Here is a 288,358-nt window from a genome sequence, read left to right as displayed (position 1 = left end):
GGGTGCAGATAAACCACTGAAAAATGCACTGCGTTGGCTTCTCTAATTTAGCTTCAAATGATTGCATAATTGAGCATAATATGTCATTAAAAAGTGATTTAGTAGTTCCTCTTAAATATTTAAATAACAATGTACATGTTAATTAACATGCATAAGTCTATTAATAAACTAATTGAAATGTATGCCTTTGGTCAAAAATAAGGGAAAATGCTTGGGAAAGTGAAGGTGTCCTGACTCAAGTCAGGATCTTTGAGGCCCTGAGGTGACTAAGGTGACTGGCAGACAGTACGCTCCTCCTGCCCCTTGCTGAGTGATCAGTCTTCATTAGGCTCACTAAACCAAGATTGACCTAAAACAATTGATCCTGTCTGGCTCTAAAGCTAATATCTCCATTTGTTTTGATTCAAGGCTTTCTTTGCCTGAATCCTTGAGTGAAAGGCTCTTTTGTTTAACATTTTAGTGGCAGTTTAGTAAATCTCTGATTCTGTTCTAAAAGCAGACAAAGTTGAGATTTCTCCAGTAGACAGAAGAATCCCAACATGAGGCACAGTTATAATCCTAAAAATTATGCATTTTGTCGTAAATTTCATGAAAATATCTGGCTAAAGAAAATGTGTGGCCATTTGAAAGTCACAACAAAATCTTAACTCTTATAAAAATCTAACTTAAAACACATTCTCAGGCAGAATTATGGCTTCAAAAATATTCCTTGGATGAGAATATTAAAGTTCTTATGAAAAAAAAACAGGACACGATACTGATCTCTTCTCCCAGGAGAAGAAAGCTGCTTTAGAGATGAGAAATCTCACAATTTCCTTTTCAGGAAATCTATGAGGGCTGTACATTGGTCTTGAGTCTGCCTCTCCTTCAGGCGATAGTAGAGTCAAATCAGCGTGAGAGATCTTAAATATGGCCCTTAGAAAAAAGAAGCTATTGTGAGCTTAGAAAACAGTAATGGTTCATCTGGTGCTTGGAATAATGGTTGAAAACTATTAGGGAAACTTGTGGGTGATATTCAACTGAGGAGTCCCACAGGATGGTGGGGAGAGAAATGCAACATTATTTGAACAACAAGCACAGCCTTCAGGTTGTCTAAGACAGGCACCGAGAGCTGGGTTACCTCATGAGGACAAGACACATAACTCCCAGCCAAGATCCTTACAATGTCCCTCCACAGAGTTCAGAATTCAGCAGCCTCACTTCAACTCTCCCACCCTCGAGCACTCTGACCAAAATGTCTCAGAAGGAAGGGGAGTCCAGATCTGTAGCACGTATCCAAGCACAGGTTCATTATGGCACATGCGACGCCTCAGGGACCCACCACTGCTAGAACAGAAAACAGTATCACCAGTATTACTGCCAGTCTCTGGATTCGGCCAATTCATAGAACAATATTTCCCAAATCTCTAGTCTCTACTGTTCGACAGGCATGAAGAATCTATTTATTCCTCTAACTTCTGATAAGTGTTTCTATAAAATGCGTAAGTATCTGCAGGCCTATTATGGGACACTTTCTACTGGTCAAGTTGACAGTTCTGCCCTTTGCTGGTCCCTCAATCACTTCTGGCCTCATGCTCACGGGTAGACCCTGAAGCACTCCCTGCTTCTCATCAAGCACTGGACATGTTTTCAGGAGATCCCAGGAGTGTTCATTTTGAATGGTCCAATGATTATGACTCTTTCAGAAGTCTGATTAGCTTTAGGAATAAAAGGCAAGGGCAGAAATTCATTCCCTGGTGTTTCTAATATTTACCGCTGTGCAACAAACTATCTCCAACTTATCAACTTAAAACAGGATCCACTGAACCCTACCTCGCAGATTCTGTGGGCTGCAGCGTGTTCAAGCCCCACTCCTCCTGGATAAGGCCGCAGTGGCTCTGTGGTACTCAGCTGGCAGCTGAGCTAGATGAGGAGGTCCCTGATGACCTTAATCAACATCTGGTACTTAGGGAGAGATGGCTAGAACTGTGAGCCCAGCTGGGACTGTCTCCTAGAGAACTTACACATGGTCTCCTCAGCACCACGGTCTCAGGTGGTGGGGTATCTTAATGGTGGCTGACACCCCCTCAGAGCAAGAATTCTAATAAAATAAGGAGGAAGTTACATGACTTTTTTTTTTTTAATCTATCCTCTAACATTCTGCAGCATTACCTCTTTAGCATTCTGTTGGTTACAAGCAAATCATAAAGCTCTCCCAGTATCAAGGGATGGGAAACTGGGCTCCACTTTCCAATGGGAGTCCACATTATAGAAGAGCTTTGCTAAGGTTATTTTTAGAAAACATAATCTTTTTTGTAAAAAAATATTTTTTTAGTTGTAGATGGACACAATACCTTTATTTTATTTGTTTATTTTTATGTAGTACCAGGGATGAACCCAGTGCCTCACGCATGCTAGGCAAGCGCTCTACCACTGAGCCACAACCCGGCCCTAGAAAACATGATCTTTTACTTTGACCTTTGACCCTGGGTCCCTTATTTGTCACTCCAGTGCCTCTGAGTCTAGGGGGTTAGTTATCGTGTCTACTCAAAATCTGAGCTTCTTCCCTCCCTTCCCTTCACCTCTCTTTTTGTTCCACCTCATCCTCCTCCAAAGAAGCTTCCCGCAGACCCCTAAGACAAGGCAAAGTTCAAAGGGCTTAGATGAAACCAGCAAGATGATATCGGTCAGAGAGGAAGCAGTAATCATGCTAAGAATAATCAAGGAAGCTTCACTGTGAAGGTGGTGGTTGTGCCAGACACTCATGGACAAGGAAAATTTTGACAGACTGAGAATACGGGAGAGAGGCGTGTAATTCCTACATGAGCCAAAGCACAGAAGTGTGGAACCGTGTGTTGTGTGAGGAAAAGCCCAGACTGCTAAAGAATTGGGGCTTTAGAGTCTATAGCCACCAAGAAGCCAGGTTTTTAAACTGTGTTTTAAGATCAGGGGCAGTGTGGAAGATGCAGCAGGGAACTGAGATTTTAGAAAACAAAGGAGGAACAGTGTGCGTAGGTTGCCTTTGTTTTGGTGTGCCCCTCAGAATTTGTGGGAAAATCCCCTAACATCATGTATTAATCGTATTTGAAGGGTTGGGGTTGGCGCTCGCTTAGCCCGTGTGAGGCACTGGGTTCAATCCTTAGCACTACATAAAAAAATAAAATAAATAAAGGTATTGTGTTTATCTACAATTTAAAAAATAGCAATTAAAAAAATTGTATTTGGAGGTGGAGCCTCCAGGAGGGAATTAGATCATGAGGATGAGTCCCCTGTGATAACATTAGTGGCTTTACCAAGAAGAGGAAGAGAGACCAAAGATGTCCTGCTTGCTCTGTCTTGCCATGTGATACCCTCCACAAGAGACCCTTCACATGCTAAGCAGATGCCAGCACTGTGCTTTTGGGCTTCTCAATCTGTAGATCCATGAACCAAATAAATGCCTATTCTTTATAAATTATCCAGTCTCCAGTGTTTTGTTACAGTAACAGAAAATGGACTAAGACAGTATGGAAATAATGTATTGTTAAATGGAGAGGAAAGGGCTTTCTTTTTCTTCTGATCCCTAAGAGAAATAGCAGGTATAACTCTCTCCCCAGAGATGATGTCTTAAACTAGTACCATTCATCACTAGGCTTAGACATGCCTTTAGCAAAGAAATGTCCAGATGTATTCATGTTGGATACTGGGTAGGACAAGTCACCCCTTGAGATTTCATGCCACCCTGCTGCCCAGCCCCCTATCTCAGTGAATCTAATACCTTAGCAGCCCCAGAAACTTTCAATTTCCCAAGTCTAATCAAAACCATCCCCCTAGCTAAGGTCTCGATTCTCAGTTGTTTTTCCAGCCTACCCTCAAACTGTCTTTGCTACCACCAAACAGAACTTCTCACCACTCCTGAGTAAGCCATTCCCCATAACAGTACTAGGATCATCTCTGTCTTCCTAGTCATCCCTTAACATTCAGCTGAACGGTGACCTCTGGGGAACACAATGCAGTTGGCTCCTGACTTCTGATCTCCTACCAGGTTCTGTCTCCTGTCATTAAAACCCATCCCATTGTAGTATCATGTGCGTTTAATGTTTATTTTGTGCACTAGACTGAGCATCTTGGGGGGACCACCTCTTATCATCTTTGTATCGTGAGCGTCTCTCCTAAGACCTGGTACATAGTAGGTGATCAGTAAATGCAATATGAAAGAAGGGAAGTAGGAGCTTCACTTTACTGATTTTGGCCTGTGTTTCTGATCTGGAAATCCTGACTCTGAATGCGCAGGATTGGAACCATACTGTGCAGAACAGTGGTGTTTAAGTCTGGTCAGAAGATGCTGAGTTTCTGTTGACATAAAGCTACTGAAGTAAGCTGGGAAATCAGCCAGGGAAAACCAGCAGATCGCAGTGTAGTGGGGCTTTATTCACAAACCTTGTTTATTTCTAACAAACTGTTTCCCAGAGGAACCATGAGCGGCCCCATTGCCATGTCTCTCACACCCCAGCAACTATTCAAACTGGCAGCTCTTTGCCTGGATTCTGAGCGCAGGGCAGACCCATGTGTCCCCTGGATTTGTTAGTAACATTCTCTTCCCTGAATGACTGACATTCATGGGTAGTTTAGGTCATTGTCAACTTCTGTGGTCTCCTTTTAAAACCTAAGGTCACACATTCATAAAATCCTTCCTGACATTGTGTGGATAATAGCAGGGAACTCAACTTATACATATACTAAGCCCTCAAGAATGCTCTGTGGGCAGAGCTCAGCTTCCTTGGGAGAATGTTGTTTGCATAGGGTTTCAGAGCCTGGGGAGACGGGATGTTTTCCTTTTTACCCAGAACCTTGCCATGAACTGCTTTATATAACCAGCCAGTGTTACCAAGTCGTGGCTTTCACTGTGGCCAGAGCAGACAGACGCTGCATGCGCCCTCAAAAGCCTCCAGTGTGCGTGTGCTCATGGAGAATCTCCAAATCCTTCCCTTTATTGCCTGATGGGGAAGTTTGTTTGCTGAGCTTATTAAACAGTCTGTAAAGGCGTCACATTTTACATCCTTCTGACTAAAACACCTTGATTGAATTTTACCTATTAGCACCCTCCTCGATGCCTCTCTCAATTTCACTTTCAGATGCTTTCACTTCTAAGGTGCCATACCTAGACATGAAAATAATAATTGTTAACAGTTTCAGACTATGAATCACTCATCACAACACCATAGAATTCCTGCCTCCAGCTGTCCTTCAAAGGGAGTGCTCTCTTACTCCATTTAAGGATCACTAGGACTTGGAGCGGAGCAGTTGGTAAGGTGGGGTGAAAGGAGAGTGACCTTGGAGGGGTTGGTCATTGCTGGTTTGTTTCCTAGTGCTGCCACTAATCCATGTGACAGGAACCTCTCCGGGTCTCCAACTTTCTTTGGATTATATACTCATTATAGATTTGGCGTAAATAAAGAAATATAGCCCTTAGAAGATGATCAGTAAAGGTTAATTTCTGTCCTTGCTTTCTTTTTATAAAAATATATTTATTTTTAAATTGTAGTTGGACATAATACCTGATTTTATTTATTTATTTTTATGTGGTGCTGAGGATGGAACCCAGGGCCTTGCACGTGCTAGGCAAGCCCCCTGAGCCACAACTCCAGCCCTGTCCTTGCTTTCTTGACAGGTCAGTAGGTCTAACAGGGACAAAAGGAGCAGAAATTTCAAGCTAAAGGATTGGGAAGTAGTGTCAATTGGACATATCTAAAATTAGACTATGTAAATATGACCCAATTGATTATAATTTGACTTGCAATTTCCTATAAACACATCTATTGTAGCAGGCCCGCCATGATTTCATGACTCTGTAGCTACATTTACAGTCACTATTATTTTTTTAATTGCTATTTTTATTCTTTTGTGGTGCTGGGGATTGAAACCAGGGCCTTATGCATGTGAGACAACCTCTCTACCAACTGAGCTATATCCCCAGCACCAGTATCATTATTTTAAAGAGCTCTATGAAGCCATAGGTTCTCTGGCATCATAGAATCTTCTACTGTAGAAATTGAAGATCTAGAAAAGCTAAAGGTCTCAGTGAATAGAGCCCCAGTCCAAGTGTCAGTGATGTAGTGATGTAAAATGTGTCCACGTCTAGCAGGGCATGGTGGCACACGCCTGTAATCCCAGTGGCTTAGGAGGATCACGAGTTCAAAGCCAGCCTCAGCAACAACAAGGTGCTAAGCAACTCAGTGAGACTCTATCTCTAAATAAAATACAAAATCAGGCTGGGGATGTGGCTCAATGGTAGAGCCAGTTTAATCTCCCCTCCCCCCAAATGTGTTCACTTCCATTTACAAACTATTACTTAATCACTCCTCCAAGGCAAGAAGAACAAATTAATTCTGCTAAAATTTAATCCACATGATTGTATAAAAAATAAGGGATTAACTTTTAAATAGATGAGTACTGAATATTTTCAGAAAATCCCCTCTATTAGTAAAACTTGATAAAAACTCTCTATTCTACTAATTCCTTTCCTCCTCTGATTCATGAAGTTTTGGGAAACAATTTTAAGAATTTAAAGCACAAAGAAAATGCCATAAATATTTGGCATACAGAAAACAAGAGAAAAGCTTTGGTGATGGAGCAGAGACCAAACAAGTATCTTCCATGTTCTACTTCATAATCTAAACAAAATACAAAAGGTCTAGATGAGTGGCAGAGTTCATGTCCAGCAGCATTAGCATCACCTGGGAATTTATTAGTGTAAATTCTCAGACCTCATTCCTGATCTTTGGAATGAGCAACTCTGGGAGTTGGGCTTAGTAATCTTCACTTTATTAAGCCTTCCATATGATTTGGATGATAATAAAGTATGAGAATCATTAGCCTGGAATGGGTTTTGAAGAATAGAGAGACATATCCTGTGGGGTGGTTTAGCTCTGTCATTGTTATAAAATTTTATTTCATGCTTGAAGACAGACAAAAAAATTAGCAGTCTGTATAATCTTTAGATAAATATAAGTTTTACTAAAGAACTTTACAAAAGCCAATACGCTCACAGAATGAGTTTTTGGAAGAATCTTAACAGGTCACTTTTCATAGCCTAGAGCATATAAGAAATGATTCAACAGCCCAAATTGAGTTATAAGCTAAACATGTTCTCCAAGAAATGTTTATATTTAAAAGGGGTTTAATGTCCAAATATTTTGAAGGTACCCTGGGCTACATAAAACAAAAAAAGTTTTCCTTGCTGGGAAATCTTACAAGTAGAGAACCTGTTTAACTTTTTGTGATCCAATGCTGACTTTTCAGAACTTTTGATATATATGTGTAATTATGAATCTTGTAAAGAGGATATTCTCTTTGGTGTGTGGTAGGTCTTTTAGTTTATGGTGTATCTCAAACTTGTTTAGCCATGGAGACTTTTTTCCTATGGAGCATCTCTTGGAACAAGAATTCTGCAGAATCCATTTTGGAAAATGTTAATCTAAAATATAGAATAATAGATCTTCTGGCTTGGAGCCATCCGTAGAGTTCAACCACTTGAATCCCTTAGTTCTGACCATCTGACCTACCTAAAGTCACAAAGCTTATTATTCTGGAGCTACTTCTGACCCACATTTTGTGCTACTACTAATTGTTGCAGATATGAGAATCTTCCCTCAAACCCTTGGTACTAGGGCTTGAACCCAGGGTGATCTCACACATGCTAAGCAGAGAATCTTTTTTTAAAAAACAAAATTTAAAAAACAAAATTCCCACCCTCTTTAATGTATACATGGACAAAAATAGGTAAATATTTTACACTGATCAGTTAGAAAGGAGCCCTACACTGGGCAAAGTAGGATAAGCTTTGGAGTCAGATTCCAGCTCCATTACTTTCTGTCAGCAAAACCAAAGGATGAGTCACTTAAATTCTCTAAATCTCAAATTTCTCGCCTGTAAAATGAAGACAGTGATTGCACCTATTTCTTGGGCGTAATAAGAGGCAAACAAAAAATTTTCTACAAATGCTTAATGATGTTAACTACTGCTTTTACTGACTGATTAAAATACATAATGAAAAAAGTTATAACAAAGTCCATGATTTTTTTTCAAAGAAATAATGTTTTATTAAATCAAAATAGGCATATATCTTCATATGCATCTGGGGGAAAATGTATAGAGATATGAGATGTCATTTATTATTTCACAATATTTGATGTGCAGATAAGTTTGTGGATTCTTGGGAATAACTGCAGCATTCGGAGTTTGCAGAAGACAGATTAGGAACCAATGTCTTGTGTCAACCTATTTTTGTCTAAAAATAGATTGTCTATTCTAAAAAAAATTACATGGGGAGATACTTGAGCCTTCTTTGTCCCACTAGTCCTGTATTTAAATTCTTTTGCTTTCAATTTTTTATGGGTTTCTTTGTATCTGTTTGAAACCTGTTTTCTCTGGTCTAATCTTCTGCAGACCTGGACAGTTAACTGGTCAGCATCTTCCTCACCATAATATTTTATTCCAAGCAAAAACTTCTTCCTAAAGAAACAGTTAACAAAATCATGCGCCCAGTGTTTGAGTAGATATGGAGAGACAAAAGACATGGTAAACCTCTTTTTTCACTTCAAATAACTTAATGGAGCTGGGGAAACACATTTACCATTAGGAAGTATCTAAGTTATATATATATCTATGTTATACCAATGGCACTAGTTGAAAATGCCACCAATGTTCAGAAAAGGGCAAAACCAATGTGGGAGAATATTTGTGAAGCTCTGAGGAGGAGGAAGCACATTCAGTGCCAAAATACTGAGTCTGGAATCAAGATGTAGGCTCAGATTTTGAAGCAAACTCACTGTGTGGTCTTGGTATCGTCACAATCTCTCTAGATCTGTTTTATCATCCATACAACATGAAATTGGATTGGGTTCTGCATGATGCAGCTCATGATGGGAGGGAGACCTTTATCGCCAGCGTCCCTTCCTGTACCGAGCGCTCACACAGCCATGTACACACGCACTGTTAGTTGACCCATTTTCAGGTGAGGACATGGAGGCACAGAGAGGGTGTTAGCCTGCTAACACAAGGCTAGTGACTGGCGGCTCACCAGGGTTTCTCCACTCTGGCCTCTTTGCTCTTGATCACAAGCCTAAATTTCTCTTCTGAGAGGATGGGGAAGGGTTTGTAGCCTTCTGAGATGGATGAGGGCAGAGATTGAGTTACACTGTGGGTCTAACTGAATCCCCAGAGTATGTGGTAATTTATAGTGCAGCTCCCTCCCTGAATCCCAGGAAGCCTATAATATGAAGTTATTTCTGTCCTCAAGTACCAGCATTATGATGGAGATCAGCTGAACATGAAGTCAGTTCCTTGCTTATTCACGGATCTTTCTTTCTTTTAAAAATACTTTAGTCATTTTTAATTGCTTTTTTTCCATAAGTTCTCCTTAACTTTTCAAATAAAGCTCTGCCTATTGTCACATATAGAGAAAGAACATTTCCCCCACCTCCAGTAAATCATAAGCCTGTAAATAACTACCACTATATTATGTTTAGACTTTTAACAAAAGGATGACCCTATTGTCTTTGATCTGCTTCTGCTTCACTTTTTTTCTCTGGTCATTGTCATTTGCTTTCTGTCCTTGCATTGTCTGCCTTGAATCTAACAGAATTGAGATAGAAGAGCCAATAATAATGTCTTGGTATGTTCTGTGCTGCTGTAACAGAATATCACACACAAGCAGTGTGTAATGAACAGAAATTCGTTGGCTCACAGTTCTGGAGGCTGACAAGTCCAGTCATAATCCACGTGAATCAAACTGTGTAATATGATGTATTAAGAACTATGTAATGTTATGAACGACCAATAAAAAAAAAAAGAAAAAAAGAAAAAAAAAAAAAAGCACTAGTATCGGGTGAAATCTTCTTTCATGACATTGGATGGCAGAAGGCCAGAGGGCAAGAGAGAGCTCAGAGCAGGCTGAACTCATCCTTTTTAAGGAAGCCACTCCCTCTGTATCCCACAATGATGGCAGAGCCCTCTGGCCAAGTATCCCCTGAGAGTTCCCACCACTTGATACTTACAATGGGGTTAAGTTTTCAACACATGCTTTGGGGGGGGTGGGGTCACAGGAAAACCACAGCAAATGGTCACCGTCTGAACTTTTACCTAATGTTGACTTTGTTTTAGGTATTATTCAAGGTGTGAGATGTTCATCTTTACAACCACTCCAGGAGTTAGGAACTATTCGTGTTCCCATTTAATAAGTAAGGAAAATGATTTGCCCAAAGCCACACAGTTAGTTCTTTAGCAGAGTCAGTCAAACTCAAAAGAGTTTGGCACAAAACCTAAGTAAGCCCTTAAACTCAAGACTGCACTTCTGCCTTCCCAAAAGGAAAGAGATGGGAAATATGTGGGGAAAATCCATTTTTTTCCTTCCCCTTTCTCCTTTCCTTCCTCCTCCCCACTCCCACTCTTCTCCTTCAAATGGAATGCATTTAAATGGAATTTATTTGAGCAATGTTAAGACAATTAATTATTTAGACTAGAAGAAAAACACAAGGAGCAAGGGAAGGAAACACAGAAAGGGAACACTCGGAACATTTACATTTCATATACGCTTCTTTCTCCAATGGAGAGTTGTTTCCTGACCCATGTTCCTAGTGAAAGAGGTCATTCACTGTGAGGAAAAGCAGGCCCCAGCCCTGCCAGGATCCGGCTGCTTCTGCCATGCAGTTAGTAGTGAGTTGGGCAAATTAATAGTTCACAGACATTTCTAACACATTTTAACAACTAAAAAAAAAAAAAATAAAAACTGATCCTTTTCTTTAACAAAGCATAAAATCTGCAAGAAATGACTCCTTGCATCTTACGACTACTGCTGTGTCTTGCTGTCATGACAAAATCACTGGCCTGATATTTTCTTTTCCTGTGCTAATAAGAAGAGGGCTCTAAATGGTTAAAGAACAATATTAGGGTTCTCTGCTTCTTTCCCCTCTGCCTTGAGAGTTGGGGGACTTTTTGAGTATGGCTCTGTCTGCCCCAGAAAGGGTCACCTTCTGTCAGGAGTTGAGTCCCAGCTCTGCTTTGCGCCTGTGAGAAAGGAGGGCAGAGTTGAGGTAGCTGGGTGAAGCAGAGGAATGTCTGATTGGCAGGGGAAAGAGGTTGTTGACTTTACTTAAAATATATCTTGAAAATATCTCCTATAATGTCGGGTTTGGTCGTTCCCCCTCGCTCTTCTCTGACCCCCTACTTTTTAAAATAAACGTGTAGAATTCTAGCGGTGTACAGAGAAAGTTAGAGAATGAACCCACTGTTGCCGTTCTCCCGCAGGCGCCTGTGCGGGTGTGACAGGGTGAACGGGCCTTTGGGGAATTTTAAGGGGGATCCTCTAGAGCCAAATTCCTCAACCAGGGCAAACTTCCATCAGCTGTGTAAATAGTGTGGCAATGTGTGGAGGCCACAGGCCGTTTCCTGATAGTCAGCTACTGTGCCCTGGTAGTTGGAAGGATTCAGTGTTCCACCCCAAGGCATGCAGGATGAGAGTTGGGTCTTGTAGCCCCTGCTGAATGGGTGGCTAGAAATGTTCTCTCCACTTTATTTACTCAGGGAAGACAGTCTAATTGAGATAGGTAGGGCTGGCTGGACAAAAACCACACCCAACAGGGCTCTGGGTGTCTGGGTGAAGAGAAAAACTGTGACTGCAAATTGGGGACACAATTGGTCACTCACCGTCAAGGTTTTTCATCCCAATATAAGAGAATTCTTGGGGATAGGAGTAGGAGGTTGCACTCTGGGAGTTATTTTGCTATTCTTTAAAATATGAAGTTAAGCCAGGCTCGGTGGTGCACACCTGTAATCCCAGCAGCTCGGGAGGCTGAGACAGGAGGATCACAGGTTCAAAGCCAGCCTCAGTAAAAGCGAGGTGCTGAGCAACTCAGTGAGACCCTGTCTTTAAATAAAATACAAAACAGGGCTGGGGATGTGGCTCAGTGGTCAGGTACCCCATGAGTTTAATCTCCGGTATCCACCACAAAAAATAAAAAAAAGAAATGCAATTCATGTATCTTGTTTCTTTATTCCCCACAACATCTGAAAGAAGGCAAAATCCTGGAAAGGCTGACACTGTCCCGCAGGGCTGCATGCATGTGTCTGTGCCTCTCTTGGGTGTTGGTTTGCAGCTGCATTAACCTCAGCTCTTCCCTGTGCAGACATTTGGATGCTGACCCCAGCTCCTGGGTCTGAAGTTGTTTTAGTTTTTTTTTGCTTGTTCGGCAGTCTTCATCACTCTGACATTCAATTTGTTTGTTTACCCTAAATGAATGAGAGTAGGGACAAACCACTAGGTACAGGCAGTCCTCTGTGTTTGTTGGTACATAACACATTCCTGAAAATGTGAAAAATCGGCAAGAATCAAATAATGGGCCTATGTGGTATAAATATAGTTCTAGTACCAAAGAACTAAAAATGCTATAAAATCCCTGAAAATATCTTGATTTTTAGTGACAGTCTAATTGCACATTTCTATATTTTATCTGTGCTTTTAAATTTGATAATTCTTCTCTACCACTGGTCATATGGAGTACTGGCTGAAGCCAGACCAGCATCCAGCTGGGGCAACAGTTTCTCTGCTTTTGGCTTGGCTTCTGCTTTTCATCTTCAGCCTAGTCCTGTTAGGTTTGTGAGACTTATCCTTCTGACATTAAGTGTCAGTTTTCATTTTTCCATTTTCAGACTCAGTTTTATAGATGAATATGGGCAAAGCCCATCAAAATATTCAAACAATTACTAAAGTAAGTGTTCCTGTATAAAGTTGGTGCCATACTGCCCAAATGGAGCCAATATCCAATTTCATTATAACCAATTTAAGGACTCACGCGTCTCTTTTCTTTAGTGTTCCTTCAACCAGCCTAACCCATTTCAAGAGTTATCAGACATGGAGACTGCATGCTGCTGTGGGTATATTTTCCTGAAGTGATTACTTTTTGGATTTGGCCCATGTCCAGAGCCACAGGAATTGATGGAAGATAGGTCCAGAGGCTGCTGCTGGTTTCTGTGTACTTTGTGAACAAGTTTGCTTCACATTAGTCTGGGAAAAGCTGGTTACCAGGTAGATCGCAGCACATCCTGCAGATGTGTATTTGTATTTGTTTTCTTCAAAATGATACAATATCTGAACCTTTTAAAAAAGTTTCTTTCTTGGAGGGTGGCAGGTTTGGAGGTGGAGCTCAGTGGTAAAGCATTTGCCTACCATGCATGAAGCCCTGGGTTTGATGTCCGGTATACTACTACCATACCACGAAGAAGGAGGAGGAGGAGGAGGAGGAGGAGGAAGGACTTTGAAGAAAACAGAGTTAAGATCTCAATTCTACTACTGTTCTGGCTGTGTGATCTTAGATGAGATACTTAACCTTGCTGAGCCTCAGTATCTTCGTAAATGAAATTGAAATAATTATGCCATCTCTCAAGATCATTGGAAAGATTAATTATAAACTTACAAAAAATTGTTATGAAACCACTCAGTGTTAGCTAACCAACATAGGTTTGTTTCAAAGATTTCTTTGGTGTGGTTTGAAAACTTACAGTTTTCTTTTCATCTTTAATAATTATTGACCAAATAACAATATTATTCATGGTGGAAGGGACAGAAAGATGGCTGGAGGGCATATGTACGAAAGTGTACTTTGGCGTTAGAGGATGGGTCTCAGCGTTGGTGCTATCACCCTCTCTCTCCCTGTTTGTGGATCATTGTTCATATGTCAACATGTTGGTTAAGAGTATGAATGGACACAGGGTTATTTCCTGTGAATATGAATGGAAAAACCATTCATCCATCCCTGGGACTCTTGAGTCTTCTTAGTATTTATCAGAATTTATGATGTTGGCAGATTTTTAGAAATTGAGATATGAAGTGACACAACTTGCATGTTTTCTTGTGACAGGGATTCCTGGCCAGATATCTAGAAATAGGGGAAGTTTGAGAAAGTAGAGAATTTCTTCCAGGAATATTCACTCTTGGTGTCTTTTCAAAGGTCATGTTATAACGGTTTGCCAGACTCTTCTGTGAATGGTCCCATTCTTATTTGAATTCCCGTATAATATCATGGACAACATTCAGGCCCTGGAATGAAGAGATCCAGACGAAAACCAACCTCTGCCATCCATTAGCTATAGGATCTTGGGTGAAGGATTCTAAAAACTTCGGAGTCTCAGTTTATTTATTTGCAAAATTTGCGTATTAATGTCTACATCAAGGGGTGGTGGTTTTTTTTGAGGACTAAGTGAGAAAATGTGGGTCTTATTCTATTTTGCCTGCCCTAACAAAAATACCATGAACTGGGTAGCTTTAACAATAAACTTATTTCTCAATTCTGGAGACTGTGAGAAGTCCAGGATCAAGGTGCTAGGAGGCTCAGCATGTGGAGAGGGCCTGCTTCCTGGTTCATAGATAGCCATCTTCTCACTGTGTCCTTATATGACTGAGGGGCCAAAAAAAAAAAAAAAAAAAACCCTGTAGCAGCTCTTTTAGAAGAGCTCCAATGTCCTTTTTGAGGGCTCACCTCCCAAAGACCCTACCTCCAAACCTATCACACTGGGAATTACATTTCAGCAAATGGATCCTGAGAGAACACAAACACTCAGTTTACAGCAATATGTTTAACATTTTTTTGCAAACTCGACCACCCAAATGAACGGTTTTAATGGTAGATCATCACAGGTTCTGCCATAACCTATAAACATAAACATGTGAACACAAGAGAACCCACACAGCATCATTTACCAATGTCTTTGACTACAATAATTCACACAAATGTCTGTGAAATACTTTTTTTTAAATTTAACTTTTTATTTTACTTGTATGTTTTTATGTGGTGCTGAAGAATGAACCCAGTGCCTCACCCATGTTAGGCAAGCGCTCTACCACTGAGCTACAACCCCAGTCCTCGTGAAATACTTTTTTTTTACAAAAAATTTTTTTAGTTGTAGATGGACATGATACCTTTATTTATTTTTTATGTGGTGCTGAGGATTGGACCCAGAACCTCACAGGTGTTAGGCAAATGCTCTACCACTAAGCTGTAACACTTTCCTATGAAGTGCTACTGTTAGAACAAAGCATCTTTAGGGTTCTGGTAACTTCGTCTCTAGGCAGTGACAAGAACAAAATAGCATTTCTACTTCAGCTCACAGGGCGGTTCTTCTCTTTGCTATTTAGAAGGATTTTATTTATTTATTTTTGGTACCAGGGATTGAATTCGGGAGCACTCAACCACTGAGTCACATCCCCAGCCTTTTTTGTATTTTATTTAGAGATGGGGATCTCACTGAGTTGCTAAGGCTGGCTTTGGACTTGCAGTCTTCCTGCCTCAGCCTCCTGAGAGGCTGGAATCACAAGTGTGCCAGGATTTGATATTTTTAAAAGGAAGGTGGGTTTAGCCTAAGTATTAAAGAGTCTCCTTCAAAAAAAGTTTGATTCTGGAGAAATAAAATGGCCATCACTTAGAAAAGATACTGCTGTCTAGATCTGTCAGTTGGGACTTACTGAGAGGAGAATGACTTTTTCTTGAAGGATGACAGACAAGTTCTTGGCTAAATAGTTGGTGATGTGTTTGGGGACCAGCAGTATTCATTTGGTGATAATGAATAATAAAGAGAAATCATTAAGTGTGTTCTGATTAGTCGTCTATTTTTTTTTATAGTGCTGAAGATTAAACTCAGGGCCTCACACATGCTAGGCAAGCACTCTACCACTAAACTGTACCCCAAACCCATAAGTATTTTTAAAGTCTATTAGGAAAGAAGTTGTTAGGCTCTGGCCTAGTTGCTAGGCTTCCTGAGTATAGACAGGAAGGATGTGCTGGAGGCGATTGTGCAAAGATGTGTGAATCAAAAGTCTAGATCTCAAAGAAATGTATCCTCTAGTAGAGCGTACCCAGCCAGCAGTAGTTTCATAGGGGAATGCAGAATGTATGGCAGAGTGGAGGAATAAGAGATTGTTTTAATTTGGATGATAAGGAAAAGGTTCATGAAAGAGGGAGTTTTGAGCTATGCTTTGATGCTGGGCTGTCTTTGAACATGTGGAGAAAAGAGGGACTCACAGTCCTGGTATAGGAACAGTCAAGGCCAGGACACAAGAGCAGGTAAATAAATGCAAGGAACATGATGAGGGAGAGAAGGAAAATAAGTCAAGGAAAAGCGAAGTCAATTGGAAAGATCACTGAATTACTTCAAAATAGGGATGATAATCTATTTCCATGATTCTAAAACTTACACTATTTTTCCTCATTTTCATGGTTTTTTTTTTTGAATCGAGAAAAGATTTACTGTTAATATGCACATTTAATATTTCTTTATCACTCAAAAAGAGGATATTGAATCAGTGGAATATTCATAGTAAATGGAAAATTTTTAATATTTCATAATAGTAAATTTATTCCATACCCAAGGATGTATTATAATATCTACTTTATAACCTTTTTGGATAAATAAATATAATCTTATATGTAAAGCACTGGTCACATAGTATGTTCAATAAACTTACTATTTTTATAAAAATAGAGATGAACTAGGTTTGACAGGCAATAGAGTATTGCTGAAGAATTTCAAAAAGGAAAGAGACAATCAATCTAACTAAGTCATTACTATGGTTTGAATAGTTTGTCTTCAAGGGTTTGTGCATTGGAAGCTTTGTCCCCATGTGGGGAACTTTAGGAACTGAGGCCTAATGGGAGGTCCTTAGATGGGGCCTTATTGAGAGTACCTTCAGCAGAATTAACACAGTTCTCCTGGAACCCCAGTGTCTCTGTGTCTGTCTGTTTCTTTGTTTTTGTTTTTGGTACTGGAGATTAAACTTGGGGTATTTAGCTGCATCCCCAGCTCTTATTTTTTTGTTTTGAGACATGGTGTCACTAAGTTGCTGAGGCTGGCTTTGCACTTGCAATCCTCCTGCCTCAGCCTCAAGGTCACTGGGATTAGAGGCATCCATACGCCACCAGGCCCAGCTTGCCCAGTCTCTTTTTTGCTTCCTGTCTTGCATTATGATCACTTCCTTTCACTCCACCAGTATGATGCCCTCACATTCAGGCCTCCACCAGAGCCAAGTGAATGTTAATTTCATTTCCTTGAGCTTCCAAGCCTAAATTAATAATAATAATAATAATAATAATTTTTTAACTCCAGCCTCAGTTTTTATTCTAATCAATAGAAAATAGGCCAATAAGGCCATCAAAATCACTCTGTCAATGATATGAAGATATAAGAAGCCACCTGGAACCAATTATAATAGACTGGACAAGTAAATGAAGGGAGAATTTGGGGAAGAATCCATAAAAGTGAGTGACATGTGCCTTGCCTTGGAGATGCCATTGACAGGACTGGACAACTGAGAGGGTGTGACAGAAAGAAGTAGACATGAATGACAGATTGTACTATCAACAGAAGGAGAAGATCTGGAAGAAGCAGCTAGTGTGGAAGCAAAACTGATAGGTTGAATTTTGGACACACTGAATCTAACTCTAAATGGAAGCATCCAGGAAGCATTTAAAATATCTATAACTTGATTCTGGGAAAGAAATGAGGCTAAGTGAACTTTTAAAGTGATTTTCTGCTGGGTTTCTGTTCTCACGATTAAAAGCCTCGGGGTCACTCCAGGTAAACTGGGCTGACTGGGCTGTGTAAAATAACCACACAAGAGACACAAGTACCTTTTTCTTTGGGGTCGCTGTGACGGCTCCTCTGACCTTAAGGGTCTGCAGGAAGAGAGAGAGAGAGAGAGAGAGAGAGAGAGAGAGAGAGAGAGAGAGAGAGAGAGAGAGAGAAAACACACGCACAGATGCACTGACCCCTTTTATTGAGGAGAAGCTATTCAAATGAGGCAAGGGTCAGGTTTCAGGGGGCTGAGTCTATCTTCATGATGTCCACTGTCAGCAGGTTGACTGACACCTGGGTAGGCCACACCCAAGGGCACAGTAAGAGAAGGGGACACACACACAAGGCACTTCCATGGAAGATTCTATCCTAAATAGGGCAAGGGGTTATATTACAAAGGAACAGGTGAGCATAGCTCCACCCATGGGGTGTAGCAAGACACACCCATGCACGAGACAGACCCTCGGACCCAAGAAGGGTGGGGGAAGCTCTGCCACATTTCTGTGACTGAGCACCTCAGCACCCGGCCGGGGATTGTGACTCAGTGATGTGCAAGGATGGTCTCCCACATTTTTCATTTAGATAATGATTGAAACCATGGATGCCAATAAGTTTTTTAGAGGAAGAGAATGGGCGGGGGGAGGGGAGGCAAAAAAAAAAAAAAGACGGGGATAAAACATAGAAATTTTGGAGTAAAACAACTTGTAGAAAATCATTCAAAACAAAAACACAAACAAAAACAATGGGACCAGAAAAAGATGACTTGAAAGTTTAGAGAACCAGAAAAAGTTCATGTCCCTGAGTCCAAAGGGAAAAGAAAAGCTGTTCAACAGTGCCAAGTATAACTGATCCCACAGTCTCACGTTTGTGGACATAAATGCAAACTGGTAGGATAGACACCTCTGTCTTTGCACATCTGAGCGGTGCTTGAAGATGTCTTGGCATTTAGTTGCCATCTTTTGCTGCTTTCACTTCTTTCCCTTCTCAGCAATTTCTGAGCCCTTTCATTTTGACCTGCATTTTTGTGGTTACTTGAGCAGTTTGGAGTGGGTTTTTTTTCCCCTCTTGCCTGTGTACTTGTGGGAAAACACAGAGCACAGACTGTCTGAGGCAGCCCCTTAGGGTAGTCCAACACTGATGCTTAAGAATGTCAGAGAAAGAAATGAAACCAAGCCCACCTGGGCAAATCGTTGAGACAGACCCCTGGGTGTTCTACTTTTAGGGTAATCCAACAGTAATAATAATGTTACCAGATGGTTTAGGATCTGAGTACAGACCTACCCTGTTTCACCTTAAAATTTCTTGGAAAAGATGCTGTTGCCTTTCACATAAAACCTTCCAACTCCTCCTCAGCCCTTCCCACTATGTTGCTGTTTCTGTTTTCATGTTATTTTGGACAGTGATTAGTTCTGTATTTACCTTGCCATTGTGGGACCTTTGCATGAGTTCGTCTCCTTGGAAATCAGCTTGAATTTTTGAGAAAATTACTGTGTAGCTTATGTTGAACACATTATCTGCTTGTAGACAGTGGTAGTCTCATATTTGCCATAATCGCATTTTCATGTGATAATGTATTAGACATCAATAGCCTATTGGCAGTGCACTTAGTTCTGCTGTGGGAAACTTGTAGGAATGGATTAAGCTTTGTTTTGATTTTCCTGCTAATGGGGATTAGGATGTCTCTGTTCAGGACAGCACTAAATACCTGACTCTGTGAATGTGTCACTTTTAAGTGCAAAAGCAGATTTGGCTTTACAATAGACAAAGAGAATATACTAATCTGCTTACTGGATTTTGTTTTGTTTTGTTTCTATTTTTCAATAGTGGCTTTGATAGACTTTTTAAAAAAATGTACTTGTTAACTAAATCAGATGAAGACTTTTGAATGAGAGATGCTACTGCCCAAAAGATTATATATCAAGTCTGAGTCAAGAACTTGAACATCTTATTATTATTTTTTTTTTTGAGAGAGAGAGAATTTTTTAATATTTATTTTTAAGTTTTTCAGTGAACACAACATCTTGATTTTTTATTTATTTTTTAATGTGGTACTGAGGATCAAACCCAGCACCCCACGCATGCCAGGCGAGAACGTTACCGCTTGAGCCACATCCCCAGCCCCATCTTATTTTTAAGAAGTTTCCCCAGTCTTCTAATGTACTCCCGAGTTTAATGATCACTGTTTTCTGAAATAAGTGATAAGTGTGAGCACAAGTAATAAACTATTTAGCTAAAATAGAAATTAACTAGATATACAAAATCTACAATTATTTGTAGCTTATATAGGCATATATTAAATAATTGAGTAAAGACTTCAAAAGATGGACAGGTCTCTTTGAAAATCTCTGTGGAAGAATGGAGAAGTTAGAAGACCAAAAAAGAACCAATATCATATCTAAATGTTTTTGAAGGAATAGAAGAGATCTAGACTTGAGGCTGTGTATTTAATTTACCTTGTTGGAAAAAAAAAAACAACGGAACTAGGAATATTCTCATAATGTTGGCTTGTAAGTGAGAGACTGTTCCTCAACCCTACTTAGGCAGAAAAAAAGGAAGTGGCTGAAACTAGAGTGAGGGGTCTACGTTAGAAGGTAAGAGTTTTATAACTGGGAGGAATATTGAAAAAACTTCTTAAGAAACATGTGTAACCTCTTTCTCTAGAGGTCTTCAAAATAGAGTAGATTTCCATGTCTAGTTTAAACCAGGAGCTGCTCAAAGGTGAAGGAAATCCATAGTGCTTTGTTTTATGCTTCATATTTATTTTGAAGATCTTTTGAAATCTATTTCCTCATTTCAAATGTTGGAAACCAAGGATTTGTGTTATATAATGACATCACTAATTTTGAAAATATTCTTTCACCTTGGGTGAATTTTGCTTTATGAAGATATATATGTGTGTGTGTGTGTGTGTGTGTGTGTGTGTGCACACGCACGCACACACACACACACACACACACACATATATCTTTGCCTTAATACTTCTATCACATGGAAAAAAAGAATTACTAAGTACATCCACTCACACCCACCTTCTTTTTTTTCCTTTTTCTTGGTACACTTTGTTTTTGGTCACATGAATACAAAACAAAGTTCAAATAAGTAGTAAGAAGAACACTCTTGGCAGGCTTTGGCAAATCAAATATATGCTATCTATATGTAATGTAAAATAATTATACATGGAAAAAAGAGGCAGAGGGCCCAGAATCTCTTGGCAGCTGTGCTGTCTGGTTAGAAAGGGAAGCAAGTTACAGTTTGGACATTCAGTTCTGAGACGTTACTCCTGAGTCAACAGGATTTTAATTATGTATGTGGCCTAGAAGAGACATTTACGCAAGAGGAACATATTGTTGTCAAATGTGTTTGTGATTTGCTCATGGTTCAGAATTGGAAAGAATCCGAAAGTAATTTCTGAAGGTACATAACTGAACTGAAGGAACATAGAATAATGATATCTTTCCTAGTGGCAGGGAAATAACGGATATCCCTGACTCCCCATTCCCACTCCCTCACCCAACACATTTCCTTTTCTTTTGTAGTTATTTTTATAGCTATATAGCTTTGTGTGTACATATATATATTATTTGTGCATGTGTTTTCACACTACATTCATATAGCTCAAACCACACTACTTGGGTAGAGATAAAAGATGTGTTAAGTACATCTTCATCTTTAAACATTGTTTTCTCTTTTCAGAATGTTGAGAACACTTAAAGTTGTTTATAAATTAATTGTGTTCTTTTGTATATTTCAGTCTAGTTTTTGAAAAAGTTAAAAGTTGGCCAGACGTGGTAGAGCATACTTGTAATTCCAGCTGCTCAGGAGGCTGAGGCAGGAGGATCTCAAGTTCAAAGCCAGCCTCAGCAAAAGTAAATTGCTAAGCAACTCACTGAGACCCTGTCTCTAAATAAGAAATAGGGCTGGGGATGTGGCTCAGTGGTTGAGTGCCCCTGTGTTCAATTCCTGGTAAAAAAGAAAAAAGAAAAGAAAAGAAAAGAAAAACTTACAAGTTTTCTGCACTGAACTGAGGTACTACATGAGGTATAGAAAGCCTATTCTGAATTATGGTAAATAACTTCTCACTTATGGATAGATTAGAGGGGAATGAAGGAGTCTGTGGAAGGCAAAGAATTTAGCTTTTTTAAGAGTAAGCTTTTCTTTTTTATGACCCATTGATTCATTTTGGATTGATTGATTCATTCAATATTCACTAAACACCTACAAAGTGCTATTATTTAGGCCTTAGCAATACACTTATAATTGTCTTTACTTTGTTTTAACTTATCTTTTTTTAAAATTTGCCTTCTCCACACCCACCCAGGTATGCTGTATTTTGTGACGACATTTTCAGTTTTTAATAGTTCACAATTATTGAGCACATATCAGTCAGCTTTCAATTGCTGCAATAAAATACCTGAGAAACTCAACTCATGTGAAGGAATAGGTTTATTTTGGCTCATGATCACTTGGCCTGGTTCCTGTGGGCCTATGGTAGCAATGGAGATGGGAGCACTTGGTAGAGGAAGATTGTTCACCTCATGGTAGCCAAGAAGCAAAGAGAGAGAGGAATGTGTGAGGGTCCCAATATCTTCTTCAAGGCCACACCCCCAATGACCTCACTTCCTTTCATTAGGCTCCACCTCCTAAAGACTCCATCATCTCTTAAGAGTGCCACAGGCTGGTCATGAAGCCTTTGGCATATGGGGCTTTGAGGGACATTTAAGATCCAAACCATAAGAAGCACTTAATAGACATTGTCTGAAGGGCTTTTAATATATTGTCTTTTTGTTTTGTTTTGTTTTGTTTTTTGTTTTTTTCTTTTTTTTCTTTTTTTTTTCTTTTTTTTTAATTTTTTATTTTTTATTTTTTTGTTGTCTTATTTAATTTTCATAGCAAACAACCTTATGAGGTAAGTCTTATTAGCAACCTCATTTAAATAGAAAGAAACCAAGTACAGGCAGGATAGGTATGTTGCCCAAGGTCACATACCTACTGAGTGAACCCAGACTGTGGGACTCAGTCTTTGCTCCTAATCTCATGCTGTACTGTCTCCCAGGATTATTAATTCTATGATTTTTTGATTTAAAGGTTTTGTTCAGGTGCAAATTTGCAAGACTGCCTCTATTCCTCATTAAATTGTCATATTTACCTTCTGTTTTCATCTTTTTTACCTCCTTGAAATTCCATCTATAATTGTTTTTAAAGAAAGCAATAAAGTACTTGAATCTCTGGTTACTTTAGATTTTGTAACACTTTCTTAACGCCATCTTGATTCTCTCTTAAGGCCTATAATATGACCAAATCAATGTGGCAGATTTTAAAGGAGAACATAAAATAAATTATTTTAGAATGTAAAGTGATTTTTTTTCCACTTAACATCCATATAGAGAAAAATAATCCCTGGTGCTTTGTGTATCTAAAAAATACAACAAACCCTATAAGGTTCTTTGGTAAAGGGAAGAAAAGTGCATAATGTACCTAAGTGTGTACAGTATTGGTTTTCTTGAGCTTAGTCAGAGACTACAAAACAGAGTTTTCAGCAAACCTAGAAATGACAACTATGATTTTATAAGGATGAGAATTCGAATCATATTTCTTTAATGCCAGTTATACCTTCCAAAAAAACATCCTTTTAAGATGAGCCAGATCTCACAAACCAACATATCATCTTGGAGCAATTAAAGGTTTTAGGGTTTCCCCCCTCTGGAATCTTATTTCCAGTTGACAGATTCTGAAGGTTCCCCAAGGATAACCATTTGTAGATGTTATGTACCTTTTAATGTAGGGTTTTCAAAAAGCAAATGATCACTTTGTTAGAACCTGGGGGCTCATGGTTGACTTTGCTCTGTGTACCCCAGAGTTAGCATCTAAAGTAGCTGGGAACAATTAAAACTGGGTTCTCCCCACCATCACACCGCCTTTTTTTTTTTTTTTTTTTTTGAGTCTATCACTTGCTCTATAGCTGTGTGGCTGGAGGAATTTACATAAACTCTTAATGCCTTGGTTTTGGCATCTGTAAGATGAGAATATCAACAGAACGCATCTCATAAATTTATTGTGAAATAAGATAATCTATGTAAAGCACAGGACAGCATTCTTGGCTCATAAGAAAGAGTTAGTAAATGTTAGGTCTCATCCATCCCCACAGTGGTGAAATTGAAGATGACTTATGTTGAACTCAGTTTTTCATAGAATTTGCTATTCACATGGTAAGGCATAGCTTCATGGTTCTAGAGACGTCTAGGGCTTTTAGTTATTTAAAGCACAAAAGATTATTTCTCTCTATATGGACATAATAAGAGAAAATATTTTATGTTCTATATTTTATATTAAACTTTATAAACATGTTTTATTGATTTGTTTCTTTGAGAGATGAGAGTAAAAGCAGGCAGATTGTGCCATCTAGGCTGTACAGTCAGGAGACAGGCAGAAAACAGACACTATAGGGTCTTGAAGAGTGGGGAGAGTAAAGGGTACGGACTGCAGGCTTGGAGAAGCTAAATGGGTCAAGGGGAGGAAGCTGGTCATGTGATTCCCAAACTCTGTTTGCAAAACTGCTAGCTGTAATTATAGGCGCGACCTACAAACAATGCTTCCCTAGTGAAATGAGGTTGGAAAATCCTGGACTGAACATGGTTAAATAGCTTTCTTGATATTGAACTACTCAGTCCAAATTCCAACCTACCTCTTTCTAGTTGTGTGATTATGGGCAGATTGTTCAATTTCACTTTGTTAATAATAATATTATTAGTAATAATAATATTATTAGTGATAATACCCATGTTGGTTTATTATGAATTAAATCAATTAAAATTCAGTGTCTAGCTTATAGTAAATATTATATGTCAACTTTTATGAATGCAGTGGTGGGAATAAAGAAGTTGATGTCATTTAATCCCAAATATGACATCTTTGAGGATTGTCTGTATAATGGCAGCAGAAACACCCATGTCTCAGGCTCATTGTGAGAAATGTAATAAACAATGGAGATATTAAAATTGTAAGGCATAGTACAATATAAAGAGCACAGGAAGATGTACAATAAATGGTAGGTATTATTATTCCCCATATATCCACTAATTTTATTCACTAACATATATCAGCACTGGGCTGATGGTACTATGAGACATGCACATAAATCTAAAATCTGTAGAGTGCAACCTGTGTGTTGACATATGGAGTATCCTGGGACTCTGCCCTCTTCCAATTACTAGGAAACAGTGAGGAAGAGTTAAAATGGACCTTGGTCAGGGGCGTCTGTGTTCAAGATGGATTGGCTGTGCTGTGGATTCAGGCCTTGGCAGTCATGGATGGAGAAAGACTAGTGGCACTTGGATCACAGGCATTAGTGTTAATAGTCATAACTTCAAATAACATTTCAACTGTCAACTGTGATGATGGATATACCTTCAAATAACATTTCACTAGTCAAATAAATTTGGACGATCCTGGTTAAATGATTTTCTTTATTGTAGAAACCCTCAGATACTTTGACATGCTAATGTGATACTTAAGTATGCATTTTGAAACTCAGGGAAAAGAATATTTTTTGCAGAATTTCCCAAATGAGTCTTTTTCCTTTGTTTTCATAAAACATTTTATAATACTAGAATGCCTCAGAATACACTTTGAGAAGAACTGACCAAGGTCAATAGTGCATCCTTCATGTCCATTTTGGTCCTTGGTTCTCCCAAAAGGCTGCTGATGACCTGATTTACCCTTCAGACTTTCTTATCATCAGCAGGATTCAGCCTTGACTTGTTTTTAGTGATGAGGTAGCACATTGAAATGTGGAATATGTTGAACTAAATGAAACTGCTGATATTTGACTATTTCTGACCTACTGAAAAAAAGGATTTCATATGGTTCTAATACTTAGGACAAATGTCGTTTGGGTCCTGCTGGTTAAAGTGCTCCTGCATAATAATACCTGAAGGAGAGCAATTAGTGTGTGAGGACTAGATTGTCTTGGTTTGTACCTTCATTAATCAAATATTTATAGGAAGCTTATATATGTCAGACAACATTGCAATTTATCTGAAAAATTATTATCTCCTTCCCCTCATTTTAGCAATCTTTTTTTTCAAAATATTTGAAGGAAGATAAGCCAAAAATGACATTTGATTTTTTTTTTCTTTCAGACCCTGCAGGCCACCAGATTGGCTGCTTCTGGATTTTCCAGATGCCTGAGTTTCTACTGGCTCTGAGTCTCCCGGGGCTCCTCCCAGGACGCCAGGGCTGAGCTTAGACCCTGGCTAGCGGCTTTCTGGGAGAAGATCTTTCCCTGATGGCTTTGGTGGAAGAGAGGGTTCCCTGGCACGTGTTCTGCTCTTGTTTCACATTGGGCATGTGTACAGAGAAGGCTGACTGGGGCTACCATCAAAACAAGGGATTATTTAATATCTGTTCACTCATTTATTCCTTCCTTCAACATGTTGCGGTGAAACCCAGCTCACTGTGCCAGGTTGGGGATGCATCAGTGAGCAGGGTCTATGCCATTTGTCCTGTGCTGCTTTGGAGTCTGACGAGGGAGGCAGAAGCTAGCAAACATTTATCATCAAGTGTGGTAGACAAATTGGGAAGTGATATGAAGAAAGCCACATGGGCATGGGGACAGAGGGCATATTGAGTGTTGTGTGTTTGGAATTCTCTGCCCTGAGTGGGATAGGAGTTTGTACAGGGATTTCACCCTACCTGTTATTAGGTAAGTAAGGAGATTCTTGAAAGGTCACTGTTATTGGATAAATCTGTCTGTTTTGTTGTCCAGGAGATTCAGATTGCCCTACTCAGGATTTTAAAATATAGTATCTCTCAACACAGTTTGTGAACTCTACAGGTAACACCAAGAGAAAGTACTGGTAGGACTCCATTTTAAAAAAATCAAAATCAAGCAAATGTGAAAGCAGCATATGTGGTCTATGTCAAAAACAATCTTCTTAACTGTCTTTGGCTTCTGGGTTCTGAGCAGCCCGTCCCTGTAGGGTAAAGCCCTTTGAACAGCATTCATATTACAGATGGTTCTTCCTTGTCACAGATGGGGCCACCAAAGTTCCTTCAAATAATCACCCCTCTTTGGTAATGAATATCTGATCTTATCTTCAAAAGTCATATTGACCCATCAATATGACCCATCAGTTTTAAGAAACCACCAGTGTCCAGGGCCTGATTCTACATTTGTCCTCATGTTACACATGACCATCTTATAAAATTTGGAAATGAGATTATTTTAAAATGCCGACTTTTACTCTTAATTCCATAGTCTATTCAATATCATGATCTTCTTCATTAAAAAAAATAAGGATTGGGCTGGGGATGTGGCTCAGTGGTAGAGAATTTACCTACCTTGCTGAAGGCCCTGGGTTCAATCCCCAGCACCACAAAAAGACAAAATGAAAACAAATAAACAAACAAACAAACCAGGGTGGTGTGGGGGAAGACTAAGGAAAGGAGATAGCTTAATTTTTAAGTTTGAAAAATTGTGACAAAAGTTATTTAAAAAGAAGAAAGGGGTGACATAGCAATCTTCTTCTTTAAAAAGTTAACATTGAAAAAAAATTTAAAAAAAAGTTAATATTGACTGGGGATATAGCTTAGTTGGTAGAATGCCTGCCTTGCATGTACAAGGCCCTGAGTTTGATCCCCAGCACCACACACACACACACAAAAGTTAATATTTCCCAGCATACGATGACATAACAAAAGTAAACATAACTTAAGGGGCTGGGATTGTGGCTCAGTGGTACAGTGCTCACCTAGCATGAGCAAGGCCCTGGGTTCCATCCTCAGCACCACATAAAAATAAAGAAATAAAATGAAGGTATTGTGTTCGACTACAACTAAAAAATAAATATAAGAAAAAATAAACATATGTCAAAGATAGAGTCCTTTTATTAGCATTTATTCATATCCTTGAATCATTTCAAGTAGACACCTGTATTACTGTACTTTAATGCTTTATGTTGTTTAAAACAACTGTGAGATTCTGTAGAGAGCCAGGCAGAACAGTGTTTCTCCAACTCCAGGTCATGACCTGTCAGTGGACAGGGAAATTAAAATTAAAATGAGTCATAGTCATGATTTATATTTTATACAAAGGAAGCACAAAATAGATTAGAAAATATAAAAGTTTACCACACTCTTGGTAAGGATAGGTTTTTTTTTTCATGAAATTTAGTTTCAGGTTTATATCCACACACATATGCACATGTACCTATTTATAAATGCTTATATGTGTATGTAAATAGCACACAAACATACATATGATTTACTTACTGTGGAATGCAGACCAAAAAATTGAGAAATCCTAAATGATGGCTATTCTAAATAAAAGTAAAAAATGACCATGTTACACAATAAATATGATTTTAATGCTACGCATCTTTATTACAACAAGTTTTCAGCTTGAACAGATTTATAGTTCTAATAAACAAAAGAGGAGGGGGCTGGGATTGTGGCTCAGTGGTAGAGTGCTCATCTAGCACATGCGAGGTCCTGGGTTCGATCCTCAGCACCACATAAAAATAAATAAACAAAATAAAGATATTGTGTCCAACTACTTCTAAAAAATAAATATTTAAAAAAAACAAAACAAAAGACTCATTCAGGCAACATATATTCCTATATGTATATATGGACATATATAGGCACACATCTAAAAATGGAAATTTTAAAACATTTAAAATATGATTAAAAATAAACTTCCAGATTCCAGAAATAGCATTTATGAATGCTTGTAAAATTATGGTGCAAGTATGCTGATATTTTAAGCGTTCACTCATTCATATGCTCTAAAGGCTAGCATGAGAAAAATTGCAGGTAGCTGTTTTTCTGAAAGGTTATTGCTTATTAACTCGTAGCCCTCGCCTCTGCCTGTAATGATAGCAGATGGTCCCTGTGATGCTGTTGGAATTCAGAAAGAAATTCTCCAACTGTTAACACTTGAGGAGAGACAATCCTATCCCTCATCTTAACAGCTTCTCCCTGGATCTCGTTCTCTGATCTGAACCAGTCTTGCTTAACATTGTAATACTGCTTTGCCCATTCTTCACCATGGACCATGTAGACTTCCCGGAAACTCTCAGGACTAAAGACATTCCAGACATTCCTTAACACAACGTTCCTCAAAAGGTTGGTTTCTTAAGCTCCTGCAAGAACACTGCCCACATGGTTCACAGAGCCTGCTGCACTAGCCTTCCTTCCATTAGCAGACAGCCGCCTTTCCCCTCCTCTGAAAGGCTTGCTGTGCTCAGCCAGGACTCCATCAAACTCCCCTTTAGAGGGGTAGCCGAGGACACTGGGATCCTCAGTAAAGAGGAATCCATCAGTGAGGCCAGAGTTTCCAGCAGCACAGCGAAGCTACACATAGGTTGTATATCTTGGTATGATGTGTGTTTTCTTTGGAAACAGGCATTTAAATGAAGTTTCCTTTAGCAAAACTTGCTCCCTAAATCCAAAGTCTCAAAATTACATTTAATGAATTCAAGAAATAGAAATTATTGGAACTCATTACATTAGTTGCCTTTCTTATACCAAAAAACAAAACAAAACAAAAAAACCCAAAAAAACCAGGACACCTATTTCCCTCATTTTCCCTATTGATATTTCCCATTCTGCCTCTTTCCTCCCTCTTTCCTTCTCTCCTCACTTCACTTCACATACGCTTTGTTTGAAACTCTCTCATTCTCTTTTTAGGCCAGCTAGAATGGATATCAAACATTCCAGAGCCAAAGGTTTTCAAAAAAAAAGAGAAGAGAAACATCCATGAATTTCACAAGTGACTAGATGTCTTCACACTCTCTCTGGCTAATAAGATATTCACTGCCAACTTCAGTCAGTAAATTTGCCTAGAATCCTTCTTATCCCTTTTTCCCAACTCATCTCTTCTACTTGGCTCCCACATTTCCTGATAAATACAAGTAAATCCAGCATCTCTATCAGCAATGCAAAACTAATGCAAGGTCTTACACATAATTCTCACTCTATGAAATATGAATTTTGGGTCAAGTGTTATCAACTGTAACGACACACCTTAATCTGGGAGCTCTAACCAACGGAATTAGTCATCAGGCCCTATTCTTTCTCAGTGACCCATGAGACACTGAGCAAATTACAGGTGCTCTATATTCAGCATGTGACTGACTGTGGGTGAAATATAACTCAGAGCCCAGGGATGCACCACAGAATGAGGGGGATGATTCAGAAACTTGGAGATCAGTTCACACTCCTGATGTATAGTATGAGAGCTAGAGGGAAGCTATTAGCTTCAAGAATAAGCATTTTTCCTTCCTGGCCTCTAACTCCATGAGTTGTAGTCTGGGACTCGATGAAGGTATTCCTGAAATGAGAGTAAAATAGGCACTGTTTTTTTTTTTTTTTTTTTTTTTTCCCGGCATGAGCAACACTTACATTTCCAGAGCCTTTGTTACGTATTTTTCTGGATCCATTTAACCAGATGGCCTCTGCTTTGGAATCTATGGCAGAATTTTCAATGCCTACTCTGAAACTGAGAGGATCACATGCCCTGTAAGATTTTGTCACCTAAAAATACCCCTCATGGATTACTGGGAGCAGGAAATGAAGCAGAGATAGAAAGTTCACACTGACTTTTAAAAGAGTCACTATAGAGTGTTTACAAGGATCCCACAGATGACTAAAATTAGTTTATTCTGCACAGCATTATCTACTGCTGACTCAAGATGGTGATACAAGCAGTGTTAAGCTGTGAGCTCACCAGGAAGCTCATTCCCTAAAATTATTTTCTGGCAGGGATAGACCCCTAGTTCACATCAGCGGATGGAAGATGGGGTATAAATAGCAACTTGTTATGCCATCACTCACAACTTGTGTCCTGCTTGTCTTCAGTTCTGCTTCTTGCAGATATAAGAGCTTCATGACTAGTCTGTTGAGCCAGTGCTCAAGAGTATGGTGTGTGTGTGTGTGTGTGTGTGTGTGTGTGTGTAAAAGAGAGAGAGAGACAGAAAGGGAGAGAAGGAGAGAACACCATTCTTTTGGTTATGTGATGCAATAATTAGAAAACAGAGGTTAAGTGACCGGGTTAGGATCATCCAACAACTCACTGACACTTAAAACTGAATTTTTAGACCTATAATCCTCAAAGATGATTAAACATATTAATTTTATTCTATATGGTCGAGACCCTGTCCTATCAGTTAACCTAAGGGCCTAGAATCAACTTATTAGAAATATGTATAGATAGGTATAGGCAAAGAAGAATTTGTAGATATCGATGCTATTGGAATGGTTTCTCTGTTAAGAAAACAAAGGCTTCCTTTATATTTAATGGTGGATTTATGAGAATGAAGTTGCATTTTCATAGTAATTAAAGTTGCTATTTTTGGTTGCTTCCTTCACATAGTCAATTCAATAATAATTTAAAAAGTCAGGCAAGTGAACTATTTAACTTCATTGGTTAATCAATGAAAGCAGTGAAAATTGGCTCCAGCTTTTCTGTATCCACCCATAGTCTATCATATTCTCTCTTGTGGCGGTTTTATATTCCTTTTCATATCCACTACAGATTTTTTTATAGCATTCCATTTCAGGACACAAACATCTTCTTTAGTGTGTGCCAGACTCCTTCTGGTTCTGAATAATCCTATTTCTCCATAGGTGTCCACTGATAACATTGCCCCCCATCTGTTTCATCCATTTTCTGGCTTATTAAGTACTGGGATGATTTCTTCAGTGACAGAAGAAATTATGTATCGTTGATTTTCTATTTTTGAAGCCCTGGAAATTTTCTTGTTGGGACATTGAGTACTTCATTTCTAATTAGGCTTTCCTTCTTACTCATATTTGGCTTTGCTTTATCAATAAATTACACAACCAATAATTGGGAACAGGATCCCAGCATGTGCCACAAGCATTCTTCCCTGTGACACATGGGGAAGGAAGGAGGATTCAGGGAGAACTGGAATTGGAATTATGATGAAGGCAAGATGAGTCTCAGGCCTGATGATGGAATGGAAAGTTTGAACTTTAAAGCAACAACTGGACTCTGACGCAGGTTGATAGTAGTGCTATTTTACAGCCAGATGAAAGTTCAGTAGGAACAATCCCATTTTATCAGATATTTCCTTTAAAATAGTCTTTGTGCCAAGTACCTTTAGAAGAAGCCACTGGACCTGCTGAACTATATAATCAGTGTTGAAAGTATTTTCCAAGATCTAATTGTAATTTTTCCACTTCCAGCAAGTTTTTCCTGATCCCCCCCAGGAAGGAGCTATGTTTCCATCCTTTCAACTCCCACAGCATTCTGAGATAATCCGCAGAAGGCACTTAGAACAGAGTCTGGTATACAGAAAGAATTACCTAAGTGACCATTATTATTGACCCTGCTTTGTGTCTCTGTTATTTCTGTACAGTTTATCTCCCTGTAAGCTACTGGAGAGTCTGATGCATCATTTTTATCTCTAGCAGTGACTTGCACTTCCAGGGTACTTGGAAAACATGTATGGAGTGAATAATCAACAAATTGTCAATCCTTCTCAGCCATAACAACCTCAGGCCTGACAGTCAGTAGGCAATAAGTGTGGGCATAATGGAGGGAAATAAACCAAAAAGTCCATTGTTAAGACGTGAAAGGCCACTGAAGTTCAGCCTTTGTGTTCATAGAGTTAACTTCCTAATATGTTAATGCCAAGACATCAAACAGCAGCAACTACATCACTCCTGATGTAAATGATGTGCTTGCTATTCACATAACTGCTTAACAACTTCACTGATACTTCCCAATGAGGAGTAAAATACTTGTGGCTAATTCTTTTTTTTTTTTTTTTCTTTTTGGACATTTGCTCAAGTCAGGAACCAGTCTTTGTTCTAAGCACTTCATATATGCTCACTTATTTAATTCTTTTTTTTTTTTTTTTGGTACCAAGAATTGAACTCGGGGGCACTCAACCATTGAGCCCCCACCCCCAGCCTCATTTTGTATTTTATTTAGAGACAGGGTCTCACTGAGTTGCTTAGCACCTCACCATTGCTGAGGCTAGCTTTGAATTCTGGATTCAGCCACCAGAGCCGCTGGGATTACAGGCGCGTGCCACTGCACTTGGCTTCATTTGTTTAATTCTTGCTGCAATCTCTTTTAAAGATGAGGTCCTGAGATACAATGAGGTTGAATCCCTTTCTCCAGGTCAAGCTCTTGACAAACAGCACATTGTAGGCAGAGCCAGGCTGGAGTTGAAGAGGAATTATGGTTTGATGTCATGTTTCTCCATTCAAAAGGCTGAAATGAAAGCAAAGGCCAGAATCAGTCCAACGAAGATGCTGCTGTGCAGAGGTTTCAATAACCCTCTCCAAGACACTTGAGCTCTCAGCTGTCTTTTCTATTGCAGGTACCTGATGTAGAGGGAGATAAAAGGCTAAAGAAGCTGCTACTTTGTTTGTGAGCCCAGAAAATGTTTGCCTACAGATTTAGACTCACTTACCTTTGTAAATGGCTGCTCTGCTCCATCAGGAAGCACAGCCCCGCCTCATCCTCTCCAACTTTCCATCTCATTCTCTGATCTCTACTGGCTATTCCCTGAGCTTTGCATTTTCTACTTTCCTAACCTCCTTCAACTGCCTGAACCAACAGGTCTTTTGAGATGCAAGTTAGATGGGCACTTCTTGCTAGAAGTCATCCCTGACTATCCCAGATGGTGACGGTGACGGTATCTGTACAGCTCCCTGCTCATCTCCCACCATGGGAGATGTTTCTATGTTGTAATTATTGGTTTAGTTATCGCTAGTAGACTCCAAGCTCATCAAGGGTGGGGACTCTGTTTTAGTCTCTGGCATCCTAAGAATCCAGCACAATTCTGAGCACAGAGAAGGTGTCTTATAACTATTTGTTGAATGAATAAAGGATGGAATAAATGAGTCTGTCCCTTCACATGTCCATTCCACTCTTAAAGTAGTGCATAAACCAACACAGCAACTGTATATCTTCACTTTTAGATATTCAAGATTTGGCAAGAATGATGCAGCCAAGAATAATAGGTTAGAGATGTTATTTCTCTATCCCTATGTAGCAGAGAGAAAATGTCCCACTGCTATCCAAACCAAGAACATATGAAGAAAAAAATCTTTGATGAGGGACAGAAAATGTAAGCCTGAAAAAAAAAAAGTTGTGGCTGAAAAAACTGTTTCAAACAGCATTTTATTTTTCTCCTCTGTGGGTTTGCTGTGTAAATTATGTGTAAGGCAAATATGTGATAGAAAGATGCAGTGGTAATTACTTGTTCTCAAATGTTTGGTTAGCCACGCCTTTTAATCCCACATACAGTAGTTTAGCACAGAATTAAATTCTGCCCTCTAGGCAGGATTAGCATTTGGAGTTTCTTGTTTCTATCATTTAAATGTTTTTATCCCAATATTTGTACTTTTCCATTTAGAATAAATGCAGAGTGTGTGTGGGAAATATAAATAGCATGGAATTTTTATGATTCAACTCATCATCCTTATTGGTTTGTGGTCGATTTTTATGGATACCAATTTTTTTTAATTACTCATCCATAACTAGTTACAGGAACACAGAAAAGAATTGCTAGTTCACTCCCTCCTCTAATGAATCTAGTATCTTTGCCCCAAATTGAAGTTTTTTAATTTTATAAGGGAAAAAGAATTTCCTTCAATCTTTACTCCTAAATTTCAAGTACTTAATGAGTCATTGTTATATGAAATAATCAGGGAGAAAGGTTTTTCCTCTATTGCCGTGTGTAGAGGGAATGGGAAAAAAAATAGTTGCTCTGATTAACTGGAGAATCTATGAGTGGCCTACATTAATAAAATTAATTAGAATTCTAAATGAATACATTACTAATTTATTAATTCCTGCATTAATGTTCACTGTGTGCCCAGGATGCACAGCAACAGCTTTATTAGAGATGTAAGAAGAACTAAGACTTGGTCTCTGCCCTCAAGGAGCTTACAATGGGGGTGGAGACAGTGGTATAAACAATTGCAAAGAAACAAACCCTTCTTCCATGGAAACCTAAGAGCAGCAAGGCTCTTGGAGAAGAATATGAGCAGGCCGGGTGGGGATGATCAGGAATAGGGATTTAGAGAGGACAGAACATCTGAGCAGAGCCGGCTGGAGAGGCAAGAATTTGCCAGGCAGCAGAGCCAGTGGTTGAGGTGTGCACAGAGGCTCTCTAGACACAGGAGTGAGACAGACGGAATCTTTGGGGCTTTATTACACGAAAAGAATGACCCACCTCGAAACTCACAGGGACACATCAGTGTGAGGCAATCCCATGGTAAGCCTTCCTGGCAGTGCCGGGAAGGCTGTAAGCACAGCGGGGACCTGTTCCTTGATTGGCCTGTAGAGTGAGAGAGCTCTCACGCTGGCAGCCAAATGGCAGGGAGACCACTGATGAGGAAGCTGCCTCAGTGTTCTGGCAGATCAAGATGAGTGCTGATCTGGGGCAGCAGTGAGGAGAATTCGGATGTGAACGGTGGTGAAGGGACAGAAGCAGAGACCTGGTGATCAGCCAGGTAGGTCACAGGGTGTCTTGGTGCTGGAAGCCGCAGATCTGGACTGACTTAGGTTTCTAGTTAATGGTGATGGCCTCCTGCATCGCCCCAAAGAGAACTCAGGTTGAGCTTTTTGCACTCAAATTAACTTGTCGGCAGAAAGGTGAATTTAGTCCAAAGTTAGAATATTTTGATGACATTAGGAGGGATAGTTTCAAAATAGATTGTCCATAGCGGGGAAGGATATCTATCTGTGTTAATTTTTTAAAGTATTGTTTGTAGCCCCAGGGAGGTAACTGTAGCCCTTTCAATAGGGAACAAACTGAGGCTTACTCAGCGTTCTCAATCAGCATTCCTCCCCCCCCCTTTTTTTCAAGAAGTTCATAAATATTTTCCTTGTGATTTATATTTTTATGGTGGAGCCTGCAAATGTATAGGGTAGAAGTTGATTATCATAGTCCATCTAAATTTGTAATGTCAGATCTATTTTACTGGTAGCCTACATCTTCTATTTAATTGCATATTGACGTTTTTCTGTGCTCATGTTCATATCTGTTTTCATAGCTCTTTAGAAATCCAGGAAGGAAACCTGCTCCAGTCTCATTGATCTACTGCTGTCCCTGCATTCTGGTGATGAGGTCCTTTCTTTGTGCCTTGGCGCAGATTGTTTTCCTACCTTTCCTATTTTCTATCTCAGAAATCTATGAACTTCTCTTTCAGATTCTGCCTCAAAATGAAATTTCTCTGAGAAATGTAGTCTCTATTCCAATTACTTCTTTTGACCTTGACATCATTTGTGAACTGTATTAAATTTACATAGGTGTTTCTACTTAAGTCTTATTAAACATTTTCATATAATTATTTAGGCATTTTCAAATAGTATCTAATGGTGTTATGTGTGTTCAGTAGAGGATAACTTTAAATATTGGACAGACAGTGGCAATACATTTCCATCCATCTGCCCTAATTTCTTATTTGCCTTTAAAATCTTAGTCTTTTTCACTGGAATTAAGATGTCATCCTTACTTCTGACTTCTGGAATAGTTCTTTGAAAAAAATATTTAAAATATTTTACATGCACAGAAAAGTACAGAATATAACAAACCAGAATTTTTAAAAAGTAAGTATCTTGCCATTTATGTTTCAGATACTTAATTTTTGTTAGAAAGAAATAAAATATGACAGATATAGTTGATCCCCTTTTGTGAACTTCTCCCATACTATTTCCTTCCTTTTCTTTCTAGATGCAACCACAAAATTGAGATTAGGGCATTTATCTTCTTCCTATTCTTTTTCTAAATATTTATCCTTTCATGATCAATATTATGCATTAATGTTTGTGTTTTAAGATTGTGCCCAGATGATACTTTTACACATTTGAATTTTATTTTCTCCAAACTGAACACCTTTATATCTTAATAAGCAGATGTAACACATTTATATTTAGTGTGATTATTGATATTAGGATTATTTCTAGCACTGTACTTGGAATTTTTTAATTTAATAAAAAATTTCAATGCTTTATTTTTCTTCTTCTTTTGTCATTTTATAAGTAACAATTCCTTTGTTTCCACACTGGTTTGGAAAATAAATATTATATTTATCTTACTTATGTGACTACCACTTTAAATTAAAAAAATAGTTCTGATTATTTTTAAAGATTTTCAATTTATATCTACTTTCTCAATTTTAATATGTCAAGATCTATCCATTTCCCCCCACACCAATACAAGTATCTTTTTCCCTTCTTTTATAAAAAAGTGGCTATATGGGTTGGGGTTGTAGCTCAGTGAAGAGTGCTTACCTAGCATCTGTGAGGCACAGGATCAATCCTCAGCACCACATAAAAATAAATAAAATAAAGGTCTTTAAAAAAGCGGCTATACTATAATATTCTTCTATAGCTTACCTTTTTCTTATATCATTTTAACATCTTTTTATGTCAGTAATATAGTTTTATTTCCTTTATTTTAGTGAACACATAGCAAAGATGGTGTTGGTGATATTTACTGAGTGCTTCACTATGCACCAAAGGTTGTGTCTCATCTGAAGTTTTCAACTAATATATGTGGAAAGAAATCCTGTTTTAGAGGTGAGGAAGCTGAGGCTTTGAGAGATATAGTAGGTAGAATACGACCCCCATAAATGTCTATGTCCAAATTCCTGGAAACCTGAACATGTTTAAAGTTGTGATTAAGTCTAATGACCTCGAGGTGAGACCATAATAATGGTCTACTATGGTCCATTGATATGGGCCCAATCTAATTACTTGAGTCCCTAAAAATAGAACGTTTCCCCCTGGTTTAGAGGATGATGTACTAGCAGAAGCAGAGTTAAAGAGATGGTAGCATGAGGAGGACTCAATACCCTGTTGCTGTTTTGAGAAATAGGGGCTTATGTGCAGGGACCAATGAGAGGACTTTAGAAGCTAAGGGTGGCCCTCAACTGATAGCCAGCAAGGAAAGAGAGACCTCAGTTCTACAACTACATGGAACTGAATTCTACCAACAACTGAACAAGCAAGGAAAGTGATTCTCTCTCAGACGTTACAAGAAGAAACACAGCCCTGCCAATGCACAGATTGGCATTCTGGACTTTTAAACTATGGCCTGGGATATAGCTCAGTTTGTAGAGTGCTTGCCTTGCACACGCAAGGCCCTGGGTTCAGTTTCCCAGCAACACAAAAAAATTTAAAAAATAAAAAATAAACCACTGAATTGCAAGATAATAATTTTTATGCTGTTGTTTTACACCTCTAAAGTTGTAGTAATTTGTGTGCAACAATAGAAAATGAATGCAAGTGAGCCGGCAGGCACGGTGGCGCATACCTATAATCCCAGCAGCTTGGGAGGCTGAGACAGGAGGATCACAGGTTCAAAGTCAGCCTCAGCAAAAGAGAGTTGCTAAGCAACTCAATGAGACCCTGTCTCTAAATAAAATACAAAGTAGGGCTAGAGATGCAAGTCAGTGGTCGAGTGCCTCTGAATTCAATTCCCAGCATCCACATGAAAAAAAGAAAAAGAAAATGAACACAAATGGCCACAATAAGTAAGTTTAAGTGAAATATGGCTAAATCATAATTCATATTGATGGACATTTATGTTGTTTTCAATTTACAGTATTTTAGACAAATGAGACAGATTTCCTCATATTTATATCTTTGTACGTTTTAATTAGAATTTCTGTAGGAAAATTCCAAAATGAAATTTTTGGGTTAAAAGATAAATACATTAAACATTTTTAAAAAATAAATACTGTCACATCACCTTACAAAATGTTCCATGTAACTCATGGACAAGAACCAAAATCAGTAGGAAAAGAAATACCAAAATCTACAGAAGGTGGCTCATTGATGATAATTTTAACAAAGCATAGGTCTAAAATGGCCATGTAACAAAAAAATGCCTTTCTTCAATTTAGCTGGAAAGCCTGCCAGTGTCTGTTCCAGAAGAGTCCCTCTGGCTCTTTATATGTGTATTGTGCATAAATTCATTTCTTTGTGCTTTTACTTCTGGTTCATGCTATTTGGCCTTTGCATTATTGAGGACTAACAAAAATAAATAGCTTTTTGAGTAAATATCCCTTATGTTACATATCCATTCAAAGGCCTATATTACTTCAACTGAGGCCAGAGTTTCACATGTGCACAATTAGACACTAAATACAATTAGCATTCCGTCAATTTTAAATGACAGATTTTCCAGTGAGGCCCTGGAATCCAAATGTTAGAGAAATCACTGATGAAGAAAATTACCAGGGGCTGAGGTTGTGGCTCAGTGGTGGAGCGCTCGAGTAGCACGTGTGGGGCCTTGGGTTGGATCCTCAGCACCACATATAAAGAAATAAATAAAGATATTGTGTCCATCTACAACTAAAAAAATAAATATTAAAGAAAGAAAGAAAGAAAATTCCCACAACAGCCAGTTCAAGTGCAAGGAACCAGTGACTAGCTGGTGTTTTATGTGAATCAGGGGAAGAGGATGGCCAATTCCTTCATCAGAACCAACCTCTTCATGTTAATTGACCCCAGGCTTTGAAAGACAGAAAGGAGTCTTTCTTGCTAAAAACGAATTTACTGATTGACTTTCCTTGGGTGATATTAACTTCATTCTTTTATTTGGACAGTGATCTTGCTGTTTTGTTGTGGCGGTGGTGGCTTTTGTTTTATGGTGAGAAAGTTGGTGTTTAGAACGAGTTGGTGGTTTCAGGGTAGATGATCTCAAGTTTTATTGTTAACATCCACAGCTTTGTAACAGGAACCAGTAAAACATAAGCCTCTCCGCAGGCTTATCAGGGTGCTGACCTTGGCTGTGTTGGTGTCACAGCTTCTTCAGTCTGAGGGAGTGCTTCGGCTTTGGACAACCAACACAAGCTGCTCACTGCCCTCTTTGTTCTTTGTGGCTGATTCAGTGGTCAGAGGGAACTGGATGGCACAGCGGCTCCAGAGGGTGCTCTTCAGAGAGTATCTGGTCTGCCTTGGGAGCCGTAGTGTCCAGGACTAGCAGAAGGTGGGTGAGATGTGACTTTTTTGTTTGTGGCTGGGGATGCCATTCAGCACAGACTTCTTGACCTTCAAAGCTTTTGCTTTGGTTTCAGCTTATGAGAACGACAGGTATAAATTTCTTTTCACTCCTGACTTGCATCGATGCTGGAACGTATAGATTTTACAGTGTCCTTTCTTTTCTTTCTTTTTTTCCCCATGTTCTTTCTTTGTCCCAGGACTTCCTTTTCTACTGGTGCTGGGATGTTGGTTTTCTCTCTTAGGCAGTAATTTTTAATCCCCAGGGTTGTGGAACATTTTGACTACATGTTATACTTGCCTTTTGCCCTTGTGCTCAACTGCTTGATCCTGGGACACTGTAATAAACACCCTCTTTGCTGTGAAATAGAAAGATGCCTAATTCACGATATTTAACTTAAGAAACCAGAATGGAAATTTTAAATTCTGATCATTTTTAGTGCAGTTTATAAGAACACCTGTTTATTGAACATTATTATTTTTTTTGAAAAATGCTTTCACTTACTGAGTTCTCAGAGCCATTCTGTAAGGTAGGTGCTATTATTAACCCCCCATTTTTACCATGGAAGAAACTGAGATTTTACAAAGTTGCATAACCTGCCTAAGGCTACACAATAGTGGAATGAAACAGCTGGATTCAAGCATGGGCTTTTTTGGACCAGGCTGTGTTCTTAACCACTGTACCGCAGTGTTCTTTGACATTTCAAATTATTGGTAAGCAATACTTCCAGGAATATCTTTAATCAGAAAAATTAAACACAGAGCTAGTGAGTTGTGGTGAAATGGGAAGAACGCTGGGATAGGAGACAAGAGTCCTGGCTGTATCCTCAACCAGCTGAACAAGTCTGTGAGGAAATAATCCCACCAGCCCAGCCAGGAGTTTTTTGTTTGTTTGTTTCATCTGTGAAAGTTCCAGTCCTCTAGCATTCTTAACAAAACTCAATTTCCTCTTCTTTAATTTTTTCTATACAAAGATAGATTAAACCTGCCACTCCCATATCATTGGTGACAGTTAAAGCTGGTATCAGATGACTCAGTTGGCATAGGGGTACTTGTCCTGAAGAAAAGGAAGAAAAGGCAATGATTAAATGCCACCCCCTGGCAGAAAGCAAGCTAAGCAGAATGACTCAAGTCCAAAGCCTAGAAAATCTTGGCGGAAGCAGGGTGGATCTATTCCTCTGTCTCCAGTTTTCTCTGTGTACATTCACCATTGACCGTAGAAATGTGGATGAACATGTGACTCATCATTCATCATCATCTCAATTTTGTTAACGCCATCATGGAGAAATAATGCTACTAAACTTTGTCCAGGTAGAAGTGAGACCTGACACAGAGAAGACTTACTAACCTTCCCAAGTGTGTATTCCATGTGTTACCAGCTAAATGATGTCAACCCCACCCCTGAATTCACATATTGAGGTTCTAACCCTTAGTACCTCAGAATGTGATCTTGTAAGACGTAAGGCCTTTAAAGAGGTAAATGTGGTAAAATGAAATGCTGTGGGCGGCCTCTAATCAAATAGGACCAGTGTCTTTATAAGAAGAGGAAATTAGGACACAGATGACACATAGACTAGAGACAATTGTGGAGGAGACAAAGAGAAGGTGGACATCTGCAAGCCAACGAGAGAAGGTTCAGAAGAAAACAAACCTGTCAACACATTGATCTTGGATTTCTATCTTTCAGACCATGAGAAAATTAATTTCAGTTATTTAACCCATTCCATCTGTGTATTTTGTTATTACCATGCAAGTCAACTAATACCTCATGTTATAAAATTGGGATGGTTTTAAAGTGTCTCCCCTACTTTCCAGAAATTCTTCCCATTCATTCTTTTAAAAAATTTCTTTCCTCTTTTGAGGGAGTGAGATTTCTACACCCTAATAAGTCATTACTTCTTATCTAGCTTCATCCACACACTGAAGTACAGAGATGTTGCAATTGTTAATGGTATTTGAAGAGAACCTATCATCTTTCTTGATGAGTACTTTGAACATATCTTACATTACTATACTTCTATAAGATCCTTGTCTTATCATTGCTCTTTTCTTATGTCAGTTCTCAATTAGGTGAAATTAGTTTGATTTTATAACTGATAAAATAAAACACTGAATGATAGATAATTGATTATCATTCCCCAGCCCTGCCACTCTGTGAATTGTACTCCCTGTCTTGGGTAAAATGGAAGCAACACCACCCACCCAGGCTCAGATCCTTAAGCTAGGAACTTAGGAGGTTATTTTCAATTCCTTCTTTTTCCTTGCCTCTGACATCTAACTCATTACCTACTTCTGTTCATTTTTCCTTTAAAACATCACATGGAAAAAGACTTATGATTTTTAAATTATAACATTAAATTTGAATTGGAAATATCAATATGGGCTCATGAATTAAAATATAAAAATGCCCGTGTGTAGAATATATACAGAGAGAGCTGGAGTATAGAGCTAGAGTGTGTGTGGACGTAGATATAGCTCTATCCACTGAAAGAACAGAATTAATGTAATCCCTCTAACAATGAGCACTCCTAGAACTCAGGTTTTGGTTTCTACTCATTCTTACCTACTAAAAACAACCAGAATCTTTGGAAAAATAGCTGATTTAGATGATGATGAACAGGAAAAGCACAAGGTAAGTTTAGGACCAGAAAGCAAGAGAGTGCTCAGTGACTTATGGGAGTCTTTTAGTCAGCTTTTTCGCTGCTGTGACTAAAGGATCTGATCAGCATAACTGTAGGGGAGGAAAAGTTGAAGGGCTCATGGTTTGAGAGGTCTTAGTCCAGAGAAGGCCAGCTCCATTCCTCAGGGCTCCAGATGAGGCAGAACATCATGGCGGAGAGTGTGGCAGAGGGATGCAGCTAGCGTCATGGTGATCAGGAAGCAGAGAGAGAGACATCTGCTCCAGATACAAAATATATACCCCATAGCCACACCCCCAATTAAACCACTCCCTCCAGCCACACCCCATCTGCCTCTAGCCACCACTCAGTTAATCCCATCAGAGATTGATTCACTGATTGAGTTAAGATTTTCATGATCTGATCATTTCCTCTCTAAACCTTCTTGCATTGTCTCACACATGAGCTTTTGGGGGACATCTCACATCCAAACCATAACAGGAAGCATGTTACAAGGACATCGGAGCTGGTCCGAAGAACTCCCAATAGTCAAATTTTGGACAATTTGAATATGTTTGTATTGATTGTAAAACACTGAATATACATAAATCTCAGTCCACAGTGAAACCCCCAAAAAGTGAAATAAAGGGGAAAAAGTCCTTCACATCATTATTGGATATGACTATTCAATAAATCCCTACTCCAGAATTGTAGTAAAAGGAAAAGAATTAGACATTTACCTTGCTTTTTTTTTTTTTTTTTTTTTTTTTTTTTTGTGGTGATGCTGGGGGTCAAACCCAGGCCCTTGTGCATGCCAGGAAGACACTCTACCAGTGAGGCACATTCCCAGCCCCTACCTTGCCTTTTATTTTGTTAATCAATGAGGGAAAAGTCATCTCTAGAGAATGTCCAAGGAGTGATAATATTTGAAAGTCACTGTTTTGCAACTCTCAATGAAATAATTGACTCAGGTAAAGATCAGCAGTGCGAAAAGATTACTGTAAAAAGGATATTTACCCTGTGAAAAACCATCGTCACACAGGTTACTTCCTAATCTAAGGGTGCAAAAGGGACATCAGGCAGTGACCACTTTGACCAAGTGATCGACCTTAGAATTAATAACATGAGATTAACTGACATTATGATCCTTCTGATGTAATGCAGATGAGAGTCACAAATCAGTTTATGAAGTATTTTTGCTGACAGTGTTTAACCTGAATACAATGAAGTCTTCAGATCTAAATTCAAACATATGTATTACAGGGAATCAAAGAGTCATCAAAGTACAAAACAAAACAAAAGACCTGCAGAATAATCCTGAATGAAAGATATTCTACAAGACAACTTTTTTGCATTCTTCCAAAAGTCATGATCACCAAAGAGGAGACTGTCTTGGATTAAAAAAAACTAAAGAGACATAACAACCAAATACAACATATAAACTGCAATGGATTCTTAGCTTAATCAAAATTGAAAAAAAAGAAAAGAAAAAGAAAGAAAGAAAGAAAGAAAAAGAAAAAAAAACCCACTTTGGAGTGGTTTAGTTAGCTTTTGCATGGCTTTGACCAAAAGACCTGACAAAAAAAATTTTAGAGGAGGACTCATGGTTTTAGAGGTCTCTGTCCATAGAAGACCAGCTACATTCCTTGGGGCTCTTAAGCCCCAAGAAATCAGAACATCATGGTGGAAGAATATGATGAAGGAATGTGACTCAGGGAGCAGAGAGAGCTCCCCTCATTAAGGATAAAATACATACCCCAAAGGTATGCCCCCAGGGACCCACTTGCTCCAGCCACACCATACCACCCTACAGTTACCACCCAGTTAATACATTCAAGTATATTAATGTACTGATCAAGGTAGGGCTCTCATAACCAATCATTTCTCCTCTAAACCTTCTTGCATTGTCTCACGCATGAGCTTTTGGGGGACACCTAATGGAGACAATTGGGAAAAAATCTGAATATGAGCTATATATTAAATGATGTGGATGTTACATGATGTTAAGGAACCAATACCAATTTTCTTAGATGTGATAATGGCATTGTGATAATAGTTATGTGTAAGAAATTTCTAATTTTTAGGAGATACATTTATAGATATGAAGTGTAATGATTTCAGCAACTTTATAACATGTATGTATGCACACATGTGAGTGCATGTGTTCATGCATGTGTATGGAAATATAAAGCAAATATATATTGGTTATCTCCCTTAACCCTGAGGGATACATTTCAAGACCCCCCAGTAGAAGCTTGAAACTGTGGATTGTACTGATCTCTCTCTCTCTCTCTCTCTCTCTCTCTCTCTCTCTCTCTCTCTCTCTCTTTCTCCCTATCTCTCCCCCTCCTTCCCTATCTATCTTCAGTTTATCTATGCTGTGTTTTGATCTGAGAGTAGGTCTTAGCAATCTCATTTTTTCCCTTCCTAACTGAGAATTTTCTCTTGATGGAAGTACTTTGTAGCTTCCCTTTGGCATACCTAAATTGCCCGTATCACTCATTTTGCACTCTGGGGTCCTTATTAAGTACAATAAGGATAAATTGAACACAAGCACTTCAGTTCTGCAACAGGCAAGCTGATAACCAAGGTGGCTGCTGAAGTGGTCTAAGGGTGGGTCACGTACACAGCCTGGATATGCTGAATAGAAGCGTGATTCATGTCCTGGATGGACAGAGTAGAATGGTGCAAGATTTCATCAAGCCACTCAGAATAGCGTGCAATTTAAAACATATGAATTGCTCATTTATGTAATTTTCCATTTAATATTTTCAGACCAAGGTTGGTGGTGGATAACTGAAACCACAGAAAGTGAAATCTTGAATACGGGAGACTCATATGTGGCAAATTGAAATGATTGTAGAATCTATGTGGAATCTAGGTAGAGATTGTGTAAGTATTTATTTTACTATTCTTTCAACTTTTCTAGATGTTTAGACATTTTCATATTAAACAATTTAGAAAAGTTTTATGCCTCTGTCCCTCATCTCTATCCCCATGGACACTCTCCTACCACAACTCTTCTTTGCCTCTTCTCTATTATGGTGGTCTCCTGAATAATTTCTGTCTTCAGTCTAAATGCCTCCAAGCCATCTTCCAGAGAGGGCATGAGTGAGAGAATAAAAATCGGTTCTCACTATTTCCCTACCTCACTGTGGCTATCCCTTCTCATCATCCCCATGGTAAAGCATGAGTAAGCTTAGCAAGCCAGGCTCTTACCTTTGACTCTCCCTGTAATCCTGCTCAAGATAGTCTTATGTTACCTCATGTACTCTGCCAGGGTAACAGACTCAAATAGTTGAGAGTGTGGGTCTGGGGTGGACTGGGGAGCAGGAGCCTTCTCTGAAGGGAGCAGCTGTTACTTGGAACCCATTGAGTGTAGCCACTAGAGAGTGCAGGCCCAGTGTTGCTAGGTCTTTTTTTTTTTACCATGAAATAAAAAATCCAGATTTGTTTATGAATCATCTCCCATCTTAAATGATAATGAATAATTTAATTTTTAAAAATATTATGAGAGGTGAAAGAAATTATGAACGAGACCGTGTGACATTTTCTGCAATAATCCATGGACTGAATGCTTCCTCTTGGGCACTGTTAAGATTTAGCCATGAGAGGTCCACCAAGAGCTCGTGTATAAGACCATGGCAGAAGGTTCAGAGGTGAAATGATTTGCTTAGAGCTTTAATCTAATTGTGGTTTCATCCACTGACAAGGATTAACTGGGTTGTGACTGGAGGAGGAAGGTCACTTGGGGCACTTATCTTTGGGATTTATATTTTGTCCCTGGTGAGTGGAGCTCTTTGTCTCTGTTTCCTGTTACCATGCCTGAGCCGCCTTCCTCTGCTATACCTTTCTACCTTGATATTATGCCTCCTCTTAGGCCCAGAGCTCTGGACTAACTATGGGCTGACTATGGACTAAGACCTCTGAAACTGTGAGCCAAATAAACTTTTCCTCTTCTATGTTGTTCTTGTCAGGTCTTTTGGTCACAGCCGTGAAACAACTGACTAACAGGCATTAATTGGTCATTCTTCCATCTGTACCTTAGCCTAGAATATTTTCTTCCTCTTTCTTCTGGTGAAATTCTGTGGATCCTTCAAAATCCAGCAGGGAAAACCCTTCACATGGCCCTGACTGCTCTAAGCAGGTGATCCCTCTTCAGTGGCCCCCAAGCCATTTGTACAACTTTGCTCCAGGATTGTCAGAGAATTACATATCTGTCCATCTGTCTTCTTCCACTGGATTCTGAATCCTCATGATTCAGAACCATATTTTGTTCATTTTTGTCTTTGTGCTGCTCACAATTTCTGGTAGCCACCATTTGATGAACATCTGTTGATTGAGTCGCAGGGTGTTAAAGGTAATGCTGTAGAAGAATTTAGGATATGGCTTCTAAACATCCAGTTGGAAATATACTTAAGAATGTCTATGAGTCAATTTTTAAAAAATCCTTCCTATTATTATATTCCAATTAGAGTTGTCTTTTGGGCTTATTTATCTATTATAGGAAGTCAGATAAGCAAGGTTAGTTTTCTTTCTAACACTTGAATCTAAGAGAACAATATTTCAGTATTGTTTTGAAGATTGTCTTTCCAGATCAGTTTCAGCCAAGATCAGACTAAGAACCTAGACTTAGCAAATGCTCTAAAATTGCTTGAACCTCACTGAGTGGCAACGAGTGTGCTGAACCAAATCACCTCCTCTCCTCGGGACATCAATTCTTATCAGGGTCCTACACACCTGACTCTCTCATCCTTGTCTCTTTTCTGTTTTTTCTTTTTCTAGAATGACTTCTTCCTTTCACTAGACATTCCTGTCAAAATCCAGCCCCAAACTTACTTCTTCCAAGAAGTGTCTGAGAAATACTATCTGCCTTGATTGTTCCTTTATGTTGTGTTTTCCATTGATTGGTGTTCTTTTTTGTTGGGTATGGCCTATATCATAGTAAGACTCATTATGATATTAAGAATAAGATAATATAATAAGAAGAACCACTTGAGGGACTTTGTAAAAGTAATAGATTCCCAAACTCCCCTGGAGATGCTGATATGGAGGATCTGGCATGAGATGGGGGAATGAGTACGGGTATTTGTGTTTTTAACAAATGTGACAGCTAATTCTTACCGTCAGGCAACCCTGAGAAATAATAGCACCATCCTTATAAGCTTAGACTTGGATTCAGACTGATCAGATTGTAAAGCTGGGCTGTTGTGCTAACTAGCTGTGTGTAACCACATGCAAGTCGACAAGTCCAAAGCCATGGTTTTCTCATCAAGAAAATGGGGTTGATAATCACTGTCATAAAGTTGTTCTGGAAACTAAACAATTCACATAGAGCATCATTACAGTGCCTGGGACATTCTCAGTAAATGTTTGAAAAGTCATGCTTACATTTTATTGTAATTTTTTTGGCTGCATTCCTATGATTCAAGGTCAGAATGATGGTTTCCCTGGGTTTTTCTGCAGCACCATGGCGATTCAGGACAGGGCAACTCACAAGATTTTACCTCTGCCAAAGACTATTTTTGAGAGCTTGCTAACCTCTGCCAACTTTTTATTGCCTCAATGAAGTATTACCATTTGTTCACTTTAATTTTACCTGTCATCTCCATTCAATTACGGAAAGGTCTCTGAGGGCAGTGACCCTGCCATATAGTTTTGTTTTACAGTAGAGCTAGTATCCTACATAGCGGGCTATCAGCAGGGGGCATTATCTAATAGAACACATACTTATTTTGTGTAATTATAGAAACATCATCCCTTACTTAGGTTACAATAGTTCCTAATGACTCTTGAGGCCTTATATTTTTTTCCCTTCTACAGGCTTTCTTGACACAGCAGCCAAAGTGATCTTTCAACAATGTAATCAAAGCATGTCACTCCCATTTCAAAGTCTTCCAAAGTTTCTCACTGTATTTGGAATAAAATCCAAATTCCCCACCCTGAACTTGTAAGTGCTTTCCAGTCTGGGCTGGTCTGCTTCTATCTCCTGAAAGTCACTTCCTAGGTCATTATATTCCAGCTACACCACTTGCTATGGTTTGGATATGGTTTGACATGTGTGTAGCCTCCAGGTTCATGGAAGCTCAGCCCCAATGTGACAATGTGGGAGGTGGGGACTAGTGAGAAGTCCTTAGATCACTGGAGGCAAACCGTCAGAAGGGATTAAGGTAGTGCTCGTGGGATCTCTGAGCTCTCATGACCGTGAGTTGTTATTAGAACAAGCCCCATACCTGAATTGCTCTATGGCTTTTCAGTTCAAGAGAGATCTTTTCCTCTTGCTGGGTGTAGTGATGCATGCCTATAATTTCAGCAACTTGGGAGGCTGAGGCAGGAGAATCACAAATGCAAAGCCAACTTTAGCAACTTAGTGAGGCTCTAAGCAATTTAGCATGACCCTGTCTCAGAATGTGAGGCTGACGCTGTAGCTCAGCGGTAGAGCGCTCACCTAGCATGTGTGAGGTGCTGGATTTGATCCTTAGTACCACATAAAAATAAATAAATAAAGTAAAGGTATAAAAAATCACATCAATCTTTAAAAAAAAAATAAAAGGGGAGTGGGGCTGGGAATGTGACTCAGTGCCTAAGTGGCTCAGTGTGTTCAATCCCTGGTATCAAAACACCTTTGACTCATCTCTTTTATGTGCTCCTGCTATTATATCCTCACCAGAGGAAAAACCAATGAGCTGCCTGGGGCTTTGAACATCCAGAACTGTGAGATAAATGAACCCCTTTTTTCTATAAAGTCATCCAGCTTCGGTTTTCATTATAGTAACAAAAACAACAAAACAGTCAATACATCTCTGTCACCCCTACCTGGACTGTCCTTTCTCTACACTTCACATGTCATTCAGCCCAGAAGTCACTTTCTCAGAGACCTTCCATCACCTCCCTAATGTTTTCCTTTTATTAGTTTCTGTCCCATTATCTTGCTTTATTTTCTTCTTATCACTTTCATCTGTTCAATACTGCACTTACTAGTAGCTGAAATTAACTTTTTTCTTTATTGGACACTCCATGAGAGCAGACATCTTATCTATCTCATATTCACAGATGGGGCCAGAACATGTGACTTTTGTGGACTTGGTATATACTTGTCAAATTGATGAATGAACTTTACAGATAAAGAATATCTACAGGGCCCAGTAGATTTCAGCCTTTTCAAAACAAGGACTCTTAATCAACAAAATGTTTGGTTTTCAATTATTAATCGATTTGATTGGTTCTTTTTTCTTCTTTCTTGACAACTAATAGAATCCTATAGACATAAAAAGCTTTTAGCAAATCCTCAGCAATAGAGTCCTTGTTGTATGAGAGCCACCACCAGGGGGAAATCAGAACTCTGATCAGTAGCTGTGGACAGGGAGAAAAACTTGGCTGAAGCAGACCTAACCTCCGGGGACAAGGGCAGGCAGGCAAGAGGCACTGGATGTTCTTGCAACATACTTCCTCCAGAGCTTACCCATGGCTCTTCAGAGAAAGCAGAGGAGGCAGGACAGTTGTTTGGAGCACTTTTTAATGCAGGGAGATGCTTCTGTACCTGAAGCAGCCCTGGACCAGTGACTGTAGCACTGTAGGAAGGATGACAGTGGCTGTGACAGGTGAAAGTGGCAACAGTGGTGGGTGGTAGGAATGGTGGTGCCACAGGAATATCCCAGGGAGGTGCTGATCTGTAAAGTAGTTTCCCACCAAGCTCAAGCCACAAGGGACCTGGGAAGTGGGCAACAATTTCAGGGACAAGCATGCAGCAGCTAGGAGGGCATTTGACCTCCCACACTCTCCCAGTGACAGAAAGGGTCTCAAGGAACTGGAATTCCAGCAGCTGAGCATGTCACGTGTGATCATCATCAGACGTATGGACTTTGTCATCCTTTGTGTTCTTTTGGTTTTCAGAATCATTCTCAAGGATGAAGCAAGATGACATGTGTAAAGCACATAGCATGCGATGTAGCCAGTAAATATTGTTTCCTCTCATTGCCAGGAAGCACCAGTAGGACCACATCAAAATTAGAGTCCAACAGGTAAATAGTATGTTAATCTCTCTGGAGGAAACAATGACGATTAAGACTTTGTCCTTGTCTCCAGAGAGCTCATAATATGCTAGAAACATGATCACCCAAAAAGGTAGAAAAGTGAAAAGCGCTACCCAAAGCACTGCCAAAAAGTCAGGAATGTTCACATCAGTGATACAAATCCCTAGGTAGGGACCAAGTGAATTTTACAGATGAGCCTTGCTTGGGTCTTGAACAATGGATATAATTTAGGCATGGAAGTATACTCCAAATAAAAGGAATAGTGTGAATTAGTCACAGAGGAGGAACAACACATAACTTCTATAGAAAATAGTTCTGTTTGACTGAAGCATAAGGAAAGAGAAGAAGCATCTTGAGGGGAAAATGCAGACAGAGGTTACAGATGAACTAGAACATCCGATTTAAGGTGTTACGCAAAGGAATAACGTTCAACATTCTATACAAGAGACTTAAACTCTCAAAATGGACTTAAAAAAAATCGAACTAAAGAACTTTTAATTCGACAATCTGTTTGAGTGCCTACTGTGTGCTAGGCAGTGTTCTGGGTTCTAGATACAATAATTAACAAAACAGACAAAAAGCTCTGAGCTGCAGGAGCTCATGAAACATTAACATGTAGGAAGTATTGTCTGGAATGAGATGGAGACTGGCAGGTTATCTAAGAGACTCATAATTTGTTCAGTCTAGAAATAGTAAAGATCCAAAGTAGGGTAGGCTCAGAGAATTAGAGGAAAGGAATCAAGGCGTGATACACTCTAAAGATAGAATTGACAGAGCTCAGCAACTAACTGTGGGTGGAACCAGAGATTAGGGAACCAAGTGACTATAAATTTGACCCCAGGGACTAATGCCATTACATGTGGGAAAGAAAAGGATCAAAGCTAGCAACAAAAGTGGATTTTGAAGGGAAAAAAAATGTGCTGACTTTCAATATACCAGGTGTGTTGGGTTAGTGACTACTTAGGGACACAGTTGCAGTAGACATCTGGAATTATGAACTGGGGTTTGGGAAATAGATCTGGCCTGGAGATATAGGTTTGTAAGCGAACGACCAGAAAGGAGACTATTGACCAAAGAGAAAAAATATTGGACTTTTATGAAGCAAATGTATCAATAGAAGCAAAAGGAGGAGGAGGTAAATAAAGAATAATGATAAATTTAGGGGGGAAACTAAGAGGTTTTGAAGTTAAATAAGGAAGAGTTTTAAATAGCAGTTATGATCTAAAGTATCCAAAATGAAGGACTTCTGCTTCTGGTTGTGGTGATGTTATGGGTATAGCCCTCTTGCCATAAATAGCCATAAAACTGGACAAAGCATATGAAGCAACTGTTTTCAGTCACTGGAAATCAGACAGTGCTGGACTTTGATCCCTGAGAAAAGAAAAACACATGAGATAAGCCCCTGGGTCACCCTGTCTTTCTTCCTGGAGACTTAGGAAAGTAGAGCCCAAGTTGGTAACAGTTGTCTTGCTGAGCTGAGGAGGTATAGATCAGAACTCAGGGCTGTTGAGTGGTTGGAATTTGTAGGCCAGGGTAATGAAGAGGAAAGAATTGCACAGAGAAAGAGGTTCAGAAGTCCATACAGGCCACTGTTAAAGTCTTTGGCTGATTATTAAACCTAGGGGAAAACAACTACAAGAGAGCGGCAAGCTGCATGGAGATTCCAGAGGTGCACAGAAATGATGTAGGCTTTCTGAGATCACAGTGATTCCTTGGGGTTTGCAGTAAAGACTCAAGAAAGGCCATCCATTAGAAGCAGAACCACTCTAACCCTAGGATAATATAATAGCTTATCCAAATAAAACTTTAAAACAGTCTTGTAAAGACCAAGTTGTCCCACCAGGAAATTAACAAAACTCAACACTCTTTGTTCTTTTTTTTTCTTTTTCTTTCATTTTTTTCTTCTTTCTCTCTCTCTCTCTCTCTCTCTCTCTCTCTCTCTCTCTCTCTCTCTCTCCTGTGGATTGAACCTACGGCATACTAGGGAAGTACTCTACTACAGAGGTACATTCCCAGTCCTTCAACACCCTTTAAATCCAAAACCAATAACATAGCATTTAATGTTCAGCATACAATTAAAAAATTGTTATATATGTGAAGACACATGACGACAACAGATCTTTAAAATTCAATCTACACATGGCCAAGCATGACAGAGATGTTGGAATGAACAAGCAAGGGCTTTAAAACAGTTCTTATAGGAATGGGAAGGGGGTCTCAGGATGGGAGAGGAGAGAGGAGTGAGGAGAGGGTACAAGAAGGATGATTGGTCACGATCAATGCATAACACCTGTGCATGAAAAATCACAGTGAATCCATCCGTTTGTTGTTATATCATCATATAACAATGTTTTAAAATATAATATGGACTCAAGAAAATAGAGAAATTTTTCACTAAAAAAATGGAAACCTGAATAAAACCATCTGGAAACTCTAGAACTAAAATAGTGTATACATGAAATAAAGAAAAAGAATCATTAGGTGAGCTTAACAACAAGTTGGATAATATAGAAGAAAAAATTATTGAACTTGAAGAAGGGCAATATAAACTACCTGAACTGAATTATAGAAAAAAGGCTGGTGAAAATGAACAAAGCCTTCTTGATTGGTGGGACAGTGTGAGGTGGTGTGACATCTGTGAAACTGGAGTTCCAATAAGAGGGAACAGAGTGAGGCAGAAAAATATTTGAATAAGAGATGAAAAAATTAAAAATTTGATGAAAAGAATGTTAACCATAAATCTAAGAACATCGGTGAACTCCAAATAGTATAAAAACAAAACAAAACAATAATAATAACAACAACAAAATCACTGCCAGGCTTATATCATAGTAAAACTTCTGAAAACCAAGGACCCAAAAGAAAAGTCTTTGCTGGGTGCTATGGTGCATGCCTGTAATCCCAGCAGCTCGGGAGGCTGAGGAAAGAGGACTGTGAGTTCAAAGCCCGCCTCAGCAACTTAGCAAGGCCCTAAGCAACTCAGGGAGACCCTGTCTCTAAATAAAATTTCTTTTTTTTTTTTTTAAAAGGTTGGGGATGTGGCTCAGTGACTTGGGTCCAGTTCCCAGTACAAAAAAATAAAATAAAATAAAGGGGGGGCGGAGAATGGGGGAAAAAAGGTCTTAAAAAAATCAGAGAAAAATAACTCACTCTGCACAAGATTCTAGGGAACAGTAATGATGACTTCTCAACAAGACAGAAGACAAGAGATGGCATCTTCCCAGGCTGAAAGAAATCAAACCTGTTAACCTGGAAACAGAAACTGAGTGAAACGCTTTGTTTGTTTGTTTGTTTTGTTTTGTTTTTTAATGAAGGGAAAAAATAAAGCAAGAAGGAAAGAACAGAGGGAGAGTGGAGGGAGGAAAAGAAAGTGATAAGAAGAGAGACACTTTGTCAAATAAAAGCTGAGAGAATTTGTCAGTGTATGTATGTATCATAAGACAAGTTGAAATAGGTTCTTCAGGCTGAAGGACGTGATGCCAGACAGAAACTCAGATCAACATGAAAAATGAATGGCTGGAAGTGGTAAATGTGGGTAAACAGAAACTACTTTTTCTATAGTCATTATTTAATGAGTAAGAATTAGATGCATAGCTGAGTACCTTGCAGTATTCTAAGAGTTAGGAAATCTAGGGTCTAGTCCACTCATGATTCTATCATGGGCCAGGTAGGATTCTAACACAGGATGTTCCTCTCTTGGTGGTAAACATTCAAGAAATAGTTTTTAAAAATCTTTACCAAATATCTTAAAGAGGCTATCTGCCCATTGCTTCTCAAATTTTAATATGCATATGAAATCACCTGGGAATCTCATTAAATGGAAGCTATAATAATAAAACTTGTGATTTTGGTTAAAAAATAGACAAATAGATCAACAGAATAGAATGAAAATGTATCACTTTGTAAAGCTCACTTCTAACTGGTTACTTTTAACCTTTGCACTTGTGCTTTATACTTAAAGCATTGTATGAACTGTCTAGAGTTGGTTCTTGTCTTTTTACTCAGTTTCATAATCTCTGTTTTTTAACTGAAATATTTAGTCCAATTACATTTAATATAATTTTGAAGTTTGATTCATATCTACCATTTTGCTATTTGTTTTCTCTATTTGTTTTGTCCCATTTTTTGTTTTGTTGTTTCTTTTTTCTTTTTTCCTTCCTTCTTTTGACTTGTTGAGAATTTATATATATGACATTTTATCTCCCCTATTGGCTTAAAGCTATACTTCCATCTTATTTTTTAATGGATGACATAGGAATTGAAAGATACATCCTTTACATAGTAGAATCTATGACCTCACAGAATATCACAATATGTGTAGTATAAAAAACTTCCAAAAGTATACTTCTAATTCCCAAACTTGTTCAGTACTGTCCAAAAGCATGTACTACTGTTATACTTCTACATATGTTAAAAAGTACCATGGTAAATTCTCTTATTTTTGCTTTAAAAAGACAACTGATTTTTTTTTTTAATTAAAGAAAGTTGATAGAGAAACAATTCTGGAAAACTTCCTATAGTAATCAGTAAACTGTCTGATTATTGTATTTCCCAAAAATAGTATGTAAAGTCCTTAATTTGGCTTACCAGCAGTGAGGAAATCCTTCAGTGAAGTCATTGCTACTGTCCTGATGGCTGTCCTTAGAGCATCTCTAAAAGTCACACTGGAGAAAGGGGAGAGGAGGAGGCTAAAGAGGAATAATACTAGCCAGAGGCTGAAAGAATGAGACCATGCTGTCTTTTTTTTTTTAATAATTATTTTATTAAACTTCTCTTTTTTGTGAAGTTTAATTTGAAGAGTTATATTTCTTTTTACAAAGCAAGTTGTAAGACATCTGTAAGTTAGTTCATCCAGGGAGATGCTGATAATTACATTTGAATTGTTAGTAATTCCCATTCTAGCTCCAGAAAGCAAAAATGCAAACACTAAAGAATGAATCTTTACTTAAAATCTCTGGAGGCAGAAAGAAATTTATTTCCTCTGGAGGTCAATGATGATTTAATAATATATTACATGAAGGATTACATTTTTATAATTACATCCCATTTTGAGATCATATTTTTCATGTAGAAAACAGAGTTTGTCTGAAATCTGCAAATTTCATATTTGAGTTGAAATTGCATTTTACTTACCATAAATATGTACTATCTAACAATCTGTTTGCAATGACCATGTATCTCAGTTAAAATACATGTCCACATTACAGTGTAAATCTGTATTTAGTTTAGATATTCTTGAATTTTTATAAGAATAGAAAGCCTATTTCAGAAATTTTTATAATGAGAATGGAAACCTTGTTAACATCATATAAATCATGCTCAATGTGAAAAAGAAAATTGGGGCCATCTTAATAGTACCCTTTCTTGGCACAGAGTGCTAAAGCACTGGTATGTAAGCACTGTTTTATTTTTGTTTTTCTTTTCTTTTTCTTTTGTCTTTTTAATCTTCAAATGTTACTAAATTTCATAGTACTTCTTTGGAAATACTGTGGCTTTTGGTTCCCTGGCTCTGTGTTATATCCCAATAGAGATAACAGTTCCTAGTCATTCTTTGTATTCTTGGGCTGTCCTTGACTGTGCTTCTTTACCTCCTGGGCTGTGTGACACCATTCCTTCAAATATGGCCTCATGTTTGTGACTGCTGTGTCAAGTTATTGGGTCTGGATGGCCCTCCAGCTATTTACGGGCCTGAACTTGTGAGAAGCCCACACAGTTGTCAAGAGTCGTGGTGCTCTACTCTTAGGTTAAATCATTCTGGTGGTATCCAAAACACTTCTGGTAGAAGAACTATTTTTTTTTTCTCTTTTGAATTAATGAAGCAGAAACTTAAGCTGTGAGCAATGTCTGTAAATAGACTTTGCTCTTTTATGTAGTATGGCCTCCATGTTAGCACCGGCAAGAAGATATGCATTAGTTTTATGGTATGGGTGCTTGTGCAGAATGATGGCTGGAAAACAAGGTGGGTTTTTAATTTCTTATTGGTTAGTCTTGGTTAATGATATTCATGTGAGGGTTTGTGGTCTTAGGTTAAACCACGTGAAATTGCTAATTGTGTAGATAATTAAGTATGGTTCAACGAAGCAGCTTCAGTTCTAGGAGACAAGACATTTTTAGTTAATTTCCTCTATATCATTGTGAATGCATTACAAATATTTTAAATTAATTCATATAATTTAAAACTCAGAACTCAAAAGGCAAGATTCGTTTTGATCTTATTGCTGTTTCTACTCAGGGTCACTGCTCCCATGCTCTCAAGGAAAATGGAGACTCTCTATATAGAACATCTCCTGACGTCGGCCATTCTATAGCCCCTTGAGAGGCAAGCAAGGAAAAACACAAATATTACTTATTTGATTGTGAGCTAAAGACATGTTTAAAACCTTCTAACAATACTCTGAATTGGCAGCTGTTCCTTTATGAATTTTTATGAATTCTCTTTTTCTGTAGAGGAGACAATCCATCACAGGAATATATTAGCAATACAGAAATGCCTTTCCCCTCCCCCTTCCTCCATATTTCTCTGTTTCAGTTTCCTCTGTACAGAAAGAGAATTCTGGTAGCTTTGGCTGAGACTTTTCAGTCGAAAATGCTTCCAAATAGAAACCAAGAGCTATTTTCAAGACAGACCTTCTAAAATTATCTTCAGGTAAGTTACCTTTCAGATGTCATCCCTTATAGCTAAAAGTAAACACGTTTGATTTAATCATGTTAATCAAAATGTACTTTCATTCAAGTGTTCTTATATATCAGTACTCCTGGATGGATTTGAATTATATTGACAGAAAACATTCATTTCCTCACATTCTCAAATACCAAGCAGGTTTCAGAACCTGGTCTTCAGCATGGTTGTTTTGGAAAAAAAAAAAAAAAATGTTAATTCCGCCAAGGCTTGATCTTGTTTTTTCTTTATTCTTTAAGCCAGAAGCAATTACTTTTCATTTCAGGATTAAGCGCTGTAACGTTGCCACTCGTCGCCGGGGCTCCTGGTTTCAGCATGTCTCCTTGGTTCCCAGCCAGCCTGGGTGTGCAGGTAGCAGCTGGGGCTGGGAGTGCCTCTCCAGCCTGCATTCCTTGGCCATGAATTTTGCAGCCCTGTTTATCTGATGAAGACCTCCCAGTAGTGAATTGCTCATGACATTGTCACACAGACCTTAATGAATGGTATGGAAAGATACTGAATAATTTCCCCTGGAATGCCAACCAATCTTGAATTTCCCAGCCTATTCATTCTGGCTGATTGCCACAAAGACCTGGTACTGAGATCTCATAAGACCCTTCCTACAGAAAAAAACCCAAAATCTAACAGGATGTTTTCAAGTTCTCTCTGCTCAGGGAATTTTCAAAAATTATATTTGCCCATACATTGAGTCTCACTTCTCTGCACTAATTATTCACTTCAAGTTTTATAGCCGTCCCTTGAAATTCTCTAGGGGTTAGTCCCAGCGACGCTTATCCCCTCCCACACCAAAATTCTAGAATCTTCATCTCTCTTATATAAAGTGGCATAAGATTTGCCTATAACCCAGACACATTCTCCCATACGCTTTAAATCATCTCCAGCTTATTTATAATACCTAATACAATGTAAATGCTATGTAAATAGCTGTCATACTGCATTGTTAGGGAATAATGACAAAAATGTCTGTGCATGTTCAGAATAAATACAATATATTTTTTTCCAAATAATTCTGATCTGCAGTTGGTTGAAACCAAGCATGCATATAACCTGAGGATTTGGAGGCGGACTGTACATAATCTACCAATGCCCTCAACAGCTTGAGCACACAAAGCCCTCTTTTCCTTTTCTTGAAACCCACAGCTTTACTTGAGATAGTTGGGGTGGCTTGATAGCATGGCTTTATCATTATTTCACATTTTAATTTGCTTTCCCAAACCAGACTGTAAACTCCTTGAGAGAAAAGACCCTGAGAATTAGAAACACAAGACATACTGGGGTAGGGGGATAAATAGAAAGATCTTTGTTGCTCTAAGTACTCCAGAAAATTTGCCTTAACACGCTCAGAAAACTCAAGCTCTTCTGCTAGGTGTGGCTCCTTTCCCCTGCCTGCCCTCTGCTGGAACTGCTAGTGAGCAGTAAGGTGGCCAAAGCAGGACATCAACATTGTAAGGGAATGGAAAACAGGGGTCTTCTCTCACTGAAAAACCAACTGAATACCAATTTGTGAGTCCACAGCCTGGATCTTTGGCACTTCTCATTATGTGCCTTTGGATAACTAGCAACCTCACAGTACTCCTTAATTGTTCAACTGTGCACAGGCATGTGATTCTATCGACCCACATGAAATGAACCAAATGTCCCTGCTTGTCCTTTTCCTCCTCCATGTTGTTTCTTCTCCAGAACCATCCAACAGGTGGCAGACAGCCCAGCCTGGCTATGCCCCCTCCCAAACACAAATGCCCTCCTGTTTACCAGGCTCTCCTACAAAGCCTTCCTTCACCTCCTTCATCTATAAAAGGCATTTACAAAGGTTTGGCAAAGTTGACCAATCTGGTAATGTAACACAGGAGATAGGTCTGAAACTCTAGACTGGTTTCCTGTTTCAAAGGGCAGCAGGATGTGTCAGCTGCTTTGCCCTTGGAGAGGAGAAGTGATCACTCCATGACCTCTCCCTCCGGCAGCCCCACAGGGAGTGTGGGCAGTCTCCCTCCTACCTGCTTGGGGCCAGGTGGCTAGATGTTGTGAAAAAGAGGAGGAAAAACATGAATCCCCCCCCCTTTTTTTAATTATTAAAAGAGAGGACTCTCTGGAGAAGCAGAATCCATTAGCTGAATCCATTTCAGTATCTATGGTTAATTAATTTAGGCAGCTTTAATGCAATTTTATTAGGTAGCCTTTAAGAGCTGTTCTGGTAAATGCCCATCCCATAAATACTGACTGTACTTTGTATGTATGGTATCCTTCTGGAAGGGTAAATCTGAATTATGAGCTAGAGATCAATCTATCCAGAACTCCAGACAATGAGAAGATGCTTCCTCATATTGTGGACATGGTTGAATATATTCAAAAATGGGAAAAACTGCTCAGATGTGACACTCTACATTTTAAGACTGTGGATGTCAAATCGGTTGCCTCCCAAACATAATTTTGATGACCAGTTTCACCAAACAATGCATTAAGTCATTGGCTTCTGAATTTCATTCTGTAAATTAAACATGTGTAGTGTTTGAATTACTAGAAGGAATAGCACAGTTAGCCAATAAACATTTCTTATAAAATGACAAAATTTTAATTGATTATATATACTAACACTGATTCATATCTAAGACTTCATCAATAAATTGTCCATTTTATAAATATGTTTCTGGAAACAACAATGAAGAAATGCCAAGTTTCAAAAGCAATGTCATGAAGGGGAACAGGTCTAGCATTCCAGGCACATGTTTAACTAAATTATAGTCAATAACTTTGTGGCTCCACCTTATGAACTTACTCTCTTAGAATGTCAGAATTTAAAAAAGAAAATATTTGGATTTCATTATTTAAAAGGTGTCCTATATTTGTTCAATATTATAGCAACCTCTGATGTTATTTTAAAATATTTAATTTGTCACTCTGACAGCCTTCTTTTACATTGCTGTTGAATTTTAATTTTGTTTACAGTACTACATTTCAATAGTTGGCTTCAGATTAAATGACTATGAGTATTTGTGATGATTTTATTAATTAGTTATTTTTTGAAAAATATATTAAGCTGAAAGTTACTCCAAAATAGAAGCTCTAAGAATCACAATTACTGGGTAAATGCTAACTTTAAGTCATTTATTAATTTTACTCACTCAATTAAAATATATTTAACACATGTCAGGACTGACTCATCCATAACTCAAGACAGGGCCATGGTTTGAATGTTCCCTCCAAAATGCATGTTGAAACTCAATTATCATTATAATAGTCTTAGGAACCAGGACTTGTAGAAGGTGATTAGGTCATAAAGTCTCTGCCCTTAAGAACAGATTAATTCTGTTATCTCCTAATCTTTATAAAGTATCTAGCTTGTGATATTCTGTTATAGCAGCTGAAAAAGGACTAAGATATTGAGAAAGGTAGACATAGCCTCAGGGGCCCACAGTACTTAATGGGACTCATGAAACTGTTTTAATTTCTTTCAAAATCATAAGAAAAAATAAAATTTGAGGTCAAAGAAAATGTTTAGAAACAGTCATCTCTTGTTATCCTTGGGGGATTTGTTCCAGGACTCCCCCTGAATCTCAAAATCCATAGATGCTCAAGTCTCTTATATGAAATGACAGAGGATTTGTGCATAACCTATGTACATCCTCCTGTGTACTTTAACTCACCTTTAGGTTATTTATAATGCCTAATACAACACTGTGTTAATATTTCTTATGCTGTGTCGTTTATGGAATAATAACAAGAAAAAAAATCTGTAGATATTCAGTGCAGATGTGTTTTTTTTTTTAAGTATTTTTGATCCATAGTTGGTGGAATCCATGGATGCAAAACCCATGGATACAAAAGAATGACTATATAACATTTATATATTTATCTTTATATTAATATGGTCATAAAATATATTTTTAAATATCTTTAATGAAGAGCAGGGCCCTTGAAGGCAAAAGTTTCCACAAAAGTCATTGTGCAACCCATGTACTCTATGGCAAATTTTATCTATACTAGAGTCTAGGGATAAGAAGATGATTAGGACAGAGTTAATGTACCCAAAGTACTCTAAGAGTCTAATGAGTAAAATAGACTTTATATCTGTCTATCTACCTATCTATCTATCTAGATACACACATATATAGATATAGACATATTTTATAAGATTGTTTTTAAAAAATTGAACCAGTAATTATAGGCTGAAGGATATAAATATTTTATTATAAAGTGTCACTTAACACATAAACTAGTCTTGTCCTTTCAGTTAAACTTGTGTAAAAGTAGGGTTAGCGTATATTATAATGCTACATAGACAGAGTAACTATATATGATTGTTCGTCTCAAACACCACTGATATTACCGTCCAGAACTGTAAGTCAAAATATTCATATTTTATAAATACCATTTAACAATAAGGTCACAAAGGAAATTTGGTGTCCTGCGTAGTAATGGTCCAATGAGGAAGATGGGAATGAGATATGGTTTTCCCTAGCTGAGCTAATCTTACTTACTTAAGTCATTTGAGTTTTATTGAGGCTTCAGAAATGGAACAGAATCTTGGCTGCACTTTCCTTCTTCATAAAATGTCTCATTTAGATGAGATCCAGCATTTATTTTTTTCAATTACTGTTTCTAATGCCATAATTAGAGTAGTCAGAATGTTCTCCTTAACTTAAATCTTGTTAATATTTGAGTCCATTTTCACATTTTTCGTTGTCAATTAGAGAATGATTTTGGAACATTTTCTGTATTTAGAGCAATTCTACCTATATTATCTTGTTACACACACACAAAAGCTTTTGAATAAGTAGGACATCATAGGACACTGGAAGCACTGAGCACAGGCTCAGGCAAACGTGGCTATGAATCTGAATTCTGCCAATCAAGCTATATGACCTTGGTCATTTCATTTAACCTCATTTGCATCTCAGTTTGTTCATCTATAAAACGGGGACCATTCAATGTGCCTCACAAAGTTGCTGTAAGAATTAAAATAATATCTGTTGAATATTAGACCAGTACTTGAAATATAGTAGATGTTAAATAAGTAGCTGCTATTGTTATTGGCCATGTTTTATAAAGTAGGAAACTGAAACACAGACGTATGGAATACTTAGGGCAGCTTCAGGGTGGGGAGTCATGGGCGGCACCTACAGGCAAATATTAGCCTTAGTTTTAACCACATTTTGACAGAAAGAGTGTGAGATGCAAGTGCAGAAGCAAATTTATAGAAGAAGCACTGACATCGAATCAACCAGGTGATCAATATACAGGCATATCATTGATCACATTGTTAAGTATAAGGCACTTTGTATACAGCTGGGCTAGTGGGGGTTGCAAATGACAGAATCTCAAGTTGCTTACACAAAAAGGAGAGTTTGCTGGCTGATATCATCCAAACACAGGAGGTGGGAGGGTGATGCTACAGATGTCTGGATTCAGTGGCAAGAACACTTCTAGGACTTATACTTTGAGATTGGTTCAATTAAATGTACATGTCACCCTTGTCATGAGGCTAGATAAAGCTACAATGAGCAAGCAAAAATAGTAGCATTTAATTTCTATAAGTTATAATAGAGAGTGGGGTGCGGTGGAACACACCTGTAATTCCAGTGGCTTGGTAGGCTGAGGCAGGAGGATCTTGAGTGCAAAGCCAGCTTCAGCAGCTTAGTGAGGCCCTAAGCAACTCAGCAAGACTCTGTTTCTAAATAAAATATAAAAGTGGGGGTGGGGCACTGGGGATGTTGCTCTATGGTTCAGCACCCCTGGGTTCAGTTCCCAGTGCCAAAAAAAAAAAAAAAAGAAGAAGAAGAAAGATGTAATGGAGAAATTAATATTTTAATTAATTAATTTAAAAAGTAGAATTGACTGAAAAAAGCAAGGCCCTAGAATCTCAGAATATCTAACTGAGATATCTTCATGAGGCCTAAATGGATATGTTTGTACACTGCTCGGCTAAGAATAGAAGCCTATCATACTTCTGTATCCCAATTGTGTTATCTTATAGACTGCAGACTTAAATTTCTTTCTTAACATGCCTACTTTTTAAAGAAGAAAGTTGTGGTGTTTGGTATTATCTTAGAGAAAGCAGAACTCTTTAAAGAAGCTGGACGGCAGAGCGACATCTCTGTGATTTAAATAGTTGCAGGATGTCTTGTCTTGTTGGGAAGAAGCATTATTCTAACAGATTGCTTAATGCTTTGTCTTCCTGAGTGTGCGGTGGGAGCAGGGACTCAGAGCAGACTCATAAATTGGATTGTACAGTGCATGAGCTTTTCTTAATGTCTTTTCTGGGGTTATTTAAGACATTGAACTGTTGGTCTTGTCTCCAGTGGGTTAACAGCCACTCACCATTACATTAAGGGGAGGATCATTACACTGGCTTAGAGATCTAGAAAGCTGGTGAGTGGGTGGCAAGTCAGTGTCTTGACTTTTTATGTCAACATCATCATTCCCTACTTGCTTCACATTTCTCCTGTGAGTTTGCCCCTTAACTTCAAGGTTACCTTGATTTGTTTCAGGTCTTTAGTCCTTAATCTTTTTAAATTGTTTTTACCTCAGAATGTTCCTTCCTTTCATGAACTCACTTTTTCTGTCTCAAAATTCGATGGGTTCCTCCTCTTTTCCTATGTTAAATTTTTTTTCTCTCTCACCTCCGTAGGAAATTTACTCCGCCCATTACTTCATCTTCTGTTTGCATCTTCAGTTATCACTCTCCACTTATCCACCTACAGAACCATCCCCTTGAGATATCGAATGAGATCTCGCATGGAAAGTGTTCTGTTATTCTAAAATGGAATATAAATATGGAATAGTATCATTATCCTGTCTTCTTCACTCCAAAATCACCTAAAAATTGTCAGTATGAAGTATTTCTTAATTTTACTTTATCACTGTTTGACTCAATACTTTGTGGCTTGAAATCTAAGCTCTGTCTCCTAAAATACTGTGTTGAAGTTCCTTCTCGTAATCCTTCTGCCAGCATTGGACGCAGTTAGCTACACCCTCCTTTCCTGGTTTCCATTCTCTCTCTTCTTTGGTTCACCTCCACTCCCTCTGACCACTCTTTTCTCCCCTTCAGTCGTCAGCCTTTTCCTTCTAGCCCTGAATGTGGGTGATTTCCATTATTTTGTCCTTGTTCTTTTTCATTCTTATAAATCCTTGAAGCCATCTACAGATCTCTTCTCCCCTCAACCTCTATTAAATATCAGCTTGTAGTTTTAACCTAGAAGTCTCACTATCACCCAGACACAATGAATGGATAGTAAAATAAACGCTTCTCCCACTCTAAATGTTATGGTCATGGTGTCCAGTTGGGATCCAGGTCCTTGGTGTCCAGAAGAAAGCATTGAGCAAGATAAACATAGGTAACAGGCAGTACACAGATTTATTGAAGGTGAATATAGCTCTCCGTTAGGTAGAGCAGAGAGTGTGTGTTTATGGGGGGGGGGGTGTTCAAGCCCTGATCTGTGAAATTATTGTCTTATATGTTGAGCTGTGAGATGTTCTTCCCTTTGTGGATCTGATTGAAGACCTTCCTCATTTGCTCCCATAGGTTACCTTATGATACCTGATTAGAATACTGTCCAATTTACCCCCACTGGTCATTGTAAAATACCAAACCTGTGGTGGGAGTTGTCATGGTAATGGAGTTTATTGTAAACAGGGATAGGACTCATCCCCTTGTCTTGTCCTCCACAAACTTCTAATACCCTGTCTCCGCCATCTTGGTGTCCCTGAACTCCTTACCTAACACAAATATCTTCCACCCTCTCTCAGTCAAGTGTTATCCAAGGATCCGATTCTTTTTTTGTGTGTGTGATGCTGGGGATTGAACCTAGAGCCTTGTGCATGCCAGGCAAACACTCTACCAACTGAGCTATATCCCCAGCCCCCAGGAATCCAATTCTAACCATATTTTAAGTGCATGCTGTTCTGTTCTTCCCTTCACTGTCTTCCCACTCTGCCTTCAGAGAGCAATAGTTCAGGCCTCTGCATTTTGCTCTTAGTTTGTCCAGGAGAATTTTGTGGCCATACTTTTTCTCTTTTTCAGTGTTGGTTCTTTCCCTTTTTAGAACTGAATAACCATCTGAACTTAATTTATAGAGTGCACTAAATATTTTTCTATCTAATACCTTTCTCAGAACCTAAAGATACACTAAAAATGTTTAGAAAGGTCTGCATAACAAGCCTGGCAAATAGCAGCCAGGTGTAAGTTGACTGTTGCTTATAAGCAATAACATGACAAAAATACATTTCATAGCTACATGTCTTTGTTAATATGATTTGCACCTTCAAATACAATCAGACCTTCTTGTCAGAACTTTTCAATCATATTTGATTCAGAAAGCTGAAATTTCGAGAATATAAAGATGTACTAATGAATATGCACTGAACATATTGCTTGAATATTGATATTTTTTCCATCAATCATCAGAATGTAATTTCAGCTTATGTCTAATCTTATCAGAAACATCAGTTTTCAATCTCTAGGATTCAAGTCTTCTCATTTTATTTCTGCAGATCCTAATAACAAAGGATACTTAAGGATAGTTTCAGTTTTCCCAGTTTTGACATTAAGGATGTTTGATGTTACAATATCTTACTGTGCAGCTATAAAAAAGAAAAAGTAGGTAAGTTTGTAATGTGTGTATACAGAAAGATCTCTGTTAGGGATTGAATGTTTATGTCTTCAAAATTCATATATTGAATGTCTTAAACCCAATGTGATAATATTTGGTGATGGGCTTTGGGAGCTAATTAGGGTTAGGTGAGGCTGTGTGGCAGAGCTCTCATGATGCAATTAGTGCCTTTATAAGAAAAGACACCAGAGAAGTTGCTGGTTCTCTCTCCATCATGCGAGGACAATAGCAAGAAGGCAACCATTTGCAAGCTATGAAGAGAAGCTTCATCAGAACCTGACCATGCAGGCTCTTTCAGCATCCAGAACTGTGAGAAAGTAAGATTCTGTTTTTAAGCCATACAATCTATGGTATTTTTTTAAATTTATTTTTTAGTTGTAGTTGGACACAATATCTTTATTTTATTTTTATGTGATGCTGAGGATTGAACCCAGGGCCTCACACGTGCTAGGCTAGCACTCTACCACTGAGCCACAATCCCAGCCCCAATCTGTGGCATTTTGTTGTAGCAGACTGAACTGTCTAGTATAATCTCCAAGATTTATTTTTAAGGGGGAAACAAGGATGCCAAAATAATATCATAATTGGGGTAAAAAAGAGAAGAGCTGGTTGCAGTGGTACATGCCTGTAATCCCAGGGATGGGGAAGTTGAGACAGAAGGATCACTAGTTTAAGGCAAGCTTCAGCAATTTAGGGAGGCCCTAAGCAACTTAGTGAGACCCTGTCTCAAAATTAAAAACAAAAGGGCTGGGGATGTGGCTCAACTGGTAAAGCGCCCCTGGGTTAAATCTCTAGTACCAAAAGAGAGAGAGAGAGAGAGAGAGAGAGAGAGAGAGAGAGAGAAAGAGAAAATAATCTAGGTTTGGACTGTCTTACAGACATATTTTTTTAAATCTTGGGAAGTGCAAATGAGAAACTGGTAATGTTGATAGCCTGTTGTGCAAGGATAGAAACTTGGCAGATAGATGACAGAGGGGGAAAGGAGCCATTGCTGTTTATCTTTTTAAAATTTTTAATTATTTTTATTTTTGAGGCTTAAACTATGCAAATGTGCTATCAGTTCAAGAAACTAAATAAATAAAATTTACTTGCAGTAATAACAAAAATATTTGTTCTGGAAAAACAAGATTATATTGAAAGAAGAAAAATACTGATTATATTGAAAGAAGGTTATTGAATACCAGGATAAATATAGCAGTTTACTTTTGATGCAGATACAATTTGAACAAGATGAATGATTAGGAGAAGTTGTATTAAATTGCTTCTTAGTTCTTTTATAATGTAGGCAGTTCTTATTGTCTATTTTCCTTTCTTGGATCTGCACTGGTTCGTGCAAGCAGAGCTTAGGGCCCCACATGGGATACATATGATTGGAAGGTGATGAACATAAGATCTCTACTACTCTCAGTAATTCCAGATGGTCTCTGACAGTAAAGCTTTCTCCTTCAACTTTCTTTGGGTGGTGGTCGTAGAGACAAGGACAAAATCAGTCAGGAAAAGAATCTAGTCTTTCCTTTGAAACAGGTTGATGTCTCTTCTAAGGAAACAGATGTAATTCTTCTCACAACTACTTTATCCAGTTAAATCTCAAGTTGTATCAGGTATATTATGTGATACCATCCAAAGTGTTTCTCTCATATGCAATCTGATCCCCCTCCCTTTTTTTTCCGTACTGGGGATTGAACCCAGAGGCGCTTAACCACTGAGTCACATTCCCAGCCCTTTTTAATATTTTACTGGAGACAGGGCTCGCTAAGTTGCTGAGGCTGGCTTTGAATTCACGATCCTCTTGCCTCCGTCTCTCAAGTGAATGGGATTATGGGTGTGCACCACATCAGGCCTCTGATCACTTCATTTTTGTTTAACATCTGTCTCCGTTAGTTTCAGAATAAAATCTAAACTCCAGAATATGATATTAAAAATTCCTGGTCATTTCTGCCTGTCTCTTTATCCCCAAATACTCATTTTGAGCTGTTTCTTCTGGACCCCAACGTGCCTTTTTTTCTCAAGCCTAGAGTGAGAAAGTGCCATTTCCATTCTCTGGACCACCTTTCGTTTGTTGCTTTTGATAATGCTTCTCCAAATTGAGGTATCACCTTATATTTATTGAATGCCATTGAGATTCTCTATGTGTTCTTTCCTGTCCATCAAACATAAGAAGTACAGGAGTCATTTTGCACCTCTGATACTGGCATCAAGTATGTTCATTTTGCACCTCTGATACTGGCATCAAGTAGGCACTTGATGGTTGAATGAATGAATAAATATACAGTCTGGCTGAAGTTTTAACAGTAGAAATTTTATAGTAACCTGTAACAAAATCCAAACCAAGACTTGGGGAAAATGCTCAGCAGCAGGATTCTGTCTGCACTTTCAGAGTATTATTCAACCTCAGATTGACTTGTAAGAGATGAAATATATCAGGAAAATTCACAATGAGCCTTTCAATTTTTTGGAAAACTTTCAGTTTTGTAGATTTGTGTGTGTGTGTGTGGTTTAAAAACTCTACTAGGCATCACTTTGATGAACTCATCTGTTTAAGAGCATTTTACTTCTAACGTTCTGAAGCCTTAATGACAGCTCTCAATCCAGTGGACTTTCATTCTTATCTCCAGAAAACCACATTTCTTATGGTTTCTTGTTGTTCATATCTATCAAAACCATCCCAAGGAAGCTAGTCTTCAGTTAGAACCTCAAATCCACATTTGCTTGCTAGAGAGCAAGAGTGACAGCCGGATGAACTCTACTACTGTGTATTTAGATGTGTTTCTCAAAGATATTCTTTTAAAAGTTTGTGTAAGTTTCAGAAAATAAACATATCTTCATAATAATTTATTGTCAGAATTTATTAATTTCAATTGTCCTATGGATGCCATTAAAATGTGTCAAATGATATGTCTAATGTGTTAGTACTCATTTTTTCTATAGTAATGAGAACTGTCACTATTGAACTGAGTTCAGTAGACATTTGAGCACAAGCCTGGCACTAATCTCAAATAAGTAGCACATTTGATCTTAGTGACATGTGGCTGAAGGCAAAACTCAAATCCAACAGAATTTGCTGGGCTTTATTTCTGATGCCATTTCTTGCAAAATTTGGAAATAAAAATGATAACAGTCTTGGAAAATTTCTACCAGTTTTATTATTTTACAGTCATTGAATCTGCAAACTCTCTAGATTTTCTGTCCTTAAGGAAACATTGTCTTAATTAAATAGTTAATTAAGCTCTTTTAAGAACCAGCGATTCTCCTGTGGTTTGCTCCTATAATTGCCTCTTCACTCATGAACTAAAGGACTACCTAAGCTGTCTTGTTTGTGCTCAATATGTTTTACCTATTTAATTCATGCAGTCATTTATCACATAGCTGTGTCTCTCTTCGTTATCAAAATTGGAGGGTATTGGAAGACAAGACCTGAGTATCTTTGTTTTCTGTGGAATCTACACAGCATTAAATGGTATTAAGCAGGGAACAATTATTTTCGTGTGATGATGATGGAGACAGGAATTTATAGTAGACTGATAAAATATGAGTTTAACATAGAAAAAAAAAGTTATTGAAGCTCTATCTGGTACTATTCATAGCACACAGTAACCTGTATCAGTTACAAAGAAGTTTAGTATGGGAAGGCAGTGATGAAAATGTTCAAAACAGCCAACTTCCAGTGAATCATAGGGTGCATGAGACCCTTCAATTGCTCACCTGCTTTTGCTCAAAGTGTATATGTCAGTTTTTATTTCTCCCATAAGGTACATTAGCTAATTTTCTGTGAGTTCGTTGTCTGGCAACAGGGTTGCTGAGAGAGGAAGTGGTAACCATCACTAAACTTTACTTTTAGGGGTCATTTTTCAATTAAGATCTTAGCAGTCGGCTTACATCAATAAACCAACATGCATCAAACCTGTGGAGATATTCTTTTGATGTCAAAAGCACTGTATGGTTAGTTTGACGGTAGAAGATCTCGTATCCACGTGAGGAAATTCAACGGTCCTTCTTCATGGACTAGCAGAGTGCGAGGAACAAGCCTTAAAGACAAAGAACAGATTTTTCTTTTAGAATTGAAGAATTTAACCTTTGTTCTAATGCTCTCTCCTGTCAACCTCATCAGCAGGAAAACTGTCAAGACTGATTTCAAATGAATCATCCTTTGCAGCACCCCCCACCCAGAACCACTTATCTGTCACTTCTTGGAAATTGCTACTTGCCCTCAGCAATGTGCAACAGTAGTTCAGACATTGCACAAAATTCATTACATTAAAAAAATTTTTGGGCTGGGGATGTGGCTCAGTCGGTAGCGCGCTCATCTGGCATGCGTGCAGCCTGGGTTCGATCCTCAGCACCACATACCAACAAAGATATTGTGTCCGCCGAGAACAAAAAAATAAATATTAAAAATTCTCTCTCTCTCTCTCTCTCTCTCTCTCCTCTCTCACTCTCTCTTTAAAAAAAAATTTAAAAAAATCCCAAATTATATGTTACATATAAGTAACATTATATATTAAAATAGATGAATAGTTAGATAAATCGATGGATAGATTGATAATAATCTCTCCTAAACTAATTATGTGTCAACAAGTTCAGCAGTTTTACAGTTAAATTCTGAAACCACAGCCTATTTATCACTTTTTGACAGTTGCCGCTACTGTTTTTCCAAAGAGATTAGGAAGTATTTGGCTTAGAGATGATCTTTAAAATATGCTAAGAAGTGCATTTTTTTTAGCTTTATTAACATTACTTCTACCTAGGTGACTCGCATGTCTCTTGATGTTTTTAAATGTTTGCAAACTGAATTTATGGTAGTATTTCTTTTTCCTTCAAACCAACTCTAGGTCCCTGAGGCACTTGTGTTTTTAAGACATAGAATTGGAGCATTTTCATTCCTAGAGTGTATGTCTGCGATCAAACATGATGCTAATGTGAATTTTAGTTTTAACTCCTAAAATCAGAGCTAATGTTGAGCTTAACGAGCTGGTTGAATTGAGAATGGATAACGAAGGATGCATCTGAGTCCTCACATTTTTCATAAAGGTTCACAATCCATTATCTGCAGTTCAAAAATCCAAAGGGGTACAAAAAAGGAGTACTTTTAAGTAACAAATTTGGTGGTCAAATTTGATTCAAAGCTTTATAATCCTTATTCACCTCTTTAATGAGAATATTATTATGTTTGATTAGGGGGTTCTGCATAAGATATGCTTACCACATTATTTTCCTAAAATTCAAAAAAGTCAATTTTGAAACATTCTGCCACAAAAGATTTTTGAATAATAATTATTAACTGTACCTTTCCTTAAAATACTAAAGACTTCTGAGAAATCACTAGGAATGGGAGCATATTAAATCTTCCATATTTGGTGGGGGTGGTTAGTTCTCATAATGCTATGTACATAACTATACTATAATGCTTAACATAATGTAGGAATAATTTGTTTTCAATCTTTCAATTTGGACTAGTCTTACAACTCTTCTAGAAAATTGTGTATTGAAGAAATTTTGTAAAATACTTAAAAGTTTGAAGAAAATAAAAATCATACATAATTGTACTTCTAAAAGATAACCAAAGTTGCTATTATATTTCATTAAGTCTTTTTTTCCTACGCATGTTCTCATAGTAAAATTGTGATAACACTCAACTGTTGCTTTCAAAAGCATATTTTTTGATGGCTACAGAGTAGCCCAGAGATAACGTATTCCACAGACATGTTTTTTTCTACCATGATTTATATAATTATTCCCTTATTGTAGAACTTTCTGATTGTCACCAATTTTTAAAATGATGAAGAGACAATCTGTTTATGAATCAGATTATAGTCTTAGTGCCCTATCACAGTCACTTAGTATAAAATTATTGAATTGACTATTTTCATCCAAGATTTTATCCTGAATAGGTTTATTAGGTTTAGACACTGAGGAGGAATCTGAAAGAATGAACCCTAGGTAGATATATTTGGTTCTGGAAGAGAGTAATTTAAGCCTGGGTTGAGAGAGGAGAATAACAGAGAATTGTTCAGGGTGTGTGGAGTGGGGAGAGGGGAGCATAAAAGAATTTCTAAGATGAATTTCGACTGTGTCACAGTTTAACATACTGACAGAAGTGTTGAACCATCTCTAATGGCTTAGTTCTCCTACTCTTCTGAAGGAGTAGCTCTTTTGTCACATGTTCTGTTTTCTCTTTTAATTGCTCACAGTTCCTATGAGAGCAGACATGTGCTCTGTGAATTTAATTGAATGTCTGCTTTAGAATAGTGTGACAAGGAAATATTATCTTCTTAGATTTTAGTATGTGTACGACGGGTACAGTCATTTCTACAAATTCCCAAATCAGAACTGTGTGAACTTTTCTAAGATGTGCTTCGTCTGACCCAGCACGACTCTCTAAAGCAGGGCCAACCAGATAGAGGCTGGAAGCATCATTTTTACCCTAAAGGGACTAGGAAAAGATCTAGCAAATCCACTAGCAATTTCTATTCTCCTGGTATTCTAATGTTCCTCACATGAGCCCCACCTGCAGAATGCAGGTTACCATAACATCTAACACTGCCTGTTCTGATTTGTGGCAAAGCTACTCTGCTTTCAGATTGGTGAACACCGTTGCAACACTCAATAAGCAATTAGTGGTGCAAACGCTGGTCATGGTGATATTAATGTTCACCTAATTTGTTTAATTTAATTAAGTAGTTAATTTCCGTCTGGTATCTTCATAAAAGAAAAACAAGAGGGAGGAAAAATAATCTCAGATTATTAACTACTTTAAGCTTTTCAGGTGCTAAATCTTGGGCTAAAGTGAATCATGAATCTTTAAAAAGCAAAATATAAAATAAATTTAAAATTATGTTTAGACTATCAAAAGTCAAAGAAGATATATTTTATATATATATATTATTTTTAAAAACATTAGTTTAACATATTTCTTAGAATAAATATTATATTAAATATAATATTAAATAAATATTGTATATTAATTATATGAAATACAAAATTATATGGTATATAAAGTCCCAAAGACTGTCCTCCAAAATGTTCAGAGCCCATGCTTTTTATACTGACGTTCATTATTCTTCTCTGACAATGTCCAACATTTTCTCTATCTCTAGTTTACCTTTCAATGACAGTTACCGATGAATCAGAACAATACTGCAACAACTGAATATTGTAAAGCTCAAGAAACACGAACAAAGTCACAATAGGAAGGATAATCCAGCTGAAAAAATAATCCCTAAAGTTATCGGAAAGGATTCTTGGCAAAATACAAATTAGTGTTGAAAACTGTCTTCTTCTTGAAGATGTATTATGTGATCTTTAGGTTTTCCATAAAAATGCAATTCTGATTTTTATAATATGCTTGCCCACCTTCCCTCTAAAATGTTGTATTTATCCTAGCACTCCCACAGGAAAAAAAAAAAATTTTTGCTTTCCAAGACTATTTCTTTTCTTTCTCTCTCTCTCTCTCTCTCTCTCTCTCTCTCTCTATATATATATATATATATATATATATATATATATATAAAAGTTGTTGATAAACCTTTATTTATTTATTATTTATTTATTTATATGTGGTGCTGAGAATCAAACCCAGTGCCTCACACATGGCAGCAAGCATGCTACTGCTGAGCCCCAGCCCCAGCCCTATTTCTTTATATTTTTGAAGTCTTTTTTTCTTTAAAAGCCTTTCCACTTTTTTTTTGACTTTTGAGTTGGCAGATGGCATCATTAACTTTTTTCAATTATAGCAAATACAATAAAATAACTGAACAGAGACTTGAGGCTCACATACTATGGGATAAAAGCATAAGCATCCTGATTTACCAAATTATAGATAATCTGTATAGTGTTTTTATTGATGCATATGCTGGTTTTATGGTTGGTATATTTAAATAAATTCCTTGAAAAAAATTAATAAGTAGTTGCATATATGAGCTGTGTGAACACAATTACTATTTTCCTCTAGGTTTTATATCAAAATTGAAGTGAGCGTGTGCACATACACACACACACACACACACACACACACATACACACACAGTGGATATAGTAGTATGAGTCATATATCATCTCTAAAGAGTTATATAATCTTGGTATGAATTGATTTTTATTTACATTCAAATTACACACTATAATACCACCAGGATATGTTGTATTTTCTGCAGACAATGTTTTTGTATGGTGGCTTTGGTGCTGGATATGGAAGAGTTTCATATAAGATGTCTTTAGGTTGTAGCAGACATTCCTGCAATTGTAAAAACTATATTTTAAAAAGTTCTTTATAACTAGAAGAAGCCAGGCCACATCTCAAGTGCCCTGTGACTGAGGAAGCACACTTAATGTGGAGCTCAAGCCCCTATTTGTGTCAGGGATCTCAGTTGGGAACTGATCCTTAAATTTTAAAGCAAGATTAACAGTATCATGACATTCCAGCACATGGATTTCTATTACTTCTTCAAATGCACCAAGTTCTCTCTCATCCTGTGTCTTTGCTTATATGTTCTCTTGGTTTGGTGTGTTCTGTCCACATTGAATCAACTCCTATCCATCTTTCAATGCTCAGCTCAAAAGTCACCTCTGCAGGGGAGTTTTTCTTCATACTCTCAGACATAGTCACTTAAGTCATTACATCAAAAAGCCTGTTTATGGTACCCAGGCCATATAAAGGGGGCACTTGGACTTTGTTCTGAGGATACTGGAAGCCACTGGAGGATTTAGGTAAGAAAACAGTCATGTTTGCCATTCAGAAAGACCACATTGGATAATTGACTGTTGCAATAATCCAGGAATCCAATAATTGCATTCAGAATGATGTGGTGACAGAATGAATGGAGAAACATGGGTGGATTTGAGTCATTTTTCAGAGTTAAATGTCAGAAAGCGGTGTTTGATTAAACATGGAGGCAAAAAGAAAAGCAAAGGATAACCCTTGCGTTACTCACTTGAGAAACTACATCTACGAATGGAATAGGGACTGGGAGAAGAGAAGGAGAAATCCTGGATAGAACATGAGTCCAGGGGGATCCAACATGGCGGCCGGCGAGGAAGCAGCGATTCCAACGTCTCCACTTTAACGGGATAAGAAAGACCCACCTGGACAGCTGCAGCCTACCTACGGAGGAACTTCTAGCATAATTCCCTTTAGAGGAGAGCAGCCGTGATCTGGTAGGTTTATTGGAAGTGACAGTTTGTCCCAGAGAAGTGGATCTTGGACGGCCACTCGGGCACAGAGGTCTAGTCCCACAGCCATTAGCCACTCTGGCAAGGGGCTCCCCCGGGAGGCCTAGCTCTCGCTTTGCGAGCAGCCATCTCACCTGTCCGGTTCCTAACCACGCGGCCACAGATACCCGGCTCCACAGGTGGCACCGCGGTGGGTGCAGAAGTCAAGTCCCGGAGCCAGCAATCGCGTTTGCAAGTGGCGGTCACCCTGAGCGGCTTGGGCCGCCCCACCCGAACCCGCAGTAGGCCTCCGCCATCCGGGCTCCCCCGGAAGGCATAGCGCTCCCTCTGGGAGCAGCTGCTTTTCCGTCCCGGTCCCTAACCACGCAGCCGCAGCTACCCGGCTCCACAGGTGGCTCCGCGGCGGGTGCAGAAGTCAAGTCCCGGAGCCAGCATTCGCTTTTGCAAGCGGCGGTCACCCTGAGCGGCTTGGGCCGCCCCGCCCGAACCCGCAGTCGGCCTCCGCCATCCGGGCTCCCCCGGAAGACATAGCGCTCGCTCTGGGAGCAGCCGCCTCTCCTGCCCGGTTCCTAACCACGCGGCCGCAGCTACCCAGCTACCCGGCTCCACAGGTGGCCCCACGGCGGGTGCAAAAGTCAAGTCCCGGAGCCAGCTGCCGCTTTTGCAAGCGGCGGACACCCTGAGCGTCTTGGGCCGCCCCGCCCGAACCCGCAGTAGGCCTCCGCCATCCGGGCTCCCCCGGGAGACATAGCACTCGCTCTGGGAGCAGCCGATTCTTCCGCCCGGTCCCTAACCACGCGGCCGCAGCTACCCGGCTCCATAGGTGGCACCGTGGCGGGTGCAGAAGTCAAGTCCCGGAGCCAGAAATCACTTTTGCAAATGGCGGTCACCCTGAGCAGCTTGGGCCGCCCCACCCGAACCCGCAGTCGGCCTCCGCCATCTGGGCGCCCTCGGGAGACATAGTGCTCGCTCTGGGAGCAGCTGCTTCTCCCGTCCGTTCCCTAACCACGCAGCCGCAGCTACCCGGCTCCACAGGTGGCTCCGCGGCGGGTGCAGAGGTCAAGTCCCGGAGCCAGCATTCGCTTTTGCAAGCAGCGGTCATCCTGAGCGGCTTGGGCCGCCCCGCCCGAACCCCCAGTAGGCCTCCGCCATCCGGGCTCCCCCAGGAGGCCTAGCGCTCGCTCTGGGAACAGCCGCCTTTCCCGCCCGGTTCCTAACCACGCGGCTACAGCTACCCGGCTCTACAGGTGGCCCTGCGGCGGGTGCAGAAGTCAAATCCTGAGGAGGGAAGATGGCAGTGAAGGGAGTGCATCACCCCAGTGCGCCGCGTCACTGAGCGGGAGAAAGATGATGTGAATCGCCTGAAGGCTATCTTGTAGGGAATTTCCAGCAAAATCGAGGTGCACCAGAATCTAGTGGACAGATTTCCATCATGCAAAGTTCGACTGCGGGAGCTCCTTTTCTCCGCACGGAGGGTCGCATAGCCTGATAGGCAATCGCCCTGCGGCTGGAGTCTGTGGCGCGCACTGGGGAGCGGCAAGGTGCCGGAGCGGGGGAGCAACGATACCTGCGGCCCACTGGAAAGACAGGCCAGGGGGTAAATTTCAAAAACACAACAGTTGCACCAAGCAGAAAGAAACGCGAGCAGTATGAAAAGACAAGGAAAGAAAGGACCACAAGCAATGCAGGTCAACTCAACATTAGAAGAGGTAATAGCTGCAACAGATGGAATGTCAGATAAAGAGTTCAGGATATACATGCTTCAGATTATCTGGAGTCTCAAGGAAGACATGAGACAGCAAAATCAGACAATGAAAGATCACATTGACAAACAAATTCAGGAAGTAAAAGATCAATTTCACAGGGAGATAGAGGTAATAAAAAACAAACAAATAGAAATCCTAGAAATGCAGGAAACAATAAACCAACTTAAAAACTCAATTGAGAATACTACCAGCAGAGTTGATCACTTAGAAGAGAGAACATCAGACAATGAAGACAAAGTATTTCAACTGGAAAAGAACATAGATAGCTCAGCAAGACTGCTAAGAAACCATGAGCAGAATATCCAAGAAATATGGGACAATATCAAAAGACCAAATTTAAGAGTCATTGGGATACAAGAAGGCACAGAGCTCCATACCAAAGGAATAAACAGTCTATTCAGTGAAATAATACGAGAAAACTTCCCAGACTTGAAGAATGAGACAGAATCCCAAATCCTAGAAGCCTACAGGACGCCGAATGTGCAAAATCATAAGAGATCCACACCTAGACACATTATAATGAAGATGTCCAACATACAGAATAAGGAGAGAATTTTAAAAGCTGCAAGAGAAATAAAGCAGATTACATTTAGGGGTAAACCAATCAGGATAACAGCTGATCTCTCGACACAGACTCTGAAAGCTAGAAGATCCTGGAATAACATATTTCAAACACTGAAAGAAAATGGGTTCCAACCAAGAATCGTGTATCCGGCGAAATTAAGCTTCAGGATAGAAGATGAAATTAAAACCTTCCGCGATAAACAAAAGTTAAAAGAATTCGCAGCTAGAAAACCATCTCTTCAAAAAATCCTTGGCAAAACATTACAGGAAGAGGAAATGGAAAATAACATTGAAAACCAACAATGGGAGGTAGGACAGTAAAGGGGGGAAAGTAGTCAAAGAGGATAACAAATCAGGTTTAGTAACATCAATAAATAAATATGGCTAGAAGAACAAACCATATCTCAATAATAACCCTAAATGTTAATGGCTTAAACTCACCAATAAAGAGACACAGGCTAGCAGAATGGATCACAAAACAAGACCCAACAATATGCTGCCTACAGGAGACGCATCTGATAGGAAAAGATATTCATAGACTGAAGGTGAAAGGTTGGGAAAAATCATACCACTCATATGGACTGCAGAAACAAGCAGGAGTGGCCATACTCATATCTAATAAAATAGATTTCAAGCCAAAGTTAATCAAAAGGGATAAAGAAGGACATGTCATACTGCTCAAGGGAACCATACACCAACAAGACATAACAATCATAAATATATATGCCCCAAATAATGGTGCAGCTGTGTTCATCAAGCAAACTCTTCTCAAGTTTAAGAGTCTAATAGACCACCATACAATAATCATGGGAGACTTCAACACACCTCTCTCACCACTGGACAGATCTTCCAAACAAAAGTTAAATAAGGAAACTATAGAACTCAATAACACAATTAATAACCTAGACTTAATTGACATATATAGACTATACCACCCAACATCAAGTAGTTACACTTTTTTCTCAGCAGCACATGGAACCTTCTCAAAAATAGACCATATATTATGTCACAGGGCAACTCTTAGACAATATAAAGGGGTACAGATAACACCATGCATCTTATCTGATCACAATGGAATGAAACTGAAATTCAATGATAAAAGTAGGAAGGAAAAATCAAGCATCTCTTGGAGAATGAACAATAGGTTGCTGAATGATCAATGGGTTTTAGAAGACATCAAGGAGGAAATTAAAAAGTTCCGGGGCTGGGGATGTGGCTCAAGTGGTAGCGCGCTCGCCTGGCATGCGTGCGGCCCGGGTTCGATCCTCAGCACCACATACCAACAAAGATGTTGTGTCGGCCGAGAACTAAAAAATAAATATTAAAAAAAAAAAAAAGTTCCTAGAGTTAAATGAAAACACAGACACAACATATCGGAATCTATGGGACACATTGAAAGCAGTTCTAAGAGGAAAATTCATTGCTTGGAGTTCATTCCTCAAAAAAAGAAAAAACCAACAAATAAATGATCTCATACTTCATCTCAAAATCCTAGAAAAAGAAGAGCAAAACAACAGCAGAAGAAGTAGAAGGCAAGAAATAATTAAAATCAGAGCTGAAATTAATGAAATTGAAACAAAAGAAACAATTGAAAAAATTGACAAAACTAAAAGTTGGTTCTTTGAAAAAATAAATAAAATTGACAGACCCTTAGCCATGCTAACGAAGAGAAGAAGAGAGAGAACCCAAATTACTAGCATACGGGATGAAAAAGGCAATATCACAACAGATTCTTCAGAAATACAGAAGATAATCAGAAATTATTTTGAATCCTTATACTCCAATAAAATAGAAGATAGTGAAGGCATAGATAAATTCCTTAAGTCTTATGATCTGCCCAGATTGAGTCAGGAGGATATAGACAACCTAAACAGACCAATAACAATAGAGGAAATAGAAGAAACCATCAAAAGATTACCAACTAAGAAAAGCCCAGGACTGGACGGGTATACAGCAGAGTTTTACAAAACCTTTAAAGAGGAACTAACACCAATACTTTTCAAGCTATTTCAGGAAATAGAAAAAGAGGGAGAACTTCCAAATTCATTCTACGAGGCCAACATCACCCTGATTCCGAAACCAGACAAAGACACTTCAAAGAAAGAAAACTACAGACCAATATCTCTAATGAACCTTGATGCAAAAATCCTCAATAAAATTCTGGCGAATCGGATTCAAATACATATCAAAAAAATTATACACCATGATCAAGTAGGATTCATCCCTGGTATGCAAGGTTGGTTCAATATACGGAAATCAATAAATGTTATCCACCACATCAATAGACTTAAAAATAAGAACCATATGATCATCTCGATAGATGCAGAAAAAGCATTCGACAAAGTACAGCATCCCTTTATGTTCAAAACTCTAGAAAAATTAGGGATAACTGGATCATACCTGAACATTGTAAAAGCAATCTATGATAAGCCACAGGCCAGCATCATTCTGAATGGAGAAAAATTGAAGGCATTCCCTCTAAGATCTGGTACAAGACAGGGATGCCCTCTCTCACCACTTCTGTTCAACATAGTCCTCGAAACACTGGCCAGAGCAATTAGGCAGATGAAAGAAATTAAAGGCATAAAAATAGGAAAAGAAGAACTTAAATTATCACTTTTTGCAGATTATATGATTCTATACCTAGCAGACCCAAAAGGGTCTACAAAGAAGCTATTAGAGCTAATAAATGAATTCAGCAAAGTGGCAGGATATAAGATCAACACGCATAAATCAAAGGCATTCCTGTATATCAGTGACAAATCCTCTGAAACAGAAATGAGGACAACTACTCCATTCATAATATCCCCCCCAAAAATAAAATACTTGGGAATCAACCTAACAAAAGAGGTGAAAGATTTATACAATGAAAATTACAGAACCCTAAAGAAAGACATAGAAGAAGACCTGAGAAGATGGAAAAATATACCCTGCTCATGGATAGGCAGATCCAACATCATCAAAATGGCGATATTACCAAAAGTTCTCTATAAGTTCAATGCAATGCCAATCAAAATCCCAACAGCATATCTTATAGAAATAGATAAAAGAATCATGAAATTCATATGGAATAATAAAAGACCCAGAATAGCAAAAACAATACTAAGCAGGAAGTGTGAATCAGGCGGTATAGCGATACCAGACTTCAAACTATACTACAGAGCAATAGTAACAAAAACAGCATGGTACTGGTACCAAAACAGGCGGGTGGACCAATGGTACAGAATAGAGGACACAGTAACCAATCCACAAAACTACAACTATCTTATATTTGATAAAGGGGCTAAAAGCATGCAATGGAGGAAGGATAGCATCTTCAACAAATGGTGCTGGGAAAACTGGAAATCCATTTGCACCAAAATGAATCTGAATCCCTATCTCTCGCCGTGCACAAAAGTTAACTCAAAATGGATCAAGGAGCTTGATATTAAATCAGAGACATGGCATCTGATAGAAGAAAAAGTTGGTTATGATCTACACGCTGTGGGATCGGGCTCCAAATTCCTCAATAGGACACCCATAGCGCTAGAGTTAACAAATAGAATCAACAAATGGGACTTACTCAAACTAAAAAGTTTTTTCTCAGCAAAAGAAACAATAAGAGAGATAAACAGGGAGCCTACATCCTGGAAACAAATCTTTACTCCACACACTTCAGATAGAGCCCTAATAACCAGAATATACAAAGAACTCAAAAAATTAGACAATAAGATAACAAATAACCCAATCAATAAATGGGCCAAGGACCTGAACAGACACTTCTCAGAGGAGGACATACAATCAATCAATAAGTACATGAAAAAATGCTCACCATCGCTAGCAGTCAGAGAAATGCAAATCAAAACTACCCTAAGATACCATCTCACTCCAGTAAGACTGGCAGCCATTAGGAAGTCAAACAACAATAAGTGCTGGAGAGGATGCGGGGAAAAGGGCACTCTTGTTCATTGCTGGTGGGACTGCAAATTGGTGCAGCCAATTTGGAAAGCAGTATGGAGATTTCTTGGAAAGCTGGGAATGGAACCACCATTTGACCCAGCTATTCCCCTTCTCGGTCTATTCCCTAAAGCCCTAACAAGAGCATGCTACAGGGACACTGCTACATCGATGTTCATAGCAGCTCAATTCATGATAGCAAGACTGTGGAACCAGCCTAGATGCCCTTCAATAGATGAATGGATAAAAAAAATGTGGCATTTATATACTATGGAGTATTATTCTGCATTAAAAAATGACAAAATCATAGAATTTGGAGGGAAATGGATGGCATTAGAGCAGATTATGCTAAGTGAAGCTAGTCAATCTTTAAAAAACAAATACCAAATGACTCCTTTGATATAAGGGGAGTAAACAAGGACAGGGTAGGGACGAAGAGCTTGAGAAGAAGATTTACATTAAACAGGGATGAGAGGTGGGAGGGAAAGGGAGTGAGAAGGGAAACTGCATGGAAATGGAAGGCGATCCTCAGGGTTATACAAAATGTCATATAAGAGGAAAGGAGGGGTAAGACAAGATAATACAAATGGAAGAAATGATTTACAGTAGAAGGGGTAGAGAGAGAAAAGGGGAGGGGAGGGGAGGGGAGGGGAGGGGAGGGGGGATAGTAGAGAATAGGACAGACAGCAGAATACATCAGACACTAGAAAGGCAATATGTCAATCAATGGAAGGGTAACTGATGTGATACAGCAAGTTGTATACGGGGTAAAAGCGGGAGTTCATAACTCACTTGAATCAAACCGTGTAATATGATGTATTAAGAACTATGTAATGTTATGAACGACCAATAAAAAAAAAAACAAAAAAACAAAAAACAAAAAACATGAGTCCAGCTCTGAGCATGTTGACTTCAGAGTGTCTGTGGGACATCTAACCCACACTATTTCCTAAACTTTTCTGAAGCTCAGCACAAGACCAAAAAGGAAGGTTTGAACATTCGTAGATGTAGTTTCTCCAGTGAGTAATGCAAGTTTCATTGGTCTTTGTAAGGAAATGAAGCAAGTTCATGTCATAAGAAAATGAAGGAGGCTTATCAAAGCACTGTAGTGTGTGTGTACACATGTACCAACGTATAGATGCATATATGACAATTCTAACTATCGTGAAATAGTTATCTTTTTCTGTATTTGAATTACCTTCAGTATGAATGGTCTTTTCTCTCAACCTATTTCTTCCCCACAAGCATACATTTGAGTATGAAATAGTTATTAAAAGCCACTTCTGGAAAGATAATGTCACCAAAAGCTGTGACTGAAAAAAAAAAAAAAGAGCTATGAAAGTTCAGGGCCATGGTCTCCTCTGCATAGCCTTATAATAAATCATGAACTTGTTAAAATTCAACACATTTATATGGTACTTTGTACTTTCAAGGATACTTTATCTCATTAGCCTCTAATGTGGTTGTAATGAGGTAGGTACTTGAGCATCCATGGATTGTTGCCCTGTGCGAAGAGAAAGGGATAGCGGTATGTCTCAGTTCCTCCAAAAGAACTGACAAGAACAGCTTAGAGGAGTAAAAGTTTATTTTGGCTCATAGTTTTAGGAGTTCAGTCCACCATATGCAGGCTCCATGGCTCTTGCCCAGAGGTGACGCAGAACATGAGTGGAGGGGAATGGCAGAGGAAACCGACTCAGTTCATGACAGTCCAGGAAGCAGAGAGAGAGCGAGCTCCACTCACCAGGGACAAAATATGAACCCCAGAGTCATGCTCCCAGTGACCTGCTTCATCCAGTCACACATTACCTGCCTATAGTTACCACCCAGTTAATTCTATCAGTGGATCAATTGAATTCTCATAAACTAATCATTTTACATCTGAACATTCTTGCTTTGTGTTGCCCATGAGCTTTTGGAGAATACCTCATACCTAAACCATAAGGCAGCAGATGAAGGGGAAACAGAATTGTGGAAATTCAGAGAAGGAACATGTTGTTTTCATGGGAGGAAGTGGGGAAGAGAGAAGGCTGAGCTTTGACGGTCCAACAGCACTTACTGAGTACTTTTAGTGTTCCTGTAATTGTGGTGGGCACTTTATAAGTTTTCTCATTTGAAGAACTTTGGTATATTGAATGTAGAAATGGACATTTTACAGAGGCAGGTGGATATTTTGGTATTCACCATCGCACTTGGCACAAGAGCACAATGGCTATTAATGTTAGTGGTGATAATTACTGAATATTTCCTGTGTACCAGAAGTAATGCTAGGGCACTTTGTACATTTCAACCTCATAACAGCCCTGAGAACAAAGTATTATAACTTCCACTTTACACATACATTCAAGTGACTCATCCAAGGGGGAGGCCCCTTGTAAAAAAAATCAAATGACATACTGAACTAAGAATTTTAAATATAATGTTTTTTTAAAAGAAATGTTTTTAGAGGTATTGCTGGTTAAAGAGAATTAACAAGGAACCCTGAGGTACTCAGGGACTATCAAAAATTGAAAACCATGCCTAGATAGGGATAATGGGGAAAAAATGGCATTATCAGAACCCAGCTGAGAGCCAAAATCACAAAACAGGATATTAGCAGAAGAAAAGCAAAAAGGGAGTCAGAGCAGTCCATGAAAGTCAGTTCTCCAGGGCTTTCAGCAAGACAGAAAGTGGTTAACCTTGGACTTGAGCACACGGAAGTTACACAGTTAAGGCAGCAGGGCCAGGTTTCTTTGCATCTAAAACCCAGGCCTCCTACACTGCTTTTACATGTTTCTCCATCATATACACAATGTGCCACAGTCTGGCTGGGCACAAATCATGAGCCATTCAAGCAGGAACAAACTTTATTTCTGAACTCCACCAGCACACTCCACACACGCTCCCCGGGAACTCTCCCGAACGCCACGTGGCTCCTCCAGGAACCACCAACCGGAAATCCCTCCTCCGGCACTTCCCCAACCAATGCGAACTCTCCAGGAATCCCTTTGAGAACTCCAAAGTAGCGGGCGCCCGATGCAACAAGAACCATCCTATTACCGGACAGTAAAGGTCTAATATACAATTGAATCAATCCAGCATCATCTTAATGGCTCGCCCCTCAACCATTACTTCTGGCAAAATGCCAGGGGCCATTCCAACTCTGCTGTGGCTCTCAACAACAATGTAGCTGTTTAGTAAATACTTGTATAATGAATGAAATCCCACATGAAAGTTGGAGAAACTAAGTTTGGGGGCTATGTGTCTTGACCTTAGGAACCCAAGCTGTGGTTACTCTGAAACTATCTCCCCATCTATAACTCTCTGCCTGCTCATTTGACGAAACACCACTCACTCCTTGGGATGTAAAAGGAACTATTCAGCAATGACCTTCTTTCACAGTAAAACTTTCTGCAATAATTCTTATGTTGAAACACCCAGGATTTAGTGTAAGACCTATGGTGCTTACTCTCTCAATATTTCTAGCACTTGTGATGGATAGGAATATCATTGAATTTTCCATCTCTTTTAGGATTCCCATCCCTATCCCCAAATACCAGCTTCAATGAAAGTAAATCTTGTATCTGCTACAGGGCAGGAATGTCTGAGATACATGCTATGTAAACTGAACTTCAAAATTCGGGTGCTAGCAATGTTATCAATGGAAAAGAAAAATTGCTTCTATATTCATCAAATCCAGTTCAGAGAATAAAAACAGCTCTAGATGTTTCAAATACAGGAACTTTATACAGGAAATTGGTTATAAAGGTGTTGAAATGTCTGGAAGACCAAAAGAAGCAATTTGATAATAAGCCCTTCATTACCATTCACAATTACATCCCCAGTGCCTAGCACAGTACCTGGCATGTAGCAATGGCTCAGTAAATATGTATTGGATCTATGATCACATTTGTGGGTGAGATTTAGACTGTCAGCCTAAGAAGGCCGCTAGTTCTTTTGGAAAGAATTAGGACACCTGCATGACTCTTGATAATTCCACTGAAGTGGATATGTGTTTTGGCGTTTGAAAAAAAATCATTCAAAGTCTTCTGTTCAAAATGTTTTAATGGATGACATTCATTGATCATTGAGCCCCTACTGGGAAGCAGGTACTATTCTAAACACTTTTCTAAGCACTTTGAAATATTATCTTCAACATAACCCTAGGATAATGGGTTCGTTATTCCTCGTTTTACAGATGAAGATGAAAGTGAGGCAAAGTGCTTTTAAGTAACATCTGAGATCATACAACAAGGAAATGGCAGAGTCAAGCTTTCACGCACAGAGTGCGGTTCCCAAACCTACAATCCTAAGTTCTGTACCATATGTGTCTCCATGGCTTGTGATGAAAGCTTAGCCCCCCTTTCTACCTTCGTTTCCCATTTTATCCACTGCACCCCTATGCTCTACTAGCTAGAGTAGAAATTAGATAGCTGTTTCCCGATCTCATTTGTTCTTCTTCTGGGCCCACAGAAGATCATATTTTCTAGCCCTTCCTCATGGTTGTTGAAGCTGTGTGAATGAATGTAGCCAGAGGAATGTAAGCAGAGGTGATATGCATCCGTGGCAGGCCTGGCCTATAAACCTTTCACATTTGGTGCCATTCCCATGTTCTCTCCCTTTCCTTCAGCATGAGGAAGGTGAGCATGGTGAACTAAGATGCCACGTGCTGAAGGGCTGGAGTCACAGAACAGAAGAAGGCTAGATCCATGGATGAGGCTTGGAGAAGAGCAGAGAATCAAACAGGAGCATCTGCGTTCAACTTTAAGCAAGTGAGAGATAAGCATTGCCAGATTTGCACTGTTATACAGTAGGTTTCCTCCTCCCCTTCCCCTTCCTTCCCCTTTCTCTTCTTTCTGAGATGTAACTCAACAAATACCAAATTTGAATGGATCTATCTATTGTCCTTTGAACATGCCTTTGGCTTTTTTCCCATAATTTTTCTCATTCCCTTCTTCAATTACAGTCTAAAAATTATTTGAAGCCGAAACCAAGGGCAATCATTGACCGTCAGGTACCTTTCTTCCACTCCTGCCAGCTACAATGATAGTTCTTTCTCTTGGCTTCCTGTAGCACTTTCATGTGCGCTTATTGTGGCTCCAATTCTGCATGTCTTGTTTTCCTAATGAGAGTGTAGTCTCTTTAAGGACAAAGATCATGTTTTTATGCTTTATGTGTGACTCTAAAGTGCATGGCATGGTGTTGTGCCTTGGGAATTTTCCATAAATATGCATGCGGAAAGAAACTTGTAAGTGTATAAAGTTCAATAAAGTCCATTTTTCTAAGAACCATCCTTCATTACTGAAACATGAAGCCATGTAAATTATAATTTATTGGATTTGGTGTTTTTATTATTCTTTTCACCAACTCACATATTCTAACTCTTCTTAACTCCTTAGAGGAGACAGAAGGCAGGCATGCATATCAAATTTCAGATGGCACAGACTATGAGTAATAAATAATGCACAAAATGACAGAACCAAAACTAGACAAGTTGGGATGTAGCAGATAATATTAAATAGGGATAACTACAAAATTGCATTTTCTAAAACCAGCTGTCCAATTTCAGTATGGAATGATGTGGTTAACACCAATTTACAGCGAGAGATTTTTAGGATTTATTGAATGCTAGGCTGACATGAGCCCAGAGTGGTGCACAGAACCCTGTTCATAGGATGAGGGTGATGATTGGCTGGCAAACTGTTCAGACTCCAAGACACAGGCATAAATGAAGGTTGCTGGATGGTGACCAGTTCAAAGTGGATCAAGCTGCAATGTTGGGTAAAGTCTACAATAAATGGGAAACAAAGTCTTATATTTTAACTTATATTAGCTAAATATATGGGTTAACTTTCACCTTTGAAATGCTTGTGGGAATCCTCCATCAGAGGATATCATTAAGTAGTTTCTGATGTTAAACTGGTATTAATTGGTCAGGGTTGATCCCCTGAAAGTTTGGCATTAGAAGCAGAACCTAGTCTTAAAGGTTTGTTGTTTTACTTTTGATTTTCCTCGTAGGTGTCAGGATTAGAGGTGTCCTTCAGTGAAATTGACTAATTTTAGAAGCTGGTAAGTGCTGTCATTTGTAAACTCAATTCTCCTTGGGGAAAGAGTGAGAAAGCACATCCCATCTTCTTTGGGCTCAGCTGGGACAACCATTTTCAAATGCTCATATAGATTTGCTCCTAGAAACCCATACTTCCTGAAAGCTGAGATCAGAGATCTGGCAAGAAGGCTATAGCCTAGGCCTTGGCACTAGAACTCTGAAAAGTGAATATGGTCTTGGACAGTGTTAACAGAAGCCTAGCATCTGGAACAAGGGTGCTGCTCCAGTCACGCTGGTCAGACCACACACATGAATAATTATTTCCCTTCCAACACCATGATTTTAAAAGGATACAGGCAAATTGGTGCACATCTTAAGGGAGATTACCAGAATGTTGAAGGGACTTAGAAACCAAATCACTAGTGGTGGTTCAGGCTCCAAGACTGAAGGGGGTCAGGATGGAAGGAGGCACCATAAATATTCCAAATATCTTCAGGTGTGTGCATGCTATTTTGTCAAGGATTGTTGGAACTTTAGATAATGCCAGAAAGCAGAACTGGGGCCAGTAGGATGTAAGCTTAAAATGATGCTTTACAGCCATTAGAGATCTTCAAAAATGGAGTCAATTTTGTGGATATGAAAGATTTAAAATATTCAAGAAAAAATTCAATGACTGTCATAGAGTTTTTAGGTGGAATTCAAGACATTGGGCAGGAAGTTAGACAACAGGGTTTCTAATATTTTATGAGTTAAACAGTCTGAGTGGTGTGATGCTAAGCATGGTGATGGCTGCCTGTAATCCCAGAGGCTGGGGAGGCTGAGGCAGGAGGATTGGGAGTTCAAAGTCAGTCTTAACAACTTAGTGACACTCTAATCAACTTAGTGAAACTCTGTTTATAAATAAAATACAAAAAAGAGACTGGGGATGTGGCTCAGTGGTTAAGTTCCCCTGTTCAACCCCTGGTACCCAACAACAAAACAAACAAACAAACAAACAAAAACAATTAAAAAATGAGTAGCGTGGTACTGCATGTGAGGGGAGAAAGTTATTACCTTTAGATTATTTTGGTGTTATAGCTGGTTTTTTTTTTTTTTTGAAGTTCAACCCATCAAAAAGGGCACAATCCATGGATTTTAAAATATGCAACATATGAGAAAAAAATAAAAGCTTTGTATTATTACAGAAGGAAGAACAGTCTCATAGGGATAAAGAAAAAGAAATGTTCAAGGAATACCACAGGAATTAGAGTCTGTACCAATGTGAGGGAAAAAGGCGCAGGGAGGAGGTTGGAAACCCTGTTTCCCACGGACAAGGATCTGATGCTACACACTTGGCACCATTCCAGGTGAGCACATATCTGTACTGGGAATAATACGCTTGCTCTTTGGCTCGTAGGTCTATCGACTATGGAGACAAACACTCCAGGATCACACTGTTCTGAGAACTGATTGTCCTGGAAAAAAAACATGCGTTTTTTTTCTCTCTCACTTTCTTGGACTCTTCCTCTTTTTCACGGTTGAGAGGAAATACATTCTTTTTATAATCTCGAGTCTCATGTGGGGTAAGAGGTCAATTTTGGAGAAAGTCAAGGTAATGCAAACTTGAGTATAAAAACAGATTGTAAAGCTAGGAACATGGAGGATGTGGGGCGACCTGAGAATAGAAGAATGTGGTAAAAGAGGTGAAAGTATCCACTAAAGAACCATCCCATACCTTGCCTCTTGACCACCAAGAAGACCTCCCCGTCATTTTGTATAGACCACTGCCCACTCTCCAAGTCCTCTTTAGGGGCAAGTGAAGTGTGCACCTGCGGCGGAATACAGACCAGGTAGGGGTGACTTTTTGCAAAGGCCCATCCACCTGCGCACTCCACTCGCCCTCGCTGCTTCCTCGGCTGTCTCCCCATTCCCACACCGGGTGCGGTGCTCCTGGCTACAACTCTCGCTCTGGCTGCCGCAAAACCCCGGAGCGCTGGAGTGGGCGCGCGGGCTGCGCGCGGGCCGGCGCCCGGAGCACTGGGCATGCTCAGTCGCGCGGGCAGAGCTCCGGGCGCGAGCCGGGCTCCTTCTGCACCACATTCATCGGCTGCCAAGGGGAGCCACTGGGCGCTCGCAGGCTTAGCAAGCGCTGCTCGCGGGAGGACCCGGCCGCCGCGCCCCCGCCGCTGTCCCATCGTCTCACAGAACCATGGCCGGCCTCGGCCACCCCGCCGCCTTTGGCCGGGCCACCCACGCAGTGGTGCGGGCGCCGCCCGAGTCCCTCAGCCAGCACGCGCTGAGGCGCGCCAAGGGCGACGAGGTGGATTTCGCCCGCGCGGAGCGGCAGCACCAGCTCTACGTGGGCGTGCTGGGCAGCAAGCTGGGGCTGCAGGTGGTGGAGCTGCCGGCCGACGAGAGCCTCCCGGACTGCGTGTTCGTGGAGGACGTCGCCGTGGTGTGCGAGGAGACGGCCCTCATTACTCGACCCGGGGCGCCGAGCCGGAGGAAGGAGGTAACTGCCCACCCCGCGACGCGAGGGGCGCGGCCGGGGGCGCGCACCCGGCCCTCTCCTACTGCCGGCGGCCGAGTTGCCGGCGGAATTGGCCACCCCCGGCTAGTTCACAACTTCTCATTGGGGGGCGAGGGGGTGTGCGTACCGGTGTGAGAGAGAGCGTCAAAGAGAGAAGTTCATTGTTCACACCTCCTGGCTGTGGGCAGGCAGCCTTCCAGACGATCCGATTGAGTGTGGTTCTGGGGATTGGGGAAGGTGGGTGGGCTGGGGAATCCATCTCGCAAGCATTTTTATTTGCAAAAATTAAACAGCAGAAAAGACAAAGCAACTATGAGTGTTTCCCAGAAAGTGGGGACTGAGATGGGTGTCACCCCAGGCGAGCGGGCGGTGGCTGGGTGCCCCTCCAGGGGACAGCGCCGGTAGCCAAGAAACCCTCAAGTCCTGCCTTGGCGCTTGGGGCTGGGCTAGCCTGATGAATTAACAGGCGTCTGTGCCACAGACAGATCTGGGGGCGATTCGAGTTACTTTTCAGTGGTGGCGAGTAAGTCCCAAAGAACGGGACTGGCAAGCAAATGAATTTAAGGGGAGCGTTTTGTTGGTGAGCTGTGCTAGATGTGTGTATGGGCTGGGTTCAAAAAGCTGTACTCACGGTGGGATGTTGGCTGGTGCGCTTAATTGAAAATATTTTTTCCCAAATTCCATAATTTTTATTCTCTATATTTTTTAACTCATAGCAATTAAGAGAGCTTTTTGTGTTCTCAGGGGATAGTGACTAAAATATTGCAGTTGTGAAAATGGCTGTGATTGCTTTAAAGACAATGTAGGTTAGTGGGAGAGACAAATAGAGTGAGATTGGATTTTAAAATGCCATCTGGCTTGGGATTCTTCTCATTGCGCTCCAAGAGCTCAGGCTCAAGACTCTCCTTTGCTATTGGCGTTATTGGCATTACAAGATGCAGGTGGTTTCTTTCATTTCTGAGGGTTAGAATTTTTTTCCCATTTTGTCTTTTTTCTCTTCGCATTGGAAATGCCTCACAGAGCTTCTGATTTAAATATGCTTATTCTATATGTGCTCCACTACTTGGATGATGGAACCCTGCATGGTCTGAGAATAAGGATATTACATTTATTTTTCACTGAAGTAATCAACTTTTTTCTCACCCTACTTTAGAAGAAAACCTTTAAAAGAGTAACAGGTCTCATTCTTTTAGCTCTTTTATTGCCTTTGCAATAAAAACTCACGTTTGAGTCTGTGAGATGCCCACTCTGTTTTAACCTGGTAAGGAATGTAATCAATCCCATTAGAGTACCTTCTAATGTGTTATAGACCATATGGCACAACCGTGCTTTCTACTTAAGAGTAAAATAGGTTTCAGAAACCCTTTTAAAATGGTACTCATTTGATGATAGTGGTCCAGTTTTCTCTCAAGAGACTTCATCCATTTCACTTTATTCCTATAATAAAACCTCCCAAGTTTATTTAGTGGGAGCAGTGATTTTTGTCCCCTGCCCAGATTTGGCTCCATTTTGATACCAGCTTGTTGGCCCATTAGCAGAGGTCACAAAGTTCAATGGATGAGAACATTAGGCTGCATCTCTCAGCCTCACTGCTTTAATTCTATCACCTTGAGGAAATATTTCTTGCCTCAATTTTCTCACCTATTGGGTGGGCATAATAATACCTATTTCATAAAATTGTGATAAATTTATTAATTTACATGAAATTCACAGGTGAGGACATTTGATGAATGTCAATTATCAATTATTCACTTCATGGGTCACGGAAGAATGACTCCTTGAGTAAGAAGCAGTATGCAATACACTGATGTAGTTAGTGACATTTCTACTTCCCAGGGTGAAGGTGAGTCACCTTTGTGCTTTAGGCTCCATCTTAATCTGTTCTGTGACCTTGCCTCTTAGCTTGGCTTTCTGTGTATGATCTCTCCCGGAAACACTTTTGCTATTTCACATGATCTGGGTCACCAGGGTAACAGGCCTTCCAGCCAGAGAGAGGAAAACGGGCAGTCAGTGTTGGATGGGATGCTTCAGGAAAACAGGGCCATACGGGGTGATGCTCTTTGAAATCTCTCTCAGTACAATGCTTGTTGGAATGAAATGCCAATTAGCTAATACAGACAAGCCTGATAGTAACTTCAAGATCCTTTTTGGATTGCTATATGTTTTTTTTTTTTCATGTGATGTATACCTTCCTACCTGAAAATATACAGTAGCCAAGGAGTTATTTTAAAATTATCATCACTGATCTCCCTGCTTCTATTCTCTTTTCATTTTATTCCCACACTGTAGCCAAGTTGATCATTTTAAAACTCTAATCTGCTACTGTTCCTCCTCTGATTAAAATTCTTGAGGTACCCCCACTTAGCTGGATAAATCCATGGAGCTTGGTTCTGCCTGCCTTTCTAGCATCTGCTTCATCCCCAAACACTTGGCTTGAGCCAGCTTTATTATACTATTGCTTTTCTGAATGGTCTTTTTTTTGTTTTTTTTTTATAAAGGACATGCTTCCTCCCTCCTCCCTTCCTTTTACCTGGCTAATTTTATTTATTCTTCAGTTCTCAGCTTACTGTCATCATTAATATTATTAGCTAACATTTATTGGGTACTTGTCATCTGCCATACACCGCCAGATTTGCGACATGTATTTCCTTAATACTCAACTCTTTGAGCTCAACACTATTTTTATTTCTATTTTAAAGTAGAGGGAGCTAAGGCTTAGATTAAATAAGTTGGCCAAGGTTATAGTGTGGAATCAGTGAAATCAGGATTTGAATCCAGGTTTGCAGAACTCGTAAGCTATAGTCCCACCCTCTGTGGCATTAGACATTAACTTTCCTGTGGATTGGTTCTCTGTTTTTTTTTTTTATTGGTGCATAATTATTGTACTTAATAGAGGGTTTGATTATGGTATATTGATACATACATATAACATAATTTGATCAGTTTTTCTCCATGCCTTCCTTTATCCCCCCCTCCTTCCTGGATCTCTTCCTCTGTCCTCATGTGAAAACCTAGTGTTTGCCTCAGTGGGGCCTTCAGAGATTTATAAAACTCAGCTCCTGTGAACACAAAGCTTAAGTTTTAGTGAAAAAAACTGTATATATAGAAAATAAGTAAATTATGTTAATTATCTAATAGCTCTGTGTCTTCAGGACTGTGTTTTTAATATGTTTACTATTTTGAAGATAAATAAATCAGTCTTGAAAAGACTATCATTTTTTTTTTTTTTTAGTTGTCAGTGGACCTTTATTTTATTTATTTATATGTGGTGCTGAGAATCGAACCTGGTACCTCACACATGCAAGGCAAGCCTCTACCACTGAGCCACAAACTCACCCCCAAGCCTGTCATATTTTAAATGAATCCAACTTATTTTTAGGGAAAAAGGCCAACTCTTAAATACCTAAACATGTAAGTACATTCTCTAAAACCTGAGGTAGAACAAGTGACAGAATGTGATGATTGAGTTTTTAAAAAATAATTTAAAATTTTGTATAGGTTATACCTGCCTGCAGTACCAAGTTCAAAAAGTGTAAGAGAATATGCAATGAAAGCAAGCCTCACCTTGCCCTTCCATGTGGCTCTCCAGTCCCCTACCTTAGAAGCAACTATTAATACTATTTTCTTGAGTTCCTTTCAGAAGTTTTTTAGTACAAAGTCAAATGATTAACAGGTAAAGCTTATTTTAAGCAAAGTTGTGACATGTATCCTGTGCCCTTTTGTCCCTTTATTAAGAATGATTTTATTCTTTCCCAGGTACTAAGTATCAGTATGTGAGATAATTCCCAGGAGAAAAACCATACACACATATTCTCACAAAGTGATAATAGCTTTAATCTTTCCTTGATCATTTTCATTTTTGGACCTCTTTAGGAAGAATGCTTAGAGCAAAGTTATAAATCCTGAAAGAGACTTAGGTATCAGGTAGGAGGATGGGGACATAAATGGAAGGAATGAGCATTATATATTTTGGTAGATGGTCCGTTTCTTTTAGGGCACTTAACTATTAGGACCTACATATTTTGGTTCTGGGTTTATTCTCTCACTAGGAAAAAGCAAAATTATGTTGATCCTAGAGGCTAGGTGAACAGGAGGATCGTGTCTAATAACAAGAACTAACAAATACCTAAGTTCTTAAGTGTATATGAATCTAAAAGATGGTATTAGTATTAGCCCTATTTAACAGACAAGAAAAATGAGGCTCAGTAACCAAGATTAAGTAACTTGACCAAAGTCATACACAGATAATAAGTTACAGAAGTGAGGTATTCATGAAAATGTGAAGGTCATTTTTTGCTTAAAGGGCTTATTGCCAATTGTGGTTAATCCTAACAGAATATTAAATAGACACAGAAGATCTGCTTGAAGTCTGTTTTACACATTTATGATATACAACCTAACTTGGTTGTTAACTAAGTGAATCATTTTACTTGCTTTCTCTCAGAAATGAGAGTAAATTATTTTCATCTTAGTTAAAAAATAACAATTCCATGTAAATACATGAACCTCTAAGTTGCCTGGGCACAATTTGGCACATAATTGTGTCTTGTTTACCAGCAGAGTAGATATTTAGTTTTTTTTTAAATGCACATATTTTCCTCGAACTTCTGTTTCACGTCAGGTGAAGATACTGTCCTGAACCATAATTAGAAATTACTCTGTCACTGAGAAGGAAAGTGAACGTGCTGGAGGCTGTTCACATGGCAGCAGATTAATGGTTCTTGATAAATCATCACCTCCAACTGGTTAGAACAACTGTTCCTTTTCAGGATGTTTCTTTTTCAACTCTTTGCATGGCCTTGGCAATAATATTTAGAAATTGATATGTCCCAGAGACTGGGATCCATTCCATAATGCAATCTATCCTGCACAGTTGATCTTGAAAGCCTTAAAAATAAGAACAAAATGATAAGTAGGGAGTGACTTCTATTAGATACTATTAGCTGAAAATGAGCTTTCTGCAGAGATTCTCAGAATCATTAGAGAATCATTATAAGACTAAGAAGGCAGGGATGGATTCCTTGTAATTCAGACATGCTGGAAAATTGCTTTTGCATGTATTTGAATTTTTATTAAGCTCAGATTTCTTCAAAATTAGTTTTATTATAGAAATGGTAGGTATATGTCCATTAATGTAAACTGCAACCACAGAAAAATTTACTTAGAATTTAGAACAAACAGATTTATCTTCCACTGCTTTATGTCATAAATAAATTATTAGTGGCATATTATAACCTCAGTATAAATTTGGATATATATGTTGGAAACATGAATGCTGATATTATTTATTTTTCTTATTAAAGTTTGTAACCATTTCAGAAATGGTTGAATGGTTATCTGGACATGTGGTAGTGTTCATTTCCACTTATCAAGGGAGCATCATAATTAAAGATAGAATAGCTGAAACATTAATGAGACAAAGTATCATTTATATAGAACACTGTGAATTGTTCACCCCAGGTAGTCTGTAATTGTTTATTTACCACAACTGAATCTCCTGATGTTCTGTCAGAATGTTCATCTGACCTTTGAAGTTGGCTTCCATTGCTTTCCATAAACTGATAATAGATATTAAATCTGTCAGAGTACTCAGACTCATTTCATAAGCAGGCATTTTCCATCTGAATAGACAAGCAGAAGTAATCTCAAACAACAAATCCCATTAAAAATTTTGTGCATATAATGTCATCCTAGTTCACTTTGTCATTGTCAAATAATTTAATAATGTCCATTGTCTTCCTGAAACTGAGTGCTGAAGGAGCAGTAGCATCACATAAGAAGGAATAAATCACCAGACTTTAGACCTCTGTTTCTAAATGTCTAGATCATCCAAGCAAGTATCACGAGAGAAATCAGTACATCAGAGTACAAAGATAAAAGTACAAAGTACTGCAGGTTTTGTTCAGTTTTACCCAGTGAATCAATATGGGCAATAACTTGACTCAGTTTTTATGCAAATTTAAAGGAATGCAACATTCCTTTAAATTTGCATAAAAGCTGCTTTTTCAGTGAAGAGGTATACATCTATATTTTTTGGATTTGAATATGTGTAAGTAAATAAACCTTTGTCTTTATTAAAATATTTTGCCTTGATTTCTTTGTTCTTATATTGTAAAAAATATGAACATTTTCTAATTTTGTGTGACAGTAAGTATACCTGGGATGGTTGCATTGAAAAGGACTTTGCTTTTGAAACTAAAGGGATAATAATTGCATCACTCTTGTAGGTTTGTATTCAGTAAGAGTCTGTTACATGCCAGAAGCAATATTTGGTGCCGGGCAATGTAGATGAGTTAGATACCTCTAATGCCCTCAAGGATCTCATGGTGTAGCTAAGGATCATGAGGAAGACCCTTGTAGAAGAATGTGACAGAGCTCTGCCTGGTACCGTGTTTGCTTCAGGATAGGTCTGACCCATACCAGGGCTTCTAGAAGGAGCAGTTATTGTGTGAGAATTAAATAGGGGAGGCAGGAAGGGCAGCCTTTTCAGATAAAGAAACCACATGAGATAGGATGGAGATGATAGTCCAGTGAAAATTAATTTCATTAATTTTGGAAAGGTGCAAAATTGAAAAAAAAAAGCACACTTCTGCCATTTAAGATCACTTAAAATTTCAGATACTTGATTCCAAGTTCACCAAGAGAACTACATCTATAACACTAATTCTTGCTTTGGGGATGGGGGATTTGGCTGCCTAGCAAATCCCTTGAAATTCCATAAGGGTCTTACTCCCTTTTCAGGATTCCTGATTAGCACACCTTGGGAACTATATAGTCAACCCTGGAGTGCACTTATGTTCACTGTAGGTCTGAGACTCATTTCTGGAAGTTGCCAGTTAGACTCTGGAAAGGCACTTTTGGGGGTGAGGTCCTGTAAGTTATAAGTATATTCTTTGGTGGGCAATCATTTTTCCCCTTGGCACATAATTTGACATATATATGTCAGGCAAATTTGGCATCCTGTAGCACATATAACATTACCTGCGTCAGTGGCAGGTAGGAAAAGACTAATTTCTACTTGGTGTTGAAATGTGTTTTTATTCACAAATCTCTTCATCTTGGCAGTAGTCATCCCTGAATCTCACACTAACATAAATCAAGGGCAGCCTAAGCTGAGTGACATCTCTAATCAGGGGTTAAATTTTGTATGTGCTCCTGAAGGTAGAATGTTGGGGAATACAGCACTGACCTGCAGATTAGAAGATGCTGGTTTTGGTTTCTGAAATAATATTAAGATCTAATATTCTTTTCATCTTGAAAACACCATTCTTTTGAAACTCAGGTTGTGCTTGGGTGGAGAATATAGAATAAGAAAGTGATAAAGAGAAGTGGGAAGTGGTAGGGAGTCTGTGAGAAGTTAGACTCATGAGAAGGGATTGGGGTTTGATGAATAAAAAATACTGACATTATACTTTTTCCACTTAATTAACCAATCATATAAACTCATGTTTTTCTAACGATAATCTATTATGAGATGAAGTTGAATCTGCTAAATCTATTTCACAAGCTCTGCTTACTCAACCATTCATAGCACATTTAATAAGTAATTTTTCTATAGAAGATTTAAAATAAAAAGTCGTTGAAATCATCTAAGATCCTTAGACCTACATAATTTCTACCATCACGTATCACTCATTAGTGTTTGCCAGTTTGTGTTTCTGTGGTAAATGTGAATCAATGAAAGACAGTAGAATGAATTGGACATAACTTTCATATGTTCATATATGAACACACAACCAGTAAAACTCTACATTATGTACAACCACAGAATGGGATCCTAAGTTATACTCCATGTATATATAATATGTCAAGATATACTCTAATGTCCTGTATATCTAAACAGAGCATTATTTAAAAAATGTGGATCAATGGTCTAAAGTAAAGGAGAACCGTGGATATGAGGTGTGTGCTGTAAGTTAGGTTTGCTATTGTAACCAAAAGTTTTGATTTGTCCAGGTAACTACTTCTTGTCCATAGATCTCCATCTTGATGCTGAACATTCAGTTTCATCTTCCAAATTTTAACTTTTATCTTCAAAAACTTCATGAAGTTATTTTTCTATATAAAGACAAAAAAGTAAAAGATACCAATTTAAATGTAGCCTTCCTGTAGTTAGCTCTGTACACAGTACAATATTGTTAGTCCTGTACAGAATACATGTAATTATTTTTTATCATGTAGAGATATGCTTGTGGTAAGCCTGGATGTATTTAGTCTAAAATGATTGAAATAGTTAAAATTAGTTAATTCTAATGAAGTTACAAAATTATAATAACAGAAGATAACATGTCCATTTTATTATTATTCTTTTTAGTCATAAGGGAACCATCATTTCAGGAAGAAAGAATAATTACATTTTGACTTTGGATAATATTTTAAGCCATTTAGGATATAATTTCTAGTTCAAGAGTTTTGTGTGGCGAAATTAAATCTAGTATATTCTGAAGTATCCAGGCCACTTTTGGTCTTGCTTTGGATATTTTTTGAACTTTCTGCATGCTGTCTTAATCCTCTTTCAGGGCTCCTATGCATACCAAGTCACATTTGATTTTACTAATTTTGCTTGACTCTTTTCAGTCATGGTTTTCTGGCTGTTTAGACCCCTGTCCATTCAGAAAACTGGTACTGAGTACCTAATTCTCTTTGGCTTGGTACATGTGACTAGGAAACATGAAGAAGAAGATTGTCATCTTCGTCATTTGCTAGAAACTGATTCTTCCTCTTTTTCTTTGGTGACATTGAGATAGGAAGGCATAGTTTTCCATCTGAACTTTCATCTTTTGCTTCTTTTTTGGAGTAGGATACCAGGGATTGAATTCAGAGGCTGAGCCACATCCCCAGCTCCTTTTGTGTTTTATTTTGAGAGAGGGTTTTTCTAAGTTGTTTAGGGTCTCACTAAGTTGCTGAGACTGTCTTTGAACTTGTGATCTTCCTGCCTCAGCTTTCAGAGCCCCTGGGATTACAGGCATTTTTAAAATAGTAGATTCAGTGACAGCAGTGCACCTTGAGCCCTGTGCCAGGGGTCATATCCAGCAGGAGGGAACAGCTTCTCCCCAGCTTCTCTAGATGGAGGCTGAGACCCACACTGTCACCAAGAGGCCTCAGGGTTCAGCATCAAGATTTGGTTGTGGATACTCTTGGAATGAAGATAGAAACTCAGCACACTTTTTTGCCCCCCAAGGTCAGAGAAGTCCAGCATGAGTACTAACACAGAATGTACCAAAACAATTATAATTTTCATGTCACTCTCAGGTCAGTGCCTAAAGGTCTAGAAATGACCTCGAAAAACCACTGATTTCACCATCTTTCCTTCACACTTTCACAACATGAGACAGGTGTAAATCCAACCTTTATCTGAGAGTGGCCAAAGGAAATTTAATTTTCTTCCCTAAGTATCCCATTTTAGCAATATTTCTTGGTGATGGTACCTGTTAGGGATGAGACATTTGGTATGATGTATAAGTTGGGATTGACTGTGACAAAGTATACGTACTGTTTTAGTAATGAGTGATTCCCTGTGATTATAGGGAAACTGGACATTTGATTTTCAGTGGTAGCTTCTGATTCCCAGCTATGCAGCCTACTTCTGAGAGTGGAGTGTACTCCCTCACATGTGCCATTTTGTCCCCACAAAAAGAGTGCTTTGAAGATTTTGATAAGACATTAATGATAGAGGCAAACTATGTAGCTGTGACATTGTGAAATTGTATGTTTGTCGGAATTATGTGGTTTGAAGCTGTAATTACATAAGAAAAAAATGGGCAGTAAGATTGTCATGTCCATCTCATATTTCTTTTGTGGGCACTGAGCTGGATAACTGAATCCTCTGAATGGTTTGCAAGAAAACTGAGGATTAATATTGTTTCTAAACTGGACCCCCCCAAAAAAAACTTCTTGGGGGAGGGGGTGGGTAATAAGGATTTAAGTGACAGCATTTTCTTGAAAGTAAATGCAGAAAAACACAGGATACAGCCCATTGGTCTCAGTGCAGCTGAGGACTCAATTATGATTCGATCCACGCTCCCTGAAATGCTTTCCTGTCCTGAGGTCAGCCTAATGACTGGAAATGCTGCAAATGTAACAGCTACTGTCTCTTGGCCTATTTTAAAACACCCCTGCCACCACCACCGCCACACATACAGTTTGTACACATTCTGAATCGGGTTTGGATAAAATCAGTTTCTAACAGTAACTTCCTTATGAATAACACTTGAAGGTAGGTTAACAGAAATGCTTAGAGGAATACCTGTGTTACATTATTTTGTGATGTTCGAACCAGGAGATTTTTTTTTTTTTTTTAATGAGTTGTGTCTTTTTACTGGGCTCTTCCAATTTGTGATTGCCTCCATTAGGCCTTCTTTTTATCTTGTTTAAACCTCAGGATGGGTTTTTTTTCTGGAGCTGTACGTGGGGCAGAAAGAGTACCTGCAGTTCCTAGAGCTTCTACACCCTTCTTTATGCTCCTCTTTTAGGGGAGCTCCTGTAGCACCATGGACTGGTCTTTATACTTTGGGTCTGGCTGGTGATTTGTAACGAGAAGATTCAACTCATAAGTGGATCACAAACACACCCTAGGGGTCACTCCAGTGTTTTTGTTTGTTTGTTAGTAAATGAGCTGGAGTAGAATAGGAAATTTCAAAGTGTATGTGTTTACTCATAGTATAGCCAGGTATTATTTCATGTAAACTTTGTTTCATTTAATACACATTGACGCACACATGTATATCCCCTTGCATGTTGTAGGTCACAAGGTAGTGAATATTTCTCATCATGGGTCATTGTCAAGAGATTTGAAATCTACTTATCTAAGAGACCAAAACAAAACTTAAATAAGTACTGTCATTTTAGTTCTTTGCCATTCCCAGCAATAATAAAATTTTAGTATGTGTCAGTGGCGCTTGACTTCCATTGAGCAAATATGGGCAGTTTCATCACAGGGTCCTGGGTATTTTATTATCTAGTAGGAAGGTAAAGCTGCTTATCTATATCTAGGAAAATAGAAGAGATGGAGAGGAAGAAAAGAGAAACATATAGTGTAGGTAGAAAGTTTTGGATTTTCCCAGTGACTAGGAATTGTCAAATATCAAGGTCTTCTTCACTAATGCCATAGAGTACTTTCATACACTTAGAAGCGATGTGTTGGTTTGTAAATCAAATAATGTAATGTTGTGATATTATAGTCCAGGATGGCAGGTGTTCAGAAGCATACCATTGGCCACATGAGAGCCCACTACATTTTCATGTTTTGTTGGCCCCAGTCTCATTCCCACTGTTTCTACTTTTGCTTGCCTCCCCACCACTGATCTGTCCACCATAAAGTTGTAAAAAGTTAGTTATAAAGACTTACCTGCAGAAGTGCCTAAACACTTAGGCAATAAGTGTTTGTTGATCAGATGATGCATGCCTGGTCTAATGAGAACCTTCCCCAGGCAAGTAAGAGTTGGTGGCATTGACCAGGAACTCAACTAGAAGTCTTAAAACCTGTTCCTTAAATGCCGTATGGCTGAGGGCCAGTAGATGGCCAATGTGGGCTTTAGGACTTCTGTCTGTAAACTGGGGAATAATTCTGTTCTCAATCAACCTCTTGTGCTGAAGTTTAAATGAAGAAATGAACATGAGGGTAGTCTCTGAGGATCATGGCTGTGGATGTTGTACATTGGCTGCCTCTGAACATTAAACTCAGCATCCACAGGAATAGGACCACAGGGACATCTAAAGATGGGCCCTCAGCCCCATAGTCCTCTCCAGAAGCTTTAGAATCAGCTCTTATCTGCCTGAGATGGCTTCTCAGACTTCATGTAGCAGGATCTATAGCAGTGGTTCTGAGTATGCCAATCTTTTTACCCTGTACCAAGGTACTAGTTAGCAAATAGGACTCCCATGAGAAGCCCTCTTGTTATGAGAGACCCAGGATATGAATTAGCATCAAAATATTCACCCTGTAAGTAGAAAACTAACTACCATTTATGGTGCTTTGTATTTTCTGATTTGTGTTTCCTACTTCATCACACCCTTACAAAGCCCCAATTTTATAGACAGGGAAACTAAGGAGAAGTTACATTGAGTTACTTTAGGTCAAGTAGTTACTACGTATTTGTATTAGCCTGATTTATGTTGTTATAGCAGAATACCTGAGACTGGGTGACTTATAAAGAGGTTTATTTAGCCACAATTCTAATGGATATTGTCCAAAAGTGGTGCTAGAATCCTGGTGATGGCACCCTGGCTTTGTTGTAACATGGCAGAGAAAGGGAACTGGTTAGGTAGAGAAGGAGCATGTGAGTGAACAAGGAGGCAAGAGACCAGTGAAGAGCCCTCTTACTCTTTATGTAAAAACCCATTCTCTTGGGAGTTAATTCACTCCTTCCAGACCAGATCCACTCCTATGAGACAGCATTAATCCATTCATGAGGGTAGTCATGACCCAGTCACCTCCCTCTAGTTCCTATCTCTTCAAGGTTCCACCATGCTTCTAGAACATGAAACTTCAATGGGAAAACTTAAGTCATATCCAAACTGTAGCAGTAGTGAAACTGAGATTGCAGCAAGGTCTTTCTGACTCAAAAGCCAGAGTATTTAGCCACTGTGCAAGCCTGACTGTAGACAATTTGGGTTAGTGAGATGAGACCTTATTGATACAAATATCATAGCTGTGGTCTTGACATCCCTGAGGGGAAGGTATCCTGTCTGTTAGGACATCAAGAAGAGTAAAGACAAAGGCTTCTCTTGATGGAGACAGGATTTCAGTTCATCTTGACCTATACCTCTACCCCTTATCTCTAAGGGTAGCTTGGAAACTTTCCCCACTCCAAGGAGTCAGGGACAGGCATTGTCTGTAGCCATGCATTTAGTTCAAGTTTAATATTTGTTGGCAGAGTTCTATTCCAAATAATTGTGCAACTCATGGAGAACCTTGACCTTAATATAAGCATAGAAGAGTGTGGTGAGTAAGAGCCTATAGAGGAATCTGGGAATGTCCTAGCTCCAAAAAGGAACCCCCACTGGCTCTTTAGAGTGAAAAATAAGGGTTGATTCAATTTTCACACCTGCACTAGCTTTTGCTCACTTTCCTCATAGCCAACCAAAGGGAATATTACATGACACTTGGGGCACAGATTGTCATTATTCTGGAAATAGATGATGCCCTAACTCTGTGTGTCTTGGTAAAACAGACCCCTGGTCAACAATACAAACAATAATATGAACCACAGTGTAAACAAAAGACCACTTCTGTAGTTTCTGTACATAAAGTTTTGTTTCAGGGAGTGGGGAAGCATTCAGAAGTATGCTTGGACCTTGTTATCTCTGTATGTGAGAAGAGGAAGGGCAGGATGACATGCCTGGCTTTGAATCCCAGCACCCCTTAGCCCCACAACTATGATCCTTTGCATCTCTGGTGACCTGGGAAGCCCTTAGTGTGTGAACCTTCTCTCTCCAATTCTGCTCTAGGCTTGGGACCAATATTACCTATGCACAGTAGAAATTATGGGTTACCCAAGCTCTTGCTCCTGTTTGTGTAAATCTGAGTTTTTCTTATAAATAGTCCCTCTCCTTGCTAGAGGATATTGGAATCCTGCCCAAATTCAAGCCCCATGGGTATCTGCCTTTGGCCAGCCCTGACTTCTGAATCCTGTAGTCTGCTGCTTTCTCTAACCTGCTCTTCTCAACCTCTTTGCCTCACCTCCCACTTGTTTGTGCAACTGTGCTTTCCAGAGATTCAACCTTACCTACTTGAACTTCCACCCACAAAACGTACGTCTCCCTTGAGCTTAGGTCCAGTTTTCAGGTTCATTGATTCCTTTCAATGTGACCCACCTTCTCCCAGTTAATCCTTCCACCTGCAATGAACAGCAGTAATATAATTTATCATGTATTTATTTGCACCAGCACTTTAAATCCCATCATTCTTACTAGCTGTATTGGCTCTGTTCCAAGATCTGGAAGCAGTTTGGCTATAAGCTGAGGAAATAAGGGGCCCATTAGCCAATGGGTCACCTGGTCAGCCTCATCATTTCTGCTGTTGGCCATGCCCCAACATGACCCTTCCTCATTTCATATGCTTATTTTGTGCCCTGGCTCTATTAACTGGGTTTACATCTTGACCCCTTCTGCTAATTTCCTGCCTAGATCCCCAACATGAGACCTGAAGACTAACCCCTAACCCCTGTATGAGAGAATCCCTGAAATCTACTGCCAAGGCCTCTGGTGCCCTGTTCTGCCAGCCCTCTCATATATCTGTTGTGTTGTTGGGCCAACCCCAACCCTGCCTTACTCTGGCCTGTGCCCAGCAGCCTGGCCCCTCCTGGAGGGCCTCTGATGCCACCTGTCATTCTGACTATTTTCCTTTTGCCCAGGCCTGGTCATTGGTCTTGTTCTGGTGAACCTTTCTGCTAACTGGACTCAGATCCAACATATGCTTTTATTTTCTAAAGCATAAGGTTCTACCTATTAGGAAGTTTGAGGTAAGGTGACTTGGCTAAAACATAACTTTAATTTCCCATTGTTGTCCTTACCTCCTGTGGTAGCTATCCATTAAATGCTACTTTTCTGACCTCACTTAATCAAGAAACTTCTTCTTGGAACTCCTCAGTAAACTGATACCAGCACAATTTAGTAAAAGGGCATTTGCTAGTAGAAAAGTAATTTTATTGTATTTAATTAAACCGATGAAAATATGATTGTATCAGTTGTCAAAACTGTATTTGTAGAGTTCCTGTGTTTTGTGTTCCTTTTTGTAAAAGAAAAATTTTTCACGTTATTGTAATTCCATATAGTACAGAACTGAACAAAGGAAGTGATGCAGATCCTTTAGCAGAAAGGTCAGTTGAGTCACTGGAGTGTCCTGAACCATGGTGGGAATGTGGGGCCGCTGTCAAGGCACAGCACATTTCTTCAGATTAAGACGCCAGTCATTTGTGTGGAATTTTTCTTCTGAATATTTGGACTGAAGGAGAGTAGAGGGATATTCATTTGTAAACAAAGGTGGGTGGTGTGGGGAGGAAATGAATGCTTCATGGAACTCCAGAATAAAACAGATTCTCAGAACCTCTCACTCTTAATAATAATTATAATAATTCCTGCCATTCTTTATCTTTTAGAACAGAGGTGTTTGAGAGAATTGAAGAGCATGCTTAGGAATGATAAAAATGTGAATTCTGACTGGTGATCCAGGACAACAACTCAAAAGTGACAGCCCTTGATATTCTAACAAGAAGGGATAATGACTGATCATAATTGGTAGGCATTTACTGCAGAACACATGGCACTGAACAAGGTCTCCATGTCTTCCTCAGGTCAATGTAAAATAAGAGACGAAGATAGGAAAACAGCCGGCTCCTCTTGTGGATGATTTGAGTGAAGGGAAAAAGGTAGTTTTGCAGAGGAGAAATCATTCCAGTGTTTCCATCAACAATTAGCCTGTTGATAAGGCACATCAGAAAGCAAAGGCCGTTGTAACTTTTGATTAATATTTTGCATAATTCAGACTGACTAAACCTGCAATTCCTGGTAACTCAATTCCTGGTAACTCAATTTGAATCTTTGGCAAGTCTTGGAATGAAATAGGATCTACCTCCAGGCTAAGACTAGCAATCATATTACTGGGATAGGGATTTGACATTCTAGTCAGATATTTTTTAGGTTACAAATAACAGAGAACTAACCGTCCATGCCTACTGCAAGAAAAAGAGGAAGACTGTAAAGTTAGACTCAAAATGAATCCACAAAATTATTAGGATCACAGAGTCTCTCTCTTGATGCTGTCGTTTCTCTCTGCAGAATGATACATTATGATTCTCTTCTCCTATTTGTCTATAACTTAAGCTTCCTTCTGGTTCACCCAGAATTTCAGGGGCCTATAATAATTTTTGTAAGCCAGTCAACCAAGTCATAGGTAGCTGGCCAGCTGTGAATATACTGGATTTGGGGCAAGTGCCCAACCTTAATTCAGTCACCTTAGTTTCAGGGTTGAAGGTCATGGTAGATTTCTTAGAACAGCGTTCTGCTACCCATACAATGTATATAAATATTTAGGAAGGCATGGATGGTGTCTCCTTGCATAACTAGCGTCCTTCTAGTAAGTGGATCCAAACACTATACTGTTGTGAAAGAAGTACCCTGGGTGGGGAGACCACAATCTAGTCTTTTATTTCTTTAGAGTTTTCCAATTCAAATATGTCCACCTTCCTTTATCTCCTGTTGAAAGGTGGCCCATCCTAAATCCCTTTAATGTGAATACCTCTCTCCTGCCCCCAGGGAAAGTTTTAAGACATAATATTAAAAGTTGTTGCTACAGGGGAGAGTGAATACCAAGAAGGGCAAATGGGAAGAGAGAAGAAGAAAAGGAAGAACTTTCTAGAAATGAAGTCCTCAGTTTCCATCCATAAATTTGATGCATCTTCATCTTGCTCATCTATAAACTAGAAGATTGGGGGTGGGTTGGGGGCAAAGTTGAAGAAGTTAGGGAGGAGGAGAGGGGAGGTTGAAACTTGGAGGTCAAAGAAACAGTAGCAAAGTAATTGTGATGTTGTGCCTCAAGGTGGGAATTCCACCTTGATGTCCTTGATGTGATGTTGTCAAAGGATAGGACAAATGGTGGACTTAAAATGCAGATGATCAAGTGGGCCTGGCTGGCTTTCAGCTTTCCCTTTTCCTGAAAGCATGCCAGTACACAAGCTCATGAGCAATCACTGTGGCATGACATATCAGCATGAGTGTCTCAACCTCAAACCAGCCTCAGTCAGAGATATACCAGAAAGCAAGCATCTGGGTGTTCCAGACAGCTTTACTGGGTTGTAGTATTTTGAATTTGCCATTTTAACAAATGGTCAGAGTTGCAGATGGCATTTAACTGTTGGGATAAATTCTTCTGGCTTTAAAATGTAACATGATCTTTTCAATAAGCTCCTACCCTTTAGAAAGGACAGAAGGACTTCTTTATTCTTTTGTACAACTTTACTTTTAGCGTTATGTCTCTTTCCGAATTTGTTGCCATATGATCTGGCCTGCAGATCCACATATGTCAAGGTTCCTAAATATCTGGTCTTGGGCCAAGTGCTAACATTGCACAAATCACTAATCTTTTACCCTCTTTCTTGACAATTAAAAACTAACCTACTTGTTGAATCCCTGAATTCATTCTGTTAAACTTAACTCAGATGTCTCTCCTCCTTGAAGCACTCATAGACTCCTAGAGTTATTATATCCTATCTGCTTTAGTCAACCATAGTGTCAACCTGGTATCATAGTCATAGATGTTCTCCTTCACTATCTGTGAGCTCTTCCTGCAGCTCCTGTGACTGTTTTGCTTCTGAACCTCCAGCACTGAGCACAGTGAGCGGCTCGCAGGCGGTGCTCAATGAATGTTGGTTGAATTGAGTAGACTATGTTCAGTACAGTTTAGCATTCACAATATTGTCAGGGCCCATTCTGTAGGGCCATCCTACAAATTTGGAAGAACACAGGATTTTGGGTCAGGATGCCTAGCTTTGTTCTTTAGGTGTGTGTGGCTTTGGCCCATGTCTCCCTGGGTCTTGGTTTTCTCATATGTAAAATAGCATAAAGATTCTTACTGCTCAAGACTTGTGAAGATGAAATGAAAAAAAATGTGGAAAGTCTTTATAATGTTAAAGAGTATAGTTTATAAGCAGAATATCGTCAAAACCATCCCTTTAGAATTTCAGAAAGTAATCATCCTTAGATGTGATCCAAGACAGACCTTTCTTCTACTGAATCCTGCTCTGTAGCAAACATGTCATAGAGTTGAAAGCTACACTGTAGGGAGAATATGAAACGTGAAACATCTGGTATGCTGCTGAGCATGGAGCAGTCAGGTCTTGCATGACAGCTGCCATTACAGTTACTACTGCTGTTATTAGATAATGTAACGTTTCCTCAGCTGACTTAGAGGAACACACATGGTGGTCTGAGCAGGGTAGCGCATCTTCAACCTCTTGTCATTTCTGTAACCTTCTGTCCCTGCAGAGAACTGATTTCGTGTCTCCTTTTTCAGTCCTCTATAATCTTTTCTTGTGTACCGTGAGGATGACTTTGAGCTCAGAGAAGTGCTGAAAAATCCAGGTAAGTGTTGCTTTCCTCTGGAGCATGTGCTCATTCTCTTGTGATCTGTGTCTGTCAGACAGTGGAGCCTCTACTAGGATGATGAGGCCCTAAAAACATCTGCATTTATCTGCAGGACTGATACACTGCTTGGGGAGTTGGGGTGGAGATGGAAGCCTGTCGAGTACCTGATGCCATTGAGCCTTGTGAATTTGTGAAGAGGTTTTGTACTTGCCCTCTTTCTTAGCCTTTTTTTTTTTTTAACCATTCTTAATTTTCCAGTCCTGCTTTTTGTTGGCTTCAGATGTGCTCACCAGAGTCCTGCCAGCTTTAGTTGGAAGGAATATATTTCCGAGCTTAGTTGGACATCAGTTTTTTTTGGGCCCTGCCCAGACTTTTGACAGAGAAGGTAGTGTTAAGGGGGTTGATGGTGTCTAGACAGTAAAATCAGAAACTGTGTAATTTATGTTGTATTACAGACATCCACTTCCCGGATTGGAAAAAGGAAACTGGCTTTTATCTAAGGAAGTTACATTAAAAACTGAAACCCCTGGGTATTTCTGACCTATGAAAAGTTGAAACTTGAATAGTTTTATATAACACTCTCCAGCCCCCTCAGAGACAGGAATTATTGAGAATAGTACTTACACAGTACTGGAGATGAGAAATAAACTTCCAAGTTTCAGGAGACAATTCCAAAATTGTACAGCAATCCTCTCCAGCTACTCACCTCTGGTTAGACCTCCATGAGCTCACAAGGCAATCTGGGTACTACATATCAGTTTTAGAGGATATTGGAGAGGAGAGAATCTAATACCAAAAGAACTTGAAAGACAATTGAAAATCTGATTCAGGGACCCACACTTCCCCTACCAAAAAAAAAAAAAAAAAAAAAAAAAAAAAATATATATATATATATATATATATATATATATATATATATATATATCAGATTTTGCCATAAAGAAAAAGCATGCTTTTGATTAGAAACAATCATAATAAAAATAAAAACCTCATCAGATACTCAATATTCATGACTGTGGAAAAGAGTAAAAAGATAAAAATCTTAATAAGCAAGGCAAAATTTCTGTGGAACTAAATGTTTCTAAAGCCTGTGACGGCTTTTGTTTTGTTTTGACCTGGATGATTATCCAGGTCTTCAATTACAACTCTGTCTCTTTTAGAAAAGAATAAATTCTGTGTAGAGCTATGAGGCATCATATCAAAAACTGCCATCTTAGCTGTTTTATAATGCATGCAATTGAAATGCTACAGTCTTTGTTAGTATTATAAATTAAATTCGTGGTTTTCTGTCAATCTTTTAAAATATATTACTATCTCTTAAAACAGGAAAATTAAGCATACAACTTCAGTCATTACTGAGGAGTTATCTTGTTTTTCTTACCAGATTCTAGATTAGTCCACTAGGCTTAAAATCTAATTAATTATTCTTTTCTGCAAATTTTGCCTGGTCCTAATAGGCATTCAAAGAGTGTTAGTTGAACCTATCTATTGAGTTGCTTCTAAATCTTACATAGGAATCACTTTTTAAAGTGTAGTAACTAGACAATTAAAATTTGTTTTGTAAAGTAGATAGTTTCCAATATTAAATTAAAAAGGAGTACAGTGTATAGGGTGTTGATTGCTAAATACTTGTGTATAATAATGAGAAATCTCTGAAGCAGTCAGGGATTGTAATGAAAGCCTTTTCTGCAGCTTTGTAGCCCTTTGGCAGGCGGACTTGGAGATCAGAACTGTCTCAGACACTTGGGAAGCTGAAGTCATTTGCTTACACCAGTTTGGGATATTTAGGTTGTTGGCTTCCCAGGGTGAAAGTTTCACAGTTCTAGCATAATGCTGGAAGTATAGAGGTACAGTGGGAAATTCTCAATTAATTGGTGGATTATCTGTACAAAAGGACTTTTTTTGTAACCAAAATGAGCTGGGACATTTGTATCTACCACTGCTAATTATATTATAATGCAAAATTGGGAAACTGCCAAAATAACAATTGATAATAATAATCACCATTAACTAAGCGCTTACCACCAGCTCACTTAATAATCACAACTACATGAATTTATGAGTTTCTCTGTAGAGTTTCTCTGCTCTCTCTAGCTCAGAACTTTCTAGCCCTCCTTCTTCACATTCCTCCTTACCCCTACCATAATATTTATTGGACCAATTATCTCAGGACTGTGAAGCCCAAAGAGAGATTGGGCCCCATTATCAGCACAGCCAGCAGAGCTCCTGCCGCCTTAGCACCACCCAATGCCTGAGCCTTTCTGACCCAGGCTCACAGTGTGGCTGTATGGCCAAAGCACTTGTTTTCACCTCACCAGCAATGCAATGCAGTGATATGCCACAACTTTTCCAAGATGTTTTGGCTAAAAGCTTCATTTTTTTAGTGCACCGCTCTGTTGGTCATCTTTGATCACTGTGACCAAAATACCTGAACTCAAAAAGCTCAAAGGAAAAAAAGATCTGTTTGGCTCATGTTTTCCAAAGTTTTGGTGCATGGTCAGCTGGCTTCATTGCTCTTAGGCCTGAGGTAAGGTGAAATTTCATGGTGGAAGGGCATGGTGAAGGAAAGCTACATAGCTTACAGCAGGCAGGAAGGAGAAGAGAGGAGAGACTGGAGAAAAGATGGAGACAGACAGACACTGACAGGAGAGAAGATAAACACTTACATGCCACACCCCAATTGACCAGCTTCCCTCAACAAGGTCCTGCCTTCCAGTAGTCTGTTCAGTCACTGATAGGTTAATCCACTGATGAGATCAGAGCCTCCATGATCCAGGCACTTCCCAAAAGCCCCAACTCTGAACACATGCAACTTTGGGGAACATTCTAGATCCAAACCATAAAAACCCCACTCTTAAGTTTCCGAAACACTAAATAAACATTGAGTGAAATTAATAAAATATATTAGTTCTGGTATGGAAAACCTATTCAAAGGCATAGAAAAGAAGTGGATTTTCCTTCCTACAAAGAGTTCATTGGTTGCCAGGACAAAGCAGGATTTTTCTCCTTTGATTCCCCTGATGACTTTGATGTACTGGAAAATAAAATATAGTACCTCCATATTTTCATAAATCATCCTGCTGTATTTTTTTTTTTTTTGGTGAAAATGCATTTTTATGGCAGAAAGATCGGTAGAGGGAAGGGAGTAGGGGGTGGGGGAGGGGAGGGGAGGAGAGATACTAAGTACTGAATTAGAGCAAGATAGATTCCATGCTTTTATAATTATGTTGAAATGAATTCTACTGTCATGTATAACTAAAAAGAACCAATAAAACAAAAAAAGAAAATGAATTTTTTAGAAAATTAAATTTAAATACTAAAGCTTCCTAGAGCTTTAATAAATAATAGGGAATATTGTTTGTGGGTTAGTAAAATAAATTATTATAGTTTTGTTTGGAATGTCCTCTTTCTTATTACCCAGACACCATGTATTCATTGTGTTCCTGAAGCTGGAATAATCTGCAGGATTTATGGTGTAAGGGTCAGTGATTCAACACCTTGTTTTTAATCACGTTATAAATTGTGAAGGAACCAGCCAAGTGCATTTTCTGATTTTAAAATATGACACTTGATTTGGGGAGTGTAGATGTGGCCTTTAACTCGTAATTCTGAATCACTCATTAAATGTGAGCAGAGGCCTTATTCTGCTTAATCTTACTCTCATAAACAGCTATCTCCAATATTTGCCATCCAAGAAGCTGGACTAAGCTGCACCAGGGATCCTGGCAGTCACCACAATGCCAGGTTATAAGTCTGATTTCAGGCTCAGTGAACTGTGACCATCACTAGTGGCCATTTAGGGAGGATTTAGTGTGTCAGGCACTTAGTGCATAAAATCTCACTTTAATCCTTTGAAACATATGTTAATATCTACATTTACAAGCAGCAAAACTGAGGCTTCAACACAGTCATGATTATAAGAGCTATTTAATAAGTCTTAAAATTGAGCGCACTGATTCCTCCCATTTTTTCAAGATTGTTTTAGCTATTCCTTTGCCATTTCATATAAATTTTGGAACAGTCGTGTCTATAGATAGAAAAATCTTTTAGAATTTTAATAGGAATTACATTAAACCTGTGTATCCCTCTGGGGAGCATTAATATATTTACTATGTTGAACCCTCCAGTTCACATACATGGTATGTCTCACTATTTATTTAGATCTTTGATTGCTTTAGTTTCATAGCATTTTATAGTTTTCCACATACTCATCCTGTGTATGTTTTGCAGATTATCATCTAAGTATTTCATTTTTTGAATAATTATAGTTTTTATTTTCAATGTCTATGTGTTGATGTTTAACATATGTAAACATGACCGATTTTGTATGTTTATCTCATACCCTCTGACTTGGTTGAACTCACTTATTAGTTCTAGAAGATTTTTTTTTTCCCTTGAAAATCTTGGGATTTTCTGTGTATACCAGCATATCATTTGCAAACAGACAGTTTTGTTTCTTCTTGTCTAATATGCCTTTTATTTTCTCTTATTATCTTGTTGGCAGTGGCTAGAACGTTGAGTACTATGTTGAATAAAAGTTTGTGGTAACAGTCACTATCTTTGCCTTGTTCCTGATCTTTGAAAGAAAGCATTGTCTTTAACTCTTTTTTTAAATTTGTTTTAATTAGTTACACATGACAGTACAATGACCTTGACATATCATACATTTGAATCACATGGGATACGATATCTCATTTTTCTGAGTATATAGGTTGCAGAATCACATTGGTCATGTATTCACACACACACATATATATATATACACAATAATAATGTCTGTTTCATTCTACTATCCTTCCTATCTTAGTATAATGTTATCTGTAGGGTTTTTGTAGATCATCTCTATCAAGTTGAGGAAATTCCTGCTAATATTTTGGGGACATTTTAAAAATCATGAATGGGTGTTGAATTTTGCAAAATGTTTTTATGTATTTATTTATATGTTCATGTGATTTTTATTCTTCAACCTCATCCTAATGTATTGAAATTCCTTCATGTTGTTGCAGCATCAGTAGGCACTCATTCACTTGTATTTCTGAGTATGCAGACTATTCCTAAGTATAGAGGGACAATTTGAGAGGTTTTTCTCATTCACCTTTTACCCATTGGGTTAATATGATATATTGGATTTATAAATCAATTTGAGGAGAAATGACATCTGAATATTTGAGTCATACAAAGAAAACCCAGTATTAATTTAGGTCCTAAAGCTGCTTTGCAATTTGTTGTAGTTTCCATACATAGTTAATTTTTTTAGTGCTATTACAAATGGTATTTTAAAAAATTTACTTTCTAGTTGTTTATTGATATATATATATATGTAGTTTTTGGGTTTTGTATAGGAACTTTGTATCTGCAAACTTGCTAAATTCACTTACTAGTTTTAGTAGGTTTTTTTTTTTTTTTTTTTTTTGTGTGTGTGTGTGTGTGTATGTGTGGAACCTTGTAGTATTTTCTGTATATGTGATCAAGTCATCTGAGGGGAAAAAAAAGATTTATTTTGTCCTCTCTAAATGGTGTAATGGAATGCCTTTTCTTTGTTTCCTTTTTTCTTGTTTTATTTTGTTTAGTTTTACTTATTTCTCTAATCTTTAATAAAATGTTGAAAGAAGTTGTAGTTGTAAAAGTGACCATCCCAGCTTGTTTTCAGTCTTAGGGGGAAAGCATTCAGTTTTTAACATTAAATACGATGTTAACTGTGTGTTTTTCATAGATGTTCTTTGTCAGACTGAGAAAGTTCTTCAATTCCTGGTTTCTAAGCATTTTCTTGAATTTTCTGAAGGGGTATTAAATGTTTTCACATGATTTTTCTGCAGCCATTGAGATGATCTTATGAAGGTTTCCTTTGCTCTGTTAATATGAAGAATCTACATATAGTTGTTTACCTAATATAACCATTTAAGTCAATGATTAATATACAAACATAAAACTATTCCTGTTACAAATGGTCACAAAGTAAGAAGGCCTGTTTTCATCTTTTAAAATGTTCTTGAATTTCTGGTTAATGCAATAAAATATAAAACAAAATAAGTGGTCTAGCATAATCAGACGTCCCTTTATTTCTCCTGCTCTTCTGTCCTGTACTCAATCCCACCTGGCCACCGCCCAGTAATACTCTTTGCCTAGGGCTTTGCATTACTTGTTCTGTCTGCCTCCAGCACTCCTCTCACACAGATGTGTGGCTCCCTCCCTCACAGTCTTCAAGTCTTTCCCCAGGAAGTTCTATACAGACTACTTTATTTAAAATTGCAAAGCCTTTCACTCCTGCATTCCTTGTCTACCTTGCTCTGGTTTTCTATTATTTTTCTACTCCCTTGGGTGAGATTTTTTAAAAAAATGTATTGCTCATATATATATTTCTATGATCTAGCACCATGCTCAGCATATAGTAGATGCTCTATAAATATGTATTGTATAAATGGATAACAATTATAAGAGACAGAAACTGTGATTATTTGTCATGCTAAATCATCTAATTAGAAACCCCTAAGTAATCAAGTAGAAAGATATTAAACTAATGGGCAAATCAATTGGAAAGATCAATTGCTATTACAGCATCAGTACTCTGTTAGTAAATATTTTTATAGTCCTATGCAAGAAGAAATGCATTGGAAAATATTTCATTAAAAATTTGTAGGACTGGGCTGGGATTGTGGCTCAACAGTAGAGCATTTGCAAGGCCCTAGGTTCAGTCCTCAGTACCACATATAAATAAATAAAATAAAGGTATTGTGTCCAACTACAACTAAAAAATAAATATTAAAAAAATTATAGGACCCACAGAAGGAAAATTGTAAAACTTCACTTAGAGGAATAGACAACATAAGAGGATAATATATCTGGGTGATCATTACATATCTACATGTATTATAAGGATTTTCAAGTTAATTTATCTTTATGAATATCTAATATTATACACACTATTAATTTTAACATTATTTTAATATTGTTTCAGTTAATTCCCGAAGGATTTTTTTTCTTTGGCACTTGAATTAAAGTTTGCCTGAATTCAAAAATAACTGTGTGAAAATAGCTAAGAACATTTTAAAGACATGGGGTAATATTTAGTCAGAGGATTTCCCTTATTATAAGACAGCAAAACATTTTATTATGCTGTAAAAGTGGTACTAGAGCAAGAATAGACATAAAATTATGGAAACATAATAGTCTAGAAATTTTCAAGTATTTATAAAATTTAACAAATGTAATAAAAGGCATTTCAAATCAGTGAGCAATTAGTGATTTTTTAAAAAATTAGGGTGTAACATGACATCAAAATAAATTCTAGATGAATCAAAAATTTAAATGTAATATGTAGGGCTGGGGTTGTGGCTCAGTGGTAGAGTGCTTGCCTAGCATGTTCAAGGCCCTGAGTTTAACCCTCAGCACTGCATAAAAATAAAATAAAGGTATTGTGTCCAACTACAACTAAATAAACAAAATATTTTTTTAAAAAAATGTGATATGTAAAAGGACAAGAGAAATAGGTCATTTTAATGATGTGGTATTAGGCTAAAAAAATGGAAAACTATAAGCATAAAATAGAAATCACAATGGGAAAAATCAGTCACTTTGGCTATATTTTATACCCTATCTCTTCTAATGTGTTTTATTTTTTAATTAATAAGAAACATGCAAAAGTGTTTATTTTGTTTGAAACCTACATTTGAACTAAATAACTGAAATAAATAATTACCTAGATTTGTGTGTTTCTTTTCTACACGATCAATAATAAAAAATATTTAACATATTATACATGAATTTTTAATTAGCTAAATCAGAACTAACAAAATGTTTTATTTTTCTCTTAAGTTTTAATTTCCTCTGGTATTTTTCTCCAAAATTAATATAGCTTGAGCTATATGTAACACATATAGATTATATTGCATGGTCATTAACTTGTTGACGTTTTTATGAAAGAACATGAATGATTTTAATGATGTTTTTATAAAAGAATGGTACAAAATGTGAAAACTAATAAGAGCTTTCCAAAAAAAATTGCTCATTTTTTTTTTTTTTTTTTTTTTTTTTAGTTTAAGACTTTGGTACAAGTCTTGTACATATTACCTGACTGCCTAGTTGTTGGATTGACAACAACACCTGTAAAATTCCTTACAATTTAGTATATTAATTAGTCTTCTTCAGGATATCCTTAAGTTGTTGTCTGACTATGTGCATGATATGAATTATTGCAGTTGTCATTGTTGTTTGGCATTAAAGGTCAGAATCTCCATAGATATCAATCAAATACCCAGAATGCATTTTCCAGAAATTATTGAGGAGAGATAGATGTCATGTACAGAGGTGAAGAAAGCCCTTCTCCATCCCGCCGCCTCCAGCCAGGTTCAGACCCATTCTAGTTCCCTTGCAAGCTTCCTTTCTCTGGGTATGCCCCCTGGAGCCCCTTACCAGTTCTTTACCTCTTAATTACCTCTCTTCCTGGCACTTCAGCTTTTCCATGATAAATCACTGTGTGGCACATGAGGACCTTAAAAACACAAGCAAGATTGAATATTTTGTGTGTATCTATATCCCTGTCTAGAAAGAGAGAGAGGGAGGGAAGGGGAGAGGGAGAGAGAGAGAGAGAGAGAGAGAGAGAGAGAGACAGAGAGAAAGAGAGACAGAGAGATCTATCAATCCTAGCTCAAAAATATTTTTTGTTAAATTAATTGGTATCACACAGTGTAAATATCAGGACGGTAAAGTAGATTCTATGCTTTCTAGTTGTCTTCTCTAAACCAGTAAATTTAAGCCGAAATCAAAACAGAGAATTCTGAGATTTGGAGTATTGTCTTGTTTTCTTGGTTTGGGTTTGTGGGAGTCAGGCCAGGTCTTGATCACTTCACGCTCATTTCCATTCATCACACCATGCCTTCAAGATGTGAAAATACCAGAATTAAAAGGGAGAAATTCTGTTGATTATCTAATGCCCTAAATACTAAATGGTTGAGTTAACATTTAAATTTAAATATTAAACATTTAATTTAAATATTAAATATTTGAAGGTTTAGTAGATGAGCCAAATCATCAACTAAACTAAAAGTCATTTATATTTGTTTCTGCAATATGTCATGCAATATTTTCCTCGGAAAATTTACTTTCTTTAATTATGTTTGGTTTACAATAATGTTAAAATAACTGCATTTCCTGAGTGCAATTCAATTGTTCCATTAAGGGATGTGGTGTTCTTTCATCATTCCAGGCAGGGTAGAATCCACTGGGAATAAAAATTGGCCATGCATAATCCACACAAAAAGAAAATAGATTTGATAATCTTGTTAGTCAGCTTTTTGTTGCTAGGATGAACACCTGAGAAAGAAAACTTAAGAGGAGGAAAGCTTATTTTGGAAACTCAGAGTTGCAAAGGTTTCATTCTTGGTCCTCTGGCTCAGTTGCTTTGGGCCCAAGGGGAGGCAGAACATAGCAGAAGCTCAGCTCTGGCAGCCAGGGAGCAGAGAAAGAGATAGAAAGGGACCTGGAACAAGAGCTAGTGTCTAAGGGCATGCCCCCAGAGACCTTTTCCTCCAACTATGCCCCACCTGCCTACTGGTCCCATCACCTCCCTGTACTTCATTCAAGGATCAATAGATTAATGCACTAATGAGGTCAGAGCCCTGATGACCAATCACTTCCCCAAAGCCCTGCCTTTAACACATGAGACTTTGAGGGACAGTTCATATCCACACCACAGCAACTGTATTTAAAAGCATCTATACAGATATGATTTGCATTATCTCTCTGTTCTGGTATTGCTTAGCTTAGAATAGCAGCTGGCATGTAGGGGGCCCTCACTAATTTAGTGAGGTAATTTAGGAAGCAATGCAAGTGACCCTGTGGGGAAAGGAGAGTGGATGAAGAGGCCATGCCTTTAAGGAGCTCCCTGTGTAGTGGTGCTCCATCTGGCTATCTTGAGCCTGTCTTCATTCCTTCATACTCCAGGATTACCAAACAGGAGGTCACAGTCTAAGGAGGTTGTAGAGGACATGGACCTAAAGTGGGACTACATCACACACAGTCCTTAGAAAAGTTTCTAACTCTGCAAAGTCACCTTACATTTCCCAAAGCTCTTCTAAAATACTTTTTATTGTACTTAGGAATGAACAAAATCTATATAAAACTCATCACGTTTGAGTTAACACAGATAGAACCCAGAGGATGTTGGCACAGACCAAATGCCTGAGGAGGTAGGAAAGCATTTCATGCTGTAAGGTCCCTACCTCTTGTATTGCTATATTGATTCCAAAACTGTGTGTGGGAAACAGAGAGGCACATGGAGGCCCTTTGCCTCACCTGGCTTGACTGTTCTGGGTTTTTTTGTTTATTTGTTTGTTTTTTGTTTTTGTTTCTATGATGCTGTAAAGAAGTGCACTTTGTTACTTACACCTCAAAGCATCAGTTTTGTCCACCTGGAGGTGCTGTAACAGGTTAAGGGTTTCTTGAGTCAAATAGCATTTACTGGGGTCAGATGTGTTGCTAAGGGAGGGCACATGGAAGTGTTTCTTTTTCTTCTTCTTTGTAAGTACTGGGGATTGAACTTGGGGCCTCAGGCATGATAGGTAAGCACTCTACCACTGAACTACATCTCCAGCTGGTGAAGGTGTTTCTTAGTACTGTCGTAGAGCTTTATGTAAGGGAGGGAGGGAGGAACAGTCTGCTGGTTATTAGACATAGGAGAAGAGTTTCAGCTTAAGGAATAACCTAGTCCCCTCAATCCTTGGAACTTTTATCCTTTCATGATCATAAGTTGAAGGCAAAGGGTTTGCCCACCCTGCTCTGCACAGCTCTCCTAGCTGTTCTTAAACAGGACTAAAAAACCTCCTATTCTCACCAGCCCTCCCCACTTTCCTAGCCTCCTTGTCTGTGACTCAAGATCTCACTTCCTCTTGTTGTTATCTCCCACCATATGGCCACACATCCTCATTTTTTAATCACACCATATTTAACAGAAGCCTTCACCAGAAAATTGTAGTCCAGCAGGGCTCTGATTCTCTGAAGCTAAAATGCTTGATCATCCTGCATAAAGCACTGCTTTCTTTGCTGTCCAGGCAAGCAGGAGTAAACAGGCACCCTGCTGACTGTTTACGTTGCCTGGAGTCACTTGTCTTGAATCTTCACTGCAGGAAGTTGGTGAACAGGCCAGTCCCACTGCCTTCTCAGATATCAGTTCACTGACCTTGGCCACAACCTTAGGCTTGTTAAGTAGCATCCCAAAGCTCTGGACATGCAGTAAAATCCTTCTGAGCCTTTGTCTAAGAGGACTGGGAAGGCAGATGAATAACCCAAAGGATCCTGAGAGACCCAAACTGTTTGAGTTCCTAATATACATAGACAACTTATTACTCAACTGGTTAACACACAGCCTTCTAAGCCAATAAGACAAGGATGTGGGTGGGTGCCACAGAAGAATGAACCTTTCTGTGTACCTCTGATTATACTTCTCAAACCAGTGTTCAGCTCTCAATGCTAGAGGAGACATTTGATACCTGAAGATGTGAGCCTTCCCTCCCCGCTCCCTCACCTGTGATATTTGGGGAGACAGTTAATTAGGAAACAGGCAAGAGTTTATGAGGTGGGAGGGTTACAAAAAATATACTCAAATATCAGGGGCTCCTATTGTGACTTTTCCTGTTCCTTCTACTTACTCTTACTTCCGTCACAACCATAGAGAGAAATAAGAAATTTACACCTTGTTTGTTTACCCAGAGTAGTTGACAGTCGTGAAAACATACTCAGTTTAACTAACCATCAAGATAGATGATCTACGGGGTAAAAGCGGGAGTTCATAATCCACTTGAATCAAACCGTGTAATATGATGTATTAAGAACTATGTAATGTTATGAACGACCAATTAAAAAAAAAAAAAAAAGATAGATGATCATTCTGGTCTGTCCCTTAGTTGGCTGTGCATGGACTGGCAGGTCACAAGCATTTTGTACATGCCATTTCTATATAGAGATCTCAGAGCTGTAAAAGTCTTGCTTGAATCCAAGTTACCATATGAACCAGTTGGAATAAAAACCCTAAACAAAGTTCTGCGACTGGCTTATTCCTTCTGAGCAGACTCCTTGACAGAAATCTGAACTTCACATAAAAAATATTGGAAAATGAACAGATTTTCAGGCATGCTGTTAAACAGAATACCTCTTTTCTATTTTACTTTCCATGGGCTCCTCCACTTTTTTTTTTTTCCTTTTTCTTTTTTAAGCTAGCTTGGGGAAAGGAGGGAAACGCAATAGAACTATAAGCATGATGAGCTCTTTATACACTGGGGAGTGGAATCTGAGGCCTGAATTCTGTTGTGTGTGGACGTGTGATAAGCACATGCTTGCGCTTAGGTTAAGGGTGAAATGGAAACTGACACTGACATTCACTATGATCCCGAGGAAGTAACCCCACTTCTCAGAGCCTTAGTTGCCTCAGCTGTAAAATCAGGAACTCAAACTAAGAGCATCCTTAAACTAATAAGGAAGTTTAGAAGTTTTAGCCAAAGTGGGTGTGCCAGGAAAATGTCATGTTTTTCAATCCTTTTGATATTTCAGGTAATTTATTGTTAGGCAATATCAAATTAGGAGAAGTTGTTTGAGTAAATTGGTAGTTGGTTACCTACTTCAACAAGTTTGATTGTTAGGTCTCAAGAATTGACGGGACTGCTTGGAAAGTGACTATTGAATTGCTTTGGCAATAAATTAACATTTAATTCAATTAACATATATTGAGGGACCTGTAAGAGCAAGGATTTATGCCAAGCGAGACATCATGGCATCTTTAATCTTTGTAGCATAAGGTAGTTTACAAAGCATTTTCATATAAATGATTTTATTTGATTTTCATACCAACACTATGGAGTCGACTGGCAAATGTCATTACCCTTTCCAAATAAGGAAATTGAGGCTCAGTGATGTCCTATAAAATGCTATAATTTGTTCACTTCAGTCTTGGTGTCAAGGGGACAAGAACAGCAAGAGCAGAAGGAAAACTTTTCATGGGAATTTAATATAAATAATGAAGAAGGAGAAGGAGAAAACTAATTTTTAATGACCTTTCGTTGTTTGTTCAACACTATTCTGAGTGTTCATGGGTATTCATTCATTCATTCATTCTCAAAACAATCTTATGAGAGAGGTACTAAAATTATCCAACCAGTAGTGAATATAGTGAATTCCATCAGTACAGAATTTTTTAAAATCTGTTTTGTCATTGAAACTTCACAGAATGTACAACCACAAGAGTGGGAAGTTATACTCCATGTATGTATAATCTGTCAAAATACATTCTGTTGTCATGTGTAACTAAAAAGAACAAATAAAAAATTGTAAAAAAATAATCTGTTTTATTTAATCATATACCTGGCGGTTAGAATAGAGCCTAGCACAAAGTAAGTACTCCATAAATATTTTTTTAATGAATGAATTTATGTTTTTCAGATAGAGAAAATGAGGCCCAGGATAATTAAGGCACGTGGAAAATTTGAATTGAGGCAGCCTAATCCATAATTCTTAACACCACAAACCATCTTTGTATTCAAAACAAAACAAAATAACCCACCAATCAAAGCTAAGTGTGTGTTTTGGAAGAAAAATTGAAACTATGGAAAGTTATAACTTTTTTAAAAAAAATCCTTGTATTTAGGTTCTTCCAAGGAAACACATAATTGATGGAAAGCCTCCAACTGGATATGTATTCTTTATGTAGTTATGGTGATCAGGCTTGGGAAACATTTGTTTAGCTGAGTATTCTCATGTTGCTGCTTAAGAACGCATTCTCCAAATGTGTTTAGTATTTATTTTGTTTTTGTTAGATTGCTTACTACAAACCAGGAAAGTATAGTTCTAATTTATCCATCAAAGAAATAGAAATGTCTGAGAGGCAGTGTGATGATTGAAGTTGGAAGTGGGGCCTGAAGGGAGGAATGCAAATTCAGGTCAAAACAAAATATTTAGGAAACACTAGGTCATCATCAGATGTTGCATTTTTTTTCTTCTCTTCTTTCCTTTTCTTTTTGTGCTGGGGATTGAACCCAGGACCTCATACATGCTAAGCACACAGTCTACCACTCAGCTGTACCCCCAATAGCTATGAGGCCCATATTACCTTAATACTAAAGTCAGACAAAGACATAATGATATAGGCCTACTGGCCAATATTTCTTATGAACATATATGAAAATCCTCAATAAAATACTAGAAATTGAATCTAATAATATATAAAAAATAATCATATACCAAGACCATATCATTTATTCCAGGTATGCAAGACTGACTCACTGTTTGAAAATCAGAATAATCCTCCACTTCAGTAGTCTTAAAGAAGAAAAATAATATGGTCGTACCAACATATTCAGAAAAAACATTTGACACATATTCATGATTCAAAACAAAACAAAACTCTCAGCAAACTAAAAATACAGAGGAACGTCCTTGATACAATAAAGAACTTCTACTAAAAAACTTACAGCTAACACAGATTTAAAAGTAACAAACTAAATGTTTGCCCTTTAACATCAGGAACAAGGTATTTCTATTCAACATTGTATTGAGAATCCTAGCTAGAGTAATAAGACGAGAAAAGGAAATAAAAGGTATACATGTTAGGAAGGAAGAAATTAAACTGCTTTGTTTGCAAATGTTATGATTTTCTCCTTAGGAAAATACCCAAAGGATTGATAAGATAAATGAATAAATAACCTTTTAGAATTAATAAGGAAGCATAATAAAGTCTTAGGGCACAATGTTAGAGCATGAAAGTTAGTTGCTTTCCCACATACCAGCAATGAACATTTGGAATTTAAAGTTAAAAACAATACCATTTAAGATGTCATTAAAAAAAATGTAAGGAAGAGGGGGGGAAATATTTATGTAAAATCTAACAAAAATAAATATAGGATCTATATGTGGAAAACTATAAAACTCTGATGAATGAAATAGAAGAACTGAATAAATGGAGAGATTTTATGTTCATGGATTAGAAGACTCCATTGTTAAGATGTTGATTATTCTCTACTTGACCTTTTGATTGATTCATTTCAAATCAAAATCCTAGCAAGCTATTTTGTAGTTATCAACAAAGTGATCCTAAAGCATGTATGCAAAGGCACAAAACCTAGAATAGCCAATTTATCCTGAACAAAGTCGGAGGACTCATACTACCTGGTTTCAAGACTGTCTATAAAGCCACAACAATCAATACAGTGTGGTATTGGTGAAGGAACAAACATGTATACCAATGGAATAGAATAAAAAGCCCAGGAATAGATTCACATAAGTGCAGTCAACTGATTTTTGACAAGGATCAAAGGCCTTTTATCTTAGTCTGCTCAGGCTGCCATAACAAAATCACATATACTAGTGCCTTAAACAACAGAATTGTTTTTTCCTTACAGATTTGGAGGTCAAAATTCTGAGATTAGGGTACCAGCATGATTAGAATCTGGTGAGGGTTCTCTTCCTGGCTTGCAGATAGCTACCTTCTCACTGTGTGCTCACTTAGCTTTTCCTTGTTTCTTGTGCATGGAGAGAGAGCAAGTTCTTAATGTCTCTTCCTACAAGGGCACCAATCCCATTTTAAGGATGCTCCCATGACCTCATCTAAACCTGATTATCTTCCAAGGGCCCATCTGTAATCCCACTATATTGGGAACTAGGCCTCCACAACATGTGAATTTTTGAAGGAATATAGTTCAGTCCATAGCATCATTGTTCAGAAAAATGATAATCTTTTCCAAAAATGGTTCTAGAAAAATGGAATGTCCATAAACAAAGTGAATCTAGGTATATACTTTATGATTTTCATAAATATTAACTCAAAGTAGATCATAAACCAAGATTTAATATGCAAAACTATAAAACTTCTTAAGGAATACATAGGAGAAAATCTAGGTGGCCTTGGGTTTGGCAACAAATCTTTATATATAACACCAAAAGCATGATTCATGAAAGAGAAATGTGATAATCTGGACTTTATTAAGATTTAAAACTTCTGTTCTGTAAAAGGAACTGTTAAGTGAATAAAAGACAAGCCACAGATTGGGAGAAAAACATTTGCAAAACACATATCTGGTAGAGGACTTGTATCCAAAATATACAAAGAACTCTTAAAAACTCAGCGATAAGAAAACAGTCCAATTAATAAATGGGCAAAAGCTCTGAAAGATTCCTCACCCAGTAAAATATACAGATAAGAATAAACACATGAAAAGATGCTTAGCATCATTTTTTGTTAAGGAATTGCAAATTAAAAGGAGATACCACCACCCACCTGTTAAAATGGCTGAAATCCAAAAAACTGTCAATATCAATTGCTTAGCCAGGAAACAGAACAACAGGAACTCTCATTCATTGCTAGTAGGAATGAAAATGGCACAGCCATTTCTTTCAAAGCCAACACAGTCTTGCCATACAATCCAGCAATCATGGTGTCAGATATTTACCCAAGTGAATTGAAAACTTATGTTCACACAAAACCTGCATATAAATGTTTCTAGCAGAAAATGTGTGTGTGTATGTGTGTGTGTGAGTGTGTGTGTGTGTGAACTACAAATTGAAAGGAACCACGATGTCCTTCAGTAGGCAAAAGGATGAACAGACTATAGTACATTTGTATAAAGGAATATTATTATTCAACAATAAGAAGGCATATAGCCTATTCAGACTGGGTCCTTTGACTTAGCAATATGCACTTAAGATTTATTTATATCCTTTACATACTTATGCTATATGAATCCAGGTTTATGACATTCTGGACAAAACAAACTATAGCAACACAGAAAAGATCCAGTGGTTGCCAGGGATTCAGAGATAGAAGAAAGAAGGGTCCAATAGGAGAAGCACAGGGAATTTTGAGGGAGAGGTCGGTGCAACTATTCTGTATGGTATTGTAAATACGGATATGTGACTCTATGCATTTGTCAGCACCCATATGTGCATTTCACAGCACAAAAAGTAGATCTTAATGAATGCCAATAAACAATCATTGAGGTGGGTGGGAGTTCCAGGATTGAAAGCAGAACTTGATAAAAACAGTCTTACTGTATGTATTAAAGTGAGTGAAACAACCACACTGAAGTGGGTGAGGGAGAAAGCTGCCGAACTGAGTGACTGTGGAAAACGGTACACAAACCATGAACTCTGATAAAGTAGTTTCTCTTGGAGACACGGGTTAGCAATTCTGACTCTGTTATAATATGTACCTGAATTGAACAATTAACTAAATGGATAGCAGATAGCAGTAGCTAGGTTTTTCACATTGGATTAAGAGCTCACATTTAAGCCAGAAAAACTAGAATAATTCATATGGTAATGGATTAGAGTTGGAGAAATCAATATGAATTCCTTTTTCAGTTTGAAATAGATGATTACCCATGGAGATATTTATAGATATGTACCTATACATAAGTTAGTATGCACATCCTTATTTCTTTGCTCTATCAGTTGAGAGGGCTTAGAAGTAATAACACCCCAGGAGAAGCAAGCATAACTAACACCCAGATCTTGGTTTCTAATACCATTCCCTAATCAAATGAACCAGGCCCCCTTGGAGAAATAGCTGATTCTAGAACTAGGACAGGAAGATATCCAGGATGAGCCTGGAGAACCTCATCCTGCCAGAAGGCAAAGAAAGCTAAACAAACAAACAACCCACACACTACAGTGAGGTGTGTCAAAAGAATACAGGAACCACAGGAAAGAGCTCCCAATGGCCGGTGATGGAGCAATTTGAGCAACAAGATTAAGTTCTATTGGATTGTAATTAAAAGTGTAAAATGACTATCATTCAGTCTATCCTGATGTAAATAAATGACTAAGTAAATAAATAAATACATGTGGGGGAAAAAAGACAAATCTCTGAATAGTTTATATAGATGCTTTGCCTTCAAGGAGATAGAACAGAATTCCTCACACTCTTAGCGTGGGCTGCGCATAATGACTTCCTTCCAAAGGGACAGTGTGAGGAAAAGGGCCTGAGGCAGGTGGAGGGAATAGCTTTGCAGGGGAGCAACCTGGCAAACACTGTCTCAGACAGGTGATGGTGATCAGCATTAGCAGGGGTAAATAATGTTGACAGTGTAGACCCTTGATACATGTGATGAAAATGGCTCTGTACTTCCATAGTCTTCTCACAAAAAAAAAAACATAAACCCAAGCCAATCACAAAGAAATCATAAGGCAAATCCAAAGTGAGGGACATTCTACAAAAACTCTTTCAAGTACTCCTTAAAAATGTCAAGGTATCTATCAGAAATAAGGGAAGTCTAAAAAATTATGATAGCCAAGAGGAACCTAGAGAGACATCATGGTTCAATGCAGATTTATTTCTCCTTTTTCTTCTAGCTGGTTACTAACAGTGTACCAATTGAATAAATGTACCACACCACTATAAGATGTCAGAAGTAGGGGAAACTGGTTGCAGATGTGTGTGGGAACACTCTGCACTCGTTGCATAATTTTTCTGTAGACCAAAACTATCCTGAAAACAAGGTTTCATTTTAAAATGTCACCCAGCTTTTAAAATGGTACCTAGCAATTTTCTTGTTGCTGTCATCCTGAGGACCACTCATCACACAGCTCTGCCCCTGTAAAATTCAGTGTGAATGGTCCCTGTGAAACTTCAGTTGATAACAGACCCTGCCTCACTTTTTTGCTCAGAAGGGGAAGGCTGTGCTGGATTAGTTACTTGCCTTTTTCAGGAAGAAGTGTGGAAGGCACTTTCTCTCTTCTTAACAGGTATCAGCCCAACTGCCTATGAGCAGAGGGAATAGATAGACAAATGTTGAGATCTGACTGGTTTCTCCAGTCTTGGCCTGTGATCTTCATGCTAGACTTTTACACAATACTGACCTTGGTGATAGGGCAGGAACCTCAGCCTCACATAAATGGCAGTTCTGGTGTTTTAGCCCCCTGTACCAGGAACCAACTCCAATGGACCAGAAAAGCTCAAGGTTATGGGACACTGCGTTGGAAGAATCAGCAGCAGCAGCAGCAGCATTCCTGAGCACAAAGAAAGATGTTTCCAACATCCAAAGAGATGTTGCATTTTCCAGCCTGCTTTAATGAGAGGCGAAAAGATAGAAAACTTTTGTTGATGCCTCTGAAAACTTGGTTTAACCAAAATTTGTAAATGAAATATTAAATTCTCCTAAAATATGAGGCCGTACCCTGGTATTTGGTCCATAAATTATTTTCTACCAGATCATGAAGCTCCTGCATTCCAGACCAAACTAATGATCTTTCACTTTCTGTTCCTATAAATTATAAACCCCAGATGTGTCAAATTATATAATGAAAACCATATAAAAAGAAATTTGTATTTTAAGGGACTTCATATATTTCTATGTTTTAGTGAAGTTTATTGGTCTTATTTCAATGGGACAGAAAAAAAATTAACCTTTCATATTTTCACTTTATGTTACATTGCAGGGAGATCCTGAATTGTAGTGCAAAAAAAAAAAGGAAAATGCTTTTCTTGGGCCAACTTTTTGAATAGAGTAGGTCCAGCTGCTGAGATAAGCCTCTTGCTGAACCAAATGTATGTTTTTGTGTTTGGTCTTGGATCTTATCTGCCCTCAGCAGCAAGCTTAATAACAAATGAGGTTCAAAGAGATGCCTCTGCTATTTCAGCTTCTCACCCTAATGTTTTCAAAGAGCTCTTTAGATTTGGTCATTATGCCCATCCCTAATCAAAGTCTTTAAAAGCTTATCATCTGCCACATTTCCTACAGCCTTTCCGCAGAGAAACCATTATTTGTAATCATTAGTAGGATGGTATGTGGTGTGCAAATATATGTGATAGGTGCATTTCCAAGACATTTTTTAAGATCATCCTTTAAAGGCTCTCAGCTTGACAATGAATTCTTTTTCATTTGCAAACTGGAACATTTTGCAATTATTTTGCAGTTAATTTCCTAAGTTATTCCTCAGTTTATGAGAGGTGTGGTTTTTCCAGTGCAAGTGACTTAAATATATGGTATTTGGGGGTTATAGATGACAATTAGAATTTTTTTTTTTTTTTTGTGTGTGTGTGTGTGTTTGATAATACTGCAGGAAGCTGCTGCTGATTAGAGAGAGAATTGTGTGTAAGGAGGCTGATAAAGAGGAAAACGATTTTCCTAGAATGAGATGGAATTCATAGACCAACTTTGGTTTTCTTTCAGAGGCCCTGTTGCTTAAATTGTTAGAAAATATGATTGAACTTTCCCATCAACTAAACTGAGGAAGGGGCCTGTCAGCATTTGGAGGGTGTGGGGTGGCGGTGTTGGGGATAGAGACTAATGTGATGAAAGAGGGACCAGAATTCCTAGAACACAAGCCTGTTGAACCCACATACCTCTGTGAATGGGGGCTCCTGACCACAGCCAGGCCTGACTTCTCTCTCCACTGCTCTTCCAGCAGAGCCTACTGATCCAGCCCTGCCAGGAGGTGGCTGTCCTTGGCCAGAGGCAGCTCCTGGCTGCACGCTGTGCTCCACACAGCCTTCCAGCCCAGCGAGCTTGGCTATGGGGATCTCAAATTTCATCTCTAAGTGCCAGGAGAGTCCCTTAACTAAAATCAAAAAATTTTTTTCACCTGGTAATTTGATCATTTCACAGTGGGTGGGTTTCATATGTGCGCACGCACACACACACACACACACACACACAGTCCTCTAAAAAAAAATCCAGTATTATTGTTCATGATATTACATGTAATAACACTACCCAGTAAAAGCTACTGAGAGAACCTTAGTCAGAAAACACCAGTTCAGTTGTCCAATCTTTTCCACATCTGACCACACCACTTTAAATTCCTTCATAGAAACTAGAGACACCTGTTTTTTTAAAAATAAATATCAAATGTTATTAACTTCATAAGTGTTTCTCTACAGATAATCAAGCTAATGAAATACTATTTGCAGAAGGAAACCAAAATCACAGTCACACACAAACTGTGACAATGTGAATGACTTTTTTAGAATAAAAGATTCAAAAGATATTTATTGTTTCTTCAATCTTTGAATTAAATTTTATGGAAATATGTCTTAACATAAGCAAACTCATATTATGATCATCAACATAAATAAATTAGGGAGTTATTTTTTTTTACACTAAGGCTTTCATGATAAATTTTTGTAAAGAGATCATTCCTATAGCTTAATGGTGGAGTGTTTTGCCAAGGATTTGTGAGTTGAAGAGGAAGCAGAGGGAGAAGAAGAGGAGGAGGAGGAAAAGGAAAAAGGAGAACTTTATATATTCATAAGATTTATAAAACAAAAAAGAAAAACACTAAAGCCAATACTTATGTACTGATTACATATATTAAGAAATCAAAACTCAAGAGGTTCCTATGTACCTTTCCTAACCACATTTCTCCCCAAAGAGGTAACTAGTCATCTGCATTTTATGTCACCCCATTCCCTTATTTTTCATTATAATTTAGTCATCTATGTTTTAAAATAATAAAGCATTTAGACTTTTCAGTTTTGAACTTCATGTAAAATAGAACCATACTTTGTGTTTTTGTGTGACTTCTTTTACTTAATATGACTGTGTACTAGATTCCAGTGTATGAATATATCCACTTTTTTTTATATATGCTTCTGCAGATTGACATTTGGGCTGTTTCCGTCTCTTGCTGTTTTGACTAATCTTGAAGTTAATAGACTTTCACATATCTCTGAGGCCACATGTGAAAGATATCCCAGGTAGATATTTGAGAGTAGAGCTGGGTTGTTAAGGTATACAAGGTTTTCAGCTATCGTAAGTAATGCCAAAATATTTTCCAAAGTGGTTGTTCCTATTTATTTTCCCACAAGCCGTGGATGAGAGTGCCCATTGCACCACATCCTCTCTAAATTATTTGGTTTTAGTTTTTTCCAGTATTGTGAATATGAAATAATATACCGTTGTGGTTTTCATTTTTATGTCTCTGGTTACCAGTGAAATTGGGTATCTTCTCATATGTTTATGGGCCATTGTGTTTCCATTCATTTTATAAATATTGTTTGAGTAACTCCCATGTTCCAGTCACTCTTTGGGTCTCTCCTCTACTTCTCTGAAATGCCTGAATGTATCAATTGCCCATTTTTCTTTTGGTTTGTTGTTCCTTTCCAAAGCAGTTCTTTATATGTTCTGGAAACTTCCTTGGTTGGTTATATGTGTTGCAAATATTGTCTCCAAGTTTGTGGCTTGCAGTTTTACTCTGTGGTATTTTCTGATGAACAGAAGTTCTTCATTTTAATGTGGTCAGGTCATTCTCTGATATTGTCTTCTAAAAGTTTTAGAATCTTGCATTTCACATTTAAGACCTGACTTCCATTTGGAGTATATTCTTACGTCATATGAAGAAGGAATCTAGTCTCTTTCTTTTTGTTTTTCCCCATATAGAGAACTAACTCTCCTGACACCATTAATGAATGGTCTAGCCTTTGCCTGGTGAGCTAAAATGCTCTCCTGTCCCGAGACATGTCCCCATGGATGTGTGTGTAAATTTCTTTCTATTTCATTGTTCTGTTTCTTTCCCTTTTTCTCTCTATGTCATTTCCTCTGTTACCACTGTCTTAATTATTTATCATAAAAAGAAAAAAAAAATGGAATAATTTTGCAAGTTGAATGTACAGTTCCTGGCACTCAATAAATGTTATCTATAATTATTTTAATAGGAAACACATTTTTAATATATCTATTAAAATTGTATTGAAAAATCTGTAGACAATTAGTAAATATTTCATAGACATAGCCACTTTTTGCATTTGATCTGAGTTACTGTGGGTATCTTAAGACTTAAGAAATATACATTGTCTTTGCCCTTACTGGGGAATCAGAAAAATAATACCTCAAAGTACAGCGTTTTGGCAGGCTGAGTACGTTGAACTAAAGGATATTGGAAGGCCTTCGAAGCAAAGCCTCTCTTTCTTCTGTCTCCCATACCTCCTTCTCCCTCCTAAAATTAGAATTTCTCTTCCTCAAGGTGAGTCACAGAAACTAAAACTCTTGTCCTCAAAGCAAGCCTTACAGCCTAGAAAAGTCACTGTCTCCCTCCTCCCTTGAAGACTGCCTTTCCAGAGGGGTCCTTCTCTACTAACAGGAGGAAGGAAGCCTGCACAGAAAGGTCAAGAAGAACCTGAACAAGCAGGCCCCCTGGGGGGTGGGGTCCCCTCTCAGTCATACCCTTTTGTCCAATCACATTTCTACAGAGCAGTCTATTCTTCACTAACCCTAAACATAAAAAGTTTTCCCTGTTTTTTTTTTTTTTCTGGAGGGGTGGGGGAGTGGAGGGGCGGATCTTCATTTCTGAAGGCTCCTGGGTCTTGGAAAACATGGATTAGATAAATTTGTTAGACTTTCTCTCGTTAATCTGTTCTAGGAGTGTTGACTGTGACCAGGACGGCTGAGGGTGGGCCCTTTCACCCCCGCCCTCTTTGGAAGCCTGTAGGAAAGGAGGAAGGTCTGTAGGTCCTTTACTCTTTCTCATCAGCAGTCTCTCAAACTAAATGAAGAAGTTGTGGCTTTGATACTTTGTTTCTTTATCAGATTTGAGTTCTAGAAGAGAAAATGATGCTGGAAGATCAAAGAACCTTATTAGGGAATGATGAGGGAATGATAATATCAGCACATCCAGTTTTCTGCATCTTGCTTCTATGGCATATTTTACTTATTATAGACCAACTCAAGTTCTTTATAAATGAAACCCATTTGTTTGATGAAGGAGAGGGAAGGGCCACATTTTAACTGTTACTGAAAGAAATGTTCTTTGCTCTGTTGGTCTTGGACTTCCACAAAATGCCTGATTCCAGATGTTAAATTGTTTTTTCAGAAGCCTTGTTAAAGTGCCAGAGCGTTAGATTTTTTTTTTTTTTAAGGCATTTCCAAACCCCAGCTGATTATCACAACACACAGGAATCCAAACTTTCAAGCTCAGCTTTGGCTCTGATGTGTATCAGCAGCTGCAAAAAATATGAGCAGAGGCACAGGTTCACAGGACTGGGACCCAGTGCCCTTATATGGTAAAACTATAAGTAAATTTTCTTTCCTTCCGAGTTATCAGAGATTCAGCTCAGTAGTTTAAAGCGCACCAAATTTCCTTGATGCTATCAGGAATAATTAGCTTGATAAGGTAATAGCAAAGTGGTATTTAAGTTCTATTATATAATATTACAGATTTGAATAAATTCTTTGTTTCTATTAGTTTTTGTTTGTTGGTTGCTTGGTTGGTACCAGGGATTGAACTCAGGGCACTCAACCACTGAGCCACATCCCCAGCCCTATTTTGTTTTTTGTTTTTTTTTTTTTTTTTTTTTTTTAAATTTTTTTTTTTATTGGTCGTTCATAACATTACATAGTTCTTAATACATCATATTACACGGTTTGATTCAAGTGGATTATGAACTCCCGCTTTTACCCCGTATACAACTTGCTGTATCACATCAGTTACCCTTCCATTGATTGACATATTGCCTTTCTAGTGTCTGATGTATTCTGCTGTCTGTCCTATTGTCTACTATCCCCCCTCCCCTCCCCTCCCCTCCCCTCCCCTTTTCTCTCTCTACCCCTTCTACTGTAAATCATGTCTTCCATTTGTATTCTCTTGACTTACCCCTCCTTACCTCTTATATGACATTTTGTATAACCCTGAGGATCGCCTTCCATTTCCATGCAATTTCCCTTCTCACTCCCTTTCCCTCCCACCTCTCATCCCTGTTTACTGTAAATATTCTTCTCAAGCTCTTCGTCCCTACCCTGTCCTTGTTTACACCCCTTATATCAAAGGAGTCATTTGGTATTTGTTTTTTAAAGATTGACTAGCTTCACTTAGCATAATCTGCTCTAATGCCATCCATTTCCCTCCAAATTCTATAATTTTGTCATTTTTTAATGCAGAGTAATACTCCATAGTGTATAAATGCCACATTTTTTTTATCCATTCATCTATTGAAGGGCATCTAGGCTGGTTCCACAGTCTTGCTATCGTGAATTGAGCTGCTATGAACATCGATGTAGCAGTGTCCCTGTAGCATGCTCTTGTTAGGGCTTTAGGGAATAGACCGAGAAGGGGAATAGCTGGGTCAAATGGTGGTTCCATTCCCAGCTTTCCGAGAAATCTCCATACTGCTTTCCAAATTGGCTGCACCAATTTGCAGTCCCACCAGCAATGAACAAGAGTGCCCTTTTCCCCGCATCCTCTCCAGCACTTATTGTTGTTTGACTTCCTAATGGCTGCCAGTCTTACTGGAGTGAGATGGTATCTTAGGGTAGTTTTGATTTGCATTTCTCTGACTGCTAGCGATGGTGAGCATTTTTTCATGTACTTGTTGATTGATTGTATGTCCTCCTCTGAGAAGTGTCTGTTCAGGTCCTTGGCCCATTTATTGATTGGGTTATTTGTTATCTTATTGTCTAATTTTTTTAGTTCTTTGTATATTCTGGTTATTAGGGCTCTATCTGAAGTGTGTGGAGTAAAGATTTGTTCCCAGGATGTAGGCTCCCTATTTATCTCTCTTATTGTTTCTTTTGCTGAGAAAAAACTTTTTAGTTTGAGTAAGTCCCATTTGTTGATTCTATTTGTTAACTCTAGCGCTATGGGTGTCCTATTGAGGAATTTGGAGCCCGATCCCACAGCGTGTAGATCATAACCAACTTTTTCTTCTATCAGATGCCGTGTCTCAGATTTAATATCAAGCTCCTTGATCCATTTTGAGTTAACTTTTGTGCACGGCGAGAGATAGGGATTCAGATTCATTTTGGTGCAAATGGATTTCCAGTTTTCCCAGCACCATTTGTTGAAGATGCTATCCTTCCTCCATTGCATGCTTTTAGCCCCTTTATCAAAAATAAGATAGTTGTAGTTTTGTGGATTGGTTACTGTGTCCTCTATTCTGTACCATTGGTCCACCCGCCTGTTTTGGTACCAGTACCATGCTGTTTTTGTTACTATTGCTCTGTAGTATAGTTTGAAGTCTGGTATCGCTATACCGCCTGATTCACACTTCCTGCTTAGTATTGTTTTTGCTATTCTGGGTCTTTTATTATTCCATATGAATTTCATGATTCTTTTATCTATTTCTACAAGATATGCTGTTGGGATTTTGATTGGCATTGCATTGAACTTATAGAGAACTTTTGGTAATATCGCCATTTTGATGATGTTAGTTCTGCCTATCCATGAGCAGGGTATGTTTTTCCATCTTCTAAGGTCTTCTTCTATGTCTTTCTTTAGGGTTCTGTAATTTTCATTGTATAAATCTTTCGCCTCTTTTGTTAGGTTGATTCCCAAGTATTTTATTTTTTGGGGGGATATTGTGAATGGAGTAGTTGTCCTCATTTCCGTTTCAGAGGATTTGTCGCTCATATACAGGAACGCCTTTGATTTATGCGTGTTGATCTTATATCCTGCCACTTTGCCCAGCCCTATTTTGTATTTTATTTAGAGACAGGGTCTCACCGAGTTGCTTAGCACCTCACTGTTGCTGAGACTGAGTTTGAACTCTTGATCCTCCTGCCTCAACCTGCCAGGATTATAGGTGTGTGCCACTGCACCTGGATGTCTCTATTAATTCTTGTACCAATGTATTCACAGTGGTGAATTTATTTTGCATTTTACTTTAGCTATATATTCTTAAGACTACATTTAAGTAATTTAAGTAAGTAACCTTTCCTCAAAATATTTTATACATAACTGTTTGCATTATTAAGTGGTCTCATCATTTCCAAGGGAATAGACATTATGTTTTTCCAAAGATGGAAAGAAAGAAAGTTTTCTCAACAGATGCCCTCCACACAAGGGTGGGAAGAGGTACGATGGGAAAGCAAAGGGAACTTTTGAGCTACACCACAGCAATGGAATTAGAGAAGAGGGGAAGGTGCTTCGGGTGAGAAAATAACAATGGCACAGAGGCATTAGTGGCCAAGAGATAGAAGGCACAGGAAGATAGTCTTGCCCTGTGCAGAGGACACATTTTAATTTCTTAAGGACAGACTAGCTAGAAGAGGCAGGTGAACAAATGGTAGAAGATATCCCCAAAAATGAAATTCAATGTGTTCGAACAGCAGACTGAGTATTTCTGTGTTAGTCTGTATCACTTAACAAACAGCATTAGAGCATCTAGTAGACTCCATACTCAGTGAATTCTTGTAGTCAGGGGAGCTGAATTGTATAGTTTATAGTAAATGAGAGAATATCACAGGCCTTAAAACCTTTCAAATGTTTTTAATTAATTTTTTTAAAAAAAATTCTATTTCCTGCCATTGGCACTGTGCCTGGAATTTGGTACATGTAGGAATTTAAAAAATCAGTCCTCTTTCTCTCCTAAATTGCACAAGCACATTCTATATAGGTGGGATAATTCAGAAGGAAGCCCTAATGATATCCATGCAGAATATTCTTCCAGGCTGGGTAGGCTGGGGATTTTGCTTTCATCTGTTTCTAAATCCTTTTTCGGCTATTGATTGGCCTCCACTGTGCTGAGGCTGAGATGTCAACTGATCTTTTTTGTGGTTCCTTTAGATTCCTCCTTTTTAGCAGAAGCCAGCATGACTAGAGTAGTTCTAAGGAACCCACAGCAGCAGCCAACCCCATGGGGAGCCTCTGAATGATGGTGAAACACATTTACCCTCAAATAGTTCAGCAGTTGTCATCATGGTAGCTATCGGGAACTGCAGATGTCTTTTTCACTGTCTTTATATTTAAGGCCCAATAGAATTAATCATCTGCTGTCCTGACTTCTGGGTCTAGACAGATATACACTAGATGAACATTGCTTAGGGCTGGAGACCCCAAAATGGAAGACAGCCCTAGCCACAGATGAGCTCATGCAGTTTAGTGAAGGACACAGACAAGGACTGCACAGCACGGAAGTGAACACACCATTGATCCCGCGTAAGGGTCAACATTTACTCTGTCAGACAAATGAGCATCCTACTTTAGGCAGGTCTGTTATCTTTCTAATAGTTTTCCCAGTTATATGGAGTTTTCTCTTTGTCTTACTTGACCTTAACACTTGCAGTTTGTTTTTAAATCTTACTCAAAGCTACTGGTTGTGGTTGATCCAGATGTTTAATTTATTTAATTCAGTCAGTTCACAACAATTCATTGCTACTTCTCAGACTCCTGACTCTCCACCAATCTGTTATTGGTTTGTTTCATGGATGACGGTAACTGAATATTTTCACATGCCCTGTGGCGCTATTTTCTGTGATGCTGTGATAATTTGTGAACTAGACCAAGATTGGTTGCTGTGGACCCCTGCCCAGGCAATCAAGTCAATGGACCTATGAAGAATATGCTTAGTGTAGAGCTGTCTCTCAAGACATCTTCTCCATCCCGTGGATGAACAATGCTGTCTGCAACAGCCTAGGCTCCATTTGATAGTGACTCTACTCCTTCATAGGATCTCTCTCCCTCCTTCCCATTTCCTTCATCGGATTTTCTGCTCCTGCTTGGTCCCTGGACCAGAAGCAAAGGGATGTTTCTCATTGACTTTAACAGCATTCAAGGCTATTATAGAAGTGAATGCTAACTGCTTTGGAATAGAGAACTAAATATCTGCCAAGGAAGTTAAGTAGCCCTCATCAGAGAGGGAATGTTTGGATTGAGAACCATGTGTAGGAGCGCCAGGTGGAGAAAGGTGAAGGATATTTTAGGCAGCATGTGTAAAATCAGAGAGGTATAACAGAGAATCTGCAGAACAGTGGGACGTTTGAATAGACTAGAACCTAAAGTAACAGGAGAAAAGTTGGGAGATTAGACAGTGAATGCCAGGCTGAAATGATTGTGGTTTGTCCTGTATTGTGATTTGAGGAAGAATAAGGAAGATGTTTCTTTGGAGCAGTGGTATGATCGGATCTTGCTCTTTGGGGATATCTCTGCTGTAGATTGGAATGCAAAACACTGGACAGAGGGAAATAACCTCGGGCGGGGTTCCTGCAGTCATTCCCACTGAGAAATGTAGAGTCTGCAGTACCAGTGGCTGTGGGAATGGAGAGAAGAGGGTGAGGTTAGAGGGTCCTTAAGTTAGGCTGTTAGTGCCGTGAAGGCAGGAACCATGTGTGTTCTAGCTCTTGTTGATATCTCCAGGGTGACATAGCCTCTTTCTTCTCTTTCTTGCTAGATTCCTACCATTTTTATCTTTCTACTCAAATTATACGGTTCAAAGTAATGGACCCACTCATTGTTCCACTGCTATTGGATACACAGAATTGCCATCAGTGAAATAAATAAAAAATTAAACTAAATGTCTTCACTTGTCCTTTTTCATATATCATTTTGTTCTGTCTGTCCATCTAGGTTATTATGGTAGAATGGCGTTAGTTTTAGTGGATGTTTTTAATTTGCCCCATTTCAAAATGTAAGCTACATACAAGGAAATTCTTTTTTACCAATGTTTAACATGAAGTGGATTAGATGTACAGAAAGAGTAAGATTTCCAGGAAGTCGTTTTTAAAAAAGTAATAGAATACATGCCAATATTTCAAATACAAAACAAAATTATATATTTTATACATAAAATCATGTAAATCCCCAGAAAACAGTTTGAAAGGGAATATCCTAATTTGACAACAGTGGGTACCTCTTGGGGAAAGTGGAATGGAAGAGAGATCTTTTAGTTAATCTTCATTGTTTGAATATTTTATCACACACACACAAAAAAAAAAAAAAAAAAACAAGAAAAAGGAGAGGAAAATGAAGTAAAGCAGCCCAAAGCAGAGATCTTTTGAGGCAGAAAATTCCTCTTTTGTGCATACATTTGTCAAGTGGAAAAGAAAGTAGGAGATTTGTCTAAAGAAAAGAAGGGTCTAACTTTATTATTTTTTTTTTCTTATAGTTACTGAAATTGTGAGTGATAAAGAATTGCAATGAATCATAATCTTATTTCCCATTTTAAAGTAAAAACTCATATTGCAAACCTGGGCCTGCCTTAGAATAGCTTTGAGTTCAGACTAATAATTTAAAATTCTAGGTGCATGGTCTTCCAGTTCCAAAGGAGGGAAAAAAATACTTACCCCTAAAAAGGATATTGGGGGAGACAAATGAGAAATCTTAGCAAAAGAACTGAGCTCTTGAATTTTATGTAAATATAAGATAGAATGTTCTGGTGTAATCTCATATACACATACTGACAGATATTGGGTATCTATTGTATAATGTTTACCAATTTTAATGTGCAAATTAAATTGTTTAGGGTAATCTTGCAACATCCTGAGTCAATATTACAGAAAACTAACAATCAGTTCTTTCAGTTTTAGATTTCAAAAAGCCTCCTTTCAGATATAAATCAAATAGACAACCATTATTTTTAGTGCTTAAAAACACAGTGCTGTCCCTTTGGAAATCTCCAATTAGTAGCACCATTGTCTAATTAGGTGAAAACGATCATCTAAGAAAGTCTATCAGTTGTTCTAAAAGTAAGATATTATAAATTCAAGTGTATTTCCAGATGCCAGTGAATTGCTGGAAAGCTGCAAGCTTAACTTTCCGCTCTGATAGAGTTTTAAAAGAGGTCAGGGTACGTTTTACCATAGTGTCTAGCAATGTGAGTTTATTCAGACCTTTTGGCAGACATTCCTGCACACTCAAGCTAAATCAGTGAATCATCCATTGTTGGCCAGCTCCACTTTCAGTTGCTAAGAGATTTTTCAAGCATACTAAGGTTTTGTTCTAGATGGTCTGTAGAAGGGCAAAGTACATCAAGTTTTAAAATGCCTCATCTTTCCTAAATTAGTAATTAAAACTTTGCTCAGAGCTTTAATTTTGGGGCAATGGGAAAGTCTATGTGCAGCTAGAGGACTTTCCACTTGGGAAAATACACAAGAAAATGTCCTGCCTGTAACTCTTTAGAAATAGTGTGTAGAGGAAATGGAAATATTTAAAAAGAGGACACAGACACAAAACACAAAAACTTGGGGGGGGGGAGGTCTAAACTCTTTAAAACAAATATGACATGTGTTTCTTTTAACGTTTCAAATGAATTTTCTTTAATATTATTAAATGTTCTCTAATTTTTCTGTTCCTGTTTGAGTCACAAAGACCTTTTTTTGTAACTTAATACATTATTTTAAAGGTTTGATATGTCTTTGAAAATGCAGAATAAAACCATACCCAGTGGCATGCACTTGTAATCCCAGCAACTTGGGAGACTGAGGCAGGAGGATCACATAAATTCAAGGGCAGCTTCAGCAAGTTAGTGAGGCCCTAAGCATCTTAGTGAGACCCTGTCTTAAAAAATAAAAAGGGATGTGGTTCGGTGGTTAAATCCTCCTGTGGTAAATCCCTAGTACCAAAAAAACAAAACAAAACAAAAAAAAAATGAAGGAAGGAATATATAGAATAAAAAATTTTTTATGAATGTTTATAGTATAGTCTGCTCTCTATTGTTAATAACAATGTATTATATACTTGGAAATTGCTAAGATAGTAGACATTTAGTGTTCTCACCACAAATAAATAAGATGGTATTATACATGTTAATTAGCTTGGTTTAATCATTCTATCACTTATACATATTTCAAAATATAATGTTATACCATAAATATATATGATTTTTTATCTGTCAATTTAATTTTTAAAATAATTTTATTTATTTATTTTTATGTGATACTGAAGATTGAGCCCAGTGCCTTACATGTGCTAGGCAAGTGCTCTACCACTGAGCCACAACCTTATCCCCTTATCTGTCAATTTTTAAAAATAAAAATTTTAAAATGAAATTTATTATGTTCTATACAATAAACATATGATAGTTTAAAATATATAATAGTTTTACTTATGTTCCTTTTGAACTTAGTGATGATTTCACATTATTGAGAGTCCCACAATTCATCATGGATATTAATCTTTCATTTTGATGAAAGAAAAGGGAAAATCTGGACTATGAATTTAAGAAGAAAGATTGAGTGTAATGTATCTTAACTTAAAAACAAGATTTTTTTAAGCTTATAAGATTCAGATTTAACGATAAAGTAAACTTCTCATAATATGGAATTGTATTTCAGAAACGTCTAATGAAGACTTTATGAAATAATCTAAAAAGAGTTTTATAGATAGAATGCGGACTTTGGAGTTAGACAGGCTTGGCCATTCCAAGTTGTTGATGGTGTGACCCCGGACAACTTAGTCACCCTGTTTGAGCCTAGACTTCCACGTCCATGAACATAATGCACACCACACCAAATAGCTGTAGGACTGAAGTGAAGAAACACAGGAGCTCTGGCACATAGTGGCTCCTGGATGAATGCCACTTCTCAGCTTCTCTAAAACTGTTGGAGGCTGATACCAATATGCTCTCAAATGCTCACAACCAAACCCTGTTTGTTTTAAGTTGGCGACATTAAGTGTTTTGTTTCACTTCTTAGTTCAACTGAGATGTATTCAAGTGAGTAGGAGAGAACATTCATCTCATGTCGGGGTTTGGGATAAGAGGACATGGAAGAGCCTTGTGGTTCCTTGCAGAGAAACAAAACATTTGTGACTCTTGGGTTCTTGCCTAGCGTGCTCGCTCTCTCTCTCTCTCTCCCTCCCTCCCTCCCTCTCTCCCTCCCTCCCTCTCTCCCTCTCTCCCTCTCTCCCTCTCCCTCTCTCCCTCTCTCTCTCACTCTCTCTCCCTCTCTCCCTCTCTCTCTGTCCCTCTCTCCCTCTCTCTCTGTCCCTCTCTCCCTCTCTCTCTCTCCCTCTCCTCTCTCTCTCCCTCTCCTCTCTCTCTCCCTCTCCCTCTCCCTCTCCCTCTCCCTCTCCCTCTCTCTCTCTCTCCCTCTCTCTCCCTCTCTCTCTCTCCCTCTCCTCTCTCTCTCCCTCTCTCTCCCTCTCTCTCCCTCTCCTCTCTCTCTCCCTCTCCTCTCTCTCTCCCTCTCCCTCTCCCTCTCTCTCTCCCTCTCTCTCTCTCTCCCTCTCTCTCCCTCTCTCCCTCTCCTCTCTCTCTCCCTCTCTCCCTCTCCTCTCTCTCTCCCTCTGTCTCCCTCTCCCTCTCCCTCTCCCTCTCTCCCTCCCTCTCTCCCTCCCTCTCTCCCTCTCTCTCTCCCTCTCTCTCCCTCTCCCTCTCCCTCTCCCTCTCCCTCTCCCTCTCTCTCTCCCTCTCTTCCTCTCTCCCTCCCTCTCCCTCTCTCCCTCTCTCTCCCTTTCCCTCTCTCCCTCTCTCCCTCTCTCCCTCTCTCCCTCTCTCCCTCTCTCCCCTCTCACCCTTCTCTCTCTTTAAGAAAGAAAGGGCTACCTCAGGGCACTGTAGATCCAGCCAAGGCCAGCTATGCAGCAGGGAATGGACTGTGTGCCTTGGTACTAGCCCTGCTGCAGTTCACCCAGAACATGACTTTTTAAGACTTAAACCAAGCTCACAGAAAAATAAGTGACCCTATTTATATACTCAAACTTCCTGACACCTGTGTTTGTTTAAAGGCAACATCTCCATGTCTGTACTGACAACCCGATAATGCACACCCTTTACAGCACCAAGTACCGTGTTTTTACAGTAAGTTTTTTAATATCAGAGAAAAACAAAATCTCTTCCTCAGGTATTTGGCTATTTCCTTGTGTAATTTTAGATACCGTTTAAGCCCGATTTCTTTTAAGTAATCTTGTTATTTTAGATGGTTGACTAAATGAAATCATACCCATTTGGACTGTCTAATTAAACTGAAGGGAATTACTAGAATGTTTGCTCTCAGAGTAATGTGAAGTGGCAGCTCCATCGAGCTGGTGGAGAATCTGGTAGGTCTGCATAATGAATGGAAGGCCTCATATAACTTAGTGGTACCAGCAAAAGAAACCTGTCTGTGCTGATCGAGAGAGGGACGATGACAGAACGAGACCCTAATACTTGTTGTCATAAATGTTCACCTGCATTTTCCTGATTAGCTTTTATTTGTGACTTCTAATGTATAGTTCTTAAAGGAAAATCCCATAATCTTTGTATGAGGGCGCTTAAAAATATCCTAGAAATTTATTAAAACTGACTATAGTAAGATTTCTTAACCTATTAAAATAGCAGAAAGAGGAATAGAGTTATGATCTAAGATATAGAAATTATTTTGTATTAACTAATATGTGTTCTTGTCAGCAATTACAATGTCAGGCTCTCCTAGGGCCAGTTATAGAGTTTAGTCATTCCCTGGCAAAAATGAAACAAAACAAAACCCAAGGAAAAGGAGTTTAATGGCTAAAGAAATAATGTTCCCCCCAAATAAAGAAAATCAGCAGAAACTGACAAATTGTGGTGGTGGGGTTCAATGACAACACTATATGAAACAACTCCTGTGGTTCTCTGTGAGTTTCCCTTTGTAATTATAACTTGTATAAGTCAACTTGAGAAAGAGGGAAGGGAAACCGGGGAGAGAAAGGGAGGGAGAGTTTTCCTCACTTTCTAAGTCATGGTTCAAAAATGTGTTATAAAACACCAAGAACGGAAAAGCCATTACGTAGAATATAAAGAAATACTTGAGTCTACAATACCATTGAACTCTTGGATTCAGTTTCAGCAGACATGCTGTGTATTCCCACAAGTGTCTGGAAAAATTAACTCCTATTTTTTTCTGTCTGGAGTTGCAGTTAGTATTATTATTTGCTCCCTGGCTCAATCCGGGTCAGACTGTTCTGCAGTAACACAGGTGGATGTTGAAACAGGGAGTCTGTTGAAAAGATTGCAGAGAACTGCTTCCCTAATGCAGTTTTGGATGGCAATTTGATGGCAGTCAGCTATGGTAAGGAAGCTCAGCAATGCCTTCTAGAACGTGGTCGCTCAGAGTTTGTCAGTGCAGTCCTGTGGGCAGAGGTTCCCTTTGTAATGGCTCCTCATCAACTGGTGGCATCACTAAGAAGTGGGTTCTAGAAATGGAGGTCATTGAATGCTTAATACTTGGGAATTGTATTGTTGATCTGCCTTTTCTGGATTAGCCCTATTTGTGAATTACAATATGTAGTTCTTAAAGGAATATTTCATAAACTTGTGTGTGTGTGTGTGTGTGTGTGTGTGTGTGTGTGTATGTGGTCTTGAGTTGTTGTAGAAACTTGTTAGAAAAGCCAGTTTCTTATGTAAATTTCTTATATAAATAGCAGGAGGAAAATAGCTAGCATTTGAGATATAGAAATTGTTTTGTATTGACTACTGCTATTGTCAGCAATTGCTAAAATGTAACAAGTGATTTTGCTTAGAATACATGTATCCATTTGTAATTAATCACACAAGGGAAACTATATGTTATACATTCTATCCATTGAATCATTTTTTTTTTTTAGTAAACAACATGACATAAAATAGACTGAAACATCCATTTAACAACTATGTTAAATTATGGATTAATGCTCCGAAATAAAATTTGAACTGATTTAATACATAATTCAGTATGAGGGGGAAAATAGGTCTCTTACCAGCTGAGGTTAGACATAATTTTTTTCTTTTGAGAATAACTTATTTTCCCCTTAATAAGTTTAGGACTTGCCTGAACCACAGCCAGCCTTAAGAATCCTTTGTTCAGAAATGTTTAAGGTTAAATTGACTAAGGAGCAACTTGGGGGTTGAGAAATAGATCAGCTTTTCAGTTTCTGACTTTAGACTATTTTTAAAGTAAAGCACTGAGAGTTCCAATTGAAAAATTGCAAGTGCTCCAGGACACTGTGCCTGGAAATAAGATTCCTGAAGAGTAGAGCTTAGGGATGTTTAGGCGGCCCTTACAGAAATGAGCCTTCAAAGTACATTTTAAGTACGGTGTGTCTTGCACGTTTTGAATGGTTCTTCTCAGACTTTTCTTGGATATGACTATTCTATTTCATTTTATCTTTTTCTGTAATTCTGTTTGGTAAACCTAGGAGTTTACAGGTCTAAGGGAGAAATTCCCTAAAATTGCTCTCATTACTCACCAGATCAAACACTAGCAGGCCCTCAGGGAGGGTTCCAGCCCAGGGCCAACACACACAGATCCATTCTTATCACTGTGAACAGACCATCCTCCAGGGGTGTGCATATAGCCTTCTCAAGAGAACAGGTAGCTGTTGAGGTTAAACTAATATTTTTGGAACAAAAATGAGAATTCTGAGAAGATTTTTATTAGTTAATTGTATTTTCTAGAAATGAAACTTTAGGTGAGCTGCATTTACCAGAAAATCCACAAAGCACTTTTGTATCATAGTTTTTGTGACAGAAATTACAGGATTCAGGGGGGGAAAAAAACAGATTAATCTGAGGCTAAAACACAGTAAGAAATTTATATATACTATACTTTAAACAATATTTTGTCTATAAGAAAACATACTCTCATTGCTATAGGTGACTCTTAATTGAAGGAAAAAACTTGACATTTTCCCTACTGGAATAGAGAAATGAGGTGGATTTTTGAAGACTATATTTTCAGCACACATTTAAAAAAGGACGAGGTATGAAACAGTTTATGAAAATGTTTCCTTTCAAGTTAGATACTAATAATACTTCCTTTTTCAAATTTACATATAAATGAGTATCTGATTCTACAGTTGAATGAATGATATTTTAAAATAGCTCAAAAGCTGCTTTTCTTAACATTCAAGGTAAAATTACCTTTCAGCCTCATTGCAACTCTTTTTTCTTTAAACTATTAACCATAGCATTATGTATGTGCTGTTTAAATTCTCTGTATTTGATTTATTTAGCGAGTACGCAGTGCTCCCAGAAAGTGAATAAATCCAGGTTGAAAAAAAAATGTCAGTAATGAAATATTTTTTATTTTTCATGAATTTCTTATTTTTGTAGTAGGCTTTCTTTGGAGCTCTGTGGTGTTGGAAAAAATGAAGGATTTCTGTAATTTTGTCATTAGACAATGTCGATGTAATTATAGCTACTTTTAAACACTAGAATGCTATTTCTATGCAGCACCAAAATTTAATGGCAAAAGAGTGCAGTCTACTGTCCTCAGAAGTGTTCACTTTTTAGCCCAGTGTTCTGGGATTGTATAGATTAAGCTTTAAAAACCGTAGACTTTTGCCTGCCATGTATTGGAAGAAGGTAATCACATCATGGGTGTGGATCAAATCTCTGATTAACTTTTTATGTTTTTCATTTATGCACCATCATTTTGCAGAAGTGATAGAAGGCAGCCTAGAAAGATATATAAAATATGAGGTACCCATAATCAAAAGATGGGTATAGGAGGAAAATAAGAATAATTACCATTAGGTAGAGTCAGGAGGGCAGTTTCTGACAGCAGGATCTGCCTACTCGGTGGTCAAAGATTCTACTCTAAACCTTCTTGCTTCCAGTATAGAAGTGAGTTTGGTAGGTGTTTCAGTCTGTGAAGACTCAAAAGTACAGGCAGTTTGGTTCCTGAGGAGGAAGGGAAGGGATGCTTACTGCTATACTCAGAGAGGCATTTCCTCCCAGGGACCCCATGTGGACAGTGCAGGTGAAGTAAACAGAATTCAGTATCACAGCAGGTGAACTCTCTTCATTTAGGTGTGCTGGAAGAACAGGCCATGTCCTGAAGGCATGGCTGGGGTACAACAAAAGAAGGCCAAGACTCTCCATCCAAAGTGGAAAAAAGTACCAAAACCTTTTGAGTTCACTTGATACATAGACAAAAAACAAAGCAAAACAAAACAAAAACAAACAAACAAAAAAACTCAGACTTTCACAGCCCCACCATTCTCTTTAATGAGGCTGGCATAGAAACAATCTCAAAAAAAAAAAAAAAAAAAGAAAAAAAAGAAAAAAAAAGGTATTCATCTCAATAAAACATCTATTTAACTTGGTGGTGTTGTCTAGTGTTTTCTCCAAGATGAACTACCTTGAATTGTACCACCCAAGCAACTAAACTGATCTAATTTCTCCCTTATTATTACTTATATGACCAACAAACAACAAAATAACTCCAATTTTAAGATATGTGAATCACAGGCACCCTTTCTTTTTTGTTGTTGTTATTATTAGCTATTAAATTTGTCTTATCTATCCATTCCTAAAGAGCCTATAGTTTTTCTACACACACACAGAATATTTCTGACACCAGATATGTGGGATTGTGACCACACTGATCAGTTCTCTAACACCAGCTGGACATCCAGTAATTCAATTCAGTTCTAACATTATCTACCTGTTAACAGTAGATCCCATAAACTCAGGGCTCTGTCCCACAAGACTTCCCTCATATCAGATGCTAATCATAAGCCTAGACCTCTTGAACTTCTGAAAAAACAGCTATAAATTGGGAGGTCCCTAGGATATCCTGCTGAAAGTTTCATAACTTTGTAGGAATGGTTCATGGAACTCAGGGAAACACTTTACTTACATTTACCCATTTATTATAAAAGGTTACAATTTAAGAACAGCAAGATGGAAGAGATGCATAAGGCAAGGTATGGAGGTAGGTGTCCAACTTCCATGTCTTCTCTAGGCATAGCACACTCTTAGAACCTCAATGTGTTCAACAACCATGAAGCTCATCAGATCTTGCTGTTTAAGAGTTTATGTAAAGTTTAATCTCTGTCTTCCCACACTGCCCACTTCCTGGAGGTCAGTGGGTGAGGCTGAAAGTTCTAACCCTTCAATCACTTGGGTCTTTCTGGTGACCAGCCCCATCCTAAGGCTATCTAGAGATCCTACCTTGCCACCTTATTAGTATAAACCCAGGTGCAATGGAAAGGATTTTGTTATGAATAACAAGACACTCTTATCACTCAGGAAATTCCAAGGGTTTTAGGAGCTCTGTGCCAGGAACTGGAGGCAAAGACCAAATTTATTTCTTATTATTCCACGGAGATAAAAGAAATAATTATATAAAGAATACTTGGCCTTCTGCTATCAATAGCAGAAGACCAAGCATCTTTTTCATCCAAAAACACTATGGGATTAGTAAGAACCATGCTGAAAAGAAACCAGAATTTTCTCACAATCTTCTATTTCTTTTGTATCCTTTCTTTCCTCTCCTTAAAAAAGAAAAAAAAAATGTACATGGAATGCAGGAGGCAAGAGCCATTTATCTCCTTTCCTCATATTTCCTTTTTTTTTGTTTTGTTTTGTTTTTTGTTTTTTTTTTATTTTTATTTTTTTCTTTTTTTATTGTTCACAACATTACAAGGCTCTTGACATATCATATTTCATATTTCCTTAAAGGAAACCATTGCCGTGAACCACTCAGGTCCTTTTATCCATAGTAGATGACTAAGGTTGTTGGTCAGCCATACTTCTGAGTGAATTGGTAGGTGGCTTCACCTTAGAAGTAGGAAACAGATTTCACCGTTTTCTCTTTGCTCAGCAGAACATCCTTTGCCCTTCTGTTTCCTGTTGGCCTACGGAATGTCGTGGGACAGAAGGGTAAGTAGAGGACCATACAATCGAGTTTTTAAATCAGATTCACCCTGCTTGCAGATCACATTGTATTCAGTTTTAACTGAAAGGCAGGAGACCTTCTCTAATTTGGCCATTACCAGAGAACTCTGGATGAAGCTGATATCTGACCCCCATTTTTCAGTGTCTCTTCCTAATCAGCCGTAAGATGGAAAAGAGGAGAGAGCATGACTCAGACATCCCTAACCACCAGCAAATAGTGCAAAGACCCTGGGGAAGTACTGGGCTTAGCCTAACATAGAAGAATAACAGTATTATTCCTTTCCTTCCTTTGACTTTAAGATATAAAACTGAGTGGAGTTTCTTTTTCTACAAGTAATAAAGATGCTTCTCTTTTTTATTAGAAATTAAGAAGTCTTACAGAAATGTTGCCGTTATCATCGAATTATATTAGCATAACTGTAATAGAAGTTTTTAGTGTTTTCCTAATTGTGATCCCAGTGTGTGAAATATTCTTCCTAACTCCTCTCTTCCATTGTCCTTCCAATCCCCTTTGGGGAACTTCATTTAGAACATGAGTTCCCTGAAATTGAGGAGTAAACTTAAATCATCCTTGGGTCATATCATTAATTCATCCCTGATTCATTCATTCCACAAAATCTTGTTAGCCTCTCCTACTTGGTAGGCTCCATGGCAGGCCCCATACATTACATGGTGTCATAGCCATTGACATGAGAGTAGAGACCCCACATTTGCTGAGCTCAGTCTCTAATGAATACCATCCAGACAAGAAGATTTCAACTAAGTCACCAAGGCATTGAGCACAGCTTCTGACATGACATCAGCCTCTCAGCACACATCTGTTCAGTGGATGAACAAATCTGTAGCAATAGAAATATAGTTAAATAGGCACATAGCTGGTGTTCTGGGTTTTTTGTTTGAATGGTCTAAATGGCTAGACTAAAATTTAACAGATAATAGTTAATGAACATTCCTTGAGTAGGGCAACACTAAATGCTCATCACAACAACCCTGAGAGGTAAAAATAACTTTTAGCATCCATTTTATAGAGGAGGAAACTGAAACTCTAAGTAACTTCCTCAACTTGCCCAATCAAATAACAACTGTCAGAACAAGTTTTCCAAACCAAGTTTTTCAATTCCCCCATGTGAACTCCAGCATTTTTCTGCATAATCCACAAGGGTTGTCTGTTTGAATGCCAGTTAATGAATCCTAGGACCTTAAACTGGCTTCCTGTCACTTGGGGAGCTAAACGCTCTGTCTTGAAAGTAGGTGAAAATGGCTTCATTAGGAGCTCAGCAAAAGGGACACTTTCTTCTTTTTGTCATGTTTTCAGGGAGCCATTGGTTGTCCTAGAGTGTTAATAGTTACCTGGATTTTCCTGAGTGCTACATCCAGATCAGTTCAAGAGGACAATGTGGCTTCTTATAGTGACATTTCTATGTAAAATATAGTTTTATACTTGTCCAGGTTCTAATAATTTTGCATAACACATTTAGAAATGGAACTGGGAGGGGGAAAGAGAGGTTGTTCCTACCCATGCTTCTTCCAGTTTCTTTTCTCAGGGAAAACAGTGTACATGGTTCAAAACGATTTTTTTATAATCACTTTTCATTCAGTCATTCAGATTATTCCTGTAATCTCATTGTCAGTGACATTTACTGTCCATGTAATTTGTGTTTATAAGGCGAGTGTTCAAGAGGCAGTTTCTCTGTTTCTTGTTGGGCTGGTGATGCAGCTCTTAGTAGTAGAAACTAGTGTGTTCTGTCCCCAGTACTGCCAAAGAAACAAAAAACAAACAAACCCACAAAACTGACAGCAACATTAGCTTAAATTGAGAGCTTGCTTTGTGTCAGGCTTTGCACTAGGGCTCTTCACATGCATTATTTCATTTAAACATCACAACAGACTTATGAGATAGGCCCTGTTCTAATCTCCACTTTACAGACAAGGAACCAAAAGTAGAACATGAGTGATAACTCAAGATCGTACAACTGGTAACAAATTGGTAGATCCTATAACTCAAAATGAGGTCTGGCTGATTCCAGTCCGTGAGCTCAGCAGGTCTCCTAGACCACCTCCCTGCCAAGCTAGCCTGACTCAGAGTAAACTTCCATCAGGTCAGAGGTGGCCACTTGGTTAAGGCCTTGGGGTCAACACAATGTACAGGTTTCCCAGTGGCAAATTTATTTGAGGAAGAGTCTGGTGATAATTCTGGTTTTCTTTATCAGGGATAAATGGAATTCCCTCCCCAACCCCCCAAACTATTCAGAATTTGTTGTTTGCTTCAAGTAGAAAAGTTCCCAGATGCCTTGCCCTGTGCCAATGTCTGTGAGTCCTTCCACAAAGGCACTCTGGCAGGCCAAGGCTCACTCTCTCTCTCTTTTTTCCCCCAAGGCTTTCTTATTCAGGAACTTAAATAGATACTACTGAGGAGAAGAGGAAATGTCAGCAGTGCTTATTAATTATGCTTCTAGGTCTCTGTTAATTTTAATATAATGGTTACATTTGCTGATTAATCACTTTGCTATATAGATCCATTTCCCAAAAAAGGTCCAGAGACAGACTGCAGTGCAGTACAAATGATCTCCTTAATTAACTTCGAAGCTCTGTGACACTGGAGGACTATCTGTGAGCATAGAATTTTAAGTAACATTTAAATAAATCCAAAAGGAAGTTTGATCTTGCTGGCTGCTCCCTCTCGTGCCATCATCCCGATCACCAAGAACCACCATGTTTGTTCTTACAGAAGCAATTGCTAGACCTTCTACTTATTTATTAGCCAAGGTGGCAGGGGGGTGATGTTGGTCCTCCGCGTTGTAATGAGAAAAAAATAGGCACTTGGGTTATGAGAAATTGCACAATGTTGTTATAGAGGTTGTCAGGGAAGCAGAGTGGCGGTGTGTGGGCTTCAGCAGTTCACTTCCATCTATGAGAGATTAACATCGATGGAATTTCCCTTTTGCTCTAAACAATTAGGCAAATGGGCCAGCTGTATGAAACGACGACTTTCAGATGGTGTACATCAGGACTAGGATCCCTAAGAGAAATATGAACGGAGATTTGTAATTATCCTTGCCTACCGTCTTCAGACAATTTCCAGGCCACAGCAGAGAGAGGGGGAACAGAACAGAGCTCAGAAGTCTTGCTAAGTCTTGCTGACAAAGATCAGAGTTTTAGGAAACCAAGAGGGTAGAAATTCCAGGGCAGTGTACTGGAGATAATGGACAGCACAGAGAGCAATCCAGAGATCTGCAGAATCATTACTTGAGTTTTTGGCTGGATATTTATCTGTGCTTATATAAGAGGAACTACCCAAAGCTGGAGAAAGAACCAACAGAAGATAAGCCAGACAACTCCCAGAGTTCTTGGAAAGATGAGAATAATTTACATTCCCACAAACTAGAATGGAAAGACCTCATAAAACACAGAGCTGCAGGTGAGATTCACAGGACCCATGCCTTAGTAGGGAGGGCAAATCTCTACTTTGTACCAGAATCTTTATGCCAGAATAAAGACTGCTCTGGATTCACCATAACAAAGGTGAAAAGTAATCCTCAAAAGAATCAAACTGATATGAAATTCATTTAACTACATACCAAAACAAAAGCCAACACTCTTTAAAGAAATACAGTCCAATCTAGCCACCAGCAATGTTTACATTGACTAGAATCTAATTAAAAATGAGCAATCATGCAAAGAAGCAGGAAAATATGACCCATATTCTGGGGGGAAAACTTATTAGAAAGTGACATGTAAAATAATAGGGATGATGGAGGTAGAAAATAGGTATCATAAAAATCTCATAAATATGCTCAAGTGGATTAAAAACTCAGTGTGGTGGGACAAGATGTAGAATATGTATTTTTTTAAATCCAAATACCATTTCTAGAAATTAAAAACATTATCTTAAGTAGTTATAAGTGGGGAAATCACACACACACACACACCAAAAAAAAAGCTGAAGAAATAATAGCTGAAAATAATAAAAATAATAACATTTTTCTAAGTTGAGGAAAACTCTACTCCCAGACTTAAAATATGCAATCGTAAACAAAGAAAGCCAAACCAAGACACATCATAATCAATAGCTAAAAACAAATGATGAAGAAAAAAATTTAAAAGCAGTCAGAGGGTGGAAAAAAAACCCTCATGGTGTACAGAGGAAAAAAGACAAAAATGATAGCAAAATTCTTATTAGAAACATTGCAGACCACAAGACAATTTAAGGATGATCTTTAAAGTGGTAAAAGGAAATCAGCAAAAGAAACCATTAAGAACTTGACAAGAGAGCCTACTGAATGGGAGAGAATCTTTGCCAGGTACTCTTCTGACAGGGGATTAATATCCAGAATATATAAAGAACTCAATATATAAAATAATCCAATCAATAAATGGGCAACTGTATTAAACAGACATTTCTAAAAACAGGAAATACAAATGGCCAGCAAATATATGAAAAAAAAAAATGTTTAATATGTTTAGAAATCTGGGAAATGCAAATCAAAATTACACTTAGATTTCATTTCTTCAGTTAAAATGGCAATCATCAAGAATACAAATAACAATAAATGCTGGCAAAGATATGGGGGGAAGGTACAATTATTCATTGTTGGTGAGACTGCAAATTAGTGCAGCCACTCTGGAAAGAAGTATGGAGATTCCTCAAATGACTGGGAATGGAACCGTCATGTGACCCAGTTTTCCCATTCATTGGTATTTATCCAAAAAAATTAAAATCAACATACTATATAGTAATACATGCATAGCAATGTTAAAAGCAGCACATTTCACGATAGCCAAGGTATGGAAGCAGCCCAGGTCAAAATCAACAGATGAACAGATAAAGAAAATGTGGTATATGCACACAAAGAAGAATGAAATTATGTCATGTGCTGGTAAATGGATGGAAATGGAGAACACAATGCTGAGTGAAAGAAGCCAGACTCAGAAAGCCAATGGTTGAATGTTTTCTCTCATATGTAGAAGCTAAAGAAAAATAAGGAATGTTTTTTTTTAAGGGTATCATGAAAATAGAAGGGAGAACAGTGAAGTAGAGAAAGGGTATTGAGGTGGAGGGAGGAGGGATGGGTAAGGGGAGGAACTGTGAAATGAAATTGATCAAATTACTTTATGTGCATGTATGATTATCACTATGAATTCTACTTTTATGTGTAACTATATCAATTTAATATAACTAAATAGAAAGAAGACCAATAGGGTAAAAGGAAGGGGTTCAAAGGGAGGGAGAAAGGGAGGAAAAGGGGAAATCCCAGGGATTGAGATGGAGCAGATTATGTTATATGCATTTTGATTATGTCAAAATGAATTACACTATTATATATAACTATAATGTACTAATAAAAATATTTTTAAAAAACAAACCTAGAATTCTATATCCAGAGAAAACATTTTAGATCCACAGTACCTTTCCTGAAACCCTAATATTTCAAAAATGAGATTTTTCAGATTTTTGAAAAAAAGTGTGTAAACTACATTTTATAACATATCCAGACAGATCTGAGACAGCACCCTTTAATCAAACACAGCAAAACCTAGGAATAGCCATTGTAGATGAGAAATAAAATCTGTTAAAACTTGCACATTTAATTGCACTTGCTACTAAATGAGTTTGGGCATTAAATTTAAAAACAGGCTATAGTTTTCAGAGATCTTGTACTAGTTGCTTTTCTAGATGTTATAGCTGCATTACCCCTAATCCTTATCAAGTGTATATTATTTGCTGCTATCCCAGTTTTATTGAAGCAGAGACTGAGATTAGTGATGGAGCCACTCTGAAACAGGAGGAGCTCCTGTCTGCTCTGAGATAACTGAGGAAGTCAATATAAGGAAGAGAAATCTCAACTTCCAGGATTCTCCTACCAAAGACACCATCTGTAGCCCCCAAGTAACCCAAAGTCTCCACTGGATGAAGCCCAGGGAGATTTCTGACCTCACAAAATCTGGGAATTGACATGGGAGGTCTTCAGTAGAGAGAGTGGCCAACATTATATCCTGGGCTCTGTGGTGCAACAGTGTGGTACATGAACTGTGGCTTCAGTGTTCCTGCTACCATCCCCATTCTACTGTCTTCACGCCAGTGAGTAATTAGAGCGAGAACACCAGGAGTGCAAAGGGATCTTATAGTCAGGATAAGATTATATGGCTACAGAAGGCAGCAGAGTTCCTGTAGCCAGTGACAGTGAGAGTGTGGCCATTTAAGCCATGATAGTGCCAGTGACCAAGAATCTGAGACCTAGGGCCCACGGTAGACCCAGGTCTATCCTGCAACCCCCAGACCCCTGCTAGAGCTCAGGCCCAGCCCAGGACTGCCTCGCTGACCTACGTGGGATCCAGGACCCAGGGTAGGCCCGGGTCCATCCCGCCACTGGCAGAGCCCCGCCGGAGCTCAGGCCTAGCCCAAGATCTCCTCACCAACATGCATGGGAGCCAGGGTCCAGGGTAGGCCCAGGTCTGCTCCCACCACCATCATGTGGGAACCCAGGTTTAACCCACTTTCATCTTAAGACACTTCAACCATCCCCATAGCCTGCCTCATTCAGGAGCCTCTATCCTGGGACAACAGACAGGGACTAGAAGCAGCTGCATCTTAGAGCAGGCATCCCAAAGCCAGTGTAAGGCCCACCCTTTCAGCTCCATCTCTGAAAGACGTTGCATCCACCTTGGGGCACCTCCATTGCCATCTTGAGGTACCTCCTGCTATTGCTGCCACCATCTATAGTTGCAGTAGCATGTGTCCTTGGTCACCAGCAGGGTCTGGAAGCCCAATACCAAGGTGAGATACAGACAATCTGCACAAATAATAAAAGATTACAGGGTAGAAACAGTAATACCTCAGATCCACACTGCAAGAAAGGAAATCGCATAGACAACATGAAAAAACAAGGGAGGAAAGGGCCCCAAATAAACCAGGATACCACAATAACAGAACTCATGGACAGCATGTCGATGAAATGTCAGAGAAAGGAGTTCAGAAGGTTCCTAACTAAAATTATCTGTAAATTAAAGAATGACCTAAATAAGTAAACAGGCGAAAATTGATCACTCTAACAAAGAAACGAGAGCAAATACAGGCAACCATTGATCACACCAACAAAGAGATAAGGGAGCAAATATAGGTAGCAAAAGATTACTTCAAGAAAGAGAGAGAGATTCTGGAAAAAAAAATCAGAAATGCTTGAAATGAAGGAAACAATGAGCCAAATAAAAACCTCAATAGAAAGCATCACCAACAGACTAGATCACTTGGAAGACAGAACATCAGATAATGAAGACAAAGTATACAATCTGGAAAATAAAGTTGACCACACAGTGAAAATGGTAAGAAATAAGAACATCCAGGAATTATGGGATAGCCTCAGAAGACCAAATCTAAGAGTTATTGGGATAGAGGAAGGCACAGAGTTGCAAACCAAAGGAATGCACAATCTCTTCAATGAGATAATATCAGAAAATTTCCCAACCATGAAGAATGAATTGGAAAATCAAATATAATACTCTTAAAGGGCAATGGTTTCCATATTCTATGGTCTTACAGGACAATGAATGAATGGGTTGCAAAAGACATCAAGGAGGAGATTAAAAAAATTTTACAGGTGAATGAGAACCCAGATACAACATATTGAAATCTCTGGGACACCATAAAAGCAGTATTATGTTGCATGGAGTTCATTCCTTAAAAGAAGAAAAAGTCAACAAATAAATGACTTAACATTCCATCTTAAAGCCCTAAAAATGAAGAACAAATCAACACCAAAAGCAGAAGACAGGAAATAATTAAAATCAGAGCTGAAATTAATTAAATTGAAACAAAATAAACAATTGAAAAAATTCACAGAACAGAAAGTTGATTCTTTGAAAAAATAAATAAAATTGACAGACCCATAGCCATGCTAATGAAGAAAATGAGAGAGAAAACTCAAATTACTAACATACATGATGAAAAAGGAAATATCACAACAGACACTACAGAAATACAGAAGATAATTATAAATTATTTTGAAACTTGTACTCCAATAAAACAGAAAATATTGAAGGCATCGACAAATTTCTAGAGTCATATAATTTGCCCAGATTGAATCAGGATGATTGATATACACAATTTTAACAGATCAATTTCAAGCAATGAAATAGAAGATGCCATCAGAAACCTACCAATCAAGAAAAGCCCAAGTCCAGATGGATACACAGCCAAGTTCTACAAGATCTTTAAAGAAGAACTAATACCAATACTCTTCAGTTTATTTCAGGAAGTAGAAAAAGAGGCAGCACTTCCAAATTTCTATGAGGACAATATCACCTTGATTCCAAAACCAGGCAGACACATCAAAGAAGGAAAACTTCAGACCAATATCTCTTATGAACATAGATGTAAAAATTCTCAATAAAATTCTGGAAAATTGAATACAAAAACATATCAAAAAGATCATGCACCACAATCAAGTGGGATTCATCCCAGGGATGCAAGGTTGGTTCAACATACGGAAATCAATTAATGTAATTCATCTCATCAATAGACTTAAAGAAAAGAACCATATGATCATCTCAATAGACACAGAAAAAGCATTCAACAGAATCCAGCACCCCTTCATGTTCAAAACACTAGAAAAACTAGGGATAACAGGAACATATCTCAACATCATAAAGGCTATCTATGCTAAGCCCCAGTCTGACATCATTCTAAATGGAGAAAAATTGAAGGCATTCCCTCTAAAAACTGGAACAAGACAAGGATGCCCTTTCACCACTTCTATTTAACATAGTTCTTGAAACACTGGCCAGAGCAATGAGACAGACGAAAGAAATTAAAGGGATACACATAGGAAAAGAAGAATTCAAATTGGCACTATTTGCCGATGATATGATTCTGTACCTAGAAGACCAAAAAAATTCCACCAGAAAACTTCTAGAACTAATAAATGAATTCAGAAAAGTAGCAGGATATAAAATCAACACCCATAAATCAAAGGTATTTCTGTATATTAGTGACAAATCCTCTGAAAGGGAAACAAAGAAAACTACCCCATTTACAATAGCCTCAAAAAAATACAATACTTGGGAATCAATGCAGGAGGTGAAACATTTATATAATGAAAACTACAGAACCCTAATGAAAGAAATCAAAGAAGACCTTAAAAGATGGAAAGATCTACCTTGCTCTTGGATAGGCAGAATTAATATTACCAAAATGACCATACTACCAAAAGCACTATACAGATTTAATGCAATTCTGATAAAAATCCCACCGACATTCCTCATAGAAATAGAAAAAGCAGTCATGAAATTCATCTGGAAAAATAAGAGACCCAGAATAGCTAAAGCAATCCTTAGCAGGAAGAGTGAAGCAGGTGACATCACTATACCAGACCTTAAATTATACTACAGAGCAATAGTAACAAAAACAGCATGATATTGGCACCAAAACAGACCTGTATACCAATGGTACAGAATAGAGGACACAGAGACTAACCCACATAATTACAGTTATCTTATATTGGAGAAAGGTGCCAAAAACATGGATTGGAGAAAAGATAACCTCTTCAACAAATGGTGCTGGAAAAGCTGGAAATCCATATGCAACAAAATGAAATTAAGCCCTTATCTCTCACCATGCACAAAACTCAACTCAGTGTGGATCAAGGACCTAGAAATTAAACCAGAGACACTGTGTCTATTAGAAGAAAAAGTAGGCCAAAATCTCTGTCATGTGGGATTAGGCCCCAACTTCCTTTATAAGACTCTGTAGCACAAGAGTTAAAATTAAGAATCAATAAATGGGATGAATTCAAACTAAAAAGCTTTTCAGAAAAAGAAAAAATCTGTGAAGTGAATAGAGAGCTTATAGGTTGGAAACAAATTTTTACCCCATGCACATCAGATAGTGCACTAATCCCTAGGATATATAAAGAACTCAAAAATCTTAACACCAAAAACCTAATAACCCAATCAATAAATGGACCAAGGACCTGAACAGACACTTCTGAGAAGAAGATATACAATCAACAAATACATGAAAAAATGTTCATTATCACTAGCAATTAGAGAAATGCAAAATCAAAACTGCTCTAAGATTTCATCTCACTCCAGTCAGAATGGCAGCTATTCAGAATACAAACAATAATAAGTGTTGGTGAGGATGTGGGGAAAAAGGTACACTTATACAGTGCTGGTTGGGCTGCAAATTGGTACAGCCAATATGGAAAGCAGTATGGAGATTCCTTGAAAAACTTGGAATGGAATCACCATTTGACCCAGCTATCCCACTGCTTGGTTTATACCCAGAGGACTTAAAAACACCATACTACAGTCACACAGCCACATCAATGTTTACAGCAGCACAATTCACAATAGCTAAACTGGAAGCAACCTAGATACCCTTCAGTAGATGAGTGGATAAAGAAAATGTGATATATGTACACAATGGAATATTATTCAGCATTAAAAGGGAATGAAATCATGGCATTTGCAGGTAAATGGATGGAGTTGGAGAATATAATCCTAGGTGAAGTTAGCCAATCCCAAAAAACCAAATACTGAATGTTTTCTCTGATTTAGGGATGCTGATTCATAAAGTGATTGGGGGAGGGGCATGGGAGGATTAGATGAACTCCAGATAGTGCAAAGTGGAGGAAAGGGAAAGGAGGGAGATGGGGGTAGGAAGGATGGTGAAATGAGATGGACATCATTACCCTAAGTACATGTATGAAGGCATGAATGGAGTGAATATACTTTGTGTACAACCAAAGATATGAAAAGTTGTGATGTATATTGTAATTTGAATTGTAATGCATTCTGCTGTCATAAATAGCAAATTAAAATTTTTAAAATAAAAAAAAAAGAATCTGAGACCTTGGTAGGATGATTCCTAGAAGATACCATGTAAATGCTCTGTATGGATGTCAGGTAGAAAGAAAGAGTTGTAGAGGAAGAGAAAAAGAGCAGAATTTAACTAAGTTGAAATCGAAAATTGTGGGAAGCCATTCTCACACGTGATCGGGTGCCTCCCGTTGAGGGTCTGAGGCACTTTGGCATAAGTCGAAGTTTTTCCCGGCCCTCTCCTGATGAGAGAGCCCATCCGTGTGGGGGTGTGCCTGACCACTGACCCCGGGGACCCAATCGCTGACCCTGACCTTGGAGTGCAGCCCCCCCTCAACCTTCATTGGATGGAATTCTCCCCTGAATCTCTGGTTCCCTAATGAAAGGCTACTCCCCAGCGTGCTCGCTCTCTCTCTCCTGCTAGCCCTGAGTAATCCTTGCTGCCCTGCTGGGCGGCTAGAGGAGCGAACCAGAGAGGGGAGCCGTCTCGGACCTAGCAATAGAATTAAGGTAATTGAGTCTTGTGTTTTTATTTCGATCTCGTCTAACTAACTTTATGCCTAGAACCTCATTAATGAAACCACTGCGCAGGCCGCGTGGTAGAGAAAATGATAGAATTACTAGGTTTGACTGTGTTTACTTGGATTGTTTTGTACCTTTAGCAATATGTCCAGTTATAAGAAAAGAAAGTTACATTTTTATATAACAGAATATATGGGTTTTTAAATTATCCACTACACATTATTTAAGGCCATGGGTTCTGGTTGCTCATCTGTGAAACAGAACAAACGATACCAACTTCACACAATTACATAAGGTTGCAAGGAGAAACATGGGGGGAAGGGTTTTACATTTAAAAGAAAACTTAAAATGTGAATATGAGATAAGCTTTGGTTTTTAAATTCTTGGAGATTTCTGTTGTTTTAAGATAATTACTCGGGGTACAGTATGTATGATGAATTGGAGAAGGGAAAGCCATTAGGAGGCCACCATGCAGGAGGAAACGGGGAATGAGGCCACATGTAAGGAAATAGCATGGGTCCAAGAGCTTTCCAGTGATAGAAACATAGAGAAGGGGGAAGAATTAGGAAAGAGTTAAAGGTGACACTAAGTTTCCTCCGTTGGTGATTTAAAAGGACAAGGTAACATATAACTGAGCTGGAAGCATGCACAGCAGCAGGTTTGAGATTAAATGAGTTCAGTTTAGTGCATGATGAATTTACAGGGTAGGCGGATGTCCTGAATAAGGGGAAAGTGATCTGACTACCCTAGTTAAGAGTGAGCACGTGGGGTGGCTTCAGAGACCAACTGCTGCACAAGCTATATGAGCACTTAGTGCCTCAGTTTTCTCTTCTGTAGAGTGATGGTGAATATACTACGTGATTCATGGCTTTGTCATGATAGGGGATAAGGTCATCTAAGAGAAGGTCCTTGAAAGGCACCATTATTGCATGAATGTGTAGCCCTTACATATGTCCTTCACCATTCATGGTGAGGACCATGCTGTGGATGTGATGGAAAGAGCCCTGCCTACTGCTTTTGTTGACAGAAGACAGCCCTAAAATCTAACTAGCTGGTGACTTTGAACAAGGGACTCTGCTGGATCTCAGTTCATCTATGAGATAAGGGATTGGATACTTCTCAATGAGGCCACTTACAGCTTTTAACTTTTATTATGTGGTTGATGCAGATATGCCAAAGTGGAGATAATTTATTCACAGATAATGGAGCCACTAAGTTCAACATGTTTATTAAACATCTGTGTTATTTTTGCATTTAAAGCACATTAGGAAATTTAGAAATGGTAAAGGTAAAAAGCTTTTTAGATTCACCCCTGAAAACTATTTTTTTAAAAAATTTGGAATTTCAATTGTGCCTTATTCTTTACCTATCTCCACAAATTCTCTTCAGGATTTCAGATAAATATGGCACCTTTATTGCCTTCTCCTGTTATGATTGACTTAGTGATGTCACAGAACGGCTGTCTGGATACTTACTTCATTTGCAAGAATAGGGCATTTCATTTGCCAGGATTTCCACTTCTCAAAAAAATCTGAGGCTCCGTAGACAGGGTACTAATTTACTGTCACTTTCTCTGCTTTTATAGCAGAGTGCAATCTTCTTTCCATTACAGTACTAGAAATTTTTTGTCAATCAAGACATGCTAGGCACACAAACAAGCTAAGATTTGCATTTAGCATATTTGGGAAGAAACTATGAGAAGGAGATGTTAAGAAACTGACTTCTTAATAACATACACCTGCTCTGTTACTTTGCTTTTTTTTTTTTTGTAGAGGAGATTTCATTCACCCTTTTTATCTTCCTTTATCCTTTTCTGCTTTTCAATTTTTTATGCCTACTTATATGTACTGAACAAAGTCATCATTCAATTATACATCCTGCATAAATGCCAATATGTGAGATATTGTTGACATAATGCAATGGAATCCTATAAGGCACCTATAAAAATCAGTATAATTATTACCTTATATTCACATGAGTTACACATGCTAAACTTTTCCCCCTCATCTTAGATATTTTTCCAATGTGTTCAGCTGTCAGAAATTAGAAATCAAGTACAAAAACTGTGTCATTGTTTATATTATATATTTTCCAGTTCTTGAGTTGCGGAGGTTTTAAATATTAATGCAGAGGAAGAGGGATTGTCATCTTACTCTGGAAGCTGAATCTTCCTCAAATAGATTACTCAAAAATCTTACTGCGTGTGGGTGTGAGTGTGTGGGTGTGTGTATATTTCATGTGTGTGTCTATGTGTATATGAGAGAGAGAGAGAAACAGAAGGAAAGAGAAATGGTTTGCTTCTTAAAATAATCTTTTGGGAAAATCTGAAAGACATTGTGAATTACTTTTTATTTAAATTTTTCTTTTTTCAACAAAAGTTGGAAAACATCTAGACCATAATTCTGCATCGTGTGGACACCTCTAAAAATTCATCTGCCTATGAAATGTCATGGAAGACCATAGTCCTCGCTCTTGTCTTCCTAAGCCAAGCCACATTTATTCTATTGTCTTTGAGTTTGGTCAGATGGCAGATGGTTCCTCACTTTGTGGCAGGAAAAGCTGAAATCTTAGCCAACATAAAAACTTTAAATAAAATCTGGTGATTTGTACTTGGGAGTCTAGAAAACAATTTAAATACCCAAGAACATATAATTAATTACACTAATTATTTTCAAACATTTAAGTAGAAAATGTTTTTATTAGCAGTCAACATTGGGTTTTCATCTCAGAAACATTTCTGGTTCAGAAGAAGCTTGTTTTACAGTAAATAAGTGGACTTCTTGTCTAATCCTGCTTTTGTGCCTACGACTGGAGACTGTCACTTAAACCTGGTTGGGGCTTCTTCTCCTGATCCTTATGACCACCAAGATCTCTTCTGCTTTTCACATTTCATGATTCTGCAACTTTTATATCCTGTACTAGTTTCTTTTCATTTAATTCTCCAGTCCAGAAATTTATCACACATATATCTACATCTAGCTTTGACATGTGTTAGGTGATCAATAAATATTTGTTAAAGTAATGGTGTGTTTTTTTCTGTTTGTGATGGATTGTGAAATTATTGTAATTTCACAGCTTTTTATATTGAGGCTATTACTCATTTTTATTTTTGTTGAATCATGTTATTGTTGCTTTAACATTTACTTTCTACTGTGGATTTATGCATGATTTACAGTGGGTTTTTATGGGTTCTCTCTAAGGTGTTTCAGAGAAGAAGCTGCAGGAAAAATCATTTCACTACATCTAAACTTGGTCACTGAAAAGATAGACACAAATATTTTCACGATCATAAAGTAATTCAGGAAGTAAACTTTGCTTTTATCCAGCTTGGTTTTGCTGGCAAAAAAAAAAAAGAAAAGAAAAAAAAACATTCTGAGTATATGGGCAGTTTTTTTTTTTTTTTTTTTTCCAAACCAGTTGCCCTATGGAAAGAAAAGCTACTCCAACTGTATCCATTGGAAAATTGTCAGGGTAGAGACAAGCATTTGGTACCCTGAGTTTGAGGAGACCTATCATTTCTTCTAAGGCTCTAAGATTTATATAGATAAGGAAAAAAAATTACAAAGAATTAATTGCTTCCCGTTCAATAACAGTATTTTAAAGATATTCCCCCAAATTTAGTATTATTTTCTATCATGTGTTTCAGTTAATCTTTAAATGAGAGATAAACTAGATGAGCCATAAGATATATAGTGAATAGTGTATTTGCTCTTTTTAAAGTACCTGCCCCCATAGGGGGTCACTTCAGCTTCAATATTTTTCAGTACTTACACCCTAATAACAGCAGTGGCTTCATATGCCATTTATAACAGAGGCAGTTAATTACTTGAAGTAAAAAGCAAATTTCAACCATTTGATCCACTGTATGTTATTATTTGCTCTGAGAGACTATCTTATGATTTATGAGGTTCAGTTTTGAACCCCAGAAAATATGAAGGTAGGAGAAGGAGAAACTTCCCTGATGGTGAAGGGCAAATCCTTGTTTTCTAACTTCCTATGAATAGCAGTATTGTCTATCACCATTTGTACAGGAGGAACAGGACCTTGCCAGTCCATACTTAGGCTTGTTTTTATTTTTAAAGAATGTTGGAAAATTGTGGAAATGAATGTTTTTTCTTTTCTTTTTTTCCTTAATACCTCATAGATCCTGACCTTTTCCTTTAAACTGGCTTAGTATGTGTTTCCCTTAAAACTGATCATTAACCCCAGAGTAAGTTTGATTTTCTTTTTTCCGTGTTCTTCTCTAAAGAATTCTGTTAAGAGCATACTAAACTGGATTACAAACTTACTGAAAAAGTGCTTTGAATTTTAGGCAACCTTGGAATAAAGGGCACAGAAAAAGTAACACTGCACAGAATGAAATGGGGCAAGTCGGTATAAAGGAAAGGAATGAGACTGTATGGTTGGTGTGATCAATATCTTCTAGTAGGTTTATTACCAATTTAATGGAATATGGTTATTCAAGCACAATGATGGCCTCAGTTGAAATGTCTGTTCTGCTCTTTTTCCCATACCCTTTGGAATGAGTAGAATGTGACAGTTGGGCTTTCAACAAGCTTCATGAATTTTAAATCCTCTTTAGTTTTAAAATCGGGTACATGGCATCTAGTTGGTGTGGACAAAGTGTTGGCAAGCTCACCAGGTGTTATGGGATATCAGGTGTCTTCAAGATAAGGAGGGCTCAGGTTGACCAGGTGCATTCTGGGTCTGTTCCTCCTTTCCCCAGAGAACAGAGAACCTCTCTCTGTCCAACATTTATAATTAATGATCTTGTAATTGTAAGAGTACTTTCCCAGCATTTGGTGCAAGACCTAAAAACCTTCTTATTGTCATAGAAGAAAACCTTTACTGATGTCTCAGAACAACTTTTTTCTTGACAGCTAAAATTTTTATTTCATTCTCTCTCTAGCTGATTTATATATAGTCAGAGAAGAAAGGATCTATGAATTGTGACATAGCTTTGAATTCTCAAGTTTTAACACATAACCTAATTGATATACTTCTTTAAATATTGAAATGTTTTACCTAGTTGTTCTGCGATATGGTATAGTACTATTTATTATTTCAGAAGTATTCTTCTTTGCCGGATTTTTCTGAGCATTCTATCATTCTACACCATAAAAGTCTGAATCTCAACTTTAAGAATTCTAAAATTCAATATAAGGAGCTTTGCTTGTTGTATATGGAATTACTTAACAACAAAAGATTGTTTTCAAAGCTATTTTTTCCAAAAAAATCCAAGTTAAAGTAATTTCAGTTAAATTTTATGAATTTATTTTAAATGGACTTATGACAATGCTATGTTTTATTTAAATATGGAACATGTGCTTATGGTATAATTTTATAGTAGTATGGGCAAAAAATGTTCTTATAAACACATTTAAAAGGAATGTCTGGAAGTTTATATGACAGATTATTAATAGTGAGCAATATCTATGCATGGCTGTTGGGATCACAAAAATTTTTATTGGTTTTTTTTCCTTACTTGTACTTCCTAATTTTTCTACATTGGCTGTGTGGGGATATGGGATGTTATCTTTTTCACATCAAGTCCCTAGAGTGGACTTCAAACATACATCTTGTAGAGTTGATATATAATCTTTGCATTTTGGAAACACCAAGGACAAGTGTCTGAGATATCTAGAGGACAAGAAGCTGGGTGACCAACTGCTTTGCTAGACAGCCAAGAAGGTACCACTGGTTGGAGAGAACTGCCCTGCCAGTTGGTGGACAAAGTATATGTAAGAGTTTATATGTAATAAAAACGGGTCATGTACGAGAAAAGATTGGGTTGGGGCTAGTGCAAGTCCAGTACAAGATGGTAGCCTAGGGATGCAAAGGAATAATCACGAGAACTTAGAGTAACCCACAGGTGGAGCAGGGGCAAAAACTACTCCAATGATACAGCTCCATGTGGTCCAGTTTTCCATATCTGGAGACACATTAGCATTTGGATGTTTAGATAGAAAGTGTGCTCTATGCATAGATTTGCCTTAGGAACAGGCAGTGATTTCTGTAGTTGGAGGGAGTGGATGAAATTTTGACTGTTTAGACTATGGGTCCCAGGTATCTCTCAAATTTTGTCACCAGTGACACATGTTGATCCATCAACCAACTGTAGTTCTAGTTTTATTTTTGCATATTTCATCTTAGTCTATAAACAGCCAGACTTTTAAAAAATTATTGTAATTCTAGGTTTTTGCTTAATCTCTTAGCTGCTAAATTTATTATCCACATTCTCCTTATCCTTAGAGCTATCTCCTAGTTTCACCCTGGGTATTTATAAGATACTCTTGGTTTCATACACTCTCGGTTCTTTAATACTAAATGGCTTAATCACTGAGGAAAGTGTATGTAAAATTGCACTCTGAAGATCTGAAAGAGTTCATCTATTCAGAGTTCCTGAGGTGCTGTCTAGGAGAAACTGAATTAACAAGAAAACCTGGCTAACTGTATAATGTAAATAATAAACATTTTGGTCATATGTTTAGATAGTACGAAAATGCATTGAGTTTTGACAGCATAAATAGAACTGTATTCACTGGGAATTAATTTCAAGATTTGAAGATCAACCCATATTATGTTAAATTCAGTTAAGAGACATCAGAAAAATTTACAAATCATAACCCCTGTTAAGCTAAGTGAAATTTTGCCAACAGATTGTGTGCTTTGTTGGATTGAAAGCTTTATACATTTTATAATAAGCACATTCCTGTTGTGAAATGGAATGTATCTGATCTATAATAAATCTGCTAGAGAGACAATGGATTCCAGCCAGTGCATCCCTGGTTCAAGGAAAATACAGTAAGTAGGGACAATGACATTTATGGGAATCTAATTTCCTCATGCTCTGTCTCATAAGAAGTGTATCTAGATAATGTTAAGGTTATTGTGCATTGAGAGTTGCTTGCTCCAGAATTGAACTCTCTTCTGTGTTATATCCCTAATGGCTATTCCTCAAGTGATGTTTTACCCAAAAATTAGTTAATAGGTGGTAATAAATTTGAAACAAAAATAAAAATTTCTTTTTAAGAAAAGAAAAACTACAAAGAAGGAAAGAAAAACTACTAAGACACAAGCTTATCATGTGTTTAAAAAGTAGTTTGGGAAAGGCGAAATTTATTAGCTGGATGATAATTTTCCTGGCAAAAGGTTGACTGGAATGTTTCTATTAGGAAAACACTATTGAACTATTCCTCTTTTGGTCCAGCTGAGGACACCCAGATTGGATAATAGAGAAAAGAAATTGTCCGCTGTTATTGTTACCACCTTGTTAGAACCTGAACCACTTTCAAATCCAAGGACAATTTTTTGAAGTGAGCCTTCCCGCTCAGCACTGGGGATCAAACCTTGGGATCTTGCGCGTGCTGGGCAAGCACTCTATGACTTAGGCACATGCCCAGCCCTCAAAGCTAGCCATTTTGTTCAACTACAGTTAGAAATAAACCTTTACTTAATATCTATGAGAATACAAGTATTCAGCTAATGGTTTTTTTTTTTCACTAACAATTTCTCAGAATTAATTTCTTTGCACTCTACTAAGCCTGACTGGACCCTTTCGCCACCATCTATGTTGAAGGCACTAATAATACAACCCGAAAAAGTCCAGGACTAGGAAGGAAAAAAAAAAAAAGCACTAGCACTTTCAAAAATAAAATAATTCATCCCAGACTTCCAGAAGCCTTCCTGCATACCACATCCAGCTCCTGGGAAGTGTGGTGCAATCAAAAAAGCACCAGCTCGCACCAGCTATGGAGAAGGCTCTTTTCAATTGGTGAAAAATTAGCAAGTTCAATGTATTTGTTTTAAAGAAATGCAGCTTTACTCATTTTTAGCCCATGCAGCAGTTATGGAACATATACCAATGAAGAGTTTCTCATTGAAGATCTTTACCTACTTGAATAAGTGAATAAGAATGCATTTTCATTAGCACTGAAAGAATTCATTCAATCCTGTGTAGCTATATAGTGTGAATATGTTTTGAAGTGACTGATCCAAAAAAGTGTTTGAAAGGTATCCTACTGCCTTGCCGACTCTGTTGATTTGCTTAATGACCCTCACCTGTCTCCTGTTTAAGCAATCACAATTTAAAAATTGGTGATTTCTGAAAGGATAAAATTTTGTGCTACTGCCATGTTTTATAGCTTCTGCAAAACTGAATTTAACGAGAAAAATGTCCAGGCAATTGACAAGAAGTAGCACTTGACGATCTCAGATTCCTGTTACCTCTGGAAAGTTCATTACAATCCATTCCTTTCCAGGGCTTTGTCTAGATGGCATCTGTGCAGTCATAATGAATGTGCAGTAAGGAGCCCTTCCTGCTGGGGGGAATTTTTCCAATCATTGCCGCAAATAGCCACCATACCTGGCAACAGCAGTGAGTGAATGAAACTCCTGGAGCTTAGACTATTATCTTCTTAGAATATAATTATTAAAAGGAATGGATAAAGCAAGCTTTCTTCCATCGCTTCTTTTTTCGATTTTTTAAATTATTTTTTATTTATATATGACAGCAGAATGCATGACAATTCTTGTTACCCATATAAAGCACAATTTTTCATATCTCTATTGTATACAAAGTATATTCACACCAATTTGTGTCTTTATACATGTACCTTGGATAATAATGTCCATCACATTCCACTATCATTTCTAACCTCATACCAACCTCCCACCCCTCTGCCATATCTAGAGTTTGTCTGTTCCTCCCAAGTTCCCTCTCCCTACCTCACTATGAATCAGCCTCCTTATATCAGAGAAAACATTCTGCATTTGGCATTTTGGGATTGGCTAACTTTACTTAGCATTATCTTCTCTAACTCCTCCCATTTACCTGCAAATGCGTTGATTTTATTCTTTTTTATTGCTGAGTAATATTTCATTGTGTATATATGCCACATTTTTTAATCCATTCATCTATTGAACAGGATCTAGGTTTGTTCCACAGTTTAGCTATTGTGAATTGTGCTGCTATAAGCATTGATGTGGCTGTGTCCCTGTAGTATGCTGTTTTTAAGTCCTTTGGGTATAGACCAAGGAGAGGGATAGCTGGCTCGAATGGTGGTTCCATTCCCGATTTTCAAAGAAATCTCCATACTTCTTTCCATATTGGCTGCACCAATTTGCAGCCCCACCAGCACTGTATGAGTGTGCCATTTTCCCCACATCCTCGCCAACCCTTATTGTTGTTTGTCTTCATAATAGCTGCCATTCTGACTGGAGATGAAATCTTAGAGTAGTTTTGATTTGCATTTCTCTAATTGCTAGTGATGATGAACATTTTTTCATATATTTGTTGATTAGTTGTATATCATCTTCTGAGAAGTATCTCTTCAGGTCCTTGGCCCATTTGTTGATTGGGTTATTTATTGTGTGTGTGCTTAGCTTTTTGAGTTCTTTATATACCCTCGAGATTAGTGCTCTATCTGATGTGTGAGAGGTAAAGATTTGGTCCCAAGATGTAGGCTCTCTATTCACCTCACAGATTGTTTCTTTTGCTGAGAAGAAACTTTTTAGTTTGAGTCCATCCCATTCATTGATTCTTGATTTTAATTCTTGAGACAAAGAGTCTTATTAAGGAAGTTGGGGCCTAATCCCACATGATAGAGATTTGGGCCTACTTTTCCTTCCATTAGACACAGGGTCTCTGTTTTAATTCTTAGGTCCTTGGTCCATTTTGAGTTGAGTCTTATGCAAGGTGAGAGATATGGGTTTAATTTCATTTTGTTGCATATGAATTTCCAGTTTTCTCAGCACCATTTGTTGAAGAGGCTAACTTTTCTCCAATGCATGTTTTAGAGCCTTTGTCTAATATAAGATAGTTGTAATTTTGCAGGCTAGCCTTTGTGTCCTCTATTCTGTACCATTGGTCTACCAGTCTGTTTTGGTGCCAGTACCATGCTGTTTTTGTTACTATTACTCTGTAGTATAGTTTAAGGTCTGGTATAGTGATGCTACCTGCTTCACTCTTCTTGCTAAGGATTGCTTTAGCTATTAGATTCTCTTATTTTTCCAGATGAATTTCATGATTGCTTTTTCTATTTCTATGAGGAATGTTGGTGGGATTTTTATCAGAATTGCATTAAATCTGTATAGTGCTTTTGGTAGTATGGTCATTTTGGTAATATTAATTCTGCCTATCTAAGAGCAAGGTAGATCTTTCCATCTTCTAAGGTCTTCTTTATTTTTTTCTTTAGGGTTCTGTAATTTTTATTATATAAATGTTTCACCTCTTGTGTTAAGTTGAATCCCAAGATTTTATTGTTTTTTGAGGCTATTGTAAATGGGGTAGTTTTCCTCATTGCCCTTTCAGAGGATTTGTCACTGATATACAGAAATACCTTTGATTTATGGGTGTTGATTTTATATCCTGCTACTTTGCTGAATTCATTTACTAGTTCTAGAAGTTTTCAGGTGGAATTTTTGGGGTCTTCTAGGTACAGAATCATATCATCAGCAAATAGTGCCAATTTGAGTTCTTCTTTTCCTATGTGTATCCCTTTAATTTCTTTCGTCTGTCTCATTGCTCTGGCCAGTGTTTCAAGAACTATGTTAAATAGAAGTGGTGAAAGGACATCCTTATCTTGTTCCAGTTTTTAGAAGGAATGCCTTCAATTTTTCTCCATTTAGAATGATGTTGGCCTGGGGCTTAGCATAGATAGCCTTTATGATGTTGAGATATGTTCCTGTTATCCCTAGTTTTTCTAGTGTTTTGAACATAAAGGAGTGCTGTATTTTGTCAAATGCTTTTTCTGTGTCTGTTGAGATGATCATATGATTCTTATCTTTAAGCCTATTGATGTGATGAATTACATTTATTAATTTACATATGTTGAACCAACCTTGCATCCCTGGGATGAATCCCACTTGATTGAGGTGCACGATCTTTTTGATGTTTTTGTATTCTATTTTCCAGAATTTTATTGAGAATTTTTATATCTATGTTCATTTAGAGATATTGGTCTGAAGTTGTTGTTTTTTTCCTTTGTATTTGCCTGTTTTGGAATCAGAGTGATATTGTCCTCATAGAATGAGTTTGGAAGTGCTGCCTCTTTTTCTATTTCCTGAAATAAATTGAAGAGTATTGGTATTAGTTCTTCTTTAAAGGTCTTGTAGAACTTGGCTGTGTATCCATCTGGTCCTGGGCTTTTCTTGGTTGGTAGGCTTCTGATGGCATCTTCTATTTCATTGCTTGAAATTGATCTGTTAAAATTATGTATATCATCCTGATTCAATTTGGGCAAATTATATGACTCTAGAAATCTGTGGATGCCTTTGATATTTTCTATTTTATTGGAGTACAAGTTTCAAAATAATTTCTAATTATCTTCTGTATTTCTGTAGTGTCTGTTGTGATATTTCCTTTTTCATCATGTATGTTAGTAATTTGAGTTTTCTCTCTCATTTTCTTCATTAGCATGGCTATGGGTCTGTCAATTTTATTTATTTTTTCAAAGAACCAACTTTCTGTTCTGTGAATTTTTCAATTGTTTATTTTGTTTCAATTTAATTAATTTCAGCTCTGATTTTAATTATTTCCCATCTTCTACTGCTTTTGGTGTTGATTTGTTCTTCTTTTTCTAGGGCTTTAAGATGTAATAGTAAGTCATTTATATGTTGACTTTTTCTTCTTTTAAGGAATGAACTCCATGCAATGAACTTTCTTTTTAGAACTGCTTTCATAGTGTCCCAGAGATTTCAATATGTTGTATTTGTGTTCTCATTCACCTCTAAAATTTTTTTTAATCTCCTCCTTGATGTCATTTGCAACATAATGTTCATTCAGTAGCATATTATTTAGTCTCCAGGTGTTAGAGTGGATTTTATTTCTTATTTTATCATTGATTTCTAATTTCATTTTCTTATGATCTGATAGAATGCATGGTAGTAGCATTCAATATGATCAAAAACAGAATTATTACATTTTCTCTCTTCACATTTGCTCTTCTCCTCCTTGAGATTTCCTTTTTAGGAATCAGGACCCTGGTCTACCCAAGTGTTCAAGACAAAAAAAATAATGACAACGACAACAAAGAACTTTTTTCACCCCCACATCTCATCCACCAACTCTGGTCAAGTCTCCCTTTGAAACATATGCCAAATTGAGATAGGGTCTTTAAAAAGATAAATAGATTCAAATGAGGTTCTTAGGGTGGGCCCTCATCCAATGTGATTCATATCCTTATAAGAGCTTAGGATGCAGGCACTCGAAACACGTGCCACGTCAGGACACTTCTCTGTCTCCACTGTCACCACTCCTGTGCAAACCGCCATGGTCTTCTGCTTGGACTACAGCAACTGCCCCTCAACTAATTTCCCTGCTTCCATTTGTATCTTCCAATCCACTTTCCATGAAGCAGCTATTCAGAATTATCTTTGTGAGTGAAACCATGGTTGTTCAAACTCTCCAGTGGCTTCCTATAACAATTCCAATCCTGTGTGCTGTGTTACTGAATTCAGGACGACCTGACCTCTTTCTGTGTCCCCAGCTTTATCTGGTGATTGGTTGTATTCGTGTTCTAGGACTATGGTAATGAAGTCTCAAAGCCTGGGAGGCTAAAAACACAGAAATTGATTTTCTTATAATTCTGTAAACTGAAGTCTGAGATCAAGGTGTCATTTGGGTTGGTTTCTCATGTCCTCACATGGTTTTCTGTATGTGTCTATGTCCCAATCTGTTTTTATAAAGACACCAGTCATACTGGGTTAGGGCACACTCTTTTTTTTTATTGGTTATTCAAAACATTACAAAGATTGCAGAATCATGTCGGTTACACATCCACATTTTTACATAATGCCATATTAGTAACTGTTGTATTCTGCTACCTTTCCTATCCTCTACTATCCCCCCTCCCCTCCCCTCCCATCTTCTCTCTCTACCCATCTACTGTAATTCATTTCTCTCCTTGTTTATTTTCTCATTCCCCTCACAACCTCTTATATGTGATTTTTGTATAACCATGAGGGTCTCCCTCCATTTCCATGCAATTTCCCTTTTCTCTCCCTTTCCCTCCCACCTCATGACTCTGTTTAATGTTAATCTTTTCCTCCTGCTCTTCCTCCCTGCTCTGTTCTTAGTTGCTCTCATTATATCAAAGAAGACATTTGGCATTTGTTTTTTAGGGATTGGCTAGCTTCACTAAGCATAATATGCTCTAATGCCATCCATTTCCCTGCAAATTCCATGATTTTGTCATTTCTTAGTGCTGCATAGTACTCCATTGTGTATAAATGCCACATTTTTTTTATCCATTCATCTATTGAAGGGCATCTGGGTTGGTTCCACAGTCTATCTATTGTGAATTGTGTTGCTATGAACATCGATGTGGCAATATCCCTGTATTTCACTCTTTTAAGGTCTTCAGGGAATAGTCTGAGAAGGGCAATAGCTGGGTCAAATGGTGGTTCCATTCCCAACTTTCCTAGGAATCTCCATACTGCTTTCCATATTGGCCGCACCAATTTGCAGTCCCACCAGCAATGTACAAGAGTACCCTTTTCCCCACATCCTCGCCAGCACTTGTTGTTTGACTTCATAATGTCTGCCAATCTTACTGGAGTGAGATGGCATCTTAGGGTGGTTTTGATTTGCATTTCTCTGACTGCTAGAGATGGTGAGCATTTTTTTCATGTACTTGTTGATTGATTGTATGTCCTCCTCTGAGAAGTGTCTGTTCAGGTCTTTGGCCCATTTGTTGATTGGGTTATTTGTCTTCTTATTGTTTAATTTTTTGAGTTCTTTGTATACTCTGGATATTAGGGCTCTATCTGAAGTGTGAGGAGTAAAAATTTGTTCCCGTGATGTAGGCTCCCTGTTTACCTCTCTTATTGTTTCTCTTGCTGAGAAAAAAACTTTTTAGTTTAAGTAAGTCCCATTTGTTGATTCTTGTTATTAACTCTTGAGCTATGGGTGTCCTATTAAGGAATTTGGAGCCCGACCCCACAATATGTAGATCGGAGCCAACCTTTTCTTCTATCAGACGCATAGTCTCTGATTTGATATCAAGGTCCTTGATCCATTTTGAGTTGACTTTTGTGCATGGCGAAAGGAGGGGATTCAGTTTCATTTTGTTGCATATGGATTTCCAGTTTTCCCAGCACCATTTGTTGAAGATGCTATCCTTCCTCCATTGCATGCTTTTAGCTTAGGGCACACTCTTAATGACCTTATTTTAACCTAAGTACCTGTTTAAAGACCCTATTGCTAAATGTAGTCTCATTTTGAGGTACTGGAAGTGTTGAATATATTAATTTGGTGGGGGGACAAAATTCATCCCATAAAGCTTACCCTCTCATTTCAGTCCCATACTGGCTATCTTTCTGTTCCTTGAACAAATTAAGCTTGTTCCTACCTAAGGGCCTTTGCACTGGCTCTTGTTGGAATGTTCTTCACCTTACTTGCAACAGGGTTGGTCCTTTTGGTTATTATGGTCTTGGTACAAATGTCATATTTTCAGAAAGACTGTTCCTGACCACCCAATCTATAGTTACTACCCACTCACTGTATAGTAAGTCTCCTGAATTAAATCTCTGCACAGCACATATCACTCCCTACTATTTTTTTTTCTGTTTATTGTTTGTTTACCTAGCATTCAGTTTCTCCATAAGAACATACACAGATTCTTCTCTCTTTACTGAGTGCCTAAAATAGTATCAGGTATGTTGAACATGCTGAATAAATGTTCGTTGAATGAGCAGATAAATGAATGCAGTAATTATTGGAGAAGAGTGGCAGTTAGTGATTTTTGGAGCAAATAAGTCAAGGATAATTTTCTCATTTGGAAATCCTTAGAAATAAAGACAAATCTTGAAATGCCAGAGGGTTGTTTAGAAGGAGTCACCCACCTTGTGACTATACCCTGCACATTTTTGCTTTGTGTCTAAGTTAATAACATTCCTCGAAATTATGTCCAGTTTGCAGAGTTGTTCAGCTCTTCCTTCAGTCAACATGTAGAGCCTGCCGGGGGCCCATCTTGTGTTAGCAGAATGCCCTGGGGGACGCACAGAAGGAATGTCTAACCCAGCCAGGAACCACAGTTGGGGTGGGAGCAGAAATATGTCAGAAGGCTTGTAGGGCAGCTTCATGCCTACAATGTATTAATTGTGTACTGAACGTATAAAATATTTCCCATAACTTCAAGTCTATTTGCTTTACATTATAAATGGCAGTGTGTAACTTCTCTGAATTCACAGAAAATTATGGGCATTTGAGTACTATAGCTGGTGCTTATTTTGGATGGCATGCACAGTGAATTTTTATGCCTTTTGACTTTCAGGAAAATTAGTTTAAAAATTTAGAATCTTGTCAGCTTCCTGGATTTTCATATACTAAATTTTGCAGGCCTTTTGGCAGCTGACACTGACACCCATTTGGTATTGGTGATAAATCATATTTTTATTTGTCCTCTGCAGGCAGAATGTCAGTGGCCCTTAGGTACTCAATACATGTATTGTGCCATTATCGTCAACAAGGAAATGTCCTGCTGGATTGGTACGTTATATGTCAAGAGAGCTGACAAGACCAGCAGAACCCCTGCCTTGCTTTCATTTAAAAAGCTGAATGTTGCTTTCAGCCTTCTTCCGGGAAACTGTCTTTCAGTGACATCTTTATGGAGGGACTTGCGAATGCCTGGAACTTTGTCATTGTGTCCTTTCCAAATAATAAGGAGGAGCTTTCTTAGTTTCAGAGTGGTTTTTATTTCCCTGATATACTCTGACCTCTTTGGTTTTTCCTTCCACATTTCTATCTAACCTTCCTTGACACCAGTATATCCTCCAGATCTGGACACTGGCTCAAAGATGAAAATGCTGGACATTAACTTTCAGGCCTAACATGCAAAGTTGATTATCTACAGAATCCACAAGGTATAGTTCTTCCTGGGATGCTTTTAGACTTACAAGTTATTATTTATGATCTATTTCCTATGATCTACTATTATGACTTATTGCTTTTCTGTAAGCAGGATGGCATTAGTGTTCTAAGTAGTAGTTGATCAAATCTTTGTCACATATGAGACATTCTCAGTTAAAATCACATCTTACATATGGTATAAAATCGTGATATGGCTAGTCAGGGTTTATACCTGCAGAAAGAAAAAAAATATTCCATTAATAGTTGTTTCTACATTTAAATATCATGAGTTTTAGTAATGCAGTCTGTTACTAGTTCTTTGAATACTTCTTGTCGGTTTTGATATGTAAGTAAACGAGTTGCTTTTAGCGGCAGCAGAAAACTCAAGGCAAATTAAGTAAGGAAATGAAAATCATCATCAATGTATGAAGAACTCCAGGGCCTCAGACTTGGTAGATCCAGCATCTCCACAATGTCATTAGGGACTCCCATTCTTCCCATCACTCTGTCCCATCACAGCTTGGTAGTTGCTGTGTCTCAGACCAGCACCAGTTCCAGACATCACATCCATATAGGATGGTGTCCAAAGGAATAACAAGGGATTATGTTTCTTTCTATGGCTTCAGGAACATCAATAGATTTTTGCTTATTGGCCAAACCAGATCACTTGCAAGTGAAAGGGAGCTGCCATGAGTGATTTTTACCTGTAGGGATATGATGATAACTAAATGACACAATCGGTGCAGAATCATTTAGCACAATAATTGGCACTGAAAGGGAATATAATAAATTTATGTATTATTAATTATGACACATCTTTAAATTGTTGATGAGGGTCCAAGTAATGAGTAGTTAAGAGATGGATTCCTCATACCTTGCTGACACTGATTCTATGTTGAGGGAATGGAGAAAGATGGCAAGGATCAGCTGGGAAGCTCAGCTACAGTGCTCAGTCGAAGGTTCCAAAACTCATATCCTTAGGGAGAGCACAGAACAGAACCCTGTTCATAGGAAGAGACTGGATCAAGTTGCTAGCACAGAACTCTAGGGGAAAGAACAAAAGTACTGCCCAGGTATGTGATCTGAAGTGGGCCAATACAGAAAGAATGACTTGATCCTAGGTCTCAGCTTAGCATGAGCTTGTTAGATCCTCTTTTCTCAGGTTAAGATTGATCCTGGGAATCAAGTAGGCAATGGACCCAAAATTGATGAAATCTATTATACTATATGTGGATATGGGAAAACACATAGCTTAGCAACTAAGTAGGGCATGACATCAACCTTCTCACAGGAAAGGCATTATGGGTGTTTACTGTTGGCAGGTAGTTAACAGCCTTGGCAGAACTGTGAACACTCCAAAAAATAAGATAAAGGTGTAACAAGTTAGTGGTAAGCTGACATGCACCTTATTTTCTAGATATAGTTTTTCCTACTACATAAAATCCTTTTGCTTGCTTCTGATAGCTCCTATCCTTCTGGAATTTTTTAATCCACTCTTGTGGTTTGCTGCATCTTTTCTCTATCCATACCCAGCCTCTTGCTTCTAGTTGAATTTGGTTCAACACCAGAGCACTGTACTCATGAATAACCATCTGGGGTGTTTTCAATAAACTCAATGTGAGGAAAAGAGGATTACGCATTTATGCCTACCAAAAACTGTTTATAGAGAGTACAAATCTTAGAAATGTAGAACTGGAAATGACCTCATTTTAAGCTTTGCCCTCTCATTGTACAAGTATGGAAGCAAAGATGCTAAATATCCTCATTAATTTTTAGTACTTGTCACTAGAAATAAGCCAATAAGCTTAGAAAACAATGAGAAAAAAATACAATGGATATGTAACAGTCTGAGGGAAATGTTTTAAAACTCTTATTCACCTAGGTTATTTTTTATAAAAGTTCAAAAAGAGGGAAAATGAGCTAAGTATTCATAAAATCTTGTGTATGTTGACTTTTATAAACAGATTTACCAGAATAATCATAGGATTAATGACATTTACTTGACTCTGATGAGTTTTGAAATTTTCAATTATTGAGTAGTTTCCTGTTCTATGGACCATTTTCCTAATACAATAAGCCCTTCATTAACTAATCAGAGACTATAGTGAGCTATTTACAATCTGAGGATCATCCAGAATTTTCTTTTGCTTCTAAGGAATTTTGGATGACCTACCAGCAGGAATAAATACTATAAACATTTTTATTTTTTTTAACTTAAATGCCACTTCCTCAAAGAGTCCTTCCTCATCTGAATTATGCCCCTGTCTTATATCTCAAACATGTAGTGTTCCACACCTGCTACAGTTCCTTTGTTGCCTTTATCATAATGTTTAACTGTATGTGGCATGTGTGACTGTTCCATTTCTCTTACCACAAGGGTACTAACTATATGTCAGGGGCAATTTTGATAGCTACTGACCATTGCCTAGCATGATGTCTAGCTCTCAATACTGAACACTTACTAAATGAATGAAAACTAGAGTAAGATTGGGGTGACCCAGACATGTTTTTGCTTTTTATTACTATGTATATACATGTATGCATATGCTTTGGTCATTTTACCCCATGTGTGTGTGTTGGATTTATAAATTAAACAGTATTGCAACTTGTTTTATGCATTTTAAAATTTTGACTTTACAACATTTCAGTAGGTAATGGATTAAGGAAGTTGGTGTGTCTAGGACCCCTAAACTGATTTAAGACATAGTTTTCTTGGGAATTTCTTAGGAACATCTTATGAAATGGTACGCCATATTTGGAACAAACAACTTGGAGATAAACATTTAATTCAACTTTTCTGCTTCTGACTACAGGCCTTTACAAGTATATGCTTAAATAAAATCTGTTTAAATTTGGAGTTTCCCGTATTAGTCTTCTATAGCTGTATAATAAATCACCTAAACATAGCAACTTAAAGGAACATCTGTTTATCATCTCACAGTTTTTGCAGGTCAAAAATTTGGTCATGGTGTATCTGGCTTCTTTGGTCAGGGTTATACAAGGCCACAGTTGAGGTGTCAGCTGGGCTATGTTCTCATCTGGAGCTTTGGTCCTCTTCCAAGCCCATTCAGATTGTTGGCACAATTCCATACCTTGTGGTTTTAGGACTAACAACCTGCATTTTTTTTTTTTCTGGGATTGTTCTCAGTTCCTAGAGGCTGCCCTGTAACCATCCTACATTGGCAATTCATGCTGATTGCTTTTTTCAGAACAGAGTCAGAACATCTTTCTGACTTGTTCCTTTTCTAACCCTTGAGACCCCCTTTCTGAGCTCCCCTTATTAGGTCAGAGCCAACAGGGACATGCTCCCTTTTGATTAACTTAAGCCAACTGATTAGTTACCTTAATAACAAACATCTGCAAAATATCTTTGCTTGTGTTGTGTAATGTAACCTTATCACAGGAGTGATGGTCCCATCAAATTAACAGGTCCTTTCTGCACTCAAAGGGGGAAGTTTGTACAGGGTATGCATATGAGGGGCAACATTCTTGGGCACCATCCTGGAATTCCACCAGCCATAATTCACAGTGTGGTCAAAACTCTTTTCATCTTTTTAAACTTATCATATTGGTTTGAAGTGCATCTGGGTGTCCACTGCTATTGTAACTTCACTAATTTAAAACACATATCATTGATTATTCCATAAATAACACCTCATAATCTGATGCTTGAATTAGTAGCTCCCAAACTTCATTAGCTTTAGTTTGTGTATGCTTGGAAAAGCATAATTCAGGATCTTTAGAAACCAAACCCAGGTTCAGACAGCTGCAGCACATAGTCTCTGCCCTCCATTTCTTCAGAATGCTGTAGTCCATCTTTTTTGTTCAAGTGAATAATAATAATGAGTATGATCTGTTTTTGAACAGATTTTGATAGCTCCTCACAATCATTCTAACATTTGTTTCCATTTGAGTGCACAGTATGTGACTAAATTATCTTTTTGTTAATGACAATATTGTAGAGGAAAGAATAATTAAAACTTCAGAGCATAGCCCTCAAAACTTAAATTTCAACTCTGCCGATTACTTCCTGAGACTTTGGGCACACTATCTACCCTACCTCCATTTCTTAATTTCTAAAAGAGAAACAATGCTTGTTCTTGCTTCATTAGGTTGTAAAAATTATATAAATGAAATATGAGTTCTTTTAGGGTGCCTGGCATATAGGAAGACTATATACATGTTTGCTATTATCATTGCTAATTTTTTAAGGAGAGAAAGAATTTTTAATATTTATTTTTCAGTTTTCAGTGGACACAACATCTTTATTTTGTGTGGTACTGAGGATCGAACCCAGCGCCTCGCGCATGCCAGGCGAGCGTGTTACTGCTTGAGCCACATCCCCAGCCCCATCATTGCTAATTTTTAAATTAGCAATATAAATTCCTCTGAAAACCTTTGTCCTACATTTAGAATAGAGAAGAGGATTCCAATATGTTTTTATTTGGAAATTAAGACTGAGTTGTTTGGTATGTTAAACCTCTCTTTGATCCTACTTTTTTTGGTTAGTTTTAGTAATTTAATCAGCACATGTGGAAAAGTTAAGAAATGAACCACTAAGACATCCCAAAATTGAAGGGTGGTAGTTAATATGCAGGCCTTCTTTGGTAAACATCCCTGGTGTGGTTTGCACATTCTATTCATATTACTTAGTGTTCTTAATCTCTGGGTAACTTAACATCCTAAGACCCTAATTTATAAGAATTTCATTTACCTCTTATTTGAAGAGATCATTGAATCCAAAGCCACTTTGGCACAGGATCTTGTAATATCCAGTGGACTTAAGTGTGCAGAATTGGAAAGCAGCAGACATGAGCTCCAGTTCTGATGTGGGCCAGGCTAATCACACAGTAGAGTGAACATGGGGATAGATTCAGGAGACTTGACTCAGCAAGTCAGGTAGCTTCCCTTAGCCTCAGTTTACTCATATGTAAAATAGACATTCTAACAGGCATTCTACCCTTCCTGTGTTTTGGAGCTCCTGTAACATAACAATTAATATTCCGTTTTATTGTCACTATGTATTCACAAGTTGCATCTCTTCCACCAAATTGTTATCTTTCTAGGACAAGGGCGATAGCATTAAAAAAAAAAAAAAACTTTGAGGGCTGGTAAGTTGATAACCATTAAATGTTTGCTGAACTGAAATGTTAATCACATGAGAAAATATATAGGAAAGCATGATACAGACAATAAGTACTGACGTCAAATTAGCCAAATGTGCAGATGTGTGGATTACCAAATATTAAAGTGGCATAAAGAAATGAAATGTGGCCTTTTGAATGTGACCAGGGTTGACATAGTGTGGCTTTAATGCATCAGCAAGTTCCAAGACAACTGTTCCTTGACATGCTAGAGACATTACATCAGCTTCTTGAGTGGCTTCCTCAGCATTGTCTGAGTGCCACACTTGACATGGAAAGGCACAACAAAATCAGCAACAAGTGGAGAAAAGGAAACCATTTCACCACTAACTAAGCTATGTTGCTGCTATTCAACTCTTTGGATAGGATGACAGCATCATTTCAAAGGCTTTTATAATGTGAGCAGTCTTAAAAGGACTTGGAAAATCTAAGTAGGCATTGAAAACAGTGGTTTGTTAGTCAGCTTTCCATTACTATCATAAATACCTGAGATAATCAACTTATAAAGAGAAAAAGGTTATTTTGGTTCACAGTTTCATTCTACTCCATGATCAATTTTCTCTGTTGTTTTGGGTCCATGGCGAGGTAGCACATCACAGCAGGAGTGTTAAGGAGCAAAACCTCTCACCTCTTGACTGGGACATAAAAGAGGGGAAACAGAAGGGTTTTTTTTTTGTTTTTGTTTTTTTGGGTTCCTAATATCCCTTTCCATGACGTGTCCTTAATGACTGGAAAACTTCCCACTCATCCTTACCTCTTAAAGGTTTTGCCACCTTCCAACGGCACCATGGGTTGTGGGCCAAGCATTTAACACAGAGGCCTTTGGGGGACATTCTGGATCCCAACTACAACAAGTGGTGATAGTATTGACAGCATAGCTTCCAGCACAGGCAGAACTGTGGGTGACTGAGACAGATTGGCCACAGACAGGTCAACTTCAAGGGCCTCCTTTGTAGTCATAACATTTGACAGTCCACTGAGCAGAAGCAGCTAAAGGGAACTGGTTTAGCTAACAGAGGCTGATGAATAGTCTTTGTGGAGCTGCAGCACATCGGCGCATCAGGCCTGATGAGCGCACTCACCACATTCAGGGTGAAGAAGCAGAACATTCCAAATGGACATTGAAAAGACACAGCAAGAATCAACTTTGGACAGGTCACCTGGAAAATATTGTCTCTAAATAAAGAATACTAAATTAGTCACAGTATGTTACAAGCTAATATGAACATAGCTTCCTGGGAAAACTGTATAAAGTTTTTGATTTGATTTGTTTTTCTTTATATTAGGGAGAGTTTGGCGGAGGGGGGGGTTGATTTTAGGTTGGGGGAAAGTTTGCAAGAAGAAAAGTAGAGTTGAACTTCTAAGATTATTTAGTGCTGAAAGTGGTGTTTTTAATCTTTTCTTTCTTTTGAAATGTAACCCGAATCCAAACAAAAACTGAGTTACTTAAGGCTAAAATACTACTACTACTACTATTACTACCAATAATAATAATAAGAAGAAGAATAGTAACTATTGGTTTTGAGTCCCACGTGGCAGGCACTGAGCTAAGTGCTTTCCATGTGTGACCTGACTTATTATTCACATAATCCCTGTTAGAAAAATACTATCTTGTTTGCAGATGAGGAAACTGAGGCTCAGAGAGGTTAATTTATTCCAAGTCATATCACTCATAAGTCATAGAGCCAGTATCCAAATCTCTAGTACTTTACACTCACTTTGAGGGTCTAAAATGAGAAGACAGGATGATGACATCAACTTGAGAAAACAAAGGAGAGGAAGGAAACTGGGTATCAAGAAAAAGAAGGAATCCTTCAGACTGATTGCATCCTTTAGAGTGGCCGCGTCCTCATGACCCATTCATATGTCTGGGCTGATGTTCTTTTGAGGTCTGTGATACATCTTACCAGTCAGGCCCACTCTGATGTGGTACCTGCAGATCACTAGTTCAAAGCAGATATTATACAAGAAATATACCTCATTCTTTCTGGCAACTTCCAGGACCTGGAAGGAAATCAAATTTGAATGTTTCAAATTTAAATATAAATGTCCTTATATTTAACTTTACATTGAATTTGCAGAAAAGACTGCAGTTTTAATTTACTGGAAAGCAGATGGAATCTGTCATAGGGTGGCAAAACATAAGAAACTTGTCCAAATGTAAGAAAAAGAAACAGATTTTTTCGTTGTGGGTCAGTTTTATAACACAAGTATCTGTAAGGATATGCACACAAGCTGGTATTTCACCAAAATAGTAAACGTTGTATCTAACATTTATTGAGCAATTAAGGTTATATGTGCTCAGAGCTTGGCATGAATTTAATAATCATGAAGAACTCAACAAGTTGGTATTATTATGAGTAAACAACCACTTTAAAGATGAACAGACCGAAGATCATCAGAATGTTAAACAAACCAAGGTCACTTAGCTAGTAAGTAGCAGAGTGGGGATTTGAACTCCAGGCCATGGATCATAGACTTTCCTAGTGTAATGAGTATGAATGTGTAAACCCAATAACTACATTTTTGAACACTGGTACTCCAGCGGAAAAGAAAAGGAGAGAGGAAGTGGAAGGGAAGATAATTACCTCAAGCCTATACCAACTCTTGGAGACCAAGATATACGGCTGAATGAGCAGCAAAGGTGGTCAGAAGCCGGGGCTGGAGATGTGGCTCAGCGGTAGCGTGCTCGCCTGGCATGCGTGCGGCCCGGGTTCGATCCTCAGCACCACATACCAACAAAGATGTTGTGTCTGCTGAGAACTAAAAAATAAATATTAAAAATTAAAAAAAAAAAAGGTGGTCAGAAGCCACTGTGGCCAGGGAAGTAGCCTGTGGTTAAAGGGTAGGAGGAGAAAAGTTGGAGCAACAATAAATGCAAATATAGAATAAAACGATGAAATCAAAGTGTATGAGCATGATGATGGAAGGAGAAAGGTAATTCTTGTAAGTCTTCAGAATAGAATAAGAGAATTATATATCCTACTCTAAGGTACAAATTGAGGTTTAAACTAATTAGGGCTGTTTCTCTAATTCTGCCCTTTTCGTTTCTAATTTCATGGGCTATAAACGACCCATTCAGCTCAACCTTTGGAATTAATACTGTTTGTTCTGACGGTTTCTCTGAGTAATGTAAAATTCCACTCTGTGGGGTTACTGTCGCTGCTAAAGGTTAGTGTTATAGTTTGGCTTTTTTTTTTTTTTTTTTTTTTGGTACCTCTTGAAAGTTAATTAAGTCAGCTTTGACCATGGCTGTGTAACAACAGAATGGGCAGTTTCTTGAAGGTTCATGGTTTGGTTCTTTTCCTGCATACATTCCCACTTCTACAGTTAAAGTTCTAACTGCCCGAGTGGCTGGCTCGATTTGTGCCTGTGTGTCAGGGCAGTGCCTGGTTTGTGTGCAGCTGCCTTGGTATGCTTTGCTGGAACCTCTGTGCCAAGAGAATGCAGTTCTCTGTGGTCAGCCTATGGGGTTCAGCCTCTCTTGTTTCTTTTTCAGAAATCTCCCTGAGTTAGCATTACCAATTTGATGCCATATGGTCCTGCGCTTCTCAAAACTGTTTACTTGATGTTTAAATTTTTAAAAACTCTTGTCCATGAACTCTGAAAAAATAATGTAGTACTATCAACATTTGTGGTATGGACCTCTCCTGATGACTTTGTGTAGATGTGACTGAACATTTAAAAAGAAAAAAAAAAAAGTACTTCCCTTGCACAAAAGCCAGTTCCTTAATGTCAGTGCAGCTGTTTTGACTTTTATAAGAAAACCACAAACATTTTATCCTCTAAAACTTTCATTTTGAAAGATATAAGACTTTTTTAAAAAAAAATACAGTGTTTCTGAAACCTATGTATAAGTAGCCTTCTTACTGTCCTTTAACACTTAAAAGTTAAATGGAGTTCCTAACTTGAGAAGTTACATAGTTACAGACAAACTTTTCAGACCAAAATCCGTGTTACTGCTAAACTCCTAGTAACCTTTGAGATGTTAAGCTGTAATGGAAGCGGCAGCATTAGCCATAGAAACAAAAGGTGAGGGTAGCACAATTCTCATGATCTCTCTCCCTATGGTCAGTGAATTTTCCATGGACACAGAAGCACAGAGGCCAGAAGCAAATGGTTGTGTGTTTTCCTGGGTTCACAGTAGCTTCAACAAGCCATAGTAAATGTTGTTTTCTCTTTTTCCATGCTATAGCAACGATTCCATTTCCTGTTACATGGGAAAACCTATCCTGCTGTTAAAAGAGGTCACTGGATGTATTTATAACAACATTAAGACCATTTTGTCCATGGAAATAATTTTTATTGTTCTGAGTCACTCTGGTTTGTGGAATTTTAGCATGGGTTCCAGGACAAGGATGAGATGATATATTTATTTTACTTTGTATCCTCTTTAATGTTTTTGAATGCATGAATGTCAGCCTTGTTGTCGAAGTATTTCCATATTTTTATTGCTTTAGAGCCGACTCTTGCCATATTGATGTCTCTTCATTGACAAGTCACTCTGTGTCCTCAGCATGCTACATTTTGGCAGAGCCTCCTGCTTCGCCCAGTGTGATGTGATCTCTTATTTTCCTTTCATGTCTTGTGAATGTATGTCCTTGCCATGTTAAAGATTTTGCAGACCTTCAAAACTATTTAAGTTGTTTTGTTGAGTCACTGGAATGACTTTAATTAAATTGTAAGCTTCAAAGGTCATTTGTTATGCTTTATGTTTTTTTTTCTCGTTTTAAAGTAAGTCTCATTAGAAATGTTCCCTAATTCAGCCCAGAATCTCCCTGTGCTGAGACACACCCCAGAATCATAGAGAGTTCCTGACCGTCATTTTCTAATATTCTTTGGTTTGACTGCAGTTACTATATTTGTTAATCCTCTCTAAGGAAGTAGGTTTAAGACAAGTAATCATATTAATTGTTTGAATATAAACTTAAATAACAATTTAGATTTACAGAGAAGGCTTGGAAGTTCTGGCATTTTAGAAAACACTTGAGCCAGGCACAATGGTGCACACCTGTAATATCAGCAACACAGGACACTGAGGCAGGAGGATCTCAAGTTCAAAACCAGCCTCAGCAATTTAGCAAGGCCCTAAGTAACTCAGTGAGACCCTATCTCAAAATAAAACATAAAAAGGACTGGGGATGTGACTCAGTGGTTAAGTACCCCTGGGTTCAATTTCTGGTACTAAAAAAATAATAATAATAGGTAATAATGGCCGCCTATAGATTGAAGTTTCAAGTTGTTAGTTATTGATTTTCCTTCCATTATTATTCTGTATGTGTGTTATTCTGACTCACCAAGTGACTCAGGCTGAAAATTAAGATCTTGTTCTTTCTGGCAAAGATATGTGGACTATGTCACTTGCCTCTTGCCTTTTTTGACTTACATGCCCTATAAAAAGTCAACTTCCAGTAGTGTCCTAACTGGTCAGCATTAACAGTATCCTAGATAGTGAGTTACCCTCCTCCAAAAAAGGAGACTAATATTAATTAAATCTTAGACTAAAAGGGAACCAAATGGGTAATTTCTAACAGATAATTTCTTCTCTTACAAATTGTCATGACTTATCCTGTGATCTTGCACTATATAACATACGTTTCCTATATACATAAAGATGAGAGAGTGAGTGTGTATGTGTGTGTGTGTGTGCACACGCGCTTACATAGGAGGATAACAGTGCTCAGAAGTTTTCAGAAATTGGTTTTTGTATTAGGAAATGGTATGCTACTAATATGAATTGTTTTTTTTTTAAACAGGTTGACATGATGAAAGAAGCATTAGAAAAACTTCAGCTTAATATAGTAGAGATGAAGGATGAAAATGCAACCTTAGATGGTGGAGATGTCTTATTCACAGGTATAGTTACATTTATTTTTTTCTGTCCAAAAATACTTTCACTACCTTAATCATACTCATTTTCTTATAGTTTTTATTTTACTTACTGAAGTAATGGATGCTAAATGCCGAGAATTTGACAAATACAGAAAAGCACAATGAAGAAAAAAATTGACCTTCCATTAAGAGATAATCACTTTAACATTTGGTTGTTCATTATTTCAATACTTTTGTTTGCATATATTTGCATATTCTGACAAGAATATTATTGGTAGGTAGATGATTAATATGTATCTTGCTTCTATGTTCTTCTACAATTGATTGTATGAGTGGCATAGTTTTGCATCTAGTGACTCTATGTCTGGTTTGTATTTAGAGGATTCTAAATTCTAGATTAGTGTCATTTACAAATAATTTTCTCTCCAGATGGCAAGAGGAATTCAAATAATTTTCTATACAAATTGACTTGGCTTAATGCCAGTTGAGTAATAGCAGACAAAATATAAATGTTAATGTTATTATTGATCTAACAGAATTGCTTTGTACAATCAGTTTAATATGGCTATTAAAGAAACAGTAAATTTAGGATTTAACCTTTCTAATTCTTTTTGATCACAGGACTATTGTTTTATAAAAATCATGTATAAAATTTGGACCCCCACATTCATCTTGGTTATATTGAAGAGCAAGATAATAGTAATTTTTAAGTCATACCAAGAGTTTATTTTCCTCTGAATGTCAGAGGATGAATACCTGTTTCACCAGTGTAGCCCAAAGAGCAAAGGCTGGTTCTCAGAAATCTGGAAAGCAGCCTCCCTCATGTGACCCACTGAAAGCACAAAGCTTAATATTTTAACTGTTGTGTATTTATATTGAATCCCGTGTATATAGCAGAAGATAGCCTTCCTTATTTTCATCTAGAAATGTTTTTGTGTTGCTTACATTTGGATATACCTAGTTTTCCTGGGGGAGGAGTGTGTTTATTCTCTGCTCAGTGTCCTGTGCCTAGGGCTGAGGCCATTGTGTTGCCCAGCTCCAGGGGGCACCATTCCACCAACAGCTCTGTGAATAGAACCCTCTAGAGCTATGCACTGCAGGGCCTGTGCTGCCACGGACAGAGCTGCTAGTGGCCCTGCTGCTGGGGTGTGGTCTGCCGCACATTGAGCCTTCAGACGCAGAACAAGGGGTCGAGGAGGCTCAGGCTGCATTCTTAGCTCTGACTGTGTCTGGCAAAACACAGGCATTCTTCAACTCTACCCAGTAAGTCCTCCCTACCCCCCACTTAGATTATCCTTTGAGCCTCCCATGGATGGCACTTTCATTCTTTTTGACAGCCCAGAACAACAGCTTGTTTCACTTAGAAAATAGTTTTGTGAAAAGCTGGATGTATAAATCACACTTCCTTAACGATACTTTCTTTAAAAACCAGAAATAGTCATATAATACACAACTTATTGTAAGCAGATATGGATCACATTTGCAGGACAGCTTAAAACAAGCTATGTTCACAGCCATTTAGTTGTCTTCACAGCTGAGCTGCACAGCTACCCTAAAACCTCTTCAATGGGAAGGCGTAGAAGGAGTCCCTTCCTACATGGTCCACAGTCTTTCCACAGCATTTCAAGCCCAGTGCTTTCCCCCATATTCTAATTAGGCACTAAGTACTAAGGCTTACCTTTGATACACTCTGTAGGTTTTTTTTTTTTTTTTTTACTTGCTATATTCAGTATATAAATTACCATCTTAGGTATTATATTGAAAGTTGAGATAATGTTGGGACGTCTTTGCTTGACATCTCATTCAAACCTGATGTTATGTCCTGCTTTCTTTTTCCAACTTCTGAAGTTTTCTTTCTTCCTTCATTTTTCATTGTGGTAAAACATGACATAAAATTTGCCATTTTCACCATTTTTAAGTGTACAATTCATGGGGCAATAATCTCATTCACATTAGTATGCAATATTACCACTCAATTTTTTGGATTATACAGAATTGTATAAGAAAATCTGTAGCACTTTCCATGTTTTCTGTGCCCTCTTCCTTCTGTAACTCAAGATTCATTAATAATTTATCAGGAAATGGACAGAAGGAGAGCTGCTTTCCAATTCCAGTTCCTGCTGGGAAATCTGTCAGTCAGGCAAGCAGCTACGGGCTAAAACTGTTTTCATTCCATTTCTCTTGAATAAATAACATTGGCTTATCTCTACTTTTATTTATGTATTTTTGTGAAATATAGAGTGCATAAAAATGAATTGTAAAATGTGTATGTACTGCTTTAAAGACCAAAAAGAAAATGAACACCTGGGTACTCACCCCTGGCTTATGAAATAGAGTATTACCAGGACTACAGAAACCCTTGGGGTCCCCCCATCCCAATCTCTCCCTCCTCCCAGCCTCAAGAAATCACTGCTCAGTTTTGCTTGTCTTACAGCTTTTTTATTATTAGTGTCCCACTATATGAACTCTTGCATGAATTTTTCTACTTTTGATTCAAGTCGATGTGTATAGCTGCAGTTCATTTTCAATGCTGGCTAGTACTCTGTGGAATTATACCACAGTGTATTTATGCACTTTCTGGTGATGTATATTTTGGGTATTTTCTGGTTCTTCTCTACTATTATCTTCAATGCTGCCATGTTAATTTCTGTGTGTGTCTCCTGCAGACATGTACAAGAGTTCCTCTAAGGTCAACATTGGGAAATGAATTCTGGGTTATAGGGTAAATTCTTTCTTTCTTCCAATGAAATGATTATTTGATTTTCTTCTTTAATCTGAAACATGGTTAATTATATTAATCAATTTTCTGGTAGTTGACCAGTCTTGCATCTCCGGGTTGAAATCAAACTTGATCATGATTAATTCACTTTTTCATAGACTATTGGAATTAGTTTGCTAACATTTTGTTATAGGACTTTATTTCATGTCCTATAATTTTTCTTTCTTGTTATTCATGTCTGGTTTTGGTAAAGTGTTATATTAGTCTCATGAAAAATATTAAGGGATGTTTCTTGTTTTTCTATTCTCTGGAATCAGTACCAATTGAACTGTGTATTCCTTGAGCTGTGGTAGGTAGGACACGTCCATAAACAGTGTCTGGTGCCTTCTTTGCAGGGATGATTTTAAACTGGTTCACTTCTTTAAAGATAATATGACGAGGCTTCCCTGAGTCCATTTTGAGGCATTCCATTTTTCTAGGACTTTTATCTATTTTATGTAAAATTTTCAAAATGTTGGGTATAAAGTTATTCCTGTCTTCTGATGTTTGTTTAAGCTTCACAGCAACGGTAGCTATATTCCTTTTTCATTTGTGATATTTATGCCATCTGCCTGGCTGCCTGCCCCCTTCCTTCTTTCCTTCCTTCCTTCCTTCCTTCCTGCCTACCTACCTGCCTGAAGTTGGTCAATTTTATTAACCTTTTCAAAGGACCGGCTACTGGATTCGTTGAACTCTCTCTCTTGAATATTTCCTTTATTTATTTCCTTCTTTCAGATTTCTTTGTTTTATTGGATTCTTTTTCCCCCTACATCTCAAGTTGGAATTTTATCTCATTAATTTTGAATCTTTCATCTTCACTAACATAAGCATTTTCTTCCAAGTACAACTTCAGAGAATCTTTTTTTAAAATTTTTGTTATCATTTAGTTCCAAATGTTTTTAAATTTACATTATGATTTAATTGTTGACTCGTGATTTAAAAAAAAAAAAAAAACTTGGCCATTTTTATAAGTTATTGGAACAGCAACCCATGAGTCTAATGGTGGGTAGGTGAAGGAAAGACACAGCTTTTATCTTACCTTTCCTTTTACAAGTTGTATTTCAAGTAGACCAAATACTTGATTCGTGATTTTCTTTTTAGACTTCCAGCCAGCAAATGCAGATCTGTAACAAAATAGTGGGTCTATGCATGATTATCAAACAATATGAAAACCATTATGTAAAGAATTGATAGAAAACTGTATAATAGGAAAATTAATCTGATGCCTCCTGAAACCACTGATTCTTCTAGTCTAACTATTGAAAATGGAGCAGTCAGTCCTGTGCTTTCTTATGTAATGCAGTAGAAGCGCAGCCCCACCTCTGAAGTTGTCCTAGCCCCCCCCCCAAAAAAAAGATGAGATTCTAATTTAACCATCTACATTAAACTATGTTTACTAAAAATAGAAAGGATAAAAGAACAGTTTAAATGTTAAATGACATTAGGAAGCAATCGGGCAAATCTAGAATGTAGGCTAGTCAATAGATAGACTAAAAGGGCTAGGGTTTTTCCTATAAATAAATACCATAGAAGTGGGGGGAAAGAATTGGCATAGAAGAAAATGACACACAGATACCAAAAAACTGTTAAATACTTCAATAGCATTTTAGTTATTTCCATCAGGAATGTCATTTAGGGGATCTTATCCATAACACTGCCAGAAACAGAGAAGTACAACTTAACTTTTTAAAGACATAAACAGTATGCTTATCTTTGTACTTTCCTGTCATATTTAATTTTATGAAATTGAGATAGCATGCATGCCCCTCTAAAAACATGTTAAAACTTGCTTAATACATTGAGTTTTTCTTTTTTTAAAAAAAAATATTTTTTTAGATGTTGATGGACCTTTGTTTTATTCATTTATTTATATGTGATGCTGAGGATCAAACCCAGTGCCTCACGTATGCTAGGCAAGCACTCTACCACTGAGCCACAACCCCCGCCCCAGTACTGAGGGTTTTTTTTAAAGTTGTATATGAGACTAATTTATAAATGTATTCTTATCTGAAAAGAATTAGTGAAACTTTATTTTGTAATTATAGCTGACTTTTTTTTTATAAAGTAATACTTTTGCCAAGGAACAGACCTGCCCCTACTTAAATTTTGATTTTTATGTCTGAGTTTTCTTAAGAGACTACACGATCATACCATTGCCAAAAAAAATTGTCATTGTGCCACAGCAGATTTGTCTGTCTGCCAACAGCATAAATCCTTGGAATTTGTCCTAACATCATTTGACCTGTGTCATTTACCCCTTTTATGAGAACAGATGAAGATTAAAGGAGTAGCATTTGTAAAGTCTGTCAAAACAGTCCCTTTTCCATAGCTATCTTCTTATGTTTATGATGATGCTCTGGGACAAAAACTCACTGATTTCTCTTTGAATAACAAAGGTAACAAAGGGTAATACTGCTAACTTGTCCTTGCTGTTACCTAATTTCTGATTAAAGATTGTGAATGTTTAATTCTTTTGTTTCCTAAATGAAAAGTGAATTCTTTATTGTGGTAAAATATACATAACATAAAATTTATCATCAGATCTGTTTCTGAGGGTACAGAGGCAGTATGGATGACCTTTATGCTTTCAAGTGGAATTTTTTTCCCCCAAAGAATTAAGGGAAAATGAAAATCCCCACATTTATGTATTGCTCAACCCTATGTACAATAGTTGTCTCATTGCCTAAACTTAGAGACCATTCTTATTTAGTGTTTGCTTTCTTTATAGAAAAGTTGCAAAATTTCAGAGACATCAAACACCAAGGTCTTTCATCCTTATCTTTTTTTCACTTTGCAAATAGATGTCTTCATGTTTGATTTGAAACAAATAGATGTATAATTTTAAAGACAGAGCTCTTAGAGACCAGACCCGAAGAGCAGTAAGCACTACACTCATGTTACCCATATGGTTTTTTCAGGCCTTACTTGATGCTTATAAGAAAAGGCCTCTGAGTTAATTAAAAACATTATTCTTTTAGGAGGTAACAGAGGGCAACACTGCTAACTTGTCATTGCTATTACCTAATTTCTAGTTATAGATTATGAGTATGTTTAATTCTTTTGTTTCTTAAATGAAAAGTTAATTCTTCATTGTGGTAAAATATACATAGCATAAAGTTTACCATCAGATCTGTTTCTGAGGGTACAGTTCCAGGCAGTATGGACCTTCATGCTGTTATGTACACCACCATACTTCAGGCAGTATGCACCACCATGCAGCTCTAGGATTTTTTCATCTTCCCAAAATGAGACTCTGTGCCCATTAAACTCTCTCATTTATTTCTCCTCTCAGCTCCCGGAAACCTCCATCCTGTATTCTGTCTCTATGAATTTGAAAAAAAAAGCTTATTTTTAAGGGTAATAATTTGAGTTGAACTTTTTGTAAAGGGAACAGGGGGTCTTTTTGGTGGAGCTGTCCTCTGTGGCAGGAAGGAACTATGTGATGCTTTCAGGTCAGTATTTATAGATAAAAGAAATAGTGCACAGTCACTGGGGCCACACACTCACTATGTTTCATGACATCTATTATAGGCAGAGAATTTTTTGTGGGCCTTTCCAAAAGGACAAATCAACGAGGTGCTGAAATCTTGGCTGATACTTTTAAGGTAGGTAAAGGATAATTGATGCCTGGCAGAGTAATTACTTGATAAATATTCATAGACCCATGGAATCAATAGGTTATGAGTAATGGTGTTTACATTTCACCAGCATGGCAAAATAAGTCCTAGTATTTGCACATTGGCTAGAAGATTTAAACATTATCAAATTCGAATTTCTTGATAATTAAGCTTCATTAATTAATGGGAGCAACTGACAAAGTGAGTATGACCATCCTCACTTTTCTTCCAGGATGTAATGATACAAACACCTGGCACATGTTCCTGGAACAGTAAGTGACACACATACACACACACACACACACACACACACACACACAAATTTGGAGATCCAGTTGACTTTTATATGAAATGTTACTTTTCTGATGAAAATCAGAGATTGCCTGTACATGGATGCCTACTCTGTGCTCGAAACGGGGTTAGTATTTCACATCTCCTTTCAAGGTCCCTTTCTTGATAATCAATAGATGGGCTCTCCTGACTGCTTATGAAGGGATATAACCACTAATAAGCTCCTCTCCCCATGAGGACATGAGGCTCTGACTGAGCTACAGTTTGCACAGGGTATTAAAACCACCATCCTATAATGGTCCACTTTACAGGCCATAGAGCTGGCAAAGCTCTTGATTCAGTCATATCTAGGAGGAAGTTCTGCTTGCTTCTCAGAGGTAGTCTTCATTGTCAATTACCCCGCATTACCAAAGCTGTGGGTCACAGTTTTTCTTCCAGATATTTGGGGCCCGACAGCCTTCAAATGAGCAAGCGCCGTTCAGGCAGGATTTAATCAGTTTTACAATTACTCTGCAATACCAAACTGCTTGTTATTCTGTTTGTCTGTGTAGGACTATGCAGTCTCCACAGTCCCTGTAGCCGATGCTTTGCATTTGAAGAGTTTCTGCAGCATGGCTGGGCCTAACCTGATTGCAATCGGGTCTAGTGAAGCTGCGCAGAAGGCCCTCAAGGTAAATACAACACAGTGTTTCTCCTTGCAGCAGCAGTGCCTGCTAAAGGGCTTTTCTGGTCATCTGCCAGTTGGACAGCAATCAGGGCTGGCAGGGAGAGAACAGAGTGGCACCCGTGTGTGATATGCACTGTCGTGACCTGGCATTCATTAGAACCAGGAACACCTAAGTGTAGGAAGAGCTCTTCACTGGTGAAATATTTTTAGTCCCATGCCAGGTTTCCTTGAACAACCAGGATTCAGGATAATAAACACCAAACTCATCACAGTTATACAATCTGAGGATGAGAGGCCCTGCCCCCAGATAGAGCTCCTTGCCACGTTTTCTCTCTTATGTAAGAGAGTTGGTACATAAAGGCTGGTTATATTATTCTTACCCTTCTGTTATGTCTGAACTATTTCATAATAATCTTTTAGAAGGCTCTGACTCAGAAGTACCTAAAAAGCCTAGCTTCTTCATTTGTATTTGAAGTAATCAAATTTTAGGAGAGTAAATGTCCATATTTTTTAGCTGAGACTAACAAAGCCCAGAAAAATTGTGACTGGCCCAGTCACACTGCTAGATCAAGAGTGGAGGTTGTTGATGATAAAGACTTTCTTTTGTCACAGTGCTTTCCAGTTCAAAGACATGTTTCTTCTCTGTAACTTCAACCCAGGGAGATGATCTGAACACCCCACAAAGGCAAAAACTGTCTGTGTAGCTCGCCATTGTATTACTTCACGTTAGACCCACTGAGGGCCCTAAATAAATACCTGGTGAGTGGATGAATTGATAAATGAGGCGATGTTTCCTCATTTTTGCTGATAAGAAAACTAGATGGAGTGCCTCACCCCAGGTCAGAAGGCTAGCACTAAATAGTGGGGTGGGACAGCAGCCCCTTCCTCTAAGGGTGCCCTGCACATCAGTATGCATGACTTATTCAAGCACCAAAAACAGAGACTCCTCTTAGGCAAAGGGAACAGATCTGTCTGCCCTGACTTGCACAATTCATTGGTCTGCCCTTTGGGGTTCTTCCTTTTCTACCTCAGAGCTAATGCGCCTGGGGCAGCGGGCTGGCAAGCAGTCATTCCCTCAAGCTGAATTTCCCCTCTGCATTATCTGCAGCTCTGGCTGGCTCAGCTGGTCTTTCTCCCTTTTCCTAAACTCTATCTTTGATGGTATTCCTGGAGATTTTAACAACTGTTGCTGAATTATCTGTCTCAAGATTTGGTATGTATCACGGTGTTTTTTTTTTTCTTGGTCTCCTTAGAGTATGTCTTTTGGTCTGTTTCATCCAGAAAACTGTGTCAACTCTCTGTGTATAAAAATAATGTTATCTTGAAAGAAAGCATTTGGTGAATCATGTCATTCAGGGGATCTAGGAAGATGGTATTTCTTCTTCGGGAGTAACTGTGGTATCTATGGCAGTCAAATTGATCTGCACATGTCTGAAGTCGAATATAAAGGAAGAAGAGGGCTTAAGCTGGTCTCCCATACCATGTCTTTGAGTTCATAACTCCTTTCTGCATGCACAAATTTTAAAAGTAGCCCCTTCTGCTGTTCTGAGCACTAGGTCCCTGACTCAAGCCATGCAACAGGTCCCTAACTTAGAAAGACACTAACTCAAATAGTATGGGGAAACTAACACAGAACAAAATAAGAGATAACATAATATGGCTAATTAACATGATATTATATGAAATACCCTCTAATTTCCTGTTCAAAATTCAGAGGAAAGGGGTGATTCTCTCTGGGCTAGATATTCAGAGAAGTTTCCTGGAGAAAATGGGACTATTTGTGCATCTTAAAGGACAGATGGCATTTGGCAGGATAAGAGTCTTCCAGGTGAGGGTGTAACATAAGCAAAGACTAAGCAAAAGCATATTCATGACATATGAGCAAACCAGCCCAACTGATCAAGGATTTTCTTGTGGACCTCTGAATGGAGAAGGTGAGATCTAAAGAAGTCAGAACTTAAAAGTTAGGAAGACAAGATTAATAGTGTAAAGCAGGAGTCTGGGCACTAACAGTCTCCACATTTCTTCCGAGATGTTAAACCAACATTTCTTTTGCAGGAAAAAACAAACAAACAAACAAACAGAAAGTTGAAGGGGGAAAACCTTGCACTCAGAACAGAGGACCACTGATGACCTCGAAAAGAAAGCTAAGGCCTGAGTCCCATTTGTGTCTTAGCAACTCACTCCCATTTCTTCATTCATCCTTCCCTTCCATTGTCAGATTCTCTAAGACCAAGTCTCTTAAGGACACCCTATGTTGACTTCATAGTCCTCCTTCCTGTGGAGTTCTTATGAGTTAGCATTAATAATGATGTTCATTCTCTACTTGAAACCTGTGTCAGAAGCTATAAATAGTCCTCACAAGCTAGAAAGGCATTCTTTGGAGATTGAATTTTCCATCAGCAAATGTGCTGCCTAAACCATGGGCCTGTGGAGTTGGCAAATGACCACCCACCGTGTTCCTACCATCAAAAACGTCCTTTTACTTTGTAGTGAGAGCAGGAGGACAAACTGAATGAGAGAACAATCAGATCTGCCAGAGGGAAGGAACTCAGGTCAGAAATGGGTGGGTTGGTGAAATTCATATTTAGGTAAACCAATTATTTGAGAACAGTCTGTCTCCTGAATTAGAGCCATCAGTAAAATAAATAATTGGGTAAATCCTACTACTAACATGGAGTCATAAATACTGATGTAGACAGAGAAAACATAGGTGGATGTAGACACAAATATCATTTACAAATGCAATGTTATTGGTTTATTTCTCCCCATTTTTCAGGTCAAAATACTGAGAGCTGATGAAATAAGCATTTTGAATAGGATCCAGAATCACATTTCCTGGGCCCTAATTTCTCTTCATCTCAATTGCCCACTCTGTTAGTTAGCTTTCCTTTGCTGTGAAAAATATCTGAGATAAATCAACTTAAAAGAGATTTATCTTTTTGTTTGTTTGTTTGTTTGTTTGTTTTTAAAGTGCTGGGGATTGAACCCATGCATGCTAGGCAAAAAAGATTTATCTTGCTTGGCCATGTTTCTTTGGGTCTGTAGTACAGGAGAACATCATGGTGGGAAATGCATGGCAGAGCATAGCTGCTGACCTCTTGGCAATGGGGAAACAGAGGGAGGGGTCAGGGGTCCCAATGCCCACTTCAAGGGCATATCCCCCAGTGACCTAACTCTCTTCTACTAGCCCCACCTCCTAAAATTCTACCACCTTTCAGTAGCATCATGGCTGAGGACCAAGCCTTTGACTCGTGGAATTTCTTTTTTTTTTTTTTTTTAACACAATGAAGTTTTTGTTTTTGTTTTGGTACTAGGAATTGAATCCAGAAGCACTTAACTACTGAGCCATATCCCCAGCCTTTTTAATTTTTTATTTTGAGACAAGGTCTCCTTAAGTTTCTTAGAACCTGCCTAAGTTGCCTAGGCTGGCTTTGAACTTGTGATCCTCCTGCCTCCGCTTCCTGAGTTGCTAGGATTACAGGCATGTGCCACCTCATCTGGCTGACACATGAACTTTTGAGGGACAGTTAAGACCCAAACTATAGTCCCCATCCCATCTACACATTCTTTTTTCTGTTGGAAACCCTTTAGAAATTATTTTACACTGGATTGGTTCTAGTGGAGTTCTCTCTCTCTTTTTTTTTTCCTTTAATTTTTATTGTTGGTTGTTCAAAACATTACATAGTTCTTGACATATCATATTTCACACTTTGATTCAAGTGGGTTATGAACTCCCATTTTTACCCCGTATACAGATTGCAGCATCCTCCTGCCCTCTCTCTCCAGCTCTTCCTCCTCTTCCCACTTTTTACTGGTATCCAGGATTTGACTGGTCTTAGGGAAGGAATGAGTTCTGTCCCAGATGTCTATTTTTCCTCTTGCAAACCTTGATGTGGTCCTTGCCTCTGTAAAAAGCAGTCCTGGCCCTTTAGGCATCTTTTTGAAAGGCAAATTATTTAAACAGAGGTGAATTGTACTTTCCTGTGCTACACACTGAAAGCTTGATTACTTCCCACATCTGTCACTGCACTCTGAGTACTGGTTTCCTTCAGAGTCTGAAAGCAATTTCTTACATATTCATGTAAAGCGGAGAGCCCAAGGTTTTCTGGGTGGTCTTATTGCATTTGAAACACTTTGCTATGGACTGCAATCTATTCTTGGTTAATGAAGTGGGTTCTTAATGGAGATAGTCATCATACCTGTCTAGGTTGTAGTACATTTAATAGTATGTGCATTGTGTACTTAAATGAAATCATCCATCTGGGAAGATTTTAGCAACTCTCTGCTAAAAGGCCCAGAATACATTTAATATAGGGTACCAACCTTGCAATGGAGAAAGAAGGACATATTATTATTATAATATTTTACTTTGGTATGGCCAAGGTACTGGAAGTTAGATTGATTTGATCCAATTCTTAAAGACATTTAACATCAGATTTGTTATTTAATCAAAATTTGTCTTTAGAGCAACCTGTTCATTCTATAGATTTCTCCTTCATTTTCCACCATTTCCTTCATGCCCCTGGACAACTGCCACCTTCATCCTACCCCTCTACCTATAAAAAGGAATAAAGTAAGATTTATACACACAGGCATCAGACCCACTGGCCACCTTCCAGAAGAAATGTCTGTCTTCTCAAAGATGAGCACTCACTGCACCACAGCTGGAACTTCTGTTCACAAACACAACCTGAGCAATACAAGTCAACCTCCAAAGAATACACAGTGTCATTTATTCATATAAAGTTAAATAACAGGCAAAACTATCTATACTGTTAGCTGTCAGAGCAGTGGTTACTTTAAGAGAGGGAGAGAGGGAGTCATGGTCCAGAAGGTCATTTTGTATGTTGCACTTTAATTTTTTAAAACTTTATGAAAAATACATCTATTATTGGAAGTGGGCTATGGCTGAGTTAGAGAAATAATTCCCTAATAGTGAGATCTACCTCTCAAACCCCTGCTTTTTTCTTCTGCATAATGCCTGTCTTTTCTAAGGGCTAGCCTATTTTAATTTCTTTCTTTCTTTTTTTTTTTTTTTTTTTTGGTGGTGGTTCTGAGGATTGAACCCAGGGCCGTATGCCTGTGAGGCAAGCAGTCTACCAATTGAGCTGTATCCCCAGCCCTTAAATTTTTTTTTAATTAAGGAAAAAAGAAAGACATTATAAGAGTAAATTCATACCGTACCTCACCCCATTCTTTTTTTTTAGATCCTGTACAAAATCAATTGCCTTCCTTTCCAAGAACCTGGATTAATTACATGCTCTCTGTCAGAGGAGGACAGATTATGATATCTGCCCTCAGGAGGGACTCACAGTAATTTTCAGTAATGATTTTTAACTCAATCTCCTTGGCAGCATTCAGTCCTCCAGTCATCTTGGGATGGGGGGGGGAGGAAGATTGAAGGAGGTGGGAGGGAAGAGAAGGAGTGGGGCTGGGGGCTGGGAGCAGGAAGACAAAGTGGTAACCTTTTGCTAAAACTCCTGAAGCTAATCAGATGAGGAAGCTGCTGCCCAGCCTCAGGGACTGCAGCACTGACGTGCAGGGACTCTGCCATCTGCTGGCTGGGTAGCAGGAGGAGCCGTCTCACCTTTCTAACCCTGTGCAAGAGACTGTTTTCTCCTTTGGGCATCTACAGTTTGGTTTAGTGCTTTTCTTTCTTCTTTTCTTTCTTTCTCTTATTAATAATTATGTTCCTTTGTATCAATGAATTATTATCTTAAAATAGAATTTTGAGATCACCACTCTACTTTTTTCATGTCTTTGTCATGTAAATGGAGCTGAAATACAGTAAGTGGAATTCCAGTAGGCTTGTAATTTTAAATTAAAATGCCCACAATGCATCTGGATGGAAATGTCTTTTAGGTTTTTGATCTACTTCCTGAAATAACTGACTGCATTTGTAAGATTCCTTGAATGAGGACAAGAACTGCTTTGCAGCTAATTTAAATTGCATAGCACACAGCCTGTTTTTCCTTTGAATGACTAACTACATAATAGAGATCACTCAGACAGTATTTCCTCTTGTTTTGACTCAGCTTCAGCATTGATTTTTATGTCCAAAAATGTCCATGTTATTATATGGATCGTCATATAAAAAATGAAGATGGAAAACCCCTTAATGTGTTTGGATTTTGCATGCTTTTATTGCCTGGAATTTCCTTTAATGACAATGAGAACAGCAACAGTAAAACTCAAAAGACAGAATGAGAATTAACTAGTATCAATAGGGTGATTGAAATGGAAGAATAAAGATTTTGCACTTTTAGTTGTTGTCTCAGGGAATCCTAATATGTAGCCAAGAGACTTTGGATCTCTACCCTGAATGGCATATGACAGTCCCGCTGTAGGTTTAATTTAGTCTTATTTAATCTTGTTATCTGGTTATCAGTTTTATTTATCAGACCCACAAAACAATGATATTTTTAAAATGTATCATGCCTGGATTAAGAAATTGAAACACAAAGCCAAATAACCGATGAATTTATACCAACTGCTTATGCTCCTTTTCCTGGCAGCACTTGCCTTATCTGACAATATTCCCAGAGCTGTATGCCAAAAAAGGCTGGGGTGGCCAAAATAAAATGCTTTGGCATGATAAGGCAATAAATAATTTGAAGTTGTAAGACCAAAACAGCCATGCAGGGTTTTAGCATTAGTCCCGAGGCAGGAAGAAGGCAAAATTGGCCAACTAGGAGAAAGGGAATAAAAATAAATCTTTTTCTCCCTTTTGGGGCTTTCAAGAAAATGTCAGAGGAAAAAAAGAAAGAAGTTATGTTCAAAGTGCTTTTGTCCATTACCCAATGGAACATCAAAAAGTGCTCAGCTGCCTCTATGGGATATTTTGAGGGGGAATTCAAGTATCCATGGAATGGCAAGAAAGTGGCCTTACAAGGAACTTTCCAATCTAACACCTTTACTTACAAAAGACAAAGTCTGTAAGTGACCTCATACTAGTGGTTCCTAGTGAGAGGAGTGGTTCAGAATTCATCTGAGAGGCTTTCTGAAAACATGCCTTTGGCCTATCTCAGAAAATTCTGGTGTGCTGAGTTTGGGAGAGAGTTCAGACATCCGCATTTTTTAAAAGCTCCAAGAGGTGATTCTGATGCACAGGCCAAGTTAAGAGCCACCGCCTTCAAGGATACTTGTAACTTCCAAAAGCCCCTAGCCTAGAATCCCAAATAATGAACATATGAAGAGGTCAACCTTATGTAATATAGTTGTAAAATAACATATTCTGGTTTAGCAGTGAAAGTCCAGTTAAAGCCATAGAAAACTAGGAACTCCTGACCATTTTTGCTGCCTGAAATTCAACATTATATACACCTGAAATGTAATAATACCTAACTGGGTAATAATTTGTATGTCATCATTTAATCCTTTTTATGCTAAAATCCTTTATTAAAATATTCCAAGTTATCAAAAATCACTAATGTCATTATTTTCTGGGGACAGGAAATGAATGCAACCCATGTTACCGTACCCCTTCTCCCGATACACATGCACACACGCAGAAAAGCCTAATAGAACCTGACCTTAATGTCTGAAGATTTGTGCCAGAAAGAAAAAGAAAAGTTAAAACTGTATGCCATTCTGATACTACAGAAGAATTTGCTTTTTAAATAACCGTAAGTTGATTCTAATAAAGAAACATTTGTCCACTGGGCCAAAAGGGCTATGAGGGCAAAGCAGGGCACTTAGAATCCAAATTCATGGATTGTCATTCTGGCTCAGCCTCCAGCTCTCCCTGTGTAACCCCATGTCCTGTACTCAGTCTATTCTTAAAAGAAAAAGAAAAAAAAAATTGAATCAGCCTCACTAGGAAATGAGAGCATTATTCTTTCCTACTGGAAATTTCAACCAAGGTGCAGGACAATGCCTTAAACATGGGAGTGTGCAACTCTGTGTCAAAATGTAGCATCCATATAATCACAAAGTGCTCACAATGAGAATTCTTCCAAAGACAATTCACTGTAGACTCTGCTACTGTGGTGTTCTTTCAGTGGCTGTTAGTGAGGGAGGACTTTTGCTTAGCAACATCTTTATGCCTGTCTCAGGGTCAAACAACACAGAAGACTTAAGTATTATTCCATCTGAAGTTCACTGTGGCACAGGGTAATTGCCTAACGACTGGCTCTTCATCTTGGTGAAGGTTCTGGGAGGTCTGAGGAGGGAGTGATCACAGAAGGTCAGAGTCAAAGGTCAAACATAAGCCACAGACTGGCCCAAAGGAGAAGTGGTCATTACAAACAGGACAACCTGGAAGATTGTCTGTTTATAATCAAGAGACAGTGGTTATAATGGGGCCTGTGACAAGGAAAGAAAGGGAAGGTCTAACATAAAAGTTTGGACTGGTCCGACTTGTACCTTGGCAAAAAGGACTTGGAGTTCTCTGATCTGTGGGCTGTGGCAGCCACAAAAGTTTTTAGCAGAAGAGTAAAAGCTGACAGTGGTCTTTCAGAAAGGCACTATGCTGTAATGATTTATCAAGAATAAAGATTAGGAGTAATAAAACTAGTTGGATGCCACAGCATTGTCCAGGAATAAGTGAGAGGAGGGTCAGGACTAGGAGAGTAGCTGTGAAAATGGAAAGGACAGTGCAGAAGGTGAGCCCAGTTAGAGGAGGAGTAGAACCCTGGGGCTGGTGGACTTTGAGGGGAAGAAGGGGGACCAGCTCAACCTGGCAGATAATTACAGAACGGCTGCTCTGTGCCAGGTACTGTGGTAGGCCTACTGGGGTAGCCCCTGGCTGCTCAGTTAGCAAAATGACTTCAAAAACATCTACCAGAAGAAAGTTCCTTTGAGAGGATTTTTGGAAAAGAATTAAGACCCTCCAAGGCACCACGAACTCAGTTTTCTCCATCTTCTGCAAAGAAACAAAACCACCGAGAATCGGTGGGCAAAAAAGCATGTTGCTCGATTTCACTGACCTAGATTCACGTTTTGGGAACTGAGTGATACTCAAACACGTCCAACTAACTGCAGCCCTGGTAGAAATCCAGTGTCTGTGCTTGTGAGACACAAGTAGGGTTGGCTTCCATGTCAGTTTCCATTGGCAGCAGTGGAATCAGTGTTCATCCAAACTCCAAGTCTGTCCTTTACTCTTTTCCATTTATTTGTCTTTATCTACTCACACTCAAAGCCCACCCCACCCCCCCAAAAAAATCACTTTAATAACATTTGCATATCTGCCATCTCCAAGCAGTGTCAGATTTTTTCTTGGCTGAACTGATTTGGCAAAAGATCGCAAAACAAAACACCCAGAAGGGTTCCTGTCTCAGGGGCTGAATTTGTACCTCACAGCATGACCCCTGTGATACTCTCAACCATGCCAACACCAGTGCCATTGCTGTTGAAAGGATTAGGAAAAGTGTCAGTTGAGCTGGAAGGAGGAAGGTTTTGAGTTTTGGGTTACTGTTTCTCTGTGGAAATCACATGTTTGAAATGCCTTAGGCGTTGATAAGTATCCTATTCCTTGGCTGAAGGTTAATTAAGTATACGGTAAAACAGAGACACTAAATTTGAAGTGTCATTTTAACCATGAATTCTTTACCAGCCTCTGGGGAAAACATCCCCACTACCTAACACAATCCTAGGACCATCTGATGTGCAAGAGAAACAGATTAAAAGTAAATTTGCTACCATACTTCTGTAAAACCATCACACAAGTATTACACTGCCCTTAATGATCACTTCTTATTCCTCCTTGCTTTCATCTTTTCAAATGTTATATCAGCCCAGCAATCTTTAAGAATATTTGTAAACTTTATTTTTCATTAAGGATCCCTGGATGGTTGTAGTGCCACTTTGGGGTCCCTGTATTAGTCATAACACTTTTTGTCTGTAGATGTAAATGGTACAAATAGCTGACAGCAGTCATTTCCTTTTATCTCTTTCTGAAGTAGAAAAAAGTTCAAAACTGTGACCACATACTCAGAGGTGACTCACAGCTACAGAGTTCAAAAAAAAAAAAAATCAGAAGCTTAATCAATTATATATTGTGTGTTTTCTAATCATTTATTTTTTTATCCACACCCTGGCAAGTGATAAGAACTAAATATAGGTCAGCTATTAATAGTTGTATTATCAGTAACAATAATAATACCTTTTAGGTGTGAAGATAATGCTAATTTAATTTTTAATTAATCTGTTAGTGGTTCTCAAATTTAATAAACCCAAGAATTATACACAGTATGCATTTAAAATGCACATCACATTCCTGGAGTTCACCATGAGAAATTTTGATTTAGCAAGACGGATGCAGGTCATCCATAGACCACACTGTGGGAAGCGCTGAATCTCATAACTCACCAGACATCATCAGTTTCTATGTTGGTGTTTGAGGACAAGGGGAGAAATTCATTTTTAAAGTAAGTTGCTATATCTTTAAAAAGAGAGTACCACCTAAAACCATTCAGAATAATGTCATGTTGGGTAAAATCACTGACACATTAGAGAAATAGCTCTCACCTGAAGAAAAAATGCAAGTGCTTAAGAAGTGGTGACTTCTCTCAAAAATGCTGTGTCTTTTTAGGGGGTATGCTTCCATAATGAAAGCTTTTTATCATGTTTTTCATATAATATCTTTCTCTAACATTTGAGCATTACAATAAATGTCTCTGCGGTGAGTTTTTTAAAAATATATTTTAGGTGTAGAAGTACATAATATCTTTATTTGATTCACTTATTTATTTTTATGTGGTGCTGGAGATAAAACCCAGGGCTTCACCTGTGTGAGACAAGTGTTCTACCTCTGAGCTACAACCTCAACCCCTCTGCCCTGAGTTTTTACTGCACTAACTCTCATTAGGCATCTAATCCTCAGACTTGAATAGAAAAGTCTGTCTTCCTGCCCAGCTTTGAAACCTTGTGGCTTGAAAACAAACATGATACTAAGCTCTTCAATTAGGAATAGTGGAAGGAGAAGGAAACCCAGATCTCTTTTTGGATAAGAGGTTTGTCTGGCCACATCTCTGAAGTTTGTTAGGAAGAATTTGAGAAGGGTTTCTGGAGAGCACCCTAAGCTGATTAAAGTCAAAGATTCAGTAACGAGCACTGACTACACAGAAGGATATGGCAGGAGTGCCAACTGGCAGCCCTTCTGTGCCTCATTGAATGTTCAGTTCTAAGTAAGTGTGTCTTATGGGGAATTGCATCAGGAGACTTTAGGGAGAATTGAAGAGTTGTTGAAATGTTGAAATGCCCTGCTAAAAGATTATTCATTCACTTAATATTCAACAGATATGGATTATGGATCTACCACATGCCAAGCACTACTACAAATTCCTGCACAAGAGACAGTCATACGATTGTGCCCCCCTGAGAGGCACATCATCGCTTCTAGAAGACTTAGATACCTTGATTCAATTAAACTCAAACAGTATGTCAATCACCAAGAAGGGCAAAGGTCAAAATATGTTTAGTGGGAAGCTGGGGGGTGTAGCTCAGTGGTAGAGTGCATGCTTTGCTTGTACAAGGTCCTGGGTTCAATTCCCACCACTGAAAAGAGAAGAGAAAAAAAGAAGAAAAGAAAAAATATTACTTTCCGAGTCAGGTGATGACAGTCAGCCAGTTGCTTTCTCTAACATCCATTCCACCCTTCCCCCTGATTAACTAAGCTGTGAGTATTAAATGTGCACGTTTTCTCTTGAAATAAAATCCATATTCATAGATTTGGATTTTATTTCCCCAGCATCTGAGTTTCTTTTAAAAAGAAATACTGATATTTGGGCCCCACTCCAGACCAAGTAACTGAAAAAATCTCTGTGGTTGGGGTGCAGGCATGTGTATTTTTTAAGAGCTCCGCAGATGATTCTGCTGTATAGCCAGGACTGGAAACCACTGGCCTAAGCCACCCCACAAAGCATGGAATAGAAGGGCAGGGAAGGGAGAAGTTGACACTGTTCCTCCCTGGCCCACTTAAACTCTCCACCAAACCAAGACCAACAGAAAAAGCCTCAGTGAGTCACAGACCTGGGATCCAGGCCTGACTTTGTAGTGAATTGAGTTATTCCTTAATTTCTTCATCACATTGATCCTCTCTGAAAGGGAAGTGGGCTTGGTCATTTTCAAATTCCTGCACAGTTCTCAAATGTATGATTCTAAGTTTTCTACACAATGATGTCACTTGCGTGGGTGTTCAGAGTACCTTATCAGCATTTACCATCTAACACTAATAAAGGCCGTGTCCAAAAAAGAAATGAAGATTTCTCCTCCCCATTTCCGGGATGTAAAATTGAAATGTAGAGATCCCAGGTAGCCCCCCCACATGGGGAGGCAGGATGGAGATGGGTCCACAGCCTGGTTTGGTTGTGGTAATGTGTGGGGAATTTTTGTTTCTTATAAAAGATATGTAGGAACAACAGCTGTTTTATTAAACACCAATATATTTCCTGTCAGGCATTTTTAGTTCGGAGTAGGAAAAGAAGAGTGAACAGTATCCTTACTTGAAAGTTTGATTCCATATTCCCTCCCATTCCCTTCCTCCCTCCCTCCTTATCTCTCTTGTTTTTTTTTCTGTTTCCTCTGAATATGTGCTCTTTCCTAAAATATGACCAGATTTGATGGCTTTCTCCAAAAATGATGGTTCTCAATAGAGATAACCCTGTCTCGGGGCCATTGGACTACATCTGGAGACCATCTTTTAGCAGGGCATTTCAACATTTCATCTGGGGGCGGGGAGTGTCAGGAGGATGCCGCTGGCATGTAGTGGGCAGAGGCCAGGGAGATAAACATTCTACAGTGAACAGGACAGCCCCAACAACAAACACTTGTCCAGGCCAAATGTCAATAGTGCTGAGGTTAAGAAACCCCATCCTAAATTATGAATGAACTTGGTCAACCTTGTTTCACAGAAATTTCAGTTTCTGAGCAAATTGCAGTTCCATTGCTTAATCCTAATGCCTTTAGGGACAAAAATGGCTCTCCAACATCAAGCAGCCCATGCCAGCAGGAGTGTTTTCCAGTAGCAGGGAATTAAGTAGCTATAAAAAAAATTAAAAATGAAATGAGACCATCCTTTGAGAGACGTGAGTTTGGAGCCTCTGCACTGGGGTGTTCATATGCCTTCACTGACAAATTCGGTAGAGGTCACAGATTTTGTTTTGCGTATGCATGTGTGTGAGAAAAGGTCTGAAGGATTGAAATCAAACTACTGTAATGGTTTGACATGAGGTATCCCCCCAAATCTCCTGTTAATGTAGAAATATTCAGAGGTAAAATGATTAATTTATAAGAGCTGTAACCTAATCCTAGTTTAAATGCACCGACTGAGTGGTAACCATAGACAGGTAAGGCATGCACCCTGGAAGGCTCTTTCCTCTTCTCTCTCTGCTTCCTGACTGCACCATGAGCTGAGCAGCTTTCCTCTGCTGGGCCCCTCTCCCATGACTTGCTGCCTCCCTTTGAGCCCACAGCAATGCAGTCAGCCATCAGTGGACTGAGACCTCTGAAACTGTGAGCCCCAAATAAAATTTTCCTCCTCTAAGTTGTTCTTATTATCAGGTATTATAGTCACAGCAAAGTAAAGCTAACTAAAACACCCACCCACAGGAAAAGGAGAAGGGGTGAAGACAAAGGATGTGGTGGGGGAGAAAACAGGACTTTTAACTTTTTTTTAAGAATTAGCTTTATTGAAATATAATTTCTAAACAATAAAATTCACAAATTTTAAATGTAAAATTTGATGTTTTGACCAATGAATGCAGTTATGTAAACTCCAGTAGTATGTTAACTTTTCATATTTGAATCTTTTATTGGACGCCTGTGTTTTGTGATAATTTTACAATTAAAAACATTTTAGAAAAACTGTTTGAGATTATATAATCCTATTTACCTCATTTTGCAAAAGTGGCTTACAAAATATAGGAAAATAACAAGTAAAAAATAGAAGGGAAAGATGATGTAAAAGTAGAAACAAGAACAACCATGAATCTTCACTTCAGTTTTTACCCATAAAACAATTGGACTTTAAGCTCTGTCAGTGTGAAAGGGAAGCCCACATCATCTTTTCTTGTCTAGAATGTCAATGAATCTAGGCTCCTAGAGAGTAAATACAATTTTCCACTCTACCTTCCAAGTGTTTGTGATTCCTTATTCCATTAGTGTATTTCATAAATTTACAGAAAATTAATCCCCAAATATTGTCTGCCTATAAGGAAACAAAAGTTCCCTAAGCCAAACTTTGATGAAGACTGTAGTGTTGACTTAGAGTAACTTTCTATGACAGGCTAATTTACACTGACGTCCAGGAACCAAGTCTTATAAAACTGTGCAAACTCAGGAATAGGGCAATGCTTTGCAAGTGCCATCTTCCTTGATTGCCAAATTTTGAGGAATTTTGCAGGCTGGCTATTAAACACAGTCATTATTAAAAAGTAAAATTTGCACACTTGCAATTAAATAAATTATATTAAAAGCAAAGGTAATGAATACTTAAAACTTATCACTTCCTAAATACATTCCTATATTTTACTATTATCTGTGCTTTTGTGGTATTTTCATGGCAATAACATTATGTAATAGGCATTCAAAGATGTCACCGTTGCCACTCAAAAATGGCCACAGTGGGAGTATTTATACCATTGGAATCAGTAAATGCAACAAATCAGGAGTTCACTTATGAATTGTCTGAACATCAGAATATTTAAATTGATGAAGAAAATTTGAATAAAGCAGGTGTAATTTAAAAGTGTGTTTAGCTAGGCATGGTGGTACATGCCTGTAGTTCCAGGTACTCAGGAAACTGGGTGGGAGGGGTGAATTATTTGAGCACTCGAGTTTGAGGTCCACCTGAGCAACATAGAAAGACCCCATATCAAAAAAGAAAAATCTTTAAAATGTGTTATGCATTTAGCCATTACAGTGAGGGAGAAATGATGAAATATTTTTTCCAGTATTCAAAAACTATTATGCAATTCATCAAAGAAGTCACTCCCATCATTGCCAAACAAATGAAATTCCAATAAATGTCCTCATTGTTTCACTTGCCTTACTCATTAGTATAAACAAAAATACCAGGGGCTAGGGTTGTGGCTCAGTGGTAGAGTGCTCACCTAGCACGTGCAAGGCCCTGGGTTCGATCCTCAGCACCATAAAAATAAATAAATAAAATAAAAGTATTATGTCCATCTACCACTAAAACAAATGTTAAAAAAAAAAATATCAACCAACAGCTATGCTAGGACTACACTGATTTGTCAACTGCAACTATAGATTGGCCTCAGATACACAATCTCTGCAAAAACCAACAAAAGCATTCTATGAGAATCAGCTAGCAAAATAAAATTTCCAGTAATTATTGGACATTTTATTTTATATGTAAGTTATATGCAGCCAATCTTTTTTATCAGTAAAATGTATAATAAACTCATGTGGGTATAGTATATTTTGCATACATTTTTCCCCAATTTAATTAAATATACTACTGACTGGAGCTGAAGATCTTAGGTACTGAGCTAAAAACCTTTTTTCCTAATTACTGGGCCTAAGAATGCAATTAGGTAGAGTTATTTAGTTGGGAGTCCCAGTGATGATTTTCTTCACTCTGTTCCAGGAAAAAAAAAAAAGAGAGAGAGACAGAGAGACAGAGACAGAGAGAAAAAGAAAGAAAGAAAGAAATCACTATTCTGTGGGCACAAACACTTCCCTAACCCCTAGAAAACCCTTTCATGAATGACCAAGCAGCCTGGACAGAGGACTTTGGATAAATGAGAGCAAAGCAATGATAATTATTGGAAAATTAAGACATGTTTAATGTCTTCCCTATGATGAGATAACCGAGGAATCATTTGTCCATACAGAGAATAAGGATCAATCCACCAGTTACAGGTGTCAGGACTGGTCCTGGGCAGCATTGTAAAATTGTGCATGTTTGGCCATTTCTCATCTCCCACCTTGGAGTTGCCTACCCCTCTGCTGCTTTAGGCCATAATCCCTCTTTACTCACTGTCTTTTTCCACTCCAAATTCTTTACTCTTCTTTCATCTACTTAAAAAAAAATAGACTAGTTCTAAGGAAATCAAGTCATGTAGTCCAGTAGCAAACTCAGATGGCTTCAGGGGCCAGAGATTCTCTGTCTAAAATGCATTCACATGCAAACTTTCAAAATTATATGCATGTCAAAATACATTCTATCTTTAGGGAAAATGAGCTCATAAGATACCAGTGAATGAGCTCTGAGTCTAGTCTCTCAAGGTGACAGGGTGGTAGTTTGATGTGAGAGAAGAAAAGTGGGAATTTCAAGATAGATACACTTTGGCTTGAACCCTAGATTCACTGTCTTAATGTGCAACTTTGGACTAATTACTGAATTTCTCTGAACTTTGGTTTTCTCCTCAGTAAAAATGGACATTTTGCCACCTAATATGCAAGGTTGCTATGAGAAATGAAGGAAGAATAGATGAATTAATGTATCAATAAATATAAGTTGAATGTTCCAATTGTTCCTTGATGTCAAAGGACCCAAGGGAACTTTAAAAGTTTCCATATCCAAAAGAATTACTTTTTGATTGTAGGATGTAAAGTGCCAAAGGGTGTGGTGATGCAGGTGTCTGAGGAAGCACAGCCAGGGCACAGCCACGTGGGCAGCCCTCTGCTGGACTTACTTGTGAGACATAAGATGATGGGAAACATAGGCAGGAGTAAGAAAGGAAGGTAGGCTCCCAGGTTTCACATTTTGAAAGGGAAGCTACAGTTTGAATTTCCCTCCTCTCCATTCTTGAAATAAAACACTATTCAGGGCTGTCACTCACCCCAGAAAGTTTTCCCCTTGTTCCTCCAGCCCGTTCCCTGCTTTCCAGCCCCCCAACAGAACTCAGAGTGGTCTGCTTAGGAAGCAGGAGGTTTTCCCAGCCTCCCATAGAGGCCCCTGTTTTGGAGGCCCCATCTTAGAAATGGTTCACGTGACTTGTGGTTATAGTTTGAACAATATAAAATTCTTTCCTCCACACATTTGTGTGGTCCATGTGATCTTAGCAAAAGCAACAGCAGCAAATATGAGAGGCAATTCATCAAGAAAAGGGCAGCTGTCTTTGAAGGGACTATTTGGCATTGAAATTATTCTACACAGCTGGGCCTGATGGTGCACACCTGTAATCCCAGTGGCTCAGGATGCTGAGGCAGGAGAATCATAAGTTCAAAGCCAGCCTCAGCAATTTAGTGAGGCCCCTAAGCAACTTAGTGAGACTCAGTCTCAAAATAAAAAATAAAGGGCTGGGATGTGGCTGAGTGGTTGAGTGCCCCTGGGTTAAATCTCCACTGCCAAAAAAGAAAGAAAGAAAGAGAGGGAGGGAGGGAGGAAGGAAGGAAGGAAGGAGGGAAGGATGGAAGAGAGTGGAATAGAGGAAGGAAAGTCTGCACAGACTTAGCCATGAAGAGCCGTGTGTAACCTCATTCTTAGAATCTGTGCAGCTCATCAAGGCAAAGAGGAGGTTTTAAAAGAACATCTCAGGCTGTATTCATTTTAAGCTCATCAGTCAAAGATTATAAAACATGAAATATAATATTGATTCTAGAGCATTATCTATAGTTAATCCTTTAAAAGGATTGCCAGAGCTTGATGCCTGTTATAATATCAGGCTCTTAATAGACTCTTGATGCATGATAAATAAATGAATGAATGATCTTAGATATTCAGTAGCAATGAAGTGTTGATTGTGCATTATATGCCTCAATAGACTTTATAGTTAGTTGCTTTTAATGTTGATTTCATTTTGATATGTTAAGTTGGGTTCATAGGAACATATCAGAGGAAGATCAATTATGAGTGATCCAAAAATGTGCTTTGAATATTTCCTAAATATCTCTAAATAGCATATTGACCAATTAAGTCCTAAATTCTTCCATCAAACCACGAAGCCAGGATTATATTATATATGGTTTCTCAAAGAAAGCATGAGTAAGAAGCAGAGGAATGAAGCTGCTTTCCAGTTCTTTGAATGAAAAAATTCCCAGAAATGTTGGGAACTGCCGGAAATGCCTGGTTGTTAATGCAACTAGCCATGCAGATTCTCTTGTGCTGGAAGCCAGAGAGTTCCCACTCTTATTTTGTGACAGCTCCACTCTGGGGAGCAAGGCCAGTACCAGCAGCTGTGTAACAGACCATGAGGATGACGCGGCCAAGATGATTCTTGGGGCCATTTCCTCTCTACTGCTGGGCTGCATGCCTTCTTCGTTAAGGAAGTGTCTATGACACAAGTAACGTTGACTTTTTTTTTTTTTTTTTACAACCAGCCTACCTTTCACATGCAGGTCCTGCCTTAAATTATAGATCTTCATCTCCCAATTTAAATCGCCTTTGCATCTCTTTCTTTTTCTCACCTCATGCCACCACAGTACCTAGCTCAAAGGGGCCCTCCATAAAGGATAGTTGAATGAACTGAACGCCAATTGTATCTAACCCCAGTGGTAGTCTCTCCAATTTTATTTACACGATCAGAAAATGCATTTGAAATAGCAACTCAACTTCTCAAATCTCTCCCCCAAATTCAGTAAAACTTATGTAGAATTTTCAGAGTTGAATCTGAGGCCTCTCAAGGTATAGAGTGATCTGCTCTCTGGGAGAGGAATGTGTGTGAAGTGTAGAGGTTTTCAGTGCTCTCTGCTTTCCGTTCTGGCCAGGGGCTCAGTGAGAAGCAGGAAATACAGTCCCTGGGGTTAAAGGAACACTTTACATAGTGCTCTAGAACAATCACACCTCCTCCACACTTTTTAAAGGGAAAAAAATAATGGAACACGGAACTAAACAGCCCAACATCTACATTCTCGGGATATTTGAAATGATGCTCATCTTTTCACAAAGGCTCTGTGCATCCACGGAGGGGGAAATGAGCCTGTTGTCCGCCTCGCCACTGCCGAGTCCTCAGAAGCCTGGGTTCTTTGAGGTGCCACCCTGCCAGCCTGCAGTGTGAGTGCATCCTCACTGTGCCCATTCACACCCCACAGGGGTTGTTGGAGATGCAGTCACCCCCACACAATCTTTCTCACACATTCCCGTGGATGGCGAGGGCCATGCATTATATGTGTACAAGTACCTCCTGGACCCAGCTATAAATAAATGGCACACTGTCTTATTCGGACAATAATAACATGCAAGAAAGGAAAGTGTTCATCCTGACAGAAAAAAAGAAACATGTTCATCACCCCAAAAGACTGTATTTATTTAAAAAAAAAAAAGACTGTATTTATTAAAAAAAAAAAAACTTTTCCATGAAAAATAGGAAAGTATTTCTCGTTTAGTATCTACAGTTACCCCTTCCTAAATCCTTTTCATTTAGAAAGACTCCATCTGGCGTAGCTTTTATACTTTTTTTGTTTCACAGTCAAACAGAGCCACTCACTGCTCCAAATGGGGTCTATTCATTATTAAAAGTCATTTCTTCTGGCATATTTTTAAATTTGTTTCAAAATGATAACCATGGGGCCTTGATAAATTAATTGAAAAGCTTCTCCTAAGGTGGCTTGGGTGGTTTGGTTAAGACATTTATTTTAAAAGTAACTCTCAGTAGAAATTATCAATAAATTACTTCATCTATTCTCAGCATTAAATTATTCCTCCACTAAGAATATTACAATTCCATTCCTCCCAGCAATGAAAAAATGAAACTATCTTCAAACAATTCTAGGTTGGGTACTGGCCCTTATGTCAGAAATTTTAGGAATGCCCCCATCGGAAGGTATAAATTATAAGCCTCAGAAAAGGCAGACACATTAAAGACAGAGAAAACCAGCAATTAGAATTTCAAATAAATGCCATCAGCTGAAGAACAACAACTCAAATGGGAACCAAGGCGGGGAGGATTGTTCACTCACGGATGTGAGGATGGGGGATGGGACAGAGCCCGAGTACAAACCAGAAAGGAAAAGCTAGGGTCTCCATTGTGCCAGCGAAACTTGGCACTTTCTAAAGTAGGCACAGCCTTGAAGGTTTTGTTTGTTCTCTCACTGGAAAACAAGAAGTTGGCACTGATAACAGCCCTTGATAACACTTCCTCTGGAATGCACGACATTACGTGTGTTTGCTTCATAGTCACCAACAGATATGCATGAGTCAGATGGACAGGTGGGAGATTTGCCCAGAATGTTTATGGAGCTAGGGAGGGCATAGCAAGGCTTCAGACCTATGGTCTTGCTGTGCTTCTTTCTTATGGCCCATCTTGTACCAAAAGATGTGTGATTACTTCATCTATGGATAAAGAGTGCAATGAATTACCAGTAAACCATGAATTAAACTGGAAACTCAACTGGTAGTTATCTGGTGCATAGTAGGGGTAGGAGCAACTAGCCTAAAAGTGTTGAACCAAAAGATGCTACCCATTACTCTTCCAAGTGCTTGGGAATTTAAGTCAGTGGGAATAGTAGATTATCCTGATTGTGGTTTTTTTGTTTGTCTAGATTTGACCAGATAGCTATGGCTGACCATTTCATTATTAAAGACCTCTATGGATTTCTTGAGTTACTGGGGCTCTCCTTAATAAACCTCTGGCCCAGGAAACTGCCTTTCCAGTAAAATCCTGAACTTTTCTGGTAAACTAGATCCAGTTTCTGTGAAATTAAGACAGAACAGTTCTGATTACAAATAAGAGCAGACTGACAATCTTAGACCGCCTTCAAAAGCACACACCCTAAGCTGACATTCAGACATGGTATAACTCCACTCCCTGCACCTGGAAAGAAGTGGGTTGACAAGAAAAGCAATTGCTGAATTTTTTCACAAATCCTGACTCTGCAGCCCAGGCTGGCCATCTTTTGTCTAAAGAGCCTCACTGAACCCATGAAGAAGTCAATCTGCCCACTGGGTTTATGGACTATTTTACTAAACAGGAGTCATAGACTAACGGAAGTTTACATGTTCATTTTGATATGTGCAAAGGGGTTGTTTCCCCCTCTCTTTGTTTTAATGCCTTCAGGTGCTAAAAACTTTTCAGTTCACTCCAGGTTCACCACTCCTAATAGGTTACTTTGTCATGTAAAGACAATAGACCACAGAGGGTAGTTCCCCTCTGTAGGGCTTCAAGAAAATGACAAACTCTCAGTTTCATTGATTTCAGCCAGGTTTCACGTTAATTAATGATTGCATTTCTATTTCTGAACATAGACCCTGTCTTATTTTTCTGAGGGAATACAATTATTTATCCATGTGATGGGTCATCATAGCGTACTCCCAAGGTTCTCTCCATATCCTTTGAAAGAGTGAAAAAGAATGAAGAAGTGAATCAGTTCATTATAAATATATTTTGATCATCTGCCATATGCAGAGTGACTTGCAAATAACAAAAAGGAAGGGAACTCAGATTTATTACGTGTTGCATATGTGTCAGAAACTCGTGCTAACCACTTTAACATACATCATCTGCTTTGGTTTTTAAAAAATAATTTTCAGAGTTACCCTATGAGGAAAAGTACGGCATTGTCATCCCATTTCACAACTGAGGAAATCCAGGCTCAAAGTGCTTAAGGGACTTTCTCGAGATCATATCATTAATATGTGGCCAAGCATGACCCAGATCCCTCTGACTCTGCAGCCCAGGCTGGGCCACTGCACTACACCCAGGCCAGCATTCAAGGAGTTATTGATCTGGTCGAAGAAAGAGAGAGACTTCACAAAAATCTCACATTAAAATTTTTCTTTATTTTGAAAATTTTGGGAACTGTAGTGATCTAGGCAGATGGAATGCTAAACCTGTAAGACCATTGAATTATGTGTTAAATAATGTGGTTCTGGAGGAGCCTGGAGAAACTACCATGGGCCCACCAAACATGTAGTCTTATGTGGATTTAAGAATAAGAATTGAGGGCTGGGGATGTGGCTCAAGCGGTAGCACACTTGCCTGGCATGCGTGTGGCCCGGGTTCGATCCTCAGCACCACATACAAACAAAGATGTTGTGTTCGTGAAAACTAAAAAATAAATATTAAAATTCTCTCTCTCTCTCTCTCTTTCTCTCTCTCTCTCTCTCTCTCTCTCTCTTTAAAAAAAAAAAGTAAGAATTGACCTCCAAATCAGGTTGTGTTAAAAATGAAGTTGATCATGTGATACTGCAATCTGTACACGTGGAAAAAAAAAGAATTCATACCCCACTTGAATAAAATATATGATATATCAAGATCATTGTAATGTTTTGAGCAACTAATAAAAAAAATGAAGTTGATCAACAATACTGGACCTTAAATTATATTGCAGAGCTATAGTCACAAAAATGGTGTGGTGTTAGCACCAAAATAAACCTGAAGACCAATGTTACAGAATGGAAGACACATAGAAAAATACATAAATACTTATACTAGACAAAGTCACCATAAACATACATTGGAGAAAAGATAGCCTCTTCAACAAATGGTGCTGGGAAAACTGGAAATCCATAGGTAACAAAATGAAATTAGACCCCTATCTCACCCTGCACAAAACTCAACTCAAAGTGGATCAAGGACCTAGGCATTAGATCAGAGACCCTGAGCCTACTAGAAGGAAAATTCAGCCCAAATCTCCATCATGTTGGCTTAGGAATTGAATTACTCAACAAGACCCCTAGAAAGCTAAAAGTAAAATTAAGAATCAATAAATGGGATAGTATCAAACTGAAAAGCTTCTTTACAGCAAAGGAAACAATCAAGAATGTAAACAGAGAGCCTACAGAATGGGAAAAAATGTTTGCCACCTGCACCTCAGATAGAGCATTAATCTCCAGGATACATAAAGAATGCAAAAAACTTAACACCAAAAAAAAAAAAAAAAACAACAATATGGGCTAAGGAACTGAACAGATACTTCACAGAAGAAGAAATACAATCAGTCACAAATATATGAAAAAATGTTCAACATTACTGGCAATTAGAAAAATGAAAGTTAAAACTACTCTTAGATTTCATCTCACCCCAATCAGAATGGCAATCATCAAGAATAAAAACAACAATAAGTGTTGGCGAGGATGTGGGGGAAAAAGGCACACTCATACATTGCTGGTGGGACTGCAAATTGATGTAACCACTATGGAAAGTAGTATGAAGATTCCTCAGAAAACTTGGAATGGAACCACCATTTGACCCAGCTATCCCACCCTTGGTCTATACCCAAAGGACTTAAAATCAGCATACTATAGTGATGCAGTCACATCAATGTTTATAGCAGCTCAATTCACATGACTAAAATATGTGACCAACCTAGGTGTCCTTCAATAGATGAATGGATAAAGAAAATTTGGTATATATAATCAATAGAATATTACTCAGCTTTAAAGAAGAATGAAATCATGGCATTTGTTGGTAAATGGATGGAATTAGAGAATATCATGCTAAGCAAAATAAGCCAATTTCAAAAAACCAAAGGCTGAATGTTTTCACTAATATGTGGATGCTAATTCAAAATGGAAGGGCGGCACTAGAGAAGAATAGAATTACTTAAATTAGATAGAGGGAAGTGAAGGGAGGGAAGGGAGGGGGTGCAGGGATAGGAAGGATAGTAGAATGAAACAGACATTATTGTGATTCTACATCATGTATACTCAAAAAAAAAATAAGAAATTATATCCTATCTATGTATATAAAAGTGCATAAATGCATTCTACTGTCATGTATTTAACTAATTAAACCAAATTAATTTTAAAAAAAGAAATAACAAAAAATAAATAAGAGAAGGAGGTTGATCAAGCTGAGTGTGGTGATGCATGCCTGTAATCCTCGAAGTTTGGGAGGCTCAGGCAGGAAGATCACAAGTTCTAAGCCAGCCTCAGCAATTTAGCAAGGCCCTAAGGAACTTAGCAAGGCCCTAAGGAACTTAGCAAGACCTTTTCTCAAAATAAAAAATAAATGGAAAGGTCTGGGGATGTGGCTCAATAGTTAAGCATTCCTGGGTTCCATCCCTGGTACCAAAAAAAAAAAAGAATGAGGTTAAGCATCCACATCTACCAGAATAGTCAACAGAATTGCAGAGTGCAAGCTGAAACCTTGTTCATCTGATGTAGCTATCATAATATACCTATAGCTTATTAAGGGTTCTTTACTATACCTTATTAAATATATTATATTCATTTACCTTTAATAATGAGTACATGAAAAAACTATTATTATCCCAATTTTGTAGGCAAGGAAACTGAGAAGACAAAAATAAAAAATAAAAACTGCTTAAATTCACACAACCAATAAAGGTTAACACTCAGGCTCAAACTGAGGTCTCACTCCAGAGCTCATAATCTTATATTGCTTTCTCCCACACAATGGTAAGTGGAAGCTAGTATTATGGTATTTCAGCAACAGCCAAAAAGAAAATGTTCATAAGAAGTAATTAAGTAGCAATTCATAATGGAAGAGAGCTACTTGAGTCTGGAATTTTTTCTCTTAAGCTTCTTAATATTGTTTCTGGGCATATCCAATTCATAAAGAGGGTTGATTTGAATGTGATATTTATCTGCTTAGAAAAGCTTATCTTTAAGAATTGTCTTTCATTTCTTAGTTGCCAATATGATAGAATAGATCTAAGATATTTAATTTGTTGTATTTTTCTAGTACCCGGGACTGAATTCAGAAGCACTCGACCCCCTAACCACATCCTCAGCCCTATTTTGTATTTTTTTTTTTTTTTTTTTTTGGAGACAGTTGCTTAATGCCTCACTTTTGCTGAGGATGGCTTTGAACTTGCGATCTTCCTGCCTCAGCCACCCAAGCCACTGGGATAACAGGCATGTGCCACCGCATCCGGCTTAGATCTAAGGTTTTTTTGATTAAGGCTCTAAAGAAAGACCCACCTGGTAGTTGATCTGTGTTATGGGCTTCCCTCTTCAAAGAATAGTGTAAGTTTAAAAGTGCAAGAAAGCAGTCCAGTCAAGTCCTTTAGCTACACTTGACCATACCAAGTCATAATAGGATTACATATGAAAAAATAATTAATGGTACTACAAGAGAATAAATGATAAATACCAAATAAGTGTGAAAAAGTAGATGCTATGTTAGTTTACAGGAGGGAGAAATCTGCTGCAGCTTTAAGAAAGGGCAAAGTGAGATTATTAAGAAAGAAGGTTTTAAGTTGCAAAGGGCAGGCAGGTATTGACCCATATGACCTTAAGCAAGTTATTTGACCTTTCCCAGTTCAGTGTCTTCATCTATATAATGAGAATTTTGAGATTAGATCATAAGGGTAAAATGTATAGCCTGGTGCCCTGCTTTTTTCTTACTATAAAATTACCCATGTATCTGTCATTCTTCTCCATTAGACTGCAAACTCTTAGAAAACCGTCTACATCTTGTTCATCCTTGTGTCCCTCAGCCTTTCCATACAGTGCTTCCTAGGCTCATCCACATCCTTGATGTTACCTTCTGTGAAGGGCATTCCATTATCAGACTACTCCTGGCTTCTCTCTACTCCTGACATAGTGTACATTAGGAGAAGTGAATGATTTTCCTGATTGGCAGGTGGGGAAGGGCTTATTGTTTGCCAATCTTCATGTTTTCTTGGGACTTAATTTTCTACAGGGAGCATGCAGTCTTTCTTCTGCTCTTCTGGTACCATAAATCTTAAGTGTCCAATGTCATCGTGACTGTGTGTGCAAGCCTGCCTTAGTTATAAGAGCACATTTCCACAAAAAAATATTAAAGAGTAAAAGGAGACATGACTGGACAGATAGATTAGAACCAGATTGTGGAAAAAAAAATCATGGTATGCCTTCATGGCATGAAATTTCAGCAGATTCCTTACAACATCTGAATGTGCATAAAGAATGAAAGCAGTCTACATGTCTAAGCCCAAAATAAATTTTGCTTTTTCTTTTTGGTGTTTGAATATTTTTGTTGTTTAGGGGGGATTGGTTTTTGGCAGTTTTATTTTGATTGTGTTGAGATAAGGATGAGATATATTTTAAATTGTGTGCAGAGTTTGTTTTTATGTTCCTTTTTATTTTATACTAAGGGGGTAATAAGTACATCATTTGAAGAGTAGACCTGCTAAGTTAGTCTTTCTCTAAGTGTGGTTCAGGGATTCTCTGCCTCAGAATTATCTGGAGAGCTTTCAGAATGCAAATCCCTATGCTCCAACCCAAATCTGCCAAACCATATTCCCTGAAGGTGATGCCTAGAAATATGAGTTTGTCTCCACCCCCACCCCCACCCCGCCCCACCCCTGCTCATTGTATTAAGGGTGTCAGCTGTCAACAGATGGATGACTCCAACTTGTCCATAAAAGAGCAAATTTATGTGTGTGTATGTGTGTTGTAATTGCTAAATCTGCTTATCTAATTATTGACCATTCTGATTACTGTTATGGTCCTTATTTTCCTATAGACCAGAGCAGACTTGCTTACTCAGCCAGTGATATCATCCAAACCTCTGCTGGGCCATTTATATATGTAGCCATTTTGTGTCTTACTAATTGATCTTATGACCAAAAACTAGAAAATAATAGTTCTAAAACTTTTTTTAAAAATAGGGACAAATATAGACTTTGAAAGAACAACTAGAACATTTACAACTCTTCCCAGGAATCAGTTTAGTTGGGTTATCCTCTTCTGTTCTAGCAACTAGAGGAAACAGCCGAGAACTTCAGCAGCAGAACAGCCCACAGCAATCACTTGCAAGCTTCTGCCAACTGCCTTCCCTCTGTTTGAAAGTGTATGAGACAATGCTTAGACCTGCTTCGTTTCTTTTTATAGATCATGCAGCAGATGAGTGACCACCGCTATGACAAGCTCACTGTGCCTGATGACATGGCTGCAAACTGTATATATCTAAATATCCCCAGCAAAGGGCATGTCTTGCTGCACCGAACTCCAGAAGAATATCCAGAAAGTGCAAAGGTAAAAACACCATCAATTCTGACCACTGCAGCTGGGTAGGCCTCCTGGGGGATTCTTTCATGATAGAGTGGCAGATAAGGGGCTTCTTCCTTCTGAATTTATCAAATCATTAAGAAACCAGAGAGGATAATTTGGGGCACAGTGAAAGTTTACTTACTTTTCTCATTCATGTCACTGGTCACTAATGCATGCATAGTCACTGAGACAAATCATGCCTGGTATTCAAAGCTTTTAAAATAAGTAATCCAACCACCCAAGTTGTGCTTCAGCTCTGATAAAATGTACCTTCCCACATCGCATACTCATTAGGAATAAAGACCTACAATCAACTGTGTCATTGTTTTCTGACAAATCTGAGCTGCCCCTTAGCAGAGGGCCATTTGTTTCTTAAGGCAGGGGAATGTGAATGACCTGAGTGCTCCCTGTCAGGGCTGCAAAAAGAGAGGGCTGCACATCCCAGGTAGCGAGAAGATATATCAGGAAGAAATATGGCACCCTTGGAACCAGTCAGTTGGTCCCTAAAAGAGACCCTGCATCTGTGTTCCACCAAGGGAATTGTCCCTGAATTTGGAATTCTTTCCTTGTATTTCAGAGCATTGTGCCAGTGTCATCTGTACACCTTAGTGATTTTACCAATTTTATCCTACAAGCAGATATAACAGTGCTCAACCATAGATTCTTCAGGTGCCCATATCTCCTAGGCACTTTGGCATCATCTCCTTTACCCAGAGAAGCCAGATATTTACACGACAAGCTTTACAAATTATTGTTTGCTGTTTGTTCATTTTATGCCTTGAAAATATTAGAAATTATTCTATGCCACTTTTTAAATATGCAGTTCTATATTATTACTAGGGTTGCCTTCTGATCACAGTCACTTTCAGCAGAAAAAGAGAGAGGGATGGGGACATACATAGCTGATTTCTTTCTATGTCCATGGCTGAGAGTGTGAACTTGAGGAAAACCTAATATTCCTAACAGACTAGGGGTTAAGCAGCTCTTAGATGAATAGTGGATCTCATACTGTAATGCGTATCAGGGCTATTAAGAATGCAGATTCCTGGACCCCTTCCCTGGAATCTGCAGAATTAACAAACACCCAGTTCACAGAACTCAGTTTGAGAAATACAGGTCTGGAATGATCGTGCCTCTTGAGCCACATAGATCACCTGACAACCCAGATGATCATTAACTGCTTCCTAATTCAGTCCTGTGTCTATCAACAGTAATGACAGCATTAATAACATCTCTGTTTACCAAGGGCTTCTTCAGAGCCAGGCACCATGCCAAGCATGCTACAGGCAATATCTTATTTAGTTCCTATAACAGCTCTCTCAGGGCAGTATTATTATTCTAATCTTAAAGATAAGTAAGTACAAAGGCTCAGAGGGCTTGTCACTTAACTGAAACCATAATAGTAAGTTGACAGAACTAGATTTGGATCCCAGCTCTGACTGGCTCAGCCCTCTGAATTTTAAGAAACATGTGCTTTCTAAAGAAACATGATAGATTGTTTTTAGGCAGTGTGTTTTCAAAGTGATTTTGTTTTTAAAAGTGGGCTTTGTTTGATCATCAGAGAAAAAAATCTGTGGACTGTTAATTTGAAGTTTTGACATATGCCTTCTGCTAGTGTTGAAGGATGCTATAAAATTCACACCTATAATTTAAAAGCAGTGTGACCTGAAATATTCACGTAAATCATATTTTGTCAAATTTTTCCAGTGGTGTTGGTAAGGAAAGAAACATTAAAATATAGTTGAGAGGACTTCAGAGTGTGAAGAGAAAGGATATGTTGAGACTGAACACATGGCCACTGACGTTCACTTACTTAATCTAGCAATGACAATGCAGAGTAAAGACATCTCCAGCAACAACCACATTTCTGACACTTCTTTGGCTTTGAGGTTAAAGCACAGACCTAGAGGTTAACCAGTTTGAACCAGCTCCATGGGGTGGGGGGGGGGTGGGGGCCGGGTTGCATGTGTGTCTTGGAGTTAAATGAGTGAAAAGCTTAGACACACAAACTGAATTAATTTCTCTGAACCTGAGGATAATAAAGCAAGCAGAAATGTAATCCTTCTCTCCCTCTCCCTCGATTCCCTCTGTAGGTTTATGAGAAACTGAAGGACTATCTGCTGATCCCTGTGAGCCATTCTGAACTGGAAAAGGTGGACGGGTTGCTCACCTGCAGCTCAGTTTTAATTAACAAGAAGGTAGACTCCTGAGCCGCAGAGCCTCTCCCCTGTAGCCGGCAGGATGGCCCAGGCCAGCCGATAACTGTACCCACTCCCTTGTTTTCCTTGACAATCTACTGTGCCACTGTGCTACTAACTCTTGTTTACAGAAATTTAATTCTAAGTTTAATTGCTTCATTTTCTGCACCTTTGCCCTCCTTCCCCTCACGGTGGTACCTAAGCTGTGGATTTGCTAAATGAATTAAGTAACCTAGAAAATATAGAACTAACGAATCATTGAAATGTGATTAATAGTAGTATGGAAACACTCATTTTTAGTGTTGGTATTATCTGTGTGAAAATCGTTTAGTCACAATGTATTCCGAAGGATGTCTTCTGATCAGTCAGATAAGCTAGGTCTTTCTCTGCATCATGATCACATTTGATTCCTGTGAAATTCCCTGGCCAGTGGATTCACCCTATATCCCTCTTTTATTCTTCTGGACTCCATAATCCTTTATTCCAGGTACTTTCTTTGCTTCTATCACAGCCCCCTTGACCTTGGGTAAGATCCCGAGGCCTTTCATCTGGATACATTTCTACAGGTCCACCCTGTCTGCCAGGTTGCCTCTGCCTCACAGCCATGTCTTCTACCACCACCAGCCCTCCCTCCCCTGAGGGCCAAACAGGCTCCTCAGCAGAGTGGTGACCAAAATCAGAGTGGCTGTTTGGGGAGTGTTAACTACACAGCCTGACGGGGTTTGCCCCAGAGACCTAAATTCCAAAAGAAGTAGGGCACCACACCTAGGAAGGTGAATTTGGCCCCAGATGGTTGCTATGGGATCACAGATCAAGAAGCTTGGAAACACCCCCTGGGTACACCTTAGGAAGTCTCTAAGTCATGTACCATGCTTTTTTTTTTTTTTTTTTTTTGTCTCATTACTGGACCTGGAGGGAAGTCTTACTCCAGCTTATTTCTTTTACTATTTCTATTTACTTCCCTTCAGCTTATTTCTGTCCCCCCCCCCCAACCCGGGCTCACCTTACTTGTAGCCTTCTGCCCCTTGCATTTATCCCAGTCTAGTAATGTCATTTATTTCAAAGGAGACATCACATCTAAAAATGATTATCGATGGTCTTGAGTGAGTCAAAGGGAGTAGACCCCCCACACACAGTCAAGGAGCCCTGTTCAGGAAATGAATGACGGGCTGGGTGCCTGAAATCACCCCCAGACAATGGATGATTCCACTTTGAAATATCTTGTGAATGTTTGCTGTGGAATTCAAACTTCTTTCTTCTCTAGCACCTTCAAATTATACAACTTTCAACTGACCAGGGTTCCTTACAAAGAACAATGCCACAGTGAAGGAAGAGATCCTTCTTTTGCTTAAAACTGAATCAGGCTGGGGAAACGGTACTTTCCGAGGAATGCTGACTGATCCAGGCATGTGAACACACTTCCTAGTCATCGCCACCTTCCTGTGCTGCCTGTGGCTCACTGTTTTAAGATTCAAAATCAGGGAGGCTAAGAAATATTACTTCAGATCTCACTTTGCTCACCTCTGCTTTTGTAATCAAACATTCCCTAAGCCAGTGACCGAGAGAGTTACTGTCCCTCATCTCATCTCCCCTCAACAGACGGAAGTGAGAAACCCCTAAGAAAATCAAGATATCCTTAAGCACTATCAATATGATAAATCAATAAAATCATAATGATTTTATGCCAGAAACTTGAAGAAATTCCTTCTCCTTCTTCTCTCTCTTGTTTAGTTTTAATTTTCACATTGAACACCAGTATCTTAACTATGTGCATCCTGTAAATGAGCCATGTCTTGGTCACTATCATATTTTGAAACATCTCATCATGGGTGGGTGACTAATATGTTTATACCAGAGAGAATGAATGTTAGCCACATTCCCAAGTTAATAAAGAAAAATTGTTCTCAGCAATTATGGTTGCCCTTTTGGGTTAAATCTGGCCATACACTGGCAAAAAAAAAAAAAAAAAAGGAAGAAAAAAAAAAAAACAGAAATTCTCCCTGGGAGAGCTCGCCATCTCAAAACAACCACAGGAAAAACAACCCGATCAGCCAGTTTAGGCTAACTGGCATATAATTTTCAATAGCATTTCTTCTTTCATCCCAAATTAAAGAACTGTTCTCCATTATGTTTAGTCAATTTCAAATGAATAGATTTTTCTTTTTAACAATTTGTTCTGCCAAAGGCAGTTTAGCTCTTCCTTTTTCTTTGCTTCTTTCCCTCTTTTTTTTCTGTTTGTCTCCAAAAGTCACTTAGAACCTGTGTGCCTCTTCTACATCGTACTCTGAGCTGCTGTGTTACCTATTAGACTGGCTTCTTTGGACTCCCTGTGTGATATTAAGATGTGAGAACTTTAAAGACTTTCAGTGTAATAGTATTACTTTGATGTTCTCATTAGCATAATATTATCTTTGAAAAGGAAAAGATACCCACGACATAAGTTCCCCTTCTTGTCCATTGTAATTTATAAGAATGGAAAAACTAACAAAATCTGCTTTTTGAGATTATAAAGACATGAGGAATTATATTTAAATAACTAACTGTTGAATCAGAATTACTGGGTCAGTATTATTCAATGTAATGAAGCAATGCTATAGAGCAAATATGTTATTTAGCATAATTTCTTCAACTATAATGGATTGCTATAGAAATCAGCAGGCAGTCTCTCTAATGTGTATTGATTGCTCTTTTAAGCTACTGTGAACAGATTACTAAGGTCATCTCTTCATCTCTAAGGGGGGAAATAGTCTATAAATGAAGAATGTTGCATGTTAGTCTCTGTAACCATTGACTCTTCAACATTCTACAGAACTCAGACATGACTTCAACATGATGTTAGTTTTGTGCATTTTAATTTTCCTGCCCATCTTGTTCCAGCCAATGTATAGTTATCCACTCTGTGTGCCAAAACCTGTAACGCCTTCTGTGGCCCATTAGTCCAGAGAGGTTCTGCACTGATTTTAGTCTCTCGCTGTCCCAATCCTACATGTATACCAATCACGATGGAATAAAGTGTGAATTGTACTGTGATCAACAGTGTATGTCTCTTTTTTTGCAATAGAAACTGCTGTGGGGGACAAAGTCATCATTTCTTTGCCATTAAACATAAGATACTGCCAGGTGCAGTGGCGCATGCCTGTAATCCCAGCGGCTCAGGAGGCTGAGGCAGGAGGATCTCAAGTTCAAAGCCAGCCTCAGCAAAATCTAGGCACTAAGCAACTCAGTAAGACTCTGTCCCTAAATAAAATACAAAATAGGACTGGGGATGTGGCTCAGTGGTTGAGTGCCCCTAAATTCAATCACTGGCACCCTCCTACAAAAAAAAAAAAGATATTTTCTTGTCTCCTATAGGCTATGGAATTAGAACTTCTGTACCTATAAGTCAATTGCCATCAAAACTTAGGTTAAAATGATATTTGAGTGACACTTTATACTCCAGGCACTTTCATAGTATGCATATCACCTATGCTGAGTCAGAACGTCTTGATTTCACCTGTGTGTCTTCTTTAAAAGTGTCTGTCCCTTCTTTTTTATTGCTCACCCTAGTCAGCACATTATGAGGTTTAATTATGGAGGCAGTTAAGTGATTTTTTTTTCTTTGCTCATCCAAGAGTTTGTTTTTTGTGCATTCATTTTTTTTATATAGTAAACATCTTTTAGGAAATGTGAAGTTTCTTTTAATGAGGCTTTTTTATTTTCAACAAAATTTTTGTAAGCTGAAAGAGGTGGGTTTTGTGGGTTTTTTTTTCTTTTCTGTTTGTTTGTTTGGTAAAAATAATACCTGGTATACTATAAAAAATAAAATCCAAGCAATACAAAAACTACCAAAATAAAAGTGAAGGAAAAATTACCCAAAATTTATAATAGCTACTATTAAGACTTCAGAGAATATCCACATATGTATGAATAAAGATAAAATATGGAATTATTTTCCATAATCATGATATTCTATAATTTGTTTTCCTCATTTAGCAAAGTATTGTGGGCATCTCATCTCAATAAATATAGATCCACATCATCAATTTGAACAGCCCCAAATATTTCATCATATAGTCATTGAAGCATCTCTTTCTAAATTACACAGCATGTTATATCACAGATGGTCACTGTGCTCCCATTGCCATCAGCCAAGGGTCTTCAGGCTATCAAAAATGTGCTGCTTATAAGCTTTCACATGACCCCAGTGTTAGTTCAATTTGGTGTACTGTTATCATAACTGAATGGCAAGTGGGAATGTTCACCAGATGCACAGAACAGTTCTAAAATTCCTTGGAGCAGTCATTGATTTAATCACACCTTATCAGTTGAGGCTGTTGCATTGATTGAATTCTCCATTATTTAGTTTGGCTTTGGCACTGGCCATCAAACTGAAAAATGCCACCCCTGCAAACCTGCTCTGGGTCCAACAGGAAATGGAAGCCTCCTTCTAAGTGCCAGAACATAGTGCTCCTCGAAGAGGGGAAAGGATGGTCCTCTTTAAAGGAAGAGTGGGCAATGGTTCCTCAACTGATCTTCCTCTCAACCTTTTGAAAAAAAAAATGAGGGAAATGCTCACTCATGACAAGCTGCAGGTTCTGGAAATGGGGACTTTACTGAAAGGAGAACACTGGCAACTACAGTGTTAGACAAGTGAGCCCATATTAACAAATGCCCACGTCCTGCCAGGCTCTGGAGCACAGTCCCTGTCTTGTGAGAGGTGACCATTTGGGAGGGACAGGGAAGAATGAGCACATATATGCATTAATGATTGACACACAGCAGGTAAGGTAAGAACTGTCAAAGGACAATGTTGTGCTGATTCCCAAGTTGGGGACACCCGATAGAAGATCAGGGTGTGATCTGGGCTTGGAAAGACAGCTCTGGCTCCAACAGGTCAAGATGGAGTCCAGGAGATCTGGGCTGAGGGAAGAGTATGAGCAAAGGCGGGGAAGCCCAGTGTGCACTGCAGATGCAAGTGTTTGTTGAGGACTTACTATGTGCCAGTTACGTTGGGCTATGTCCTGGGGATGGAATGGTGATGGTCCCTGCTTTCCTAGAGTTTACATGTAGCAAGGAAGACAGACACTAAACAGCTATAGCAAGTGAGATGAGCTTGATGAAAGGGGAATGGGGTGATGCTCAGAGCAGACAGTGGGCACAAACAAGTGGTTCTGTTTGGCTAAAGCATGGCATAAATCCTAGAGCATGGTGAGACAGTGTAGGTTGGAATTTCCAGGGCCCTACCTGCTGAGTTAGGCTATTTGGACTGAATTTGTCAGTCCATGAGGGTCCCCTGAGGACTTCGGGAACATGGAGAGATACTACTGGAGCTTTATGTGGCAGTACTATATGATTGGGAACAGAGAAAGGCTAGTATTTCTCTTAAGTTGAATTTCTCCAAGTTTAATTTAAACCTCTGTTCTGACCACCGAAATGGAGCCCCCAAACCAGACAATGAATTCTCTTCTATTTACTCTCCTGAAGAATAGTTTAATAACACCTTCCCCTCCCAACTCCAAAGGGACATTTTCAACGCAAATGAGATAAAAGAAATGAAGTGTTCTTTGGAAGAAAGGTATAATGTAAATATCATTATCATCATCATTATCCTCATTAACTTGCTATCACAGCATGTTTGGATCCCATCAAAATGTCATCTTCTATTTGAAACATCAATCACCCACTCCAGAAATAACTCGGAATTTTCCTCTTTGATGCCTCTAAGCTGTCCTGACAGCTTCCACGGTGAATTCACAGGTGTCCTTGGTGCCGCCATGGCTGCTCTGTAGACATACTTGTATCAAGAAATATCCTTCACTGCTCCTTAGGCACCCTTCACTGCCCCTTCCTAGTGGCTGGCAAATTAAAATGTTCTTGTCTCCCTCCCTGCTAAAAACACTCATTTGTAGCTTAGAGCTGGGCCACTTGTAGCACAAGATAACAGGGGTCATCGGGCTTTTAGAGGACATTTAGGTGACAAATATGTTACTGGCACTATAAATAAATAAAAGATGCAAACAAGTATGCCAGTGAACCACTTGGTGAAATCCTGCCTGGGCTGGCTTGTGACATGATGCCTAAACACAATGATGGGTCTCTAGGTGTTGGGAAGCCCCTTCTATTTATAAACAGAGAGTTTAGTCACTTAGTTATGAATACAGAGAAGGAGCTTGCATGATATATAGACCTACGAAGGTAGTTTGTTTTTTTCCTTTCCTTAAACACTTTTTTTTATAGTTTAATTGACAAATACCTATTCCACCTTCCTCTTTAAAAGTAATTTCTAAGTTATGCTCTCAGACAAGGAAACTAATTGATTAGCTAAGACTTTTGTGAAAGAATGCAGAGGACAACACCCCAAAATTAACTAGGATATTATGTACTATATTTGAAGTTTCCCTCTATCCCGTAAGAATGCAATGACTGCACATTTCACATTGATGCCGGAAAAGTTCAGGATTCCGAGCAACAGTCTAGCTTTGTAGAAATGTTAGCTTTTCCGTTTCTGGAAGAAGCTTGTGGAATAAACACTGATTCATGGATCCAAGAGAGGCTTAAAATTCCAAGGCAGGATGTGAACAAAGTCATCTATTTTGTTTACAGGGGACTCAGAGGAGTGCATGAGATCCCCTAGAGTTAATGCTAGGATAGAAACATGGGGATTGCTTTCTGTGTAGGCTTGGTAATGATTGGGGGAGACAGAGGAACACTGTTACCAGGGCAAGGTGGTAACCAGCAGTCTGGTAGGGAATAAAATTCATTGCCACTGGATTCAAATGAAGAGGTTTTAATGAAGGTCTGTTTCAGAGGTACGAATGTCAAGGGTACAAAAAAGAAGTGGGCTGGAAACTAGCTGTCAGCAGTGCTCTAAGCCCAGAAGGACAAAGACATGAAAAAGTACTATTGAATTTAGGATAAAGGAGACAAGACCCCATCCTCAGCCAAAGACCAGGTTCCCCAGCAGGGAAGAATGTTTCTCTCTGTCTCATCTCACTCTCCGATCTGTTGCTCTGTCCATTAGCTGAAAGTCAACTGCAAGATGCTACTGAAGGGTCCCAGGTGATCTGATCAGCAGGGGTCAGCATCCCAGGGCAAAGAGCTGGCGGAGAAGGGGAAGGGAAGGATCTGGAGAGCCAAGAGGATGGCTGCACAATGCCATTATGAAAACAAGTTTAACCTACCAGAAAGGGACCATCACCAATGCTGTTTCAGAGATTGGCATTCAAAACATTAATTCCTGGCAAATTCCTCAGGCACATGCCAATTCTGTAGTCTGGTCCTCACTCCCTCAATATCAAAAATGATTGGAGTAGAATCAACAACAGAACATGAGCGTGCATGGCCTGAGGGTGAAAGATGTTTGCATTCCAGACCCATGAGTCCTGGACCTCTTTAATAAGCACGATGTTGATTCTAAAATTAGAGCAGTCTCTAGGGCACCTGGTATCCAAAAACAGTGTGTTGTTGCCTTTCTACAGCAAGCGCATGACCTTCTGGTGACATAAAGTTGTTTAAGATTCTGAAAATTCACTTATTTCCTCTGTTTACCTTTATGTTTGTGCATCCAGCCCACCTAGCCAGGCACAACCTGTTGTAATTTTATGTGGTCAGGTCATTAATGAGGATAACAGTTTAAACTGAAAGTAATGAGTTCCCTTTCCTTGAGGGTGTTCAAGAAGAAACTGAAGGACCCTGAGCAAGAGTAGAGATAGTGACTACTCTGTGCAGTAACATCTGCCACAGATAGTATCTGTATCAGGGTACTCCCTGACCACCCCGATAGCCTATGATTAGGCCTTTGTACTCTTCTGATCCCAGGTACCACCTCCAGTGATCTTTCTTTCCCCTGTACCACCTCCAGTCTCCCAAACAGATGCACACTGCCTTTATCTAACAAATGACCATAGTAACACTGCATCTGTGGATCCACTTCTAAGTGAAATTGGTGAAAATCATTTCTAATAAATAAACATTTAAAGTCTCTGGAAATGACTGTAAAAGTATACAGGAAATGGAACAATTATTCAAGAAAATCTACTAACACTTGGTAAGATCAGTAAGAATCTGTGGTACTTGAAGCAAGACCCACTCCTTCCTCCCCACTCGGTGAGGCAGAAATCTCACTCCAGCCTGGGAAGCTGAGGACAGGAGGCTGTCTCTCCCACTGATCCCAAATGAAAGTTTATCTTCCCAGAAGGGCAGAATATCAGCAGTGTTCATCCTGTGCCCTGTGCCCCACCGATATGTTGCTGAGACAAAGGCCTAGTCAAGGGTGATCATTTGGTGGGGGCCCTCTTCCTTTTCTCAGTCCCCTTGAACGGGACTGAGGCTCTACTTTGAAACCACAGCACCAATAAGAATACTGGGCCCTCAACCCCTCTGTCCTAGCAAGCCATAAAGATTGAAATCTGCTACCTCTCCTCCATCTGAACTTAGCAACTAAAATTAAGATGTCACTCAGAAGTGGGCCATTTACCCTGCCTGCATCCCCAGATTAATAATAGCTCATAGATTTTGCACAGGGTTAGAAGCAAACTAAAGAAGAAACATATCCAAATCTCTCCCCAAAGAACTGACTCCATTTGTAACACAGAGTACAGTTTGAGGCTAAGGGTGCCCTCAAAAACAGTGAAGATTGTGGTAAAGAGGCATCTGAGAGATTGGTAGATTCTTTAGAGATTTAAGCTAAATAGCAGGTGTTCAGTTCAGAAGAAAGAAGTAAAAGCCATCTCTATTTGCAGATGATGTCATCTTCATATGGAAAAATCCTACGAAATCCATTAAAAATTATTAAAACAAATAAGTGAGTTCAGCAAAGTTTTAAAAGGGTCAGAATCAATATATAAATAAATTAACTGCATTTCTATACATATACTATGAATAATCCAAAATGATATTAAGAAAGCAATTTCATTTATAATAGTTTCAGAAAGAAAAAAATACTTATAAACCAACCTAATAAAGAATGCATTTATTCCCTGAGGATAACAAAATTAAAGATCCAAGTAATTGAAAAAACCTCTCATGTTCATGCAGTAGATGACTTAATATTATTAAGATGGTAATAACTTCCCAACTTGATAAACAGATTCAATGCAATCCCTATGAGAAATCCAGCTAGCTTCTTTATAGATATTGAAACATTAATCCTAAGATTCATATACAAGTATAAGGGGCACAAAAATAGCCAAAACAATATTGAAAAAAAATTAAGGAAATTGCATATCCCAATTTTAAAACTGCAAAAGCAACAGTAATCAAGACTATGGTATTGGCGTAAGGATAGACATATAGATGAATGAATAGAATTGAGTGACTGAAAGTAAATCAGCTTGTCTAAAGGCAACTGTTTTTCAACAAAGGTACTAAGGCTTCCGTAGGGAAGAGAATGGTCACTCTGCTCAACAAATGCTTCTGGCATATCTGGACACCCTCTGCAAAAGAATTAAGTTGGACCCTTCCCTTACACTGTAGAAAAAAAGTAACTTAAAAAAGATAAAAACCCTTTAGGTAAGAGATAAAATATAAACTCTTAAAAGAAAACATACTGGTTAAATCTTCAGGACTAGGGATTTGCTATTGGATGCTTACATGTGACACCAAAAACACAAGCAAAGAAAAAATGGACTTCATTAAGACAGAAAACCTGTGCTTCAAGAATACTATCCAGAATGTGAAAAGACAACCAAACCGAACAAGAGGAAATATATGCAAATTATATCTGATAAGGGACTTCTATCTAGAATATATAAAGAATTCATCCAACTTGAAAATTGAAAGAGGCAAAATTTGAAAATGGGCAAAGGTTCTGAAGAGACATCTCTTCAAAAAGATATATGTGTGGCCAATAACCACATGAAAAGATTTTTGATATTATTAGTCATCAGGGATATACAAATCAGAATCACACCCAATAGAACGGTTAAAATTGTAAAGTCAGCTAAAACAAGTATTGGCAAGGATGTGGAGAAATCAAAGCCCTCCTACACTCCTGATGGGAATGTAAAATGTGGCCAATTTGGAAAACAGTCTGGCAGTTCCTCAAACACTTAAACATTAAGTTACCCTATGACCCAGCAATTCTACTCCTAGATATGGGCCTGAGAAAAATGAAAGCACATTTCCACACAAAAACTTGCATGTGAATATTCTTAACGGTATTATTCAAATTAACAAAGGGAGAAAACAACCCAGTGCATACCAGCAGATGAATGGATAAACAAAAATGTCCATACAATGGAATAATAGTCAGCTATAAAAGAGAATGAAGTTCTGAACATACCATGCCATAAATAAACCTTGAAAACATGCTAAGTGAAAGAAACCAGTTACAAAAGACTACATATTACATGGTTCCATTTATATGAAATGTCCAGCTAAGTAAATTTGTAAAGACAGAAAGTAGATTAGTGGTTACCTAGGAAATGAGAAGGATAAAGGGGGTGGTAACTAAAAGGTAGGGGATTTCTTTCTAAAGTGATAAAAACGTTTGAAAATCAACTGTGGTGATGATTACACATATCTGTGAACATGCTTAAAACCATTGAATTGCACTCTATGTGGGTGAATGTTTAGTATGCGAAACATATCTCAACAAAGCCTTTTATTAAATGACAGTAATGATACTCTTTGTCCTCATATTTCACAGGGTAGTTGGGAATATCAGTGAAAGGATTTATATTAAAGTGCTTAGTACTCTGTGAATACTATACAAATGCAGCCTGTTTTTATTGAATAGGATTAATCAGCTTTTCTTCCACACCTGTCACTACAAAACCCAGAAGCTGCCGTTCCTGAAACTACCTTAGCCCTCCATTTGAATTTCTTTTCTTCAAAAGTTAAAACACATCAACAGAGCCCAACCCTTGAAATAGTGCTGCATAATAAATAATTATGGAATGCTTCTTACCTACATCACCTTTTCAAAAAAAGAAAATAACATTTCTTTCATATGTTTTCCTAAAATTCAACTCAAGTGCATATAATTTCCACATATACCAAGTTGTTAATATAACTCTGGAGCCCACGGGCCCTTATTATAATTTGCTGACGGGTAATGGTTCCTTTCCTCTCCTGTGCCCAGACTCAGCATTACATTTTGGTCCTTGCCCTGCTCCTCTGATCTGGGGGGTATGGCAATCTGAATAAGCAAAAGGAGGTAAGAGTGAAATTTGCTACGTGCAGTGAGTTTGAGGGTGACAGGGACAGAAGTTGATTCCTGGCCGGGTGAGCCTATGAGAGCAGCACCAACACAGTAATTTTACATAAAAAGAGGAAGACGCCAAGTTAGTTTTCTAGTGGCACTTTCTTGGTATGGTGTGACCTATCCCATTTCACTCTCCAAAATGTATCCCACTATGGGGAAGGTACTGGGGAATGAAACGGACCAATTTATATTACATTGTGTGCATGAATGAGAATGTTATCCCCCCCCAAAAAAAAACTACTGTGTATAATTATAATGCACTAATAAAAATATATAAATAGAAAGAGAATTATCACATATACCTTATAATATGTACAATTAAAATAGTAATTAATTTTTTTAAATGTAGCCCACACACACACATACCCCTTGTTTTGCATCCTTTCTCACAGCTTCGCAACACAGACGACCTTGCATTTGCTTGGCAATGAGCTGATACGTTTTTGGTCTTTTTAAAGATTCTGTAAACAGTAATTAATGATATTAGCTCCTCCTTTCCCCACCACTGGCTCTCAGCACTTCGGTGCCAGGACTTAAGTGATGGGCCACTTGCTTAAGTGATAGGCCACTTGCCTTATGAAGCAGATGATGTCCAGACTCAGTCTCTGAGTCAAGTCACACAGCTAGTGAGTGTGGAACTGGGGCTCCGGTCCCGGTTCTGTTCAGCTGCATGGTCATTCAGGGTTATTCTAGGTTGCACACTGAAAATCACTGCCCTATTAGATTTTCAGAATTATTTCACATCCAGGCATTTTCCAAACGTATAAAATGTTTTCCCACTTGTGCTTTTCTGCATTAACACAGGGTGTGTGCTGCCTTTTTCACCAGAGGCATCCCTTGGTTAACCCTCAAAACAAAGGCACTGGGTACATCCCGGCTTGCTGAGTTCAGGTCTTGCTGACAAATTGTGGAGTAGCAGCGCCCTCGCGTGGTCACGCGCGTTTTCTCAGCCAGCCTTTTGGCGGGGAGAAGTGGTGATAAGAACATGTGGCTGCTTACTGGGTGGGTTTTGTGGACACGTGGAGAGTCTTGCTGCTCTGAGTAAACTGAGCCTGCCTAGGACCAGGAGGCAAACCAACAGAGTCATCTCAGGGACCCATTCCCAGCCCCGGCCTGGGCAGATCCAAGGCTGGCTTCTCCCAGCTGGCTGAAACCAGAATTGGTGTCAAAGTTCTGGTAGGGGTGTTTAAGACCCACACACGCTGGATCTAGGAGGGTCCCAATGCTCTGAGCCAGAAACTCCCACCTCTCCCGGGTGCCTCCCATCTCTTGGCTCAGGCCTGCACTTCCTCCCAGGGAGCACTGGCTCTTTAGCTAAGGGTTTGTTTCCTTTGGGAAGTGGAGGGGAGCACCAGACTGTGAATTAGGGGTGAGGGTAGTGACACTTTAATTCTTACTTAAATATGTTGATCCCACTCTTACCTGGTAACAGGTGTTTTAAGGGAGAGGAAAGGGCGGAAGGACAATGAGAGGCAGTAGTAGGAAGTGAAGGCAGAAAAGAGAAAGGGGAAGGGAAGGAAGGAGGGGAGGGGAAACAGGTGAAGGAAAGAGGGGAGGGGAGGGGAGAGAGAGAGGGAAGGAGAAAAGAGAACAGAGGGAGGACAGGAGCCCGCTCAGACCCTTTCACCTTGCTCGGTCCTCATTGCCCCAGCCCAGGCTCCCAGACATGAAGTGCATTTCTGTTCAATACACAGGCCTTCTAGTGGCTCCCACTGGACGCCCATCATTGCTTGGTGTATTAGGCTGGGTTCTCCAGAAAAGCAGAACTAGAACCAGCAGAGGTATCTGTGAGTGTGTGTGTGTGTGTGTGTGTGTGTGTGTGTGTGAGAGAGAGAGAGAGAGAGAGAGAGAGAGAGAGAGAGAGAGAGAGAGCACTTTACTATAAGGAATTAACTCATAGGATTATGGAGGCTGACAGGTCCAAAATCTTCAGTCAGCAGTTGAGGACCCAGAATTGCTGATGGAGTAAATCCTAGTCTGAGACTGATCCCAAAGGCAGAAGAAGAATGCCCCAGCCCAAAAACAGTCTACAGAGAGAATTCTTCCTTAATCAAATTTTAGTCAATTCTGGCCTTTCCGCAGGCCAAATGGAGTCCACCCACATTGTGGGGCAGCGGGTGGGAGGTGATCTGCTTTACTCAGTGTTTTAGTCTGCTCTGTATCACTGTGACTGAGGGCAACTTAGAGAAAGAAACGTTTATTTTCACTCACTGTTTCAGAGGCTCTGTGCAGACTCGGCAGACTCGGTAGTTCTGGGCCTGAGGTGAGACAGAATACAGTAACTATCTGCGTGTCTGTGCCCAGGCTGCCTAGACAGTAGAGGCAGGGGGCAGACACATGCTTTTCCAGCCTCAGACCCCAGTACCTCACACAACACCTAACAATAAGTGCTCGGAGTGTTTGAGAAGTACAAAAATAGGCAAATGAACAAATTCAAAGATTTGAGGACAATATAAAGAAAACACAGTAGTTGTCTGTACGCACTTGTATGCTTTACAGAGGGCAGTGTGCCTTTTCTCTTTGAGGCTGTGTAGGCCCTTGCATTTTCAGTGCTGGGTTTGGTATCTGATACACAGCAGGTGCTCAATTAATATGTGGCAACCCAGAGATGACTGGATCGGTCAGTGAGTGAGGGAACGGATCCAGTTGGCCATCTTCCCGGGGATGGGTAGGCTTTGCTTTTTACCTAGAGCTAACTGAGAATCACTCTTACCTGTGGTCAGGATCTGAGACTGGGTTTTACCTACTGGTATCCTGATGCTTTCAGACAGATTTGAGAAGCCTTTGTAAAATTCCAGACTTGCTTGTTGTATAACCACAATGATCCTGAAGCTGTCAGAACCAATAGGACCACTTTGGGGGAAATCCAGGAAGGTACAGAATTATTGCTGTCAGTGAGGAGCCTGCAACAGCATCATGGGCCCTTCCAGGGGAGGAAGAAAATTCTGATTAGATAGAGACTGTCTCACCCAGTAAGTCTGCCAGGCTGACAGGAGCTGTGCCCTAACATTGTGAGACAGGTTTCTAGAATAAGGCCTCGCCCAGCGTCATTTCACTTAACTTGCTTATAGTCTCTGCTGCTCAGGAAAATCCAAGAAAGAGAAATCCACATTTTGGGTTTCTCTGTCTCAGTTTTGAAACAGTAAAGGTGGCCCTAGAGGGAGGCAGAGTAAAGGAAAGGACACTGTCAGTAGATGTGGAGTTTTCATGGTGGAAGTATTTGGGGGTTAGGAGGGGGTCATCGATTTCAACCCAATCAAACCTGTTAGTTACCACTTCTCCCTACTCCCAGAGCCATGAAGACATGGGCTCTAGAATCAGAACCATCTCAAATCCTGGCCCTGACATTGACAAGCTTGAGCCTTGTAGTGGTGGCACCAAGGGGTAACATGGAGGGACATCAGCCACTCACCATCTTCACGAGACCCTAGGGTATCTCAAATATTAATAATAATCATTACGATGGATAGTGGATATGTTGACATGTTCCTGATCTTATGTGAAGTATGCATATAACTCTATTAGGAAGTTTTGGTATCTTTGTTATGCACAATCTAAATTAATACAGTGTGTTTTTTACACAAAGCATCAAATTAAGCCTCAAAACTTTAGGACAAGTCCCAGAGCAGTACCCCCACCCCATTGCCTCCCTGGCCCCTCTTTATATAGATTCTGGAGCTAACACTGGCAAATCACTTACTTCTTTAAGTCTTGGTTCTTCTCTGTTAAAACAATAAAAGATATTATAATTGTTACATTATGAGTCCTTTCTGTTTGCCAAGAACTGAGCTTTCTTTCCAAGAAAGAGAAACCCAGATGTTTTGATGTGAATTATCTCATTGAATCCTTACAACAGTATAAAGTAAGTCACTACCACTCTGAGCTTCAGTTTCTTAAGTTGTGAGGTAGAGATATAAAGTCTACCTCTTGGGATTGGAGTGGCAGTGTTGTGCTCAATAAATATGATATTGGAGAAGCATATGAGGAAATGGAGGAGGAAAAGGAAGACGATGAGGAAGATGAAATCATGGCTCCTGGTGGACAGAGGCTGTAGATTATAATCAGACCCACCCTCAAGTTCTCATTCACAGCTGCTTTCACTCCCAACTGAAATGTCTCAGCAATGTCACCATATAGTTTTACTCATGCACACTATTTACGTCAGCTTTTCTGCCACTGTGACCAAAAGACCTGTCAAAAACAACATAGAGGAAGAAAAGTTTATTTGGGGCTTACGGTTTCAAAGGTCTCTGTCCACACACAGATGGCTCACTTGGGTGCTCTGGGCCCAAGATAAGAACAACATGGCAGAAGGGTGTGGTGGAGGAAAGCAGCTCAGGACATGGTACCAGGAAGCAGAAAGAGAGATCAGCTTACCAGATACAAACTATAAACCCCAAAGGCCCACCCTCAGTGACCTGTCTCCTCCAGTCACACCCTATCTGCCTGAAATTACACCCAGTTAATTCCCATCCGTGGATTAATTCACTGATGAGGTTAAGACTCTCAGCAGTTTAGCAAGCTCTAAGCAACTTAGCAAAGCCTTGTCTCAAAGTAAAAATTTCAAAAGGGCTAAGGATGTAGCTTGCTGGTCTCAGTAGTAAAGCACCCCTGGGTTTAATCCCCAGTACTGAAAAATAAGAATAAAATAGAAGCCAGATGTCCTTCTTTTCCTTTTTTACCTTCCAATGTGCTGAAATCCAGTCCTGGTCCTGGCGAGGCAGCTTCAGCCATGAAGACAAAGGCAACCCTTGGGGTTGACTAAGCAGCAAGGTAGAAGCCGCCTGGCTTCCTAGTTGACCTTTTCAGGAGGCCACTCACTGACCTCTGGATTTTTCCTTGGGAATTTTTACACATCTGTCTTATTTGTCTAATCTATTGGTTAAGGCAGCATGAACTGTACCTTCACTTGTCAGTTGTCCAAAAGAAACACGGTATCCAGGTTTGACAGTAGGAATGCTTGGGCTATTATCCCAGTCAGCAGGCCACCAAATATAAGAGCACTTCTGGGGCCTCTCTGAGGAGACACAGGACTGGTCTTCAAAGTTTCAGGGGAAACAGCAGGAATTTCTGGGGCTGAGGTGAGAATGGCTAAAGTGCAAGGGAGGTAAGCTGCTTCCATCAGAAAGGGCAGAGAAGAGCCCCTTCCTAGACACCTGGGGTCAAGTTCAGGCCAAGGCAGATGTGACATCCAAGAAACGGTTTATTCCTGGGGAATAGCAAGACAGAGCCTTCTCTCCACTTCACCCTGGCTTATGTACTATTGTATGGCCTGGTATACAGAAGAAGCTCAAAAAATATTGACTTGCATATTGATTGAATGAGTAATGAGACTTGTGAATTTTGAGCTCTTCAAAACAGAAATAGTATTGGCAGCAAAGACAAAGAGCTGGGCACCAAAAGGAAAGGAGAGTTGGCTCTGTTTGACCAGCTTTTAATGGGACATCCCTCTTAATTTAAAGGGACAAAATACAAAGTCTCTTATATTTTGTTGTGGTTGGCTGGTGGTGGGGATTGTTTTTGGTACTGGGGATTTAACCCAGGGGCATTGAACAGGGGATTGAAACAAGGTCTTGCTACATTTCCCAGGCTGACCTTGAACTTGCATTCTTCCTGCCCCAGCCTCCTGAGTGGCTAGGATTACAGAAGTAAGCCACCATGCCCAGTTTAAAAGTTTTTTAAAAGGCCTCTCTTGGGCATCCCTGGCTCACTTCCCAAGCTTTGACAGACAAGGAAGCCAAAGGCTGTGGCTTTGAGAAAACTGATTTGGGGAGGTTGGGACTGGGGAATTAAAGTAACTAAGGAAACAACATTAAATAAAACCACCTTCTTTCACCATCCATTCATTCAACACAAGTTTACTGATGTGCTCATAGATGCCCGCACCCAACCAAGTGCTGGGATTATAGAAAAGGTTCTAGAGGCTGGGGATGCAGCTCAGTGGTAGAGCACTTGCCTAACATGACCAAATACCTAGGTTCCATCTCAGGCACTGAAGTAAAAAAAAAAAAAAAATACAAAAACTTTTAGATCACAACATTCTCCCCACCCTTAATGAATTTGTGTACTTCCCCACATCCTTCCTCAAAGAAAGAAAAATAGCAGGGAGCACAGCCAGACTGCTTAGGACAGACTGGAGGTTGGATGTGGAAAATCCACAATACTACCATCCATCCAGCAGAAGAATGGAGATGATTTATCCCTGCCAGAATCGTCCTGATCTACAAGCTAAGCTTGTCCTTTGGACCTCCACACCCTTTCTGCCTCTTTTGAAAGAGGGGTAGAGCAACCATTACTATAAGGTGACACAATACAGAATTCAGACTGCTGTAGATGCCTGTACATGCTGCTGGCTGGAGGGTGGAGACAGAAATCAGATCACAAGGCTTTCCTGGTTGGATCCCAGTCACAGGTGCTGATACACCCACTGCTGTTTGAAGTATGATAGCTCTGAGAGCCTCCTTGACTTTGACCAGACTGGAAGTGGGGAGTGGCTGGAGGAAATTGAAAGGAGGAAGATGAACTGCTTGGAGGGCTGGGTACCAGTGTGCACCTGGGGGTTGGGAGAGACATGGTAGAATGGGAAGGAGAGAGAAGCAGAAGCCCCATCTACTGGGAATTGTATCTGGATGGTCATTTTTTATTGTTATTGTCATTGTTTTAAATCAGAAAGCCCATGTTTGTGGCTACGATAGTGGTGAGTAGGAAATGGGACAGTTCATATCAGGAAAAAGTGATTGGTGACCATGCTCCTACATATCAGGAGAGTCAGCAAAGAAGAAAGACAACCAAAACCTGGATGGGTTGTTGGAACAAAATGTTGACTGACTTCTAGTTGGAAGCATGGTTTTCCATTTATGATTCATTTCATAGTTTCAAAACCCAGCATACACATTAAAAAAATGTCAGGCTTCTTTTTTTAATTTTTATTTTGGACTCATTTGAGACTTGCAGAAAGGTTACAAAATAGTACAAAGAGTACTATTCTTTTATGTCCTTTAACCCATTCCACAAATGTTAATATCTTATATGACCATGATATAATTAGCAGGAATGGGAAATTAACATGAGTATGCTATTGTTAACTAAATTACAGACCTTATTTGAATTTCATCATTTTTTTATGATAAATTTTTCTGTTCCTGGATTCTATCCAGGACCTCACACTTCATTTAGTTTCATATCTTCTCATGTCCTCTAGTCTGTAATAGTTCCTTCATCTTTCATGAGCTTGACACTAATGAAGAATAGTGATCAATTATTTTATAGAAGATCCCTGAATTTAGGTTTTTCCAGTGTTTTCTTATAACTGGAATCATGTTGTGTTTTTGGCAAGAACATCACAAAATTTATATATATATATATATATATATATATATATATATATATATATATATACATACCTAACATTTTAAGGGGTTCATGATGTTGATATGTCTTATGCCTGGAGACGTTTATGTTGATCACTTAAGTTGGTATCTGCCACATTTATTCACTGTAAACTTATCATCTTCCCATTCATAGATAACAAGCAGTTTGGGTATGACTTTAGAATTTTTCTGAAAATTCATCATCTGCAATTGATAGTGTCCTATTGTGGTTAACTTCAGTAGATGACAGTACCCTGACCTTAAACTCTCTTGGGGTCATTAGTTTTAATGATTCCCAAAAATTATTCAGTGGCTATAGATGAAAAGTTCCACAATGAATCATAATTACCAATTCAATGTGCAAATCTTGTTTGAATTTTGATTCAAACAAATCAATTACTAAAGGACATTTATAAAACAATCTGGCATCTGCATCCACGGTCTGCAGCAATTCATTTCCTGCCTCTCTTTATTCCTTATTCTCCTTCCTCTTTTCATCCTTTATTATAAAAGGAAATCATAGTAAAACCATGAGGTTGTGATATAGGTCAAAGTAGATATGTCTGATAGTACTTCATTAACTGGAAAGCGTTTATAGGACTTTTGTTTTATTGCTTTATTTTCAAAACAGGAACTATCTTCTATGTGTGGCAAGTCATCAGTTTAAGTGTTGAGCTTATTTATTTGGGATTTTTGTTGTTGTTGTTGTTGCTGTTGTTGTTGGGTTGATTGGTTCTGTGCGGTGGTGCACATTCCAGTCCCTGAGGGAATTAGTGCTATTCTAAGTAGCTAGCTAGCCTCCAGGGTGACTGAGATACAGATCTGATTCTCCTGAGATGACTGTCCCTCTGGAACATGCTACCTAGACTCACTCAGAGGAGAAACTTCTCAACTACAAATCAAAGAGGTGCTCAGTGTGTCTGCCCTTAGGACTCTTGGTTGTCAGAAACTGTGTTGTTAGTCCTTCTGATAGTAGGACTTATCTCTCCAGATTGGCAGGTGCATAGGCCTCTTACTGAACCTCAATTTCATCAGCTCTGGAGGATTCCTTGAGATGTCCCCAGGACCCTGTAGGCATGTCAGTAATGATACCTCTCTGCCCACCACCCTGAATTCTGAACCTCTTGAGAAATAAAAGACCAAGTAGTTAGAATCCAAAATATCACACTTACTATTGATAAAGTTTAGAAGACCTAACATGTAACTATTGGCTCAGGTACAGATTTAGGAGCAACTCTTTCATGGCAATATTGAGCCAGGGCAAGCCCCCTCAGAGGCCAGAGGCTGCCCTGGGGATTCTGAGCAGAACATGTGCTTGCAGATGATGAGTATGCCCTAAAGAGGAAAAAGTGAAGCTAGGCACCGTGGCACACACCTGTAACCCAGCTGCTCAGGAGGCTGAGGCAGGAGGATCTTGAGTTCAAAGCCAGCCTCAGCAATTTAGCAAGGCACTTAACAACTTAGCCAGACCTGTCTCTAGATAAAACATTTTTTTAAAAAAGGACTGGGGATGTTGCTCAGTGGTTAAGCACCCTTGAGTTCAATCCTCAGTACCAGAGAGAGAGAGAGAGAGAGAGAGAAAATGAAGCACTGATCCAAACTCCTAGTTTCTCTTCCCAGGTTTACCAAGCAGAGAAGGAACTCTGTCATGGACCAGTTCTAGCCAAGGACTGTTCTTTTCCCTCAAAATCCTCTTGGTGCAAATGTTTATAGAGTGACGATTTCCTTCAAAGGGACATCTGGTCACCCTGTAATCTACTCTGTTCTAACAAAATAACTAAAATACCTCTCTTCCATGCCCTTTCTGGTGTTTACCACAAACCGAAGTTGTGTCCTGGCATTCACACCTCCCACCACGCAGTCACTTCTTCCGTGTACCTAACACCCAGCACCTACTCACCACCAGCTGTAGTCTGAGGGCACACAGGGAACAGTGACTAGCACCCTGCATTTCCTTTCAAATAGTTTAAAGGACACCACCCGTCCCTCCTTTGTCCTTACACAGACACGTTCTGCTGGCAGCCTCCACATTTTGGGACTTCGATGCCATTAAGTGTCGCATGGCCCCACAACAAAAATAAATGGAAAATCTAATCATTTGTATGTTTTTAGAAGTCAGTTCCATTTAAATGAGTCACACCATTAAGTCAATACACAGTTTCTCTTTAAACCTTTAATCAGTTTCATAAATACCAAAGGGTTCACTCTGAACATGTGTTATGTTAGGGTTTTTTTCCTTGTTCTGTAAAACTTTCATTCTTGGATTACACATTTCCAGGGAAGACTGCCAACTCCTCCCTTCACCCTCAGCCCTTCTCTGTACACTCTGTGTCTATGTTTTATGTCAGCATCCTGGTCCTGCAAATAAAAGTCACCTTTCCTGTTTTCTCAGCAACTTGAATCACTTCCAATTTTCCACTGGGTCACCTTGTCCGTGTTTAGTGTGCATGCTTTGCTGGATTGTTCAAAGAAGCTTCCCACTCCATAGAATTCATGAAGGCAACCAGGGTAAAGAACATTACATTGGGAAAAAAAAATAGAATTTTCTGATTCTTTGTGGAGATTCAGCCTCTTCCTTTGAAGATCCAGCTGCTGGGCAGGTGTTTAAGAGAATCTGGAGGATCGTCTGTTCTTCCATCTTCTTCCCAGTAACGATTTATATTTCCTTCTGCTAAGTACACAACATCTGTATTTTCATGACTTGTTTCTTTTCTTTTTCCTTCCCTGGTGTGTGAATCTTTCCAAGGCAGAAGCTCTGTCCTGTTCTTTTGATCAGTCCCAGCTAAGTCCTGACTCCTAGGAGGAGTTCAGTTATTATTTGAGGAAACTTAGAAGAAAAGAGAGAGGGGGAGGGGAGGCACGAGGCAGGTCCCAGTATCCTTAAATACGCTAGCACCCCTCTCTAGAAAGATGTTCCCACACATTTTTCCATGGCCAGTGCCTTTTCTCTCATTCTTGTGTCCGTTGAAAATCACCTACTCAGAATGTCCTTCCCTGGAGTCTCCACACAGACACACATGTATACACACACTCTGTCTCATTTTCCTTCACGGTCTGATGTCATTTTAGCTGGTTATTTGCTCTGACTCCCCCCACAATAATGTAAGTGCTACAAGGTACCTTAACTTCGTGATCTTAAGTAGTGCCTGGCACCTGGCTAGGGCCTAACCGGTATCAGTTGAATGAATAAATGGAGGAAGAGAAAGAGGAAGGCAGTCTTACCTCATCCTTTTACCCTATTTAATTGACACTTTAAAATGCACAATGCTGGGAACCTCCAGAGAGGAAAAAGGAAGTTCTTCTGCCATTTGCTGACGTGTTCACCTGGCTCTTTAATGTGCACCTCAGGGCCTGGATGACATCTTTAGTAAAAGAACAGGTGAGGGAAGTATAAAAGGTCTCAAGCTATTTATCTTTCAAGATGCAAAGGAAGAAAACTCTAAGGAATAGGACCATCCTGAGATGTGCAGCCCTCCTAGAGATAATTCCAGCCACACTGTCTGTACTCAGTAAAGAACAGACAGAGCTCCTGATAGGACTATGGGAAACAGCACAGACACCCACAGGCATGTAAACAGAGATGATGGTTTATTGGATATGTCAAGGCATCTAAGAACAGGTGGCATAATGAGAACTTAGGACCTAAGAGGGAGGGTCACACTGTTGAGGTGTGGCAGCTGGTGAAAGATTCAGAGAGGGGGCTATGTGGCTGATGATCACCCTAAAAGGTATGACCGTCTTTACCTTAGTTAACAGATCATAAGCTCCAGATTCTGATAGCTGAGAAGCAGTTTATTATCATTTCTGTTCAAATGTCCAGATGTTTTCCATTTGTCTTTCTGTCATTAACCCAAGAACACCTAGCCCTGGAAGTATAAAATATAAGAGGCTGCCCTCTGAAATATTTGCCGGGTCACTAAGGGCATTAAACACTTGTTTCCAGCGTTAGTGAAACTAAAACAGAGACCATAGGTCAATGACAGAGAGATGTTTAATGCCTAAATTGGCCTAAGGAAGTCAAATGCTACAGAAATCCTGTGGGCAGCTTTCCACCTTCCTCTTTCATCAATTGCACTGCCTGAGAAAACAACTTCTGGAATGTACTCACTGGAGTCCAACTAGCTCAACAAACAAGATCGAATGTATACTGAAAGTATCTGAAACACCTCTCTGGGGGTGATTATGAGATCAGCTCACACAACCTTATGTCTCCCTCAACAAGTGAGTCAGAACTCATCCAATTGATTTGCTGGCATTTTAGCCCAGGAGTACATTTTAAAGATGACCCTAGATGAGCTCATTGTCTTTCTTTTTTTTTTTCTTATGCTAGATATTTTTAATTAAATTTATCTTTAAGCAATTAATTTCTCTGTTGTTGGAAACCTATTTGATGGACTGGAAAGACTTAAGGGCATGAGTGGGGTCCAAAACAACACGGCTCCAAGGATAGATACAGCTCCATATGTCTTAATAGTGGACAGGGACACATTTACAAAGATGGTATTTCCTCCAGAGGAATATTCCTACTCTAAGTACAACAAGGTATGTGTCCACCATTTCCTTGGCTCATTAGGTTCAGTTCTGATCCCAGGAACTATTCTGTGAAGACTCAAGGTGACCATATCCCCCAAACTGGTGCTTCCAGGTGCCTTGACAGTTGGAAGGTGGGCTTCCTATATGGTGTGGAAGAGCTGAGGGCTGAGCAAAGTCCTAAAGCATAGTCATCACTGTGACTGCAGCCCATGGACAATGCTCACCAGAGTCTCTCTGTCTTCCACCTGCACCAGTGACTTCTGAACTTAAACACTACAGATTTGGCTCATTTATTCTCTGCTTTCAGAATCCCCAAATACAACAAATGACTCATATAGTTTTCTGGGCTGGGAGGAAGATCCTCAGGGTTCAAGTGAAGAAAATCAGAGAGCACAGAGATGGAAGGGGTGTGAGAGTTGGGGAGAGGCAAGTGAAAAACACAGGGTAATTCTTTCAAATATTCTCCCACTCCACATATAGGATTAGGCCTTGTGCCTATATCTAAGACTTGTTATTGTACAATTGTGTATACCTGTTTCGTGTGAGTTTTGCAGGGCTGCAGGAGTGATATGTGGACCCAAAATGTAGAAGAAAGCATGAGAAGCTGGGTTTGGCTTAGTACTCCACATTTGGGGGTGAACAGTGGCAGTCCTGCTGCAGAATTGACCAAGAGACCCAGATCTTATGATATGCACTCCAGTGAGACAATGCTGTAGCATGTTTTACACCAGCACTGTTCAATAGAAGTATAACATGAGTCACACGTGTAATTTTTCATTTAATAGCCACATTAAAAAATAAAGTATATTTTAAAAGTAAAGTATATTTAAAAGTAAAATGTATTTTAACCCATATATCTAAAATATTATCATACAAACATATATAAAATTTAACAATGAGATATTTTCCTTTTTTGATACCATGTTAGAAATCTAATATGTTATTTTATGTTTGAAAAACAATTCTTGTTGGCTATATTTCAAATCTATTCTAGCCACATGTGGTTAGTGGTTACCATACTGATCAAAGAAGTTCTCAAAGTTTCACAGCAGAATTGAGCCCCATTTACCCACAGTGGTAATCTTCAGATTACTGCACCCCATCTAGACTTACTTCTCTCCCTGAATAATTTCTTCAGTCCTCTACAGGATTGAAGAGCTTCCAGGGATCTTGTACCAAATGAACTACTTCTTCTTAAATCTTTTTTTTTTTTTTTTTGGTACCAGGGATTCAATCCAAGGTCACTTAACCACTGAGGAACATCCCCAACTCCCCTTCAACCTTTTTAAAATTTTATTTAGAGGCAAGATCTCACAGAGTTGCTTAGGACCTTGCTAAGTTGCTGAGGCTGACTTTGAACTTGAGATCCTCCGGCCTCGACCTCCAGATCCTTTGGGGTTATAGACATGTGCCACCGTTACCAGCTTGTTCTAAAATTTTTGTTTCTGAGTCAGCATCTGAGAACTCAACCTAAGACATTGTGGCTCTAAACATAATGACTCTACTGACAGACACATCTTCCTTTAGTAGATAAATTATCCTCAATGTTTAATTTCCTTTTTGTTATTTTTACATGGAGTGAATTCTTGTTAAGAGTTACAGCAAGTTGTATTCTGTACTGTGGCAATCTGGAGGGAGGGACTGCCCATTCTTGAGCCCAAATAGCAAAACAGAACAGAGTGTCCCTCCCCTGAGGCCAAAGTGGAGGTAGCAGTGGCAGCACTACTGAGATAGCTGTGCCTGGTGGAGGGGCAATCTCAACAATGTCACCAGCAGCAAGGTGGTTGAGAAGAGGGAGGCTGGGAAAGAACACCAGGGACCCATCTTGCTTTCACACAAGATGGCCCTGCAGACATTCAGACAGGCTAGGGGGCAGCTCTAGTCACCACAGCAAGGGAGCGAGCACCAGCTATCACCATATTATATTTAACAGGAAATTTAAATTTTGGTAGGTGAGGATGTGGAGGTCCGGACATCTGGATCACATGTGAACTTAGTCTCTGTTGGCTGTCTCAGATAGGATAGCTTCATAGAATCCTCCATCTATGCCTCTGAGAATAAAGAAAAACAATGGCCAGTTAAGATGCAAATCCATGCTAACACTGTTCACAAATTCCTCTAGAAGAGGTGCTTTCTTTCTTTAAAAAAAAATTGATTATACATTATAGAAGGGCTCATTGTGACATATTCATACATATCTATAACATAATTTTTTTAAAAAAAAAGAGACTCCCTTTTTTTTTTTAAATAGGCCTTTACTTTGTTCATTTATTTATATGTGGTGCTGAGAATCAAACCCAGTGCCTCACACATGCCAGGCAGGTGCACTACCACTGAACCTCAATCCCAGCTCCTCTATAACATAATTTGATCAATCTCATTCCTCAGTACTTTTTTTCCCTCCCCTTCACCCTCCCTTGATCCCCTTCCTCTATTCTACTGGTCTTCCTTCTATTTTCATGAGGCCTCCTATCTTTTTTTTTTTTTTTCACTTTTTTTTCCTCTAGATTCCACATATGAAAGAAAACCAACCTTTGACTTTCTGAGTCTGGTTTATTTCACTTAACATGATGCTTTTCTAGTTCCATCCATTTTCTTGCAAATGACGTAATTTCTTTCTTCTTTATGGGTGAATAAAACTCCCTAAGGAGTCAGAGCAGAACTTGGAGGGATGTCAGTGCTTAATACATAAGACAGCTCTATCCGGGTGTGCACAAAGTGAAGAGAGCAATTTCATGTCAGTAATCCCTAAGATATCCCTAGAAGGAACCTGACCCCAAAATGCCTACATACATTAACAAAATCTTTTGTCATTTATCTATTGAAAATGGAATTCCTTCCTGCTTACTTATATTTTGGCTCCAATTCTCTTATACAAACTGATACAGATAATCCTTTGTGAATTTAGCTGATAGTTCCAAGCACATTTTTTCTTGAGCTACCAAATAAAGGCTAATAAATTTTAACTGCCATGAGCCAGACATTATATAAAATATTATACAGAATACTGGTCTAACCTTACCTCCCCAAACCATGTGCCTTCATTACCTTTTCCAGAAATTTAATTTAAAATAATAGCAATAACACCATTTCGTTTTGGTTTCCATATGCATTCTACTGCAATTACTCTAAGGTCACTTAGACCCCCTATCCTAAAACCAGGATATTCTTTCAGTTCTCTTCCTACTTGAATTTTCTGGAGCATTCAACATATTGATTAACCTTTTTTTTTTTCTCTCATTCCATTCCAATAAATCTTTATTGATAGGCTACTATAAACTAAGGACTAATATTAAATATCCTGAATACATCAGCTCACATTATAGCAGGGAAGACATCATAAAACATAAACTTTGGTAAATGGGAGAGTGTGTTAGAAGATGGGGACCACATGGCCCTTTCAGAGACACAAGGGAGGCCTTGGGCTTCAGAGGGAGGAGAATGTGAGTCAGAGACTGACAGATGGCCATGTGAGCTTCTCACCCCAAGTATTCCCAAACAGTCTGTGAATTCCAAAGCACCACAAAACACCAAGTGAGAAGAAATTTCTTAAGGAAAACAGAGTTGGGGTGTTGCATCATAGCAGGGTCTAGTAAGTTCCTCCCTTAAATCCTCTTCTTCCTCTCTCTCTCTCTCTCTCTCTCTCTTCTGCCCCCAGGTGGTGAGTTCTGCTCCAGTGGCCACCTCAGCCTTTAAGCTGCTTTCTGTCCTGGGGTTCTTGTCTTCCTCTCCTCTACCTCATCTCCTGTATTGCTGCCTGGGGGATCATCCTCTAAAATACAAAACAAATCCTGTCACCACTGATTTTTTTTTTCTAAAATCCACATCCTATATTGGCAATATATGCTTTCTAAAGATTCTCTAATAATAAATACACTGAGAGACACAGGCTCACCTACTGATAGAATCCTACCTAGAAAAAGCACATTGGAATCCTTTTTATTCTCTTGAAGCAAGAATGAAATGCTATTCCTAGTAACAGAGTTGACACACTTGTCACTCCTTCAGGAACTAACTGTGGCTGAAATACACAACTGATCCTAAGAACCTACAGGTGGTTGATAGAGCTAAATGAATTTTGACAGCAGCCAAGATAATCCACAAGGAGCTGCTTATGAATTTTTAGAGCTGATTCCAGTTTAAATCACATCAAGTAAGCTTGCTGCCGAGAGGTTGAGTAGCTACAAATTAATCCTTAGATTCAGCAGCTTGCCACGGGCAGAAGCAAACTAGGTACACAATGGCCCAATCAGAAACACAGAATCAACTACCACTCCTTAGCAGTAGTAAGTTTAACTTCTGCTCTGAAGGTTGATCAATGGTGTGACACTGCCTAGGGAGAACCAGCACTTAGGGAGGTAAAGCAAGTAGTTAAGGGAAGAAGTTGTGTAGTGGCTGAGGGAAATCAAGGTCATCATCAACAAGGAGGGGCTGACAAGCATGAGATAAGAAAGACTAGTTAATAATAAAAATAAGTCTCAAGAGTATGAAAGAGTGACAGTCACTAACATCTACTGCCTACATGATATATCCAAGAAACTAAGTACTTTTGATCTTTGCATCAATCGATCTATGAGGTAAGATTTTGCTATTTCTTTGTCTTTGAATATAGTGTTTCATAATATTTCACTCTTATTTCTCTCTTTTACACTTATGTAAGCTTTTTTCCTGGGTGGGTGAGAAACCTGGGGCACAGAGAAGCTAGGTAATTTGCCTGAGTTTGAACAGTATGTGGTAAAGGAATGATTCAAACCTAAATAAAATGAGGCTGAAAACCAGAGAATGAGATGTGAGTTAGAAACCACAAGGAGGCGGTCCAAATGGATGATGAGGATGGAATGGGTTGGTGCAAGGGTTTTAGAACTAAGGCCAGAAAGAGCTATAGAACATTGAATTTTCCTTTAGCTGCTTCCTGGTATCTTAAAAGTAATGGTGGCTGGGAGGAGCCATGCAGGTAATGGGGAAAGTACACTGGCATAAAGGGGTTAAGTATGACTCAGTTATTTGGTACACATTTATTAAACACTTACTATATGCCAGGAACGGTTCTAGGAGCAGCATTGAAAAAGTGGAGTGCTGGCCTTACTGAAGTTATAGTCTAACTGAATTCTAAATAGTTTAAACTTTAAACAATAAAGATAACAGATCTTGTACACCCTGTACTCACAGCCAGCTCTGTTCAAGGTTAAAACCTCACTGGAACCAAATTAGGAAAACCAAGGCAAGGGTAAGGAGAAAAGTAACAGCTTCATATCCTTCAGGCCATGCCTCTTCCATTGTCTAGCAGAGATGTTCAAGATACAAGTGGCTCTGACGGTATGAATAGAGGCTTAGAGTTGGGAACACTGTCAAAATCGCTACAACAACCCTCTGACCCTCTTCCAGTTTTTGAATTGCCTTCTGTGACAGCATCTCTGTCTCTCATTTTTTTTCAAACAATGCTCTATTAAATACCTACGTGTTTTGAGGAAGGGCTTGGAGGCAGTGGGCTGGGTGTGCAATAGAAAAAAACTTTAACAGGCCCTGTAGACAGGGGCCTCAAAAGCTCAGATTCTCCTCAGCAACACCTGGAGAGGTTCCACCTTTCTCTGACTCATCATTTCAGCTTCCTCGAGGATTTTATTGGAAGAAAGGGTTGCACAATTAGAAAAAAGTTTGAAAACCCCCACCCCTGATATTCATCCCCAATTCATCAGTCTAAATGTTGACTCAAAGAGATTTGAGAGCACATTTCCCTGCACATGGACAGCAGTCACTCCTGTCTGGAAATGAACTGAGAACCAGCCTCATTATTCCACATGAATTCCCAAGGCTTACAAATGACCCTGCAAAAGGCTCCATGAAGGTGTCAGAGTGCATCCTGAGTGTTACTGTTCTGTCACTACCATTGATTCTCAGCCCTGGATCTATATTAAATCAATTGGGAAACTTCAAAACTATCACCAATACTTAAGAGGTTGAATATAGTTGAATATGACCCAGAAATTCCACTCCTAGTTCTATACCCAAGAGAAATGAAAACATGTTCATGCAACAATTTGTATATGAATATTCATAACAACAACATTATTCACAGTAGCCAGAATATGGGGAAATAGCTCAGTGCTCATCAGCTAAACAATCTATGGCATATACATACAATGGAATATTAACCATAAAAAAGGAATGAAGTACTGATTCCTGCTACCTACGCTAAATGAAAGAAGTCAGACACAATAGGCCACATATTGTATAATTCTATTTATATTAAGTGTTTGGTGTAAGCTAATATAGAGAGATAAAAAATAGATTAAGGGGTACCTAGAGCTAGGAAAGATGCAAGCATTGGAGGTGATGACAAAAAGATACAGGTTTCAAATTAGTACAACTGCTATGGAAAACAGTATGGAGGCTCCTCAAAAGACTAGGCATGAAAACACCATATGACCCAGCTGTACCACTTCTTGGTATTTCTCCTGAAGAATTAAAGTCATCTTACTACAGTGGTACATGCATAACCATGTTTATAGCAACACAATTCACAATAGCCAAACTGGAAACAGGCTAGGTGTCTATCAAGGCTGAATGGATGAATGGATAAAGAAAATGTGATGTATATACACAATGGACTTTTTATTCAGCCATAAGGAAAAATGAAATTATGGCATTTGCAGGAAAACGGATGGAACTAGAGACCATCATGTTAAGTGAAATAAGTCGAATCCTGAAGGTCAAGAGTCATATGTTTTCTCTCATATGAGGAAGCTAAACAGGAAAAAGGAAAACAAAAGTGGAGGTGAATCTCCTAAAACATCAAAGGGAGATAAGTAAAGAAAAGGGACCTGGGGTGAAAGGCACGAAGGGAGGGGGAAAATGCTGGGGAGTGATATAGGCCAAATTATACTGTTAACATTGTGTGCATGTACAAATATGTAACAACAAATTCCATCAATGTGTACAACTACAATGCTCCAATAAAAATTGTGGGAAAAAGATACATGTCTATTTGGGGAGTGATGAAATATTCTAAAACTGATTGTAACTCTTCCTATAAGTGTCCAGAAGTAATCTGTGAAAATGATGCACTATTTTCTTGACCTAGAAAACCCCACAAAATCATGCAAATCAAGAGATTCAAATCTTCATATTTAAATCATGGATAACATTTACTCTTCTGGGGAGAATCTGGAAGATCTACTTCACCCAACTAGACTCAACTTCCTACAGTATCCATCACCTCCCAATAATGTCATCAAATTATAAATCAATAGATTAATCCACTGATGAGAGTAAAGCCATCATGATCTAATTGCTTCCTCAAAGCCCCACCCACCTCTGAACACTACTGCATTGGAGACTAACCCTTCAACCCATGAGCCTCTGGTGGACATTCCAGAACCAAACCATAATACCAAGCAAACGAAGATGCACTGCCATACTTTCAGAGCTCATGGTGGAATTAACCCATATGTGAGCCCTCCTCCCCACCCCTGTCACATTGAGATGACCTTTACTGAAAAGTAGCAAATTGTTTCTAAACCAGAAAAGGAGGTGGCACAGAAGAAGACCATCCCAGAATACACTGAAGAAACGAAAACTTATGGCACAGGAATAAATTCAGCAAAAGTAAATGCAAATAAAAGTAAAAAAAAAAATTGTGGTGATGGCTGCACAACTCTGTGAATACATTAAAAGTCACTGGGGCTGGAGTTGTGGCTCAGTGGTAGAGCACTTGCCTAGCATGTGTGCAGCACTGGGTTAGATCCTCAGCACACATATAAAAAATGAATAAAATAAAGGTCCATCAATATCTAAAAAAAATTTAAAAATTAAAAATTTAAAAATAAAAGTCACTGAATTGTGGACTTTAAAATGTGTGAATCATATGGTATATACATTATATCTCAATAAAACTATGAATAACAACAAAAGACTAACCCTGCCAGGCTCCCTGAGAATTTTTGAAGTTGATCTGGGGTGGAATTTGGATTTCTGACCACAGGAGTAACCAGAATTCTAATAAGTAGTCCAGACTGAGAACCACTGATTCTCACCAGGAGTAGTGGAAAGGGAAACGACTGATTTTGAGGGAAGCCATGCTGCCTCTTGGTGGTCACCTGCCTCCCACTTAGGCTCTCTGGGGACACTCCTCTAATACTCCCTCCCAGAATTATCCCTGCCCTCAAGCCAGACTGGATTGTGCAAAACGATCACCTTCTTTCCCTTTTTGAGATTTGTATTAGTAAACATTCCTGAATTTTCAGCTCTCTCATGGTTGCCCTTGATCCTTTATGGATTCTCAGCAGCAGCAGATGCTCTCATTCCCAAGGTTGTTTCTACACCCTTGGGTGCCATCTGGCAGAACCGTGCACCTCTTAACTAAAGCTCATTCAGCTCTTCATTCACCACAGAAGAATGTTTTTTGGACAAACTCAGTGTACACTGTGAAGTCCATCCTATATTCTTAAATGTCAGTTTCCTCTTCATGATATTGATGCTGTCTTTAAAAGTCCTGCTCCACCAATTACCAAGCCCTAAACAGTGGGTCAATTTCTGATCTCTTCCACCTCTGAGAGCTGCAGGATGCTCTTATCAGATTAAATTTCAGGGTCCATCAAGAGCCCCAGGGGTCCCTTTCCTGCCCATCCTGGGGTATCATTTTCTCATTTAGGGAATTAGAAAGTCACAGGATAAGTTTCCTGGCTTTTCTTTTTCCTAGCTCAGGCATGGAGAATGGAACTAAAACCATTAAACCATTTGCCTTGCTCCAAGAAATGCTTGAGTATCTTAGCTTCTCTGAATTACCATGCCCTGAAACAGTTATTAATTAAGAACAGCTGCTAATTAAGAACACTGATCTTGTTATCAAACATCACAAAGTTGCAATCCTGATTCTGCTACTTGGTGGGAGAGTGGCCTTGGGCAAATTATATTTCCTAAATCTAAGATTTCCTCCGTAAAGTGAGAATAATAAAGTGTACATCGCAGGACTGTTACGGGATTAAATTGTGACTGCAGATGTCAAGTGCTTGGCTCCAAGTGGGTGTGAAATAAATGGACAGTGATTATGTCTTCAGGCAGTTTTAAGATGAAGAGATCTAGTTCCTCCTCCAATGTGTGCTGATGCATGTGCCTGCTTGCACTCTCCAAGTGGAACCATCTTCTAGGGGAAGGTAGGAGGAATAAATCTTTCTCTCAGGTTCCTCATCAGCCCCAGCAATGTCAAAGTCTTGGGATGCATTTGCAAACATCCTCAGAGCATTTGCTTAGGCCCATTCCCACAACCTAGCACCCTCCTGTTCCTTCCTTTCTACGTTGATAGTCATTCCTGGAGACAAGGATACCTGGAGTCTTCACAAAACTCTGTGCAGAAACAGGTCAATTTCATCACACATTGTCTTGCCATTAAAACCCAGGAGTGTCTGTCTCAGAACTGGTTGCTTTGTCCCTCAGCTATTTACCAGAAATTTATAAGTCACCATGACCTGGAATTGAATTTGTTACTCAACATAGCATCTAACATCTGACAAGAAAGTTTAGAACAAATCATTAAGAAGCAGTTCAATCTCCACCTATTAAAATTCTCCCACACAGCTTAAATACTCCTCTTTCAAGTTGTCCTGTCAGCTGGAAATGATTTCCTCTTGCCTCTCTCTGCATTCCTATAATAGCTACTTTTATCCAGTACTCATTGATTGTTCCAGAATCATACTGCTAATGATTGCCAAATCCAGAATCCAACTGAACTAGGTTGAATAGCGTCTCTCCAAAATTCATATTCATGGTAACCTCAAAATATAACTTTATTTGAAAATATAGTCATACGTCCATTAACAATAGGGATAGGTTTTGAAAAATGCATTGTTGGGTAATTTCTTTATTGTCCCAGCATCATAGAATGTACTTTACACAAACCTAGATAGAATAGTTATCCATATGCCTAGTCTATATGGTATGTATACATTTCTCCTAGGACTATTCTGAGCAAAATAACATGAGATTAAATGAAACATGAGGGAAAATGATGCACTCAAAAGAGATTTCATAAATATGAGATACATGAAGCTTATGTCATCATAACAGTTTTGCTTTAAACTTTTTTATAAGTAGAAGGAGTATACTCTAAAAGAACTATTAAAAGTATAGTAAACACATTAAACAATAGCAGTCATTTATTATTATTATAAAGTATTACATACTGTATGTAATTATATGTGCCATACTTTAAATGACTGACAGCACAGAGGTCTGTTTATGCCAGCATCACCACAAACCTGAATAAGCAGTGCACTCGGATGCTGTGAAAGCTCCATTAGGAGGTGCAGAGCCTTTTCAACTCTTTTGTAGTGTTACTGGACCACCCCGTACATGTGTCTGTTGTTGACTGAAGCAGCCACATGTGGTTCATAACAGAAAGATCTTATAGACATAACAAAGTTAAGATGAGGTCATATTGGAGTAGGGTGAGCCCTAAATTCAATGGTTGGTGTTTGTTTGCTTGTTTGTGTGTTCTGGCATAGACAGAGGTTTATTTAGGAAGAATAACATATTCAAGGGAGAAGGCAGGCTGTCTCAAGAGTGAGAAGCAGCCTGACTTGGGCTGGGGGTCCAATCTTTATAGAAGGGCTGTTTCAAGGACTGGACTAAAGGTGCATCCAGGTGCATCCAGGGTGGAGTTGCATCATTTCAGGCCAGTTTTCAGGCCACGATTTACAACCATACTTTCTACTTCTCAATGGCTTGTGGGTGTTTCCTTTAAGATTCAGTATTTCTCTCTCTTTATCCTAAATTCCTATCTTCCCTCACCCCCTACTTTGATCCCTTAATCTTAAGGATTGGTAGGAGGTGAAGATCTCTTCTTTGGCTACTTCAGGCTGGCAAGGGGCAATGACCCTTCCCAGTCAGGAATCAAAAGTCTCATGCTGACTGTTCTGAAGGAGGTAGACACTGGTCTCAGTTGCAGGGATGGGTTGATATTCTTGTGTTGCCATCTTCTTAACATGGAATTGCTGTATTCTGGAAGATACAAGCTTTGTTAGATTTAAAAGACTCAGACTGAGCAATAGAAGCAGAAGTTACCAGAGTTCCTAACAGTGGTAACAGGCAAGTGAGGTTAGGTAAAGTAAGTATTAATAGTTTTATTTGCCTGACAGGATCTGAATATCTCAGGATCTGAATTTTTTTTAAAGCATATCATATCAGCAAAATTAACTTAGGGCAAACATCATTTTAACAGAGTGTCTTCTGATTGTTAATATCAGTCACTTGTGCATAAGACTCCTTTTTTTCTATATCCTTTATTTACTTTTGGTAAGGCTGATGCAAATGTACATCAAGTTACATTTAAAAGGACAGAAGTCTTTCTTTTTTAATCTGCATTTATGATTGTTCTTTAGGTGTACTTTCCTGCAAGGTGTCTTAAGACCAAGTTAGTAACAAATTGACCTTGTTCCTATCTACTGTTAGGGTCAGCTGAAATACCTCAGGGGTCACTTTCAGGAGCTTATGGGAAGCCTCTTGGCTCTTTCAGTCTTCCTTTACCAGTTGTGCCATCTGCCAGGATAGGTCAGGGTCTTGCTGGCCATGAATGGCTTTCCTTGAAAGTATCAGGAACATCTCCCTCTTCACTGATGCTCCTCTTTGCAGAATGTACACTGGTTGGTTTCCTGGTCTCTGCCAGAGAGAGAGATGGTCAAGTGATTTGCCCAGAGCTGCAGGACATTTAAGGCATCCCATGGTTCCCTGGATAGCTAGTGTTCTTACAAGATGAAAAGTTGGACACAGAAACACAGAAGGAAGCACAATTAAGGCCACGTGAAGATGGAGATGGAAGGGAGCCTTCTTTTTTGCCCTTTACTGTACATGGGACTCTTTCCCTGTCTCTGACATCATTTCATTTCTGACACTTTCAACATTCTCAAAACTCATTCACTTATTCACTTAATCAACTAAAAAGGTAAGGATCTGGTTTGGTCAGAAGTGGCGATAATGGAACAAGGAACAGGGATTGGATAAGACTGAATGAGAATCTTGGGAATTTTTTACAGGTGACAGTTAATATTATGCTTTTCAGGTTATGTTCTTGACATTCCCAAGTGATGCTGCCATGGTCCAAAGAATGCCAGGGTTTGCTAGCACCCAACAGAAATTAGAAAGAGGCAAGTGCACTTAGAAGTTGAGGTGGGGATGGAGACTATGCTGGGGAATGGGAAAGAAGGGGAGAATGGGCAGGGGTTTTTTTTCCTTGAAAATATTGCCCAACTGTCATGTGGAGGCTCTGACCCAGAAATTAAGGCTCGAGTTTCAGCAGGTGGAAGAAGATGCAAGGAGTGGTGGGAATATTGGTCATTCTTTATTTGGAGGTGGCCATTAGCCAGCTCCCCAAGCCATTTTCATAGGCCTTTTTAAAATATAACTAAAACAAAGAAGGTACACTGCTATAGGTAACATAAGGGGGTGGGGGTCGAGCATGTTCACAAGTTCATGTTTATGACCTTGAGTCTATATGCTGAATCACAATCTTTCTGGCCTTGACTAACCATACATAGCTCGTTCCCAGGCCTGGCTACAGACTAAAATCAACATAGTCCACTGGAAGTCTTCAGTGAAAGAGCCTAACTACACTTTCTTTCACCCCAACACCAACCTTCATTATATTTTGACCCTGTGAACTAGCAGAAAAAGAAAAATGAATTTGCTAATGAAGGAAGAAGGATGCATTAAAAAGTAAGGAGTGGGAACTGCAAAGTCAGCTACAAACTAGCTCTGTGATCAGGCACATGGTGTTCAGATGTGGTTGCTTTGAGTCATAACATAAAAAATACTGTTAACTTTCAACTGTAAAAAATTCCTAAGGTCTTCATTCAGTCTTATCTAATCCCTGTTCCTTATTCCATTATTTCCACTTCTGACCCAGACCAGACCCTTACATTTTAGTTGACTTCATGAATAAGTGAGTTAATATTGAGAGTGGAAGATTGAAGGCGTCAGAAATGAAATGATGTCAGACAAGGAAAAAGTCAGATGTACAGTAAAAGGCAAGAAAGAAGACTCAAGAATCAGACTGGTCTGTCATTAACATTTGGTAACTAAATGCCATAATAGAAGCAAATGTGACACTTACAATCTTGATTATGAGTTAAGGGTGTTTATAATATTATTTTTTATATTTTGGTAAGTTCGAAGTATTTCATTTTTAAAAAGAACAGTAGAAACCTCAAAATGAGTGCATTGGATTGTCAGCATTCAAATCCCTTGCTTTAATGGGTTCTAAACCTTGTCTTTCATCAGCAAAGCTGATATGGTTGTAGCCAAACATTTCATTCCCACACATGAATAGACCAATACAGCCCTATGGGGAGAACCTGTGGAAATATACATGAGAAATTATAAACTATTAATTTTCCTGGACTCTGTACTCCTGCTCCTGGGCATTTTTGCAAGGGCAAAGATAATTATTACAAAAGAAAAGTTTGGGGACTATGTAGATGAATAATTCTATGCAAAGTTTTTTTTTTTTTAATCTGTGACAAATTTTTATAACAATAAATTAGAAATAACTTAAGGTACAAATAGAGAATGCGCATGATTCCCCCATCTGGTCATGCTACCCTTACCTCTGCCTGGATGGTTGTGGTAACCTGCAGCTGGTCCCTGCTTCCACCGTGTTCCCTGCAGTCTGCTCTCAACTCAAGCAGCTACCAGACACTTTCAAGATGAAATCAAATCTCCCCTCCACTTCTCTTCAAAGTATTCTCACCGCCTTCATAGCTACCATCCTAGTCTGAACCACCACCTCCTGGGTCCTAAATTATAGCAATACCTTTCTAACTAGCCTCCCTCTCCCACTTTCTTTCACCTCAACACATAAGTGAAAGTGCTTCTTCTCAAATGATAAATCGGATCATACCACTTCTCTGCTCAGAAACCTCCAGTGGCTTCCCATCTGACTCAGAGTAAGCCTAAATGACTCAGAACACATCACAGTAAACTTTGACAGTGGCACACAGGAGTTTATCTCCTTCCCAGTCACACTGGAGAATTTTGTTGGCTGTTCCCTCTATTCAAAACACTCTTTCCTCATATGGCTCCATGTAACTTATATAAAAAATTTCAAATGTCTACCTCTCCTGCCCCAAACATAACACATCCTAGAATATAAGTTCCACAGGGAAAGGGATTTTTATCCATTTATCACAGTTGTTTCCCAGTACTTAGAACATAGTTGACATTCAATAAATATTTGTTAAATGAAAGTACAATTGGTTAAATAAATTGAGTTACATCAAAATGATGGAAGATCAAGCAATCAGAAAAAGAGTTTTATGTATCAATGTGGAAAAAAGACTTAATATAATGTAATATAATGTTAGTGTAAAGATCGAAGCTTATGAGCTGGGGATATGGCTCAAGCGGTAGTGCGTTGGCCTGGCATGGGGGCGGGCCAGGTTCGATCCTCGGCACCACATACAAACAAAGGTGCTGTGTCTGCCAAAAATGAAAAAATAAATATTAAAATTCTCTCTCTCTTTAAAAAAATTAAGATCAAAGCTTTTGTTGTTATCAAAACTACATAAATATGGTTTTGGCAATGATGATCTTTTCTGGTTCTTTTGCTTTCATTTAAATATTGGGGCTGGGTGTGAAGGTGTATGTTTCTAGTCCCATTGAGGTGAGAAACATGAAGAAGGATCACAAGTTCAAGATCAGTTTCAGCAACTTAGCAAGATCTTCAATAACTTAGCCAAACCCTGTCTCAAAATAAAAGTAAAAAGGACTGGTATAGTACCCCTGGGCTCAATGCCCAGTTCAAAAATAAATAAATAAAATAAACATTGGGATCCCCAAGTTTGTCCTTAGTCTCTTGTCAACTTAATCTACTTTGTAGCTTCCTATACCCTCTAGTTTATTACTAGTTTATTTAGTATTTTGTACAAACTACCTTAGGCCCTCTAGAGCTCCTTATCCATGTATATTTTATATACACTGCTGTTTGTTAGATGGTTAGTCATTTATTCATTAGTCTCCTTCAATAAAATGGAAAACTCTCATAGCATAAGATGCCTAGAACACATTAATAAGAAGTAATAAAAGAAAATAATAAAGAGTCCAATTGTGTGCCAAGTACCTCTAAGAACTTTGCCTATACTCCCAGCTGCCCTGTGAAGTAAGCCTATCTCTGTTACACAGATTAATAAATGAGGAAAACTTATGCTTGTAATGAACAGTGTCCAAAAAGTATGTAAGTGTTACATTAAGTTGTAAACTGAAGCTTTTTCAAAGAGGCCACATTTGTATTTGGGAGCTTTCAGGTTGTTTGAATTTTACTGATTGGATTATCTAGACCTGTGGAGAGACAAAGTACTATAAGAAGTTCAAGTTGTATTTGGGTTATTTTAGGCTCCTTTGACTTGCCATTGTATCTGATCTAGCATTTCTGTGACTACTGGATAAATGTGTATGTGAAGCTTGACGGACCTCTGGCCTCTATTGAACATTATGGCTGGGAATGAGACAGTACCTGAATTTTGTAGGAGCTTTCCCTACTTTTTTGAAAGCTTCTGAATCTTGTGGAGGAGTTTCATGATGACACTACCTGCTTGGGTGTTCTAAAAGTTTGTATAATCTCTTCATAGAAAAGCCATGTCCTTGGTAATCACTGTTCACGGGGAGCTCATGCGGTTAACTTGAGTACTTGAGTTTATGTTACCAGGGCATAGGCATTACCTGCGAACAAACCATTTACTTCCTTACAGCAGAGTTATTTTCCATCGTTAAGGTGCTAAAGTGGTGGGATTGTAGCGTTATTTTTTTTTTCTCCTCCAAAATTTCTTTAATTGTAGTTAAGCTGCGTATGTGTGGGGGGGCGGGGGCGCGCGCGCGCGCGTGTGCGTGTACGTGTTTGTGCGTGGCCAAATAGTTGTAAAATTTAGACAATACAACAACAGGAAATCGCAGAGCAAAGTCTGGGAAAAGGGGAGGAACTCGAAGACAATGACAACCGAGATCAGACTCCACCAAAGCGAGCCCTCTGCGAAGGCGGGTAGTGCCCCCTGGGCTGAGCCGTGAGGGCCCAACCCACAGAAGATTCCTTATTGGGAGGCCACCCAACGCCTCACGCAAACGACCTGAGGAGGCGTGGCTTGAGGTGTAGTCGTCTATGGGCGGAACCACTCCGGAAAGCTCGGGGGGGGGAGGGGGCAGAGAAGGCGGTCGCTGATTGGCTGACGCAGAGGGGGCGGGCTCCACAAGACCCGCCTCTCCGAGGGGCGGTGTCTGTAAATGAGCCACTAGGAGAGGGAAGTTCTTCTGCCGCAAGGTTACGCTGGCGACGAGGTAGGTTTATAACGCCGTTGGCCCAGAGGCTGAGCCGGAAGCGCTACAGTTTGACTTCCCCCAAGTCCCTGCTTTTTAAGGGACGGCCCTCTTCCCCCCCCCCCCGCCCCGATCTGCTCCACTTCCTCTCCGCCCCGGTTCCCGGAGGCGAAAGCCCCTGGTCAGGGCGGGGCGGCGCCGCGGAATCCCCCAGCCCCGGAAGAAGTGCCATCTCCCACCTCCGCCATGGAACCCACCGCGCTGTCCCTCACCGAAGAGGACCTGACAGAAGTGAAGAAGGACGTGAGTAGTACTACCTTGCCCCTGGTGCGGTTGGGGGCGGGCTACGGTCCGGCGGGAGAGGAAAGCGGAAACCCGGAGTCACAGGACGCGGAGGAGCCTCTTGGTAGGAAGAGCGGAAGTTCCACGCACTGGAGGACCGCAGCGAACCCTGTATTGTATTCAGGGACCTTGGTGGAAGTGGTGCCCAGTGACGGGTTACTCGACGTTTGAATCACTAAACGTAGGGCTTGGATTTTAAACCTTATCCAGCTGAGAGTTTGTTGACAGTCATCTTGCCGGTTCCTCGCCTATTTCGTGATTCTCCCCCCACCCCCTTTGCCACTGTGCTCTTGGAGCTACGTTATTAGGGAAATGGTTCAGGTTCTTCGTTGAGTCAGACTGCCTAGGTTGCAGTCTCACTCTAGAGCAAAAGCTGGACCAGATGAAAGATCCCATGCAGTGGAGCAAATACGTGAAACTCTTTTTGCAAAGGGGGCTGGGGACAACTCAACAGCTGAAAGTGCAGCCTGGAATTCCCCTAGTAAGCAGACGCCCACATATTTAAATGGAGGGGGAGGGGGGGAGACGAATACGTGTAGCTCAGAATTAATTTAAAGGTAAACGTAGAAAATATTCAGTAGCCAAATTCTGCTGTTCTGCTTGGAAGAAGCAAGCAAATTACATGACACTTTGGGGCGGATAACGTGGTTCTAACGCTTTAAAAATTAAAACTGCACAAATCTAAATATTTAGTTTATTTAGGTATGACTTGTTTCCTTTTTATTTGCTTTTAATTAATTGTTTTATTAGATGAAGCATAAACACCACTAAAAAGTACTTTATATTAATTCTAATTACTTTTACTAAATCATCTTTGCAAACTTGCTAAGACAGCAACTTTTTGAATGCTTATCCCACTTAAAATCCCTTTTTCTTCCCTCCTCTGTATTGTTTACTATACTCATAATTAGAGTTGCTGTGACTCATTAGCAGGAGGAAACTGGATGTGACTGGGGATTGTGCCTTAGTTTCCTCATTCACTGGAGATTTATGGAGCACTTATTGTGTGAAAAGTAGTGCCCTTTGGCCTAGAAGGCAAAAAATGAAGGCTAGGCCCATATTTTATATTCTAGTTGAGATAAGACTGGGATACTGAATTATTTTAAATAAGTATTGTCTTATTCAAGATGCCAGTAAAATCTGAGCTTGAAGAGCTAGGTTCATTATGTTCCAGATTCTTCATCACACAATTTTCAATTTTTCCACTTAGTCTTTACAACAACCTCTAAGGAAGACAATTGCTATTACCATTTTACAGCTCATAAAACAGGACCTGAAAGAGAAGTGAGAAAGTAACACCTGTGTATAAATACAGATGCAAAGAAGTACTTCCAGGTCTTTGTAGCTCTCTTGTTGATTCATTAAAGTTATCCATTTCCATAATTTCAATTGATACTTGTATTGGAAAATTATAACCTTGAGGAAACCTATGGATGAGTTTCAAGAGGTCTATGAAAAAACTTTTAATTTTTCTTAGATATTTGTCATGTTTTCAAAATTGTTAATGAAAACTTGGAAAGTTTGAAAATCATCCTTTGCATATTTGACCTTCCTTCTCTCTCAACTCTAGGATCTTATTTCCAGTTGGCTACTGGAAATCTAGTTTTTATGTTCTACAGATTGCACACCTTTTATCATCAAGAGTTGAACTTTTTATTATCATCCTTCCCCCTAAGTTGCTTGCTGTTCGTTCTGTATTTTCTGTTTGATAAATGATATACATTTGTCCCTCTGAGGATAACTTTCTGTTATCTGAGATTTTACTTTCTGTGGTTTCACTTGCCATCATCCAAAAGTATTTCATGGAAAATTTCAGAAATTCATATATTTTAAATTGGGCACTAAGTAGCATGGTGAAATCTTATACTATTTTGCTCCATCTAGCCAAGAGTGTGAGTCATCCCTTTGTCCAGATTATCTGTGCTGTGTACATTACCTGCCCATTAGTCACTCAGTAGCTGTCTCAGTCAGATTATCATGGTATCACAGTGCTTGTGTATAGGATTTGGTACTGTCCAAGATTTCAGGCATTCACTGGAGTCTAGGGGTCTGGATTGGGGTCTGGTCCTCCCAGGAGCTCCCATTTCTTCACTATCTCTTCCTCCCCCTCCTCCTCATCTAGTTATTTACCTTATCTTTTTGGTTGAATTTAATTCATCTTAATAAATACAAATTACATGACACTTTGAGGCTTATCATTATCAGTTGGTTCTAACAAAATTAAAATTTAAGACACGCTTTTAATTTTAAAAGAGCTCAATTTCTTGGGGGAAGGGAAATAGAAATAAAATAATAATTTTATTTCTAAGTCACAAAATACGTGTGCAGTGAATTTTATGTTTATGTAAAACAGTGTGGCACTCCGTAAGTATAGGATATTTAATATTGAACAAAGTATACCTGGTTCTTGCCTGTTTTAAACATATAGTTCATTAGAGTTGAAAATATATATGTATGTATTTACAAATTATGTTAAAGGAGACAAACTGGTGCTGAGATAGTAACAGGAAATCTGCTTGAGATAGCATGGTCATTGGATATTATATTTAAACTGAGTCCTAAAGAACTCAGTATGACAGAACTAGGGGAAAACATTCTAGGCAGAATAGAATTTGATACAGACTTAAAACAGGCAAGACCTTGGTGGACTTGAGAATATTATAAGAAGGCAAAGGGTAGCCTGAGGTGAAGTTAAGCATGTGTCCAGAGCCAATTCATGTTTTTTCTCCCAGGTATAGTAGAAATTTATTGAAGAATTACATTTTTTTTTTTTTTTGAAGACTCCTCTACTATTCTGTGGGCTTGAGAACAAGAGTAAGAGTAGGGAAACCAGTGAAGAGACTCCTGGAATTTGTATAGATGAAAAATGATGGTGGTTTGGATCATGGTGAGGGCAATGGAAATAGATGGAGCACAGTTCCAGGTGCATTTTTGAAACAAATGATAAATTGAATATGAGAATTGGGAGAGTGGAATCAAGATTAGTCAGGGGACATGTCAAGCCAATTAGATCCACCAAGTCTAAAGGTCAGAAACGAGGTCTAAGGTAGAAATAAAAGTATGGGATTGATTGATTTCACTTAGGAAGTTGAGTGCTAAAAGACAAAAGGGTTTTCTAAGACCCTTTAAAAAGAATGTGAAAAACTAGCAGTTAAGCCTTAGAGATTGAGTGTAGTATTCATGTAAGACAAGAATTATGTTTCAAGGAGGGAGTGGTCAACTGTGTTCATGCTGCGGAGAAGTAAGATGAAGATGAAAAAGGAACTGATTTGGTAATAAGAACATCATTGGTGGCTTTGAGAAGAATAATGGAAATGTCTGGGGATGAACTGGAGATGAGGTAAAAAAAAGAGACCTGATGTATAGAAAAGTGAAATATAGTCACAAGGTACTACAAAGACAGAGGAGAGGGGTATCTGTCAAATCCTGGGGAATTAAGGAAGAGCTTTTCAAAGGAGATGACTTGAATTTTTTTTTTTCCCCTCCTGGTACCAGGAATTGAACTCAAGGGGTGCTTAACTACTGAGCTACATCCTCAGCCCTTTTTTATATTTTGTTTAGAGACAGGTTCTTACTGAGTTGCTTAAGCCCTCACTAAGTTGCCGAGGCTGGTTTTGAACCGACAATCCTCCTGCCTCAACCTCTGAACCACTGGGATTAAGGCGTGCACCACTATGCCTGGCGAGATGACCTGAATCTTAAAGGATGAATAGGGGCTTAGAGTGTGAAAAGAGAAAAAAAGACAAAAGTCACAACATGAGTAAATATGGAGTAACAGCAGTTTTAAGAGGAACATAAAGTTAGAGATCAGAGGTAGTGAAACCATATTATCAAGAATCTTTCCTACAATAATCAGTCATTATTTATTGAGCATTTATTGTATATCAGATACTGTGCTAAACCTTCATCTGCACCATCCCATTTAGTCTTTCTAAATGTTCTACAAGTTGTTTTCATCATTATTTTATCAATAAGGATCCTGAAGCTTTGAGTGATTAACTAAACTTGCCCCAACTCTCAAAAGATGTGGCACATTCAAAATTTGAAATGAGATTAACTCCAGAGCTATGCTTTTAACTTCTCTCTTATTCTACTTGATTGAGAATTTTATCCCATAAATCACAAGCAGAATAATTTTCAATTTTTAAAATATTAACATCATTGCGGTATTAGAATTTATATGATACTTTAGATTTCCATTTTCTTTTGATAAGTAAGAGATCTAATAGATGTTTAAAGGAGTAATTTTAGGGGCTGGGGATGTGGCTCAAGCGGTAGCGCGCTCGCCTGGCATGCGTGCGGCCCGGGTTCGATCCTCAGCACCACATACCAACAAAGATGTGTCCGCCGAGAACTAAAAAATAAATATTAAAAATTCTCTCTCTCTCTCTCTCTCTCTCTCCTCTCTCACTCTCTCTTTAAAAAAAAAAAAGGAGTAATTTTAGAAAGAGGAAGGAAGTAGGAAGTATGGTTAGGCTTCTATTGTTAGTCCATGTGAGATATGATAAGGACCCGAAGTAGGGCAGTAGAAGTGATGAAGGAGCAGATTGTGTGTGCATATATGTGTGTAAATATGTATGTGGTTGGTTGGCAGGACCTTGTGGATGGGTAATTGGATGTGGCAAGTGAGTGACAGAAAGGAAGAGTTTAGATTTATAGCATGGCTGAATGGATTGTGGAACTTCCAAATGAGTTGAGAATGTCAGGGGTAAAGAAAAGGGGAAGGTAAATTAGTTTGGGGTATGTCACATTTGAAGTATATTTAGGATGTCTAAGTGAGGAAGGTCATTTTACCACCTATATTTTACCATATAGGTGGTAAAATGACTATAGATGAGGTTTTTCAAGGAGTTCATCTTTTTTAAATATAATCTTTCTTTGCATCCTTACAACTTAGATTCATACATTCAACTTATTCTATGTAAGATGATTGTAGCAATCTTCTAACTGGCCTCCTTTCTCCTTTGGCCCCAGTTTGACTCCCCCTAGTCCTCTGCAAATGTTTTCTTATTGCATCTTTGATGACTCTTCCTTTTGACTATAGGGAAATTTGTGTCCCTGAGTATGTTGTAGAAGTCTTCCTATGATGTAACACTAGTTTTACTTCCCAACTTCATTCCTCTCAAACCTTTCATACATATCTGTGTTCCAGCTACACCAGACTTCTCATTGTCTTTTGCAGTTGCACATCTTCATGCCTTTAGCTCAAGTATAGCCTCTGTAGATTTCCCAAGTCCTGGGGATAGCTCCTGCTCACTCTATGCTTGCCCAATGCTTGACCTATAATCTTTTGTTGGGGGGCCATATCAGTAATCTATAGTTATTGTTTTGCATGTGGTATGTATTCCCCACCTAGACCAGAAGCCCTTTGAATACAGGATTCCAGTTTGTTCATTTTTGTATACTCGGTGTTCAGCACTTGGCTTACTAGGAATTTAGATACAAAAAAACATCTCTTATATGAGTAAATACTGTATTTCACTGCATAATTGTTGCCACAGCATTAATGTACATTCACAAGTATTCTGTTTACCAAAGATAGTTTAGTAATAAATATTTTTTAAGTTATACTGGCACAATTTAAAAAAGAAAAGGGATTCACCTACTGGGCAAACCTCATATTTTTATTAAAAAAAAAAGGCATAAACTCTGCAGTGATTGTATGGTGAAATACAGTTAATGCATGTAGGAATTCAATGAACTGAAAACTATATAATGTCTTCACCCAGAAGACTTGGTGTATACTAGGATGCTGATGATTCCTTCTGTTGCTTTTAGGTCATCATTTTTTAATGTGAGTCAAATAAATCATCATTGTCATCATCCCTACTATGTACCAGGCACTTTTCTAAACACTTTGCATATAATATTTATTCCTTATAAAAATTAAATGATGAAAGAGACACAGAGGAGTTAACTAACTTACCTAAGATCTCATATCTAGTACATAGAGGAACTAAAATGCAATCACTGACATCAGATTTATTAATGGCATTTATTAAGACTAACATAGACCTGATTTAAACAATGTGCAAAATATACATGTATCCAAACATTACATGACACCCCATTGATATCTATACTTTTTGTGTGTTATGTATTAGTTAAAAAAAATATATAGGAACAAATAATTTGTTAAAAAATGTATTTTCTGCAGATTAAGCCTATTCAGGCACATCTTAGGTCTAGACTTGTTTCTCCTGTCTCCTTTTTCTTGATTTATATTTCCTAACATTCACTTTCCCTTTAGGTTCCTCTCCCCACACAACACAACACACATTACATATCTCCCCTTCCACCTAGACTGACTCGGGAAGTTATAGTTTTTCTAACCAATCCCAAAGACTGATACATTATGGGCTCTTTTAGTTTAGGAGTTTTGTTTTCTGTTTGTTTTTAATGGTTTCACTCTAAGGAGATGGAATAACTAATAACAAACATGAGAAACTTAAAAATTATGAGGCTTCATACTAAGTTATCCTCCCTGTTTCTGTTTAATTCTGAATTCCTTGCCAAATGGTACCTAAAATGTGCAGTAGTCTGTTCCTATCTTTACCACCACAGGTGACCCTAAGCAGACCTTCCTATTTCTAAGGACCTGGGCTCTCCAGATTTGACTGGCCCCTCTTTAAAACAGCCTGGTCTTGGTTTTCAGGTGGGAAGGTAAGAACAGAACCAGGCAGAAACAGGAATATCTGAGAACTTCTTATACCTACTTGAACTTTCATCTTAATTCACATGCATTTTAAGTGATCTGAGCCTCCTGACTTCAGAACATTGTCTCACACTAGTTGAGATTCCTAACTAGGACTAGGATTGTAGCTTAGTGGTTGAGTGCTTGCCTAGCACACATGAGGCCCTGGGTTCAATCCCCAATACTTGTAACTACTTATTAATTACCTGTGTGATTTTACTAGATGTTATAAAATAACACTGAAACATATTTTGTCTTTTAGGCTTTAGAAAATTTGCGGGTTTACTTATGTGAGAAAATCATAGCTGAGAGACATTTTGATCATCTACGTGCAAAAAAAATACTCAGTAGAGAAGACACTGAAGAAATTTCTTGCCGGACATCAAGTAGAAAAAGGGCTGGAAAATTGTTAGACTACTTACAAGAAAACCCCAAAGGACTGGACACTCTTGTTGAATCTATTCGGAGAGAAAAAACACAGAACTTCTTGATACAGAAGATTACAGATGAAGTGTTAAAACTTAGAAATATAAAACTAGAACATCTGAAAGGTAAGGCATCTTAGGTTTCAAAGAGTTAATATAACAGTGCTTTATTTTAATATTTATTTTTTAGTTGTAGTTGAACACAATACCTTTCTTTTATTTATTTATTTTTACGTGGTAATGAGGATCAAACCCAGGGCCTTATACATGCAAGGCAAGCGTTCTACCACTGAGCCACAACCCCAGCCCATAACAGTGCTTTTCAGAAAAGTAAAATAAAGTGCAAAACAAAACAAAAAAAATTGGAAATAATTATTATTCGTTTTTTTTACCATATGTGATGTCATTACATTGCAAGAATGAAATATTCAGTATCCTGTATTCGTATTTATTTAGCAATATCATTTATAGATATATGATGGAAGTAATCTCTGAAAACACTACACTGTACATCGCATATTAAGAATTGTATACAAGTGAAGTTCAACTCTGCTAATTCTCTTACCAGTTGATCACAAGATAAAGTTATTGGCATGTGTTTATAACAATCATGTATGTACACACAACTTTAAACACTAGAGTCACACAGTTTAGCAATACATGAGAAACATGAGAACTGAGACTAATTAAGGGAATAGCATTACCTCTCCCATTTCACTTTCATCCCAGAGCACACACACTCTGATTGGAATACTGTGCTTCTCTTTCTAGAGCACTAATTTAAATCTTCACGTGATATAGCTTTACTCCATTTGTTCTTGGCATTAGAGATCAAGAAATGAGAAATTTAGGGCTCTGCCCTTAAGGAACTCATGGTCTGTATGTCCTTACTGAGACACCTTTGAACGATTCCCCTCATGAGCCATATATAATAGTTTCTGTAGCATGGAACAGAGTGTAAATGTATTTTGAAAAACTAGTGGAAAAAAATGACATGTAATATGTATATTGCACATTGTACTAAAATTTGTCAACTCAGGAGTTTCCATTCCTTTAACGGGTTGAATATTTGCTAAGCCTAACAGAAAAATAAATTGTACTTGTATTTATTCTTTCAATTCTGGGGTTGATTGTCAACTAGACCCTTCGGATACAATAAAATTGTTTTATAGGAATAAACACTGTCATTTAAGAAAACTATTATGTTGAGAATCCAGGGTATTATCTATTGCATTAAGGTTCTCACTTTCCCACAAAATAGTCTTGGAATAAGAATGAGTTACCTGGCTGGGTGTGATGGGATACGCTTATAATCCCAGCGGCTTGAGAGGCTGACGCAGGAGGATCAAAAGTTCAAAGCCAGCCTCAGCAAAAGTGAGGTGCTAAGCAACTCAGTGAGGACCCTGTCTCTAAATAAAATACATACAAGGGCTGGGGATGTGGTTCAGAGTCATGTACTCACAATCCCTGGTACAAAAAAAAAAAAAAAAAATTTGAGTTACCTGTTTTCCCATCTCTGTTGGTAATAATGAGATGACTTCTAAAATCCTTTTGACTTGTAACACACTGTGATTCAAGAATCAATAATTGCCATTGATCAGCTCATAGCATATGCCCTGATTAAATTTTGTTTTTATAAGCCAATTGGATTTTGTTTTTTACCAGAATGCTAAAAATATTAGTTGTGAAAACTATTTCTTATTTTATGAAAAAAAATTAGGATTGCTTCATTTTTTTCCAGGTCCTTCAGTGGTTAAATATGTAAATATACATTAAATTATAGTATGTTAGTTAGCTTCTTTGAGACTGCTTCCTTATCTAGAGAATGTGATTTTTAAGAAAAGCAAATGAGATTGAAATGGATTATGACAGAATTTATAAATTGCAATTTAAATTCTGATCATGTGGTAACTAGTTCATAGTCTTTTTTTTTTTTTTTCCCCTTGCTACTGGGATTGAACCCAAGAATGCTTAACATTTAGCCACATCCCCAGCCACAGCCCTTTTTTTGGAGTGAGGGTACCAGGGATTAAATTGAGGGGCACTTGGCCCCTGAGCTATATCCCTAGCCCTATTTTTTTTTTTTTTTTTTTTTTTTAATTTAAAGACAAGGTCTCACTGAGTTGCTTAGCACCTTGATTTTGCTGACGCTGGTTTTGAACTCACAATCCTCCTGCCTCAATCTCCTAAGCTGAGTAGCAAAACCTTGTCTCAAAATTTTAAAATGGGGAAGAAAGGAGGGTGGAGTCTGAGTCCACACCTATCTTGTAACCTCTATTTATTTTTTTGTACTGGGAATTGAACCCAGGGTGTTATATCACTGAGCTACATCCACGGCCCTTCTTACTTTTTATTTTGAGACTGTGTCTCACTAAGTTGTCCAGACTGGCCTTGAATTTGCCATCCTCCTGCCTCAACCTCGAAAGCAGCTGGGATTATAAGCATAAGTATGACTGAATTAAACTCAGATTTTTTTAGTTACTTTTTCATTTATATCTGAATAATTTTATTGTAGGACTGAAATGTAGCAGTTGTGAACCTTTTCCAGATGGAGCCATGAACAATCTTTCTAGATCAAATTCAAATGAAAGTAATTCCTCTGAAAAACTGAGAGCATCCACTGTCATGTACCATCCAGAAGGAGAATCCAGCACAGCTCCCTTCTTTTCTACTGATTCTTCTCTGAATTTGCCTGTCCTGGAAGTAGGCAGAACTGAAAATACCATCTTCTCTTCAACTACATTTCCTAGACCTGGGGACCCTGGGGCTCCTCCTTTGCCACCAGAGTTGCAGTTAGATGGAGGAACTTGTGGAAGCTCTAGTGAGATGTTTCTTCCCTTAAGATCACGTGCTGTTTTACCACAGTGACACTTTACTGCCTTTTAATTTTTTTAGTAGTGACAAAAAAAATGTTTTAAAGGATATGAATCTTTTTATAAAATCACTATAATGATTTTCTTCCATTTGATAAATGTCTTTTAAAACAATGTAAGTATACTTTGTAAATATATATTTTTTAGAATAAAAGCATACTTTTGGAATAGCTAAATGTAAATCATGTTGATCATGTACTTTTCAGTATTTTTTTTTCATTTTTTAGGTGGTTTAATACTTTGAAATTTTTTATATTGTAAGATAATTTTAATGGGGAACATTTCTCTATTTGGGAACAGAAAGACTGGGAATAGTGTTCTCAATGCATTTGTATAAGAAATTTTCCGAGTATAGTCTTTTCAACCCATTTACCAGTAAATTTTCAGCATTAAGCTATTTCTATTTGGCAAGAAACTGACAACTGATGGGAAAACTGCCAGTAAACTGAAAAGAATCTCTTTCCCACTCATTTGGTCTTATGGTGTCTCCTCCTGTTTCTGGAGGAACATGGAGTTTGAGCCACTTATGATCTGTTTGCCAAAATTCTTACTAACCTTACTAATTAATATTACTTTCTTTGGGTTTTTATATAGTCTATCCTTTATAATTTTCTTTCTCCAAAAAAAATCTTGTTATGAATCTCATTACATGTAATTTGATGAGATTTTTAAAAACACTTTCTCTGTATTTTTCATTCTTTTAATGAGTACCATTATACAGTTGAAATGGCTAGAACAAATTGGTTTTGAGATGTATGTGTGACAATTCTGTTTTTAATAGTATTTGAAACAATTAGGCCCAATTAATTAAGTGTGAGGGTACCAGGGATTAAATTTATCTTATTTAGCCAGATTTATCTTATTGTTATATAACAAAATTTGAGTAATTTCACACATATAAATCTTATGTTCTCATTGTCTTCATTTAAATTATAATTCTACCAGTTTCCAGACATTCACCTCCTATATATTCCTATTATTTTAAAAACCTAGAAGTGGAAATTTGCTATCAACAATAAAAGTTTTTTAAAATGTAGTGATATGTTTTGGAGTTTCAAATTTTTCAATAGGGAATGTCTAAAATACCACCACCCAGGTAGAGGTTAGTTTTAATACTGAATTTCTTTTAGGCTATTGAATAATGGCATAAACAATAAAATGAAGGTCTTAAACTTAGGCTTTGGATTTTGAATCCTATAAGTCAGTTTTTTTCTCTTTAAACACTAAAAGCTTACCATTGCCAAAAATATACAAATTAGAATGACATATTGACATGATATGCAATTTGTTACTGTTGATTAATGCAGCAGTGAAAAAGTTACTTTTCAGGGTCCACATTATCACAATATAAAACAACACCTTTAAGTTCTCTTCTTTTTAAAAAATGGAGCTGGGAAAGTAGTGCACACCTCTATAATCCTAGCAATTCAGGGGGCTGAGGCAGGAGGATCACAAGTTCAAGGCCAGTGTGGGCAACTTAGCAAGATTCTGACTCAAAAAATAAAAAAGAATAGTGCTATATAGAGCATAGTTGTGGGGCATACCTGGGTTTGATCCCCAGTATCTCACATAAAAAAAAAATAATACTTTTTGGTGCAGTTGTAGGTTTACATAAAAATTGATCAAAAAGTATAGAGTTCTCAAATACCCTTTCTTCCCCCAGTTCCCCATATTAACATTTTGCATTGTTGTGATACATTTGTTACAATTGATAAACTAGTATTGATACATTATTATTCCAATCTTGGTACCTTATTATTAGCCAAAGTTCCTCATTTATTTTAAGGTTCACTGTGTGTTGTACAATACTATAGGTTTTTAAAATGTATATAATGTCATGTGTCCACAATTACAGTATTATACAGAGTAGTTTCACAGCCTTAAGAATTCCTATATTCCACGCATTTGCTCCACTTTTTCTGTTTTCCACCTTCTGTCCCTGGCAAATACCCATCTTTTATTATCTCTAGTTTTCTTTTCAGTATATCATCTAGTTAAAATCATAGTAAGTTGCATCTTCAGTCTGACTGCTTTCATTTAGCCATGTTCACTTATGATTTCTCCAGGTCTTTTCATGAGTTCACTTTTGATGAGATGATTCATCTTTGGTTATCCCAATACAAGGTCAAACACTGGCAAAACAGTAGGCCAGAATAATGGCGGGGTTTTTTTTATTACTATTTTGAAAATATGTCAGTAATTTTTGTATACTAATTTGTTATACATGATAGTAGAATGCATTTTGACACATATACATAAATGGAGTATTTCTCATTTGTCTGATTGTACATGATGTAGAGTTACTATGTCAGTAAGTTTTACTGTTTAAGAGATTTTTGCCTTCCCAGCATTTTGATGCTATTCTCCTGTTTATTTCTGTAAGTTCAGTTTTATTTTCCTGTTTTGCTCTCTGGTCCATTTCATTTTAAAGTAATTTTTGCGTGAATTATGAGATAGAAGTTCAAATCTCATAGGTACTATTTAAGCAATGCAAAAGGAGGAAGAAGTTTCCATCTTCAACCTCATTTATCACTGGATAAATATGTATACTGTTGACTTGGAAACAAAAGTAGCAAACCAAGAAACAAATAGACCTATAGTTATTAAATGTGGCCTATGAAGCCTTTCTGAAAGAGCAGATATTAACACAGATAACTTGAGTGCAGCTCCTAAAATCCTCCCTAAATTTGCCATATAATTAAAAAAAATTGTAGTTATAGATGGACAGAATGCATTTATTTTATTTATTTTTATATGGTACCAAGGATCAAACCCAATGCCTCACACATGTTAGGCAGGCACTCTGCCACTACAGTCCTAGTCGCTGCCATATTATAATTTAATGATCAGAAATTGTCCTTTATTGCAATGGTTTTGAAACTTTGCTTTCCATTTTGGAGTCAACAGGGGAACAGCACCCATACCAGTTAACTTCAAATGTGTCCATATGGAAACAGGTGATTCTATGTACAACAAAACTTGGGAATCTCAGCCTTATGGATGCCAAGTACTATGTTTGGTGTTTACCCATGTGTAGACTTGCAATCTTGTTTGTAATCCTAATAATAACCCTACAAGGTGAGTTTGTTGTCTTTTTTTTTATTTTAATAAGAAAATTTACCAAGAAAAATGGCAAATTCTTTTTGCAAAAAAGAATTGATAGCATTATCAGGAAAGACCTCTTAACAGCAGGTGACCTTTGAGCTGAGACCTAATAGAAGAAAGGAAGCTGTCCTGTGAGATTCTGGAGGGAGAGTTCCAGGCAGGAGTTGCATTGAGTGTAAAGGCTGTATTGACCTGTGTGGCTAGAACATAAGGGAGGTGAGGGTGACTGGAGAGTTCAGGAGCCTGCTTTGAGATGAAATTTCACAAATGGAGAGGAGGGCCTGCAGGTGTGTCCCAGCATCCAAACCTGAAGAAGTGGGTAGGAACAGTATGAGGAAAGAATCTGTAGAAGGATAGGTAATAGAGATGGCAGACCCTAAGTGGAGCAAGCAGGGCTTTCCACGGGGAAAGGGATAGCAACAGAGAGAAGATCAATCGCATACTTAGGGACTGATCAAATAAGGAAACACATTTAGGATAATGGGATCCAGATCTCTCATGATACAGAATGAAGCTACAAATATAGAAAGAGAAAACTAAAAGAAACTCTATAGTATTGAATTAAAATTGAAGGTGTAAGTGCAAACTCAGGTTTTCAATATTTCTATGAATGGATATGGAAATAAAATTCTTTAGCTTTGTCTCTTGGTGAGTCCTGGAAACATTAATATCTTCTTTTGCAATGAGAACAGCACCCAGATCTTAGCTTCTAAATGCCATTCTCCACTAAAAAGAATTGGGATTCCTTGGTGAAATGACTAATTTCAGGGCACAGTATAAGATCAACTTTGGGCCAGACATGGTGGTTCATGTGTATAATACTAGTGACTTAAGCTGAAGCAGAGGATTACGAGTTCAAGGCCAGCCTCAGGAACTTAGCGAACTTAGCAAGAACCTATCTAAAAAAATAAATAAAATACAAAGGGCTGAAGATATAGTTCTGTGAAAGCACCCCTGGATTCGATGAGCTTAAAACATGTTCCAGGATGCAAGCAAGTCCTCAAGGAATGGTGGAGACGTGCAGAGGACACAGATGCCACCTTGAAGGGTTTCCACTGGCCAAATCTGAAACAATTTCAACATCAAAATAAAAATAATACTTGATCATAACTCACTAGATAAAATGGGACACCATGAATCAATGCTAATATAAATAAATGAACAAATAATTTGGTAGAGAATAGAATACTGACACAGTTTTAAAGTGGCTCCCAACAAAATTCTTATTAATTACAAAAGGTGGAAAGGTGGCTTTACAGTAGAGAAACCTAGCTGACTAAATGATAAGCAAGAAATCAAAGTTAGATTCTTGAGTCAGGACAAATTGAAATGTGCCTTCTAAAAGTCTGCAGTGAGAAGACTGCAATACTACTTTCAAGATATTCCTGCCAGAGATTCATAACCTGAATCTAATTGTGAGGAAACAACAGACAAATTCAAGTTTCTTTCACAAAATAACTGGCCTATAAGCTTCCAAATAACAAAATCATGAAAGACTGAGCAACGATTCCAGGTTGAAGGAGACAAAGACACGACTACTAACTACCACGTGTGAATCTGAGCCAGATATTTTTGCTAGTTTGGTGGTTTTTTGAGAAGTCTTTGTAATATAGACAAATGTTTTTACTAAGCTTAAAGTTTGGGGGCATAATAAACATCATCTCAGATGGTCAGAAAAAAAAGTTCTTTGTCCTTGTAATTTGTGCCTGCAATTTTCCATAAGTTAAAAAGTGTTCCAAAATTTTAAAATTTAAGGATTATTGAATATAAGGAAAAAGTAACAATAAGAATACTCTTGCCATTTTCTAAGCAAAAGATGAAGGTGGTAGAAGTGGAGTTGGTCAAAGTGTTAGAATTTGGAATATATTTTAAACTTGGAATGACAAGACTTTCTGGAGTTTTGTCCTGAGCATCTGGATGAATAGTGGTGCAATTTAGGGATAGAGAAGACTGTGAGAGATGGAAAGTACTGAGGGTGGAGAATGATCTGTGGCTACTTGGTGCACTACTACAAAACAGTATCTTAAAATAAATAAAATATTTATTTGTTTATTAGTATCAACTTGAGCTTAGCTTTATGGTTCTTCTGGGTCATTCCTGGGCTAGACTGGGGCTGGATAATTCCAGATGACTTCACTCACAGGTGTTTTCCCTGAACTAGATGGTTGCACTAGCAGGAACTGGCTGGGGTTCTTCCTTTCCTCATGCACCTCTTTACATGGTGGCTCACTAACTCCAAGAAAGCAAAACAGAAGCATTATATTCATTAAATCAAGCTACAGGGCCAGCCAAGATTTAAGTAGACTCCAACCTTCAATGGAAAGAGTGATACATATGCACAGGGATGGGAGGAATTATTGGTGGCTGTTTGGGTAAGCTTTTCATCACCATGACCAAAATAGCTGACCATAACAGATTAGAAGAGGGAATATTTTTGGCAACTCACAGTTTCAGAGGTCTCAGTCCATAGATAGCCGACTCCATTACTCTGGGCGTAAGGTGAGGTAGAAGGGTGAAGGAGAGGCTCCATTCATGGCAGCCAAAAAACAGTGGGGAAGGAGTCACAGACAAGATGATGCCTTCCAGGCTACAGCCCCAGTGACCCATCTCTTCCAGTCATTCCTCTGCTGCCTACAGTTACTACTCATTCCTTTCACACTAGGATGGACTGATTAGGTTATAGCTCTCCCAATGCAATCATTTTTTTCCATATATTCTTGCATAATGCAGGAGCTTTCTGTAGGGGACACCTCATATCAAAATCATAACAGTGGCCATCTTTGTGGACAATCTACTACAACAATGCTAAAGTTTCAGGGGATTCTCTAAGACACTGAAGTATGAAATTAGATAAAGCAGTTTGGTCTACCAAACTGGACTGATTTTATAAATGTTAGAATTAACATAAATAAATATTTAGAGCCATTAGACTTGGAAAGTTCACTTTGAAAAGTAGGGTAGATAAAAAAGAGAAGACAACCCAAGCCTGATCCTAAGGTGCTTCAACATCTAGAGGTGAGATGAAGAAAAAGGCAACAGAAAAACCCCAAAAGGGCCCTGTGAAATAGGAAAGAACTCCAGTGTTTAATGTAGGGAATGGCAGGAAAATAAAGGGTTTCAAGAAGGAGACCTCTGTTGTTGAAATATCAAGTTGGAAGTGATTCTTAGACTTGGTCACACAGGAGCTATTAGTGGCTTTGATAACAAGGACTTGTGTTGCTTAAACTCGGTGCCCCAACCCCAGTAATACTCAACAGTGGGCCACTTTTAAAAGTCATAAAAGTAGTTATGTTCTTAGAGTACCAATTTTACTCAATAATAAGCCATTTTAAAATATCTTAGGAAAATAAAGAACTGCATTAGGGACAACTATGCAAAATTTGCATACATTTTCAAGATACTATATTGTATTTACTCCCAAAATTGTATGTCCTTGGGACTTTGGACCACACTGTATCAGCTTGACTTCTGGAGGGCTGGAGACAGCTCAGTCATGTAGGTATTCTCCATACCAATATAGCCAAGCTCCAGTAAAAACTCTGGACACCAAGACTTATGTGAGCTTTTCTGATAATATACTCCATGTATATTATCACATATCTTTGCCCTGAGAAATTAGTACTTTTCATGACTGCATTGGCAGAAGACAACTGGAAGCTTTGAATGTAGAACATTCCTGGATAGACAGATCTACCTCTTCCTTTTTCTTTTCTCTGTATTCTTTTGCTGTAGTAAATTATTACCATGAATATAATAGGTTTCAGTGAGTTCTGTGAGTCCTGCCACATTATTAAACCTGAGGGTGGTTTCTGAACTTGCAACTGGTGTCAGAAGTGAGGTTGATTGAGGGACTCCCAAACCACACTTTAGGACTATAATTTTCCTCTGTCAATATAGGCATTTGGAAACGGAAGGCTCACTCTTTTCCATTCCCTTAGGTTCTCAGCATTAGCTGTGCCAATCTGCGCCATTGGCGCGTCTAGTAGCCATGCCACAGAAAATTGAGGAAATCAAAGATTTTCTTCTCACAGCCAGGCAAAAGGATGCCATATCTGTTAAGATCAAGAAAAACAAGGATAATGTGAAATTTAAATTTCGATGCAGCAGATACCTTTATACCTTTGTCATCACAGACAAGGAGAAGGCAGAGAAGCTGAAGCAGTCCCTGCTCCCAAGTTTCAACTGAAATGAATCAGACAAGCTGATTCAAACTACATTAAAATGTTCAAAAGTATATATATATACACACACACACACACATGTATATACATACTTGGATGGAAAAATGTGAGAAACCATTATCTAGACATATTTCCTGGTAAACTATTATAATCAAACAGTATATATTGATCATCTGCTTGGTAGACAGGACTGAGTTAAGTTCTAGGAATATAAACATGAACAAAGCACAATCCATTCCTTCCATCAAGGAGTTCATGGACATTGTCCTATAAGATTTAGGATAGAGGAGTGAAGAAGATAGACATATATTTGTCCTTGTAGCCTACCTCTGGGAAGGAATAGCAAGTTTTTAAATGAAGGTGAGTATCACCTGAATGAGCAGGCATGCTTGAGTGGGGGTCTAAACATTTACACTGACACCTACTTCATTTGAGTATCATTCCCTCTTTAGTTCACTAGAGTCAAAGATTTCTAGTTTCTGTGGTAGATAGGTACATGATTATGTAGTTTTCTAAGACAAAGAACACAATGCAGAGACAAGTTATATGGAAAAACAAGGTACTATTACAATAAGTAAAACATTAAGGTCCCAGCAGGATGTGCCTGTGGAAAGTTTAAGAGCCAGTGGAGGTTTGGTCTGGAATGTGTGAGAAAAGGTTGGGGCTAGAGACCCAGATTTGGGAGTCACAGCATAAGATTCTTGATGCCAAGGAAAGAGGTGAGCTGACATGCAATTTTGTACACCCTCTACAAAATGTTAGCAAGTGTTGCTGAAAGATAATATGTTGGGAAGCACCAACATATATGGTCCATAAAGGAATAAAGCAGGCATGGAAAGAGGCTGATAATGGGAAGTCAGAAAGTTCAGAAGACCCCCCCCCCCCAGAGAAATGGGATGCAATCCAAGAGTGTTTCATCAGAGAGAGACTCTTCAGAGTGCATTTGAATGAGTTCAAATGAAAAGATTTTTTTTTTCCCCCCTTGGGGGATAAAGGCCTTCACCACTCCCAAAAGTGCTTCATATCAACTGAGGGAGGCACACCAAGATTAATTTTTTTTTTGAAAGAGGAACCTGGAAGAAATTCTAATCTCTAGTGCATAATGCCCCCTCCCCGCCATTTCATTATCTGATTCTTCCAATCATTCCAGAAGGATTTTAGACATATCAGTAACAAGAATGAATTTATTAGAAGGAAAAGTAAAAGCAAAGACGGATACTCTAAAGGGACACAATAGGTCCTCTCAGAGAGGAGAGAGGCAGTGCACCTCCAGTTTTGTTGAGGGGGGCTCCAGGGAAGTTTCCAAAGTTCCGCCCAGGTCCACCCCTTGGCTTTTGACAGGATGACATCAGATTTTTTTCAAGTCCCCACCGTGCATGTCAACTCTAGGTCACTTTGACCTAAACTGACTGGTTCTAATGGGAACCTATTCTTATAGATTCTATGATTAGGGGAACTTACCCTTATCACCCTGAGTTCTGGGATTTGGTCTGTGTAAAGGTCACAAAAGTCCCACCCTTCAGGGTAACTTATGTTCTTTTGATTGGCATTTTGTACCTGCATTTCCCCTGCAGGTAACAGGTTGTTTACTGAAGAATGTAACTCGGACAGGGCTGCTCATAAATTGCTTTTGAAAAGAGAAAGTGGGAGTCAAGCACAGTGGGTCCATTTTATAGAATTATTCCCTTAACCTTATGTTTCCACGACTCCTGTCAGTCTATTCCTTATTAGGCAGTGACTAGAGTAATACTGAAAAGTAAAAGTTCTTAGCTTTCTATGCCTTCAGTAAAACTTACTGAATGCTTAAAGTTTGGTTGGGACCACTGGCTCAAAAATCTCCTCTCTCCTGAGGACTCTTTGGGAAAGAGCAAAAACAGATTTGTCGCATCCCGCCTCCAGCCTACGCTCTCAGTCCAGGAGTAGAAGCGCAGCCCAACCACCAGGGGTCGCAGACCGCGAAACAATTGCAAGAGTTGGGGCGGAGCCAACCGTGGGGAGGGTCCTGAAGCGGCTTCCGGCTTCCGGCAGAGTCGTGGGTCGTCGTGCGCAGCCGCCATGGCAGCTGAGGAGAAGGATCCTTTGAGCTATTTTGCGGCATACGGGAGCAGCAGCTCAGACTCCTCGGGCGAGGAGGATAACAGCGAGCCGGAGGAAACGAGTCCGAAGGGCCCGGATCTGGCGAAGTCGGCGGGCGGCTGTGGGAACAAGGCAGAGAATCGACTGCCCGGACCCGATGAGCTGTTCCGGAGCGTGACTCGCCCAGCCTTTCTCTATAATCCGCTCAACAAGCAGATAGACTGGGAGAGGCACGTCGTCAAAGCGCCTGAGGAGGTGAGGTCCCCGACCCCGTTTCCCGATCTTGGCCCCGGCCTCCGCCCCATTCCTCCTGAGTGCGGTCCTAGGGGCCGGCAGTCCGTTCCCCCACACGCAGTCATCCCCCGTCCCCCGCGGGATGCCGCACCACCCCCTCCCATCTCCAGCCCTAGGGAGCCCGGGTCCCCTCCCCATCCTGGTGGGTGTCGGACCGGACCCGCAGCCCCGCCCCTTGTGAGGAGACCCAAACCTCCGCGCTCGGTGCCCCCACCCGCGGGGCGAGGACTAACGGTGGTGACTCCCCCGCCCCCCTCGCTGCAGCTTCTCCCCGAGACCCCTTCCCTTTGACGCCGAAGTGCCTGCGGTGCTGCCTCCAAGACAGTGTCTGCTGCAGCCTCCTGAAGGGGTCAGCCTTGGCGTAGTATCTGAGACTGGATTCTTCTTTGGTAACTAAAAGTTATTAGCTTTATTCATATAGGGAACCCTTTGGCTTTTCACTTAACAGTATTGTGTTTTTGATGCAAAAAAATGTATCTTTAAACCTTAAGAAAAAAGTCAGACAGCACGGTAATCGAACGGCAGGGAGGTGCATGTGCTCATATTAATCATGGAACCTCGGTTCGTCACAGGGCTTCTTAATGTGCTTACTTAACAGCCTCCAAAGGAATTCAAAATATGGAAGTCAAACTATGTGCCACCTCCAGAGACCTACACTACTGAGAAGAAACCTCCGCCTCCAGAGCTGGATATGGCAATAAAATGGTCGAACATATATGAGGACAATGGTGATGATGCCCCACAGAATGCTAAGAAAGCTAGGCTTCTGCCAGAAGGGGAGGAGACATTAGAATCAGGTAAGAAGAATTAGGGTCTGGTGGTGTTATCTTGGTCCCTGTGATGGGTTTAAAAAGAATGAGATATTTAATGAACAAAGTTTAAACCTAGCATTTTGACAAACTGAAATGGACACTGGATACTTTGTGCTCTATTTTTGAAAAAAGATATTTTTCAATTTTAAATCGAAGTCTGATATCTAAACCAGTAGTATTTGCTACTGAAAGTGAAACATCATAAATTATTCAGGTTTTAAAGTGAAATTTCTGATATCACAATCAGTTTACATGATTTATGATAATTTTATTAGAACAACAGGAACTAATTCATGCAGCAGATTCTTGTGATTGCACTTGTGAAGTGCTGACAGTTTCAATTTAAAGCAGTTGTGCTTTAGAACTAAAAATCAGTGTGATAAGTTGGATTTAAGTATCACTACATAGTAATAGGAAGGAAATGATCATAGTATTGTCTTAGTTCATAGTATCATAATTTCATTTCTTACCTGAACTGTCTGTCACAGGAATCTCTGCCTCTGAACTCTTACCCCCACGGTTTCATCCTTCACACTGCAGCTAGTAGTTGAGACTTCTAAAAAGTCACAGATTATATAATTTGCCTGATTAAAACCCTTCAACACAAGATAGATTTAAGAGCTTTCTGATAGGCCCTGCCTGTGTCTTCACCATCATTTTGTTTTGTTGGGTACCAGGATTGAACTCAGGGTCACTAGACCACTGAGCCACATCTCCAGCCCTATTTTTTGTATTTTATTTAGAGACAGGCTCACTGAATTGTTTAATGCCCTGCTTTTGCTGAGGCAGCCTTTGAACTCTCAATCCTCCTGCCTCAGCTTCCCAAGGTACTGGGATTATAGGCTTGCACCACCACCCCTGGCTTCTTTATCATCATCTTGAAGGACCTCATTTCCAGCATTGTAAGATTTTGAAATTCAGAACTGCATACATCATGCTATTTTATGGTGCTCTGCCTTTTAATATATTTCACCTTAGTCTAGAATATTCTTTCCTCCCTGTTTGGCTGGTAGATTCATTCATCCTTCAAAATCCAGCTCAAAAAATAATAATTATCTCAGGTGTAATCTCTAAGTAATAATTGCTCCTCTGTACTTCATATATGCTAATGCTGCTAATGTCATTTATCACCTGTGTCTTATTTTTTCATAAGTCTGTTTCCTTCATGAAAATAAATTCATCAACAGGATCCTGGTCCTCTGTATGTTGTATCATAGTTATTACTTTGTAAGTATTTATCAAATAATTGTCAGATTGAACTTAATGAACATAATGTTTTGGACTATCCATTTTTAGAAAGGGTGTGCCTTTTTTCTAACAGATTTCTGGTCTCACAGTGCAAGCACCACTTATTTAGTTCCCTTTATAGCCTCACAGAGAGTTATGATTTAAGAGAAGGATTAACTAATGGGCAAATGTTCATATCCCAGTTTTGATTCTACCTAATTTTTCTTTCAGTAGTCTCCTGGTGTGTATTAGTAGTCATGAATGAAAGCATACGCTTAGTGAATGGCATCCTTTTTTGGAGATCTTAAATCAAGTGGGCACTTATAGTATACCTCCTATTGTATAATATTTTATATAATTAATAAAGTACATTTGCATAAATAATCTTTAATCCTTATAGAGCCTTGTGAAACCACATGGGAAAATGTGGAAATGAGAACTTAACGTGACTTGTCCGAGGTCACAAAACTAGAAAATACATGCTCTAAAATAGGTAATTTTCACACAAGTTTTCTAATTACTCTTAACAACTTGATAAATTAGTGGCACATGATGCATTTTTACTATTTTTTGTTTGTTTTTATTTTGTGGTGTTGGGGATTGAACCCAGGGCCTTGTGCATGTGAGGCAAGCATTCTACCCAACTGTGCTATATCCCCAGCCTGCATTTTTACTATTTTATAGACAAAACAATCTCAGATAAAATAATTTGTCTAAATTCACAAAGATAAAAATAGGCAGACTAGGGTTTCAAAGAGATCTTTAAATGGAAATTGTGCCTTGTTAAGCTGAAGGTGCTTTCTTCATGTTTTCCAAACTAAAGTGCTTGAGAAATAGCTTTGTTTCTGTAGGAAGGTCACTAGAGTTGTTATTTAAACTAGGTTGTCATTAGACTGGTGCTTTAATATTTTTGTCCTTTTATGGAAAAGGCCAGGATTATTTACCAGGGCAAGCAAGTAAGAAATAATTATTTCTCTAACTTATTTCTTAGTTCAGTTAGAAGGAATTCCATGCAAGTAGCAAAAAAATACTATTCTCTCAAATAATTTATGTCCTTTTGATCACATGATGATTGTTTATCAAAGTAAATGTAGGCAATAGCAAAAGACAGAGACCCAAGATTCAGCTGGTTTATAGCTGGATCATATGATTAAAAGATAATTCTGCAATTTTCAAATTTGACTTTAATGGTAGTTATTAATGTGACTTTTTGTAGTAAATAACTTCCTCTTTAGAAGTGGTTTTTATCTTTGTTTTGTTTTTGCCATTGTAGACTTCCATCAAAAGCCACTCAGATTCATTGTTAAAAATCAGTAAGATTTGCTTATTTTTAAAATTCATGAATTAAAAATTAAACCATGTTTTTCATGTTACACTTAACTTTTATTTTACCTTCCATTTCCTGTCCTTTGGCCTTTTTTGCCATTTAATTTCTTTCAGAGACTTTTTAGAGGAGTTGGGCAAGGTTAAACTCATCTGTTAGATCTTGCTGCTTTGTAGCACTGTTGTTTTGATCTGGTTTGGCTTGCAATGGTGGGAATTAAAGCCCAGGCTTTGTGCATGCTGGACAAGTGACTACATCCCCAACCCTTTTTATTGTTGCTCAGGCTGGCCTTCAACTTGGATTCCTCTTGCCTTAGCCTCCAAATAGCTGGAATAGCTGGGATTACAAGTGTGTACCACCACTCCTGTCTTTTTTATCAGCATATTTAGTGTTCATAAAACATGGATAAGAAAGGCTTAGATACTCTTTGTAACTTCATCAGCATGTAATTGTAAAAGCCTAGCTAACATAGCTTATTATTTTTATTTATTCTAAAATTTAAAAAGTTTATATTGATGTTAAACTTACTTACCTTGTGCTGCTTGAGTTCCATACTTGATAAATTATTTCTGCACCAGTGCAACAGTACCATGTGACAAAAGCTCCCTAAAGCTGATGAATGAGCATTTTCAGATTTGTTTTTCCTGCGCTGGTTTTTAAGGTAATTCTTTGTCTTGACACTAGATGGCATCAGCTCCTCTACTTAAATCACTGATAGAAGTTATTTTTTTTCAATCTCAGTAGTTTGTGGTTTTGTTATCAGTAAATTTACTTATAAGTGGCAGAATAAAAGGAGAAGGAGAAGTGTCTTGGGGTCATCTTCTCAATATTTGTTAATAGTGAATTTTATAGGAGGCTTAGAAAGTGCTTTTTTAATTTTAAAAAAATTAAAATTTTTTTATTACCATTCCTGAAAATAATCTCAATATAACCTTGATGGTAACTCCAGTTAAAAAACAAATATTGGGGCTAGGGATGTGGCTCAGTGGTAGAGTGCTCGCCTCTCAAGCACAGGCCCTGGGTTCCATCCTCTACACCACGTAAAAAAAAGTAAATAAATAAAGATATTCTGTCCAACTACAACTGAAAAATAAATATTAAAAAAAAAAATAGCCAAAAGTCCTGGTCAGGTACAGTGATGCATGCCTGCAATCCCAGCAACTCTGGAGCCTGAGGCAAGTAGATCCCAAGTTCAAGACCAGCCTAAGCAACTTAAATTTTGTTTTATAAGCAAGACCCTGTCTCAAAATAAATAGAGCTGGGGATGTGACTCAGTAGTGTAAAACACCCCTGAGTTAAAATTCCCAGTCCCCCTACCCGCCCCCCAAAAAAGTTCATGGCTTAAATAGAGTATTGTATCAGTTAACTTGTAGAGTCAGTATTTTTCTGTGTACATGGTAAACTACTGATTAAAACTTTGATTTGAAATTCCAGATTGGAGTTATTGATATGAGTTGTATTTATTATATTGCTTATGTAAATTCATAGTGCTCTATGAGACATGAATGATATTGCCAAGTTGTATTTGAAGATAAATGAATAGGGATCACTTGATACTAATTATTGTCCTCATTAAAAAATGAATTGTTCTGAGTATGGTACATTCATTAGAAGAGAATTGAAGGCTTAAGGTTTTAAATATATTTCAAGTAATTTGTGATTGGATATCAGGTTCTCCAACTTTTTAATAAGAAGGTACCTTTCAACATATATTTATTGCATCACTTATGATACTTGTTGGACTTTTGAGTCTCTGTTGATCAAGAAAAACTACAATTAATTCATTAATGTGATGAATAAAATTTTGTTTTATAAATCATAACATCTTCTACATGTGATGTATTTATTCTGTATGGAATTCTTAAAATAGTGCCACATATTTATGTAGTGACGTGGGAATTAGCAACTAGTCTGTGCTACCCTGTATTTTATTGAACCATATAGTTGGAATTTTATGGGGTTTTTTGTTTTGTTTTTGGTACTGGAGATAGTAACTAGAAGTGCTTAAACACTGAGCTACATTCCCAGTCCTTTCTATTTTTCATTTTGAGAAAAGGTCTCAATAAGTTGCTCAGGGCCTCACTAAATTGCTAAGGCTGGCTTTAAACTTGGAATCCTCATGCCTCAGCCTCCTAAGTGCCTGGAATTACAGGCATGCACAACTGCACCTGGCAGACTTTTTAATAGAATAAAAAGATCCAGGGTTGGGGATAGAGCTTAGTTGGTAGAATGCTTGCCTCAAATATACAAGGCCCTGGGTTCAATCCCTAGCACCACCAAAACAAAAAACACTTTTTTAGATTTGACAGTTTTTGTTCATTGGAAATTGTCTGTGGCTACAGACACTAGTAATGTTTTGGAAGTGTGAAAGATGGTTGGTTTGTTTGGTTGGTTGGTTGGTGCTGGGAAGTGAACCCAGGAGTGCTTTTATACTCTTAGCCTTATTTGACTTATTTAGAGACAGGGTCTCTCAGTTGCTTAGAGCCTGGCTAAATTGCTCAGGCTGGCCTCAAATTTGTGATCCTCTTGATTTCAGCTTCCCAAGTTACTGAGATCACAGACATGTACCACCTTACCTGGCAAGGACACTGTTTTAATATATGGTTCTTCTCTACCTCCATCCAAATTTGACACAATATGAAGAGGGGAAGATAGTGTTCTTCTGTTGCCATTGGAATTTTCTGACTTAGGAATGGACATTAGAACTACACATGGCAAAACTGAAAATAGAGGTTCAGTGGAACCTTTACTTGTGCTTTTTAACCTCAAAATGCAAGGGGGAGTGGTTGCTGAGAATGGGGGGAAAAGAAATAGTTGTGAGAGGAAAGAAAGATTGAAAAGGACAACCGATAACCCCTTGAATGATGTCATGGTTAGATTGATCCTTCTTATAGTAAGAAAACGGTGTGCTCCATTCTTACAAAGTATAGATGTCATTAATTAATAAGCAATGTATATACTGTAGAATATTAGAGAATAATTTTTCAGAGCAAATCTGATTTTCATGGAAACTCTCCTATTTAAACTACTTTAATGTAGTGCTAAATAATAAATTTGTGCACTGGGCACCATGGCACACAGATGTATCCCAGTGGCTCAGGAGGTTGAAGCAGGAGGATCCTGAGTTCAAAGCCATCCTCAGCAAACATACGGTGCTAAGCAACTCAGTGAGACCCTGTCTCTAAGTAAAATGCAAAATAGGGCTGGGGGTGTGGCTTAGTGGTCGAGTGCCCCTGAGTTCAATCCCTAGTAACAACAACAAAAAAAGTAAATTTGTGAATTTTATATTGCTGTAATTGAAAAAAAAATGTTTTCATTTAGAGTTTAATATCAGTTCTAAAAATTATTTTTAAATTTTTATTTGGAAATTCTAACAGTTGAAGGTGTTTATTTTGGTATAAAACCTATGACATTTTAATGCTTTCCATGTTGGTTGCTTTTTAAATTACTGATTGAAACTCTTCCTTTCCTATTTAAAGATGATGAAAAAGATGAGCATACTTCAAAAAAGCGCAAAGTAGAACCGGGAGAACAAGCAAAGAAGAAAAAGTAAAACAACCACAAGTGACAAGAATTTTTGGACTGCTAAACTTGTTGAAATGTGTCTTTGGGCAGATTAATTTGATGTTGTGGGTTATTATGACAAAACATCTCTGTGAAAGTACATATGTTAATGAACTAATAAGTATTGCTTCAAGAACTTTCCACTGTAGAATTCATTTTTAATTTAAAACTTGTATGTATTTAAAATTCAAATGGTGATCTGTGATTGTGAAATTAACAGTACTTGGAAGCATTCTTGTTATCACATAATTGGTGACATGCTTTGAGAGTTCTGTCACATATTGACATGGAAATGTTCTATGAACCTTTTATAAAGGAATATATTTTTAAAGTGAATATATTGTAATGTACTGTGAACTTGTAGGGTGCTTTTCATCAGTGTTTGTACAGTGTAAATAGATCATGGAAATAAAATTACTTATTCAATATTACTCTTACTGCATAATATCAACATTTGAATATTTGTGACAAGTACCTTCCTTGTGACAAGGAGGAATTACCATTGGGGGAGTGCCTCATGTTCCAGGTGCTTTGTATATATGTTATCTCTAATCCTCAGGCAGCTTTGTAAGAAAAGTACTAGTATCCCGTTTTATAATAAAGAGAGCTTGAGTAACGTGTCCAAGGTTGCACAGGTAGTGATGAATATTGAATTTAACTCAGGACACTTGAACTCCAAAGTCATCACATTAAACCTCCTGCCCACGTTAAGCCACTTGAAAATTTAGTCATTTTTCAAGACCTACATTAATTGCCATCTCTTCCAGATACTCTTCTGTTCCTC

General features: G+C 38.6%; 3 protein-coding genes and 1 long non-coding RNA gene across 4 annotated transcripts; 3 read left to right on the top strand and 1 right to left on the bottom strand.

Moving 5' to 3' along the window:
• The first annotated feature begins 89,060 nt into the window (after nucleotides 1-89,060).
• On the top strand, nucleotides 89,061-222,164 carry Ddah1 (dimethylarginine dimethylaminohydrolase 1). The gene is made up of 6 exons (XM_026406156.2): nucleotides 89,061-89,451; nucleotides 184,879-184,978; nucleotides 191,244-191,317; nucleotides 192,172-192,291; nucleotides 218,920-219,063; nucleotides 221,172-222,164. The coding sequence occupies exons 1-6, from the start codon at nucleotides 89,149-89,151 to the stop codon at nucleotides 221,286-221,288; spliced, it is 858 nt and encodes a 285-aa protein (XP_026261941.2). The 5' UTR covers nucleotides 89,061-89,148; the 3' UTR covers nucleotides 221,289-222,164.
• A 32,010-nt stretch (nucleotides 222,165-254,174) lies between these two features.
• LOC113194870 (uncharacterized) lies at nucleotides 254,175-261,117 on the bottom strand. Its single transcript, XR_003302345.1, has 3 exons — nucleotides 260,975-261,117; nucleotides 255,825-256,016; nucleotides 254,175-255,359 (listed from the first exon to the last, which is right to left on the bottom strand). It is a non-coding gene; the product is annotated as an uncharacterized LOC113194870 (long non-coding RNA).
• On the top strand, nucleotides 260,801-271,069 carry Bcl10 (BCL10 immune signaling adaptor). Its single transcript, XM_026406144.2, has 3 exons — nucleotides 260,801-260,960; nucleotides 267,956-268,244; nucleotides 270,634-271,069. The coding sequence occupies exons 1-3, from the start codon at nucleotides 260,904-260,906 to the stop codon at nucleotides 270,984-270,986; spliced, it is 699 nt and encodes a 232-aa protein (XP_026261929.1). The 5' UTR covers nucleotides 260,801-260,903; the 3' UTR covers nucleotides 270,987-271,069.
• A 9,246-nt stretch (nucleotides 271,070-280,315) lies between these two features.
• C11H1orf52 (chromosome 11 C1orf52 homolog) lies at nucleotides 280,316-288,011 on the top strand. Its single transcript, XM_026406154.2, has 3 exons — nucleotides 280,316-280,608; nucleotides 281,246-281,444; nucleotides 287,490-288,011. The coding sequence occupies exons 1-3, from the start codon at nucleotides 280,333-280,335 to the stop codon at nucleotides 287,561-287,563; spliced, it is 549 nt and encodes a 182-aa protein (XP_026261939.1). The 5' UTR covers nucleotides 280,316-280,332; the 3' UTR covers nucleotides 287,564-288,011.
• Nucleotides 288,012-288,358: the final 347 nt, after the last annotated feature.

Source organism: Urocitellus parryii, chromosome 11, assembly GCF_045843805.1.
Source record: "Urocitellus parryii isolate mUroPar1 chromosome 11, mUroPar1.hap1, whole genome shotgun sequence".
Taxonomy (NCBI): domain Eukaryota; kingdom Metazoa; phylum Chordata; class Mammalia; order Rodentia; family Sciuridae; genus Urocitellus; species Urocitellus parryii.
This window is presented reverse-complemented; position numbering and strand designations above follow the sequence as displayed.

Bases quoted from the DNA above. Each gene is read 5' to 3' on its own strand.
- Ddah1 (XM_026406156.2), top strand. From the start codon at position 89,149: ATGGCCGGCCTCGGCCACCCCGCCGCCTTTGGCCGGGCCACCCACGCA. The intron at 89,452-184,878 runs GTAACTGCCCAC...TTTTTTAAACAG, and splicing joins CGCCGAGCCGGAGGAAGGAG to GTTGACATGATGAAAGAAGC. The intron at 192,292-218,919 runs GTAAATACAACA...TTCTTTTTATAG, and splicing joins CTGCGCAGAAGGCCCTCAAG to ATCATGCAGCAGATGAGTGA.
- Bcl10 (XM_026406144.2), top strand. From the start codon at position 260,904: ATGGAACCCACCGCGCTGTCCCTCACCGAAGAGGACCTGACAGAAGTG. The intron at 260,961-267,955 runs GTGAGTAGTACT...TTTGTCTTTTAG, and splicing joins TGACAGAAGTGAAGAAGGAC to GCTTTAGAAAATTTGCGGGT. The intron at 268,245-270,633 runs GTAAGGCATCTT...ATTTTATTGTAG, and splicing joins AAAACTAGAACATCTGAAAG to GACTGAAATGTAGCAGTTGT.
- C11H1orf52 (XM_026406154.2), top strand. From the start codon at position 280,333: ATGGCAGCTGAGGAGAAGGATCCTTTGAGCTATTTTGCGGCATACGGG. The intron at 280,609-281,245 runs GTGAGGTCCCCG...CTTACTTAACAG, and splicing joins TCGTCAAAGCGCCTGAGGAG to CCTCCAAAGGAATTCAAAAT. The intron at 281,445-287,489 runs GTAAGAAGAATT...TCCTATTTAAAG, and splicing joins GGAGGAGACATTAGAATCAG to ATGATGAAAAAGATGAGCAT.